Source organism: Ambystoma mexicanum, chromosome 5q, assembly GCF_040938575.1.
Source record: "Ambystoma mexicanum isolate Mex_15411 chromosome 5q, UKY_AmexF1_1, whole genome shotgun sequence".
NCBI lineage: Eukaryota > Metazoa > Chordata > Amphibia > Caudata > Ambystomatidae > Ambystoma > Ambystoma mexicanum.
Window position 1 is genome coordinate 1,352,218,296 of NC_090933.1, and position 288,358 is coordinate 1,352,506,653.

At 47.9% G+C, this 288,358-nt stretch overlaps 1 protein-coding gene across 1 annotated transcript; it reads left to right on the forward strand.

Annotated features, from left to right (window-relative positions):
* The first annotated feature begins 46,552 nt into the window (after positions 1-46,552).
* LOC138498717 (secreted Ly-6/uPAR domain-containing protein 2-like) lies at positions 46,553-209,037 on the forward strand. The gene is made up of 5 exons (XM_069622359.1): positions 46,553-46,698; positions 120,714-120,773; positions 127,614-127,730; positions 196,269-196,517; positions 208,768-209,037. The coding sequence occupies exons 1-4, from the start codon at positions 46,647-46,649 to the stop codon at positions 196,514-196,516; spliced, it is 477 nt and encodes a 158-aa protein (XP_069478460.1). The 5' UTR covers positions 46,553-46,646; the 3' UTR covers position 196,517; positions 208,768-209,037.
* Positions 209,038-288,358: the final 79,321 nt, after the last annotated feature.

Here is a 288,358-nt window from a genome sequence, read left to right on the forward strand (position 1 = left end):
GCAACCTCATCCCTTGTCCGCTGGGACCCCGACAGGTCCTACACTCAGTCCAGATTTCATTGCTCTAAAGAAAATGAGACTTGAACTGGAATTCAAATGGTGAAATGCTCAAACTGAACAAAAACATCAAGACCTGAAACTCAGAGAAATGGAGTTGAACCATGAACTTGAAATGAAAAGATTGTCTCTTGAAAATGCTTCTCTCCCAGAGTCTTCTAGGTCTTCCAGTCCTAAGAGACCCCGTATGCCTAAAGAAATTGTGGGTATGTATGAGGTTAAGCTTGATATTTTAGATTGGTTGGTAATGTTTGACTATAACCATGGGATTCAAGGTCTCACAGGGAATCAATTGCTTCCCTGGCTCTTCTCTAGGCTACCCACTGTTGCATCTGATGTTGTAATGGAGTTGGGGGAGGTTGATAGGATGGATTATGAGTGTGTGAAGCTAGCTTTAATTGCTAGATTTGGGAAGACCCCTTCCCAGTACCTTGAGAGGTTTAAGACCCTCAAAAAGCATCATGGTACTCTTTGGGCTACCTGGGTATGTGAGTGTTGGAAAAACGTAGATAGATGGATTAAGGGTTGCAGAGTAAACACTTATGAAGGAAGGAGCAATCTTGTAATGTTGGAGTCTATTTTTGATGTCTGCTCTCCTGAGCTCAGACAGCACTTGGCTGATTCTAAGGAGGTAGATCCAAAGAAGCTAGCTAAGGCTGCTGACTTGTGGGTTGCCAATAGGGCTACTCACAAGGATTCTGGGTCTACTCAGAAAAAGCATGAGGGGAAACAGCCAAAGAAAGATGCCAAAGAGAATTCTAATAACTCCAATCCAAAAAAGGGCCACAAACAGCAACATAAGGGTAAACCACAAGGGAAACCAAATTAGGCTTGTGCACCATCTGGACTCAAACCAGATGGAGGTCAGAACAACCCCCCATTCATCAAAACATTTGGGAAATGTTATGTTTGTGGGTCAACTGACCATTTGAAAGGGGATCCCAGATTTAACGGTAAAGCTTCAGAGGTCCTCACTGTCTCCTTAGCCTTCTCCCCTGAGGAGGAAGTACCTATGGCAAGTGGAAACTTTCACCTACTGGCTGAAGAACCCATGAGAGTCTCAGCTAATGTTTCTTTAGTGTCCCTGGGCTTGTGGGAAAAACAGAACTTAGATGTTTATAATTCCATCCCAGATAATACTAAAGAGTATTATAAAGATAGTGTTCTTGTGAATGGTCAGGAAATCCCTGCCATCAGAGACACTGGAGCCAGCATAACTGTGGTGGATGAATCATTTTTCAAGGTGGAGGATGTTGCTAAGGCACCCAACCACCTCACCAAGTTAGCTGGAGGCCCTGTGCAAAAGCTTCCCGGGTTACCAGCTCTCATCCAGTGTAATGATATGACTGACAAAATACCTGTTAGTGTGCAGAGTGAAGTACCTGGGAGAGTCCTGTTGGGTAATGACCTGAAAACTCTTGGAGTTGTGGCCAGTACCCTGAGGCCTCCCAGTAAAAGGAAACAGGAGCTCATAAAGTCTGCAAGGGATAGAATCTTGAGAGGGTCTCCAGAGGAGATGATGAAAGAAAATATCACTCCCACTTCACAGGAGTTGCTCACCGCTATTTCTCGAAAGAATGAGGCAAAGGGGAAATCCAAGACCTCCAGGAAAAAGTCAGAGAGCCGTCCTGTGCTACCAACAAGGACATCACCAAGATTATCCAAGGTCACTCCTGTGACTACTCCACCTGCTGAGGCAGAGTGTGAGGTGCAACCTTGTGTGGTTGAACCAATATCTGAAGAGTCAGATATAGAAGAAGACACTGTCTTAGTTAGAGATCTTGACCCTGATGAACATCCTGAGCGGCAGTGGCAGAAGGTGGATCAACAGGGCAGACTTTAGCAAAGGACAGAGAAAGTGTCCTACTCTTGAAGGTCTTCGACAACAGGCTGCTAACCAACTTGATGGGCAAGAAGTTGGGAAGCACAGGTTAAGCTGGGAAGATGGCCTCTTCTACAGTGAACCAACTGAGTCTACCCCTGGGGACTACAAAAGACGTGTAGTGCCCCTTGCCAACAGACTCCAGTTCCTACAGTTAGCCCACGAGATACCTTTGGCTGGTCACTTGAGTTTCAAGAAGACCAAGGAACGTCTCTCTCTCTCTACTTCTACTGGCCTAAGATGGGTTCAGAAGTGGACAAATTCTGTAGGAGCTGCAATACTTGCCAAACCTCTGGCAAGAGTGGACCTAAGAATGTGGCACCCCTCGTGCCTCTCCCAGTGGTGGGAGTTCCTTTTGAGAGGGTGGACATTGACATTTTCGGTCCCCTTGGCCCTCCCACATCTTCAGGGAACAGGTTTATCCTGGTTGTAGTAGACCATGCTACAAGATACCCAGAAGCCATACCTATGAGAACTGTTACGGCTCAGGCTGCAGCTAAGGCTCTACTTGGTATTTTTACCAGAGTAGGGTTTCCTAAGAAAGTGATATCCGACGGGGGATCCTACTATATGTCCCACCACATGCAAGCCATGTGGAAAAACTGTGGTGTCACTTACAAGTTCTCTACAGCCTACCATCCACAGACAAATGGACTGGTAGAGAGCTTTAATTGTACTATGAAGAGCATGATAGGTGCTTTAGAGGAACCCCTTAAGAAAAAGTGGGACCCTCTACTGCCATTCCTTCTCTTTTTATATAGAGAAGTTCCTCAGGAGGGAGTGGGTTACAGTCCCTTTGAACTTTTCTATGGCCATCCAGCCAGAGGTCCATTGGCCCTGATCAAGGAGGGGTTGGAGAGTGTTCCTTCCCCAAGCCAGTCAGTGTGACTGACTATGCGATAGGTCTCCGGAGGAGAATGTCACACAAGATGGCAGAAGCAAGTAGTAACTTGAAAGCAGGTCAGGCTCTGGTCAGACATTGGCATGACCAGAAGGCCAGCATGGTTGAGTTCGCTCAAGACCAGCTTGTATTAGTTATGGTACCCACAAGGCAGAGGGCCTTGCTGGACAAATTTATAGGACCTTTCAAGGTTGTGGGAAAACATGGAGAGGTGAACTATCTGGTGGATTTAGGCAGACCTAAGGAGGCTCCCAGAGTCTTTCGCATCAACCGTTTAAAGGCTTACGTCTCGAGACCAGAAGCAGGAGTTCTGCTTCTAGCTTCAGCTCATGAGGAAGAGGAGAGTGAACCTCTACCTGACCTCCTAAGAGGCCAACCTTTAGATGAACAAATAGAAGGAGTTAATCTCTCTTCTCAACTGACTTCTGAACAACAGGAGGAGTGCAATGTTCTGTTAAATCAGTTTGCCTTCCTGTTTTCACTAACACCAGGTTTGACCCCTAGGGGCCAACATGATATTCTCACTGGTGACTGATTACCTGTGAAAAGCAGAGGTTACAGAATGTCAGAACATGTGAGATCCCACAACAAAGGAGAGGTCAACAAGATGCGTGATCTCTGGGTTATAGAGTCCAGTTCTAATACCAAAGGCAGGATCCAAGGAGATGAGATTCTGTGTGGACTATAGAGCTCTAAATGCAGTCACCACGACTGATGCCCATCCTTTGCCAAGGACAGATGAACTGGTGGATAGACTTGGTTCAGCCAAGTACCTCATTACATTTGACCTAACTACAGGCTATTGGCAAATAGCACTGACAGACCATGCCAAGGAGAAAACTGCATTTTCTACCCGAGCATGCCTCTACCAGTTTAAGGTAATGCCTTTTGGACTAAAGAATGCACCTGCTACATTTCAAAGGATGGTTAATCAAGTTCCGAATGGGATGGAGGACTTCTGCATGGCATACTTGGATGACTTTGCAGTGTTCAGCCCTACATGGAAAGAACATATTGATCACCTAGGATATGTTTTTCAGGCTCTTGAGTAGGCCCATCTGACCCTAAAGGCATGCAAATGTCAAATTGGTCAGAGTAAAGTGGTCTTCCTTGGTCATGAGGTAGGAGGAGGTGAGATAAGTCCATTGCCCAGCAAAGTACAAGCTGTGCAAAACTGGGCCACCCCTATTACTCAAACCCAATTGAGAGCTTTCCTAGGCCTCATTGGGTACTACAGGAATTTCATTGAGAACTCTGTGACCACAGCTTCTCCCTTGAATGTCATCTCCTCTCCAAAATTCCCTAGAAAGTTTAGATGGAATGAGGAGTGCAGTCAAGCCTTTGAAAGCCTGAAGAAAGCCCTTTGTCAAGCTCCAGTCCTAAGAGCTCCTGATTATCACCAACCCTTCATTGTACAGACACATGTCTCCAATCTAGGTATAGGTGCAGTCCTTAGTGAAATGGATGAGAAAGGTAGAGAGCACCCCATTTGCTTCATCAGTAGGAAACTTAAGGAACCAGAAACAAGGTGGGCAACCATAGAGTGTGAATGCTTTGCCATTGTGTGGAGTTTGAAGAAGTTTAGACCATACCTGTATGGATCTACTTTTGTGATTCAAACTGACCACCAACCCTTGGGATGGTGAATGCAAATTAAAGGGGAGAACCCAAAACTTCTGAGATGGTCAATCTGCCTTCAAGGGTTTGATTTTACCATTGAGCACAGAGCACAATGCTACCACCAAAATGCTGATGGTCTCTCTAGGATGTTTTTAACCAACTAGAGGTAGAGATTCATCCAGCAGTGGATTAAATACTCCTGTCCCTTAGTCTGGGGGAGGGGGCGAGTGTTAGGTAGAATTCTCATAAATGGCTGATTTCCCTTACCTAAAGAGTCCCCCAGCAGCGTTTCCGGATTTGTAGGATTTATTTCTTTCACCTGGTAAGAGTGTGATGCTTTTTCCTACTCTTACATGTGTTTTGCTGTGTGTACTTTTACTGTTTGTGTGATCTTGGGCACTGGAGCCTCATCTACTACATGTGCACCACTTTTTGTGTGTGTTACACAGCACCTTCAGTGCAGTGACACAGGGTTGTCTTTGAGAATTTTTCTGGGGCTGACTCCTGTATCCCAGAAACAGGTAAAGTTGCCATTAACTTTATATAGTCACTTTAAACCACAGACCCAGTACACCCCATCTTACATGGAGTATTGGAAAGGGTTAATTCTTATCCCCTTTTGTCTGTGCTTCTTGGAGCCTTGTTTCGCTCCCTTAACATTAAGACTTGGCGATTATCTTATATAAACGTGGTATTGTTCCAGGCTATTATAGTAGCCTCAAACATAAACCCGCTTGACCAAATACATTTTATTTTGGTTCCGGCTGGGTATATTCGCTGTTTCTTTTTGTTAAAGTCTTTCTCGTGTTTTTCTCTGTGTGCCAAACCGGGCATGATTCCTTTGTTTGCTGTCTTTTCGCGGGCTTCTGCACAGAAGCCCTCATTAAGGCGCCTGATAGTCTAGAGGGGCAGGATGTGAGGGAGAGATCTTCGGACCCCTGCCATGGGCTGCCTTAGCAACCCAAGTCGCACTCTTGTCTGATTGGCTAAGGGTACTGGCCTTGCCAGGCCAGCCACCCTGCTGTGTGATTGACAGCCAGGCTGTATGAATGGGGGAAAACTGCGTAAAAAGCAGGTCTCTGGGACTGGAAGAGCAGAGTCACCATTGGCATGAAAGAACCAATGAGGAACTGGAAGAAGATGACCCCTACCACGACTGAACCGCCCGATGAAGCCCTGATGCAGGTCCGAATCTCCAAATCCAACCACAGAGAAGATCCTCCGAGTCCGGGTCGAATTCGCTGTACCGAGCTACAGTGGGCCAGATAGCCAGGAAGGTTGAACCCTGCTTGGGTTTTAAGGAGCGCACCTTTTATTCGTTGATTTGCTCTGCTGCTGGTTTATTCCCTCGGTGGCGCAGAACCCTCCAGTTTCCTACTTCATATCAATCTGACAGTCGCTTCAGGAACCCTGAGCCTGCAGGAACCTCCAGGAACGTCCGCTTCAGCTACAGCTCCCTCTCCGTTTCAAGGTACTGTGCAAATCCGGTTGTCCGTTTCAGTCAGCCACGGTGAAAGTGTTTGAAATCTTTCTCCAATCCGAGGGCTTGTGCTTCTCTTCTCTTTGAACTAACTTTTCTACCAACCAACCTCGCCTCGAATCTGTGCCACAAACTTTACCGCGAACTACCCTGGACTGTGTGATCTTGAGCAAAAGACTTTTGTCCTATTGACTTTGGCCCTAAGCCTTTTATATCTGATCTCCTCACTGTAGTCTCTCTTGTTCCATTGCCCTGATTACTTACCTGTTGGTTTTGCCTAATTTCTTATAACTTTGTCCTTCCCTCCCTTTTAAATTGCTGGAGTGCCATTTTGCTCCCACTTCATTTGAGAGCTTAACTTGTCTGGAATTTAAGGGAAGTGGTGTGGTGTATTTATGATTGTGATTTTCGACTTGCTTAGAAAGATGAACTGTTATGCAACTGATAAGTAAATTAATATATATTCTTTTACTTAGAAACCTTGAGTCAGTGTTTGCCAAATCCAGAGTAATTGCTGCCCCTTTGCGTAACTCTTGTACTGCTCACTTCTTGAGATAAGTCTGGCTGCTCCGCTACTGCTACCACATAACTGTGTAGTACAGGCTTGTACCAAAGGTGAAATTGTACTGTCACTTGTAGTCTTAATTGTGTGTAGTGTTCCCAAAGGGTACTGCATACAATTCTGCCTAACAAGGGGGAATTACTATTTACCGGCACCTCAATTTCCAGACTGCTGGGGTTGTAATACCCTGGTGTAACCGGCAGGTAAGGCGCCAGTAAATATTAACGGGTCCGACAGCAACCTGCTGGTATTACCGGCACGGTTACTGCCGGAACCGTAATGAGGCCCATTCCGTGGGCTACCTCCAGAAGTGATGTTTGGACTTCTCACCTTACAGTCGCAAGCACTGTTGTGTGGGTCCCTGCTCTGAAGAGCAGTGGAATTTAACACTCAGTCATTCAAGTGTTATTATTTGCCAGTCTATAGCAATCCTTTATGTTACTTTCATGCATTTGTTAAGATGGCCTGGAAAGTACGAACATTACACAGAGGTTCTGGAGCCAGAAAAACCCTGACTCAAAAATGGAAATAGGCAAAGTGAAAGACAAAACTCAGCTTTACTAACATCAAATAGAGCAGGGACAACATACAAGCATACAATGTCTTTGCTCTCAACCTGTTTATCGAAAACAACAGTTTTTATACTCCAAATGTGTAATCAACAAAGTCATAACATAATGTCAGTTTACAAAACCGATGGGTTACGGGCATTGGTTGAGAGGATTGACGACGTATACATTCCATAGGAATTAAACTACTGATTGTGTAACAACAATCTGATGGTTCCTCCTGAGATCACCTCTAAATTAAAAATAAGTTATGTCATGTTATGTTAATTATACTTGTAGAGCACACTATCGCCCAAGGGCATCATGGCTCTAATGGGAAGAGACAAAAAAAGTACAGCAAAAGCGAACTATAGAAGGCTCAGAACAAGAGGGTTTTAAGGCGGCGTCGGAAAAGCAAATGATTATTGATGTTGCGAAGGAAAATAGAAGCTAAATATATAAAATGACAGTTGACACCGAAAAGGCGCGGGCGCCAATCCAGGTCAGATGAAACCTAGGAACCCGAATCAAAATCAAATCGTGGGTGGTCCACAGAGCGCTTGTTGGAGTGTAGTGACAGAACCTTGCCTGCAAAAACTCAACACCAAGACCATAAAAGGGCCGGTGCACAATGCAGAGAGACTTGAATTGAACATGACGGCTAAAAGGGAGCCACTGAAGGCGACGCAGAGTGGGGGAGATGTGATCCCGAATAGAAATGCCAGCAAGCACTCTGGCAGTGGGGTTCTGTAGTATCTGAAGACTGTTAAGCATATAAGAGGGCTGGGACAGAAAAAGAGCATTGCAGTAGTCTAAAGAACCAAAGATAGGGGCAGCCAACACTGGGGCATGCATGTCAGGGGGCAAAAAAGGAAGAATCTTTCATAAGATTTTAAGCTGCAAAAGCCTCATTGGCAAACTGAACGAAACTGCGTGTCCATAGAAAGGGTGACAGAGATCTTAACTCCAAGGTCATTGACAACAGCAACTGGTTTAGGGAACGGGCCATGGGAGGGAAGCCAGTGCTCGGGCGTCCAGACCAAGGTCATCAAAGGAGAACCCACAATTAAGACCTCGGTCTTGCTGCCATTCAATTTAAGCCAGTTCCAGCTCATCCAGTCACCAACAGCAATCAGACAATTCCTAAGATTGGCTCAAGCCTCAAAACGGGCAAGGTTGACGGGCACCATAATCTGGGTATTAGCTCCGTAGATGTAACAGTGGGGCCAAAGGGCTGGATGAGTTTAGCCAATGGCATTAAAGAGAATCAGCAGACAATTGCTATTTGTTATGGTCAGGCACACAAGACTGGAGAGGGAGGGGGAGGGTTTGGGCGTCCTGTCTCTTATCTCTTTTCTTCTCTGTACCCTTTTCTCCTCCTCCACTCTACTATCTCCTTCTACTTATCTTTCTTACATTTGTTACTTCAAAATTGAACATTGTAATCACTGTGGTCGCATTATTGAACATGTCCATTGTTACTGGAGCCTCATGGCTGATGCACCTGTTGATCACAATAAAAATATATTAAAAAAATAAAGAGAATCAGTGATAGAGCCCTGGGGAACCACACAGGTGACAGTAGCAGAGGCAGGCCAGAAAGTGGTTAAAGTTGATACTAATGAATAGACAGTGTTCTTCAATTATGGGTCATGTGTGATGAGACCACATTTTGAATTATTTCACCCTGCATTTATTGGGATTTTAGCCAATAGTAATGTGAATGTTATGCTTCCTTTTACCACTGGGGACACTCTTGGGTTATTCTTCATGGAGCCTTTGGGCTTATATTTGTCCTGTACCTGTCTGACGAAGACTCTTTGTTCTCTTATATAACTTTAATTAACTGGGGAGTATCTTTCCTGCATCCTGGGAATTGCTATATCGTACTTTCACAGCAACGTTCTGACCCTCCCTTAATTCGTGAAAATGTTGGCTATGGTTGTCAGCTCCTGGCTGAGCTCTGAACGGATCTGTATTTGGTCATTTCAACCTTTTGAGTTCTTGAGAAGTCTTAAGGCCTTTCATTTACTTAGAAGCATGCCGTGGCTTCCATTTTGGAAAAGATGGCTGCCCATTACTCTTGCATTTCTAGGTTAGTGAGCTATACATGCATGGTGTCCACGTTTCATTCAGCTTGTTCAATGCTATGTTAGTATTCTTCATGTATTACGGATGCTATGTAAATATGTGTATATATTACGTAGTCTCTGTGTTGAGTGCACATTTGCTTTGTGTCCGTTGCATGCATATGTATTTTTTTATTGTTGGTTGGTTTATTCTTGCCATCTTTAGCTTAGATTGTGTTCATCTCCAGTTGTACCTGCCTGGGATACGGGCGGTATGGTTGCCTTAGTGAGTATTGTTTCTCACCTGTGCGATATTGGGCATGGGGAGGGGCAGTAGCTATTGATGGCGTAACCACCTGCCACCCAATGCATTGAAGAAAGCGATTATAATGAACATGAACGGACCACACATAGTCTCTGGTGATATCAAAGTAAAGTTAACATTTACCCACCATAACATTCAAACGTGTTCCTTCTCCTGGGTTCACCTTGTACATGTCGATAGGAATGTGGGGTTCTTTTGTATTTACGGCAGTCGTCACGTGCAGTCGCTAGTGCTTGGATTACACCTGTCACTGCTGTCACATGTCAATCACCTGGGTCCCCTGGTATTATGCTTCTCCTGCAGGGGTTAGAAGTGCTGTGTGCACTTACAGAGATATGTGCATCTTTTAAACACCACCATCAGCTCTGTCTCCTTGGTGCACACGTGTCTCCACAACAAGCCTCCCCACAAAACTGAGATGCTTCATAAAGGTGTCACAGCAGGATACCACACCAGCACCAGGCAAACGCCACTGACACAGACTTCGCTGGAGAACATACAGAGACATCAGCCATCACACACACGCACGTGCATCACCATCACACACACACACACTTTCTTCCCCTTCCTGCAAAGATGCAGCTCCTTCCCTGCGCTCTCCTGGCTTCTTCCCTCCTTCTTGGCAAAGGTAAGTCTTTCACTGGTTTATACACCGTGGGGATCACACCTGCAGGACACTAGAGAGTGAGAGTGAGACACTGTCGATTCTGTTTTATTTAGAGCATCTGTTTTGAGTTCATTCTAATTCCGTTTAATTTGATAGTAGCAAATACAGTTTGAGCAATACAATGGCATTGCTTCCAAAATATGTCACAGTCAAACATGATACTATTGCAAACACATACACTTCACTTTAACCTCCTCAACAATTGTATACTCAATTAAATTCTTCTACAGAGCTCTGGTCAGTGATGGAAGAGCCAGAATGTGTCAATGAGGGTACTGAGCAGGAGCATGGTGTTCCTGCTCAGCACCCTCATTGTCCTGGCAGCAGGACCCCTTTCCTGTTAGAGCTCCTGATGGTCGAGCGGCTCCCCCAGGGAACTAACATGTTTCTCTGCATCAGCAGAGCATTACAATGGGAGCAATTAGGCACTGATGGGCGGGAGGGGGGACAATTAGAAGGGACTTTTGTCCCTTATGAAATGTGAATGAGGGTGATCAGAAGTGAGAAGGTTACATAATGCTGCGCGCTTTATAACATAATTACTATGGATTTAAAACACAGGGGGGATTTTTAAGCCCACATTAATTTGCATAATGCTATTCTGACTTTTAATGCAGGATGGAGAGAATAAAAATAAAGCCATAATCTTATTGCTCAACATATTTCTATAACGATGTTTATAGTGTAAAGCGAGTTTACTATGAAAGGCTAGTTTTTTATGTGATGTGGGTTGCTTCCAAGACATTGCAATCAATGATTATTTAAGCACATGAAATGCAAAGCGAAACCTTAATAAATATCTAAATCAACTAAACCGGTGAAGATGTGTTTAGTCGCTTAAAATGTCCAAATCTTGGTTTCACCATTTAACCAGCGTGTGTGATCCTGGGCAAATCATTTAATCACACTGTGTCTTATCTGCAGCCCTGTAAGTGATGCACTTCATAGCTTTTGTTAATATATCATGCTGTCATGAAAAAAGCCTAATGACTGTAGTTTTGCTCCATATATAATGATAGTGCAATTTACACATGGAATAATCCCCTTGCGGTAAGCAGTAGGGTGCAGGCAGAACCAAAGACTCCAGATCAAAGCTGTATTGGACTGGAAGCCATATCGACTGGCACCTCTGTTCCCCTGGCTCATGCTTTATGATATGATATGATATTTTATTTGTATCGCGCTCGTACACAAGTGTTTCAGAGCGCGACTAGGCAACGGGAGGGGAACAGGGGAGAACACAGCGCAACATAAAAACGACCTTACTAGGCCCAGTGACATTGAGAACGCGCAAGTGTATGGGAAAGGGAAAAGGGGAAAAGTGCATGGAAGGGGGAGAGTGGAAAGTGCAGAGCTGAGGAGCCCAAATAAATAAAATAAATAAAAATAAATAGAAAATGGAGGGAAACTGTGGTAGTTCAGCCAGCAAATGGCAAGTGCTGTGTTTAAGGCAACAGACTGGGAAGTCTGAATAAGTGCAGAAAAAGAAGAAAAAAGGGGGGGTGCTGTATGGGTACAGATACAGTCCCCAGTGCAAGGGGTGGCCAGGAGGCAGTGCAGGAAAGTGGTAGGGTGGGCAGGTACCTGGGCCCAGGGGACAGAGGGTGGCCAGGTGCACAGTGCCAAGAGAGAGCAGATCAGCAGGGGAGAGGGGGAGCAAAGGCAGTAGAAAAGAGGAAAGTCCTGAGGTGCTTCTGGAACAGGAGATGGTTCTTCGCAAGTTTTAGAGTGTCAGGGAGGCTGTTCCAGAGGGAGGCCCCGGCCAAAGATAGAGATCTACCCCCAGCTTGTTTCTTTGAAAAACGATTGACCCAGAGGGAGTTAGAGGTAGAGGAGCGAAGAGCTCGAGAGGGGAGGTATTTGCGGAGGGATAGCTCAAGGTATTTTGGACCTAGGCTCCAGAAAGCCTTGTGGACAATGCAGAGGGTTTTGGATTTAATCCTTGCATCCACTGGGAGCCAATGGAGAGATTTCAGAGCTGGAGAGATACAATCCCAGGGCTTGAGGCCAAGGACAAGTCTCACAGTCCTGTTCTGGATAAGTTGTAGAGGACGGAGAGTAGAGGCAGGTAGAGTTAGAAAGAGGCTGTTACAATAGTCCAACCTAGAGAGAACCAGAGCTTGGGAGACAGTGAGCTTCTGAGGGAAGGAGAGGAAAGGAAGAATACCTCTGAGGAGGTGCAGTAGGAGGTTTGACTTTTTAGAGACCTCAGAGATAGGTTTGAGAGTAAAACCTATGCCACAGTCACCAGTAAAGGGACAAACAACTAAAGAGGAAGACAACACATGCTACATATGACCAATCCATGCACAAGCATTTCCCAGATAGGCATGGTATCTCAGTCCCAGGAAAGAAACCCAGAATTGTCATAACAAAGTTTGTGGATAACTCCTCTATGGCTAATATGTTGGAGAGCAAGCCTATGAAAATGTTTCTTTTGAACACATTGGGCTTCATTACGAGGAAGGCGGTATGGGGTTAACGGGGATGGTAGAGCTGCCGGCCTCATTAACCCCCTACCGCCTCATTACGAGGTCCGCTCGCGGGACCCGCTAAGGACGCCTGGTTTTACCAGACGTCCTTAGCAGGTCCCGCGAGTGGCCCAGCATGCTAACAATGGGCCTGTCATTAACGGGCCCGTTGTTAGCATGCTCCCCATTACCATTGAGCCCTATTGTGGCTCAAATGGGAACGGGGATGGACTGGGTCTGGGTTCCTTGTATGGGGAAATACCGGGCCCTCAAACGTCGGAATGGCCCGGTATTTCCCCATTCAGGGAACCCGGACCTGGTACCTGGAATGGGGGTAGCCATGTCGCAAAAAGCGGCATGGTTACCTCCTTCCCCCTATTGAGGCCCATTATCCCTGAAGAAGCACGCTATTAACAGGGAAAACATTAGGACAGCAATCTGGATGTGTTAGGCCTGACTGAAAGATGGCAGAGGGACGCAAATGGCCCCAAAATAGACCTAGCGGACCAGGAAAATATAATTTTTTTCACAAGAAACAGGAAAATGGCAAGGAAGGTGGTTTGCCATTATCACCAGAAATTACTTACATTGCTTTGAACCCCCACGAAGTTGTGAGGGATGCAAAATTATTCATCTCAAACTCACCCCCAAGAGTAATAGTTGCATCAATATTATACTGGTGTGCCGTCCGCAAGGGGGTACACCCCGATTCAATGAGGAACGTACACATCGCTTAGTCACACTTAATGGACCCAGCTATTCAACCATACTATTGAGGGGCCTCAATAGAAGGTGTGATGATGCAACTGACGAAGAAGCAATGTTACTGGAACAGAATCACCAAAGGGCAAACATCTCAGTACATAATACCAACGCAATACACATCAGGGGCCACATTTTGGGCTGGGTGCGATCCTGAACATCAAAATTGAGGGTATAATAATCATTTGTTTTTAATATAGCACATATTTACATACATTATTACCCAATCGAAATAAGTACTCATTTATCAACTCACTCTCTATTCTACACCAACACACAATTAGAGCGCAGCTACACCCCTCAATCAATTCGGCCTAGCTGCTCACATACGAACAATACTTCATGAACACCCAACACTATGGTAAATCGCAGCTATACCCCACGTAAATCAGCCTGCTTGCTCACGGAAGCGTACTACATAGGCCTAACGCTGCCAGAACCCAATCTTGGTGTCCATCCTCCAGACTGCACACATTCAACTGATATCAAATACCACCTCAGCTGGGGAGAACAGGGAGAGAAGGAGGAAGGATAGGTGGCTGAAGAAAGGCCAGAGGAAGAGCAGGGAGTAGAGGGAGAAGGTGAAGAAGAAGAGAGAGAAGACAGGATGTCCTGAGTTTTAAAGATGAAATGAGAAGCCAGAGCCGTGCAGAGGGCCTGGGAGGGGAAAGGAGAGGTAGAGACTGCAGCAGGATTGGCCAGTTCCTTGAAGATTTTAAAGAGTTTGGTCGAGTTCTTGGATGTCTCAAAGACGTGGGCTTGGATGTGCGCTCTCTTCTTGGTGCGGACAGAGAGCTTGTATTGCCTTTAAACAGGCGGCAGGCCAGTTTGTCAGAGGATGTACCGGAAGCACAGCATTTCCTCTCAGCCACCCTGCACTTGCATTTAAGGGTGGAGAGGTCTGAGTCGTACTAGGAGTTGCACTTGGCTTTGGGCTTCAAGCCGATCCTCATAACAGGGGCAAGAACATCAAGATTATCAGATATAGCAGAGTGGAGCATGGAGAGGCTGTGTTAGGGTGTGAGTCAGCCAAATGGGGAGGATGGGTGAGAAAGTGGCAGCGAAAGCCTCAACTGACACATGCTTCATTGGTCGGATGACCGAGATGAAGGTGGCAGTGCTGGAGTTGGCTTGGCGTTAGGGGTGGAGAGAGTGAGCTGGGAGGAAAAGAGAGGGTGATCATTCCAGGAGAAAGGAGTGGTGAGAGGGATGGAAAGAGGAAGGTCTGAGGAGATCAGGACATCCAGGGTGTGCCCTGCAGAGTGAGTCAGGCCAGAGGGGAGACTAGAGAGTGAGAGAGAGTCACAGAGGTCGCGACAGAGTCCAGAGGATGGACAGGAAGCATCTAGGTGGATGTTAAAGTCTCCGAGAAGGAGGAGTTGATTGGACAAGACCCAGAGGGAAGAGGAGCGGTCCACCTACTCAGAGAGGAAGGAGGAGATCTGACCAGGTGACTGATAGATGGTAGCAACAGTGAGGGAATGGCTATTATAAAGAGAGTTCCTGCAGAGGAGGCATTTGAAAGAGGAGTAGGCCTGCATAGCAATGACAGCGTCAGGAATCCACTCAGGAAGATCAGGACTACACCCCCTCCGGAAAGGTTGTACCTGGGCACAGAGAGGATATTGTAGCTATCAGGGAGGATAGTGTCAAAGCTCATGACAGAGCTGGCCGTGAAACATGTCTCGGTGAGACCGAAGACATTGAGGTCAAGTTCTTCAAGGAGGTGGCAGATGTCAGAGGAGTGTTTGACAGCTGAGTGAGATTTTAGAGTGGCAATATGGAGAAGGCTGTCCTCCTTGAAAGAATTCCAGGGAGGTGTACAAATCAGAGGTATGCCCTGCGGAGGTGTAGAAGAGGCACGAGGGGGGGCAGAAGAGGAGGGAGGAGAGGGCAAGGTAGACAAGGAGGAGACAGCAGGGGGAGGTAAGGAAGCCATGGAGGGAAGAGAAGGGAGAGCAGGAGAAGGAAGAAAATTGATGTGGCGCGGGAAGAGTCTATCAAAGAGGAGAAGATTGGCCTGAGGGCCTCGGACCAAGATGGTACCATTCAGGTAAACATTACTGATTACCTTAGAGGAGTGGAAAGAGGCCAAGAGGGCCTCCCACCGGTTGTCACCATTAAAGGGAGAAGAAGAGAAAGGAGATATGGCATGTGGCAACTCAGAAAGCAGTCCCAGAGAAATGTGTGCGTTTCTGAGGCAAACTACGAATGGCGCATCCAACACCAGAAACCACATTTGCATTAAACTATGAAATGAAGGAGATGGCGGTATTTACCTTCCAAAAGATTCCACTGTGCAAATGTCCCAGTCAGCACAAAATGGACACTGGTTCCTAATGAATAGTTCTCTTTCCAAAACCAGTACCCATTATCCACAGAAAGTTTGATCTGATCCAGTAACGTTCATGTAACGATGGTCACGCGTGAATAATAAATGTTCATTGCATGCAGCGTATTTATTGAGAAACAAAGTGATGGCCACTTAATAAATGGTTAGATGTAAAGAATACATTCACTCACGAAAATGTAATGCTGATGTGCAGTGAGGAAAGGCACAGGCTATTATGCAAGTCTGTGCAAAAAGAACGAGCACACTGGTCCTTGGCACTTCAGCGGTTAAAGCTACTCTTGAGCATTCACAAATGCACATATGCACGTTTTAAGGTGGAGAATCTGCTTTATATAACAGTCAAATGAAACCGCTTTACTGTTCAGCTCTCTTCCTGCCACGCGTTAGGAGTGAGCCGTGTGAAAGAGTCAGATAAAACTGTTGCACTCATCAGTGCTGGCTTTTTAACAGGACGGCACACTAGGTTAAGACACTTTTATTACAGCAGTAGCACATTATACAGCTACAGTTAAGCCATTAACTCTCAGCAGACAGACTAGAAATAATTGTGACAGGGCAAAGTTTGATGTTACTGCTTGTTAAGGAGAGTACAAAGAGATCCTGGGAGGATGTGTTGTCGGCGGGGAGGGGCAGGTACTGGGTGGAACTAGCCTGACTTAGTGTTGCCATAGGCAGTCACTGGTTGGGTAAACAATACCTATAAACTGTGTGTCACTCCGCACATGCCATCTCCCTCCTAGCTGTATGTACTCCAATGCAAGGTTTAGGCTTATAGGTGGCGCTGAGGTGCACATAATTCTACTACGATTTCCATCTTTGTCATTTGTTGGGAATCGCCCAGTACTTAATTTGTGCCAGTGGTTGCCGGTGGCCAACACCGGCAGTCTTTTTTGGGCACCAGAACATGATTGGGCCGGCTGGCCACATGTAATTGCTTCGGCTTCATTGCAATTGCTTTGTTGTTCAACTTTCTTTCCTGCAAGCTTTAGCTTCCATCATAAATCATTTATTGCTTTGCAGGGGCTCAGCCTGGCCGGGCCTGGGAGTTCACAACAAGGACAGCCAATGAAAACTAACATTCTGTTGTGTTTGATACATTCTGTATAGTAACACAGAATGTGTAGTTTTCATTGGCTGTTCTTCTTGCGAGCCACTGAAATGACGTGGGGGGGGGGTCACGTGGGTCTGTTGAGCGGCGCGCGCCACCCTTACTTCACTTGTTGGTGTTAAGGCGTGGTTCACTGGCTGCAGTGACTCGTGAGAGCAGAGCCTCCCTCAGCCTCCTTGCACGCACGTGTGGTCCCGTGACGTGCATTGCGGCCTAGAAGGTCTTTTGCCTAGTTGCTTCGTGTATGTTTAATTTCCAGCACAGTAAGTAATTTCTTTCTGGACTATGAAAAAAAATGATGCATTTTTTGTTTGCAAATATTTTGTATCATCATGTCGGCTGCCGCCGGGCCTACATTCCATTATCATTGTGGCGGCTCCGCGGCCGCTGCCGTGGCTATGGCGCCGGCGCCGCAATAATAATGTCAGGAAAAGCTGCAGCAGCGCAGCCGATCGTGATGATGATACGAGCCCCCCTTCTTCTTGCCTACATGATATGGTGGCCGCCCACCGTAATCAGATGCATCATGCTTAACCTGACAGCCATGAAGCCCAGCAGACACGGACATCCATCCATCACCCCCACTTTCTAAAATGAAGGCCGGCGCTGCCTTCCTCCCGGCGGCAGCTTCTGCCTGCGCCTTGCGCTCGCCTGCTCTCAGCGTTTTGGGCTTAGCGCCGACACCCTCAGTGGGGTGGCACGGTGGCAGACCTTGTTGCTCCCAATGCCCCCCCAGCTCTCATTCCACATTCCGACTCTCACTCCTGCCCAGCTACCCTCCTCCCAAATTAGCCCAACCCCCATCCACCCAAAGGATAGGCAGAGACCAGTAGGATGAGTGGGAGAAAAAATTGCCACAGCAAACTTTATTACACATAAAGTCAGGAGTTAGCTTACAGGTGTTCCGTTCACGCTCAGGATTCTGCGCTGAGAGCAAGCAACTTTCCCCCCCCCCCTGCCCCTTCGGGTCCTTGGGGGACCCGACGCGGGCGCCCAGTCCCTTCCTCAGCAGTCCCTCTCTACCCTTTGGCAATTTCTTTGTTTTGCAATTTTCTTTTCATTTTTCTTTCCCCAATGCTATTTAAGTGCAATTTTATTCCGTGCATTACTTTCTTTCCATTCTCCATTTCCGCTTAGGCTCCTTCTAAAGGATGCGTTCCGGTCTCCTTTTCCCCTTTTGCTCCCTTACCCCTGGATTCCCTCTTCCCGTTTCCCCGGGTTGTCTTATTAATCATTGTTAATTATCTCTACCCAAACAGGTCTTCCTCCAACCCATCCTGCCAGGGAGCCCCTCTCTCCCCTTCCGCCAAGACCCCGATCTGCCCTAGCTCTCCCCGCCGCCTTAGTTGTCCCACCCCCTCCGGCCCCCATCGCGCCCTCCTGTTCTAGAGAGCCCCATCCAACAAGCGCTACCTATCCCCCAGAGCCCAACATCATTCTTACCCCCATCCTCTTCCCCTGCTTTTCGCTAAAGAGGGGTCCTCCCCAACTATACCCCCTGCTCCTCCTGGCCCCTACCCCCCGCACTCCAAGGCCCCCCCACCCAAGTTTCTTTTTGATCTCCTTAAGCTGCCAATCACGAAGGTCCCCCCTCTCTTGAACCCCCCTTAACATCCTCCAACTGCCAGGGGCCCCCCTTCCCCTCATTTACCAACGTACTTGCCGGAGCCCCGTTTACAGTGCAAACTTTCAATTCACCCCCCCTTGCTGACTTCATTGTTGCTTTCCAATTTTCAGTTTCCAACGATGCACTTCCCATTTCCCCCACCCACTTTTGGAGTTGGAAAGGTCTTCCAAGCCCCCTAACCCTCCCCATTAACGTGGGCCTCCCCTGAGTCTAATACTCCTGGGCGCCGTTCTTAATAAGCTGATGGCTGTGCAGTTCCCCTTGTGGTATCCGCCAGTACTTTCTAACGGGAACACCAGGTAACATCCGCTGGGCTTGTCTGCAAGAGACCGGTCGCTGCGACCGGTATCACCGCCACGACTCACTGCGGGCCACCGGCCGCAGTGAGTTCCCCCTCATGCACCTGGTCGTCGAATCCCCAGTTATAATCCCAACCTGTTCTTTTTACCCCCATTCATTCCGTCCGCAACAGACACGCAGGCCCTCCGGCTAGAACCGGTGGCGTGATGAATGGTGCTGCAGCCTTCCCTGCTGGTGCTCCTCCTGTTTGCTGCTTGTTCCGTATTCCCTTGCAGGAGGTTCCCTGACCTGGCAGCAGCATTCCGAAATGAGGCCTTCCTTTGACCGTTCCGTTCCGTTCCTAGCGGAGGCCCCCAAAACCCCCTATGTGTTGGGGAGGGGGCGTTTCGGGCCAACTAACAGCCTTTCTTAATGGGTAAGTCTATAGCGTTCCACCCCCCCTTCCTTGTGGGCCCTCATTTGTAAGCCTTTTGATTACTTCTGTTGTTGCATCTGTCTAAGCAATGTCTTAATGACTATTGATTTGATAGACTGATTTACCCATGTCATATCCTTTCCGTATGCTAAGAATCCTGTCCCATTCTTCCACCCCCCTCCCCCGTGTCCGCTCTACCCTCACCCACCCCCTCTTCACTTGCAACCCCCCCCCTGTCACCGTGCGCGTACTCAGCCCCTCCTAACACCCCCTCCCTTTGCCCCCCTTCACACGCCTGCCAGAGCACCCCTCTCCTGCAAGAGAGAGGGGGATCCGGCTTGCGCACCCAACCTTCCCCCTAGCTTAAACCACGCTGTTGGCCATCCCACTTCTAAAGCCCGTGGCGAAGGTTTGCGCCTGTGCCGCTCCATCACTTGCCCCTCCCAGAGCGGGGTGGTTTGCCCTAGCACCCAGCCCAAAATGCTCAGTTTTAACCACAGCTAGTCATGCAAAACCTTGCGCCACTACGCTCTCATGGGCATCTGTAGGCATACCCAAGTTGCCCATTGTTCTAATCAAACGCTCTCTTCCTGTATCTGCTGTTGGTTACTCTTACTCCTTCAACCCTGTGAATATTGTAACAACTCCCAACCTTAAGGGACACCGGTAAGCAGCGAAAAAGTGAGATTGTGCAGTGAACGTCCTTGGTGAATCATTAGAGAGAGAAACGCTTTTATATTGTACAAACACCGAACATGCACTGGCCCCTTGCGGTCTTTGGCCGGGCGTTGCCCCCAGGTTTGAATGTACATTCTATTGTAGGCAACATCAGACTCTACATCTGCCCCACTCTCCTCCACTCTTTTATGTTTTTTTTTTTTTTTTTTTGCTTGAGGGCGATTCTGGCGCAGCACAAGAGCGTTCATACTGCAGCTGGATATCTTGACCGGCGTATCCCCGCCTACCCATGTAAAACCTTTGTGCGCCTTGCCCGACCTGCTGCTTACCCGCCCGTACGAGCCCGCACTCCCTCCGCCTAAATATGCCGCATTCCAGCCCACACTTCGACAATCCAACAGATGGAGCATTTAAAACTGTATCCAGCATACCACCTGCGTGGTAATCCAAACCTTCCAGACCTTCATTTGCGCCTTGAAACCCTTGTGTATATGCGTGTTATAAATTCCCCACTGCGTCAAAATGTGCGGTGTTCACTAGCAACCATTGCTTCCTCCTGCCGCAGCTAGCACCTGCGAACCCCATAGCTGCCTCGCCTGGATTTAATCCCCATGCCTGTTATCAACCCTCGCCTAAAACCTAATGTTACAAGCCGAGCCGAGACCCCGTCCATAACTCCATCGCGATTTATATTTAATTGCGTGCTGCCTGATCTCTGCGCTCAACAGTTTCAAACCCATTTGTGATGCGCCCGCAGTAAGTGCCCTCAGTCGGTCCCCATGCAGCCCGTTTTTGCGCCCTCCGCCACATCTATAAAGATGATCGTGACAAAATTGATGGCTGCGAGCTCTGCTGAAAGTGACGAAACCCAAAAGCAGACACTTTTTTTTTTTTTTGGCTACTAGCTGTTTGCATAACACCTTTCCTTTAAATTGCTCATTTTACTGACCAACGCTCCACCTCTCCTTGCTAAGTGCAACTGCCATGCTGCGTTCTTGACTAAGTGCCTGTTAAGTACATCGGATCTGCAATGCCGACGAAAGGTATTGCCGAATGAACACAAAGCCTACTTTGAGCACACCGCAGGACGCAAATACCCTCCTTTACCCACTAAACCATATGACATTGGTAATCTTAGCCTTGCAAATCCATATAAACAGCACGATCCCGATGTATGAAATGCCCCCCCCCTTATGCAACAAAACATTTGAAACACGACCATTCCACCGTAGATTGAAAGCGAATTATCCCTGATGGTCGGCGCTGTGGCCACTGCCACCATGCCCCTTGGGTATCCAAACCCCCCCCTCCACCCCAGCCGGAAGCGCACCAACGGACCCCAGCGCACAACCGTCCTGCCATTTGCCTTGTAGCCCCTTGGCGGGCCTCATCGCTGCTGTACTACTGTTGTACGTGATGCAAAACACCTTCCCCCACCCCATGATGGGTGACGCATTTCCCTTTGTGTACCCCATCTATGCACAAGTTTGAGCACTAGACATACAACGTCTTAAGGTTGCAACCCCCCATTCCCCAGCGTGGTCCCAACTTCCCGAAAGCCCAAAACAAATGACATTCCCCAATTTCAAAGCGAAACCCTCACGTACTTTAAACAATTTAATTTTAAAAGAATGCCAAAACGCCTTCCCCACACCCGAGGTAGAAAGCAGTGACGTAGCTAGGTCGAAGGGTTTATACTTAAAGAGAGCAAAATGACTGTGCGGCTAGTAGTTTGGACCAGTCTTGCTGAATGAATGTTATTTAACATGCACAATTTACTTCACATTTCACCAATGCCTGCCCCTTGGATACCCCCAAACAGTAGGCCCAAAAGGACTGACTTGGCATTTTCAACTGTGGGCCACTTTATAATTGGCGCCCGGGTCAACTTTATGCCCAGTCCGACCCCGCTCGGCACTAAGCTACCTTGAGCACATGTCCCCCCTGCACCCGTCTGCATGCAGCCCTGCGAGGTGCTGCACCGATCCCTCCTGCACACTGCTGCATCCCCAAAGGCCCTGTGAGCCGCTTCACTGATCCCTCGTGCTCCCTGCCTCATCCACTGGTACCTCCTGCACACCGCTGCATCACACGGACGCCCTGCGAGGCACCGCACCAGCTCATCCTGCATCCCATTTAACTTGAAACGAACCCCGGCCCCGGCGCCCATACTGTCTTGCCATTTGCCATGACGCCCCATGGTGCCCTTTACATGCCGCTGTTTACCCTGATAAATGAAAAGCAAAACGCCTTACCCAGCCCACGAAGTGGTGACGCATATAACCTCGTGTAGCCCACAATGCACATGATAGTAGACCAGCAAACCCCACCCCTTCACCTGGAGCACGTAAATATTAACCCCCGCCCGCACTTGGAATAAACTTTAATGAAGACACACCCTATGCCATGCCACTAGTCTCCATTTCCACCTCATAACAGTTTAATTTTTTTTTTTTTCTTTTCTTCCCCCAATTGCAACGCACCTTCCCCGAAACTCTAATCATTAAAGCAATTGACTTCGTGTAACCCACACGACTGCACATATTAGTTAACCCCCAATGTAGCAAAAACCAAACGATGCCAACAACAAAACATTTCCCCGCACTTAAACACCAGTAAATTGACGACCGCCTGAAGCACCTTCCCAGCCCACGAAGCAGGAAAACCACTACCTTCCAGAAAAACTCTAAACCGGCGCACCTCAAATATTGCCCACACCCCCGTTCCCCCTTGAGCGATCCCACTGTTAACCCCCCCCCCGCCCTGCGTGCTTAACTGCTTTCCTGAAACCCCACCTGTTCCAGCAGCTGCTCGATGTCCCCATACCTTGTTTGGCCCCTCTGCCGGGTTTCCTGAATTCCCGTGAGTGCTCCGCCATAGCCCACGAGGAAACGGAGCTCCCCGACATCCCTTTGTTGCCCATGCCCATTAAGGGGGGCCCGGGAAAGGTGAGGAGCAATGGGTGAGATCCAAGGGAACAAGGAAAACACACCTGAGAACGAATGCCATGGAGGAAAACATACCGACAGGCGAGTTACTTTAGTGGTCCAAAGCTAATGATTATGGGAAGATGCATGTGCGATTTTGTGTAGTATCGCACGATAAATGTTCATCTTTCAGATGTTAAGTGGATGAAACCGGGGTGCAGCGATTTAGGTTCGAGGTTCAATGCACCAGGCGGATTGCGAGGGTTTGGAGGCACATTTAAAATGAATGCGCCGCCTCATATTGCACATGGGTGACAGGTTGTGAGACAGGGTGCAAATTAAAAGTAAGGACCGTTTTTCGGGTATGGAGAAGTGTACGGGCGACGTTTGATAAGTAAAACCCACGGGCATGCAGGGGGTGGTTGGGTGGATACGTGATGGCTGGGTAGGTTTTTGCAGCCGCTCCACGGGGGTAGGAAAACCACGTGCAGGTTTTCGGAGGTCAGGGGGGCATTGGGTACCACGTGTGCGGACATAAAACACCGTTTGCCGACTTCCGCCCTGTGTCCAAAATAGGCCAAGCACGGTAACAAAGAGCCTAAACCACACGATGTCAATGCATTACCCAATTAACTTGTTAAAAGTTAAAAACCCCTAGCCCTGCACCATCGCGAGGTTGCAACTGTCTTGGTCCCGCGTGGTCCCGACTTCCCAAAATCCCAACTAAGGGGCACACCATATTCTGAGTCGTGGCCATCCCGCACCCGGCGGTTGAATTTAATTTGCCACTGACAAAAAACGCATTCCCAGCCCACGAAGCAGTAAAGCACTGCCTTCATGCACCAATGAACAAATCCCCCTTAATACGTTGCAAACCCACCCCTTCCCACCAGAGCGGTCCAAATGTTGCACCCCCCCCCACATGTTTAAATAACTTTCCTAAACACGACCTGTGGCATGCAACTGCTCTCCTTTGCCCCTTCCTTGTTTGGCCCCTCTGCTGGTTCAGACAACTCGTAACCCACTATTCCAAACTTCGTGCCATGTCACCTGGCTAATTACTTATTTTAACCAATCCACTCCCTATGTGAAACCTGCCGGCGTGCGCAGACCTCCTATTCCGCCCCTCCCCTCCCCCAACCAAGCAAACACCGTTCGCCAATGTTAGAGGCGACCAATGCACAGCTCGCACCGCAGCCCCAGGGTTCGAACACGGTAGGCCCTGCATGGTGAACAAATGACTAACCCCAAAGCTCCGAAAACAGCCCAAGGCAATGGTAGTGCAGCCCTGTAACAAAAGAGACGACCCTACGCATGCCACCATACAATAAAACTTTTTTCGTGCAGATCCTTATCCCCCATGAGATCCAACCTGTACCAACCGCCCGCCTTTTGCAATGGAACATTCTAGATGCGACCCTTCCACTCCAGCAGGCCATGAAAGCAGCAAGGCCCCAGTTGGCCCGAACCTCCAGCACATGTTGTCGCTCCTGCATGCCCCCGTTCCTCCAAAGCCCCACAACCCTGCCGCTCCTTGCCTTACCGTGACATCGGCCGCCCCCCTATCGGTTAACCCTGCGGGCTGCCTCCCATACCTCATACCAATGCCCACCCGCTGCAAATACAATCGTAGGCATGGTAAACCTTTCCCCTCGTGAGTGTGGGCCCACTAGCTAACTCCCGTACCCCGACAGCTCCCGCGCCCCCGATCCCGCGGTTGCATACCGAATCCCTGTCCTTGCCCATTCATTGCGTTGCCTCCCTGCCCCATTCCCAAACTGTGGCCCTCTTTCCTCTGCCAAGCCCCTTGCATGCTACCTGATGCCACTGCCGCCGTCTCCTTAAAGGTGACTGTTGGCGAGGGCGCTCCCATGGCATCCCCTTTCCCCCGCGCTCCCCTATTGCTGGCGTTTCACCTTTCTACAGTCGCATTGTCCTCCCTTTCCAAGCCGCCCCCATTGGCGTTCCCTTTGAGTGGCTGCCGCACTCCGCCCAAACGCTTCTCCCCCCCTCCTTCCCCTTCGACCGTCCTCCCTGTGGCGTTGCCCGCAGTGACGGGCGTACGCGGCGGCGTGATGTAGCACGCCGCAGCCTAGTGTATAAATAAAGGGGCGTTCCCAGCCGCGAGCAGAGCGACCGGGAATCCCGAACCGAAAGGCTGTGTCCGCGTCTCCTTTCGGGGCTGGGGCTTACGGGAACGCAACGGGGGGGGCTCAGGACCGCCCCCCAACAGTGGCGACGAGCGAGTGCGGATGCCCGGCGGTGCAGGCTTCTGAAATTTTTTTCTGCATACGCGGAGCGCCTGGATGCTCCGTGTTATGCCGTGGCTGCGGCTCGTACACGCGGCCGACGGCCATTTTGTGTGACAGGCCGCGGATGTTCTCCGAGCTCCGGTTGGTGAGGGGAAGTGAATCCGGGCCTAATTTTTGCCAATTCTGCTTACAGGCAGCTTGATCTGCACACCCATGGTTGGATTGTGGATTTTTGTGTAGTTTTGGTGTAACTACGTCGTGTGAAAGCCGGGAGAAGGGTTAATATGGCTGGGCTTGCTTAGCCTACTCCATACTCATGGCTTAATTTTTGGAACTACCAGGTCAGTGGTGGATCTTCTTCATCCCTTTCATCATCAAGTCGCTGTGGCTTCCTCTTCGTCCTCTTCATCATCAGGGAAGTACGGATTTGGGAGCTGGTGCCCATCCCACGTGGGTACTTGACATCTGATGTGACTGATTGAAGGCCCTCATACTGTGGGTGGTGTAGCGTGGCTGAGTTGCGGCCCCCAGGATAACTAGTGGGGGTGCCTGTGCGCTCGGTCCTATGAGTGACTCTGGAGATTCGGATGACGGGGAAGGGACTGCACCAAACCTTCAATTGTTTGGGCAGCCTCCAGTAAGTCCAATGCAACAGCCGCCACCGGCTCCACAGTTGCCCCTGCCAGGACCTCCCACAGTGCTGCCAGCTGTCCAACCTGGGATCCCCATCATGGCTCAGGCGAGAGCTCCTGCGGCCCACGCTGTTCTGCAGCCCATTCCCGAGTTTGATGCATCAGGGCCTCCGTCGAGCATGGGCCCCCGGTGGAGAAGGTGGATAAGTCGCCTGGACATGTATTTCAGAGCCTCTCAGGTGACGGACGATGACAGCACAGTGGCCACCATGCTGTATTCCGCAGGACCTGTGGTCCAGGAGATATTTGAATCCCTCACACCTGCTAATGCCTCCTATGACGCGGCTAAGGCGGCGCTCCTTGCGCATTTCCTTCCCCTTGCCAATGTGGACTTTGAGAGATTTGCAATGCTGTCGGCCAAACAGAAGGACGATGAGACACTGGACACCTTCTATGGCTGTTTGCGCCACCTCTCTCTTGGATGTGCATGGACGGACGCAGAAGATATGATGCGCACGATGCTTATCCAGGCATGCTCGTCCGGCAAACTCAGAAGGCAGGTCCTCAGAGAGCCAGGCATCACTCTGCCCCGCATATTGGAGCTTGGCCGGTGCCATGAGGTGGCAGAGGCTCGGGCCAACAAGATGGAGGCAGGGTCCCGGTCAGTGCGATCGGAGGAGGTGTGTGCGGTGTGGCGAGGCGGCAGAGGCATGGGACGTCCCGGTGGAGGGCCCCTTGACAAGGCAGGCAGAGCCGCGGAGTCGTGCCAGAAGTGCGGATACGACCTCCCTCACCCGACAGAGTGTCCGGCGGTTGGAAAAACCTGTGGGAGGTGTGGATTAGCCAACCACTTTTCGAGGGTATGCCGTGCAGCCCTGCCCGTGATGGTGCCGAGAGGCCAGCCAAGGACGTGGCCCCCACGCCAGAACCCGCCGACAAATGTGGCCCACGTGGATCAGGGAGAGGTGGATCCCCAGGTGGAGGGTGCCGAGGAGGAGGACGAAGAGAACATCTTCTTCGTCTCGAGTGTGGAGGTTCTGAAAAGGAAGAGCCGGAGGCAGCCCAGATGTGTGGTAGAGGTTAACCACTCCCCAGTCCCGGTGCTCGTGGATACGGGGGCCTCCGTGAATGTAATGGCCAGAGGACATTATGACAAGCTTGATCCCCTCCCGGGGCTGGACGCACCGAAAGCTTGCATCTTTGCGTTTGGAGGGCTGGAACCGATACCACTGGATGGTGCCTTTGTAGCCCGGGTGGAGCATGACGGCGCACAGATCAAGGCTCGCTTCTACGTCACCCCGGTGAGTGACAACACCCTGCTCAGCTGTGCGGCCGCCGAGGCCCTGGGGATCGTCAGCTTCGCCTATTCAGTATACGTGGAAGACATCAATGACCTCCTGGACAAGTACGCAGCACTCTTCAGTGGGATCGGGAAGATGACCGGCGAACCGGTCAGGCTTCACATTGATGAATCGGTCCAACCGATCGCCCTGAAACATCGCAGGGTACCGTTTCATCTGAGAGAGCAAGTGGACAAGGAGCTGGACAGTCTGGTAAAACTAGACATTATCGAAAAGGTGGAGGGCCCAACCCCCTGGGTGTCTCCGATCGTGGTGGCCAGAAAGCCGAAGCAGCCTGATGCGGTCCGCATCTGTGTCGACATGAGGCTCCCCAGCAAGGCAATAAAGAGGGAGCGGCATCTCACTCCCACGATCGACGACATAATTGCGGAAGTGCAGGGGGCGAGGTTCTTCTCGAAACTGGACCTCCGAGCTAGTTACCATCAGGTCGTCCTTCACCCGGAGTCCAGGTATATAACGACGTTTACCACCCACCGGGGGTTGTACCAGTACAAAAGGCTGAGTTTTGGAGTGTCATCTGCGGCGGAGGTGTTCCAAAACATCATCAGGGGCGCCCTGGCAGATCTCGAGGGTGTCCTCAACATCAGCGACGACATCCTGGTGTTTGCCAAAACGGAAGTTGCTCACATGAGGAGGCTGGGCAAAACACTGGAACGACTCCAATCTCTGGGCCTTACCCTGCATAAGGAAAAGTGCGAGTTCATGCGTACTTCCATCGAATTCTTCGGGTTCGTGTTTAAGGAAGGAGGGGTCTCGCCTGATCCGAGAAAGGTCCAGGACATTAAGGCGGCACAGCCCCCAGAGTCAGTGTCAGAGGTGAGGAGTTTTCTAGGAATGGTGACCTACTGTGGACGTTTCATCCAGATCCTCGCCTCCAGGTCGGAACCACTCCGGGCGCTGACAAAGAAAGAGTCAGCGTGGCACTGGGGCCCACTTGAGCAGGCCGCCTTCGAGGACATCAAAGCAGCCCTCACAACGGAAGACACCATGGCGTTCTTTGACCCAGCCCTGGAGTCGGAGATCGTTGTTGACGCCAGTCCTTTTGGCCTGTGGGCCGTGCTGACTCAGGTGGACAGCAACGGGGGAGTTCGACCAGTGGCATATGCCAGTAAGGCACTATCAGAGACTGAGCAGAGGTACTCCCAGATCGAGCGGGTGGCCCTGGCGGTGCTGTGGGGCTGCAGACATTTTCGACTCTATGTCCTGGGTTGTCCGGTGACGGTGGTCACCGATCACAAGCCGCTGCTCCCGATTCTGGTGGGGTCATCGTCGAAGCCGCCAGCAAGGATTGAGAGGTGGATGCTCGCCCTCCTTGAATATTCTGTCACCCTGGTGTACCGGCCTGGGGCCAACAATGCGACAGACTACCTGTCCCGCCACCCGGGGGTGCGCGGGGGAGAGAGGCACGATGCCTGTGAGGAGGAGGCTGACAAACCATGTGCAGATGGTGGTAGAGGCGGCCACACCAAATGCGATGCCGCTGGCGGAGCTGGAGGCCGCGGCGGCCCAGGATGAGTGCTTTCAAGTATTAAGGCACTCGATGCAACACGGGACCTGGAAGTCCGTCCTTGAGGCGGTGGCCGGGCGGACGCATGAGGCCAAGACAACGCTTGAACAGCTGTGGAAGGTCAAAGATGAGTTGTCGTTTTCGGAGTCGGGCCTTCTGCTCCGCGGTGACCGGATTGTCGTACCCCTGTCAAAAGTGAGGGAGGTAATCACCCTGGCACACCATGGACACCAAGGCGCGGCCAAGACCAAGGCGCGACTCCAGCTGAAAGTCTGGTTTCCAGAACTTGAAAGGAAGGTTGATGACTTTGTGGCGGCATGCGTGTGGTGCCAGGCAGCTTCTCCTCTGCAACGGGAGCCCGAAATAGAAGTGATGCCTCGAGGTACCCGGCCCTGGGAGGTCGTCCACGCGGATTTTGGATCGACGTCGGTGGGCACCCACTTCCTGGCCATTGTTGACGAGTACTCCAGGTATCCAGAGGTGGAGTTTGCCGAGTCTGTGGCGTTTGAGCATGTGGTGGTGGCGGTGGAGAAGATCTTTGCAGCCCACGGGTTTCCCCACACCCTGTGCTCAGACAACGGGGCTCCCTTCCGAAGTGAGCGGTTCTCCGAGCTAATGGAGAGCTGTGGGGTGCAGCACAGAAAGGTGTCCCCGCTGTGGCCCCGAGCTAATGGCGACGCAGAGAGGCTCATGCTGACTTTGAACAAGACATTCCGGATTGCCCAGGGACAGGGTCAACCCCTTCAACGGGCCCTGTACCAATTCCTGCGGGTGTATCGAACCACCCCGCATGCGTCAACTGGAGTGGCTCCTGCGGAAGCGCTGTTCAAAAGATGTCCCCCGGGTCTGCTCCCAGAGGTGGGGGAGAAGGAACCGGGAGTGATTGACGATCAGCGGGTTGCGACGGAGAGGAGAACAAGGGTTGACCAGGAAAACCTACGACGGGGTCTCCGGCCACAACAGTTGGAGCCGGGAGACGAAGTTCTGGTCCGCAACCGACACCCCCACGGGAAGCTCTCTCTTCCCTATGAACCCGAGCCTTTGGATGTGGTGGCCGTCAAGGGGTCCATCGTGACGGCCTCGGATGGGCGAACTGCCGTTACCCGGAATGTGAGTTTTTTCAAGAAACTGGGTGATCCCCGGACTGACACTCCGCCGGAACCTGACCCACCAGAGGACCCCGGCGACGGTGACTTCCGGGACGAGCTCCCAGACTCCCCAATCCGGGGAGCCGCAGCTGAGGGACACCGCGGGCCGTAGGTAGGCAGGAGGTACCCCCAGAGGGCTGGGCGAGGGAAACCTGCTTACCTCAACGAGTATGTTCTTGGACACTTAGTGTGTAAATTGTGACGCAGGGATCCGGGTGGTTGACAATAAAGGGGTGTTGGGTGTGCAGTGGGGTTTTGTAGCATAGTGGTGTGTGTTAAAATATAATGATCATTAAAAGGACTGTTTTGTGGTTCCTCCCGAAAAAGGAGGAGTGTGGCGTTGCCCGCAGTGACGGGCATACGCGGCGGCGTGACGTAGCACGCCGCCGCCTAGTGTATAAATAAAGGGGCGTTCCCGGCCGCGAGCAGAGCGACCGGGAAGCCCGAACCGAAAGGCTGTGTCCGCGTCTCCTTTCGGGGCTTACGGGAACGCAACGGGGGGCTCAGGACCGCCCCCCAACACTCCCCCCCCCGCCGAGAACCCACTACGCCCCACGGGTGTTCCTGTGCATCACTGCCTCCTTAACGGCAGCCCCACGGCCTGTTAGCTGGGGTATTTGCTGGGCCCCTTTTCTTCCCGAGTGGAGTAAAAGGGTGCCGCCTGCAATCCCTCCTCAGACCCCAACAATCCACTGCCCCCAAACCGGTACCCCCCATTCAATTATGTTCCCCAATCTCATCTCCACCTTGCGTCCCCTCGCCTGACCTTAACCCACCCTGGTTGGCATGCTCTCATTTGAACCATTCGAGAGGCCTGCCTCATGCTGCCGCCGCAAATTTCCATGTCCAGCAACTATGTTTGTAAACTAATGAGGGAGGCACGCTGCCAAAACGCATCGTGGCCCCCCTCCCTAACTGCCTCCCCGTACATTGCGACCGCCCCTTGCACCCCCTTTGTATCGAGCAACACGCCCCCTCCCTTTCCTGCCTAGGCCGCCCACATGCCCACCTCGCACGGCTACGAACCCTATTACGCCTTCGCTGCCCAAATCGAACCGTACCTGAATTCGAAATTCAACTATGCGACCTCGACTTTCCTCCACGAGATCGCACGGCCCTTCTCCTGGAACAAGAATTCACTGGCCACCCGAACGCTGGAACCTCCTTCAAGCACGAACAGCAACGTCGGCGAGGAGCCGGCAAAGAGAGACCCCGCGACCCTTGTCCAGGTGTATTTATAGCGCCAATGGGCGCGCGGGAGATGACGTCACCCACCCCCTCCACCCCCCCTTCCCCTCCCGACTCCTCTTGCTGCCGTGCCGCTGAGGCAGTCAGCACTAAGGGGGGGCCCCGCGGAGGGGCCCTCCTTCGTAGGGCGCGGGAGCCCGTCGTTCTACAATGTCGGCAGCCTGACAGGTTTTATTCAGGAGAATGTGGGAACCTCTGCCGACCTTTTCATTGAGGAGGGGGTGTGTTAATCGGCTAGAGGTATTATTAGAGGCAGTGTGAGTGGGTGGACGCTGCGTGCCATGAGAGATGCAGTGGCGTATAGATAGGCCTCTCCAAAGCAGGCAGAAACGACACTTCCCGCCTGCGCTTTCCGCTGTGTTATAAAACACGATTTATCACCTCTTCACGAGTAAACATCAGCCACGGGGTTTCTTTTTTCAAAGCCTGTTTCCAAGAGAGCCAGAACAGATAAAGGGGGCCTGCAGTGCTCCTTTCTGACAAGCGTTTAGTCATATAAGGAGGCAAGTTTCAGTGCTTTCTCTGAAGGCACTGCAGATGTAATAAACTATGTCAAGATCTCCCATAAATCTATACAAAGCGGGTTTATTGATAATGATTTGTTACTGGAATAGCGCTTTCGCAAAAGCGCTGTAAATAGAGAATGTACATACTCATTGGAAGCTGCAGAAGAATGCAGAGGAGTTCACAGTCCACTTTCTGTGATGTTGTCAGGGTGAAAACGGCGTGAAGTCCCTTCCCTATCAATATATTCAAAGGGCATGTGATGCCATTTCCTGCTTGTGATGGTGCCCAGCTAAGGGCACGTGAAGTCCCCTCCAATACAGCTGCTGTTTTGGCAAACTGGCAACGTTTCTCGCACCCAGTAGCATGAAAGCCAGTCCCTACCTCCTTGGGGGGAGTAGGGGGTTGCAGCGAGAACTGCTGACTTGCCATGGGGGCAGATTGCAGCCCAACGCATCTGCCGAAACTGAATTACTTCAGCAAACCTGGCGCACACTGTTCTCCCGCTATTGTTCTTAATTCTTTTACAGTGGCTACCTACCATCAATTAACAGAAATAAAGACAGTTGATAAACGAGGTGCACAGTAGGGGAGTGGAGCCTGCTTCAGCAGAAAGTGCTGGCATTTGGGACACTAGAAGAGGTTGGGGGGCATCCCATAATGACGCACTAATAGCACAGAAGACGTAGCTGAAATGTGGATGTGGCGGGTGTACTCCCCTCACACGGGATCAAACGCGGCCTTTTTTCTCTAAGCCCCATTTATACATGTTTGAGTACACTTCGTTGGCGTCCCTTGCAGGTAAGTGCCACAAAAGATGTATGATGTCATCTCCATCACCTCAATATAGATGATGGATTAGTTTCTCGCGCCGCAAGCAATTATTGCTGGGCTGTTTATTTATTTTGCATTTTTTAAAGCGCTCACAGCCCCCGGGCATGGAGGTGTTGTTACAGGTATTGTTTGTTTTTCAGTATCGTAATTGTCTTTTTTTTGTCTTGGTTGCGTATTTATAATGCGCTTAAAAACACAGAGGTTTCTAAGCTCGGACCCGGGATCGAACCTGTGCTGTTTCGTGTAGTTTTGCTTCCATGGCGAACACGTTGCCACTGAGCTACCCTCTACTTTTGTGGCCGATTGTGAAACACTGGTTTACTACTCACAAACTACATTTGCGTTTTTTGTCTTTAAACGCACCGTTTTCAAATGGGATTACCGTACACCCTGGTTCAAAAAGGCGGCATCAAACACGTTCTCACATTTGCCAGAAAAAGGCAAAAACGTGTGTTGTAATGCTTGGATGTGTAACTCTGGGGTTTATTTAAAGCGGGTGATGTAAATCTCAGTCAATAAACATGTGACCCAAGAGTGCCAGAATGAGTGAGCGATAATCCGTGTTGGGGCCGGATATGGTGGCCGTGGCCCGCGGCCGCCGCAGTAATAATGTAGACATGCATTGAATTTGAATCAATAATACCTACATTATTATTGCGGTGGTCATGATGCCTACATTATTATTGTGCCGGCCCCGACCGCCGTGGATATGGAGGCCCGCGGCCGCCACAATAATAATGTAGGCATGAATTGATTGAATCAATCATGCCGCAGAATACATTATTATTGCGCCGCCGTGTGGATAATATGGTGGCATTGGTGGCCCGCGCGCGGCCTCCGCAATAATAATGTTGAAGCAGACTAGTCAGCAGAGCAGAGGAATCAAGTCCAGTCATCAGCCGCCATTTCTAGTTTCTTGGGTATGCACTAGTCTTGCCGCTTGGTGATGGACAGTGTTATGAATGCCAGCCAGGATTAATGTCTATCCTAGAGTGGGGTGATTGAATGGTGATTTTGAAGGTTTGTACTGGAGCAAAGTGATTCCGCGTCGAGGGCCTCCATACTACAGTTGGGTGATTGATTGGGGTTTAAAGTCTATCCTAGACCTAGAGTGTGGCGAATGATGGTTTTCACGTGTTGCGCTGGAGCGGGGATGTGGGCTGGTGGTGGGCCGATCTAGGTAGGTCTAGCACTGAACTGGTGCGGGCCGCGCATCCGCACTGTTGGGCGGGGCCGCGCCCAGCATTAAGGGGTAATATTTTTTGGGCACTGGCACTTATTTTTTTTACAAATTAAACACTGGAATCGCCCAGTGGTTTGAAAATGTTTGGGTGTCAAACCTAACGTTTAATAGGGGGGGGGGTGTGGTTACATGGCCACGGACTAGGACTTGGGGACCGTGAGCTCCTGCTGATCCGGAATTGATCCATAGAAAATAGGCTCTCCAAAGCCTACTAAGAAGTGCGGAAGTAAAGCTATGGCACTATGAAGCTAATGGGCATGCAGTGGTGATAAGTCTGACCAAAATAGTGTAAGGAGAAGAGAGTGCGGTGGCGATGAAGTTGGAGGGTTCTCTCGGACAGCAGCAGAAAAATGGCGACCGTCGCAGAACAAAGCGAACGGCAGATGGATGCGGCGTGAGCAATGTAAAGTGAGGATATGCATGCAAGTCCAGCTGATCTGATTCTGCGAGGGAGGACTGACAGAGGGCGGTCGCGGAGGCAAAGTGAAACCGCCAGGAAATAACTAAGAATATGCCTGTTCTGGACCGAGTGGGTGAATAGCGTCGGAAAGATTGTCACAACTGCGATACTGCGTGTGGCAACGGACAAAGGAGCTGGTGACAGCAGCGGACGATACGAGGGCTTAGAAGCTACTTTGTGGCAGGATATTGTAGCATGTAAGCACATGCAAATACTATGGGGGCCTCAACAGTACTCCTAGCAACTTTTATCTGGAATGCAGCACACGCACTCCTGAGACCAAAGAATAAGTAATTTCTGCTTAGCAAGCAGTTCAGAGGTGAGCACCGCACATGCACCGGATTCAGATTAGGCAGATAAACAAGTTCTGCCCCAGCTGCACGGTCCAGTGCGGAGGAGAACCTTTTGGCTGGAGAAAATGGCAGCCACCTGCAGACAAAGAGACCAGATTCGGGACGTTTGAATCTGACTTCGGCGGACCCCTCCCCGGACTACACCGGCACCGCATTAAGCCTCATGGTGAGAGTGCCCTCATCAGAAACCGTGCTGTAAAGGAGGTACGCTCCGGCCCGTGTGTGTGACTGGCGAAGCCTGGTGTCGCACACCCAAAGCCTCCACCTGATGGAAGAGATCGCCTAAGGGAGTGAGCTAGCTGGGCCCTGCAGTTGAAACTGTATCAACAACACAGCTGATCTACTAGCGGAGCAGGGCCCGGCGGTGAGTCGCCGCTACAATTGTAGAAAAAAAGACGAGGAAAACGAGCCTATTACGTGGCGCCCCGGCCCTGAGGAACAAACGAAAATGAGAATTAAAGGGATACAATATATCACGGACCAGCTGATTCAAACGGAGCAGCATCGCAGCGGGAGACCCGGGCATTTGAAAGTGTTGGCCTGTGAGCCACTACGGAATGAGGCGCTGACACACAATTCGGCAAAAAATGGCTGGTAACCTATAGTGAAGGACGCTCGCATTGAAGTATGAAAGACTCTTGCTTAGATAACAAAGGCGCAGTATCACGAAAGCGCTAAATGTACTTAAGGCAGGAGAGACACCACCCAATCTGGATAAACAGCCTATGACAGCACCCATTATAGTGCCAAAGAACGGACTGGTCAGACACCGTGATAAGAGGAGGCACACTGCAGCCCAATCTATGGGAAGTAGTTACGACAATTGGAGGCAATGGAGGTAGCTGCCTCTATGTACATGAGTCACGCAGGTGGGGCAGTGTGTTGCCTCCAGCAACACGCAGTCAATAACAGATGCTGATCGACACTGGACTGCCCTACTCCACGGTGGAACTGAGAGTGGTGCAGTTTGCGGAGGGGTATAAACTGTGAGTGGATCCTAAACGATGAGAGGCGCCGGGGGCATTATAGGCACAGATTGACATTTGGGACAAATACCTCAAAAGGCCATAACTACCAAGTGCGCATGACGCGGAGAGCGTGAGCATAAGGAGAGAGACACAGGCGGGCTATATGCTGATAGCTGGAGGACCTGTCCGGACCCGCAGCGTGCCAGGATAAACGGTGCCTGGTCTGGATAGCTCACAGTGTGGGCGGGTGACGTATCAGAGCGCAGCCTTATATTCCTACATGGGAGGTCACAACCCATTCCTGCAGCTCACAAGTTGCTTTAAGACCCCTTTTGTGTGGCCAGTCTCAACCCCAAGCAGACCCGCACAGCGGACGCATGCCAGGGCGTCACATTGGGCAGAATTGGCATCGAAACGCCCACAACACGGAAGAGCACATACTACTTTGAACGGTCTCCAATAAAACTTGAACACCACAGGAGCCGGGGCAAGAAGGAATGAACCCACATGGTTACGTAGGAGGACACAGTCAATTCTGGAAATAAGATAAGTAGCCGGAGGACACCACTGACACGATCGGACTGGGCCCAGACATTTTGGGCACTGAGCGGCATAAAGTACATGGAGATACAGCTAACGCACCCGCTGCCCTTCGGCCACTAGCAGAGTTGGAGAGGGGGTCCACACGGTTACGTGGGAGGGCACAACCCATTCCTGCAGCTAAGAGATAGTTTTGAGATGCTTTTGGGGTGGCCCCACAGGGCTCAGGGGATAACGGAAGTCTGCCCCCACTGGGGCTGAAAAACCACAAGTGGTGGGGCTCACCCACGAATTCTAGTGGCAGCGCCATGTCCAACAATCTCCAAGACTGAAGGGCAAACAGCCTACGCTAGACGAATACGCCAGGACACCACCCGGCCCGGAAGGGGCCAGGAGCAAGGACAGGACCCCCGCTGGGATCGTGGCTGCCATGGGCACGAACCAGGAGGTCCTTGCCACGATCGCTGACCTGAAGGTGGCTTGGGAAACCAAGCTTGAACTGGCCGTGACCGAATTGAAAACAGCGCTGGAGCTCAAAGTTGGAGCGGTGCAAGAGGAAGTGAATCTTCTCCAGCAAGATGTCAGGTCACTGGTGGAGCGCACTGAGAACCTTGAGAAAGAGGTGGGTCCGAACACAGCGGACTATGCTTCACATAAATCGGAACTTCACGCCCTAGTGCAGCGCGTGGGCAACCTAGAGAACAGGCCGGAGGAGGCGGAAGGACGTCCCCGGAGGAATAATATCCGCATCGTTGGCTTGCCAGAGGGATCAGAGGGTTCCAACCCCACGGAGATTATTGAATCTATGCTGCTGCAGGAGATAACCGGAGGAGTCTTGTCCCAGGGGTTTGCAGTGGAGAGGGCGCATAGGGCTCCAACGAGGAAGCCGCCAATGGGCAGCCCACCTAGGCCGGTGATTGCTAAGATCCTCGACTATCAGGATTGAGAAAGAATCCTTGAACACTTCCGTAAAGTTGGAACAATACAAAGAGGGACAGCAAACATAACTGCCTATCCGGATTATACCCTGGTGGTGCAACGGAGCCGTATGAACTTTGGAACTGTCAAGAGAAGACTGCGAGAAGCGGGCTACAAGTACATGTTGCTCTACCCGGCGAAACTAAAAGTTTTCCATAAAAGCAGAACCTTGTTTTTCGACACTCAAGCTATGGGGTGGCTCGACATGCAAAGCTGCCCCCAGGAGTTTGGCATCCAGATGGGAGGAGGAGAAAGAAGAGATAAGTAATGCGCAGGGGGGGCACCTGCAGGTGTCGTGGCTTAAGACTATGGGACTCGCTTATAGTAACTGATGCAGCGTATGGGCTGGCATGAACAGGTTGGAAAGGAACATCATCCGTGAGCACTGTGACTATTGCTTAGTTAGGGAGCCTCACAGAGCTAGTCCTTATACCCCCATTTAGAGTTTAGTTAGGTCACCGATAGTGCGGTGACACCTTACTGGGGTCCTGACCTGGGTGTTCCAGGGTAGGATCAAAAGCGTGGGAGCCTGAGATCCAGGGATGGAGCTGGGCACCTGTTGGGGTTGGGGTAGGGCGGGGTGGGGGGAGGGATGGGGTTGTGTGCAGTGGGTTGTTGTAGTTGGGGAGAGGGTACGGGAGTTTGGTGTGTACATAGTTATGGGGAGTTTAAGTTTACATGAGAGCCTATATGGAAGAGCTAGAGGGTCGTATCTGTATTGCATGAGTGGGTGGGATTGGCTGGGAAGAAGGAAGATGGGTACCGAAGAGCTATGGGAGATCTTAAGATAGTAACGTGGAATGTCAGGTGACTTAACAGTTATCTAAAGAGGAACAAGGTCATGCTATATCTGAAAAGACAAAAGATAGATATTGCATTGCTGCAGGAGACGCATTTTAACGCGTGAAAAGTTGGAGCTGGTTGGGAAAAAATGGAAAGGTACTGTAGTGGGTTCCTCGTACTCTGCCTATGCTAGGGGAGTACTGGTCTGGGTGGCGCCGCACGTCCCGTACCAGCTGACACAGGAAGTGGTAGACACTGAGGGGCGGATGGTTATAATGAAAGGGGTGGTATAGAATAAAGAGGTGTGCACTGTAAACACGTATGCCCCTAATCAGAACACGGCGGCGTATTTCAGGACCCTTTGCACCAACCTATGTAGGTGTGTGGGTAGTGCGGTGATTTGGGGAGGGGATTTCAATTGTGTACTGGAGCCCAAGGTAGATAGATCTGATGACAAGATTAACAGGCCCACCCCAGCAGCTAAAGCATTGCAGACGCTACTAGACGACTTTGGGTTGGTGGATGTGTGGAGAACAAAGCATCCTGGGGAGAAGCAATATTCGCACTATTCAGCCCTGCAGCAGCTGCACACGAGACTTGATTATATTTTTGCCACACCAGATGTAGTGGTAGAGATTACGCAAGTAGAATATAAAGTGAGGGTCCTCTCAGATCACCCGCCCCTGGTCCTGGCGTGGCAATATTGCCGCCCTAGGGCGCGGATTCCGACATGGCGCCTCCGTGCAGAGGCGCTCAAAGATCCGGTTTTTAGAGAGGATATCAGAGATGAGATTATCAATTATTTCGATGTGAATACAGGCAGTGTTGACTCGGCGGGCACACTATGAGAGGCCTTCAAGGTGGTGATGCGGGGGATTGCCATCGCTAAATCAAAAGGACTGCAGGGTGGGGTCCTGGCTGACCTACAAAGAACAGAAGATGAACTAGAAAGAGAATTAAGAAAGGGGAATGTCCATACAGAGCTAGTGCTTAAACTACAGCAGCAGTGCGCGGAACACTGGGATAGGCTCTGCAACATGAAGTATGTTGAGAGACAGCATGCGGGTGGGGATAAAACGGGCCGCCTCTTAGCGTGGCTGTACAAGAGTGAAGCCCCTAGGCCCCCGATTAAGACAATAACCAGAGAAGATGGAGAGGTAGCAAACACCCAAGAGGGAGTCAATAGGGAATTTGTGGATTATTACAGGGTACTGTATGAGGACAGGGGGAGGGCAGCCAGGACGAGATACGTGAAACTTTGGAGGATATAGGATTGCCCAAGATCAGTGCAGAAGAAAGAGAAGAGCTTGATGCACCGATTACTTTGAAGCAGTTGGAGGAGGCTGTTAGGCAGCTGCCTACCAGTAACACCCCAGGAGCGGATGGGTTTCCATAGTGAATTTTATAAAGCATATAGAGAGAAAGTACTCCCCCCACTGCTAGAAATGCTTAATGAGGTGTTTGAAGTGGGACGGTTGCCTGAGTCGCTCAGAGAAGCGATCAAAATACCGCTCCCCAAACCTAATAAACCAGGGCATAGCTGTGGCTCATACAGGCCATTATCGATGCTGAACCAGGACGGCAAGATATTGACGACTGTCCTGGCAAACAGATAGCGGAAAGTAATTAGTAAATTAATACATCCAGACCAAACGGGCTATGTCCCAAACAGGAATATAACTCACAACCACCGGCGACTCCATCGGGTGGTAGAATGGGGGTGTTACAATGGAGGGGAAATGGCAGTTTTGTCTTTAGACACTGTAAAGCTTTCGACTCGGTTAGGTGGCCGTGGCTGTTGGCGGCCCTGAGGGAGTATGGGGTGGGGCCGAGCTATATCAGATGCTGTATAGTGAGCCGCTAGCCAGGGTTCGAACGGGAGCGGTGATATCTGAGAGATGGCAACTTAGTAGGGGCAATAGACAGTGGTGCGCCTGGTGCCTGATATTGTACATTTTGGCTCTGGAGCCCCTGGTGATATACCTCAGGCAACAATATGACACGATAGGTATTGAGGTAGGGGGGGAAAGACATCTGGTATCCCTATATCCGGACGATTTGTTATTATATTTGAGATACCCAGAGGAAAATCTTCAGTATATTCTGGAGGTGATGGAGAGGTATGCGGGGCTGTCCGGCATAGCGGTGAATCCCCAAAAATCTAGCATATTCCCGTTGGGTAGTTATAAGGGAGCCCCTGTAGAAAGATTACCAGTGTTGTCAATACCATGGACGGTTAGTTCCTTCCGCTATCTTGGAATAGATGTGTATCATACGGAGGAAGAGGAACATAGACATAATACTGAGATAGCTATTGAAAAAGTCCGTAAATCTATGAAGTTTTGAGAGAAGCTGCCCTTAGCAATGATGGGACGAGGGGCGATGCTTAAGATGGTGGTCCTGCCTAGGCTTCTGCATTATTTCCATAATATTTCATATATGATTCCCAAGAGGTTTTTTGTTAAACTGAACGGACTGTGTAGAAACTTCCTGTGGCATGGCACCCGGAACAGAGTGGTGCTATGGAAGTTGCAGAATTTCCATCAAAGGGGGGATCAAACTGCCTAATTTTGAGGTTTATTATGTAGCGGGTCAATTACAATATGTGGCCACATGGCTCTCCGATGAAACGACCCCTGAATTTAGGTTGTTTGGGCGAGACTGTACCCCGTTCTACTTGAAGGAAATGTTCTGGTTGCCTGAGTCAGAAATGACGGAGCTCCCGGGGATGATGATGCTAGGGTGGAAAATGTGGCGCCGAGCATGCCGGATGATGGGGGACCCGCTTCCGTGTTCCCCGCAAGTACCGCTGGTTGCTTTGGCAGGGGGTGACAAGCAACTAAGGGTGATTGTCAGATCCTACTGGGATTCGGTTGGGCTGGTAACGTTAGGGGATATCTGGCAAGAGGGGACCATCAAGGATTTTGAAGGACTAGGGGAAGAGGCGGGATAGCATGGGGGCCAATATGTTACGTATCACAGGTTGGTGCAGAAAATTCGGAAAATGTGGCCTGAGACAGTATTGGCGGAAGAACCAGACGCCATTATGGGAACGATATATGACATAGCGGAGGGAGGGCATGAGACTTCGAGATTGTATGAAATGGTAATGACTAAGGTTGGGAAAGAATTGACGCATTTGAGATTGGATTGGGAAGCGGAGGTGGGAGCCCAGATGGATGATGGGATGTGGGAGCGTGCCCTAGGATAGCATAAGAAAGTATCAAGGAATGCCCGATTGAAGCAAATTCAACTGTATGTAATGCATAGAGCATATATGACCCCTCTGAGGATATCTAAGTTTAGAAATGCTGGGAGACAGGCATGCCCTAAGTGCGACGTGGAGAACGCTGACATGACACATATGTTTTGGTCATGCACAGTAATCGAGTGTTTCTGGAGAGGTGTGGCACAAAAACTAGCTGGAAAAGGGGTCACGCTTGTCATAGACACGGCTTGGTCTGCCTGCTGGGAGGGTTTCCCAGGTCACGGAAGCTTAAACATGTTGGGAATTGAAAGACTTGGCATATGTTCTTGCAAATCGGAGGATTGCTCTGGGATGGAAAAAGTGTCACGGACCACGGGTGGAGGTGTGGTGGAGGGAATTGCAGAAATGGGCGGAGGCTGAAACTGTGGTATGGCAGGAGGCAAGTAGCATGTATGGGGAGGAAGAAGTGGGTACCCTGATGGCATGGAAATCATTAATAGCTGAAGTATGTGGAACAACATTGAATCCAGCGGAATCCGAGGAAAGCGATACCCTGCCTCATGCAGCGAATACGGAGTGTGGAGGACAAACAGGCTCATAATGGGGGGTGGGATTGCGGGAGCAGTGGTCAAAGACTGACTGATGTTCATGTATTGGTTGAGAATTGCACTGCGTGTTTGGTTGTATTTTTTTTTTGTTGGTTTGTATGAATTTAATAAAATTCTTTTAAAAAAAAAACGTTTAATAGGAGCCTCAGGAGCATTGTACCAACCCGGCGTGCCGTCACATGGTTGCGTGTGATCAATCTTTTGGTGACCACCCAATCACTGGGGGTTGGTGCATGCAATCTTTCATGGGCTTCCTGGAGAATTGCTCCAGGCCTGGATTCAGGTCTGATTCCGGGCACCATTCAAGCGTCCCGACCATCCCTCATTGAGGTGCTGCTACCCCCGATTCCTGAGGCAGGGAGACGACAGAACCAAGCACTGCAACTGCTGTTTCACACTCACACAACATTAGGCTGTTGGACTCTGTTTTGAGATGGTATTGGATGTACACAAGTATTCCTGGTAGGGGCTGCCCCGCGGGTACATATTCAAAACCTGCAAACAACATTTGGCGCCCACAAGACTCACTGTGTGCAGAGATGCGCGCAGGGCATCGTTCACTTTTAGGGTACCCTGAAATTGAGAGAATGACAGTCTCACAGGGGAAACACAGGATTTGCATCGCTGACGGTGCCTTTGATGAGGTCTCATCAAGGGAAAAGTTAAATTAACCAGTGAGGATAAATGCAAACATTGGACCTCATTGCAAGTGTGCCGGTTTGGAAACAACGGTGCTGGTAAGCTTACAGGCACCGTTGTTTCCAGACCGGCATACTACGGGTTTGCCTGACAGAGACGCTGTGTCCGACAGGGCTGACCCTGCCGGACACAGTGGCCACACTAGGCAAGCGGTCACGGAAGCACCTGCGCCGTTAATAACAGTGCCGGTGCTTCCGTGTTCCCCATTCCCCTAGAATCCTATGGGACTCCATGGGAAGGGGAATTACTATTTACCTGCGCCTGACTTTCCAGAATGCCGGGGTGTAATACCCTGGTGTTACCAGCAAGTAAGGCGCCAGTAAACATTTATGGGTCCGGTGGCAACCTGCCGGTATTACCGGCATGGTTACTGCAGGATCCGTAATGAGGCCCATTCCGTGGACGTCCTCCAGAAGTGACGTTTGGATTTCTGACCTTCTGAGCACTGTTGTGTGGGTCCCGGCTCTGAAGGACAGTGGAATTTAAAACTCAGTATTTCAAGTGTTATTATTTGCCAGTCTACAGCAATCCTGTATGTTACTTTCATGTATTTGTTAAGATGGCCTGGAAAGAACGAACATTACACAGAGTTTCTGGAGCCAGAAAAACCCAGACTCAAAAATGGAAATAGGCAAAGTGCAAGGCAAAACCCAGCTTCATTGACATTGAATAGAGCAGGAAGAGCAGACAAGCATACAATGTCGTTGCTCTCAGCGTGTTTATCGAAAACTCAGAATGTGCAATCAACAACGTAATAACATAATGTACATTTACAAAACCTATGGGTTACGGGGATTGGTTAAGAGGATTGACGATGTATACATTCCATAGGAATTAAACTACTAATTGGGTAACAACAATCTGATGGCTCCTCCTGAGACCACCTCTAAATTAAACATATGTTATGTTATGTTATGTTAATTATACTTGTAGAGCACACTATCCCCCAAGGGCATCATGGCTCTAATGGGAAGAGACAGAGAAAGTAGAGCAAAAGCGAACTATAGAAGGCTCAGAACAAGAGGGTTTTAAGGCGGCGCCGGAAAAGCAAATGATTATTGATAGCGCGAAGGGAGGTTGACACCGAAATGAATCCAGGTCAGATCAAAATTAGGAACCTGAATCAAAATCAAATCGTGGGTGGTCCACAGAGCGCTTATTGGAGTGTAGTGACAGAACCTTGCCTGAAAACACTCAACACCAAGACCATAAAAGGGCCGGTGCACAATGCAGAGGGATTGAATTGAACATGACGGCTAAAAGGGAGCCACTGAAGGTGACGCAGAGTGGGGGAGATGTGATCCCGAATAGAAATGCCAGCAACCACTCTGGCAGCGGGGTTCTGTAGTATCTGAAGACTGTTAAGCATATAAGAGGGCTGGGACAGAAAAAGAGCATTGCAGTAGTCTAAAGAACCAAAGATAGGGGCAGCCACCACTGGGGCATGCATGTCAGGGGGCAAAAAAGGAATAATCTCTCATAAGATTTTAAGCTGCAAAAGCCTCTTGGCAAACTGAACTAAACTGCGTGTCCATAGAAAGGGTGACAGAGATCTTAACTCCAAGGTCATTGACAACAGCAACTGGTTTAGGGTGCCATGGGAGGTAAGCCAGTGCTCGGGCGGCCAGCCTGAGGTCATCAAAGGAGAACCCATAATTAAGACCTCGGTCTTGTTGCCATTCAATTTAAGCCAGTTCCAGCTCATCCAGTCACCAACAGCAATCAGACAATTCCTAAGATTGGCTCAAGCCTCAAAACGGGCAAGTTTGAGGGGCTCCAAATTTTGGGTATTATCCGCGTACATGTAACAGTGGGGCCAAAGGGCTGGATGAGTTTAGCCAATGGCATTAAAGAGAATCAGCGACAGAGCCCTGGGGAACCACACAGGTGACAGGAGCAGAGGCAGGACATAAAGCGGCAGAGACTGAGAGACTGAGAGCAGTCAGCAAAAAATTAGTGGATTCAGTCCAACACCGGGCCAGAGATGCGATCAGCCTCTCAAGAAAGATGGTATGCTCAATAGTATCGAATGCCACCGACAAATCAAGTAAGATCAGGGCAAGGATACCCCCTTGATCAGTGAGAGTGGCCACGTTGTTCATGACCGAAACCAAAACAGTCTCTTCAAACCTGCCCAGGTCGAAACTCAGTCTGGAAGGGGTCAAAAAAAGAGGATTCTTCCAAAAAAAGAGGAAAGCAAAGGAGTGACCAGTGACTCAAGGGTGTTCATTAAAGATGGGAGAAGGGAGATAGGGTGGTAATTAAGGGTCCAAGAAAGGCTTATTCAGGAGGGGATGATCAGGGCATGCTTCAAGACAGGGGGGATAACGCCGCTGGCCAATGAGTGTTTCACTGCCTCAGTGGGATGTGAGGCAAAGTCCCACAATGTATCTTTTCTCAACAGAGAGCGTGACACGATGGAGGGGGGGCTGACTTAAGTTTGGTGATAGCCTGAATAATGTCATTAGCCAGGAGCAGAGGACAAGAACAGGCCACCAGAGGGATTATGGGCAGATTAGAACTCAGATCAGAAATGAATTCGATAATGTTTGACGAATGGTGGCAATTTTGGTAGCAAAAAAAGCAGATAGGGAGTTACATATCTCCAGTGAGGGCAGCACAAAGGTAGAGGAAGAAACCCTAGCGAAAGAGTCTGAACAGTTTAAAATAGCTCCCAAGCATGGTTGAGAGATAACTCAATTTGGCCCCTGAAATAATTACACTTGGCTTCAAAGATGGCACATGGTAAACATGTGAAGCTTGTTGGAAAACCATGTTGCCCAATGGGCAAGAGGTGGCACATCATCTTCTTTCTGCCCGCCGATGGCATAAACAAAATGCAGCAAGACAAGAAGAAATCCAGGGTTCAGAAAGGTGGGTTGAGGTTTAGGTGGTGGAAGTAATAATAAAAAGACACCATTTCTACAATAGACTATTGGTTGGCATAATAGGTACTGGGCAGCCTAACATTGAAGATTTTGATTAGTTGGCTTTCTACTGACCAACCATGGGCAACTGACAGGGCGTGAAGACATGAGCATGACAGGAGTAGGGGGAGGGAAGCCCATGGACTACTTTCCCTTCAATTAATAAAAATGCCATCCCTTGTTCCTAGGCCATGAGCCAGAGTCATCTCTTTGTATTCGACCTTGTATGGCATCTCGTGTCTACAAATGTGTGTAAGGCGTGACAAACATGTCCTATCCGTGTTTGTTACTAATAAATGGACAGTGTTCTTCAATTATGGGTCATGTGTGATGAGACCACATTTGGAATTATTTCACCCTGCATTTATTGGGATTTTAGCCAATAGTAATGTGAACGTTTTGCTTCCTTTTACCACTGGGGACACTCTTGGGCTATTCTTCATGGAGCCTTTGGGCTTATATTTGTCCTGTACCTGGTTCACGAAGACTGGTTGTTCTCTTATATAACTTTAATTAACCGGGTAGTATCTTTCTTGCGTCTTGGGAATTGCTATATCGTACTTTCACAGCAACGTTCTGACCCTCCCTTAATTCGCAAAATAACTTTGGCTATGGTTGTCAGCTCCTGGCTGAGCTCTGAACGGATCTGTATTTGGTCATTTCAACCTTTTGAGTTCTTGAGAAGTCTTAAGGCCTTTCATTTACTTAGAAGCATGCCGTGGCTTCCATTTTGGAAAAGATGGCTGCCCATTACTCTCGCATTTCTATGTTAGTGAGCTATATTTGCGTGTTGTCCATGTTTCATTCAGCTTGTTCAATGCTTATGTTAGTATTCTTCATGTATTACGGATGCTATGTAAATATGTGTATATATTACGTAGTCTTTGTGTTGAGTGCACATTTGCTTTGTGTCCGTTGCATGCATATGTATTTTTTTATTGTTGGTTGGTTTCTCTTGCCATCTTTAGCTTAGATCGTGTCATCTCCAGTTGTACCTGCCTGGGATACGGGCGGTACGGTTGCCTTAGTGAGTATTGTTTCTCACCTGTGCGATATTGGGCATGGGGAGGGGCAATAGCTATTGATGGCGTAACCACCTGTCACCCAATGCATTGAAGAAAGCGATTATAATGAACATGAACGGACCACACATAGTCTCTGGTGATATCAAAGTAAAGTTAACATTTACCCACCATAACATTCAAACGTGTTCCTTCTCCTGGGTTCACCTTGTACATGTCGATAGGAATGTGGGGTTCTTTTGTATTTACGGCAGTCGTCACGTGCAGTCGCTAGTGCTTGGATTACACCTGTCACTGCTGTCACATGTCAATCACCTGGGTCCCCCTGGTATTATGCTTCTCCTGCAGGGGTTAGAAGTGCTGTGTGCACTTACAGAGATATGTGCATCTTTTAAACACCACCATCAGCTCTGTCTCCTTGGTGCACACGTGTCTCCACAACAAGCCTCCCCACAACACTGAGATGCTTCATAAAGGTGTCACAGCAGGATACCACACCAGCACCAGGCAAACGCCACTGACACAGACTTCTCTGGAGACCATACAGAGACATCAGCCATCACACACACGCACGTGCATCACCATCACACACACACACTTTCTTCCCCTTCCTGCAAAGATGCAGCTCCTTCCCTGCGCTCTCCTGGCTTCTTCCCTCCTTCTTGGCAAAGGTAAGTCTTTCACTGGTTTATACACCGTGGGGATCACACCTGCAGGACACTAGAGAGTGAGAGTGAGACACTGTTGTAGAATGCTTTAAATGTCGATTCTGTTTTATTTAGAGCATCTGTTTTGAGTTTCATTCTAATTCCATTTAATTTGATAGTAGCAAATACAGTTTGAGCAATACAATGGCATTGCTTCCAAAATATGTCACAGTCAAACATGATACTATTGCAAACACATACACTTTACTTTAATCTCCTCAACAATTGTAAAGTCAATAAAATTCTTCTACAGTGCTCTGGTCAGTGGTGCAAGAGCCAGAAGTGGTCAATGCGGGTGCTGAGCAGGAGCATGGTGTTCCTGTTCAGCACCCTCATTGTCCTGGCAGCAGGACCCCTTTCCTGTTAGAACTCCTGATGGTCGAGCGGCTCCCCCAGGGAACTAACATGTTTCTCTGCATCAGCAGAGCATTACAATGGGAGCAATTAGGCACTGATGGGCGGGAGGGGGGACAATTAGAAGGGACTTTTGTCCCTTAACAAATGTGAATCGGGGTGATTAGAAGAGAGAAGGGTGCATAATGCTGCAGGCTTTATGACATAATGGCTATGGGTTTAAAACAGAAGGGGAATTTGTAAGCCCACATTAATCTGTAAAATGCTATTGTGACTTTGCATGCCGGATGGAGAGAATAAAACTAAAGCCATACTCGTATTGCTCAACATACTTCTATAACCATGTCTATAGAGTAAAATGAGTTTACTATGAAAGGCTAGTTAATTATGTAATGCGGTTTGCTTCCAAGACGATGCAATCAATGGAGTATTATTTAAGCACATGAAATGCAAAACAAAACCTTAATAAATAGCTATATCACCTAAACCTGTGAAAATGTGTTCAGTTGCTTAAAATGTACAAATCCCGGTTTCACTATTTAAACAAAGTGTGTGATCCTGGGCAAATCATTTAATCACACTGTGTCTTATCTGCAGCCCTGTAAGTGATGCACTTCATAGCTTTTGTTAATATATCATGCTGTCATGAAAAAAGCCTAATGACTGTAGTTTTGCTCCATATATAATGATAGTGCAATTTACACATGTACTAATCCCCCAGAGCTAAGCAGTAGGGTGCAGGCAGAACCAAAGACTCCAGATCAAAGCTGTATTGGACCGGAAGCCATATTGACTGGCACCTCTGTTCTCCTGGCGGATCCTTTGACAGTAAAACCTATGCCACAGTCACCAGTAAAGGGACAAACAACTAAACAGGAAAGAACAGGTGCTACATATGACCGATGAGTGCACTAGCATGTCAGACATAGGCATGGTAGCTCAGTCCCAGGAAAGAACCCCAGAAATGTCATAACAGAGTTTGTGAATAACAACTCGATGGGGGATATGTTGGAGAGTAAGCCTATCAAAATGTCTCTTTTGAACACATTATCCCTGAACAAACACGCTATTGACATTATGAGGAATATATCATTGGAAAGTGACATAAGAATTGTGATTCCAGGGGAGGCGGAAAACTAAGAACGAAGAGTTTGGGAATTAAGGTACCTGAGGGTGTGTGAAGTGACATTAGAAACCATAGCCTCTCGGACTCACCGACTAATGGTCGGAACTGAGTCAGTCAGACCGGGACTAGCGCCCCCACATGTGACCAAGAGGTTCTCCACTTTTCTCAGAACGTTCCCAGTAGACCAACACTGCCCTATGGACATCCAGACAACTCCAGCTGAGTTTCTACCCAGGGCAGGACTTTTTGTAACCGAGGCTGGTCGGGTCGGTGATACCTAATATCCCCCCAGGAGGGGCGGGACTTAAACAGATTAGAAAGAAAGAGAGGACAGATTCTAGAGAACGAGACAGAGTGATAGGTAACGTCTGTTGTTCATAAATGCTAAATATAGCAGCTGCAGGTAATTGGGCTTGTAACTGCAATATGTCGGCGCTTGGTGGAACTTGTACTAAGATGTACGTTCAATGTTCACCTGCTCGGGGGCAATTTGTCAGATGTGCACCTGTTGATGAGTCAGGAGGAAGTTCTACCAGCAGTTATATGTTAGACTTACACAAAGGGCCAGCCCTAGGATCTGCGGGCGCGAGGTGGCAAAAGATGTGTGGGGGGGCCCCTTTATTTGCATCACAGAAAATGATGTCACAGAATCAGTCACTAATATCCGCGGGGATCAAATAAACTGACTTTCATTACAAGAATTGTATCGGTTCATATTACAGTTTTAGCCATTTCAGGAGTGGGGTTTACATTGGAGCAGCCCACCCAGTGAGCTGAATCATTTATACAGATGGGTACCTAAATAGAAAGTACTGTGATGAGGATGAACAGGACAAAGAGTAATGAAGATTACCATTAAGTACTCCAAACCTTTCTAATGTGACTGCACATTCCAACCATGTAAGGACAGGGATCGGCCGTGGGCCAGAAAGGGAAAAGGGTTTTTGCTGCAGGAGAGTGCAATCGTAACAAAGCCTATGCAATGGAAAGTTACGAACACGGTCAAAGTAAGCAATTCCAGAGGTCTTCAAATGTGGGGATCATTAACACATTCACAGGGACTGAACGTATCCTAAAGTGAAATATGCACATTTTTTATTTTTTTATTTTTAATTTTATTTGAATTAAATAAAAATAAAAAATAAAAAAATAAAAAAATATGCACATTTAATTCAACTGATCTTTCCTAATGGAAGAAAATTCAAAACAGAAATGAGCATTGCCTTTCACAAAATGAATCATCAACACCCAGAAAAAAAAATAAAAACAGCTCGAGGTAATTTTCTGCCACGGGAGGTATTTGTCTCTAAGAGCAAGTCACTGGGGGTTGGGAGCAAGAGCACAGCTTCCTCGCGAAAACAAGCGGCACAAAGGAAATCTTTGTGGCTGGAAGGAGCCCAGTCTACTCAGAGCAGCAGATAGTGCAGGGCCCCCAGGAGCGCGGGGCCGGGGCGACAGCACAGACGGCCCATGCCTCGGGCTGGCCCTGTGACTCTGCACAAAGTTTTCATGTTTGTCTTAACAACTGTGAAATGCAACACCTCTAAGAGGTCACAGGTGAAATGGACGGCTCCTTTTCGTCTGAGCACCTCTGAACCCATTCCCCTGCTAAACAGAATGCCCGCATGCAGGTGGGCCCGAAACACACCATCATTCTATGTCCTGAGCAGTAACGATGAACAATTCAATTACTCTAGTCTAGACTCCTCACGTTTCCCACAGAGGAGCGCCCGACCCTCTGCACTATCAATGCTCTGGTGGGAGGAAGGTACACGCGTGTGTCTGTGTGTAATCTCAAACACGCCACGCAAGGTCACTGGGTGCATTTTGCGGGTGGGAATTAGTGCCTGCACCACAAAACAATCGAGTGTACAATACACAATAGGTAATAGGTGCAGCTAGCACCATGTGCATTGTCTGTGCACGGTGCATCCAGCACCACATCAAAGAGGGCGGAGTGGTGTGCCGGGGGAGGGCTTGTGTTCTTCTGGACATATCAGACTAACACATCAATGTGGGTCCGAGGCAAGGGTGTTGCAGCTCAGCAAAGGCTGCAGTGCACATGGCGCAATGCTACACATGCCGACGACAGGTACTGAATGCAACCCGTGCCAGCCAGAGGTGGGAGGCCCCCATTCAGCATCTATGCAGTCGGCGCTCAGTTCACCTGCATCCGGGGCTTCTCCACGGACTCGAGCCCAGGCCCTCATGGTGGGACCACAGGCACACATCAAGGAGTCGCAATTCCGCAGGTAGCCCCATTAACACTTTCCATCCTAGGCGCCTCCCTGCTGTAGGTGCCTGCCCTAGGGTACAGAAATCACAGCGCCACCTGGGTGCCTGCAAGGCGGCAGCTGGGTAAAATCATGCCGGCCACACATAGCTTGCCCGCTTCCTTACACTTCCTGAAAGCCCTCCCTTCCCGCCTTATTTGCCTAATACAAGACATGGCCTCTGTGCACTTCCTGAAAGGAAAGGAAGCTTGGACGTGGCAGATGTGACTGCTTACAGTCACTGAACACAGCCTCATTACGAGTTGGCGAGGGCGGTATTCCGGCTGTAAATCCACCCGAATACCACCCAGCGGAATTTACTGTTACGGTCACTTGGTCTGCTCGAATTATCGCTGGATTACAAGCAGCAGTGACGGAGGAAATCTCATTTTTTTTAAGAGTCCATTGGACTCTATGGGGCTTTTTGGATGGCATTACCGCCGGCGGAATTTCTGATGAGGTAGTTTCATTGACTTTGCGGATTTTTCAGCAAACAGTGCAAGGATATACCTCCAGCAGGAGGCTGGAGGTAAATTCCCAACTCCAGGTGCATACTCATAGTATGGCAGTGTAGGAAAAGCCGGGTTAATTCTGTTACCGCCAGATTGCTCACTCACCGGCATACTTGTAATGAAGCCCACTATATGAGGGGAGTAAGAAATAGCCAACGCTTTTGGCCCCCACACCTCACATCCCATCTCCCCATCATGTTCTGTGTGTGTATTTGTGTGTATGAGAGTGTTCACATGAGAGTGAGAGTGTTTGCGTGTGTGCTTGCGTGTGTGCTTGTGTGAGAGTGTGTGTATGAGTGTGAGTGTGTGTGTATGTGTGTGAAAGATTTTCTTTTTGTGTCTGTGTGTGACAGAGTGTGTATGAGAGTGTGTAGGAGTGTGTGTGTTTGTAAGCTTGTGTATGAGAGTGTGCAGGAGAGTGTATGTATGTGTGAGTGGGTGCATGTGTGTGTAAGATAATGTATGTGTGTGTATGTGTGAGATTGTGTGTCACAGTGTGAGCATGCCTTGTATGTCTGATTGTGACTGCATGTCATGCTGCAATGCATGAGTGTGTGTTGGAAACAGTGTTTTTGTGAGAATGGGCACGTGAAACAGTGCACACGTGTGTGCCTATCCACGCACCAATCTGCCCCCTTCTATTCAAGGGATGCTCTGTTTTCTCTCTGCATTCTTGAACAAGTTGCCTGGAATTCTTCAAATCCAGGGCTACATTTCCCAGTTTGAAAAGAAAACAAGTGTAGACAAAGTCAATACTTGTGGAAGTTGTACAGTTGAAAGAAGCACTGAGTTCCTGCACACAGGTGGGGCATATTGCATGGGAAAGCAGTCAGAGAATTGAGTGTGAGTGCATGAGGGGTGGGTGAATGATGTTTCCACAAGAATGCGAGTAGTCAGTGTGGTGTCAGATGGCTTTTAGGTTAAGCTAGAAGGATCCCTATGGAAGAAGTCCTATATTTGGCTATAACATCAGGGCCCAGCCGAGCCTTGTCACTATACCGACACATTTGAAAGAGAAGATTCACCAATTCAATGTGTCTATCAAATGAAAAGGCAGCTATGTAAATTCTGTAGATTCTCTATGTTGCCGCTGAGACATGTGACTCCCGCCCTTCTTGGTGGTGTGCAGACGTTCCCACATGACTGGGTGTGCCTTGAAGCAAGAATCTGGAGAAAGGTCTTCTGCCTTCCAATGACCTCCCTGTGCTTTGAGCAGGGCCTTACTCCCTCAACGCTTGGTTGGATTCGTGGATAGTCTCTGTATATAGGCTGACCTGCGCTTTGAACAGGGTCTTAACTGCCTCAATGCTTGGTTGGATTGGAGGATAGTCTCTGTATATAGGTCTCCCTGCACTTTGAGTGGGCCTTATCTCCCTAAACGCTTGGTTGGATTGGAGGATAGTCTCTGTATATAGGTCTCCCTGCACTTTGAGTGGGCCTTATCTTCCTAAACGCTTGGTTGGATTGGAGGATAGTCTCTGTATATAGGTCTCCCTGCACTTTGAGTGGGCCTTATCTCCATAAAAGCTTGGTTGGAATGGTGGATAGTCTTTGTATATAGGCTGACCTGTGCTTTGAGCTGGGCCTTAACTCCCTCAATGCTTGGTTGGATTGGAGGATAGTCTCTGTATATATGTCTCCCTGCACTTTGAGTGGGCTTTATCTCCCTAAACGCTTGGTTGGATTGGAGGATAGTCTCTGTATATAGGTCTCCCTGCACTTTGAGTAGGCCTTATCTCCCTAAACGCTTGGTTGGATTGGTGGATAGTCTTTGTATATAGGACTCCCTGCACTTTGAGTGGGCCTTATCTCCCTAAACGCTTGGTTGGATTGGTGGATAGTCTTTGTATATAGGCTGACCTGTGCTTTGAGCTGGGCCTTAACTCCCTCAATGCTTGGTTGGAATGGAGGATAGTCTCTGTATATAGGCTGACCTGTGATTTGAGCTGGGCCTTAACTCCCTCAATGCTTGGTTGGAGTGGAGGATAGTCTCTGTATAGAGGCTGACCTGTGCTATGAGCAGGGCCTTAACTCCCTCAGTGCTTGGTTGGATTGGAGGATAGTCTCTGTATATAGATCTTTTGTGTTCTCTAGCAATATGCCAGAATGTTGATGAACCTCTGATTTCAGATTTTCAAAGATTCTCACAAGAGAACTTTTAGTGATGGTGTCGCATTCTTTTGAGCCCAAGCAGTCTCTGGGGCATTAGTTTGTGGAGGAGGTCTTATTTCACTTTGTCTGGAATTGACCTTATGCTCCATAGGCACGTTAGAAACCTCTAGCAAGGCTATAATTGCATTCAGCTTAAATGAAGAATCCATGCGGTAAGAAGGGATCTAAGATCTCTACTTCCCCACTTGTCGTCTGATAGTTAACTCCATAGGTCCTGTTCTGAGGGTCAGTGATCCCAGGACTCTGATAGTCTTCTGTGGCTTGCCCTGGTAAAACTTCCTTCGCCGGTGAGGCCTCTCCGGTGGGGAAAAAATCCGATATTGTATTTTAACTTGAGTTTGTTGTAAGTGTGTATACTAAATTTGATACTAAAGTCTCTCTTACCACCTGATGTGATGGTGTTGATTCTGCTGTGACTCCGCGTTCGTCATTTCGTCGACCCCCAGTTCCTGAGCCAGTGGGCAATTGATCATTCTTAGGAAATATACTTTTCATTGAATAAAACCTTCCTCCACCTGTCTGGTATGGCTTGAATATTGTTCTCTCCACTGTGATCAGATTTTTGTCCCATCCGGCCAGTTCGTCTAATTCAGGCCCTCTCAGGTCTTCACCCAAGACAGTACTCCTTAGATTGTAGGAGCGTGACATGTTTAGATACTCCACAAAACAGTCCAGGTGTAATCTTTTATACTTGTAGCCAGATGTGTGCTCAGTTTTTTCTCTTTGATAACATCAGGCTTCAAACTTCCCTGTTGTCTGCTTTCAGAATTCCCACTCCAAGTACTTGCAGAGTTTAGACACTGACCCTATCATATTCCATATCCTGAGGGGCTCTTAAGGAGAAAGAAATCAACCCCAAAACTGGGTCAAAGGCCCTAGGCCGACAATCCTCGCCTGGCTTGAGAATATATGCATGGCACTCAAATACAAAATTGACACAAATAATGATAGTTTGAGCCCCAGAGTTGGTCAAAAGACTCACAGCCCACAGTCCCTGCTTGGGTCAGATGTGTCCAACTGATTGCTTGTATCAACGTTGTTTAACTTATGTTCTGTTTAGAACAGGGGGGTGGTCCTGACCTCAAACATTTAAGCTACAGTTATTTACTATAGACACAATTTTCATACATCTCCAAATCCAGTACTGCTCACTTAACAGATTATGCATTTTGGGAGGAAAAACATACAAATCCAAATTCTGAAAGGGCTGGAAAACCAGTTTCTTTACCTTTATTACTTAAGGTTACAACATAGCGTCCCCACTGTCTCATAAGTTCTCAAAGGAATAGTAGACAAAAACATTTACAACTTAATCATCAATATACTCTGTTTTTTATGCAACAAAGATTAGAGTATTTGAATAGGGGGAGAGAAATAAATGCAAATTTTTGTATTTTATAAGCGTACCAGATTTGAGCTGGACTTTAAGCATTCGTTATACATTTTTCAAAAAGAACACATTGTAGAAAAGAGGTGTAGTTTGTTGACTACACAATACTACTTTTTTCAGGAAAAGAAACTCAATTCTATTACCTATATATTTAAACAAAATATTGATTCATATTTGTCATCAGCGTTTTGTACCAAACCAACATTTGCTTAAGAGAACCTGAAAATAAGGTCTACACCTAAAAATAGGAACTGCTGGGAGGCTAAACAAAATATTGATTCATATTTGTCATCAGCGTTTTGTGCCAAACCAACATTTGCTTAAGAGAACCTGAAAATAAGGTCTACTAAGAGGCAACACTTTTGTGGCCAGTATTTTGTACAAAACGTTTTTTTGCTTCGTGACACCTAAAAATAGGAACTGCTGGGAGGCGACGTCCACACTGGAGGTGGTAGAGTTAATGTCTGTCGTAGGTCTTAATGTTGGACCGTGTGACGTAGGACGTTTCGGCTGTATAGAGATAGCAGCCTTCTTCTATGGCCCAGATTAGCAGGTCTTCCTATAGTTTAAAAAAAACAATATACAGGATATTGTTGAATATCCAGAATGTGGATTTTATGTACAAACATTAAAAAAGCCCGTGAGGGGTTACACGCTGTGGATGAGCCCTCCGAACCCATATACTGACCTTGCGTTAGAAGGGGTGGGGAGCTCTGGAGTGGGCTCCCGGGGGCGATGTTGGAGACCCAAAGGTTTGGTGTGAGGATGGGTTGTCTGCAAAGAAATTTTCAGCATGTGATGCGAGTTACACACGTGGCTGACATACCAAGTACTGGAGCAAGGGTATAGGTAAGGATAAAGTACCTTCTTAATAGTGCTCCAGGATTGTGGGGTGCTGGGGGGGTCCCTCGGTGGGGAACCGCTCGGTGGAGCGAAATATCCTATCCCGAGGTGGGAGAAGTTCAGGCACACGAATCTGTGTGGAGGGGATGGGGGGGCAGGGAGAAGAGAAAAGGAACAATTCCTAGTCAACAAGCGTTAAGAGAGTTGTAGGCGGAAACAGGTGGGTGGTAGGAGAGGCCCCAAGGTGGGCTTTAGCTTACCTATTCCATCGTGTATGGGCACACTGAATGTGCTGTGTCTCGTCTCTGTCTCTTGAATGTGGACTGGAGCTGTACGAGTGAGACGTGGAGCGCATGCGCGATGGACATATAAACACCCATCGCGCATGCGCCCGTGCCCCGCAGGTCGGTGGCCTGCGGTAACACGGGCGCACGCGCAAAGGTCGAACAGACACCCACCGCGCATGCGTATGAGTAAGGTGGTCAGTTCCCATGTGGGAGCGGCCGTGTATAAAAAACCGTGGCGCAGCCTTGAAGTGAACTGGTAGGATGTGGGTATACTCGGGAGGGGCAGCCCTAATAGGGGTGCGAATTTAGCAGCTCTGATTTACGTGAGCTTTGTAGGAGAACCCATCAGCCTGACGTTCTGATACATGACGCAGCACCAGCTGTACAATCGACAGCTGTGCATGTGCGTGAGTGCAGTGGCCAGTTGCCATGGAGACAAGGACGCGTGCGGACTCTTGCCCCGGTTTTACATCACAAAGGGTAGATGGTAGGTGTATTCATAAAGGGTAATAAATACTAGGATGTTGGTGCTGCAGAGCTGTTGGATATAAACTCTGTAGGGGACCTGTCAGCCTGAAGTGCTGAATCGGAGCATGGTGCTGGCAGATCAGTGCTGGTTCCAATGGCGGGGGGCCAGATGCTTATAAGTACTCAACAGGGGCAAGTTCATTCAGACCATGAGTTGTGGTCTGTAATTTAAAGATCCACCAGGATTCTTTAAAGTTAAGAGCATTGGCGGTATTTGAACTGTCACTCACTTTATCCACTATCCACCATTTAAAGGAGTCACAGTTGTGCTGATATTCGAGGAAATGTGAGACTAACGGTGCATTATGGATCTTACATCTTATTCTCGACTTGTGTTCTCCAATTCTTTTGTTGACTGGCCTCGATGTTTGTCCTATGTATCGTAGGTGACAAGGACATTCAATGAGGTAGATGACATTCGGTGTCTTACAATTCGAGAAATGGCGAATTTCCCATTCTTTGCCATCCACCGGGAAAGACCGTAATTTCATAGTTTGACTGCAAACAGAGCAGTTGCCGCATGGGTGGTGCCCCCGAATCTCCCTCATATTCCACAGAGTAGATCTGGAGTCTTTTCGCTTGTTCCTGGCATGTGTTAAGAGATCTTTTAGATTTTTAGATCTTTTCAAAGCCATTCTAGGCAAGGGTTCTCCTGGCAGGCTCAACTGGACAATGGGCCATAGTTTTTTAATAGTTCCTCTGAGTTTGGATGTATTGGCGTTGAAGGTCGTGACGCAAGTCATGGTGTCTTCAGAATCTGGATTCCGGATCTTGGGGGTCAACAAAGCTTCTCTTGGTGTGTATAAAGCCCTTTTCTTCGTGTCTTTCAGAAGTTTTTTGGGGTATCCTCTATTTTCAAGTTTAAGTTGTAATTCGGATGCGTGTATTTTAAAATCCTTCGTGTCAGTGCAGTTGCGTCTGATTCTAAGGAATTGTCCATATGGCAGATTGGTACGTAGACTCTTGGGATGGTTACTTCTGTAGTGTAGGGTTGTGTTGCGGTCCGTTTCTTTTTTGAAAATTGAGCATGAGATTTTCCCGCCTGTGGCCATTATATTGAGGTCCAAAAAATTCATTTTCTCATTATCATGGTTCATTGTGAATTGGATTTCCTGTGTTAAGTTGTTAATCCACTCTAAGAAATTGGCCAATTCTTGCTTGCTGCCATGCCATAAAAAGATGACATCATCGATGTATCTATACCATAAACGAATGTTATTGTGGAATGGATTGGCATTGTTAAGTATGTAGGTTTCCTCATATTCGGCCATGAAGATGATGGCTAGGCTCGGTGCATACGCTGCCCCCATAGCTGTGCCACATGTCTGTTGGTAAAAAGTCTCATTAAATGAAAAGTAATTATTAGTTATTGCAAAGTCCAGAAGTTCAGAAATAAAGTTAGCTGGAACTCTTTTCTGTATCATGTGTCGGACTAGATGTTGTCTTATGCATTCGACCGCCTGTTCCTGAGGGATACTCGTGTATAGGCTCTTGATGTCCATAGTGACAATTTCTTCCGTGCTGGGATCAAAAAGTTGATTTTCAAATATGCTGATAGTCATCATGGTATCCTTGAGGTATGTGGGTGTGTTTTGGCACAGAGGTTTGAGAAAGAAGTCTATGAATTTACACACAGGTTCAAGTATGGAGCCACAACCTGAGACAATCGGTCTGCCTGGAGGCAGGGTCATGTTTTTATGAATTTTGGGTAAGGCGTAGAACGCCGGTATCCTCCCCTCCGCAGTATTTAAGAACGCCTCTTCTTTGTCGGAGATCCAGTCTCTTTCGGCTGCGTACTTTGTCATTTCTTTTATTTTGTTTTTCAGCTGGTTTGTGGGGTCTTTTTTGAGTTTTTTATAGTTGTTGTCTTCATTTAGTAATGCCATGACCATTAACGTGTATTGCTCTCTACTTTGTATCACAATGCCACCGCCCTTGTCTGCCATTTTTATCACGATGTCGGGATTGTTTCCCAAAGATTTGAGTGCCTTTTGTTCCCCAGTGGTGAGGTTATTTCTGTGATGGTTTTGTATATCCTTGAGTTTTTTTATTTCCTGTCTAAGGCATTTTTCAAACGCAAGAAATGTAGAAGGGATGTCACTATCCCTTGGGTGGAATTCACTTTTTGGTCTTAGTCCTGTGTCCTCTGTTTCTTGAGGTGCATTTTTATCCTTGAAGAAGATTTTCCTTCGGATCGTACGTAAAAAGGTGGATATTTCACCATCCAGTTGGAACCAGTCAGTGGTTTTCGTTGGTACATAGGAGAGGCCTTTGGCCAAGAGTGAGGTCTCTTCTCTGGAGAGTGGTATATTAGACAGGTTAAATATGGGGATTAAGTCTGATGTCTTCGGTTGCCCCTGCGTCTCCTGCCTGGATAACCCCACTGTGGGAAATTGTAAGGCGGCATTTGAAAGGGTGGAGGGGGTCCCCAGAACCCGCCTCTGGGGCCCCCTTGCCCTAAAAAAGGCATCTGAGGAGGTGGTAGGAATTGGTCATAGTTCGGGTTGTTGCCTCCCGAATTGCTTTGATCTCCCGATGAGGATCCTGAGCTCGAGTTGTCTGAGCCCGAAAAGGAGACGCCTTTGCGGCGACTTCTATTAATTCCCCCTTGTTTGGCAATTCTTTCTTTTTCTTTGATGTCTTTATAATCTATTGCCAGGTAAGGGTAAACATTTTCTAGTTTAAAGTTTTTTATGTCCTTGGTAAGTTTTTTATGTTTTCTTTCTAAAGTGAGGGCTGAGAAAGTGGCAAGGGTTGCATCTATTTCTTTAAGTTTCTCCCTCGCGTTGGCAATCGATTCATCATTGAGAAATTTGTTTTCCTCATTTTTAAGGTCCGTCATCATTTTGATGTGTATTCTCTTAGCTGTTGTAATAGTAAGAGCCATTAGGTCTCTACTGCATTTGGTGGAAATTTTGCTGAAGTCCTCCATATATACCCTGTCATCTAGAAAAAGGGCTGGCTCATTACGTATTATTAGGCCTAGTGGTACCATGTTTGCTCGTAAATATTCACATAGGAAGTGACCATGTACCTCTGTTCTGAAGACCCGTTTTTTAAAATTAAGGAGATCCTCACCTGTAGCGGTGGAATCTAGATGTGCTTGGGCCCCTTCCATGTTGAAAAGTGTGGGGCCCCGAATTATGTCATTGATTTGATCCTCCGAGAAGCTGAGTGTATGCTCCATGTTCGGACGGTTTATGTAATGCAAGTGTCGGTTGGGGTAAAAGGAGGGGGAGTCCACTGTGATGTAACTGCAGTGGTTAAGTGATACTCACGGGTCTGGGAACAAATAAAAACCAAATTTCACTTTCGTGAATATATAAGACCAATTTATGATCCCTATTATAGCTAAGCTATATCAGCAACTTTGGTAACTTGAGGGATAGCCCCAAAATCGGACAGGACAATAGGGCATATACAAATATTTAGAACAGGGGGGTGGTCCTGACCTCAAACATTTAAGCTACAGTTATTTACTATAGACACAATTTTCATACATCTCCAAATCCAGTACTGCTCACTTAACAGATTATGCATTTTGGGAGAAAAAACATACAAATCCAAATTCTGAAAGGGCTGGAAAACCAGTTTCTTTACCTTTATTACTTAAGGTTACAACATAGCGTCCCCACTGTCTCATAAGTTCTCAAAGGAATAGTAGACAAAAACATTTACAACTTAATCATCAATATACTCTGTTTTTTATGCAACAAAGATTAGAGTATTTGAATAGGGGGAGAGAAATAAATGCAAATTTTTGTATTTTATAAGCGTACCAGATTTGAGCTGGACTTTAAGCATTCGTTATACATTTTTCAAAAAGAACACATTGTAGAAAAGAGGTGTAGTTTGTTGACTACACAATACTACTTTTTTCAGGAAAAGAAACTCAATTCTATTACCTATATATTTAAACAAAATATTGATTCATATTTGTCATCAGCGTTTTGTACCAAACCAACATTTGCTTAAGAGAACCTGAAAATAAGGTCTACACCTAAAAATAGGAACTGCTGGGAGGCTAAACAAAATATTGATTCATATTTGTCATCAGCGTTTTGTACCAAACCAACATTTGCTTAAGAGAACCTGAAAATAAGGTCTACTAAGAGGCAACACTTTTGTGGCCAGTATTTTGTACAAAACGTTTTTTTGCTTCGTGACACCTAAAAATAGGAACTGCTGGGAGGCGACGTCCACACTGGAGGTGGTAGAGTTAATGTCTGTCGTAGGTCTTAATGTTGGACCGTGTGACGTAGGACGTTTCGGCTGTATAGAGATAGCAGCCTTCTTCTATGGCCCAGATTAGCAGGTCTTCCTATAGTTTAAAAAAAACAATATACAGGATATTGTTGAATATCCAGAATGTGGATTTTATGTACAAACATTAAAAAAGCCCGTGAGGGGTTACACGCTGTGGATGAGCCCTCCGAACCCATATACTGACCTTGCGTTAGAAGGGGTGGGGAGCTCTGGAGTGGGCTCCCGGGGGCGATGTTGGAGACCCAAAGGTTTGGTGTGAGGATGGGTTGTCTGCAAAGAAATTTTCAGCATGTGATGCGAGTTACACACGTGGCTGACATACCAAGTACTGGAGCAAGGGTATAGGTAAGGATAAAGTACCTTCTTAATAGTGCTCCAGGATTGTGGGGTGCTGGGGGGGTCCCTCGGTGGGGAACCGCTCGGTGGAGCGAAATATCCTATCCCGAGGTGGGAGAAGTTCAGGCACACGAATCTGTGTGGAGGGGATGGGGGGGCAGGGAGAAGAGAAAAGGAACAATTCCTAGTCAACAAGCGTTAAGAGAGTTGTAGGCGGAAACAGGTGGGTGGTAGGAGAGGCCCCAAGGTGGGCTTTAGCTTACCTATTCCATCGTGTATGGGCACACTGAATGTGCTGTGTCTCGTCTCTGTCTCTTGAATGTGGACTGGAGCTGTACGAGTGAGACGTGGAGCGCATGCGCGATGGACATATAAACACCCATCGCGCATGCGCCCGTGCCCCGCAGGTCGGTGGCCTGCGGTAACACGGGCGCACGCGCAAAGGTCTGAGCGCTCTGAGAAGTCAATATATCTGATAAATGCCGACAAGGACCTATTGTCGTATTTCAGTTGGAAAAGTATGGAATTCACACAGATTTCTGCCGAGTGTCTCGACGGGTTGTAACTTATGGGTATTAGCGGTCTTCATGATTAGAGGCTCGCTCACTTGACTTTACCGGTGTCCTTTTCTTTCCAAACACGGACACGTCATAGAAAATTAAGTTCTGGGGCGTGATCACCGTGAAACACAGCGTTGTCAGGGGGGTGGGAGTGAGAGGGCTCCACTTCCTCACCGACTGCACCGACTGCAGACATACTCCATGGCCCGCGGCCCGCTACGTGGTGCAGGCAGGTTTTTGTTGAATCGTGCACAGCAGGCTCCTCCTCCCGATGCCACTGCAGAAACAGGAAGACTCGCTGGAACAATTAAAATTATGGTAGACGGTATTACATCTAGGCAGAGCCAGCTGATCGGTCTGATTGAATATGAGAGATCTCACATGGCTTTTCTCTTTTAGCAGGTCCTGTAAGTAGGAGGGCATCTTACTCAATGGGCATTTGTGGGTAATTAGCAAGAAGCGATAGCATAAACTTGATTCGACTGGTAGCCAGTGCAGGCCTTGCTTTGCTTCAGAAACGTGGTCCCTCCTCGCAGTTCCTATGACCACTCGCAATGCACTATTCTGTATTACCTGGAGACGGTTACACTCCCCTTTGTTGATGCCGTAAAGAAGACAGCAGCCCATCTTGCTCTAGGAGCATGAAGAATGGAACCGTAAAGATGTTGCATAAACAGGGCGAGATACAAGCACTCTGGGGTACACCAAATTCCAAAACTGTAGGAACCTTCTGCCTCACCACAATAAACTCTGCATTCCTGATTGCACAAGAATGAGGAAATCCACTGGGCTGCCCCATTAGAGAAGTTGGCCACGTCCCTTGTTAGGGAGAATTCTTCCGAAATGTACTTATTCCATTCACCTTAGAGACCCGCAGCAACTTTGCTTGATTTTGAGGACTTGTTTTTTTCCTCTGCAGAGAGTGTGAGCCTTTTATCTCCACTCTCACAGGTATTTCGATGTGTATTCTACTCTTGTTTTCTCTGTTTATGGAGTTTTAGATAACTCCATAGGCATCATCTTTTTATTGTTGTGTGACACAGCAACTTTAGTACAGTGGCACAGGGGTGTCCTTTGGTCTCCCCAAGGTTTAAATACCTTGTCTGGGATGAACTGCTGTTCTCCAGAGAATGTAAAGTTAAATTGACTTTACTAGTCTTTTCAAATTCGTAGACCCAGCACAAACTATCTTCCTATAGAGTGCTGGAGGGGTTACTTAGTATCCCCTATATCTAAACACCCTTGTAGCTGTCAAAAGCTACCCTTTCCTATTGAAATGGCTGGTGGCAGTGGTTTTAAACAAACTACCAGGATTTTTTCCCCAACCACAAACACCGGTAGCTAAAAATCGGGGCTGCCATGTTTTTCAATATGGCGCCCAAGACCCCTCTGTAAAAACAGACTATGGTCATCTTTTTTGCCGTTTCTTTGTGGAAAGGTTCTTCTGGTGTTTAACTTTGCGTGCCAAACCAGGTTTGGTGTCTTTGTTCGTGAGCCTTTGGCGAGCTTCACAACTGAAGTCCGCCCATGGCATCTGAGTGTCTGGGGTGGGCAGGAAGTGAGGGAGGTAACCGAAACTCCCAGTGCTTGGTCTCCTAGGAGACTCAAATGAACTCTGGTGTCATTGGCTGGATGACTGTCCGGCAAGGACAGCCACCCTGCTGGGTGAGTGATAGCTAGGCTGGAATGAATGGGAGAAAACTGTTTAAAAGACAAAGTCTCCAGGCCTGGAAGGCAGAGTCGACCACTGGAACAAAAGAACTGAAGACGAGCTGGAAGAGGACGTCTGCTGCAACCACTGGACCGTTGGTTTGCCCGATGAAACCCTGCTGCAACCCCAAATTGCCAGATCTCCAATTGACAGCGAAGCTCCTTCAAGGATGGCTTCTTCCTTTGAGTTGGTGGGACCAATCAACTCAGCAAATGCCTGGATACCATTCTCGGAGCTGGTTAAGGTTTACCAGGGAGAAGGACACCAGTTTGTGTTTGGAAGCCACAGCTACTTGAGCTGAAGTGACGCCATTTTGTTTGCTCCGACGATGATCCCGTGCCGTGCAGTAGTCCCCCGACGTCCTCCCTCTTGTCCCCACGACTGAGGCTCAGGAACAGCAAGACCTTCAGGACCTGCCAGGAACCAACGTCTTCAGCTGCAACTTTTTGCTCCACTTTAAGGCACTGTGTCATCCGGTTGAGAGATCCTAACTCTTGCGATGAAAATTTGTGAAACTTTCCCAACTCGCGGGCTTAATCATTTTGTGACCCATCATAGCTTTCTTTATCATCTGAACTACTTCTAAAAACATTTACAAAGACTACTCAATTTGTACCAGAACTGTGCTGTCCTATCCAAGAACACTAGACTATTGACTTTGGCCTGGCTTATTGAATTGAACTGACCCTCCTGGTACATTGAACCTTTGCATTATCTAAGAGAAGTGTTTTCTAACCCTTTGTACAAACCTATGCTTTTTATTCCTATTTAAAACTACTTTTTTCAGGGGAGTTCAAACTGTCTTTATAACTTAGCGTTTGATACTTTAGTATATTGGCGTTTAATATTGAGTTGATTTCTACTAGTGAAGGTTTTAGAAATGACAGTGTAAATAAATGTTTAAGTATTTTTTACCAAGAAACCTTGAGTGTAAGTGTCTACTTGAACCACTGTGATTGTGATACTTCTGTGTAACTTCTTGCACTGCTCACATTCCCTCATGAGATAAAACTGGCTGCTCAACTCGCTACCAAAAGTGTGTGGTAGAGACGTATACCAAAGGTTGGTTATTGCTTACACCTGTAGTCCTAATTGTGTGCGGTGTTCCCAGAGGCCACTGCCTGCAATTCAGTCCAAGATCCCACATGTGTAACTGACCCAGTCCTGGCTTCATGCACTGCCTACTGATTCTTGTAGTTTTGCTGTCAGTGCGATAGATGCAGGATTACAGGTGACCTCAACTCAGACACATATAAAATGTACACAACCACTTTCTTCACCCCACACACTCCAGAAGATCCTACACTGAGAAAGGCAAAGGTGGGGTATAGAGAGGAAAAGGAGCCCAAGAGAATGGAAGTGGTGGTGTTGGGGGGAGGGACGAAAGGAAACAGGTTGAGATTAAGACATAACGTGGAAAAAGGGAGAGGCTGGGAGAAAAGGGAATAGGAACAGATAAAGGGATTGGAATTAAACCAATACAGTGAAAGAACATAGAGAGAATAGAGAAATTAAGAAAATAGAACAAGCAGACAAAGTGAGTGAGAGGAAGGAAGAAAGAGGGGTTCACTAGAAGAAGCAGTGGTACTAGGAGAGAGATGAACACAAGAGAAAAAGAGAAGAACGTGAGCTAGAGAACGGAAGAAAGAGTGGTGCTCTAGAAGAAGCAGTGTTAGTAGGAGAGAGATGAACACAAGAGAAAAAGAGAAGAAAGTGAGCTAGAGAACGGAAGATAGAACAGTGCTCTAGAAGAAGAAGTGTTAGTAGGAGAGAGATGAACAAAAGAGAAACAGAGAAGAAAGTGAGCTAGAGAACGGAAGATAGAACAGTGTTCTAGAAGAAGCAGTGTTAGTAGGAGAGAGATGAAGACAAGAGAAAAAGAGAAGAAAGTGAGTTAGAGAACGGAAGATAGAACAGTGCTCTAGAAGAAGAAGTGTTAGTAGGAGAGAGATGAACAAAAGAGAAACAGAGAAGAAAGTGAGATAGAGAACGGAAGAAAGAGTAGTGTGCTAAAAGAGTTAGTTTAAGACAGAGAAAAGAAAAGGAGAAAAGAAATAAGAATGAGAAAAGATAAGTGCACTGGGAAAGAAAGCAATCTAAAGAAAGAAGTAGGAGAGAGATGACTCAAAAAGCCTGAAGCCCCTGTATGCCCTAATATAGTGCTGGATGCCACAGCTTCTATGAACATTAATAATGTGCGTTATTTTTACCTACTTTAAAAGTGCCTAACTTATTCAATTTGGATTCAAATCTATTTTTTTTTATTTTAAATACATTTTCAGTGCTGGTCCTGGGTGCCTTAAAAGGTGCAAAGGTTTGGAAGTGAAACAGAAGTGACAAAATGTTTTCAGGATAGGGTAGGAAGATAAGGATAGAAAAATGTTAGGGGGGACAGATAAGGATAGAAAAATGTTAGGAGGGACGGAGGGGCTGGAATACATGTGGGGAAACAGGTATGTTTTGAAGCTCTTTCAGAAAGTGGTGGTGGAGGAGGTGCTGTGCCGATGTGCAGAGGTGCGGTGCTCCATGTTCTGGGTGCCCACTGTGTAATGGCTGTTTTCGGGTGCATGCTAGCTTGCAGAGTAGAGTGTGTAGTAGATGTTGACTTGCTTGTCTGGTGTTTGTATGAGTGAACTGTTTGATTTTGCCAGTAAGGTGAGGCTTTGAAGTGGATGGCTTTCTATACCATGGGCAACATGTGAATGTGAGGGTAGGTGGAGGACACGTCTTTCTGCAGTGCGTTGTGTGGCTTGCTGCGTGGCAAGGGTGCCATTGGGGAGACTAGTGAGAGGAGCATTACTGTACTCCATCTCGGACAGAACCAGCGCTTGGACTGCGGTGCAGAGGTTATCATGGGAAGGATGGGTCTTATCTTGTGTAGGAGGCATAGTTGTAGACTGAATGCTTTGGTGACAGCAGCTATGTGGTGTGTGAAGGAAAAGTGGGGATGGATGGCGAAGCCCAGGGATTTTGACAGGCGTGGAGAGGGATACGTATGGATTGTCTGTGGTGAGTTCTTTAATGCAGGGGGTGAGGTTGGGTTTGTGCCTGGTGGAGCAGATGAGGAGGTGTTGCATTTTTGAGTATTGGGTTTGCGTAGTGTGTGGCTATCTAGGTCATGATGGTGAAGAGACAGCTTTTGAGGATGTGGAGTTGTAAGAGAGATATTTAGAAGTATATTTGTGTATGTCATCTGCGTATTAGTGGACATGGAGGAAGCTTTCAGGTCTTCGTACTTGATAGGGTGGGTCTGAACGATTAAGGCGCATGATGACAAAGTGTGTTCTGTCAGTGAGGAATTCAAGAATGTTGCCTGAGAGTCTAATCCTGTAAGATAGAATGTTGAGGAGAATCAACACAAGCTGTCGGAAACGGCTGCTGATGCTGTTGTTGTTGTTGTCCAACATTGGAGACACAGTGTGCCTTAGTGGCGAGAAACACAAGATACCTGAGGTCCTTTTCTCTAAACACTAACCACTAATGAGCACAAACACGCTGCTGCAGACAGGCAGGTCTGCAGAGACGCGGCAGAGACTCGGAATAAAGTGGAATAAAGTGCCACCCACATCCTCACCGTTCACTCCCACCCTCATTCCCCCCCGCTCACCCCACTCCCTCTGGTGAGAGTTTTCCAGAGAACCTTGTCCCAGATTTGGAGGTAAGTGGGGGTCAGCAGGGTATGTAGTGAACACAGCCACATCTGGTCCTCCCCTCACAGCAGAGGGCTGCTTGAGGGCTCCAGACCTCAGATTAGAGGATTGCCGTCCCCAGCTGTAATCTTCCACACTCCCACGCTTATCCTCCATCGATAGTGTCTGTGGGTAGGCACACCTGGAGGGTGGGAGAGACCGCATAGCTGAGTTTTGGGGGAAGGGAGCCTAGCGAAAGTGTGTGAAGTGATCAGTGGAGAAACAGTTAAAAGGGGATTGAGTGACACTGCATAGGAAATCGCCTACGCGACCCCCACCCTTGTTTCCATCAATCTTCTCACCAACACAATTTAGTAACCTTCTGTTGTTGAGAGTGTGTAGAGTGCAGGGAGACTGCGGGGTAAGACCCTTTGGCCCCCCAACACACACTCTTTCATGATGAGGGGAAAATCTAAACGATATCCACTGCGCACTGCAGCCGAGAAATCTACGGAGAATACTGTTGGCATTGTTGTTGTGGCAAGCATGCACAGCAAAGGGAGTCACCAGCAACCAAAAAACAAGGAACGATAACAGAGTTTTTCATCATCAACCACCTAAACTCTTTAGTCTAGTCACTAAAGAGGGATGTATGGTATCGGACAATACGTTAATAACTATTACTGACATACAAGAGAATCCCGAAGCCCCTCGCAATGTGGAGTTTGAAATCTCTGGGTAATACGGAACATCAGGCTAACACTACTATTTTTGATAGTTGTGTTAGTCTGGAAAATTAAATACAAGCAATTGAGAACATGCAGGAAAGCCTTCAGGAAGGATTAAGTGTGTCTCCAGGAGTATTCATCTCACAGGACACCTCTAATGAGGTGATTCCTGATACCCCTATATCTGGAGGAAGTTGGATAACGGAATCAGCGTCATCTTTAGACCACTCTACACTTCCTTCTCAAGGCAATGACTCAACCTGTAATGACTCGCTGGAAGGAAGCTCAACTTCGCTGGCTGCTTTAAATATGCTGCTACAATATTTTATTCGCTTGTATGACACTGTTGTTTATGAAGTTCGCCGTCCTTAGATGCCCTCAAGACCCTCCTGGATAAACTATGATCCACAGGCCAAACAACAAATCATAAATCCACGACTGATCTCGAGAACCCCATTGAGGGCGAGCAGAAAACCACACAGCATCCCGCAAAGGAACTTGCAGTTAATACATCTATGGGAAGGATGTCTCTTATAACCTGCGAGTCTACACTATCCTCCAGCAAATTGAAACTGCATGCAATCCCACGCCAGGAAGAGGCAGCAAAAACACTTCACAACTAAAAAACCTAAAAATATGAAAATACGATCTAGAATCTCCAATAAAGGCTACCAGCAATTCATAAAATCAGGCTTCTACGAATCAACGCAGGTCCCAGTGACTACCAGGACACACGCGCAGGACCCATCATCTACATTGGCGATGACAGAGAGTATGCTGTGAATAAGAGAGGTAAAAACCTGACACAGACAGTAACAGGAAGGTCAATCCCACCTTCAAACTTAATTTTGACTCTGTGCAACCAGCAAGAAATGCAAGAGAACATCTGCCAAAACTTGCAGGTAGTTTGGCCAAAAAGAATCAATCCCTCCAAGGAGGGACTTCAAATGCATTAACACTGCAGACGGTGAAACCAAAACTAAGAAACCCAGATGTCGAACCCCGCAGATAGAACTGATGAAAAAGAAGCATCGACCAACGAAAAGGCGCCCGGTTTGAATGTTATTCGGGGCGCTGCGGCAGGCACTTCAAATGTTGACTCACTGTGTGATAAGACTCAAGTAGATCAGCCATCAGCCTATTCAGAAGGGACACTAATTACTTTTTGATCTTTAAATCAATTAGGACAACCGATCATGATACCCCTCTGAATCGATCCATTCAGATTGAAGTTTGTTCACTTGTTTGATTATGATCGATTGGGGAAATGTGTAGTTTTTTTTCCATTCAAAGATGGTGGAAAAATGTGTCATAGAACAGCAGGAAGCTATTCTTTTACTGGGCTTCAAATATTACTCCGCCCGCCGGCCTCACTGCAGTGAGCCGGCAACTGTCGGACCAAGGATGACGATAACACATCATTTTGACTCAGACAGATGGCAAGAACTCCCTTCAAACTGTGACGCATGAAGCTGGGGTTGGCTTTCCTCAGCTCTCCCAACCTCAGCTCAAGATTGACCAGGCTTTAACTAGTATACGGCACATTTTAAGTTAGAATTCTCGGGGTCATAACTCATTCTTAAATGGGGAGGCGAGTGTGTTATGGGGGCTTCCTGACCTCATTCTTTTGCAGGAAACATTGCTGAGGCAAACACCTGTGTGGGATAGTTTCACCCTTAACACCAAGTTTGCAAAGAAAGGTGTAAGGGGCAGGCTAGCTGGAGGGTTGTTGACTGTATTTAGAGTGTCCCAGTAGCTAAGTCAAATTAAAATTCCAACCAGTTCCGATGCCATTTTGATAACTAAACTAATTGATACAAGAAACATTTCTGTTTTGCACCTTGCATTAGTAATAAATGTGTACTTCAATCTCAAGGACATTTTGCTGTGAATAGACACTCAACAAAATTGAAGATGTACTGGTAAGCTGGTCAAGTGACCATCTGCATGCAGGCATATTAATTGCGGGCGATTTTAATTGCCAGTGCTTGGTTAAGGACTTTGACGAGGGTGATCTTGACATCAAGATAGGTGTAGCTTCCACTTCATACATGACAGGGAACTCCAATAACAGGAAGATGTGGTCAAACCTTCTTGCAAGATAGGCCTTTATTCAGAACAATCTCTTAAATGATGGGGCCCTCAAAGATGTCCCCACCTGGTCAAACTTCTTTTCCGCCTCGATCATAGATTAACATTTTTGTTAAGAATTTTGATGACAATTCAATTGGTCTCTTAGATATTGTTAAAGCTGAAAAAAGTTATCACTCTATTTTAAAGATTACATTGACTATGGAAGGTTGAAAGAAAAATAGAGAATACATGTTAGAAAAATCATTGGTTGTTTCCAACTCAGTTATCAAAGTAGCTCAATACAGCATAAACTCTAGTACAATAAACTCAGGGCTGAACAAGTGATGGCTTGGATTAAGTGTCAATAAGAAAATCGCACAAACTGTACCAGGAAATGTCCCTAACATATTAGTGCCACTTCAGAAACCAAAGCAGAAAATGCTGCGCAAATCAACATATGCGCCTTTCCTTCTTAGCAGGGACAAATATGATACGCAAAACCAGAAGTGCAAATGTGCAATGCACAAAGAAATAAGACATTTGCAAAAATGTATTGACCTTGTACCTATGGCGAAAGAGAGACTGAAGAAAAATTAAATAACGATATAGACTGTGGCGCAAATTACACAGGATTCAAAAATATGTAGGAATCAACCAAGTGCTCTTAAACAACATAATTAAAAAAGACACTCAGGGAATAAGGGGGACATTGAACAATAAAGAAAGGGTGCAAGACATGGTTCAATCAACTTGTGTGAGCAAGGGAGATTGGGTCGATTACTTTTCAAATAAATATGGAGCAGGAATGTACACAAATAGACCGTTAGAAGTACACCAACTTGCTTCTAAAAATCATCCGCTCACCTTTGATCAGCTCGATATTGAGATCATCATCAGTAAACTAAAGAACTGACATGCAAGTGGACCTGATGAAATAACAAACAGGATTATTAAATACAATCCCGTACTTTGGGCAGACATCCTTTTCCACTTGTTTACACACATCATGAGTGACCACATCTCTCCCATGTCTTGGTTGGGTTCAATTTGACTACCAATCTTCAAAAATGGGAATTGTGCTGACCCCTCCTGTTACCGGCCTATCTCACTCTTTTATTCTTCTTCAAAAGTTTTTTGCTAATCTGGTGCCAAAGGAATTACAAAAGTGGGTAGAAAAATATCATCTACTAAACCCATTACAGACAGAACATAGGAAGGGGGTTGGAACTATCAGGGAAAACATTATATGTGGCGGCAATCAATCTTACCTCCACATTCAATAATTTTCACATAAACAGACTCTTGTCTAAAATGTTCAATAACAGTATTGATCCGGTATTATTGGCTCTGATTGGACTACTATATTCTAACAATTCTACTAGAAGCAGACTTAATGCTTTGGGAGATCCATCAAGAAAACTTGTGTTGACCAAAGGAGTCCGGCAGGGTTGTCTAGTCGCCCCCGCTCTTTTCAATTACTATGAAGCAGACCTTTGAGGCGCAAGTAAAGAGTGGGGAGTATTCGTGTTGACGTGGGTCGGATTTAAAATAAACTGTATTATGTATGCGTACAACATCCTATTAATGTATTACACTCCTGCCGGCCTCCAGCGTCAACTTGACATGGTCAATCAGTACTTGATAGAGAACTCTGTACAAATAAACACCACTAAATCATACGTAATGGTTAGCACAAACAAGAAAGATTTCGGGGAATAAGCGTGGAAATTGAACAATGCAACCATAAAGCGAGTCAATTCAATTCGATATCTAGGCTACGAGATTGGAGTGAAAAAAACAAGGGAGAAGGAACTTGCCAAAATAGATGAAACAATCTACTCCTGTCTTTCCTTGATGAAAAGAAGGAAAAGTAAATTGTGCGCATACTCTCTGTTTCTGATAATAGAATTTTATAGAGTCAAAGATTCACCTATTGGTCTTTACGGATGTTGGGGCTCCCCATCTCAGTGCCCATAAGTGTCATCAGACTTGAGCTAGGCCTAAAGTCCTGGTGGTCACAGTATGTTAGTAAGACTCTGATGTATTCCTTGGATAGATCAGGAGAGAACACATTGGGGTACCATCTGAACATTCTGTTTTTGAAAAATACAAATCCATTCATGAAAAAACCAAAAATGAGAGGCGATAAGTTCACAAACATGCTGGGTCTGGATGGATCTGAGTCCAAAATAAAATTCAAGAACAAAATTAAACAATCGGATAAACATCGTGCTCTATCAGATCTCAGCCACCTAAATCTTTACGAGGGATAAGAATTACTGTATTCACGACCTTATTTGGCAAAATGTCATAGCTCAAAGTATTGCGACTGGTATTTAAAATTTCAGTTAAACTGCCTTCTAACCCTGAAGGTTGTAGGTCCTAAGCTGGGAGTACCACGTGAGATGAGACGATGCAGAATGTGTGATTCGAATATGCCCAAGCTTCTGTTCCATTTGGTGATGCTATGCCCCAAAATGTACTAATCAGAGAATACATTATTTTGAGCGATTCATTCACTCAGCATCTACAGTTATGACTAATGATCTGTGGCATATGTTAATGAGGACTTCTCAATTGTCATTATTAATTGCATTGGTAAAAACGTTAATTGGCATCTTGAGATCGACAAAGTGACAGGGCAAGGAATCTCTGATTTAAATAATGTGTGTTAATGAAAAGGTGATCAATTGAATTATGGAGGATAAGCATTGTGACTGCGTTTTCTGTAAGGTTTCTACTTTAAATTTCCAATTTCTTTCTTCTTTTCTTTTTAAAGTTGTATAGTATATTGTTCTGCTTTAATTTTAGGAAAATGTGATGATGCACATAGATTGTTGTTATGAATTGTTATACAAGTTTGTGTAAATGTACACATTGTACAATTGACACAAATAAAATAATAAATAGAAAATGTAAAAAAAAGAATGTTGAGGAGAATGGTGTGGTCAATGGTATCGAAGGCTGAAGAGAGAGGTCAAGGTTTACGCGTAGTGCTGTGTGTCCTTTGTGATGATGTGGAGGTCATTGAGGATGTGAAGTGCAGCATTCTCCGTGCTAAATCCATGTTGAAACCATATTGGAAGGGGTTGAGGAGGTTGCCTGGGTGATGTGTTGTTGCAACTTGGTTCTGATGATGGGTTCCATGAGTCAGGCATGGTGCGGCAGGATAGTGATGGGGGTGGGGTGGTAGTTTTCAGGAAGGTGTGGGGTTGAAACATATTTTTTGAGGAGGTGGTATTTGTTCAGTTTTCAGTGCAGTGGAGATAGTACCATGTGAGGGAAAAGATTTGATGTTTGATGATAGTAGGCCAGTGTCTAGCGAGGGTGGGGATGCAATTGGAGGCTGCTTGAGGTGAGTGTGTCATCCAGAAAGTGTGCAGATTTTGTTTGGCTTCAAGGACATTGCTTGTGTCTCTTTTGATGCAGGGTCCCATGTGATGGAGTGTGTGGGAGTGGCGAATGGGAGTGAGGGAGTTGAGGAGGGGAGTTGTCTGATGTGTATTTTAGCATTAGTGCAGTTCATGAGGGAGTTGCATACTGATGTGGATGGAGGTGTGCAAGGTGTGGAAGGTGGTTTGGAGAGGGATCTGATGATGTTGAAACTTTTCTGTGTACAACTGCTGGCAGATTGGACCGCATAATACTGGGGGTGGGGGATTTAAATTGTTACTGTGTGTGTAACGAAAACGTACCTACAGCCAATCACTGTGATGGTTGGAATAAAATGAGGCAGAGCCGGGATTATTTCTTTGTTAACTCTGCACTATGTAAAGAGTTTGTAAGTTTGAGAGTTGATAGGAAAGTTCAGAGCGACCACGCGACCACGCGACTGTCACAATGATGTGTAAAGCAATTTATGTTAGGGGAAGACAATCTAAAATTGGTAGTTTAAGCTCAAACCATGCTGGTAATTGTGTCAATTGGTCCATGAAGAATTTAGAGAGAGCATTAAAGGATGAAGATTGATGACATCTAAAATTGGTTTTCTGACTTTTCCAATAAATGTGGCTACTATAAATCTGCATTAATAATAAATGGGAATAAGACAGGAGTTTGTGTCGATAAAGATATAAGGGACCAACAAAAAGGCACAAAGGAGAGGGATTCGACAGACTAAAGTGAGCTATCTACCTTTGGCAGGTAAGCAGAAGACTATTAGGGCAATAAAGAAGAAATACAGAAATTTGATAGCCTGGTGGAGATTTAAAGCTAGGAGCATGAGTATATAGACTTTACTGGGGGATGCCAGAGGCCTTAGAAGAAGGGGCGCTGTATGCCCGATCAGTGCAGTTCCATGAGCAAATACATTTCTCAATCTTTCGAAAATCCAGAGACTGAAATGAGTTTTAGAAGCTAAATGTAAAAAATCATTATAATCCTGCCCTAAAGATGGAACATGGTGACATCGTGAACATACTTTTTTTTGGAAAACATAATGCGCCTGGCTAGCAAATGATACATTAAAGCAAGCTCCTGAGTTATGTGCTAATATTCTGTGCATTTTATTTGAGAACATTTTGAGAAATGGTTTTATTCCAAGTACCTGGTGAATGTCGATATTGATTCCAGTTTATAAGAAGGGGACGTGTCAGATCCTGGAAACTATCGTTTGTTGTTTCTGTTACATACTACGGGTACGATCTTTCCTTCATTTGTTCTTAACCATCTACAGAATTGGTCAGAGTCATTCGGATTGTTGGATCGTTTCCAAATGGGCTTTCACCCGGGAGGTAGTATGATACTATGGTTATGATATGATATGATAAGTCATTTATAACGCACCTGTACACAAGTGTTTCTTAATATAAGAATGATGGATTGATTGATGGAGAAGCGTGATTAAGGTGTACCCCAGGTTTATATGTGATTTTCATTGATTTTCACGATGCTTTCAACTCAGTGAATCGAGAGAATCTGTGGATGAAGTTGGAGTATTAGAATCATCCAGGATATATCTTGCATTTTGTGAGGATGCTGTATATGAATAATACAGTCCAGATCAAACTGGATGGTGAAGGGGCCTTGACCAGCCCGATAAGCATTGAAAGTGGGCTCAAACAGAGCTGTGTCTTGGCCCCTTTACTGTTTAATATGTACTTGGCTGATTTGTTTTAAATGGCATTAGAAACCAGATGCTGCCTTCCTAAAATGCATGATCAACATCGCGTGTGTCTCGCCTTTGCCGATGACTTAGTTCTCCTCAATCACACCATTACTGGCTTAATTCGATCGCCAAAGTATTACTGAAATATGCACATGATAGTCACCTCAAAATAAAAATGAATGAAACCCAAGCGATACTAGGTTTTGAGACCTAGTATTCATTTTAATGAAATGAAAATAATGTATATGGATTTGTATAAATACCTTGGAGTGGAACTAGAGCTTAAGCAGGGATATTTGGATTGTATTGGTATAAGGACGAGCAAGGCAAGATAGATGACAGCATTGATTTCACAATGTCTTAATCATAAGGGTAGATTTGCATTGATGGAAGCTAGGGCTTTATATAATCAATGCCTAGTTCCTGCAGTATTGTATGGATTAGAGTAAATTTCCATTGACAAATGGGGCTGGTTACAAACACTGGAGGAAAACTATTGGAGGAGAATTTTGGGTTTTCCTGACATCGATCCTGCGGCAATTATCCAACTAGAGTTGGGGTTAATATCTCTGGAATCTATTGTACTGAAAATATTAGCTTTTTTATTTTTAAAAGCCAGATTTGCCCAATATGGGCAGTTCTGACACTCTCTGGGCAAGATGACAATAGTAGATAGAAAGGCCACATATTTGGGAAACATTTGAGATTTTTTTGGACAAGATTGATCGGTTCCCTAACGGGGAAGAGACTTCTTATGACAATAAAAGAGCTTTAGAGAAGAAGTTGGATTTATGAAAATGGGGACGAAATTTTTCTCATCTCGCTTCATTAAAATCATATGGGTCTGTGTATAAACAAGCCCAAAACTATTTAAAATGATGTCCTTCAAAAAATCTGTGAGGATTCATATTAGTGCTGCGTTTAAATGCCTGCTTCTTACAACCATGGAGCCGGCAATGAAGCTACCAAAAAAGGAAAAATTCCACAAATGTGTTTGAATCCTGTAATCCCTGAAACTGCCAGGCAATGGGTTCTGTATATGTGCGACTATTAGGAGACCATGTCTATGACCTGGACTTCATTAGAGACATGGGACCTCATTACGAGAATGGAGCTCCATAGCTGCCTCCGTTCCGGGCTCCATTACCGGATTCCTGCAATGGGGACTTACCGGGTTACTCTGACATAGGAGGACCCGGAAATTCCTCCTTGCAGGAACCCACCCCCATTCCCATTTCAGCCCCCATAGGGCTCAATGGGAATGGTGAGGAAGGTAATAACGGGCAGATTACATCTGGCCTGTTATTGCCTCCCTCTTCCCCTCGCGGGGCCGGAAAGCATGCATGGTTTGACCAGGCGTATGATCTGGGTCTTGCGATGGGAAGCTTGTAATCGGCGCTCCAGGAAAGAAGGGGGCCGGTGCTGTACCGGCCCCCTTCATTCCGGGTGCGCCAGCCTTATAGTGAGGCCCATAGTGTTTTGGTCACGCTGTCTGAATTCACCTTGTTTATCATTGAGGATGGCAATAAGTGATTTGTAGGTAGGAAGATAATTTTGTATGACACGGTTTTATGGAGAATTCTTATGAAGTACGTATTTAATGTAAATGATTATTTATGCCGTGTCATTTGAGTGCATGTGTAAAGTTGTTTTTTACTGAAACACATACATAAATAAAGGTTACTTAGTTTGATGAACACCTGAGTATCATCAGCATATGAGTGGAAATTGACCTTCTCATTCCTCAGGATGTCCATCAATGGATGAAAGTATAGGTTAAATAACAAGGGAGACAGGGAGGAACCTTGTGGTACTCCACACCTCTGAGGTAGAGGGTCTGAAATAAACCCCCAAGCGCTCATGTGTTGCTGCTGATCGGTTAGAAAGGATTAAAACCATTTATTAGCTTGTTCTGAAACATTCCAGTCATTTCGAGGCAGCTGAGTAAGATGCGGTGGTCCACCATATCAAAGGCCGCAGATAGGTCCAACATAACCAATAATGATAGTTCTCCTTGATCAGTGGCCTGAAGATGGTCGTACCAGACAGCCACTAAAGCTGCCCCAGCTCTGAATTGCTGCTGGAAAGCGAAGCATGGTTGTACTTGCAGGGCTTCTCCAATTTCAGGGGTGGAGGTGGGGCAAATTCGTCGAGTGCCTGTGTTATGATGATGGTGTAATCCTTGCAGAGAGTGGAGGGATGTGTATGTGGAATGTGGTGTGAGTGATGCTAAGGCTGTGCTTTGTTTGCCTGGATGGGGGGCAAGAGGCTGTGTGGTAGAGTGAGTCTAAAGGGGTTCACAACATGGTCAGACCTGATTATCCAGATTCGATTTTTCACAGACACATGATTCTTACTTGAAATCAAACGGCCAAGAGAGTGGCCAGCTGTGTATGTGGGGCAGTAAGGGGGAATAAGGCTTGGGATACTCTTTACTATGGGGCTGCTGTCTCGATAGGATCTAACAGGGTTGAACGTCAGTCCAGTCATTATGTCTTGAGGGGGGTAAACGAGGTGCATGCATGTGGGGTGCGGGTGTGATGGAGGTGAGCCAGTGAGAGAGAGTGCTGAAGTATAAGGGGCATTTGTGGGGTTGCTAAGTGTGACTGAATCTTTGTAAATGACGGCAATGCCACAATCTTGTTTATGTCACTGCAGATACATGATAAATGATGGACACACTTAAATCTCTGAGCAATCTCACCAACTAGACACAGGTGAGGCCAAGGTAATCCCCTTTCCCGCAGCCAGGTATCAGGTTAAAAAGTAGGAATTCACAGTAATGGTATTAAAAACTCTTTACTGGCACTATTCCCAGGTATTGCCAAATACATTTCAGAACTCACCCTGTCAGGTGTCGCTGTCAACATCCCTTCTACTCGTCCAATTACCATGTGATTGCTTTCAAGTTCTTGGCTATGCACTCCAATGCCAGGTATTGTCATGGAATTCCAGTAGGATAGAATATAGGGGGGTTCTGCACACTTCTTATCCCGCAGTAAGACTCTGCAGTGCCAGGGACAGAGAATAGGGAGCACTGCACTCCTCTTCTCCCGCAGCCAGACTCTGCAGTGCCAGGGATAGAGCATAGGGAGCATTGCACTCCTCTTCTCCCTCAGCCGGACTCTGCAGTGCCAGGGACTGAGCATAGGGAGCGCTGAACTCCTTTTCTCCCGTAGCCAGACTCTGCAGTGCCAGGGACAGTGCATCGAGAGCGCTGAACTCTTCTTCTCCCGCAGCCAGACTCTGCAGTGCCAGGGACAGAGCATAGGGAGCACTGCACTCCTCTTCTCCCTCAGCCAGACTCTGCAGTGCCAGGGACAGAGCATAGGAGGAGCTGCACCCCTCTTCTTCCACAGCCAGACTCTGCAGTGTCAGGTACAGAGCATAGAGAGTGCTGCACTCCTCTTCTCCCACAGCCAGACTCTGCAGTGCCAGGGAGAGAGCATAGGGAGCGCTGAAACCCTCTTCTCCCTCAGCCAGACTCTGCAGTGCCAGGGACAGAGCATAGGGAGCGTTGCACTACTCTTCTCCCTCAGCCAGACTTTACAGTGCCAGGGACAGAGCATAGGGGGCGCTGCACTCCTCTTCTCCCTCAGCCAGACTCTACAGTGCCAGGGACAGAGCATAGGGGGCGCTGCACTCCTCTTCTCCCTCAGCCAGACTCTGCAGTGTCAGGGACTGAGCATAGGGAGCGCTGAACTCCTTTTCTCCCGTAGCCAGACTCTGCAGTGCCAGGGACAGTGCATCGAGAGTGCTGCACTCCGCTTCTCCCCCAGCCGGACTCTGGAGTGCCAGGGAGAGAGCATAGGGAGCGCTGAAACCCTCTTCTCCCACAGCCAGACTCTGCAGTGCCAGGGACAGAGACGCAGCCAGACTCTGTAGTGCCAGGGCAGAGCATAGGGAGCGTTGCACTCCTCTTCTCCCGCAGCCAGACTCTGCAGGGCCAGGGACAGAGCATAGGTGATGTTGCACTCCTCTTCTCCCGCAGCCAGATTCTGCAGTGCCATGGACAGTGCATAGGGGGCGCTGCACTCCTCTTCTCCCGCTGCCAGACTCTGCAGTGCCAGGGACAGAGCATAGGGGGCGCTGAACCCCTCTTCTCCTGCAGTCAGACTCTGCAGTGCCAGGGACAGAGCAAAGGGAGCGCTGCACCCCTCATCTCCAGCAGCCAGACTCTGCAGTGCCAGGGACAGAGCATAGAGAGAGCTGCACTCTTCTCCCACAGCCAGACTCTGCAGTGCCAAGGACAGAGCATAGGGAACGGTGCACTCCTCATCTCCCTCAGCCAGACTCTGCAGTGCCAGGGACAGAGAATAGGGGGCGCTGCACCCCTCTTCTCCTGCAGCCAGACTCTGCAGTGCCATGGACAGAGCATAGGGAGCGCTGCACACCTCTTCTTCCGCAGCCAGACTCTGCAGTGCCAGGGACAGAGCATAGGGAGAGCTGCACTCCTATTCATCCACAGTCAGACTCTGCAGTGCCAGGAACAGAGCATAGGGAGCGCTGCACTCCTCTTATCCCACAGTCAGACTCTGCAGTGCAAGAGACAGAGCATAGGGAGCGCTGCACTCCTCTTCTCCGCAGCCAGACTCTGCAATGCCAGGGACAGAACATAGGGAGTGCTGAACTCCTCTTCTCCCGCAGCCAGACTCTGCAGTGCCAGGGTCAGAGCATAGGGAGTGAAGCACTCCTCTTCTCCCACAGCCAGACTCTGCAGTGCCAGGGACAGAGATGCAGCCAGACTCTGTAGTGCCAGGGAAGAGCATAGGTGGTGTTGCACTCCTCTTCTCCCGCAGCCAGATTCTGCAGTGCTATGGACAGTGCATAGGGGGCGCTGCACTCCTCTTCTCCCGCTGCCAGACTCTGCAGTGCCAGGGACAGAGCATAGGGGGCGCTGAACCCCTCTTCTCCTGCAGTCAGACACTGCAGTGCCAGGGACAGAGCAAAGGGAGCGCTGCACCCCTCATCTCCAGCAGCCAGACTCTGCAGTGCCAGGGACAGAGCATAGAGAGAGCTGCACTCTTCTCCCACAGCCAGACTCTGCAGTGCCAAGGACAGAGCATAGGGAACGGTGCACTCCTCATCTCCCTCAGCCAGACTCTGCAGTGCCAGGGACAGAGAATAGGGGGCGCTGCACCCCTCTTCTCCTGCAGCCAGACTCTGCAGTGCCATGGACAGAACATAGGGAGCGCTGAACTCCTCTTCTCCCGCAGCCAGACTCTGCAGTGCCAGGGACAGAGCATAGGGAGTGAAGCACTCCTCTTCTCCCACAGCCAGACTCTGCAGTGCCAGGGACAGGGACGCAGCCAGACTCTGTAGTGCCAGGGCAGAGCATAGGGAGCGTTGCACTCCTCTTCTCCCGCCGCCAGACTCTGCAGTGCCAGGGACAGAGCATAGGTGGTGTTACACTCCTCTTCTCCCGCAGCCAGATTCTGCAGTGCCATGGACAGTGCATAGGGGGCGCTGCGTTCCTCTTCTCCCGCTGCCAGACTCTGCAGTGCCAGGGACAGAGCATAGGGGGCGCTGAACACCTCTTCTCCTGCAGTCAGACTCTGCAGTGCCAGGGACAGAGCAAAGGGAGCGCTGCACCCCTCACCTCCAGCAGCCAGACTCTGCAGTGCCAGGGACAGAGCATATGGGGTGCTGCACTCCTCTTCTCCAGCAGCCAGACTCTGCAGTGCCAGGTACAGAGCATAGAGAGTGTTGCACTCCTCTTCTCCCGCAGCCAGACTCTGCAGTGCCAATGCCAGAGCATAGGGAGCGCTGCACTCCTCTTCTCCTGCAACGAGACTCTGCAGTGCCAGGGACACAGCATAGGGAGTGCTGCACTCCTCTTCTCCCTCAGCCAGACTCTGCAGTGCCAGGGACAGAGCATAGGGAGCGCTGCACCCCTCTTCTCCAGCAGCCAGACTCTGCAGTGCCAGGGACAGAGCATAGAGAAAGCTGCACTCTTCTCCCACAGCCAGACTCTGCAGTGCCAGGGACAGAACATAGGGAGCGCTGCACTCCTCTTCTCCCGCAGCCAGACTCTGCAGTGCCAGGTACAGAGCATAGAGAGTGTTGCACTCCTCTTCTCCCGCAGCCAGACTATGCAGTGCCAGGGCCAGAGCATAGGGAGCGCTGCACTCCTCTTCTCCCGCAGCCAGACTCTGCAGTGCCAGGGACAGAGCATAGGGAGTGCTGCACTCCTCTTCTCCCACAACCAGACTCTGCAGTGCCAGGAACAGAGCATAGGGAACGGTGCACTGCTCATCTCTTGCAGCCAGACTTTGCAGTGCCAGGGACAGAGCATAGGGAGCACTGCACTCCTCTTTTTCCGAAGCCAGACTCTGCAGTGCCAGGGACGGAGCATAGGGAGCACTGCACTCCTCTTCTCCCTCAGCCAGACTCTACAGTGCCTGGGAAAGAGCATAGGGAGTGGTGCACTCCTCTTTTCCTGCAGCCAGACACTGCAGTGCCAGGGACAGAGCATAGGGAGTGCTGCACTCCTCTTCTCCCGCAGCCAGAATCTGCAGTGCCAGGGACAGAACATAGGGAGCGCTGCACTCCTCTTCTTCCGCAGCCAGACTCTGCTGTGTCAGGGACAGAGCATAGGAAGCGCTGCACTCCTCTTCTTCTGCAGCCAGACGCTGCCTGTCAAGGACAGTGCATAGGGAGCGTTGCACTCCTCTTCTCTCACAGCCAGACTCTGCAGTGCCAGGGACAGAGCATAGGGAGTGTTGCACTGCTCGTCTCCCTCAGCCAGACTCTGCAGTGCCAGGGACAGAGCATAGGGGGCGCTGCACCCCTCTTCTCCCGCAGCCAGACTCTGCAGTGCCAGGGACAGAGCATAGGGAGTGCTACACCCCTCTTCTTCTGCAGCCAGATTCCGCAGTGCCAGGGACAGAGCATAGGGAGCACTGCACTCCTATTCACCCGCAGTCAGACTCTGCAGTGCCAGGGACAGAGCACAGGGAGCGCTGCACTCCTCTTCTCCCGCAGCGATACTCTGCAGTGCCAGGGACAGAGCATAGGGAGTGCTGCACTCCTCTTCTCCCTTAGTCAGTCTCTGCAGTGCCAGGGACTGAGCATAGGGAGCACGGAAATCCTCTTCTCCCACAGCCAGACTCTGCAGTGCCAAGGACAGAGCATAGGGAGCGTTGCACTCCTCTTCTCCTACAGTCAGACTCTGCAGTGCCATGGACAGAGCATAGGGAGCGCTGCACTCCTCTTATCCCGCAGTCAGACTCTGCAGTGCAAGATACAGAGCATAGGGAGCGCTGCACTCCTCTTCTCCGCAGCCAGACTCTGCAATGCCAGGGACAGAACATAGGGAGCGCTGAACTCCTCTTCTCCCGCAGCCAGACTCTGCAGTGACAGGGACAGAGCATAGGGAGCGAAGCACTCCTCTTCTCCCACAGCCAGACTCTGCAGTGCAAGGGACAGGGACGCAGCCAGACTCTGTAGTGCCAGGGCAGAGCATAGGGAGTGTTGCACTCCTCTTCTCCCGCAGCCAGACTCTGCAGTGCCAGGGACAGAGCATAGGGGGTGTTGCACTCCTCTTCTCCCGCAGCCAGATTCTGCAGTGCCATGGACAGTGCATAGGGGGCGCTGCACTCCTCTTCTCCTGCTGCCAGACTCTGCAGTGCCAGGGACAGAGCATAGGGGGTGCTGAACCCCTCTTCTCCTGCAGCCAGTCTCTGCAGTGCCAGGGACAGAACAAAGGGAGCACTGCACCCCTCTTCTCCCACAGCCAGACTATGCAGTGCCAGGAACAGAGCATAGGGAACGGTGCACTCCTCATCTCTTGCAGCCAGACTTTGCAGTGCCAGGGACAGAGCATAGGGAGCACTGCACTCCTCTTCTCCCTCAGCCAGACTCTACAGTGCCTTTGACAGAGCATAGGGAGTGGTGCACTCCTCTTTTCCCACAGCCAGACTCTGCAGTGCCAGGGACAGAGCATAGGGAGCGGTGCACTCCTCTTCTCCCGCAACCAAACTTTGCAGTGCCAGCGACAGAGCATAGAGAGTACTGCACTCCCCTTCTCCCGCAGCCAGAATCTGCAGTGCCAGGGACAGAGCATAGGGAGCGCTGCACTCCTCTTCTCCCGCAGCCATACTCTGCAGTTCCAGGTACAGAGCATAGGGGGCGCTGCACTCCTCTTCTTCCGCAGCCAGACTCTGCAGTGTTAGGTACAGAGCATAGAGAGTGCTGCACTCCTCTTCTCTGGCAGCCAGACTCTGCAGTGCCAGGGATAAAGCATAGGGGGTGCTGCACTCCTCTTCACCTGCAGCCAGACTCTGTAGTGCAGTGCCAGGGACAGAGCATATGGGGTGATGCACTCCACTTCTCCCGCAGCCACACTCTGTAGTGCCAGGGACAAAACATAGGAAGCGCTGCACTCCTCTTCTCCTGCAGCTAGGCTCTGCAGTGCCAGGGACAGAGCATAGGGGGCGCTGCACTCTTATTCTCCAGCAGCCGGACTCTGCAGTGCCAGGGTCAGAGCATAGGGGGTTGCTGCACTCCTCTTCTCCCGCAGCTAGACTCTGCAGTGACAGTGAGAGAGCATAGGGGGTGCTGCACTCCACTTCTCCTGCAGCCAGAATCTGCAGTGCCAGGGACAGAGCATAGGGAGGGATGCACTCCTCTTCTCCAGCAGCCAGACTCTGCTGTGCCAGGGACAGAGCATAGGGAGCGATGCACTCCTCTTCTCCCACAGCCAGACTCTGCAGTGCCAACGACAGAGCTCAGGGAGTGCTGCACTCCTCTCCTCCCGCAGCCAGACTCTGCAGTGCCAGGGACACAGCATAGGGAGTGCTGCACTCCTCTTCTCCCTCAGCCAGACTCTGCAGTGCCAGGGACAGAGCATAGGGAGCGCTGCACTCCTCTTCTCCCACAGCCAGACTCTGCAGTGCCAGGAACAGAGCATAGGGAACGGTGCCCTCCTCATCTCTTGCGGCCAGACTTTGCAGTGCCAGGGACAGAGCATAGGGAGCACTGCACTCCTCTTTATCCGCAGCCAGACTCTGCAGTGCCAGGGACAGAGCATAGGGAGCGCTGCACTCCTCTTCTCCCTCAGCCAGACTCTACGATGCCTGGGACAGAGCAAAGGGAGTGGTGCACTCCTCTTCTCCCGCAGCCAGACTCTGCAGTGCCAGGGACAGAGCATAGGGAGCGGTGCACTCCTCTTCTCCCGCAGCCAGACTTTGCAGTGCGAGGGACAGACCATAGAGAGTGCTGCACTCCTCTTCTTCTGCTGCCAGACTCTGCTGTGTCAGGGACAGAGCATATGGAGCGCTGCACTCCTCTTCACCCGCAGCCATACTCTGCAGTTCCAGGTACAGAGCATAGGGGGCGCTGCACTCCTCTTCTTCCGCAGCCAGACTCTGCAGTGTTAGGTACAGAGCATAGAGAGTGCTGCACTCCTCCTCTCTGGCAGCCAGACTCTGCAGTGCCAGGGATAGAGCATAGGGGGTGCTGCACTCCTCTTCACCTGCAGCCAGACTCTGTAGTGCAGTGCCAGGGACAGAGCATAGGGGGTGATGCACTCCACTACTCCCGCAGCCAGACTCTGTAGTGCCAGGGACAAAATGTAGGAAGCGCTGCACTCCTCTTCTCCCGCAGCCGACTCTGCAGTGCCAGGGACAGAGCCGCAGCCAGACTCTGCAGTGCCAGGGAAAGAGCATAGGGAGCGCTGCACTCCTCTTCTCCCGCAGCCAGACTCTGCAGTGCCAGGGACACAGCATAGGGAGTGCTGCACTCCTCTTCTCCCTCAGCCAGACTCTGCAGTGCCAGGGACAGAGCATAGGGAGCGCTGCACTCCTCTTCTCCCACAGCCAGACTCTGCAGTGCCAGGAACAGAGCATAGGGAACGGTGCACTGCTCATCTCTTGCAGCCAGACTTTGCAGTGCCATGGACAGAGCATAGGGAGCACTGCACTCCTCGTTTTCTGCTGCCAGACTCTGCAGTGACAGGGACAGAGCATAGGGAGCTCTGCACTCCTTTTCTCCCTCAGCCAGACTCTACAGTGCCTGGGACAGAGCATAGGGAGTGGTGCACTCCTCTTCTCCCGCAGCCAGACTCTGCAGTGCCAGGGACAGAGCATAGGGAGCGGTGCACTCCTCTTCTCCCGCAGCCAGACTTTGCAGTGCCAGGGACAGAGCATAGAGAGTGCTGCACTCCTCTTCTCCCGCAGCCAGAATCTGCAGTGCCAGGGACAGAGCATAGGGAGCGCTGCACTCCTCTTCTTCCGCAGCCAGACTCTGCTGTGTCAGGGACAGAGCATAGGAAGCGCTGCACTCCTCTTCTTCTGCAGCCAGACTCTGCCTGTCAAGGACAGTGCATAGGGAGCGCTGCACTCCTCTTCTCTCACAGCCAGACTCTGCTGTGCCGGGGACAGAGCATATGGAGCGCTGCACTCCTATTCTCCCGCAGCCAGACTCTGCAGTTCCAGGTACAGAGCATAGGGAGAGCTGTACTCCTCTTCTTCTGCTGCCAGACTCTGCTGTGTCAGGGACAGAGCATATGGAGCGCTGCACTCCTCTTCTCCCGCAGCCATACTCTGCAGTTCCAGGTACAGAGCATAGGGGGCGCTGCACTCCTCTTCTTCCGCAGCCAGACTCTGCAGTGTTAGGTACAGAGCATAGAGAGTGCTGCACTCCTCTTCTCTGGCAGCCAGACTCTGCAGTGCCAGGGATAGAGCATAGGGGGTGCTGCACTCCTCTTCACCCGCAGCCAGACTCTGCAGTGCCAGGGACAGAGCATAGGGAGCGGTGCACTCCTCTTCTCCCGCAGCCAGACTTTGCAGTGCGAGGGACAGACCATAGAGAGTGCTGCACTCCTCTTCTTCTGCTGCCAGACTCTGCTGTGTCAGGGACAGAGCATATGGAGCGCTGCACTCCTCTTCACCCGCAGCCATACTCTTCAGTTCCAGGTACAGAGCATAGGGGGCGCTGCACTCCTCTTCTTCCGCAGCCAGACTCTGCAGTGTTAGGTACAGAGCATAGAGAGTGCTGCACTCCTCCTCTCTGGCAGCCAGACTCTGCAGTGCCAGGGATAGAGCATAGGGGGTGCTGCACTCCTCTTCACCTGCAGCCAGACTCTGTAGTGCAGTGCCAGGGACAGAGCATAGGGGGTGATGCACTCCACTACTCCCGCAGCCAGACTCTGTAGTGCCAGGGACAAAATGTAGGAAGCTCTGCACTCCTCTTCTCCCGCAGCCGACTCTGCAGTGCCAGGGACAGAGCCGCAGCCAGACTCTGCAGTGCCAGGGAAAGAGCATAGGGAGCGCTGCACTCCTCTTCTCCCGCAGCCAGACTCTGCAGTGCCAGGGACACAGCATAGGGAGTGCTGCACTCCTCTTCTCCCTCAGCCAGACTCTGCAGTGCCAGGGACAGAGCATAGGGAGCGCTGCACTCCTCTTCTCCCACAGCCAGACTCTGCAGTGCCAGGAACAGAGCATAGGGAACGGTGCACTCCTCATCACTTGCAGCCAGACTTTGCAGTGCCATGGACAGAGCATAGGGAGCACTGCACTCCTCTTTTTCTGCTGCCAGACTCTGCAGTGACAGGGACAGAGCATAGGGAGCTCTGCACTCCTCTTCTCCCTCAGCCAGACTCTACAGTGCCTGGGACAGAGCATAGGGAGTGGTGCACTCCTCTTCTCCCGCAGCCAGACTCTGCAGTGCCAGGGACAGAGCATAGGGAGCGGTGCACTCCTCTTCTCCCGCAGCCAGACTTTGCAGTGCCAGGGACAGAGCATAGAGAGTGCTGCACTCCTCTTCTCCCGCAGCCAGAATCTGCAGTGCCAGGGACAGAGCATAGGGAGCGCTGCACTCCTCTTCTTCCGCAGCCAGACTCTGCTGTGTCAGGGACAGAGCATAGGAAGCGCTGCACTCCTCTTCTTCTGCAGCCAGACTCTGCCTGTCAAGGACAGTGCATAGGGAGCGCTGCACTCCTCTTCTCTCACAGCCAGACTCTGCTGTTCCGGGGACAGAGCATATGGAGCGCTGCACTCCTATTCTCCAGCAGCCAGACTCTGCAGTTCCAGGTACAGAGCATAGGGAGAGCTGTACTCCTCTTCTTCTGCTGCCAGACTCTGCTGTGTCAGGGACAGAGCATATGGAGCGCTGCACTCCTCTTCTCCCGCAGCCATACTCTGCAGTTCCAGGTACAGAGCATAGGGGGCGCTGCACTCCTCTTCTGCCGCAGCCAGACTCTGCAGTGTTAGGTACAGAGCATAGAGAGTGCTGCACTCCTCTTCTCTGGCAGCCAGACTCTGCAGTGCCAGGGATAGAGCATAGGGGGTGCTGCACTCCTCTTCACCTGCAGCCAGACTCTATAGTGCAGTGCCAGGGACAGAGCATAGGGGGTGATGCACTCCAATTCTCCCGCAGCCAGACTCTGTAGTGCCAGGGACAAAACATAGGAAGCGCTGCACTCCTCTTCTCCTGCAGCTAGGCTCTGCAGTGCCAGGGACAGAGCATAGGGGGCGCTGCACTCTTATTCTCCAGCAGCCGGACTCTGCAGTGCCAGGGTCAGAGCATAGGGGGTTGCTGCACTCCTCTTCTCCCGCAGCTAGACTCTGCAGTGACAGGGAGAGAGCATAGGGGGTGCTGCACTCCACTTCTCCTGCAGCCAGAATCTGCAGTGCCAGGGACAGAGCATAGGGAGGGATGCACTCCTCTTCTCCAGCAGCCAGACTCTGCTGTGCCAGGGACAGAGCATAGGGAGCGATGCATTCCTCTTCTCCCACAGCCAGACTCTGCAGTGCCAACGACAGAGCTCAGGGAGTGCTGCACTCCTCTCCTCCCGCAGCCAGACTCTGCAGTGCCAGGGACACAGCATAGGGAGTGCTGCACTCCTCTTCTCCCTCAGCCAGACTCTGCAGTGCCAGGGACAGAGCATAGGGAGCGCTGCACTCCTCTTCTCCCACAGCCAGACTCTGCAGTGCCAGGAACAGAGCATAGGGAATGGTGCACTCCTCATCTCTTGCAGCCAGACTTTGCAGTGCCAGAGACAGAGCATAGGGAGCACTGCACTCCTCTTTTTCCACAGCCAGACTCTGCAGTGCCAGGGACAGAGCATAGGGAGCGCTGCACTCCTCTTCTCCCTCAGCCAGACTCTACGGTGCCTGGGTCAGAGCATAGGGAGTGGTTCACTCCTCTTCTCCCGCAGCCAGACTCTGCAGTGCCAGGGACAGAGCATAGGGAGCGGTGCACTCCTCTTCTCCCGCAGCCAGACTTTGCAGTGCCAGGGACAGACCATAGAGAGTGCTGTACTCCTCTTCTTCTGCTGCCAGACTCTGCTGTGTCAGGGACAGAGCATAGGAAGCGCTGCACTCCTCTTCTTCTGCAGCCAGACTCTGCCTGTCAAGGACAGTGCATAGGGAGCGCTGCACTCCTCTTCTCTCACAGCCAGACTCTGCTGTGCCAGGGACAGAGCATATGGAGCGCTGCACTCCTATTCTCCCGCAGCCAGACTCTGCAGTTCCAGGTACAGAGCATAGGGAGAGCTGTACTCCTCTTCTTCTGCTGCCAGACTCTGCTGTGTCAGGGACAGAGCATATGGAGCGCTGCACTCCTCTTCTCCCGCAGCCATACTCTGCAGTTCCAGGTACAGAGCATAGGGGGCGCTGCACTCCTCTTCTTCCGCAGCCAGACTCTGCAGTGTTAGGTACAGAACATAGAGAGTGCTGCACTCCTCTTCTCTGGCAGCCAGACTCTGCAGTGCCAGGGATAGAGCATAGGGGGTGCTGCACTCCTCTTCACCTGCAGCCAGACTCTGTAGTGCAGTGCCAGGGACAGAGCATAGGGGGTGATGCACTCCACTTCTCCCGCAGCCAGACTCTGTAGTGCCAGGGACAAAACATAGGAAGCGCTGCACTCCTCTTCTCCTGCAGCTAGGCTCTGCAGTGCCAGGGACAGAGCATAGGGGGTGATGCACTCCACTTCTCCCGCAGCCAGACTCTGTAGTGCAGTGCCAGGGACAGAGCATAGGGGGTGATGCACTCCACTTCTCCCGCAGCCAGACTCTGTAGTGCCAGGGACAAAACATAGGAAGCGCTGCACTCCTCTTCTCCCGCAGCGGACTCTGCAGTGCCAGGGACAGAGCCGCAGCCAGACTCTGCAGTGCCAGGGAAAGAGCATAGGGAGCGCTGCACTCCTCTTCTCCCGCAGCCAGACTCTGCAGTGCCAGGGACAGAGCATAGGGAGCGCTGCACTCCTCTTCTCCCGCAGCCAGACTCTGCAGTGCCAGGGACAGAGCATAGGGAGTGCTGCACTCCTCTCCTCCCGCAGCACAGGTTTGGTTAGTTTTAGCAAAAGCAGTGTCTCACGATCTATCTCTCTAACTTTCTCGGCCTTGATGCATTATACGTTTGATATTGACACTGAGGATCTTATTTCAAGAATAATAAACACCATTGTGTTTTTATGAAATGCCAATTGAATTCTGTGAGGATATATGTTTTTTGATTTACCTTTATATGAGAAAATTGGGTTAAAATTGAAGTTTTTGTTTTTCCTCACTCTTGTGAGGCCCCACACTTCAGTCAGTGAATTTTAATTGGGACTCTTGTCCCCTTGGGAGTGCATTTGGGCCCACTGTGTAGCGATACATGGTTCTGGTTTTGCTTTGTTTCTTGTCCCAAGTGGCCTTGTGACTATAGCCCGTTTGCACCTGAAGCAGTCACTTTAAAATATAAAAATATTGTACAGAAGGTTGGATGTGTATGTATGACGAAAGACAAGCTCTCTTCTAGACATTATACAGGCTTGGGCACCTGTACAACCTACTCTTTTGATCCCAGGGACGTGCAATTCCCTTCTTACCTGTTGTGTGGGGGGGGGGAGTGCACTAGCCCCTTCCCCTGCTGCTGCACTCAGGGCGTTTGCCAACCCCCTACACACTCTTGTGTCACCTTGTGTCACCTGTGGCCGTACCGACCTCATAACACCACCCCCTAAGGTGACCCTGTGGCCCTCCTCAGGTGGCTCCCCCCACCCTGGAAGATCCCCCCTGGCATATCCCCCCTGGCTCCCTTACACCCCCTACCCATCCTAACTAGCCTACACCACCTCCCCATCCTAACTAGCCTACCAGCTCTTTTTACTTGCGTTATCCATCCCCCCTCCGACCACGCTGCCAGAGGTACTGCCTTTTACTCCTGATACTCTTCTCAGGCAGTGCCCCTCCCCCCCTCCCCCAGCCCTACCCACTAGCTGCTACCTCCCCACTCCCAACCCACTGTGGCTTCCCCTCCTGATACCTGCAAATACGAACCTTTTAATGCCGAACGCCTCCCCCGTCCTTTCAGAGCGCAGAGGAGACACAGTTCCACCCAGCTGCTCACGCAGGATCCGGCAAGCGCGTTCCAGTGAGCATGCGCGACTCTAGCAGATCCAAGATGGCGGACTTTAAGGGCCTAGTCAGCACTGGGAGGAAAGCTAGCAACAATTCATCAAACACACCTGAGTGTGAGAAGCCCTCATGGGCCAGCCAAATATGATACCCAGTTCTTATCAAAAGCAGAGATTAGGGGGAGGGAAGGAGCCGCTTTAAAAGCCCGCACAGCTTTTATTGCTAGAATTGTAGTGTGGGAGTATGGAAGAGAGGAGCGGCAAGATGAGAAGATGGGAGTGCAGCAGGAGACGAAGGAGCAGGAGGGTTATAAAGTGCAGCAGAGGTGCAGGAGAGGTGGGGGTGCAGCAGGAGACGAAGGAGCAGGAGGGGTATAAAGTGCAGGAGAGGAACAGGAGGGTTATAAAGTGCAGGGGAGGTGGGGGTGCAGCAGGAGACGAAGGAGTAGGAGGGTTATAAAGTGCAGGAGAGGTGGGAGTGCAGCAGTGGACGAAGGAGCAGGAGGGTTATAAAGTGGAGGAGAGGTGGGGGTGCAGCAGGAGACGAAGGAGCAGGAGGGTTATAAAGTGCAGGAGAGGTGGGGGTGCAACAGGAGACGAAGGAGCAGGAGGGTTATAAAGTGCAGGAGAAGTAGGGGTACAGCAGGAGACGAAGAAGCATGAGGAGTTAAAGTGCAGGAGAGTTTGAGGTACAGGAGTTTTTAAAAGTGCAGGGGAGTCGGGACTGCAGTGGGATTTAGAGAAACAAGGATTGGAGGTGCAGAAGGAGTTGGAGGTGCAGGGGAGTTTCAGGAAGTGACCATGCAGGGATAGGAAGGTAGAAAGATGGAAAGGTTAAAGGAGGGGAGAACGTGGGGAAATAGAGTAAAGGGGGAAAGCACCCGGAGAAAGGTACAAAGGGACTGGAAGGAAGAAGCAAAGGTAGTTGTATAAGACGAGAAGAAGCAGGAATTAATGGAGGTGGATAGTGAAAATTCTTTTGGGGTGGGGGAAAGTGACAACACAAGCCTACTTGTTGTCTAGGAGGAGGGGAGGAGGAACATGCATATGGTGAAACGTGAAGGAGGTTCCATGAGAGCCAGCTTGAAGTCTAGAGATGAGGACGAGTGATAGGCCAATGGCCTCACGCAGGCGGGGATGCAAGACTGGCCTGGTTGATGGGGGTGAACCCTAAGTCAGGAAGGTGTGCCAGAACCCAAGCAGGTACCTAGAAATCCGTCTTGCCAACCCCATCTCTGGGCAATGCAGTGTAACCTGCTGGAGAAGAGCCAAGAATGCCAACAACAGAGCCGGGCAACGTGGCAATGCCATCCACCCCGAGGCCTACCAGAAGGAGAAGCAATTCATTTTGCTTTCGCAAGTCTGTTTTTGGATAAATAAAAGGTGTTCCTTGCATTTTGCCTAGAATTGTGGACACACACATACACCTAAAGTCAAAGTGGGCATCATCATTCTGGGCGGGCACTGGCTGTCTGCACATCTAGGAGCTTTAGATGAAGAATGTAGGGGGTATCTCTCCAAGACTTGGCCAACTGGTTTCGACAAATGAGATGACCCAACCCCCGCCCCACCTCTCCCACTCCCCATTTCCCCATCCATGCAATGACATCCAGAGTTAGTCACAGGTGTGCCTTGTTCTCATGATCGATTGATTTATATTACAGTGAAGTCCAACTACATAATAATGAATGCACTTAATGTTTCCTGATTTTAAAAAAGGGCTGTACATTTTTAGAATTAACCATATAGTGATTTACTGCAAGGCTGAAAACAGGTAAGTGTCCCAAACTGAAACACTGGGTGCCATTGTTTTGTCTGGCCATCTTTAATCCAGCAGCGACAATCTCCCATTCCTGGGCTAATTTTCCAATGCTTATGTTTAGAGTTCATGGGGCGTCCAAGTGAGCTGCAAGTGAGTTGCAGTCTGCAGTTACTGCAGGGTTGTACTACTGGACCTTGGAGTTTCATGCCGCTCATCATTTTGAAATCGGGGGAATGTTGGTTTCGAATCAAGCGCTCTGTGATCAATTGTATCCAGCAGGCACTGGGGCGTGCCTCATTGTATCCTGACTCAACTACCTCTGCCTTTGTTCTGAGGCTTGGCAAGTCACATTGTCACTACGTGACTACTAGTAAGGCGGCCCCTGTGCACGTTGGTGCGCGCATCCAAGTGAGCGTCAAGTGAGTTGCAGTATGCGGTCCGCAGGAGGTAAGGGGGTGAGGAGGACATCCTCTATTGTGAAACGGTGTGTCATGGTTTCTTTGCCACTGCAGCATTTAGCGTGGACGAGGCTGTGTATGTGTGAGAAATTCGACCATCCGCCTGGTGGGTGTGCGCTCACTCAAGCTTTTTTGAGAAGTTTATATGAAATTGAACGATGGGAGATCAACGCCTGGAAAATGTGTAGTGCTAATCTAATCTGCACACATATGCTCATCGCACGACATACACATAGACCTGTGAACTCTGGGTGGACACAGCCTACAGGTGCAGTCCTCCCTGTCACATTTAATTGGACTGTGAAACCCAGGAGTACATCTCAAAAGGGGGAGGGCAAAACCTTCCTCCTGCCATGGCAGCTTAATTAAATAACAAAGGTTTCATGGATCCACCCTGTCCGTTTTCAGTTCTGCTGGTTGCAGCCGCGCATACTAAAAGAGTTAATTCAAGCCGGCCCATGGGAGGCCTGGTAGCCGGACTGACAAAAGAGACAGAATACACCCAACACCTTTGATATGCACTGTGTCAACCTGAAGCTAGCTCCCATTTCTTAGTGTCGAGGGCAGTGAAATGTGATGTCTGGTACAGCTGTTTACAGTAGGCAGCCTCTGCAGGGGGACCCCATTGAGATGTTAGGAGTATGCGATTTGATGGAGACAGAAAGTCTGATCTCGCCACAACTTCAAGGGAAACCTGCCACTTTAATCAGGAACCACAGAGACCTCAATTAACCAGAGAGACCCTTTGATGCACAACAGACAGGAAGATGGGTGGGACTTAGTAGTACATGTTTTCTCCCCTTTACCTTTCCTGTTGCAAAGACCGCATGCATACAGAAGATTGTTTATGGGGACCCAGGATTGGTTCATTATGGTAGGCTTAGCCAACACTAATCAATGGGGCCCATTTTGGCTTTAAAAGAGGGTCAAGCCCCTCTTTTGGGAGCTTTTCGGAAGACTTTGTAAGTAGTAACAAGAAGAAATCATTTGGACCCTGGCTGAAGATACAGTCTGCCTTGCTGCTTCTGCAAGTGAAGAAAGGCCAGGATTTCCAAAGAGGGAAGCAAGATCCCGGGAACATAGGGAGATACTGAATCCAGAGGACCATCAAGCAACTCCAGAACCGGTACCTAATCAGCACACAGCATGCCCTGCTGGGCTCTGCATGCAAGCTTCCTAGGCGGGAAGTGCCAGAAAGTCTCTGTACCAAACCAAGGACAAGGCCGTTGCCTGCAACACTCTCCTCAGCGTTGGGCCTTCCACCTTATAGGACGACACAAGCCCAGTGAAGAATCTAGGAGGAGTCCATTGACAAGCATCAACCAGCATCCGCCTTAAAGGAAATTTCCAAAACAGTTGAGCCCCTCGATCTACAACCAACTGCACCAATTACTGTTGTCACGCCACAGTTGCTAACGTCATCTGTGATGCCTCGACCAGTGCTTCAGACCCACCATCCAACACTGAGACAGCGATTCCTGACCCCGAGCTGCCGTGTTGGCCAGCCTGCAGCCATGCATCCTTTAACAGTTTATTGAGAAAACACCCTCAACATGGGGAGTTCCTTCCCTCCTCACTCACATCGTTATGTAACAAACTGTTTAACAAATTATTCTTTGTAGACCTATCTCAGACACATATCATGCCTCTTGGATCCCTCTCCCCTGAGCTATCAATGCGCCAAGAACCAGGCCGGTGTACAGGAAATATATTAATATTTATTTGAATTAAAAGTAATCGAAATTAGCACAGAAAATGTCAACACCATTTTATCTGTGGCATTACACAATCAACTTCTCTCAGCATAAATACATGACAAAAGTGAAATTAAAAAGAATACAATCACCATTCTTCACTTTCTGCAAATTTCAATTCACAAAATAATTACACTGATCAATAACAAAGGTACTTATGTAATGTTGTGCGTTTTTTTTAATATTCCTGCAGGCTTAAAAGGGATGCAGTAGGATTTCAAGATTGGTAAAAATACATATGGAAATTTTAATTTTGCCCACACTTTTGGATTAAAATAAGCACAGGGTGACGTATCGCTTTGTTTTTCAGACCCTCACCCCTTGCAAGAATTGCTTTGGTCTATGTTGGGAAGTCAGACAGAAAAGATGGAATGCTTTAGGGAATTCTGTATTTCAGACCCCCTTACTGAAAGGCCTGTGTTGGGAAAGCTGGATTAAAAGGTTGGATTGATTTAGGAACAAAAACACCAACTTCCTTAAGAAGTCGGGGTCAGCTGGACAACAAGGATTACCCAATTAATTTATATGCTATAGTTTTCAACACACACTGGGAAGTGATCTTTGTTAATTATGAATTTTAACAGAATTCACCCTGTAGTGTTCTGCCAAATGGGGAATTAATTAAATTAATATTTCTGTTTACATAAGCAAAGGATCTACACTGTTTTTCACCCTCAACCATTATAAAGGGAATGGATTTAAGGCAAGCAGACACCCCCATCTTTTGGTTTCCCAGGGCTCAGTTCTACGTACATGGCAAGCCTTCTCTGTTTATGGTTCAGGAAAGCCAGCCCCATTTCAGGACACTCTGGAAAGATAGGGCAGGGGTCTGGTCACTCCACTCTCAAAGATGGACTCCTGCTCTCCACCACAGGACGCAGTCAGCTTTGATGCCTTCCTAGAAATAGACAGCTCCACCCAGATCCACTCTCAGCAATCTCGTCTGGTGTCTCCTTACAGCTGTCAGATGGTAAGTTTCAACCTTCCTTATGGCCTGTCTCCTGTCTGTCTGTTCCTCTCCTTTTTCTGTCTCTCTGTCCTAGTGCAGTCACCCTTATAAAGCAGCAATGACACCACCAATTTTACAATCTTGGGGAAGTACCCGGCAATAATACCTGGCACTAGGATTGGACAGTTACCATTCTCTCTCTTCCCAAAACCAGTCCCAAGTCAGGATTGGTTTACGGGTTTGGAGCAATATATGGCAATTCCCATTAACCATTATCTGATGTTCTCCTTTCAACTTTTTGGCAAAAACTAGTTATGTATCACAACTTCATACTTTTGCAAGCAACTCCCAGACTAAACATATTTTCTGTTTCTGCTAATCATGGGGAATTAGATAAGCCAACCAACAAATCTCTATCATGCAGCACGGCCATGTGGCAGATTGAGGAAGAGGCTGTTGCAGTAGTACAACCTAGAGAGAACCAGACATTGAGTTTCTGGGGAAAGATGAGGAAAGGGAGAATACCTCTGAGGAGGTGGAGCAGAAAGTTGGGCTTATTGGCAAGGTCCGTGATGTGAGGGGAGAAAGAGAGAAAGAAGTCAAAGATGTCCCCAAGGTTTTTTGCCTCACAGGAGGATGAAGGGAGTGGGCCCAGGGATGGTGGCCAGACAGCGGGAGGGAAACAGGGATCAGGCGTCCCAATGAGAAGAAGCAAAAGTGAGGTTGGCATCTAGATAAAAACCTAAGTTTTTTACCTCTTTGGCAGCTTTAATGGTGTTGCCATCTATATTAAAGGTGGTGTATTTATGGCCAAGTTTATTGAGGTTAGAGGTGGTTGCCAGGATGATGAGCTCAGTTTTGTCATCATTCAGGCGTAGACCATGGATGGCCATCCAAGCCTGTATGATGACGTATCTTCTATTCACCAAGGCCAAATCCGTGTCATAATTCCCAATCAGTGGTATGAGAATCTGGGTATCATCTGCATAGTTGGTGTAGGTGATGCCAAGAAGGTCAAGATCATCGAAAAAGAGGCTTCGTGAATATATTACACTTTGTGGGTGAGACACATAGGCCCTGTGGAACTCCACAAGTAATGGGAATGGGGTCTGCAACTACTGAAGGTTAGAAGACTTGCATAGTCCTATTGCTCAAGAAGGATTAGATCTAGCCTATGGCCTCCTGGGAGAAGTGGGATGCTGATTCCAGGTGATTACATAGAACCATGTGGTCCACCAAATCTAATGCCGCTGAGAGATCAAGTAGAAGTAGTGAGGCAGATTTTCCATTGTCCTTAAGCTCATTGATTTGGGCCTTGAGATCGATCAACGCTGTTTCAGTCCCATGTTGGGCCCTGAAACCTGACTGACACACTCCTAGTAGTTGGTTGTGTTCCAAATACTCCTGTATTTAGAGATAAGCTACCCTGTCTACAATTTTGAGTAGAAATGGTACTGTAGTATTAGGCCTGTAAGTGGTGGGTATGGTTGGATCTAATGACAGTTTTTTGAGGAGAGGGAGTACCCAAGACTCATTTAAATTGCTAGGAATAGTGCCATTGGAAAAAGATGCATTGATGAGCTTTGATATGAAAGGTGATAGGTCTCTGGCAGCATCTTTGATGATTTGGGCTGGGCATTTATCAGCCTGGCAGTTTAAGGGTTTGAGGGAGAGAATAACTTTTTCAACCCCGAAAATTGAAACTTTAGAGAAACTAAAGCGGAGTGAGGGTTATGTGGTAATGTAGGGCTACTGACTGGTGGGGTTATATTAGTAGGTTGCCTTTTTTTATTGGCAATCTTATCCTGAAGGGAGGGTACTTTGTTAGATAGGGCTTTTTGTATATTAGTACAACAATTTTTGTCCTTCACAAAGTTGTTTGGCACAGGGATCAGGGTTTCGAGTTCTTTAGGATTATAAAGAGTTCCTTTATGCTTGAGTTGGCTTGCTGAATTCTGTTGTTGTGTGTTTCCTTTTTGGCAAGAAGTATTTCTTTCTTGTAGAGAGAAGATATATTAGTAAGGTTGGATCTGTTATCATCAGAGGGTAGCTGCCTCCATGTGACTTCACATTTTCTTTTTTCCATTCTCTTTGAGGTGTGTTGAACCAGGTGTTCAAATGAGCTTTGGGTTTACTTTTTCTCATTTTTAGAGGGGCAATAGAGTTTGGTCATAGTTTTATTGTATTCATTAACTAGGGCAGTAGGGCCGGTAGTCTCTGGTAGTGAGTTAAGTGATGGTAATATTAGGGGTAATAATTTATCTACCGTAATGTTCTTTTTATTCCTTGTTAGAGTAGGGGAGCCAATGGGTTATTTTTGGTTATGAGAGTTTTAGCTGCTAATGAGAATGCTAGGAGGTAGTGATCTGTCCCCATACCTGAGGGGTTATGGCAGTGATAGCAGTGCTGCTATTGTAATCTGCCACCCAGTCAAGTATTCTTCCTTTGTCATGAGTCGGTAGTATCACTCTGTGAGTGAGGCCGAATTCCGTGAGAGCAATTGTTACTGCTTGCTGGTCTTTGGGGTCGTAAAATCCCAATTTGAACTGCCCTAGCAAGAGTACTTGCGAGGTCTTTTTTAAGTTATCGGAGAGAATGGTGGATACGTCCTCCTCACATGACCCGATAGGGCCTGAAGGTCTGTATATTAGATGAATGGTTAGCGTTTGGGAGCCAGAAATAGTAAATTTTGCAGTAAGAGATTCAGAAGATTTAACGTCAGGTGAAGGGGCTAGTCTCATGGCTAGGTTAGACTTAGTAATCATCAGGAACTGTGAGCATGAGGGCAGGGCCTGCTGCTGCATGTAGCCAGGAGAATGAGTAATGGCTAATTCAGTAATAGCTAGAAAATCATAATTTCCTGCATGTATTAGATCAGCTATCTCCGTGGCATGAGCCACTAGGGATCGAGCATTTATAAAAGCCCCCTTAAGGTCAGAAGTACGGTTACCTCTCAATGGATTGGGTAAGATGTGGTTGTGTGGGGTTTGTTCAGCTGATATTTTCTGTGGGTGAGACTGTAATTCTTGGGTGTGGGTATAGTGAAAAGATTCATATTTTCAGTTAAGGTAGTTTGTTTATTGTGAGGGCATTTTCTCCTAATGCCTATGTTATTCAACGAGCTAGCAAGAGGTTCCAATAGTTTAGGTAGTCCAGAGCGAAGTCTGCTGTTTCTAGGGGATATGTTGCATGGTCTATTAGTTTTAAGTAGACCCTGAGTGCAAACAGTGTTGGTTTGCAGTTGTAGTTGACTCCGATTGCTAGAGACCAGTGGGATGGATGTAACATCCATGTGGGCAGACATGTTACCTACTGAGGTAGAGTCCGGTGCAGGTGGGGTATAGGGGCCTATAATGCTAGGAACTAAACCTAGTGCTTGTATGGCCCACAGTAAGACTAGATGAGGGACAGCCACATGCAAAGTACAATTTAACTAGCAGTAGGATGGTATGCAGACACTTACAAGTCTAATGTTGTTATTTAACAAGGTAGTGATTAAGCAAGACACGTTTAATTAGGCAAGGCAGCAAGCAGTCAAGCACTGACTCGTATAGTAGGCTGATTCAATTTGCTAACAGTAGTGTTAGCTACAAACAGATACAAGGCTAATGTGTTATTTAACAAGGCAGTGAACAGGTGAGACAAGTCTAATTGGGCAAGGCAGCAAGCAATCAAGCGCTGACTAATATAGTAGGCTGATTAAATTTAGCTAACGGTAGGTTGATATACAGACAGTTACAAGGCTAATTTTGTTGTTTAACAAGATCGTGATTAAACAGGCCACGTCTAAAGAGGCAAGGCAGCAAGCAGTCAAGCACTCACTAATATCGTAGGATGATTCAATTTTGCAATCAGTGGGGTGAGAAGCAAACAGGTACAAGGCTAAGTTTGTTATAAACAGGCAATGAGCAAACAAGACAAGTCAAGTTAGGCAAGGCAGTGAGGAATCAAGCGCCATCTAATCTGGTAGGCTGAATCAATTGTGCTAGCAGTAGTGAGAGATACACGCAGGTACAAGGTTAGTTTGTTATTTCACAAAGCAGTGAGCTCACAATACAAGTCTAGTTGTAGACAGGCGGTCATACTCCGTCTAATGCAGTAGGCTGTTTCCGAAAGCTAATAGGGAGACAGATGCAGGCTAATTTCGTTTACGAGCAGTGGCGCAATGTGCATGTTGGGGTAAAAGGCTAGTTTCGTATAATTGTGATGGAATTAAGTCGAACACAGACTACCGATGTAGCTGACATTTGAACAAGCAATAGGGCATGTAACGTTACACTGTCTGTTTAGGCATTTAGGCTTGATGGTTGTAAGGGTATAATGCTAGAATAGTGTGGATTGGGACAAAGGTGGTCATTTTCCAAAGTACAGGAAGTTCATAAGTTATGGGTGTATAGGCAAGCATTGCATGTATGGCGTAGAGCAGCAGGCTGCTGTGGGACCATTAATGTAGCTTGTGAGTATAGGTAGAACCACCTGGCTCCCTGTGGCGAACAGGGGCACACAGGGCCTTTTTCAGGTCTTCTTCGAGGATGCTGGCGCTTCCGCCTGCCGGCGGAGGTGATTGGCTAGTTAAGCTTCTCAGTTGCTAGGCAACATGAGAATAGCCTTATTTTCATCCCGCGTTGTACCCGCCATTTTGGGAGCAGGTGAGGCTGCAAAAAAGAAATCAGGTGCAGTTCGTCTTGTAGATGAAGGTGAACAAACGGTGAATCAAGGCCATGCCATGGTCGTCGACGCAGGCAAAAGGCAGGTGCTGCAAATAAAGATGATCTCCAGCGCATAGGCTGAGCTATGCAGTAAAGAGTGGGCATCGAGTGTGCACGCTGCACGGGTGGACCTGTGGGTATGCTGGTTGCTGTAGGCTGTAGGCTGCTGAGACTTCTGCTGGTGGGGTGGGGGTTCCATCCCTCTTCCCCAAGGGGGATCGTGAAGTGAGGAGATCGTGAACTGTTTGCTAACATATTTTGAATTTGAGTCAGAAGAGCCAGAGGGGCAAGGTAGATATTGAAAAGCCATAGCAATAGGATAGAGCCCTGAGGGACGCCACAGGCAGAGAGTGAGGTAGCAGAGAGGAAAGGGCGCAGTTGAACTTGGGAAGGATGGTTAGAAAGGAATTAGGTCACTAAGGCCAGTGCCCGCCCCATAAAGCCTAGGGTTCCACGGAGATTATTTATGAGCATGACATGATTGACCGTGTCAAAGGCAGAGGAAATATCGAGAAGGATCATAATGGAGGGAGAGTTGGAGTCAAGATTTGAGAGAAGGTCTTCACAGGTGTGCAGGATAGCAGTTTCCATACCTCTGGATGCTCTGCGTGGAGACAGCCAGCAGATTCACTGTGGTGAGTCAGTTGGGGGATCACCAACGTCTCCAGAAGTTTGCCCAGGAAAGGGGTGATGGAGATAGGACAATAGTTAGTCAGGCAGGAAGGGTCTGCAGATGGCTTTTTTAGGCGATGGTGCACAAGGCAGTGCTTGCGGCGTTGTAGGAAAGAGCTGTGGGAATGGAGTGGTTACAGAAGTCAGCCAATGCAGGGGCCAGAGAGGAGATGTTGTGCCTGATAGTTCTGGAAGAGCAGGGGAGCACCAGTTTGGAGGAGACTTTCATAGAGCGGACTACTCTAGAGACCTCATTTGGTGCAATGGGAGAGACAGACGAGAGTACGAGGGAGCTGAGAGGGGGGCCATTGGAGGCAAGGGTGGAGGGGTATGAGGAGGGAGTAGAGGAGAGTGAGGGCAGGATGTACAGAGTTTTGGTGGAGAAGTGGGAGGCCAGTGCAATGCAGAGGGCCTGGGAGGGAAGAGGATAAGAAAAGATTGCAGTAGCATTGGCAAGTTCCTTGCAGATTTTCAAGAGTCCAGTCATGTTATTGGTGGCCCCAGAAATGCAGGCTTGGACATGAGCCCTCTTTTTAGAGCGGATGGAGAGTAGATATTGCCTTCGGAGCAGGCGACAGGCCAGTTTGTCAGAGGACGTGCTTGCCTTTCAGAGCAGCCAAGTCAGAGTCATAGCAATAGCTGCACTTGGAGGCAGGCTTCATGCAGATCCTCATGACAGGGGCAAGGATGTTGGAGATGGAGGGATGGAGGTTTGCTAGTGTTGAGTCGGTATGAGAGTCTAGAGCAGGTGTGGGAGGAGGAATGAAGGTAGCGGCAAATGCAGCAACTGGCACACGCTTCATCTGTCCAATGACGGAGAAGGAGACTGGCAGTGCAGGCAGAGGCATCACAAGGGGCCAGGGAGATCCAGATGGCAGGAGAGGAGAGAGTGGTCAGACCAGGAGAGAGGGGTAGTTAGAGGGTTAGAACGTTTGATCATCTCCAGACTTTTCAGGATGAACATTTGTCCATAAATTGGAACACATTGTTGGACCTTTTTGGTTGCGTACCAGCGCTTCGAGTATTACAAAGTAGTTACTTGGATTTTGTAGAACAGATGATGGTTACAATTTAGTAGTAACAAAAGTACATTCCCGTCTCGCCATCATAGAGATGGCTTTTTACGTCTAGGAACAAACCTCCACAAAACCAGACAAATGTGCTTTCTACGACACATTGACAATGTAAAAGACCCCTCATGTAGGTTCTGTGGCAACCACTCAGAATCACTAAAACATCTTCTGACTGATTGTCACTCACTGAAGGACACAAGGTCTCTGCATTTACTTAAGTTCGCCCCTCAAACCGATTGTATGGATGAACTATGGTTGAAAATTTTAAGCGGGACCTCAGTTCACTTGACCTGTGCAGTTATAAACTTTCTGGAGCAAATTTTGAAGTCATGAACCAAGGAGCTAGCAAAATCCAGATGTTAACGTAAATGCAGGGTGAAGTGATCAAGGAAGAAAGTTGTAATAAAAGTTTGTAAGAAACTAGAAATTGCAATAAAAAAAAAAAAAAAAAAAAAAAAGTGCATTTCATGGACTCGGAAAGTTCTTCTCTGGTTAGAAGTAATGTATCATCTTTATTAAAATGGGTACGATATAGATCAGGTGGCAGTCTTGAGCGAGAATAAGCCATTATAGAGCAAAGTTACTAGGGCATTACCAGCGACAAGTACAAATCATATGTGTAAATCTGTAATCCCCCCACCTTAGACCGTGGCACTAATTCCCTCTGATGATGTAACGGCAAAATCTCACTGGGATTGGCTTCTATCTTTTTTACCAGTGCCCATCCAACGTACCTAAAAATCATCGAACAATCTCTTTGCAGGATGACGCGTGGCCACTCCCACTTATTTTTAGAAGGTCAGCACTTATATTTATCTCCATGATTCAGACTTAATATTATTCCTGGAAACTCGACTGACGGGGGAGGTAGTTTTTGATGGTCACACATGCTATACACACTCTGCCACGAAAGCTAGTAAAGGTCACCCATTCGGCTACTGTTGACCCCATGCTCTAATACTCTTGTGGCAAGAGAAATTGCTGCAACTGTTGATAACCCTACATTTCCTGCTGTTATATGTAGAGCTGTATGATGGTTACCATATATTGGTGTTAAATCTATGAAATCCACCCGGGGAGCCAGCACTTATGCTGTACAACCGGAAATTTAAGAAACTATCATGCCAGACACTAATACTTATCAGGCCATGGATCGTTTAATTGGAGGTGATCTCAAGTCCCCTTGCATCGATTGCTCTGTAAATGAAAAAGTGTTTTTAACAGTTTTGACAAGTGTTACTTAGAGCTACAAATCAGCTTGTTCAGCATGTTCATGGTCTGTATTTTGCTTCAGTCTTGGGCTGAAAATGATTAATGGCTCCACTACCAGTGACGTCCCTGCAGTCAAGACGTGGCGTAATGGTGCCAGTCAATCCACCATCGATTGTTTTCATGGAAGTGTTACCCTTTGTGATGATGTTGAAGATATGTCGGTAACATGTACTGACTTTACTTACCAGGCCATTCTTAACATCAAGTTGGGCATGCAGCAAGCTAGATTATGAGATCAGGATAAGGTGGGTGATATGATGTGATACAATATGGCATTTGTATATACACAAGTGTTTCAAAGCACGACGAGGCTAGCAAGGGGGAACGAGGGAGGACAGAGACAACGATCTTACTTGTGCAAGTGACATTCAGATTGCGCAAGTGCAGGGGAGGGGAGGGGAAAAGTGCCAGAGGAAAGGGGAGGGGGCAGTGCTGTACATGGGATCAAAACAATAACAAGAAGTGCGGCCAGGAGGTGGCAGATACAAGGGTAGGTGCAGGCAGTAGCTGTCCAAAAGTGCAGGTAGGGGGACTGTAGGGTTACAGATACAGACCCAAGTGCAAGGGTTGCCGGGAGGCAGTGTGGGTGTGCAAATGGGCAGGCAGGGACCTGTGCCCGAAAATCAGAGGGTAGCCAGATGGCCATTGCTGTACCAGGCAGGAAATCGGCATGGGAGAGGAAGATAGAAGGCAGACGCAAAGAGGAGGTCTTGAGGTGCTTCCGGAACTGGGGATGGTTCTCCTCAAGTTTCAGAGAGGCAGGGAGACTGTTCCAGAGAGAGGTCCCAACTGAAGAAAGAGATCTGCCACCAACTCATTGTTTGGGGGAGCAACTGCCCCTAAGGGAGTTGGTGGTGGAGGAGTGAAGAGCTCGAGTAGGAAGGTATTTACAAAGAGAGAGTTGGAGGTATTTAGGACCCATGCCCCAAAAGGCCTTGTGGACAATGCAGAGGGTCTTGAACTTAATCTGTGCAGCCAATGGCACCCAATGAAGAGATTTCAGTGCTGGAGAGATACGATCCCTGGCCTTGAGGCCAAGGACAAGTCTTTCAGTCTTGTTCTGGATGAGTTGTAGAGGGCAGAGAGTAGAAGCAGGCAGATTTAGACAGAGGCTGTTTCAGTAGTCCAGCCTAGAGAGAATCAGAGCTCTAGAGTCAGTGAGCTTCTGGGGGAAGTAGAGGAAAGGAAGAATACCTCTGAGGAGGTGCAGTTGGTGGTATGACTTCTTAGAGATGTCAGAGATGTGAGGAGAAAAAGAGAGTGTGGAGTCGAAGATGACGCAGAGGTTCTTAGCCTCACAGGTGGGAGCAGGAAGAGAGCGAAGGGAGGCCGGCCAGAGAGTGACAGGAAATGAGAAGAATCTCCGTCTTACTGGCATTAAGACATAGATCATTTGCGGCACACCACTCCAGGATTGCATACAGTCAGTCAGAGATGAGAGAAGGAGACGATGTGGCAGAGGGGAGCCTGAAAATGAGCTGAGTGTCATCCACATAGCACTGAAAGTTGGAGCAGGGAGCGGCAATACGGTGGGCAATGCAGTCGGTGGTGGGCGAGAGCTCCAGGTATTGGCTGAACAGCCATGGAGAGAGTTTAGACCTCTGGGGAACACCACAGGCAGAGAGTGAGATAGTGTAAAGGAAGGACCCAAGTTGGACCTGGGAGGGTCGATCAGAGAGGAAGGAGGTCAGCCAGGCCAGGGCCTGATCAGTGATACCCAGGTTATCAAGGAGACGAATGAGCAGGATGGCATGGTTGACCGTGTCAAAGGCAGAAGAGAGATCAAGTAAGATGAGGACTGTAAAGACTGGAGGGGGGGTTTCTGTACTCCTGCTGTCTATATGGCAGAGTGGAAGCCAAGCCAGGATTCTCTATTTGGTATACGTGGACGAACAATCAAGGCCTAGCTTCTCAGAAGGTGATGCAGGCTGGTTCTTAAGTACAGTGTAGTCCCCAAGCACCCACAAAGGAAGGTCCACACACTATGTTAGTGAAAACCCTGCTCTTTATATAACTAAGTTTTTGATTATGCACAAATACAATAACACACTTGGTGCTCAGGCAATTCTAAAATGATAAATATATACAGTCTCTATGTGGTACCACAATTACTTCTTAGATTCCATTAAAATCCATCAACTGCAGACAGATCAAATGGCACACAAATCAATTAATAAAGTGAACCAACAATAGACCTAAGAGGAAAACAAGTTGGTTAGACAATTGGCAGAATACTGGGCCCTTACCACTAGGCACAGTTCTGTATGAGGATCCCCCCCCCCCACCTGGACAACCTGTAAAATAAAGTATATTGACAAGCCCAGTCCATATATTGTCCATAAGAGTGTTATTTCCTCCCCAATTAATGTATTTTGTGGGTACGCCCGTGGGTTGAGACCTGTGTTAAGGAATGTGGCAGCAAATCTTCTCGGCTTGCTGGGCTGCAAGGTTAAGCCTCAAGTTTCGACTTCATCTTCTGAACAATTTCCATCAGTGAGAGGTCCCCAGATATACTTCTCAACACTAATTTTCAACTTCAAAAGGAAGTTGAAAATCATTGTTGAGAAGTTTTACCGTCTCTAGTGCCGTACAAGTGCCTGGAGGGCGCTTCATGAGGTTACTCGAAAGCCTGATACCAAACGAATAAGGCACATATTTAACATCAGTACCTCACAGCCGCAGACTGCAATGGCAAATCCTATTGCCACTAAAGTCTGGGAATCATACCTTGAGGAATACATTTTGTGCTAAAAGTCCCTTCACTTTAAAATGTGATTAACATTATAAAGAAGTTTAAAAGATCTAGATGGCCCAGCTCGGATGGCATCACTAATATGGTCATGCTTTTGGCGGATAAATTGTTAACACTCTTTAAACAAATTGTGGGTTAAGGTCAAATTCCCGATTCGTGGAACCAATCCCACTTCATCCCAATATTTAAGCGTGGCGAAAAGGATGACCCCTCTACTGTTTGAGTAACATTTTTGCCAAATGTCTATAACTGAATATCGAGAAATGGATTGGTGGCCCTCACACCTTAAGCTGTTTCCAGACGGGATTCAGGAAGGCCAGTCTGCGAATTATAACTTGTTTACTTTCAACTCTTTGATTGGCCAAGCTCAAACTAAATCTGCTTTACCTCTTTACATACTATTTGGGGATGTTCCTTCTGCCTTTAATATGATTGGCCACTTTTTACTGTGTGACAAATGAAAAAATATGTAAAGTCCAAGGGGTCTCCTCGCTGCCTGTCAGCTGTAACATGAGAACAACACAGCCCATGTAACGTTGATTAGTGCCAGGGAACTATCTGCTCCTATTTGTATTGTATTGGGAGTAAAACAGGGGTGCATATTGGCCCCTGTTTTATTTAAATTGTTTATGTCAGGCATTGGTTAGTTCTTAACAAATACTCAAAATCTTTTGACCAAGTTAGAGGATTTGAAAAAATCTTATGTCTGGCTTATACGGATGACCTGGCTATTTTTATACTATCTATGTTGAGATATGGCGGTCTCGGGAGGATAGCTCAGGGGCAACGCAGAGTAACCCAGGTTTGATCCCCCGATCCGCACTTAGAAAGCTCTGGGTATTAAGTGCATTATAAATAACCCCTTATTATGTAGACGTTCTAATAGAGGGACTGAATTTGCAAAGGCTTATAAAATGGTCCTTAATTTGGAAGAATCCAAGTGTATGCGTTTCGGTAAAGTTAAGAAGGATGAGAATTGAGAGCACAGGGATTACTATGCCTATAATTACTGTTACCCGGGCACGAGGTTGAATTGCACCCAAAAGAGTTATTTGCCCTAGAGAAAGTCACACCAAAATGATTGCAATTATGTTATCTATAAAATACATCATAAACAGTAGTGCAGGTTTTAGCCTGATTGGTATAGTTACACTTTAGCATCAATAACTAGTCACTAGTATTGCATTTGCTTTAGAGTGCTCCTGTTCAAACGACATGCAATGGGACAATACTCTTGAAGGATATATTTGACGTCATATCTTAGGCCTTTCTAATGAAACTCCAATCCAGGCCATTAGAATTGAGCTTGGCCTAACCTCCCGATGACGACTGTAATATGAATACAGGTGATCGATTCATAATAATAGCATGCGCTGAATATTTATAACGCGCTTAACACCAAGAGGTTTCTAAGCGTGGACCCGGGGATCAATACTTTGTTGCTATGTGTTGGCTTGCTTCCAAGGCGAGCATGTTGCCCCTGAGCTATCCTCCCGAGACAAATTGCAATCAGTGCTAAGTATGTTGAGGGAGGAAACTCTTACGGATACTTGTGGCTCTCGAACCAAGTTTAGAACTAGTAATGAGACAAGTCTTCCTAAAAATGGCCTGGCATCCAGATTGGTGTGAAGGCTTGGGGTCCCTATTAGGATCCTTTAAAAAGAAAAAAATCCTTGACTTCCTAGCGGTTACCGAATTGTAGCTACATGCCACTTCATGCCCAGCCCTTTCGCTAGCCATCCCCAATGGCTACACTATCCTAAGATCAGACAGAAATTAAGCTAGAGGAGGAGGTTGTCACGAGTGCCGGGATATATCGGAGAATCCTCCAAATCAGATAAGTCTATGTCCACCTCCCCTTTCTCCTCACCTGTCTCTTCCAGAAGATTTCCTCGTCTGTGAAGCTTGTCCTTAGGTCTTTTCTTCTTTGTGAAGAGATACGGTCGTCCGCGGGAAGAAGCCACCCTGATTCCCTGATAAACAGGGAAACAGCCGGCCCCTGTCCCGAAGATGCCAGGAAGAGAGGAAAAAAACAGCCGCTTAAAAAAACCTCTCGCCGGATGTTGTTGATAACGAATAGGAGTCGGAGGAGTTGACTGGTGAGTCCGGAATGCAAGCGAAAACAGGAAAGTCTTTCCGAAGTAGCCAAAGCTGTAGTATTCGAGGTTAGTAGCAGGAGAAGCCCGGGGGACCGGGATGGAGGAACACACCAATGCCAGATACCGGAACGAGATCCGGAAAACAGGAAGGGATAGAGGAGCCCTGAAAGGCACGGTAATAGATTTAACGGAACAACAGGGAAATCCAAGGAAGGGGAAAAAACAGTAGAAAGGAATGCTGCTTTAGGTACTGAGTAAACCAGGCAACAGGCAAAAGTACTAGAAACACAGTAGCACGGCAACAAAGCGAAAGAAACAAAGTTGCAACGCACAGAGCTCAGAGAGGGGCGTGGTTAAATACGGAAACAAGAGAAAAGGCTAGACCGTTAAACCAGGAAGTGAAAGAAAAAGCCACGGGACTTCTAATGGCGCCGCCAACGCCAAGCCTTCCATAATCGCCAGCGACCACCAAAAGACGGCGGCATGACAGTATGCCCCCTACCAAGCGGCACCCCCCCCGGTTTACCCGGGAACAGACGGTGAAACCGCTGAATCAATGCCGGAGCGTGAACATGAGACACCGGTTCCCAGGAGTCCTCTGAGTGCGGATATCCTTTCCAGTGGATGAGATACTCCAAGCGACCCTGATGATAGCGGGAGTCCCGAATGGAGGCCACCTCGTACTCATCAGAAGGAACCACCTTGGGAACCGGATCACGCGGCAAAGTGCGATGGTAGGGATCGCCCTTGCATTCCCTTAGGAGAGAGGAATGGAACACCGGATGGAGACGGTGCATGTGTTTTGGCAACTGGAGACGAAAAGCCACAGGATTGATCTGGCGAAGTACGGGGAAAGGACCCAGATAGCGGGGAGATAGTTTAGAGGGGTGTAGCCAACGAGGCAGAAACCTAGTAGACAACCAGACCTTGGTGCCCTTACGCCATGCCGGAACCGGCTGGCGCTTAAGGTTGCAGTAAGCTCGGTACCGGAGACTGCTAGCTCGCAAGCAACTTGTGGCAGACTTGTGAGCATCCGTGATACTGGTAAGTAGGGCATCAACTGATGGAGTTGTAGAAGGAGGAAAAGAGAGAGAAGGAATAAAGTTGGGATGGAAACCATAGGAACAAAAGAAAGGACTGAGACCAGTGGCACTGTGCTCTGCATTGTTATAGGCAAACTCTGCCGTAACCAACAGACTAACCCAATTGTCCTGTTGGGCATTAGTGAAACACCGAAGATATTGCTCCAGCGTGGCGTTTGTTCTTTCTGTCTGTCCATTGGTCTGTGGGTGGAAACCGGATGACAAAGCACGTTCCATACCCAGTCTTTCACAAAGTTCCTTCCAGAACTTCGAGGTGTACTGAGAACCCCTGTCAGAAATAATCTTGTCCGGGGTACCATGTAAGCGAAATATTTCTCTGGCAAACACAGCCGCCATCTCAGCTGCAGTAGGGAGACCCGCCAAGGGAGTGAAATGTGCCATCTTCGTGAAGCAGTCGACCGTTACCATGATGCATGAACAACCTTCTGAAGGGGGCAGATCCACAATGAAATCAGTAGAAATAACGCTCCAGGGTCTCTTTGGAAGGTTCTGTTGTTGCAGATACCCTATTGCCTTTTGAGTGCTGTACTTGGATCGACAACATACCGGACATGATTTGACGTAGGTTGTGACTTCTTTGGCCATCCCAGGCCACCAGAACCTGCGAAGAAGCAACTCCAAGGTGTTCTTTACGCCTCTGTGTCCTGCTGTTGGATCATCATGGCACCATTTTAAAGCCGACTGACGGGTGAAACTGTCAGGTAGAAATAAACGTTGTTGTCGAAAACATAAACCACCTTGCATGGATAGATCCTTCGGGAGAGGGTGAGTGGACCGCGTGACCTTACGGACCCTGTCCAAGAACGACTCCACAGAACAGATCACTTTAACTTCTGGTAGCATGAGACTGGGAAATTCCTTCAGAATCCTGCCTGGAACCGGTCTTCTGGAAAGGGCATCAGCAAGTATGTTCTTTGAACCAGGTAAGTAAGTCAGTACGAAATCATACTGGGAGAAAAAGTGTGCCCAGCGAGCTTGACGTGAGTTGACGCATTCCATCTTTTGCAGTATCTTAAGATTCTTATGATCTGTTCTGATTTCAAAAGGATGAGTAGCTCCTTGTAGGAGATGTCGCCATTCTTCGCATGCGGATTTCATTGCCAGTAGTTCTTTTTCTATTACCGAGTAATGTGTTTGGCTGTCATTCAGTGTTTTGGACATGTAGGCAACGGGATATTCTAACCCTTCATGTTCCTGTAGAAGAGCTGCCCCAATTGCTGCAGAAGAGGCGTCAGTCTCCACAATGAATCTTAGCTTCTGATCTGGTTGATGAAGTACCGGGGCAGAGCAGAATTCCTTCTTGAGAAGTTGGAAAGCCCGGTTTGCCTCAGAAGACCAGGTAAAGGGCATGGATGACTTCTTTAGCAACCTTGTAATGGGTAGAACTCGATCCGAAAATCCTTGGATGAATTTGCGATAAAAATTGGGTAGACCTAAAAATCTTTGGACGTCTCTGATGGTATGAGGTGTTGGCCATTGCAAGATGGCGTCGATCTTAGCGGGATCCATGCGAATGCCTTCTGAAGACAGGATAAAGCCAAGATAGTTGACCTCGGAGACTTGAAAAATGCACTTGTCAGCATTGGCCTTGAGTAGATTGTCTTGTAATCTTTGAAGGACTTGGTGGAGATGTTTAGCATTAAGTTGAGCATCTTTAGAAAAAACCAAAATGTCGTCGAGATAGACGACAGCACAATGAAAAAGTAGATCGGAGAAAATGCGATCCATGAATCTCTGAAATACAGATGGAGCATTAACAAGACCAAACGGCATAACACAATATTCATAGTGTCCGAAGGGAGTGCGAAAGGCCGTCTTCCATTCATCACCGGATCGTATCCTCAAAAGGTGGTAGGCTCTTCTTAAATCAATCTTTGAGAAGATCTTCGCCCCTTGAACAGCTTCTAGGATGTCTCCGATCAGTGGCATGGGATACCTATCTCTGAGAGTAACTTGGTTAAGACCCCTATAGTCAATGCAAGGGTGAAGTTCATCGGTACCTTTCTTTGGAACAAAAAAAAGCGAAGCCCCAGCAGGAGAAAACGAAGGTCGGATCAGGCCATGATGTGAATTAGCATCCAGGTATTCTTTAAGTGCCTTCTTTTCCTTAAGGGAAAGAGAAAACATTCTACCAAAAGGTACAACAGCGTTGGGCTGGAGAACGATCTGACAGTCCTCTGGTCTATGAGGTGGTAACTTCTGAGGACCATCGTCCGCAAACACCTCCTGGTAGCGGAGATATTCTCTGGGGATGCTGTTTACCTTTAATACCTCCGAACTAGAGTCTAACTCCGGAAAAACATGGACCGTAGCATGTTGGGTCTGTGAGGAACATGAACTACGACAAAAAGCTGATGTAAATGACAGTTGATTCTTCGTCCAATCAATGGTCGGATTATGCTTCCGAAGCCACGAGATTCCCAGGATTAATGGAAAATGTGCTGCTCGGATGAGGTCAAATTGAATGGTTTTGTTGTGATGTAGAATCTTCATCTGCATAGGAGGTGTAGTATGAGTGATAAGGCCCGAGCTGAGTGGTCTGCCATCTACACCCTCCACCTTTTGATCCTCGTCTTTTTGCAAACGGCGAATGCCAACCTTTTCCGCCCAAACCAGATCCATAAAGCAACCGGCAGCACCACAGTCCAGTAGGGCCAAAACATCATAGGACCGCTGAGAGAGGCATAACTCTACTCCAATTAAGATAAGACGGTTGTCTTCTGTGGACGGCGTGGGTGTGACTGATAAGGAGACGAAGGGACCAGGAAATCCCCCTCGGTAACTTGTCCCAACTAGTTCCGAGGACTGGCGTTTCCCGAACGTCTTGGAGGCACGTTAGGACAGTCTCTAAGAACATGTTGATTGGATCCACAATACATACACAGGTTGTTCTCTCTGCGTCTTCTTCTTTCTTCCGGGGTGAGTGGCCCTCGGGTAGTCCCAATCTGCATTGGTTCCTCTTTCGACATACAGGTGGGAGAGGGAGAGGGAATCCCAGGATCAGGTGTAGCCGGAAATCCACGTTGTTTTCGACGTTCAGACCGTCGTTCTGAGATGCGGAAGTCCAGCTGAATAACAGTAGACCACAAGTCGGTTAAAGTAGCTGGTCGGTTAACCCTTGCTAATTCATCTTTAAGGTCCTCCCTTAATCCTCTGCGAAAGATGGTGTACTGAGCGTTCTCTTGCCAGCCTGCGTCAGCAGCCACCCGTTTGAAACGGGAGATGTATGATAGAAGATCCAAGCTTCCTTGTCGAATATCCAGTAACTGTTCACTAGCGACTACCGCAGACTCTTGCCTTTCAAAAGCTGTTTTGAATTGGGCGGTGAACCCGGCGTAATCTTGGAGTAAAGGGCTGGCACTGGTCACCAGAGGGGTAGCCCAAGAAAGAGCGTTACCCGTAAGATTAGAAATTAGAAAACCTATACGGGCTGAGTCTGAGGCATATGTTTGTGGTCTGAAAGTGAAATAGATTATGCATGCCTCCATGAACTCTTTGAATCTAGCTGGAGAGCCATCGTATTTACCGCAGGCTAACGGCATAGGGGGCAGATCACTCCGGGACTGTTCGAAGTGGTCGACACGCTGCCTCAAAGCAGCGTTTTCGGCTTTCACAGCCTGTAATTCTAATGTCACATTCTGCATTGCAGTGAGCAAATCTTGGACCTGTTCCGAGATAGACATTGTGTTCTCTTCTGGGCGTTGCAAACTGTCACGAGTGCTGGGATATATCGGAGAATCCTCCAAATCAGATAAGTCTATGTCCACCTCCCCTTTCTCCTCACCTGTCTCTTCCAGAAGATTTCCTCGTCTGTGAAGCTTGTCCTTAGGTCTTTTCTTCTTTGTGAAGAGATACGGTCGTCCGCGGGAAGAAGCCACCCTGATTCCCTGATAAACAGGGAAACAGCCGGCCCCTGTCCCGAAGATGCCAGGAAGAGAGGAAAAAAGCAGCCGCTTAAAAAAACCTCTCGCCGGATGTTGTTGATAACGAATAGGAGTCGGAGGAGTTGACTGGTGAGTCCGGAATGCAAGCGAAAACAGGAAAGTCTTTCCGAAGTAGCCAAATCTGTAGTATTCGAAGTTAGTAGCAGGAGAAGCCCGGGGGACCGGGATGGAGGAACACACCAATGCCAGATACCGGAACGAGATCCGGAAAACAGGAAGGGATAGAGGAGCCCTGAAAGGCACGGGAATAGATTTAACGGAACAACAGGGAAATCCAAGGAAGGGGAAAAAACAGTAGAAAGGAATGCTGCTTTAGGTACTGAGTAAACCAGGCAACAGGCAAAAGTACTAGAAACACAGTAGCACGGCAACAAAGCGAAAGAAACAAAGTTGCAACGCACAGAGCTCAGAGAGGGGCGTGGTTAAATACGGAAACAAGAGAAAAGGCTAGACCGTTAAACCAGGAAGTGAAAGAAAAAGCCACGGGACTTCTAATGGCGCCGCCAACGCCAAGCCTTCCATAATCGCCAGCGACCACCAAAAGACGGCGGCATGACAGAGGTATAGCCCTTATTGCAAAATCGATTTTACCCATTAGACTTGCTCAACCCTTGACATCAAATCTCACGAAAACCTCACTGCCAATCTCACCATTAATAATACCCAGACGCTCACGATACACCTCATATACAGACCCACTGGTCACATTGGTACCTTTGAGGAAGATATCTCTAATATACTCTCTAATAATCTAAAAAACTCCTTCCAAATCCTCCAATTAGGTGACATGAACTTAGGCTTCAACGACCCGAAAGACACACACGCAACAAGAGTGTCCAACATACTAACCGAATTAGGACTCACCCAGAGAGTACTTTACCCGACTCATAACAAAGGGGAATACTTGACTGGGTGGCAGATTACAATTGCAATGCCTCCATCTTATCCATAGCTCACCAGATTTGGACAGACCACCACCTTCGAACCTTTTCTCTAGCAACTGAAAATCCCATCTCCAGGCCAATAGTGTTAGCACCTTCAGTACCTACAAGGAATAAAAAGAACATCACCTGCAATAACCTACTCCCCCTCATCCTCCGCACTCTCAATGCACTTCCCGAAAGTATCGGGCCTGATGCCTTAGTCAAAGAGTACAATAAAACCATGGCCTCATCTCTCGACCTAATAGCACCTCTTAAAATGAGAAAAAGCAAGCCGAAAGCCCAACTCAGCTCACGGTATACTCCCGACCTGAAAACATTGCGAATAAAAAAAAGACAATGTGAGGTCTCCTGGAGATGAATACCATCTGAGGAAAACAAGACCAATCTTAGGGCCATAACCGCCCTCTACAAAAACGAAATACTTCTAGCTAAACGTGAAACCTATAACTCCAGAATATCACAGGCTATATCAAGCACGAAAGAGCTCTTTGTTCTCCTGAAAGAGTTAGAAGCTCCTATCCCAGTGGCGGATAATTGTGTAAAAGACACATTATGGTGCTCAAACATACAGCAAGCACTTGCCAACAAAGTTACGACCCTTCAGTCCAAAATTACTAAGAATAAAAGCCTCCTTAACTGGCACCATGCTACCCACCGCCATCCCTGCTCTTACAAACAATACTGCCGACCCACTGCGTTTCAAGTTCTCCAAAGTTACCATACTCGAAACAGAAAAAACTATTCTCTCACTCAAACCCTCAAATTGTCAGGGTGATCAATGCCCTGCCCAACTTATAAAGGACTCAGGCAGAGACCTGGCCCCTTTCATTACAAAACTCATTAATGCCTCCTTCTCCGCAAGCATGATCCCACCTAACCTCAAAGAATCGTGGGTCCTGCTACTACTTAAAAAACAGACACTTGATCCATCCATACCTACCAACTACCGGCCGATCACCCCAGTGCCTTTTCTGCTGAAAATTATTGACAAGATGGCCTATTCACAAATTCAAAAACATCTTGAATCCAACTCACTACTAGGAGCACACCAATTAGGTTTCTGGTCCCAACATGGGACAGAAACAGCCTTAATAGATCTGAAAGCTCAGATAGATGAGCTCAGATCCTCTTAGACCTTTCGGCTGCATTCGACCTTGTGGATCGTAGGGTCTTATGCAGCCATCTGGACTCTCGGCAGAAGCCATAGCATGGATACAAGCTTTTCTAAATAATTGGACTATGAGAGTCTTCTCCCCCAGAGCAGTTGCAGATCCCATCCCCATCACCTGCAGAATGCCACAGGGTTCATGTGTCTACAACATCTTCACTAAACCCCTTTTCGATGACCTGGATCATCTTGGTATCACCTACACTAACTATGCACTTGATATTCAGATCCTCCTACCACTTACTGGGGACTACGACAAGGATTTGGCCTTAGTGAATAGGGTATATCTCATCATCCAGGCATGGATGGCTACCCATAGACTATGTCTGAATGATGACAAGACTGAGCTCATCATCCTGGGCACAACTTCAATCCTAATAAATCTGAGCCCTAACTAAGCGGCCTTCAATATCGACAGTAACATCATGACTGTCGCTAAGGAAGTGAAAACTCTAGGGGTCTACCTAGACTCTACCCTGTCCTTCAGCAAGCAAGTATGGCCATGGCTTACACTTGCAAACTGATCAGAGCAGGTAAACCCTTTTTGTCCAACAAAGCTAGAGCGCTTATTTTTATCTAAGCCTGACTATTGTAATGCACTGTACATAGGAGCCAACAAACAAATTATTGAAAAAATCCAATTCCTCCAGAACAATGCCGTGAGGGCAGTACTTGGAATTGCCAGGAGGGAACACATCTCTCAGATCAGAAGAGCTAATGGCTCTCCACCCAGGACAAAATCAATTTAAAAGTTGCCTCACTTTCATACAAGCGCCTGCACAACGCGACACCTTGCTATTTGACTGAAAGACTCATCAGGAAATCATCTACAACAACCACCAGGCGATCTAATACTAACTGCCTCCACGTCCCAAGATTCAAGTTATCCACAGTAGTAATAGCTTCACGGTGAAGGCAGCCCAAATTTGGAACTCCTCACCCCCACCATTAAGAGCAGACCAATCCTACCCGAACTTCCGCCAAAACCTAATAAAATGGTTTAAAGACTCTAATAAATCAAGCCTGTTCTCGACACAAATAATTGATCCCCTCTTCTGCTACCTTGTAAATAACTGCATAAATAGCCACTTACCTATTATACTGTACGTATTTTCGACCAGCCATTGTCTATGACCCCTTTTCTAATATGTCTTGTTGCTCCGCAGCAGAGTCTGAAGTATGCATAATGTTACCTTTCTGCTTTTATCTCTGCTGCTGCTCTGCTTTCGAGCTTGATGGATGTATAACTATACTTTTCTGTTTTGACGTACTTTCTGTACCTTACCTGTGCCCCCACGTGTGTTCTCACTACTCTGTTGTCATCATGTATTTGAATTGTGTATTTTAATTGTGTAACTAAGCTGTAAGTTGTCTTATGCTATGCGCCCTGATACCCACGGGTCTCACGCGCAATAAAAATAATAAAACAAACAAACAAACAAACAACGCCCTGGAATATAGGAAAGCCACCTGCGCTGCATATCTCCTCTGAACCTTTCTCCCCCTATGGAAAGGTCCAGGGATATACCCGTCAGTTTCCTAGCCCCTCTGCCAGGTGCACGCTCATGCAGGGAGACTACACAAATGCCCGGTTCTGGCTGTGTTAAGGGGCCTGGATGCGCCTCCCTATGGAGGATTGTGTATGTCGCCTCTGTAGGGGAATGGGCATTACTGAAGTTCCTACCTCGTGCAGATCCTTGATTACGCACTATGGCCTGTTGGATTTACAGGGAGAAGTATGCTGGCTGAACAGCCTCACGCCTTGCAGCCTGGCCAGATCTATTCTATTGTTGAATGAATGACAGGCTTTCCTGTCTGAACTTACTGGCACAGTGAACATTCTATCGTGGGTTATCTTCAATAAAACAAACGCACCGATTGGTGCATTTCCCATCCTTACCGCACGGTAAGCCTGCATACGTCATTCGCGCCGTTCTTCAGTGTTCTTTTTTTTTCTTTCAGGCCACCATGGAAATCCCATGGCATCTATATCCGAAGAAAAGTGGACAAACGTTTTCATTTCTAAATTTCAATTAGCATATACATTCATTTACACAAGTCCTCTTAGCTTTCTGACACTTTTGTGATTTCACCTTGGTCTACGGCAGTTGTTGAATGGACGATTATGACTTTAAACTATACTACAGCAGCGGGTCCTGACTCCATACCACCTTGTGTTTTGAAGCAGAATTTTCAGTTTTGGACAAACATCCTAAAAATCCAGTTTGATAATATCTACTCAACATCTAGGGTGCCATGATCATGGTTACAGTCAATAATAGTGCCAATATTCAAAAAAGGCAATCCGGCCAAGCCAAAAAACGTTTATCCGATCGCCTTGTTGGATGCCTCTGCGAAAGATTTTCCCATCTTGCTTAAACAACACATAAATCACAACAACATACTTTCACGCTACCAGATCGGATTTCGCTCACAGATGGGAACTTCATTGAATGCTACCACCCTGACCCATCTGCTAGAAAAGATGAAAGGTCCTAATTCTGGCCCACTATACATGGCATCAATCAATATTTCCGCTGCATTTGATTGTGTAATCAGAAACCTGTTGTGGGACAAAATGTTTAGGTTAGGTATTCCTTCTCAGCTAATCACACTCATAGCAAAACCTCATCAGAACAACGCATATTTAGTAAGGGTTAATCTGTTGGGTGCAACAATGCATCCAATATCGACATATGTAGGTGTTAAACAGGGTTGCAACCTAGCAGCCACCCTGATTAACCTATATTTGTGTGATATTGACAACATCTGGCTACAGCCTATCAGTTTTCCGGCAAACCTTGGGCACCTGCGGGTCCACTGGCATGCTTTTGCAGATGATATCCTCATTTTCGCCCGTACTCCCTTCGGAGCAACCTTGAATCTATTTGCATAATACTCTCAGGCACACAATTTACACTTTAATGTTATAAAGTCTAGAGTTATTACATTTTGGAACCTCACACTAAAAACACCTATATTTGTTAATTGGTTGATTAACGAAATTTGTGTAGCACGTGCAGTTTCCATGAAATATCTGGGGTGTGATTTAGTGGATGCAAACTCTCAAAGATGTGAAAAGAGGCGCTAAATAAAAAATAATTCCACTAATCACACAAATGAGAACTGTTTCCCTAAAATACTGCAAATATTCGATGATACCCCTGGTTGAGTTTTATATTCTCACGGTAGAGGCCACAATACCCTACGGCCTAGATATGTGCCTAACGCAAATTGATATAATTCTTGACCAAATTCAAGGTGTATTATGGAAGAAAACGTTGAGATTTGCAAACTCACTTCCGAATGTTACTCTCAGACAGGAGCTAGGGCTCACTGCTCTCTCTGCTCGACAACATTGGCCGTTACTTTTACATTTTGCTAAGATGATGTTTCCTCCACCTAACTCACTATATGCGAATTTAGGGAAAATGATTAGGGAGTGTAACCCCCCATCTATGGTTAAATACTCTAAGAGAATGGAAGCTCTATTATTGGAAATGGGGCTGCAGAGCGCGGATCTTGAATTTAGACAAGTCTATGTTAAGAAAAAACTCTATGAGTTGGATTGGTGTCACTCGATTGATCGCATATCCATATTAGGATCTTATAAGGAAATCTCACAATTCATCACGAAACGCATACCTTGTCAGTATATTTGGTGCAATTTGCTTGTAATACATTGCATGATCTGTATTTAAGGTTCAAAATGAAGCAGATTCCAACGTATGAGAGAATCAAATACTGGTACCCTCAAATCAGAAAAGATGAAAATGAGAATTGTAGATTTTGCAAGACGGCTTCCCAAAAAGAAACAATTAAACATCTGGTTATTTTCTGTCAATATTTCGATGAAATGCAAACTCAAAGTTTTGGAACTAAGAGAATTGGTAACACCGAACCATCTAGGGAATGGCTTTGGACTACATGTATGTGGGGTACCATCTTCAGTTTGATTCTCTCATTATCAAGATTTGTTTCACACATAAATGAGGAACTTACAAGTAAACTACAGTCTTTGCTTAATCAACAGCTGCCTAGAAGTGCTGTGTCAGAATTAGTTTGTTAGGCAACTCTTTGCCATTTATGTGAAGATGTTCTTCTTATTTGGTTCACTTTGGTAGGTATGTCATGGGAATTGTTAAGGCAAAATCCTGATAGGGAAATGAACACACCTAATACTGTTATAGCAACATCCCACTCTTTGATGTACTAACAAATCATTAAGTAATGGCCTATATTTTGTATGAGCTTGTCCATTGATTATTTTACAATTTTGTGATGGGTTTGATGTATGTCCTTGATATGTTTGTTGTGGTTGGGGCAACTTGGTCTAAAATTACATTATGTATAAGAGTTGCCCCACTTCCTTTGGTGTCAAAGAAATTCGAAATGTGTCAAAGAAATGATGTCTTTTACTAATAATGTGAAATTGTGTACTTACACATAAGTATGGAACAATTGGACATGTATGTTGTAAAAGTTTGCTGAGAAACTAAAAACAACTATTAAAAAAACAAAGAGAGAAGGGACCGCATGTAGTCCCTTCTCCCTGTTCCATGGTGGCCGTTTTTCTGTTTTACTTTTTTTCATTTACTTGAATGGCCACCATGGAAAGGGAGAAAGGACTAAGTGTATTCCCTTCTCTCCTTACATGGTAGCCATTTACTTTTGTGTGCTATGGCCACCACGGAAAGAGATAACAGACTACGTTTTTATGTCCACAGCTGCCATTTTCTAAACGTTTTCTTTACCAGCCAAATAGGCATTGCGTCTCGCAGCTGGAAAAAAAAAACAAGCCATTAGTACCGTTGTCTAACGGGCCGGGGTACTAATGGCAATAAGCCCCTCGACTGTGGGCCATTATTGCATGAGGTAATGCCCCTGGGGCCTTCGTTAAGGCCCTCTCTACGCTCAGGCCCATAACTATGGACATTACCTTATGCGATAATGGCCTGCAGGCGAGGGGCTTATTACCATATGCATCTGTGATTTGGGATTTACTCCGGCCTAAGGTTTTATTGCTATTAAGATGCTTATGTGCCATATTATTACAAAGCATATAATGGTTGTCTGGAATAGGTTAGTATATGACGGTGCTTGATTTACTTTAAGGGGGATGAGGATGATCTAATGTAATAAGTAACAGTCTTATTTTATTGTTTTTATGGTGAATGTTTTGTACTATGAGTATTCTATCTGATTTGATTTATATGATATATAGTTATTTCATTGTATTTTATTGTATATGCTTAGTTATTTTTTGCGGAAAATTCGTAATGAACTATAGCACAATAAAAAGGATTTATGGATTCAGGGAAAAAGTACTCTAGATAGTCTCCCTAACTTGGTCTCAAATCGATCCTTCATGGGATCCAGTGCGGATCTACTGGCAGCATGTGGGTTCGGCAAAGCCTCTGGGAAGTCTGCTGCGTGTAGACATGGCGCGCCCAGTGGAGACCCACTGCAGGGTCCATACTGACGGCAATCTTCAAGGCTCGTTGCTGCAGGTTCAACGCAGACTGGATGGGCTCAGGCTTCAGTAGTCCCCAAATGATCCATATCCAGTGTTGGCAAGGACTGACTCTTTGCTGACAACAGATGCATAGTAAACGCATGTTCTGTTCATGCCTCAAAGTAGAGGCCCTCTGACCCCTTGCATCTCACCCTAGACCCCTGCAGCCGGAGCTCTATAGGCCCTTCACCAAGGCTACTGCTGCCTTAGGCTTCAGGCCCGCACGGGCCCCCATATACATGCATCCCTGGATACCTAGCTGGGAAGCCACTGAGCGCTGTACATACAGGACACAGTCAGGTGCTTCCAAGTAGGATGTGGGGAAGCCGAGGAGCTTGCATGGCTATGGGGCACGGGAAAGAGGGGGGGCTCTGCAGGGGTAGGGGTAAGCTAGTGTGGCGTGCTCAGCAAATGGGTTAGGTGTCTTTGAAGAGTACAGTCTTGAGGTCCTTCTTGGTGTGTAGGATGCATGGGGGGAGTGTTATCTGTGTCGGTGACTTCTTTGTAATTTGTAGTGATGGTGAGAATAAGAGGCCAATACCTGCTTCCTGTTTTTTCCCTCTTGCAGTTCTTTGTTTTCAGTCTGGCGATGGCATGGCTTCTGGAGATTCTCAGGACTCCGCCAATGGTGAGTATTTCGCCCGTGTCTGAAGATCACACCTCCGGGTGATGGTATGACGGCTCTGCTTCCAGTGCAGCACAGTCCAGAACACAGTTCCTATGATGCAAGAAACACGACCCATAGAAGGAAGCTTTAGCTTGATGTTAAAGTCTAGTCTTGGTGTCCTAAAGAATTCCACAAATTGACTTAGTGCAACTAGCACTGCTTGCATTGTCACAAAACGTACGTGTTGGTATTTTCTAAGGATTCAGCTGTGAATAGAATCACTTTGTAGTCCAGCAGGAGCAGGAAATGGAAGGGGAAGGGGAGGGGAAGAGGAAGGGGAAAGGGGGGGAGGCAAACGGGAAGGGGAAGGGAAGAGGAAGGGCAAGGCGACGAAGGGAAAAGGATGGATCTCCTCATTCTTAGACTTGGAACATTTCTGATCAGTTTAGTTCAATGGGAAGGGGAAGGAGAAGGGTTAACATCTTCAAGTAATGTGACGGGCTAGGGAAAGGGAAGAACAGTAAGAGCACTAGGCCAAGGTTTGAGTACAAACAAAATACATATTTGCCAGTCAATCATGTCCCAGTTATCAAGGAGTCGTCACGGAAACAGTTCATCACCTCTGGGGTAAGACCCAAGCTTCCAGGACGGGTTGTGACGAGCGCTCAAGCTCTTTTCTTGCAGAAGCACTTTAAGTCTTTTCCTGAACAGCAAGTGATTGTCTACTGATCTGGCAATGATTCTGGCCACGAATGTTCCTGGAGAATGTCTTTTTTCTTGGTGGGAGCGATGATGACCGACATAGAGTTTGCAGATATTAAGAGTCTTGTAGGATAACACTTTGAGATAATTATGTTCAAGGTGTCAGTTAAGCCATTGGTATACAGATTGAACGGCACCTTGCCCCTTACTGTTATTCAGAAAGCACTTAAGAACAGTGCCCAGACCAGCCCACACCATTCTACCACCTTGGACAGCAACAGGTGAGGAGACAGAGGAAGTCCCCCAGCAGGTGGCTCATAAGAGGGAAAAGACTAGGGCCTCTGCAACTGACTTGTGCCTTCCTGAGTCTGGGGAACGGTAGAGAAAGATAGGGGTGCTAACGGCCCACATCCCCAGTCAAACTGCACCACCCCTTCCCACAGTGCTTTAGCAAATGACTTGGCTGCAGTGGGGGTGCTAGCACGATGCCTGCCACTTAACAACTGTCACTCACTTATACTGTGCAAGCATGAAATAATATGACAAAGGCAGGTCATTGAATACTGCAGGTGACTAGTCATCCTCTGACCCTCCCGTGCTGCGCCCACTCTATGGCTTGTTCATCATCAGCTGATGCCTCTGCACCCCCAAGCGAGAATAGCTTGTGGATCGTGAGCTTAACTGAGGCGACTCTCAAATTCAGCTTCCTGCCATCATCTGCACCTCTCCAGAAGCCTTCCTCTTCTCACCCACAGTCATGAGGAGGTTAGTATAAAGGCCATGAGACCTTACCCGTCCTCCTGGCTGATAGATCAGCCAGGAATATCGAGGCTTAGTACCACCAATAATTTAATCCGCCAGTCACGAAGTCAAAGTTATGAATAGAACTTTATTCTGTACAGATACAAATATCAAAGCAGATAGCTATCTGGCTCCCAAGCACCTTGCCAACACTTGAATTGAGGTTCACTCTGGCTCCAAGGTTCCTTAAAGATACTGGCAAATGTTGTATTCAGCTGTGTAGATCTTTCCTTGTTCCTTGAGCTTTAGAATAAGTCATTTCCCAAGAGATGCATAAAGGATTTCTTCCAAAACACACAGCTGTAGTTGCTTTGCTTTGTGTGTCTTTGTTTGAAAGAGGATGAGTCTCTAGGCACAGATAACACTTTGAATGGGAGTTCATTTTGACAACAAGGTCTCTTTGCACAGAACAAACATTTCTGCTTTTGGCAGTCATAGTGTTGACACAGGCTCAAAGTTAATTCTGCACAGTGGCAGCTGAAAACATGGTTAATCATTTCTGAACAGGCAGCAGGAGTTGGGATCAAAATGGCGGATGTTTTCAAGATGGCAGCGAAGTCAATTCTATCTAAATTGAGTTAACCATAGGTTTTAATACAAATGCGAATGTCTTATGCCAATGTTCATAATCAGGCAGTATGTATGCGAATATGGTTTAACAAACCCTCCTTTTGGCCAAGAGCATTACTCAAACATTTGCTTTACTCAAAACCCCACGCCTCAATGTCCGTACATCCTGAATCACATTCTTCAGAAATATCAATCGCCATAAATTCCTTGATAGTAATATCCATCATTACTAAAACATTCGTAGTTTCCTTGGGCGCATGTATCTTAGGTTCTAGTGTACCTATCGTTTGTGCATAACATCCTCCTAACATCGATGTTCCTGCCTAACAATGGCAGGAAGATATTGTACACAACAACAACAAAACCAGTAGAACACCAAGAACTAACATTAGGACTGAAAAGAGTTTCCAACCCCATGATCATAGTAAGTCCCAGAACCAAGCACTAAGATCCCAATTTCCCTCGGGGACATGTTCTTCAGTACTAAAGGTATGCAGATTTTGTATTGCCTTGAATATAGTAGGGGAGGAGTCAGGTACAAAAACACACCAATTTACATACCCTACCACGCTCAGCTAGGATGGCGTCTAGCACCATCCTATTTTGGAGGGCCACTAATCTAATTGCCTTTTGCTCCAGAGTCATGTTGTACAGAATATTGATGGTCCTATTGATGGTTTTTTCCAGTACCCTTACTAGTCTTCTGATATCCTCGGAATTCATTATCTGTCCCCAAAATGGCACAAAGGATTTTGCTACATCACCCATGACTTGCGAAGGAGTATCACCATTTAATCCTGCCTTGGATGAGCTCTAGAAACTTCAGAGGTGGTAGCCACATATACCCCTGGTAACAAGATACCCAAATAACAAGTACCCTGCCAATCTCTAGGTAACCAAGGATAGGCTTCATTGCCACAAACAAAGTAAACGGGAACTCCTACATACAAAGGTCTGTCCTCACTGGCTAGATTTGCAATGTTAGTGCAACCCTCAAATATACTCATTGGCTGAGAACCATCCCTTTGTATACAGAAGGAAACAGAGTGGGGGCTATAATTAATAGTATAGAAAGGAGGCATGGCATCCCGGTTGCCTACGGCAGTCATCTTGAAAGAAATTATTGACTCAAAACGTTGAGAGTCTATCAGAAGGCCTAATAGAAGCAACATTGAGTTTGCTTCTATTCGCAAAGAGAGAACATCCCAAAGGTTTTAGGACTCATTTTTCAAATTCATTCAAATTAGTCCCATCGAAGTTCCCAGAAATACTATTGTTCCAATGTCCAAAACATAGTGCCCTGAGCGAGACGTAGCATGCAGTAGTTAAAGGAAGAGGATGAATATACCAGCCCAGTCCCTTTTCCCTGTGTTGTGGGAAGTGTGAACTCACCCAGCAATTCGTTCTGTTTAGAATTGCATGGGTCGCGTTCATAATCATTAGGAGAGTATTATTATGATAACCCTGTCTAAGTTGGGAGTCTCGTGAAGGAAAAGTGTGCAGATGCACGAAAGGAGAAGACACAGTGGAGATTATTTCAGTGGGTAACAAAGTTTCAAAGGGATGCACCCCTTCCATGTACCAGAACCCAAGCACAAATATAATTACTAAACAAACTAGTACTGTTTTTACAAAACAGCGGGTCCTCAAGGACCATGATCTCTGATGAACAGGTTCTTTGTCAGCCACAAGACCAATAGCTTGCTCCCCACGAGTGGATTTAGGAAGGGCATTGTTTCTCAGAGTCTGTTTAGAAGCCTCTCCGTTAGGCTCTTTTAGTTCATCTGTCGGTGGCTCCTGACCATGTGGCCTATCTTGCTTGAAGGTGACTTTGCCAGTCCCTGCCTCTTGTTTATTTTCAGCAAAAGAGTGACAAGGGACTGGCTCAGCGATGATTCCTTGTGGGCACTGCAGATGCTGTGCTATAAGTCTGGTGTCTCGGACGCAGATCGTACCTCAAAACTCCAGGTAGGGTGTGATCTGCGAACAGAGTGTCATCCCTTCCTGAAGGAAGTGATGAAGCAGAAGCAAAATTGCTCAATGGTGAAGAAAGATCCAAAGAAGAACTCGGAGGCAAAGCAGCAGTCTCCCCAGGCCTCAATGGCTCAGGAAGGATTTCCGGGACACCCTTGGTGTCGGTTAGAACAGCCTTGTGATGAGGAACAGAGTGAACAATCTCCTTCTCTTCCCCTTTGTCCTGGGGCAGAGGAAATAGGTATCTTCTTGATGTGCGTTGCGTGAATCCAGTGTTGTTTCCCTTCCCTTTGTACAGCGGTCTCTGTGGCAAGGAGGACCTGATACAGTCCTTTCCATTGAGGTGCGAGACAGGAGGCTCTTTCAAATGATTTGACAAGCACCCAGTCGCCAGGTTGGAGTCAATGACCTGGACCCTCGTATTTTACTGGGAGGGTTTCTCGCACTTATTGATAAATCAAATACAAGTTTTGAGTTAACTGCTCTACATCTTTTAACTGCTTGGGTTTGGGTACATTCCAAATATTGGCTGGTCTCCCCATGATTATCTCATAGGCAGAGAGCCCTGTCCTAGACTGTGCAGACGTCCGCATGGACAATAGAGCTTTCGGTAAGGCAGCTGGACACTTCAAATTGCTACTCGCACAGATTTTCGCCATTTTATTCTTTAATATACCGTTATGCATTCTACAAGTCCGACACGCTGAGCGTGTCTGGCTGAATGGAACCGTTTATCGATCTGCAATCCCACGCATACTTGCAGGATAACAGCAGCGATAAAATGTGGGCCATAGTCCAACCAAATGACTCTCGGCAAACCAAACCTAGGAAAATATTCCTTCAGCATGGTTTTCACCGTCATGATTGCTGTGGAATCTTTTAAAGGAAAAGCTTCGACCCATTTACTGAAAGCGCAAATAACTACTAGAACATATTTGTAATTCTGACAACTCTCCATTTCAATGAAATCAAAGTGTATAGCTTCAAAAGGCATAGAGGGGGGACCAAAACTACCCCTCGGTGTCGATGTACCTTTCCCAGCATTATGTTGTAAGCATACCATGCAATTTTGGACATAAACGCTCAGCAGTTTTTGAGATATTTACATTCACCCAGACAGGTACAAAAGTTTACAAATCGTTTAAGCACATATGTGAGTTGGACCATGAGCCATCGTAACTATAGCAGTGACATAAGCATCGGGCAGCATCCATTTTTGTTTCGCATTATCTACCCAACAACCTTCATCGTCTAAACTTGCTGAACCCTCAGCCCACTGTTTAAGTTCGTCTGGCGTGGCATCAGCCTGAATGTCTTTTATACAAACAATTCCTACATCTATTAAAAAAGTGTTAGTGACCTCTTTTGTTATATACATTTTGGAATGCAAATCGGTGGCAGTCTGTTTAGCTATTCTGTCAGCAAAAGCATTTCCTTAACTTACATCATCTGTTACTTTCTGGTGTGCTGCATACTTCATTATTGCTAACTCGGTAGGAAGCGCAAGTGCTGAAAGTAGCCGAACTATCAAAGTGTGATGTTGTATTGTGTATCTTAGTTCCATGCGAGGTCAAGAACCCTCTCTCTGCCCATAATCGACCGAAGTCGTGAACCACCCCAAAGGCATACTGACTGTCTGTAAATATATACACACTAAGCCCCGTGGAAAGTTCACAAGCTCGAGTCAATGCAATAATCTCTGCGGCCTGCACAGAGTTATGCGGAATTAATTTGGTTTCCACAATAGTGCTTAATATAGTGATTGTGTAAGCAGCAGTGGATGTACCATCCGGAAGTTTGAAGGAGGAGCCATCGAAAAACAGCTCCCCTTGTGGATCTTTTAACAGTGCATCACTTAAATCAATTCTGCCCTTAGTCTCTTGTTCTGTAGCATAGAGGCAGTCATGTGACATCTCATCACTGCAAGCAATTTCTTGCAGAAGAGGCAATAGTTCGGCCGGATTTAATCAGCAGCATCTCTTAATTTGGATATGCGGTGCAAATAGAATCAGCTGGTATCTTGGTAATCGTGCTGATGTGAGATGTTGCATTTGCGCGTTCTGTTGATAGAACCCTTCACCTTCCATCTGGCCTCCCCAAGGATATCTTCTTTGGTTGACATGAGACCTTACTCTTCCACCTTGTCTCCCCGATGATATTTTCTTTGGTTGAAATTAGACCTTCCCCTTCCACCTGGCCTCCCCAAGCATATCTTTATTGGTTGCCCTTTTTGTAGTTTATTTGCAGATATCTGTCTGGTCTTATCAACCATCCAGCCGCAATGCTGTATCAATATCAGCCATGCATGTCTCACTGACTCCCAAGATGTGTATGTTATAGCTGCGACTCTTACTGCCCTCCACCCCCTTTCTCTATCGTGAGGTCAGAGAGGGTGGTTTTCATGTCGCCCACGCTCTTAGCCACCTTCAGGAGAATCTAGTGTGTGTGTCAGCCACTCTTGAGGTTGGAGGGTCTGCTGGCTTTGCTTTCCTTGGCATTTGACTTTCACCCACCAAACCTCTTTTTAAACTGAGTAGAAATCTGTGGTTCTCACCAAATACAAATATTGCTCAGGTGTCTCATTCAAATCGATTAGGAAATAAGAGCCATGAAGAGAGCAGGTTCTCCCATTCTAGGATCCCGGGCTAGCTACCGGGCTAGATGTTGGATTAGCTACCGGGCTAGCTGCTGGCCTAGATGCTGAGTAGCTACAGGGCTAGATGCTGGGCCTGCTGCCTTAGCAGGAGATTTACTTTCAGCTCACAGACCAAAGAGGATTTCTTACACTCTTTTTCTTTTTCTTTTCCTTCACAGCACATTCGTTGAAGTGCTACACATGCGCTGAAACAACTAACATTGCTGGCTGTAGTACCACAACCACCTGCCCTTCAGGAAGTGCCTACTGTAGGACAGTGGAAGCTACTGCATCAGGTAAGAGATCACTAACACTGGTGCACCCAATCTTCATGATTAACAAAGTCTGCATTTCTAAGCGCTATACTTGAGGATAGTATGTAGGCACCCACTCCTCACCATATTTGTGACGGGCTGAAGAGAGCACAATCTATTCTTTGAAATGGCAAGACTCAAAGGCTGAACATCCTTGGTCAGGAAGACTGTAGAACTAAATCTAAAAGCTGACCCAAATTGGGATCGATCGGAGGGTGGGGGCTGTGGACTATAATGCAGCTCAATGGGTATTGCTATTAACCAGGATACTGATATCAGGTTCAATGTCCATTTAAATGTTTCACGCTCATCTTGAGGTTATGATGTAATACAATGCCCTCCCCAAGAACAACCCCCATTAGCCCCTGTTCGACCTTCTGCACATCCTAAAGGAACCAGCACAAGTATAACACAACATCGGTTTCAGATTTACATAATAGAAGACATATCCCATCCAGCTTGATGTCATTTCTACATCCTAAATTCAAGAATGTAAGAGGAAAAAGAGTTTAGACTGCTCACAAAGTCATCTCCTGTATTCTTAATGGAACATATTTTTTATGTTCCTTCAATCATGCAAAGATTTAGGCAGTACAGAATCTCTGTCCTGTCCAAGAAGAGAATCCACATCCAAGCCTGCATCTCGGCGGCCTCTAACAACATGGCCAAACTCTTTAAAATCTGCAAGGAGAAGGCCAATCCTTCTGCAGTCTCTACCTCTCCTGTTCCCTCCCAGGCCCTCTGTATGGCTCTGCCTTCTTACTTCACCTCTAAAACCCAGGACATTCTGTCCTCGACCTCCTCTTCCTCTCTCTCTCTACCTCTCATGATCCTTCTCTGGCCACTTCCCCCTCTACTCTTTCTTTCTCCTCTTTCCCTCTGACAACTCCCGATGATGTTTCTAGACAAGTCTGATCTATGAAAGTGTCGTCCAAACAGGTGCTCACCTGCTACCCCAAAACCATCAAGGACCACATTGACACCCTCACTCCAGGCTTGGGGCAATTTCTGCAATCACTCTTTCACCACAGGATCCTTCCTTTCTCTCCTCAAGCACTCCCTTGGGCCTCCCCTCCTTAGAACGCCTTCTGCCGACCCTACTATCTTCTGATCTCTATCACTGCTTTCCTGGGCAAACTCCTGGAAAAGCTGGCCATATCCCTGCTTACTCTCCACACTGAATCTGTTGGTTGTCTCCATGACCATCATTCTGTCTTCAGAGCAGCCAGAGGCACGGAAACTGCTCTCCTGAACACCTGTGAAGATGTGCTCTCTAATCTTGATTCCAGCCTTCCTTCTGTCCTCATCCTCCTTGATTTTGACACAGTCAATTATGCCACCCTGATCAATGGACCACGTGAGAACATGGGCATCACGGATCAGGCCCTAGAGTGGTTGACCTCCTTCCTGCTGGACCAACCCTCCCAAGTCCAACTTGGGCCCTTTCTCTCCACCACCTCTCTCTCTACCTGTGCAGTTCCCCGGGGCTCTATCCTCTCACCCTGGCTCTTCAATGTCTACCTGGCCCCTTTGGCCCACCTGATATCTAACTCCTCCTCTAACTTTCAGTGTTACGTGGACGCAACTCAGCTCTCTTTCAGGCTCCCCTCGACTCCTCTCCTCTCTCGCTCATTCCTGTCTATCCGCGATTCAGATTGGTACGCCTCCAAAGATCTCCGCCTTGATGCCAGTAAGATGGAGATCCGTCTCACTGGGACCCCTGCTCCCGCTTTCCATCCTACACTCTAACCGCCCTCCATGGGCCCTCTTCCTTCGCCTTCCTGTGAGGCAACTGCTGCTACCAGGTGTGAACCATGCCCAGTGTACCCTACTGCTGCTACTATGTGTGTACATGCCCAGTGTACCCTACTGCTGCTATGTCTGAACCATGCTCAGTGTACCCTACTCCTGCTACTGTTTTTGAACCATGCCCAGAGTACCCTACTGCTGCTATTATGTGTAAACCATACCCAGTGTACCCTACTGCTATTATTATGTGTAAACCATGCCCAGTGTACCCTGCTGCTGTTACTATGTGTGAACCATGCCCAGTGTACCATACTGCTGCTACTATGTGCGCACCATGCCCAGAGTACCCTACTGCTGCTACTTTATGTGAACTATGCCAAGAGTAGCCTTCTATTGTTACTATGTGAGAACCATGCCCGGAGTACCCTACCGCTGCTACTATGTGTATACCATGCCCAGTGTATCCTACTGTTGTTACTATGTGAACCATGCCCAGAGTACCCTACTTCTGTTACAATGTGTGAACCATGCCAAGAGTACCCTTCTATTGTTACTATGTTTGAACCATGCCCAAAGTACCCTACTGCTGCTGCTATGTCTATATCATGCCCAGTGTACCCTCCTGCTGCTACTAAGTGTGAACCATCTTTATAGTACCCTACTGTTGGTACTATGAGTGAACCATGCCCAGAGTACCCTATTGCTGCTACTTTGTATAAACCATGCCCAGTCTACCTTATTTCTGCTTCTATGTATGAACCATGCCCAGTGTACCCTACTGCTGGTACTAGGTGTAAACCATGCCCAGAGTACCCTAGTGCTGTTTCTTTGTGCAAACCATTCCCAGAGTATCCTACTGCTGTTACTATGTGTGAGCCAAGCCTAGTGTACGCTACTGCTGTTACTATGTGTGACCCATGCCCAGTGTACCCTACTGCTGTTACTATGTGTGACTCATGCCCAGTGCATCCTACTGCTGTTTCTATGTGAGAACCATGCCCAGTGTTTCCTACTGCTGTTGCTATGTTTGACCCATGCCCAGTGTACCCTACTGCTGTTACTCTGTACAAACCATGCTCAGTGTATTCTACTGCTGTTACTATGTGTGAACCATGCCCAGTGTACGCTGCTGCTGCTACTATGTGCAAAGCATGCCCAGAGTACCCTACTGCTGCTACTATATGTGAACCATGCCGAGAGTACCCTACATATGCTATGTGTAAACCATGCCCAGTGTACCCTACGGCTGTTATCATGTATAAACCATGCCCAGAGTACCCTAGTGCTGTTACTTTGTGCAAACCATTCTCAGAGTACCCTACTGCTGTTACTATGTGTGAGCCAAGCCTAGTGTACTCTACTGCTGTTACTATGTGTGACTCATGCCCAGTGTACCCTACTGCTGTTACTATGTGTGACTCATGCCCAGTGCATCATACTGCTGTTTCTATGTGAGAACCATGCCCAGTGTTTCCTACTGCTGTTGATATGTTTGACCCATGCCCAGAGAACCCTACTGATGTTACTCTGTACAAACCATGCCCAGTGTATTCTACTGCTGTTACTATGTGTGAACCATGCCCAGTGTATGCTGCTGCTGCTACTATGTGCAAACCATGCCCATATTACCCTACCGCTGCTACTATGTATGAACCATGCCCAGAGTACCCTACTGCTGCTACTATGTGCGCACCATGCCCAGAGTACCCTACTGCTGCTACTTTATGTGAACTATGCCAAGAGTAGCCTTCTATTGTTACTATGTGAGAACCATGCCCAGAGTACCCTACCGCTGCTACTATGTGTATACCATGCCCAGTGTATCCTACTGTTGTTACTATGTGAACCATGCCCAGAGTACCCTACTTCTGTTACAATGTGTGAACCATGCCAAGAGTACCCTTCTATTGTTACTATGTTTGAACCATGCCCAAAGTACCCTACTGCTGCTGCTATGTCTATATCATGCCCAGTGTACCCTCCTGCTGCTACTAAGTGTGAACCATCTTTATAGTACCCTACTGTTGGTACTATGAGTGAACCATGCCCAGAGTACCCTATTGCTGCTACTTTGTATAAACCATGCCCAGTCTACCTTATTTCTGCTTCTATGTATGAACCATGCCCAGTGTACCCTACTGCTGGTACTAGGTGTAAACCATGCCCAGAGTACCCTAGTGCTGTTTCTTTGTGCAAACCATTCCCAGAGTATCCTACTGCTGTTACTATGTGTGAGCCAAGCCTAGTGTACGCTACTGCTGTTACTATGTGTGAACCATGCCCAGTGTACCCTACTGCTGTTACTATGTGTGACTCATGCCCAGTGCATCCTACTGCTGTTTCTATGTGAGAACCATGCCCAGTGTTTCCTACTGCTGTTGCTATGTTTGACCCATGCCCAGTGTACCCTACTGCTGTTACTCTGTACAAACCATGCTCAGTGTATTCTACTGCTGTTACTATGTGTGAACCATGCCCAGTGTACGCTGCTGCTGCTACTATGTGCAAAGCATGCCCAGAGTACCCTACTGCTGCTACTATATGTGAACCATGCCGAGAGTACCCTACATATGCTATGTCTAAACCATGCCCAGTGTACCCTACGGCTGTTATCATGTGTAAACCATGCCCAGAGTACCCTAGTGCTGTTACTTTGTGCAAACCATTCTCAGAGTACCCTACTGCTGTTACTATGTGTGAGCCAAGCCTAGTGTACTCTACTGCTGTTACTATGTGTGACCCATGCCCAGTGTACCCTACTGCTGTTACTATGTGTGACTCATGCCCAGTGCATCATACTGCTGTTTCTATGTGAGAACCATGCCCAGTGTTTCCTACTGCTGTTGCTATGTTTGACACATGCCCAGAGTACCCTACTGATGTTACTCTGTACAAACCATGCCCAGTGTATTCTACTGCTGTTACTATGTGTGAACCATGCCCAGTGTATGCTGCTGCTGCTACTATGTGCAAACCATGCCCATATTACCCTACCGCTGCTACTATGTATGAACCATGCCCAGAGTACCCTACTGCTGTTACTATGTGTGAACCATGCCCAGAGTACCCTACTGCTGTTACTATGTGTGAACCATGCCAGAGTACCCTACTGCTGCTACTCTGTCTGAACCATGCCCAGTGTACCCTATTGCTGCTACTATGTGTGAACATGTCCAGTGTGCCATACTGCTGTTACTGTGTGTAAACCATGCCCAATGTACCCTACTGCTGCTACAATGTGTGAAACATGCCCAGAGTACCCTACTGCTGTAACTATGTGTGATCCATGCTCAGTGTACCGTACTGCTGCTAGTATGTGTAGAGCATGTGCAGAGTAGCCTACTGCTGCTACTATGTGTGAACCATGCCCAGAGTACCCTACTTCTGTTATGATGTGTGAACCATGCCCAGAGTACCCTACTGCTGCTACAATGTGTGAACATGCCCAGTGTAACCTACTGCTGTTACTATGTGTAAACCATGCCCAGTGTGCCCTACTACTGCTACTATGTGTGAACAATGCCCAGAGTACCCCACTGCTGCTGCTATGTGTGAACCATGTCTGTGTACCCTACTTCCGTTACTATGTGTGAACCTTGCCCAGAGTACCCTACTACTGTTACTAAGTGTGAACCATGCCCATAGTACCTTACGGCTGCTACTATGTGTGGACCATGTGTAGAGTACCCAACTGCTGTAACTATGTGTAAACCATGACCAGTGTACCCTACTGCTGTTACTATGCGTGAACTATGCCCAGAGTACCCTACTTCTGTTACGATGTGTGAACCATGCCCAGTGTACCCTACTGCTGCTACTATGTGTGAACTATGGCCAGTGTACCCTACTGCTGCTACTATGTGTAAACCATGCCCTGTGTGCCCTACTGCTGTTACTATGTGTGAACCATCTTCATAGTACCCTACTGTTGTTACTATGAGTGAAACATGGCCAGAGTACCTTATTGCTGCTGCTATGTATGACCATGCCCAGTCTTCCTTATTGCTGCTTCTATGTATGAATCATGCCCAGTGTACCCTACTGCTGTTATTATGTGTAAACTATGCCCAGAGTACCCTAGTGGTGTTACTGTGTGTAAACCATGCCCAATGTACCCTACTGCTGCTACAATGTGTGAAACATGCCCAGAGTACCCTACTGCTGTAACTATGTGTGATCCATGCTCAGTGTACCCTACTGCTGCTAGTATGTGTAGAGCATGTGCAGAGTAGCCTACTGCTGCTACTATGTGTGAACCATGCCCAGAGTACCCTACTTCTGTTATGATGTGTGAACCATGTCCAGAGTACCCTACTGCTGCTACAATGTGTGAACATGCCCAGTGTACCCTACTGCTGTTACTATGTGTAAACCATGCCCAGTGTGCCCTACTACTGCTACTATGTGTGAACAATGCCCAGAGTACCCTACTGCTGCTGCTATGTGTGAACCATGACTGTGTACCCTACTTCTGTTACTATGTGTGAACCTTGCCCAGAGTACCCTACTACTGTTACCAAGTGTGAACCATGCCCAGAGTACCTTACGGCTGCTGCTATGTGTGAACCATGACTGTGTACCCTACTTCTGTTACTATGTGTAAACCATGACCAGTGTACCCTACTGCTGTTACTATGCGTGAACTATGCCCAGAGTACCCTACTTCTGTTACGATGTGTGAACCATGCCCAGTGTACCCTACTGCTGCTACTATGTGTGAACTATGGCCAGTGTACCCTACTGCTGCTACTATGTGTAAACCATGCCCTGTGTGCCCTACTGTTGTTACTATGTGTGAACCATCTTCATAGTACCCTACTGTTGTTACTATGAGTGAAACATGGCCAGAGTACCTTATTGCTGCTGCTATGTATGACCATGCCCAGTCTTCCTTATTGCTGCTTCTATGTATGAATCATGCCCAGTGTACCCTACTGCTGTTATTATGTGTAAACTATGCCCAGAGTACCCTACTTCTATTACGATGTGTGAACCATGCCCAGTGTACCCTACTGCTGCTACTATGTGTAAACCATGCCCTGTGTGCCCTACTGCTGTTACTATGTGTGAACCATCTTCATAGTACCCTACTGTTGTTACTATGAGTGAAACATGGCCAGAGTACCTTATTGCTGCTGCTATGTATGACCATGCCCAGTCTTCCTTATTGCTGCTTCTATGTGTAAACCATGACCAGTGTACCCTACTGCTGTTACTATGCGTGAACTATGCCCAGAGTACCCTACTTCTGTTACGATGTGTGAACCATGCCCAGTGTACCCTACTGCTGCTACTATGTGTGAACTATGGCCAGTGTACCCTACTGCTGCTACTATGTGTAAACCATGCCCTGTGTGCCCTACTGCTGTTACTATGTGTGACCCATGCCCAGTGTACCCTACTGCTGTTACTATGTGTGACTCATGCCCAGTGCATCCTACTGCTGTTTCTATGTGAGAACCATGCCCAGTGTTTCCTACTGCTGTTGCTATGTTTGACCCATGCCCAGAGTACCCTACTGCTGTTACTCTGTACAAACCATGCCCAGTGTATTCTACTGCTGTTACTATGTGTGAACCATGCCCAGTGTATGCTGCTGCTGCTACTATGTGCAAACCATGCCCATATTACCCTACCGCTGTTACTATGCGTGAACTATGCCCAGAGTACCCTACTTCTGTTACGATGTGTGAACCATGACTGTGTACCCTACTTCTGTTACTATGTGTAAACCATGACCAGTGTACCCTACTGCTGTTACTATGCGTGAACTATGCCCAGAGTACCCTACTTCTGTTACGATGTGTGAACCATGCCCAGTGTACCCTACTGCTGCTACTATGTGTGAACTATGGCCAGTGTACCCTACTGCTGCTACTATGTGTAAACCATGCCCTGTGTGCCCTACTGTTGTTACTATGTGTGAACCATCTTCATAGTACCCTACTGTTGTTACTATGAGTGAAACATGGCCAGAGTACCTTATTGCTGCTGCTATGTATGACCATGCCCAGTCTTCCTTATTGCTGCTTCTATGTATGAATCATGCCCAGTGTACCCTACTGCTGTTATTATGTGTAAACTATGCCCAGAGTACCCTACTTCTGTTACGATGTCTGAACCATGCCCAGTGTACCCTACTGCTGCTACTATGTGTAAACCATGCCCTGTGTGCCCTACTGCTGTTACTATGTGTGAACCATCTTCATAGTACCCTACTGTTGTTACTATGAGTGAAACATTGCCAGAGTACCTTATTGCTGCTGCTATGTATGACCATGCCCAGTCTTCCTTATTGCTGCTTCTATGCTGTTACTGTGTGTAAACCATGCCCAATGTACCCTACTGCTGCTACAATGTGAGAAACATGCCCAGAGTACCCTACTGCTGTAACTATGTGTGATCCATGCTCAGTGTACCCTACTGCTGCTAGTATGTGTAGAGCATGTGCAGAGTAGCCTACTGCTGCTACTATGTGTGAACCATGCCCAGAGTACCCTACTTCTGTTAAGATGTGTGAACCATGCCCAGAGTACCCTACTGCTGCTACAATGTGTGAACATGCCCAGTGTACCCTACTGCTGTTACTATGTGTAAACCATGCCCAGTGTGCCCTACTACTGCTACTATGTGTGAACAATGCCCAGAGTACCCTACTGCTGCTGCTATGTGTGAACCATAACTGTGTACCCTACTTCGGTTACTATGTGTGAACCTTGCCCAGAGTACCCTACTACTGTTACTAAGTGTGAACCATGCCCAGAGTACCTTACGGTTGCTACTATGTGTGGACCATGTGTAGAGTACCCAGCTGCTGTAACTATGTGTAAACCATGACCAGTGTACCCTACTGCTGTTACTATGCGTGAACTATGCCCAGAGTACCCTACTTCTGTTACGATGTGTGAACCATGCCCAGTGTACCCTACTGCTGCTACTATGTGTGAACTATGGCCAGTGTACCCTACTGCTGTTACTATGTGCAACCCATGCCCAGTGTATTCTACTGCTGTTACTATGTGTGAACCATGCCCAGTGTACGCTGCTGCTGCTACTATGTGCAAACCATGCCCAGAGTACCCTACTCTTGCTATTCTGTGTGAACTGTGCCGAGAGTACCCTACATGTGCTACTATGTGTAAACCATGCCCAGTGTACCCTATTGCTGTTACTATGTGTGACCATTGCCCAATGTACCCTACTACTGTTACTATCTGTACGCCCTGCCCAGATTTCCCTAGTGCTGTTACTTTGTGCAAACTATTCCCAGAGTACCCTACTGCTGCTACTATGTGTGAACTGTGCCGAGGGTACCCTACATATGCTACTATGTGTAAACCATGCCCAGTGTACCCTTTTGCTGTTACTATGTGTGACCATTGCCCAGTGTACCCTACTACTGTTACTATCTTTACGCCATGCCCAGTGTACCCTACTTATGTTACTATGTGTGAACCATTCCCAGAGTACCCTACTGCTGTTACTATGTGTGAACCATGCCCAGTGTTTCCTACTGCTGTTACTATGTTTGTCCCATGACCGGTGTAGCCTACTGCTGTTACTCTGTGCAACCCATGCCCAGTGTATTCTACTGCTGTTACTATGTGTGAACCATGCCCAGTGTACGCTGCTGCTGCTACTATGTACAAACCATGCCCAGAGTACCCTACTGCTGCTACTATGTGAGAACCGTGCCGAGAGTCCCCTACATATGCTACTATGTGTAAACCATGCCCATTGTACCCTATTGCTTTTACTATGTGTGACCATTGCCCAGTGTACCCTACTGCTGTTACTATGTGTACACCATGCCCAGTGTACCCTACTTCTGGTACTATGTGTGAACCATGCCCAGAGTACCGTACTGCTGTTACTATGTGTGAACCATGCCCAGAGTACCCTACTGCTGTTACTATGTGTGAACCATCCCCAGAGAACCATACTGATGCTACTCTGTGTGATCCATGCCCAGTGTACCCTACTGCTGCTACTATGTGCAAACCATGGCCAGAGTACCCTACTGCTGCTACTATGTGTGAACCGTGCCAAGAGTACCCTACATATGCTACTATGTTTAAACCATGCCCAGTGTTCCCTATTGCTGTAACTATGTGTGACCATTGCCCAGTGTACCCTACTGCTGTTACTATGTGTACACCATGCCCAGGGTACCCTACTTCTGTTACTATGTGTGAACCACGCCCAGAGTACCCTACTGTTGTTACTATGTGTGAACCATGCCCAGAGTACCCTACTGTTGTTACTATGTGTGATCCATGCCCAGAGTACCCTACTGCTGTGACTATGTGTAAACCATGCCCAGTGTACCCTACTGCTGTTACTATGTGTAAACCATCCCCAGAGAACCCTACTGATGCTACTCTGTGTGATCCATGCCCAGTGTACCCTACTGCCACTACTAAGTGTGAACCATGCCCAAAGTACCCTACTGCTGCTACTATGTGTGAACCATGCCCAAAGTACCCTACTGCTGCTACTATGTGTGAACCATGCCCAGTGTACCCTACTGCCACTACTAAGTGTGAACCATGCCCAAAGTACCCTACTGCTGCTACTATGTGTGAACCATGCCCAGTGTACCCTACTGTTGTTACTATGTGCAAACCATGCCCAGAGTACCCTACTGCTATTACTATGTGTGAACCACGCCCAGAGTACCCTACTGTTGTTACTATGTGTGAACCATGCCCAGAGTACCCTACTGTTGTTACTATGTGTGATCCATGCCCAGAGTACCCTACTGCTGTGACTATGTGTAAACCATGCCCAGTGTACCCTACTGCTGTTACTATATGTAAACCATCCCCAGAGAACCCTACTGATGCTACTCTGTGTGATCCATGCCCAGTGTACCCTACTGCCACTACTAAGTGTGAACCATGCCCAAAGTACCCTACTGCTGCTACTATGTGTGAACCATGCCCAAAGTACCCTACTGCTGCTACTATGTGTGAACCATGCCCAGTGTACCCTACTGCCACTACTAAGTGTGAACCATGCCCAAAGTACCCTACTGCTGCTACTATGTGTGAACCATGCCCAGTGTACCCTACTGTTGTTACTATGTGCAAACCATGCCCAGAGTACCCTACTGCTATTACTATGTGTGAACCATGTCCAGAGTACCCTAATGCTGCTACTATGTGTACACCATGCCCAGTGTATCCTACTGTTGTTACTATGTGCAGACCATGCTCAGTGTATCCTACTTCTGCTACTATGTGTGAACCATGCCCAGAGTACCCTACTGATGTTACTATGTGTGAACCATGCCCAGAGTGCCCTACTGCTGTTACTATGTGTGAACCATGCCCAGAGTGCCCTACTGCTGTTACCATGTGTGAACCATGCCCAGTGTATCCTACTGCTGTTACTATGTGTGAACCATGCCCAGAGTGCCTACTGCTGTTACTATGTGTGAACCATGCCCAGAGTGCCCTACTGCTGTTACTATGTGTGAACCATGCCCAGTGTACCCTACTGCTGTTGCTGAGTTTGAACCATGCCCAGTGTACCCGACTACTGTTACTATGTGCAGACCATGCCCAGTGTATCCTACTGCTGTTGCTAAGTGTGAACCATGCCCAGTGTACCCTACTGCTGTTGCTGAGTGTGAACCATGCCAAGTGTACCCTACTGCTGTTACTATGTGCAGACCATGCCCAGTGTATCCTACTGCTGTTGCTAAGTGTGAACCATGCCCACTGTACCCTACTGCTGTTACTTTGTGCAGACCATGCCCAGTGTATCCTACTGCTGTTACTATGTGCAGACCATACCCAGTGTATCCTACTGCTGCTACTCTGTGTGAACCATGCCCATTGTACCCAGCAGTGTACCCTACTGCTCTTACTATGTGCAGACCATGCCCAGTGTATCCTACTGCTGTTGCTAAGTGTGAACCATTCCCAGTGTACCCTACTGCTGTTACTATGTGCAGACCATGCCCAGTGTATCCTACTGCTGTTACTATGTGCAGACCATACCCAGTGTACCCTACTGCTGCTACTATGTGTGATCCATGCTCAGAGTACCGTAGTGCTGTGCCTATGTGTAAACCATGCACAGTGTACCCTACTGCTGTTACTATGCACATACCATGCCCAGTGTCCCCTGCTGCTGCTACTATATGTGAACCATGCCCAGAGTACCCTACTGCTGTTACTATGTGTGATCCATGCTCAGAGTACTATAGTGCTGTTACAATGTGTAAACCATGCCCAGTGTCCCCTGCTGCTGCTACTATATGTGAACCATGCCCAGAGTACCCTACTGCTGTTACTATGTGTGATCCAAGCTCAGAGTACTATAGTGCTGTTACAAATGTGAGAACCATGCCCAGAGTACCCTACTGCTGTTACTATGTGCGTACCATGCCAAGTGTACCCTACTGCTGCTACTATATGTGAACCATGGCCAGAGTACCCTACTGCTGTTACTATGTGTGACCCATGCCCTGTGTACCCTACTTCTGTTACTATGTGTGTCCCATACCCAGTGTATCCTACTGTTGGTACTTTGTGTGATCCATGCCCAGAGTAACATTATGATGTTACTATGTACCTAGCCCAGTGTACCCTACTGCTGTTACTATGTGTCAACCATGCCCAGTGTACCCTACTGCTGTTACTATGTGTGGTCCATGCCCAGTGTACCTTACTGCTGTTACTATGTGTGACCCATGCCCTGTGTACCCTACTGCTGTTACTCTGTGTGTCCCATACCCAGTGTACGCTGCTGCTGCTACTATGTGCAAACCATGCCCAGAGTACCGTACTGCTGCTACTATGTGTGAACCATGCCGAGAGTACCCTACATATGCTATGTGTAAACCATGCCCAGTGTACCCTATTGCTGTTACTATGTGTACACCATGCCCAGTGTACCCTATTACTGTTACTATGTGTGACCATTGCCCAGTGTTCTCTACTGCTGTTACTATGTGTACACCATGCCCAGTGTACCCTATTGGTGTTACTATGTGTGACCATTGCCCAGTGTTCTCTACTGCTGTTACTATATGTAAACCATGCCCAATGTACTCTACTGCTGCTACAATGTGTGAACCATGCGCAGAGTACCCTACTGCTGTAACTATGGGTACATCATGCCCAGTGTACTCTACTGCTGCTACTATGTGTAAACCATGCCCAGTGTACCCCACTGCTGTAAGTATGTGTGAAACATGCTCAGTGCTCCCTACTGCTGCTAGTATGTGTGGAGCATGTGTAGAGTAGCCTACTGCTGCTACTATGTGTGAACCATGCCCAGAGTACCCTACTTCTCTTACGATGTGTGAACCATGCCCAGAGTACCCTACTGCTGCTACAATGTGTGAACATGCCCAGTGTACCCTACTTCTGTTACTATGTGTAAACCATGCCCAGTGTACCCTACTACTGCTACTATGTGTGAACCATGCCCAGAGTACCCTACTTCTGTTACTATGTGTGAACCATCCCCAGAGGACCCTACTACTGTTACTATGTGTAAACCATGCCCAATGTACCCTACTACTGCTACTATGTGTGAACTATGACTGTGTACCCTACTTCTGTTACTATGTGTGAACCATGCCCAGAGTACCCTACTGCTGCTACTATGTGTGGACCATGTGTAGAGTGCTGTACTGCTGTAACTATGTGTAAACTATGCCCAGTGTACCCTACTGCTGTTACTATGTGTGAACCATCTTCATAGTACCCTACTGCTGCTACTATATGTCACCCATGCCCAGTGTACCCTACTGCTGTTATTATGTGTAAAACATGCCCAGAGTACCCTAGTGCTGTTACTTTGATCAAACCATTCCCAGAGTACCCTACTGCTGCTACTATGTGTGATCCGTGCCGAGGGTACCCTACATATGCTACTATGTGTAAACCATGCCCAGTGTAACCTATTGCTGTTACTATGTGTGACCATTGCCCAGTGTGCCCTACTACTGTTACTATCTGTACGCCATGCCCAGTTCCCTAGTGCTGTTACTTTGTGCAAACCATTCCCAGAGTACCCTACTGCTGCTACTATGTGTGAACCGTGCCGAGTGTATCCTACATATGCTACTATGTGTAAACCATGCCCAGTGTACCCTACTGCTGTTACTATGTGTGACCATTGCCCAGTGTACCCTACTACTGTTACTATCTGCACTCCATACCCAGTGTACTTCTGTTTATATGTGTGAACCATGCCCAGAGTACCCTATTGTTGTTACTATGTGTGAACCATGCCCAGTGTTTCCTACTGCTCTTACTATATTTGACCCATGCCCAGTGTACCCTACTGCTGTTACTATGTGCAACCCATGCCCAGTGTATTCTACTGCTGTTACTATGTGTGAACCATGCCCAGTGTACGCTGCTGCTGCTACTATGTGCAAACCATGCTCAGAGTAACCTACTCTTGCTACTCTGTGCGAACTGTGCCGAGAGTACCCTACATGTGCTACTATGTGTAAACCATGCCCAGTGTACCCTATTGCTGTTACTATGTGTGACCATTGCCTAATGTACCCTACTACTGTTACTATCTGTACGCCATGCCCAGAGTTCCCTAGTGCTGTTACTTTGTGCAATCCATTTCCAGAGTAACCTATTGCTGCTACTATGTGTGAACCGTGCCGAGGGTACCCTACTGCTGCTACTATGTGCAAACCATGGCCAGAGTACCCTCATGCTGCTACTATGTGTGAATCGTGCCGAGAGTACCCTACTACTGTTACTATCTTTACGCCATGGCCAGTGTACCCTACTTATGTTACTAATGTGAACCATTCCCAGAGTACCCTACTGCTGTTACTATGTGTGAACCATGCCCAGTGTTTCCTACTGCTGTTACTATGTTTGACCCATGCCCAGTTACCCTACTGCTGTTACTATGTGCAACCCATGCCCAGTGTATTCTACTGATGTTACTATGTGTGAACCATGCCCAGTGTACGCTGCTGCTGCTACTATGTACAAACCATGCCCAGAGTACCCTACTGCTGCTACTCTATGAGAACTGTGCCGAGAGTCCCCTACATATGCTACTATGTGTAAACCATGCCCAGTGCACCCTATTGCTTTTACTATGTGTGACCATTGCCCAGTGTACTCTACTGCTGTTACTATGTGTACACCATGCCCAGTGTACTCTACTTCTGGTACTATGTTTGAACCATGCCCAGAGTACCCTACTGCTGTTACTATGTGTGAACCATCCCCCAGAGAACCATACTGATGCTACTCTGTGTGATCCATGCCCAGTGTACTCTACTGCTGCTACTATGTGCAAACCATGGCCAGAGTACCCTACTGCTGCTACTATGTGTGAACCGTGCCGAGAGTACCCTACATATGCTACAATGTGTAAACCATGCCCAGTGTACCCTATTGTTGTTACTATGTGTGACCATTGCCCAGTGTACCCTACTGCTTTTACTATGTGTACACCATGTCCAGTGTATCCTACTTCTGTTCCTATGTGTGAACCATGCCCAGAGTACCCTACTGTTGTTACTATGTGTGAACCATTCCCAGAGTACCCTACTGCTGTTACTATGTATAAACCATCCCCAGAGAACCCTACTGATGGTACTCTGTTTGATCCATGTCCAGTGTACCCTACTACTGCTACTATGGGTGAACCATCCCCAGAGAACCCTACTGATGCTACTCTGTGTGATCCATGCCCAGAGTACCCTACTGCTGCTACTATGTGCAAACCATGGCCAGAGTACCCTCATGCTGCTACTATGTGTGAACCGTGCCGAGAGTACCCTACATATGCTACTATGTGTATACCAAGCCCAGTGTTCCCTATTGCTGTTACTATGTGTGACCATTGCCCAGTGTACCCTACTGCTCTTACTATGTGTTCACCATGCCCAGTGTACCCTACTTCTGTTACTATGCGTGAACCATGTCCAGAGTACCCTACTGTTGTTACTATGTGTGAACCATGCCCAGAGTACCCTACTGTTGTTACTATGTGTGAACCATGCCCAGAGTACCCTACTGTTGTTACTATGTGTGATCCATGCCCAGAGTACCCTACTGCTGTTACTATGTGTAAACCATGCCCAGTGTACCCTACTGCTGTTACTATGTGTAAACCATCCCCAGAGAACCCTACTGATGCTACTCTGTGTGATCCATGCCCAGTGTACCGTACTGCCGCTACTAAGTGTGAACCATGCCCAAAGTACCCTACTGCTGCTACTATGTGCAAACCATGCCCAGAGTACCCTACTGCTGTTACTATGTGCAAACCATGCCCAGAGTACCCTACTGCTATTACTATGTGTGAACCATGCCCAGAGTATCCTAATGCTGCTACTATGTGTACACCATGCCCAGTGTATCCTACTGCTGTTACTATGTGCAGACCATGCCCAGTGAATCCTACTGCTGTTACTATGTGTGAACCATGCCCAGAGTACCCTACTGATGTTACTATGTGTGAACCATACCCAGAGTGCCCTACTGCTGTTACTATGTGTGAACCATGCCCAGAGTGCCCTACTGCTGTTACTATGTGTGAACCATGCCCAGTGTACCCTACTGCTGTTGCTAAGTGTGAACCATGCCCAGTGTACCCTACTGCTGTTGCTGAGTGTGAACCATGCCAAGTGTACCCTACTACTGTTACTATGTGCAGACCATGCCCAGTGTATCCTACTGCTGTTGCTAAGTGTGAACCATGCCCAGTGTACCCTACTGCTGGTACTATGTGCAGACCATGCCCAGTGTATCCTATTGCTGTTACTATATGTGAACCATGCCCAGTGTACCCTACTACTGTTACTATGTGCAGACCATACCCAGTGTATCCTACTGCTGCTACTCTGTGTGAACCATGCCCATTGTATCCTACTGCTGTTGTTAAGTGTGAACCATGCCCAGTGTACCCTACTGCTGTTGTTAAGTGTGAACCATGCCCAGTGTACCCTACTGCTGCTACTATGTGTGTCCATGCTCAGAGTACCGTAGTGCTGTGCCTATGTGTAAACCATGTGCAGTGTACCCTACTGCTGTTACTATGCACATACCATGCCCAGTGTCCCCTGCTGCTGCTACTATATGTGAACCATGCCCAGAGTACCCTACTGCTGTCACTATGTGTGATCCATGCTCAGAGTACTATAGTGCTGTTACTATGTGTAAACCATGCCCAGTGTACCCTACTGCTGTTACTATGTGCGTACCATGCCCAGTGTACCATACTGCTGTTACTATGTGTGACCCATGCCCTGTGTACCCTTCTGTTGTTACTATGTGTGTCCAATACCCAGTGTATCCTACTGTTGGTACTTTGTGTGATCCATGCCCAGTGTACCATTCTGATGTTACTATGTTTGAACCTAGCCCAGTGTACCTTACTGCTGCTACTATGTCTGAACCATGCCCAGAGTACCCTACTGCTGTTACTATGTGTCAACCATGCCCAGTGTACCCTACTGCTATTACTATGTGTGATCCATGCCCAGTGTACCTTACTGCTGTTACTATGTGTGACCCATGCCCTGTGTACACTACTGCTGTTACTATGTGTCAAGCATGCCCAGAGTACCCTACTTCTGTTACTATGCATGTACCATGCCCAGTGTATCCTACTTCTGCTACTATGTATAAACCATGCCATAAGTAGGCTATGCCCAGCAAACCCCACCACTATTATCACGCACAATCTCAGCACGAATGGCTCAATGCCTGAGCACCATCTTGCACCTAATCAGGAAGACATAGCGCAACCCCACGCCCCAGGCCCTAAGAGTCATACAACTCGCACCATAGCCAACAAATTCCTCTCCCCAGCCAACATCCTTGGTGGCCTAATCAATGCAAGATCGCTCATCGCCCATGCCCTCGACATCTCAGATCTCATCACTTCGAACAAACTAGACCATTTAGCTATCACAGAAACGTGGCTGCATGCAGTTTCCGGCCCAGCTCTCTCACTAGCTATCCCCAAGGACTACACCATCTTCAGAAAAGACAGACCTCTAGCCAAAGGAGGAGGTGTAGCACTCATTGCCAAAAACACATGACCTTAAGAGAACTGCCCAACCAAACCTTCCACTCAGGAGGGTCGTTATCCATAAAAACTGTCTTTCCCTGATACCGCCTCACTAACCCTGCACATCATATAAAGACCACGTGGCCCTATACTATCTTTTGATGAGGACATCACACTCTTACTGGCCAACAATGCCAAACTTTCTTCTAGAATCATTATTCTGGGAGACCTTAATCTGAGCCTCAATGACCCTTCAGATGCTAACGCTACATTTATAACCGACACAATTTAATCGCTAGGTTTCACACAACGTATCATTGGCAGACATGAACGGCAACACCAGCACCACCTCCAACCTCGCTTGGCCCTGTTCTGACCATCACGCCATCACCTATACTATCCCAAAATGCTCCACACCCAAAGCCACACCGCAACTTTCCCCTGCCTCACAATCTAGAAATACATGTAACGTCACTCATGAGACCATACTTACTGTGTTATTTGCTATCACCAACTAACAACACTCAGACTGCGACCCCAGCCTAATGGTGGAGCTTTACAATCAAACCCTCCTAGCTATAGACAAAATTGCCCCACTAAGCACCCACAAACCAAAACCTAGAGCTCACTTAAACTCTTGATACACACCAGACCTGAAAGCTCTACGGGCCACTAGGCACACCGCAGAGGCCACCTGGAACACTATGCCTTCAAAAGCGAACAAAGACTAGTTCCTCATAGCAGCAAAAACGTTCAAACAAGCCATTATTCAGCCCACAAGCCTTTCCTACAGTGAGCGCATAGCCAAAACCAAAACAGGCACAAAAGAAGTATTATCCATCCTGAGCAAACTCAAGTCCCTGACACTCCTCCAGAAAACTGTCTTAAGGATTCCACTTGGTGTATCAACATCCAAAAGGCACTCCTGCCTACTACAAAACAAAATCGCTGCTAAAAAGACTAAACTATCTTTGCTAGACACACCAGCGAACATTGACCCTATGTCCAACCTCAACAAACTATTTGAATTCAGACCAGTTACTATACAAGAAGTCGTGAAACTGATCAAATGCCTCAAACCCTCCAGATGCCAAGGTGACTTTTGCCCAGCCCCTTTATTAAAGAATGTGTGGCAGAACTAGCACCGTTTATCTCCTCTCTCATCAACAACTCTTTCTCCTGTGGGAACGTTCCAAACAACCTGAAAGATGCCTGGGTTCTCCCACTCTTAAAAACCCTCACTAGACCCCAACATGCCCACCTATTACCACTACCACCCCATCACCACCGTCCCCTTCCTTCTCAAAATTCTAGACAGAGCAGCATAATTGCAAATACAGGAACACCTGGAGTCAAATAATACCCTCGGTCTACACCAATCTGGCTTCCGCCCAGGACGCACTGAGACAGCACTCCTAGATCTTGAAATTCAAATAGATGAGATCATACACAACAGAAACCTAACCATCCTGCTCCTACTTCATTTATCCGCAGCGTTCGACCTAGTAAATCACCAACTCCTTTGCCAACACCTTGCCTCTGCAGCCCAATTCTCTTCCAAAGCAAAAGCTCGGATCTAATCCTTTTTCTCTCAAACCACACAATGGAAGTTTTGTACAACCTAGAAGTTGCCACACCAGCCCCAGTCCTCTGTGGTGTGCACCAAGGCTCGTGTGTCTCACCAACACTCTATAACATTTTCACTAAGCCCATTCTGGACAAACAAGGAGTCTCCTACACCAACTATGCAGATGATACGCAGATCATTGTGCCTATCTCCAGTGACTACATCAAGGACACCAATGCCCTTAACAAAATTTATCAAATCATCCAAGCACAACAAGAACTTTGTATAAATGACGATAACACAGAACGCCAAGGTAATAGGGACCCAATCCTGTCTAAACAAACTGGATGGCAAGTACAAATCCTTTACAATAGTTGGGAACCCCATCCCCGTCTTAAAGAAGTGAAAACGCTAGATATTTATCTCAACTCTTCACTCTCCCGAACCAGACAAGTCAACACACTGGCCTAGGCAGCAGCCTATACAGCTAAACTCATTAATGCTTGCCGACCATTCTTAACAGCTGCCAGCTGCATCACGTTAGCTAAAGCCCTTATTCTGTCCAGACTAGGCTACTGCAATGCCCTATTCACAGGACCTTCTACAAGCAACATGACAACAACTCCAAATCATGCAGAATAATGCCCTAAGAGCAGGACTAAACATCCCTAAGAAAGAACACATCACCGCTGCCAGACATAACGGCCACTGGCTACCAGTCCAAGACCGTATCAGATACAAAACATTGTCAATCACACACAAGTGCATTTCTAACACAGCCCCGAAATACCTCACTGACAGATTCACCCAACCTCACTCCGACAGACCTACCTGAGCCATCACCTCCCACCTCCTCACCATGCCCAAATACAAACAAACCTAAGCAGGTGGCCACAGCTTCCCAGTAGTGGCTGCCAAACAATGGAATGGCCTACCACTATAACTCAGATCTGACCCCCCGCTCTGGTTCTTCTGTAAAACACTAAAAACTTGGCTCTTCACACAAGCTCTCTAGCTCATATTGTCAAGCTGTGCTACCTTCTTACTATTAAACCTTACTATGCAATGTAATCTTCTCATCTATCTACTGCAACCAGCACCCAGATACCCTTGGGTTAGGCATGCTTTACAAATGGAAATAAATAAATACATAAATAGATAAACAAACCGTGGTGTCATCTTCAATTCCACTCTCTTCTTATCTCCTCACATCACATACCTTGCCAAGAAGGCACACTACCAGCTACACCTCCTCAGAGGTATTTCTTTCTTTTCTTACCTTTCCACAGACGCTCACTGTCTCCAGAGCCCTGGTTCTCTCCAAGCTGGACTACTGCAACAACCTCTTTCTCAATCTGCCTTTCTCTACTCTCCGCTCTATGCAACCAATCCAGAACAGGACTGCAAGACTTATCCTTGGCTTCAAGTCCAGGGACTGTATCTCTCCAGCCCTGAAATCTCTTCAGCCCTGAAATCTCTTCACTGGCTCCGAGTGGCTGCAAGGATAAAGTTCAAGACCCTCTGCATCATCCACAAGTCGTTCTGGGGCCGGGGCCTGCACTATATCCAACTCTCTCTTCAAAAATACTTTCCTTCTTGTGCCCTTCTATCAGCTGCCTCCAACTCTCTGAGGGTCAGACGCTTCTCTAGGCAGCGAGTGCCGGGTAAATCTTGCTCCTCTGCAAGTGCCTCCCTCTGGAATCGCCTTCCTGCCCCTCTCAAACTTGAGCCGGACCACCTGAAGTTTCAAAAGCTACTCAAGACCTTCCTTTTTACCTCTGCTTTCTCTCTCCCTTGCTGACCTACCTGCCTGCTGCGCCGACTGGTTGCTTGTCTCCCCACAGAAACTCACTGGGTACCAGGCTCCTTCATGATCAGTTGTCCTTGCATTGCCTCTAGGCCTACTGTGCACTTTGGGGCTGTAACTGTAACCTCTACAGCCCCCTGCCTCGTTGCACTTACCAAGAGCCGCACTGCCCTGGCTCCAGTCATTCATAGCATTGCTGTCCTGATTGCAATTTCCCTTCCCTCTCACTGGCACTTCCTCCCTCTCTCTCCCCCCTGCACTTTTGTGTTGTCACACGTGCACAATCTGAATGACACAAGGCCTAGTAAGATTGTTTGTCTTTTCCTCCCTCTGTCTTACCCCCTTGCCTTGTCAAGCCTAGAAACACTACGATACAGGCGCTTTATAAATGACATATCATATCATTATCCTTGGGATTGTCTTAAAAGAATATATTTGGAAGTTCTTCTAACTAAGCAACAACTCTCAAGTCTGATAATGGCTCAGTACCCCAGCCTAGGCCAGAGTTTATGGGCGCCTCTATACCCTTACAGACCTGTAGTGGCCCGCCAAGAGAGTACAGTTATTTGCACTCTGGCATGATTTCTTGATTGCTAACAAAGTTAAGAAATAGTGTTGTATCTTTTTCTCAAGATAAAAGTAAAACTACAAAACAAATGAGTGTGGTGCAAAATTGAAGAGGCAGCTGTAGGAGGAGTGAGGGACTAAGCGGGAGACAAGCAGGTGAGGGTTTACTTCGGACAAGCCCAAATAGGTAAATACTGGGTAAAGAAGGTGGGAGATTTATGTCCAATCAGAAACAGGGGGGTCGTGAGTGGAGAGCGAGCGAATGGAGGTAGATGGAAGAGGCTAATGCAGTCACACTGGAGGCAAGATTGTGGCCTCTTGCTCTACTGGGGTCTCGAAACAGAATCAATATCATGAGGTAATGCCTACCTCCCCACCTCCCTGATGGACTTGGCAATCCTTCTATGTCACCTCCCTCGTGCTAATCACCAGTAAACTCAGCTTTGCACTAGCTCCGAATGGAGCTCCACTTATTGTAGCGCACGCTCTAATACATTGTCAAGTATATCGTATCATTTGTCAAAGGACTGACCATGTCACCATCTTCAAGTGTGAGCCATGCACATTCTCAGTCTGCGTTATATTTCTGTGCAACACAACAGATCTCAGCCATAATTACAATGATCCGAAGTGGGCCATTTTCTAAAGCCCCGGATTGCAAAATTAGAGCATAGAAGCAAGGTGACAGCTTTTCCCGCCTTGCCATTACCCTCTGAGGGTTTTATTTCTATTTGACCCATCTTGTATTCCACCTCACCAGCCCGAATTCCATAAATCTGCCCTGATCTGCCTATACATTCTGCCAATAGTTCCAAGGTCAGTGCAAAAAGAAGCATAGACAGAGGGCACCCCTGCATGGTCCCTCGCTGCAAAACAACGTGAGCCAAGCTTCTGCCATTGACTTCAACCCGAGTCCTGAGTTTGGAGTACAACGCCCTAATCCCCTTCCTGAATCTATCGTCAAAACCAAATGTGTCCAATACCTCATGAAGGAAGCCCCCCTCCACCTGAGCAAACACTTTCTCTGCATCGAACGAGATCAATACAGAGTCATCCGTCCCCCCTTCAGCTACTTTCATTAGATCCTTTGTCTTTTTCACAGAATAGAATCCCTGCTGCCTGGGATGAATCCTACCTGGTCTGAGTGCACCAATTTTGGCAAAAGGCTTTCAACGCTAGTAGCCAAAATCCTTGTAAAGATCTTCTCGTCCAGGGTCAGCAAAGATATGGGTTTATAAGAACCACAATGCTTGGTGTTCCTTACTTCTTTAATTATAACCAAAATCAGCCATTCATGGAATGTTGATGGAATCAGTCCCGGTGTGAGAATATGGTTAAATCATTTTGTCAAATAGGGCAGCAGACCGAACACCTCTATAGAAGCCTACCGTAAACCTGTCCTCCCCTGGAGCTTTGCCCGATGGCATGCACTGTATGGCTGCTGCCACCTCCTCAACCAAGATGGGAGACTCTTACCCCCTCCCTCCTTTCTTCCTGATTCACCCTAGGAAGAATAACACTCTCAAGCTATCTCTGAGTCACTCTCTCTAATGGTTCCGGCCCCTTTGTATAAAGCTCCTCATAAAAGGCAGCAAAGCTGTCCACTACTCCTATCTGAGTCTCTTGCAATGTCCCATCTCTCGGCCCTCTACACCCTCAATCTCACAGCCAGGAGCAAATCCACCTTATCAACCTGCTTAAGGTGCCTCAAATTCTTGACGGTCTAACTGGCATCCAAGGCTTGCAGCTCTGCCCTCTTCCCCTTCAACTCCTCCAGGGTCTCCTTGTTCCCCTGTGGGTCTTTCCATAGCCTCTCCTTGAGCTCCACAATTGTTCTTGTGCTCTCCAATTGCTACATGCATCCTATGTTCTACAATTAATCTTTCTCTCGTTTTGTGTGTCCCTTCTCTCATAAGTAAACCACTCCAGGTCGCTATCCCCACTCCCCATACTATACTAAAGTCAACCTCTCCCATGTTGTTCACCCTGAAATTATCCTTGATTTCCTTCCCCATCACTTCTGAAAAAACCTTACCCCTCCATAGAAAGCCATTACAGATCCATCGAGATTCCCTCTTCACCACCACTACCCCATGACAACCATATCGTCATCCGACCACCCACGCCTGTAACCATCCCTATGTCACGACCCTCGCCCAAAACCCCCTCTGGCAAACCCATTGGCCAGGTGGAGTCAGAACTCGGGCCTCTAGAGCCTGGCATCCTCTTCAAAAGCCCTCATGGGGCCAGTCATACACCATGAAAAACAATGAGCTTGGGAACTACTTTATTGTATTGTCAGCCAACATGGAGGCATCCACATAGCTTGGTTCCTTGGAACCAAGCTATGCGGTCTAATGTTTTGGGTGTGGTAGCCTAGGGACTACTTTACCTGGACTATTTTGTTGGGGCTATTTAAACCACACTCGAGCAAGACAACACGCTTCGCGTTACTTTGCAGCTTGCAACGCGACGCTGACTGTGTCCAGCTATTCCCTCAAACCACGGAGAAGCAGAACCTGCAAGGAGACAAAAGGAACATCATTAGCAGCAGCATCTTACCTGCAGTCTTCATCTTTAAACACTTGCAGCTACTGAGAACAGCTTCCTTGAATCTGCACTCCTCCCGGACAGAACGACCTGAAAGAGGAAGATAGAGGCAACATTAAAGAAAGCAGTAGAGACATTTACAAATTACGAACTGCTCAAAAGGCTTACCTGGCTGGTCGCCTCTCGGCTGGCACCACTCCGGACATTCCACTCGCACTGAAGAACACCGCGACCTACAAGGAAGGAAAACACAGGTTAGCAAAGGCAAGACTTTGCAGCGCTGCGCATAGCACTTACTTACCGCATCATAGCGCTCTTAATGCGCCATCATTTACCAGCGGGGCTCAACCAAGCCAGCTCGCTGGGCTGAAGCTCTGCATACCTAAGGGAGAAAGAAGAGGCATTTTAAACAAAGAAAAGCATGCAGGATAGCAACAAAACTAAAGAACAGCAATAAGACCTACCTGAACAATATCAAATGGGTCGGCGTCAGTGAAGTAACTGGACCGCACTCGCCCATGAAAGACAACGCGCCCCTGCAAAGAAGGCAGGAAGGAGAGCATGCCTAATTCTACCACAAGGTGAGGAGAGGGCGCCAGAGGGACTGAAAGCATACAAGGGTGGAGGGAGGATACTTACCCCAGTCGGTCAGTCTTGAAGACAGTCCTTCTGTATTTTCAGGCAGAACCTTCCCCGCAGACCACATCAGGGCAAAGCTGAGAAGCATACCAGTGAGTAACCCGGCTGGGTGGTGTCCCTGTGGATACCAGGTGAGCGTAACACCCTACCACCATTTTGTCCAGTAGCAGGTAGTCAATTCTAGCATAGGTGCCGTGAGGGATGGAATAGAAGGTCAATCCCTTCCCCAGGGGGTTCACATGCGTCCACACATCTCCCAGGACTCTAAAATTCTACGCAGCCACTCCCCCCTCCAGCCTGACCTCTTGGTTCATGCCTTTTCCTACTATCAGTATAGTCAAACTGGGGTACGCCCACATATTAAAATTCCCCTCCACGATCAAGAGACCGGCTTCAGTCTCCAGGACGAGATCCAGAACACTTCTACAAAAGGAAAGCTGTCCTTGATCTGGCTGTAGACCAAGACCAACACAATCTTCATTGCCCACCACAAGCTCTGCACCATGAGGTGCCTAACATTCATAGCCTGTGTGACCTCTTGCACTTAGAACCTCAGGTGTTTTTGCAGCAGAACTCCAACTCCCTCACTGTGCATCTCCCCTGAGGCTCACTTCGAACATACTACACCTCTCCCCTTTATATGTTTCTCTCCTCACCTGCCATTAGCCCAGTCTCCTGTCGGAGCCTGATGCAGACCCCCACCCGCTTAAATTCAGTGGCTAGCATTGCTCTCTGAGTAGGGCAATTCATTTCCTTTAAATTCAGTGTTCCAATCTTCCCGTTTTCAAAATGTACTCCTCCATCAGCGACCCAGCACCCATACCCATCAACATCAGACTACCGTGAAATAATCCCCCTTTATCGTTCTATTGCAGCCATATCCCAACACCCCCACCCTCGGTCAATGCTCCACCTAACACATTCCCCTACACCGGTTAGTTCCCCACCCCCCCCCCCCCAATCTCACATGGTACACAACATGTTATAGTGCCATAATCAATCAAAGACCATCATAGGTCTAGAGTCTTCTCATCATTTTGCCAGCACTCCATTCATTTACTGGAGAAGGGGAGCCCAACCTCATAAATCTATGAACCCCCAGAACATTTCTTGTTCTTGGATGGCCCCCCAGGGAGACCACATACATTTTCCCCTGTTCAGACTCCTATGAGAGATGTCCAGTACTCTTCTGGATAGAGAGGCAAGTGAGGTCCTGGGTCATCTCCGATCCTTTCCTGATCCGATTACTCAAACACCAACTGGAAGGGAAAGGTCTATCAATACCGAACCCACATCCTAATTAGGCATTCAGTCAACTGCAGAAAATACCTCCTTCCCACCAGCTTAACGCTCGATACATCCAGATCTATTCCAGTCTTTTCTCCCACAAAGAGGACTTCCTTACACTGCTTGGCTCTTGCCAACACGTTGGCCTTATCCCCATATTCATTGAATCACACCACCATGGGTCTTGGACCTTTGTTGAAGCCCTGGCACCGCCTGTGCCTTCTCAATCTTGACTATTCTGACTACTTATTTGGCAAACTAAATCTTCACAAGAGCCTGCACTTTCAGCTTGACATACTTTGGGGATTCCCCAATAACTTTCAGCCTGAGCTCCCCATCCCTTGGTTCCAGCTTCAAAAGGCAGGCATTGAACCTAATTTCCATAAGGTCTGCATTGAGCTGTAGTTCTCCAGACCCTCCAGATTTCCCTCTATCATCTTCACTTTTCCCAAATGTCTGTTATCAAGATTTGAATATCCCCCCTCAATGCCTTGATTTCCTGCAGAATGCTTGCAATGTCATCTGTCATTGCCAGGTGCACATTCTCCAGGCCAGTGCCACCTCCAGTAGGGGCCTGCCCCCATCAGACACCATTCATACCCCTCTCTGAAATGTCTGTAGGGCCTGAGGTGCCTGCCCTGGCCTCCCCTTGACCATTCCTCCAGCCCAGGGGTGTGTACTTACTCTCTAGCCAAGAGGGGAGCCTCACCTCCCTTTGTGTCCCTGCACTCCACAAAACAATCTCTCACCCATGCTCCGGGTCTGGGGTCTTCCCCTCACACCGACTCCACCATCCTCACCAACTCCAGATGAATATAGATCACATCTATACTCCAGATGAATATAGATCACATCCAGCAGGACTCCTCTCTCTAAGGCCCAACTCATTTGGCCTGATGGGGTGGTCCTATTCTGGGGCCCTACTCAGATCTCCCAAAGGTCTCCTGCCTCTGTGTGTCACTGTACCTCACCACTGGGCCAGAACCTACTCCAGTCCTCACCGTACCCCTCAATGTTGGGTAAGAGGGAGAGCCTCAGGCCTCTGGTGAGGGGGCCCTTCCATGACTAGCTCCCACAACCTGCTATCTCATCCAGTGGGTTGCTCCAGTCTGGAATGGCTCCCACACCAGGGGCAGGATACACTCCCCATTCTGCATCAGCTGATCCTGTGGCCCGTGCCTGCCTCATCACTGGCTCGTCACCATCCAGCTGGCTCCTGACCGCCTTCATTCTTCTCCACACTGAAAGCCGTGCCCTGGGGCTCCATGGGTCAGAGAGCAATCCGTCCCCCCCCTGGGCTTACTGCGCTCTCCTTTCCACTCCTGGCCCTGCTGAGAAAATGCAGCCTATATTGGCTGCTACTGGCAACACCACGGGTACCTAATCTGTTGAACCCGTTGGGTCCGTGCTGTCTCTGGAGCTCCTACACCACCCAACCCCTTTCTCAAGTGGTCAAAGCATAAATCCAGCCTTGCAGAGATTGGCAGAATGCCCGGGCCAGCATCAGTTAGGCTGATAGCCTGTGCCCACCTTCCCTCCCCATCAACCACGCCTTGAAAAACTTGTGAATAGGCATGTTATGAATGCCATATCATATCATATCATACCAGTATCCAAGGCTCCCTTCGATCTTTTCTCGACACACACAGGTGCCCTGGCTCCCCTCGGGTCTCTCCACCTCTGGCGCCTCAGAAAGTCCAAGGAAGACTTCTCCAAAGGGCATCGCTCAACGTGGAGGAGCAAAGATGTATTTGCTACATAGCCATTAGTGTCCATGCCCCCTACCGATCTCCTAACTTTGCTCTTTGTATATGATGTTGATAGATTGTCCTACGATTTGTAGCTTTCAACAATGGAAGATGTTGTTCTTTCTTCTAGTCTTTTTGTCAGCTTATCTCATCACCTGGTATTATGGTAAAAAAAGATTTTCAGCAGCACTGTACACCCTATTTTGGGAGGGTGGGTGTCTCTTGTGGAATAAATCCTCTATGGTATTTTTTTATTGTTTATTCTATATCCGTGATATGGTCAGTTTCAACCTTTATGTGCAGTGTTTGATCATTAATTTTCTCTTTTTTCATGTTCGTTCTGTACCGGAAACTCGTTCAAGCGTCCACTTATTTAACATGCGTAAGTGGGTTTACAGTAACTAAGACTTCCAGTCATGCAGCCAATGAAGTATTGTTAAACATGTGAAAGATGGTTCACAGTAACTAAGGGCCCCATTACGAGTCCGGCAGTAGCCATGCTGCTAAGACCGGCAGGCTGCCGCCGGACTCATGAATTTTTCTGGAGCCTTGCTACCTGAAAGAACCAGGGTATTACGACTTCGGCGTTCCGGGGAGTCAGGCATCAGAAAAGGGTAAATCCCCATTCCCATTTGGGTCCCATAGCACTCAATGGGAATGGGGATGACAGAAGCACCGGAATCGTTAATAACAGTTCTGTTGCTTCCGTGAAAGTCTGCGAGCGGGTGCTTACCAGCACTGTTGTTACCGGACTGGCACAGTTGTAATGAAGCCCAAAGTCTCACAGCCATGGAGCTTATGAAGTATTGTTCAACATGTGAAAGCTAGTTCACAGTAACTAAGACTTCCAGTCATGGAGCTAGTATTGTTCAACATGTGAAAGTGGATTTACAGTAACTAAAACTGCCAATCATGGAGCCTCTGAAGCATTGTTAAACATGTGAAAGATGGTTCACAGTAACTAAGAATGCCACTCATGGAGCTTCTGAAATATTGTTAAACATGTGAAAGTGGGTTTACAGTAACTAAGACTTCCAGTCATGGAGCCTCTGAAGTATAGTTAAACATGTGAAAGATGGTTCACAGTAACTAAGACTTCCAGTCATGGAGCCTCTGAAGTATTGTTAAACATGTGAAAGTGGGTTTACAGTAACTAAGACTTCAAGTCATGGAGATTCTGAAGTATTGTTAAACATGTGAACGATGGTTCACAGTAACTAAGACTGCCAGTGATGGAGCTTCTGGAGTACTGTTAAACATGTGAGAGTGGGTTTACAGTAACAAAGACTTCCAGTCCTGGAGCTTCTGAAGTATTGTTAAACATGTGAAACTGGGTTTACAGTAACTAAGACTGCCAGTCATGGAGCATCTGAAGTATTGTTAAACATGGGAAACTGGGTTTACATTAACTAAGACTGCCAGTCATGAAGTTTCTGAAGTATTATTAAACATGTGAAAGATGGTTTCAAGTAATTAAGACTGCCAGTTATGGAGCTTCTGAAGTATTGTTAAACATGTGAAAGTGGGTTTACAGTAACAAAGACTTCCAGTCATGGAGCTTCTGGAGTATTGGTAAAATTGTCAGAGTGGGTTTAGAGTATCTAAGACTTCCCGTCATGCAGCCTCTGAAGTATTGTTAAACATTTGAAAGATGGTTCACAGTAACTAAGACTTCCAGTCATGGAGCTAGTATTGTTGAACATGTGAAAGGGGGTTTACCGTAACTAAGACTTCAGTCATGGTGCTTCTGAACTATTGTTAAACATGTGAAAGTGAGTTTAGAGTAACTAAGACTTCCAGCCATTGAACTTCTGAAGTATTGTTAAACATGTGAAAGATGGTTCACAGTAACTAAGACTGCCAGTCATGAAGCATCTGAAGTATTGTTAAACACGTGAAAGATGGTTCACAGTAACTAAGCCTTACTGTCATGGAGCTTCTGAAGTACTTTTAAACATGTGAGAGTGGGTTTACAGTAACTAAGACTTCCAGTCATAGAACCTCTGAAGTACTGTTTAATATGTGAACGTGGGTTTACAGTAACTATGACTTCTAGTCATGGAGCTCCTGAAGTATTTTTAAACATCTGAAAGACGGTTCACAATAACTAAGACTTCCTGTCATGGAACTTCTGAAATATTGTTAAACATGTGAACATGTGTTTACAGTTACTAAGATTGCCAGTCATGGAGCCTCTGAAAAATTATTAAACATATGAAAGATGGTTCACAGTAACTAAGCCTTGCTCTCATGGAACTTCTGAAGTACTTTAAAACATGTGAGAGTGGGTTTACAGTAACTAATACTTCCAGTCATAGAACCTCTGAAGTATTGTTAAACATGTGAACGTGGGTTTACAGTAACTATGACTTCTAATCATGGAGCTCCTGAAATATTTTTAAACATCTGAAAGATGGTTCACAGTAACAAGGACTTATGTCATGGAGCTTCTGAAGTATTGTTAAACATGTGAATGTGGGTTTACAGTCACTAAGACTGCCAGTCATGGAGCCTCTGAAAAATTATTAAACATGTAAAAGATGGTTCACAGTAACTAAGACTTCCTGTCATGGAGCTTCTGAAGTATTGTTAAACATGTGAACATGGGTTTACAGTAACTATGACTTCCAGTCATGGAGCTTCTGAAGTGTTTTTAAACATGTGAAAGACAGTTCACAGCAACTAAGACTTCCTGTCATGGAACTTCTGAAGTATTGTTAAACATATGAACGTGGGTTTACAGTAACTAAGACTGCCAGTCATGGAGCTGCTGAAGTATTGTTAAACATGTGAAAGATGGTTCACAGTAACTAAGATTTCCTGTCATGGAGCTTCTAAAGTATTGTTAGACATGTGAAAGTGGGTTCAGAGTTAATATGACATGTGTTTACAGTTACTAAGATTGCCAGTCATGGAGCCTCTGAAAAAATATTAAACATATGAAAGATGGTTCACAGTAACTAAGACTTCCTGTCATGGAGCTTCTGAAGTATTGTTAAACATGTGAACGTGGGTTTACAGTAACTAAGACTGCCAGTCATGGAGCTGCTGAAGTATTGTTAAACATGTGAAAGATGGTTCACAGTAACTAAGATTTCCTGTCATGGAGCTTCTAAAGTATTGTTAGACATGTGAAAGTGGGTTCAGAGTTAATATGACTGCCAGTCATGGAGCTTCCTTGAAGTATTGTTAAGCATGTGAAAGGTGGTTCACAGTACCTATGACTGCCAGTCATGGAGCCTCTGAAGTATTGTTAAACATGTGAAACTGGGTTTACAGTAACTAAGAATGCCAGTCATGGAGCTTCTGAAAAATTATTAAAAATATGAAAGATGGTTCACAGTAACTAAGACATCCTGTCATGGAGCTTCTGAAGTATTGTTAAACATGTGAACGTGGGTTTACAGTAACTAAGACTGCCAGTCATGGAGCTTCTGAAGTATTGTGAAACATGTGAAAGATGGTTCACAGTAACTAAGATTTCCTGTCATGGAGCTTCTAAAGTATTGTTAGACATGTGAAAGTCGGCTCAGAGTTAATAAGACTGCCAGTCATGGAGCTTCTTTGAAGTATTGTTAAGCATGTGAAAGGTGGTTCACAGTAACTAAGACTGCCAGTCATGGAGCCTCTGAAGTATTGTTAAACATGTGAAACTGGGTTTACAGTAACTAAGAATGCCAGTCATGGTGCTTCTGAAGTATTATTAAACATGTGAGAGTGGGTTTACAGTAATTAAGACTTCCAGGCATGGAGCTTCTGAAGTATTGTTAAACATATGAAAGGTGGTGTACAGTAATTAAGCCTGCCAGTCATGGAGCTTCTGAAGTACTCTTAAACATGTGAGAGTGGGTTTGCAGTAACTAAGACTTCAAGTCATGGAGATTCTGAAGTATTGTTAAACATGTGAAAGATGGTTCACAGTAACTAAGACTTCCAGTCATGGAGCCTCTGAAGTATTGTTAAACATGTGAAAGTGGATTTACAGTAACTAGGACTTCTGGTTATGGAGCCTCTGAAGTATTGTTAAACATGTGAAAGTGGGTTTACAGTAACTAAGACTTCCAGTCATGCAGCCACTGAAGTATTGTTAAACATGTGAAAGATGGTTCACAGTAACTAAGGGCCCCATTATGAGTCCGGCGCTAGCCATGCTGGTAAGACCAGCAGGCTGCCGCCGGACTCATGAATTTTCCGGCGCCTTGCTACCCGAAAGAACCATGGTATTACGACTCCGGCGTTCCGGGGAGTCAGGCATCAGAAAAGGGTAAATCCCCATTCCCATTTGAGTCACATAGCACTCAATGTGAATGGGGATAACGGAAGCACTGGCATTGTTAATAACAGTTCTGTTGCTTCCGGGAAAGTCTGCAAGCGGGTGCTTACCGGTACTGTTGTTACCGGACTGGCAAACTTCTAATGAGGCCCAAAGTCTCACAGCCATGGAGCTTTTGAAGTGTTGTTCAACATGTGAAAGCTAGTTCACAGTAACTTAGACTTCCAGTCATGGAGCTTCTGAAGTATTGTTAAACATGTGAAAGATGGTTCACAGTACCTAAGTATTCCAGTCATGGAGCTAGTATTGTACAACATGTCAAAGTGGGTTTACAGTAACTAAGACTTCCAGTCATGGAGCTAGTATTGTTCAACATGTGAAGGTGGATTTACAGTAACTAAAACTGCCAATCATGGAGCCTCTGAAGCATTGTTAAACATGTGAAAGATGGTTCACAGTAACTAAGAATGCCACTCATGGAGCCTCTGAAAAATTATTAAACATATGGAAGATGGTTCACAGTAACTAAGACTTCCTGTCATGGAGCTTCTGAAGTATTGTTAAACATGTGAAAGTGGGTTTACAGTAACTAAGACTGCCAGTCATGGAGCCTCTGAAGTATTGTTTAACATGTGAAAGTGGGTTTACAGTAACTAAGACTGCCAGTCATGGAGCCTCTGAAGTATTGTTAAACATGTGAAAGCTGGTTCACAGTAACTAAGACTGCCAGTCATGGAGCCTCTGAAGTATTGTTTAACATGTGAAAGTGGGTTTACAGTAACTAAGACTGTCAGTCATGGAGCCTCTGAAGTATTGTTAAACATGTGAAAGATGGTTCACATTAACTAAGACTGCCAGTGATGGAGCTTCTGGAGTGTTGTTAAACATGCGAAACTGGGTTTACAGTAACTAAGATTGCCAGTCATGGAGCTTCTGAAGTATTGTTAAACATGTGAAAGATAGTTTACAGTAATTACGACTGCCAGTCATGGAGCTTCTGAAGTATTGTTAAACATTTGAAAGATGGTTCACAGTGACTAAGACTTCCAGTCATGGAGCTAGTATTGTGAAAGGGGGTTTACAGTAACTTAGACTTCAGTCATGGTGCTTCTGAAGTATTGTTAAACATGTGAAAGTGGGTTTAGAGCAACTAAGACGTCCAGTCATTGAACTTCTGAAGTATTGTTAAACATGTGAAAGATGGTTCACAGTAACTAAGACTGCCATTCATGAAGCATATGAAGTATTGTTAAACACGTGAAAGATGGTTCACAGTAACTAAGCCTTACTGTCATGGAGCTTCTGAAGTACTGTTAAACATGTGAAAGTGGGTTTACAGTGACTAAGACCTCCAGTCATAGAACCTCTGAAGTATAGTTAAACATGTGAACGTGGGTTTACAGTAACTATGACTTCTAGTCATGGAGCTCCTGAAGTATTTTTAAACATCTGAAAGATGGTTCACAGTAACTAAGACTTCCTGTCATGGAGCTTCTGAAATATTGTTAAAGATGTGAACATGGTTTTACAGTTACTAAGACTGCCAGACATGGAGCCTCTGAAAAATTATTAAACATGTAAAAGATGGTTCACTGTTACTAAGACTTCCTGTCATGGAACTTCTGAAGTATTGTTAAACATGTGAACGTGTGTTTACAGTTACTAAGATTGCCAGTCATGGAGCTTCTGAAAAATTATTAAAAATATGAAAGATGGTTCACAGTAACTAAGACTTCCTGTCATGGAGCTTCTGAAGTATTGTTAAACATGTGAACGTGGGTTAACAGTAACTAAGACTGCCAGTCATGGAGCTTCTGAAGTATTGTTAAACATGTGAAAGATGGTTCACAGTAACTAAGATCTCCTGTCATGGAGCTTCTGAAGTATTGTTAGACATGTGAAAGTGGGTTTGGAGTTACTAAGACTGCCAGTCATGGAGCTTCTTTGAAGTATTGTTAAGCATGTGAAAGGTGGTTGACAGTAACTAAGTCGGCCAGGTATGGAGCTTCTGAAGTATTGTTAAACATGCAAAAATGGGGGTGAAGTAACTAACATTGCCAGTCATGGAGCCTCTGAAGAATTGTTAAAAATGTGAAAGATGGTTCACAGTAACTAAGACTGCCAGTCATGGAGCTTCTGAAGTATTGTTAAACATGCTAAAGATTGTTTACAGTAAATAAGACTGCCAGTCATGGAGCTTCTGAAGTATTGTTGAACATGTGAAAGTGGGTTTACAGTAACTAAGATTTCCAGTCTTGGAGCCGGTGAAGTATTTTTAACCATGTGAAAGATGGTTCACAGTAACTAAGTCGGCCAGGTATGGAGATTCTGAAGTATTGTTAAACATGTGAAAGATGGTTCACAGTAACTAAGTCGGCCAGGTATGGAGCTTCTGCAGTATTTTGTAAGCATGTGATAGATGGTTCACAGTAACTAAGACTTCCAGTAATGGAGCTTCTGAAGTATTGTTAAACATGTGAGAGATGGTTCAGAGTTACTAAGACTGGCAGTCATGGAGCTTCTGAGAAGTATTGTTAAGCATGTGAAAGGTGGTTGACAGTAACTAAGACTGCCAGTCATGGAGCCTCTGAAGTATTGTTAAACATGTGAAACTGGGTTTACAGTAACTAAGAATGCCAGTCATGGAGCTTCTGAAGTATTATTAAACATGTGAGAGTGGGTTTACAGTAACAAAGACTTCCAGTCATGGAGCTTCTGAAGTATTGTTAAACATGTGAGAGTGGGTTTGGAGTAACTAAGACTTCCAGTCATGGAGCTTCTGAAGTATTGTTAAACATATGAAAGGTGGTGTACAGTAATTAAGCCTGCCAGTCATGGAGCTTCTGAAGTACTCTTAAACATGTGAGAGTGGGTGTGCAGTAACTAAGACTTCCAGTCATGGAGCCTCTGAAGTATTGTTTAACATGTGAATGATGGTTCACAGTAACTAAGAATGCCACTCATGGAGCTTCTGAAGTATTGTTAAACATGTGAAAGTGGGTTTACAGTAACTACGACTTCAAGTCATGGAGATTCTGAAGTATTGTTAAACATGTGAAAGATGGTTCACAGTAACTAAGACTTCCAGTCATGGAGCCTCTGAAGTATTGTTAAACATGTGAAAGTGGGTTTACAATAACTAAGACATCTGGTCATGGAGCCTCTGAAGTATTGTTAAACATGTGAAAGTGGGTTTACAGTAACTAGGAATGCCAGTCATGGAGCTTCTGAAGTATTATTAAACATGTGAGAGTGGGTTTACAGTAACAAAGACTTCCAGTCATGGAGCTTCCGAAGTATTGTTTAACATGTGAAAGATGGTTCACAGTAACTAAGAATGCCACTCATGCAGCTTCTGAAGTATTGTTAAACATGTGAAAGTGGGTTTACAGTAACTAAGACTTCAAGTCATGGAGATTCTGAAGTATTGTTAAACATGTGAAAGATGGTTCACAGTAACTAAGACTTCCAGTCATGGAGCCTCTGAAGTATTGTTAAACATGTGAAAGTGGGTTTACAGTAACTAAGACTTCAAGTCATGGAGATTCTGAAGTATTGTTAAACATGTGAACAATGGTTCACAGTAACTAAGACTGCCAGTGATGGAGCTTCTGGAGTATTGTTAAACAAGTGAGAGTTGGTTTACAGTAACAAAGACTTCCAGTCCTGGAGCTTCTGAAGTATTGTTAAACATGTGAAACTGGGTTTACAGTAACTAAGACTGCCAGTCATGGAGCTTCTGAAGTATTGTTAAACATGTGAGAGTGGGTTTAGAGTAACTAAGACTTCCAGTCATGGAGTTTCTGAAGTATTGTTAAACATGTGAAAGATGGTTCACAGTAACTAAGACTGCCAGTCATGGAGCTTCTGAAGTATTGTTAAACATGCAAAAGATTGTTTACAGTAACTAAGACTGCCAGTCCTGGAGCTTCTGAAGTATTGTTGAACATGTGAAAGTGGGTTTACAGTAACTAAGACTTCCAGTCTTGGAGCCGGTGAAGTATTTTTAACCATGTGAAAGATGGTTCACAGTAACTAAGTCGGCCAGGTATGGAGATTCTGAAGTATTGTTAAACATGTGAAAGATGGTTCACAGTAACTAAGTCGGCCAGGTATGGAGCTTCTGCAGTATTTTTAAGCATGTGATAGATGGTTCACAGTAACTAAGACTTCCAGCAATGGAGCTTCTGAAGTATTGTTAAACATGTGAGAGATGGTTCAGAGTTACTAAGACTGGCAGTCATGGAGCTTCTGAGAAGTATTGTTAAGCATGTGAAAGGTGGTTGACAGTAACTAAGACTGCCAGTCATGGAGCCTCTGAAGTATTGTTAAACATGTGAAACTGGGTTTACAGTAACTAAGAATGCCAGTCATGGAGCTTCTGAAGTATTATTAAACATGTGAGAGTGGGTTTACAGTAACAAAGACTTCCAGTCATGGAGCTTCTGAAGTATTGTTAAACATGTGAGAGTGGGTTTGGAGTAACTAAGACTTCCAGTCATGGAGCTTCTGAAGTATTGTTAAACATATGAAAGGTGGTGTACAGTAATTAAGCCTGCCAGTCATGGAGCTTCTGAAGTACGCTTAAACATGTGAGAGTGGGTTTCCAGTAACTAAGACTTCCAGTCATGGAGCCTCTGAAGTATTGTTTAACATGTGAACGATGATTCACAGTAACTAAGAATGCCACTCATGGAGCTTCTGAAGTATTGTTAAACATGTGAAAGTGGGTTTACAGTAACTACGACTTCAAGTCATGGAGATTCTGAAGTATTGTTAAACATGTGAAAGATGGTTCACAGTAACTAAGACTTCCAGTCATGGAGCCTCTGAAGTATTGTTAAACATGTGAAAGTAGGTTTACAATAACTAAGACATCTGGTCATGGAGCCTCTGAAGTATTGTTAAACATGTGAAAGTGGGTTTACAGTAACTAGGAATGCCAGTCATGGAGCTTCTGAAGTATTATTAAACATTTGAGAGTGGGTTTACAGTAACAAAGACTTCCATTCATGGAGCTTCTGAAGTATTGTTTAACATGTGAAAGATGGTTGACAGTAACTAAGAATGCCACTTATGCAGCTTCTGAAGTATTGTTAAACATGTGAAAGTGGGTTTACAGTAACTAAGACTTCAAGTCATGGAGATTCTGAAGTATTGTTAAACATGTGAAAGATGGTTCACAGTAACTAAGACTTCCAGTCATGGAGCCTCTGAAGTATTGTTAAACATGTGAAAGTGGGTTTACAGTAACTAAGACTTCAAGTCATGGAGATTCTGAAGTATTGTTAAACATGTGAACGATGGTTCACAGTAACTAAGACTGCCAGTGATGGAACTTCTGGAGTATTGTTAAACATGTGAGAGTTGGTTTACAGTAACAAAGACTTCCAGTCCTGGAGCTTCTGAAGTATTGTTAAACATGTGAAACTGGGTTTACGGTAACTAAGACTGCCAGTCATGGAGCTTCTGAAGTATTGTTAAACATGTGAGAGTGGGTTTAGAGTAACTAAGACTTCCAGTCATGGAGTTTCTGAAGTATTGTTAAACATGTGAAAGATGGTGTACAGTAATTAAGACTGCCAGTCATGGAGCTTCTGAAGTACTCTTAAACATGTGAGAGTGGGTTTGCAGTAACTATGACTTGAAGTCATGGAGATTTTGAAGTATTGTTAAACATGTGAAAGATGGTTCACAGTAACTAAGAATTCCAGTAATGGAGCCTCTGAAGTATTGTTAAACATGTGAAAATGGGTTTACAGTAACTAAGACTTCCAGTCATGGAGCCTCTGAAGTATTGTTAAACATGTGAAAGATTGTGTACAGTAATTAAGACTGCCAGTCATGGAGCTTCTGAAGTACTCTTAAACATGTGAGAGTGGGTTTGCAGTAACTAAGACTTCAAGTCATGAAGATTTTGAATTATTGTTAAACATGTGAAAGATGGTTCACAGTAACTAAGACTTCCAGCAATGGAGCCTCTGAAGTATTGGTAAACATGTGAAAATGGGTTTATAGTAACTAAGACTTCAAGTCATGGAGCCTCTGAAGTATAGTTAAACATGTGAAAGATGTTTCACAGTAACTAAGACTTCAAGTAATGGAGCATCTGAAGTATAGTTAAACATGTGAAAGATGTTTCACAGTAACTAAGACTGCCAGTCATGGAGCTTCTGAAGTATTGTTAAACATGTGAGAGTGGGTTTAGAGTAACTAAGACTTCCAGTCATGGAGCTTATGAAGTATTGTTAAATATGTGAAGGATGGTGTACAGTAATTAAGACTGACAGTCATGAAGCTTCTGAAGTACTCTTAAAAATGTGAGAGTTGATTTGCAGTGACTAAGACTTCCAGTCATGGAGCGTCTGAAGTATTGTTAAACATGTGAACATGGGTTTACAGTAACTATGATTTCCAGTCATGGAGCTTCTGAGAAGTATTGTTAAGCATGTGAAAGGTGGTTGACAGTAACTAAGACTGCCAGTCATGGAGCCTCTGAAGTATTGTTAAACATGTGAACGTGGGTTTACAGTAACTATGACTTCCAGTCATGGAGCTTCTGAAGTATTTTTAAACATGTGAAATATGGTTCACAGTAACTTAGACTGTCAGTCATGGAGCCTCTGAAGTATTGTTAAACATGTGAATGTTTGCTCACAGTAACTATGTCTGCCAGTCATGGCGCCTCTCAAGAATTGTTAAACATGTGAAAGATGGTTTACAGTAACTAGGTCTGCGAGTCACAGAGCTTCTGAAGTATTCTTAAACATGCAAAAATGGGTGTGAAGTAACTAACATTGCCAGTCATGGAGCCTCTGAAGAATTGTTAAAAATTTGAAAGATGGTTCACAGTAACTAAGACTGCCAGTCATGGAGCTTCTGAAGTATTGTTAAACATGCAAAAGATTGTTTACAGTAACTAAGTCTGCCAGTCATGGAGCTTCTGAAGTATTGTTGAACATGTGAAAGTGGGTTTACAGTAACTAAGACTTCCAGTCTTGGAGCCGCTGAAGTATTTTTAACCATGTGAAAGATGGTTCACAGTAACTAAGTCGGCCAGGTATGGAGATTATGAAGTATTGGTAAACATGTGAAAGATGGTTCACAGTAACTAAGTCGGCCAGGTATGGAGCTTCTGCAGTATTTTTAAACATGTGAAAGATGGTTCACAGTAACTATGTCGGCCAGGTATGGTGATTCTGAAGTATTGTAAAACATGTGAAAGATGGTTCACAGTAACTAAGACGGCCAGTCATGGAGCATCCAAAATATTGTTAAACATTTGAATATGGGTTTACAGTAACTAAGGCACCCACTCATGGAGCCTCTGAAGTATTGTTAAACATGAGGCAGTGGGTTTACAGTAACTAGGATTGCCAGTTATGGAGCTTCTGAAGTATTGTTAAACATGTGATAGATGGTTCACAGTAACTAAGATTGCCAGCCATGGAGCTTCTGCAGTATTTTTAAGCATGTGAAAGATGGTTCACAGTAACTAAGACTTCCAGTCAGGGAACTTCTGAAGTATTGTTAAACATGTGAAAGATGGTTCACAGTAACTAAGACTGCCAGTCATGGAGCTTCTGAAGTATTGTTAAACATGCGAAAGATCGTTTACAGTAACTAATACTGCCAGTCATGGAGCTTCTGAAGTATTGTTGAACATGTGAAAGTGGGTTTACAGTAACTAAGACTTCCAGTCATGGAGCCGCTGAAGTATTGTTAAACATTTGAAGGATGGTTCACAGTAATTAAAACAGCCAGTCATGGAGCATCCAAAATATTGTTAAACATTTCAATATGGGTTTACAGTAACTAAGACACCCACTCATGGAGCCTCTGAAGTATTGTTAAACATGTGATAGATGGTTCACAGTAACTAAGATTGCCAGTCATGGAGCTTCTGCAGTATTTTTAAACATGTGAAAGTGGGTTCACAGTAACTAAGACTTCCAATCATGGAGCCTCTGAAGTATTGTTAGACATGTGAAAGATGGTTCACAGCAACTATGACTGCCAGTCATGAAGCTTCTGAAGTATTGTTAAACATGCAAAAGGGGGTTTACGTTAATGAAGACTTCAAGTCATGGAGCATCTGAAGTAATTTTAAACATGTGAAAGATATTTCACAGTAACTAACACTGCCGGTTATGGAGCCTCTGAAGTATTGTTAGACATGTGAATAATAGTTTATTTTTTTATTTTCCTCGATCCTGTCCTTCACTGCCTCCTGACTCACCCTGTGGCCAGATTGGGAGATTGGAACTTTCACACATTCAATTGCTTCTTTATTCTCCAGTTTGTTCTCAGATTTGAGAGGTATAAGGCAGCAGAATTTTTCCCATGCTCTTTATCTCACATTTGAATTACTTTTTTTGTCATGGAAGTTCTTTCCTCTTACGATTTGAGCATGGGCGTATTCTGTCTGATTTCCAAATACTGAGGCTCAGAATCTTATCACTTCCCCTGTCCATATGTTAACTGAAGCACTGATGTTACTGATGAAATTTGATGAAACTGGCAAACCTAAAATGGCCTTTGCAATGTGGTTCTTAGCAAGTCATGGTTTTTCGCACCTCAAGTTGCATACATTTTAGCGAGGGATGGGATGGCCCCATGAAATATGGGTTTGGCAATGCTACTTTCCCCCACATTGAAAGAGAGAGAGTGAGACTGAGAGAGGCAGAATGAGAGAGCAGAGAGAGAGGGAAAGAGAGTGCTAGAGAGACATGGTATAAGCCTGGTGCAGGTAGTGTGTATTCAATCTCCTCACTCAATATTGGAAACTGATGCTGTTTCTACTGAACCCCTGGCTAGTAGACAGTTCCTTGATGTTTTTCTGTTCCCCATGGAATTCCAGGCCATTGGAGGTTTGCAGATAGGCAATATGGCAGACCAAAAAATTAGGTTTGCAAATATCGGTAGTTGGACCACAGGTAGACATTTTTTTGCATTAAACTTCAATCTGTTTTTGTACATCCAGTGCCATGCAAAGGCACAGGGATGCCTTGTGCGTATCGCATAAAATGATGCATGGTGATGATGGTGGTATCTGCATGGAAATAGTGATGGATATCCCTATCATCTGCCTGTGTGTAGAATTCCATTTATTCTATTTATTTGCAGAGGTTGTATAGTGATTTTATCCAAAGTGCTTCACAACAAAATTTACCAGTGCAAAAATAGGAGCAACAATGAATGTGAGGCCAAATATTAATCACAGATTAGGTTCCAGCAACATTACTCAGGAAAGGAGAGGTGTGATAAATATGTTTTGAGATGTTCTTTTAAATAATGACAGAGTAGGACAGGAACGAATATCAAAGGGAAAAGCATTCCACAGTTTTGGGGCAAAAAGTGGAAAAGAACAAAAGCAGAAGACAGCACAGGGAGGATGAGGGAAGGACAGATGAAACTGAGACACAGAACATAGATTATGAGTTTGGTGATAAAGAGCAATTAAAGAACACCAAGAGGATGGAACACGAGCATGTGTACATTTAAAGACTAAGCAAAGAAGCTGAAATCCATAAGGCCTTTGAGCCGGAAGCCACTTAAGATTTGGGGAAATATGAGAAGAAGAAGGAAAGAAGAAAAGAATCCTAGTCGCAGAATGTAGAATTGAACATAAAGGAAGAAAAGCATAGTTTAGTAAGAGAAAATAACGTGAAAAACACTACCATGGCCGGGCCAGGACCCAACGATTGAAGTAAAGTTTTAGTAGGAGATAAATCAGGCAAAGGACACATTTTCTTGATATTGAATAAATGGGCCACTGAAGCAATTTGGAATTTAATTATGGAATGAAGCAGAGGGGTCAAACAAAACTCCTAAATTGTGCGCCTGGTTGGGCAAGGGAAGAAGCAGCCGACAAAAGCTAGATAAAGAAGCAGAAATCTGAGCAGGCAGAGGAAGCGAGAAGACATCCAAGCAGAAATAGATGAAAGATGGGAAGAAAGACGAAGATGGAGGGAATCCTTAAAGGGAGGAAATGACAAGCAGATCTGGGTGTCATCAGCGTACAGACAATCCTGGAAACCAAAGCCCGCAATTAAGGAGGCAAGAGACGAAGTACGGACCATGAATAATAGAGGCCCAAGAACTGATCACTGAGGAACACTGTGGTGCAGAGGAGAAGAACAAGATGTGAGACCCTTCCTGGAAACAGTGAAAGAGCGATTAGACAGTTAAGAAAAAAAACACTTTAGAACAGTGCCCAAAAACCCAAGAAACAAAAGAGTCAAGAGTAGAGTAGAACCATCAGCCGTGTCAAATGCGGCACTAAAGTCACGCAGAATCAACAAAGAGGAGAGTTTGTGAGGAAGAGCAAGAAGACAGGAGAGCCGCTTCGGTGGAGTAACCAGATCTGGACCCAGATTGCAGAGAGGGGTTTAGATTATGTGAGTTTAAATAAGAAGAGAGATGGCCATGTGCAAGACGCTCTAACAGTTTAGAAAGATACAAAAGAAGAGATATAGGCTGGAAATATGAACAATCAGAGGGGGTAAGAGAAGGCTTTTTAAGAGTAAATCAACATCTGCCGCTTTAAATGAAGAAGCAAAGGATCTATAGGACAATGATAAGATGAAATAAATTAGTAAAAACTGGAACCAGAGCAGTAGGATGGTTTTGGTCGATCATAGTTTTAAAATCACCTTTTTAGATTGAAGAAAAGGACAATAATGAAGTGCCAATTGGTGTAAAGGGGGCAGGCCAGGAAGAAGCAGAAGTGTTGGTAGGAACTGAAACAGTCAAAAAGGAAGTATTGTTAAGGGAGAATAGAATATTATCAATTATCCCTGAAAAACAGATGTGGAGCAGCTATGCCAATGGCAGGAAGTATAGTGTAAAGAGTAAGGGGGAAGCTGCATGGGACTAGTGTGTAGGGGAAGTCAAAGGTGTCCCTTGCACCTGATTGGCTGCTGCCAGAGTAGAACATCTTAAGCCAATCCAAAGCAGCGCCACAGATAACAACACGGAACAGAAGACTCAAGAGGATGGAATTTATGATGGTGTGGAGAGCAGGTGATAAGTCTAGAAGTACAACACTCTACCATCACCACCACCATCTGACATCCTCCTGATGCCATAAATCCCTGAAGCCCCCACTGACTAATCTGGTTCTAGCCAGCTCGTTTATGGTCCAGAGGTCCAGTAAATTCCACATGTTTCAATAGTTGCCACCTTTCAAATAAAGAACTAGTTTGCTGGATCTGATGGGCCAGGAACTTTTGTCTTTAAAGATATAGCACCATAGCATGCCCTGATATTTGTTAATAGCCACCACCGGTATCATAGTTTTGACTTCTGTAGGGGATAAGATCTTGGGGGTATAGCTTTGCACTTAACAAATCGATATCGCTGCCGCAGAATGAACTAAAACTATAAAATGTAGTGGAACAGCAGGATTCATCCCAACCAACTGAGAGCGGAACCTAGTTATTGGAGATGAATTTCAGCTCGAATTTTCAGAACCTGGTCCTGAACATAGTCTACGATATCATAACAATGTTTAATTTATAGGTTGAATTTCAGAATCAAAGGAGTTTGTAGATTTAATTTCATCCAGATCTTTAAAAAGCGGTTCAGTTGCATGACCTAAAGAGAAGTTCTGATCTGCCATCTAAGGTCTTTCAGTCTATTAACTATTTATTTCATAGTATCGAGAATTGTGTTTAAGAAGCCATTTGCATTCAGGTCCAGAGAAATCTTTCTGTATTTGTCTGCTGGTAAGGTTTTTGATGGTGCTAGGTTTCGAAAGGGCATTGGGCACTTGACAGGCTTCTGTGTCCTCTCAAATCAATGAGTTTATAAATGTAATCATAGGAGATGATGAAACGCAATTTTGGGTTATCTCCTAATCTTCTTGGGGTTACCCATATGGCTCAAAGTGATTGAGCTAAAATGGCGTCCCCATATGATCAGGTCCACAGACGGAGCAAGCAGCCGTAAGAATAACATCCTGGCCATGAGCTATCCTCCCGAGACAGATGTGCAAGTTGAGTAAAGGTTAAAGTACAGAGGGGTCCTTTTGTTAATAGTGTTAACTGTCCTGGGGAACCCCATTGTTGGCACGTAAGTGCTGTTGGGCCACTTACATGCACGTTTTGTCTTTTACCAAATGGATTGGAAAATGAAAGAGTAAGAACATGTGAAATTGTCTTCCGTCATTCATTTTACTCTCAATTTTGTAAACAATATAAAAATGCAGCAGCCCTTACCATGGCCTCGCAGGGAATCCGCCTGCCTTTAGGAGATGTTAAAAGCAGGAGGATTCCATAGTTTTACAGCTGCTTGGAAACCTCATGGGGCAGTTGAAGGAGAAATAGGAGCTCATGGCTGACATACTAAATCAGATACATAGCTGCCACATAGTCAAAGAGAGGTCTGTAAAAGCAGCATTAAAGGTCTGTACAATAATGCCCAGAGAACATGTTGGTGATGGGGGGCATTTGGCATGAAGTTTGTCTACCTCACTGAGAATGATGTCTTGAGTATTGATTCACAATAAAGATCATTCTAATGGGATTTGAGAGTTCACTTTTCTCTAATTTGTGTGAGTGGCCAACGAATACTGTTTTGCAATTCTTGCAGTGAGTATGTGTTGGGGTACTTTTCTAATTGTCGTGATGTATTAGGCGGTCACTCTCAACTCAGGGAGTTTCTACCCCTTCTCCCCCCGACCCCCAAGAAAGGTGGCTCACACCCAAAGCGCTTATACAGATTCAACTTTAGTGAGGCTTTCAACCCGTCTTGCACCACCTCCAGAAAATACACTGTGTAGCACCAATGAGCTAGGAACCAGGCCGGTGTGTAGTAAGAATATACATTTATTTAAGGTTTGACAAAGATTAATAACAACCAAAACATCAGCCACCAACACGGTGGCACAACACAATATCAGAAATTAAAATTACTTGCACCAATTGACTGACTTCTATTTCTAATGAACTTACAGATAGTACAACACACACGTACAATTTAGAGACTGTACATCAAACACACAAAGAGGATTTTTTGCACATTATCAATTATGACACTTGAACAACCCCCAGTGATTGCTTGGGTTATCACAATGCTCGTCTCTCCCAGCAACCCACACCCTCAGGCATCTGTTATATATTTCCCCTTAAATTGAAAGCAAAGTACAGGGATTGGGAATACAGTAGCAACATTATTTTGGCTTTTTATTAAAAGGCGGGCTTTGACAAATAGCCACAATAAAAAAAATCGTTTTGGGTTTTTTAATTGCATGAAATGCAGGGCTTTGGGAAAATCATTTTGGAATACAAGTAAATAAACTGGACATTGCGCTTGGCGCACTTTACCATCACTCGAATGCCACGCATTAGGGGTACTTATTTTGGGATTATAGACACCCACTTTGGCACTGTCTATACTAGCTCTAACACACTGTGCACAAACTTTGTTAGTTTCGAACTCTAACAACAGTCCTTCCGTGATTCTCTACATGGGAATTAATGGATTTAACTTCAATTCAAAGCACTAAGGATCTACACAGCTTAGAACACCCCCCCCCCCACATTAATGGAAAAGATTAAGAAAGGCACTTCCCAACACAATTCAATTTAAATGGATAGGGTGATTTTCTATAGTGGAATTAATTTGAGTTGGATTTAATAAACTGTGGCAAGGGTCTCCCCAGTTCCACCCCACCACCCACTATGCGAGGTGAAGATTAAGGATGGCAGAATCCCCCCACACTTTTGTTGGCCTTTAGATTATTCTACTTACATAGGAGGCCTTGTTTATGGGGTATCCAGGGAAACAGCAGGGCTCGTCTGAGGACAGCACAGATCTGGTCACAGGCTTTGGTCAAGGGTAATCCCCAGCACCCAGACTTCCTCTGGCTCCTCAAATGGCAGGCCCAGCTAGCTTCGAGTTTTCCCAGTCTCTGTCTCCCACACAGTGTTGAACACCTTGGTACCTCTCCCGGCTTCTCTGCTAGTTGTCCCTTTCAAGAGCCCAGAAGTAGACTACCTCCAGCAATAGAGTGGGATGGTCAAGGGAAAAAATCAAATTTCCAAAGAAAGGTCCCAAGAGTCAAAAAGTCAAAGAAAGATCCTTCTCAGATTGAAATCTGATCTCTTATAGGGCTGGTGACACTCCATTATTATCATAATTCCCACACTGGCCAATCGGCCAGCTCTCTCTCTCCCCCCAATACGCCCACTGCATGCTGATAGGACAAGGAATTAGGGGGTGTGACTGATGGAGGCTGAGGGAGGAGAAAGATTCATCGTCCCAAAATGACAAGTGGGTTTAACTTGTTCAGTGTCCTTAAAATGTAACAACATGGCAGCTACCCTAATTGTTTAGATAACTGCAGGCACATATATATATTTGTTAGTTCTATATTTTATGGCGAGTCGGAAAATACTAATCGTCTAATCATATCTCGGCACGCCCTTCCTAGGAGGAGCCACCGTTTTGATCAATTTAGTCCTGAGCCAAAATAGTCACAAATCTGCCCCATCCTGATTCAAACCTTACTTCCATAACCTACCATCCCTCCAACTTTCTATTCCCTCTGAATTATGGGAAGGCCGGAATCATAATTTTCTTCATATCTTAGATTTTTTACATCACACAGGATTCATATTTACATACTACCGACTGGCTTTTCCTCCCCTTTAATACGAGTCCAGGGTGGGCTCACTGGGACATACGATTCTCTTTTAATTAAAGAAAAGATGGCTCAATGTTAATCATATAGGAAGGCATCACATAGGTCCCTCGGTTTCATATAGCCACCACCTTTTCCTAAGTTGTATTTCTGCATCGTCTTCTGACCCGAACCTCTGCTTATCAGAACTCTGTTTCATACACAATGTTGATCATCCATTAGTGACTCTGAAGCCACTGCTTGAGGTTGAGTTAGCCCTGAAAATGTCATCTCTGTTGGCCACTAAAACACAGTTGATGGGGAGACCTGACCTTAAAGGTCATTTCTGCTGGCTGTGTTATTTGCAAGTCCCACAATTATGATCTCATTATTTGTTCATTCTTTGTATTTATAACTGAAAATCAGGCCTGCTTTTCCCAGTGGGTCCAGCCCACAGATCTTGAGTTCAAATTTTCAAAGGCACAGACTTTTCAGTTCAGTGGGGAAAACACCAGCTGCATCCATACTCCAGAAAATACAGCTTTAAATCGGCAAGAAGTTCTTACATGTAACATTTTAGCATTATATATGGGCGTGTGGTTTAAAATACAATCTTTCTTGACATATGGTTTTGACAGAAGTAAGTTCACTTTAGGTATTGTTCAGACATAGGCCGCAGTTACATAGAAAAATCCTACAAGGGGGCCTTTCCATTTGAATGTCAGTTTATTTGTGAAAAGCAAGTGTCTTTCTCTGAAATATGTCACTTGGCTCCATTTTTTAAATGTAAGGCACAATTACTCTGTGGTATTTTTCACATGCCTATCCTTTCAAAGTATAGTTTCCCATGTATACTGCTGATGTTTTGAATCTGCCAAAAGGTGCCTTTTCCCAGTTCACACGAAGCCAGCATCTGCATTACCCCATGTTATTACCCATTCATTGGGCACATCCAGCAGTTTTAAGGTAGATTCCCTTTCAGTTTTGCACCTGTCCATTTTAGTGGAGTTGGCTAGGCACATTTCTGTCCATTTCACTAGGCCTTATTTCCGAAATCACTGTTTTGAACTTACTTTTATATGTCAATGGAACTCCACATTAGCCAGCTTCACTCTCACAATAGGCGTCTAGCATGGCCTCTCCATCTCTGTCACTCTGGGGCTGTTTTTCACCCAACATAATGTTATTCCTAAATAGCTATTGTTACGCTGCCAGAGCACCATCACATTAATTATTTTCATTAAAAGACACACTTCTTGCTAACTGGGGCTGTACCAATGGATCACATAAAATCTTTATCGCCGGGGATTTTAATTGCTTTTGCAGGGACGGCTCTGAACCCAATCCTCAAATGCTCATCCCTACAAAGAGGTACTAGCTGGTGTAATTAGATTGCAGCTGGGGACGCCTGCAGCGTGAAGCGAATGGGGGTTTAGCTGACGATTATTCTAGTCTCCCTGCTTGGCATTGGGGAGTAGCAGTAGTACAATTGATTTGATATACCTTTCTTCAGAACTGTTTATCAAAGCCTATTCTTTACGTAAGGCCTGATCATGTGTGTCTAGTGCTTACTATCAACCTCTGCCAGAAGGCAATAAACAATTTGAGGAACAGAATACATTGGCCTGCATCGCTTTACGCTAAGTATTATTGTAACTTGCCTTCTTCTTTGGAGAGCGGGAATGTTTCTCAGCTTACAATTACCATATGGTCATCAATCAGACATTACAAGGTCAATATAAACAAACCACAATTGTTGGGTCAAGCAATAATCAAATCATATCGGCCCCATGCCTTCGATCCTCTTGTACAAACAGAGAAGCAGATATTAGGACATGAAATAGGCCGTCTTGAGAACACATTAATTATATTACTGGAGAAAACGCTCCTTGAAAATTCAATACAAACATTGGGTAAAGCAACAGTTATGTATACTAGGGATAGTGAACTTAGATTGGCGAGTCTCTTAAAGGAAAATCCCAAGAATTTCTGGCATTTGATAACTAATTTGGGACAGCCCCAAACGATAACACAACCAAACACAATTTCAGAAAAAAATGGTTTTCTCTTCATTCTACCAGATTTGGTGGCATCAGTCCACCTACAGCTGTGTTCAATGCAAAGGTCTTTGGAGTATTGGTCAAGAACTATTTGTCAAGAAGAAAAAGAAACTATTAAAATTAGGTTTAACAAATCCAGAGCCATGAGGCCAGATGGTGATTTGTCCTCAAAGGCAGCTCCTCACTTATGGTTCTAGGTGACTTATTGTGTAAGGCCATCCTCTTGGTGTCAAACCTACATTGTACCGATTTTTAAAAAAGGCCAGAGGGATTATAAACTTGAACTAATCAATTCAACAAGTAAACTCATTGTTACCCAAGTCTTACAAGACTTGGAAAAGTGGGCATTGATAAGAATATATCACAATTTTAAACGGGCTTCAAGAGAGGGTGTGGGCTGCTTGCTAAATGGCTTTATTGTAAATATCCTCAACGTCCAGCTTTCACAAGGGAAACATGGCTTGTGTTGATCAACATCAGCTTTTGATCGTGTTAAGAGAACTCACTTATGGAACAACTGACATCCCGCAGGGCTTTTTGAAAATCTTGATATTATTACAGGTACATCGGTCCAGGTGCAAATCAATCTTTCTGGCACTACCACTAAGTCTGTTCAGACCTTTACAGGATCGAGGCAGGACTATGTGTTACCCTGTCAGGAAACGGCCCGGCCACCGATCCATTCTCATACGAACACACAGAACTAGGCCTTACTTACAGATTAAACTCCCCATCCATTGTTTCCGATCAGTTATGAATCCCTCTCGTACTACACAAAACTCTTTGGCTCCTATGTACAGCCGCCGTTTACTTCAGAAACGGCGTAGGTCGTTACCTTGGAGACGCGCTCCTTCAGCGTTCTTACAGTCACGTGTTTTTACACGTTAGCCTTGTTCACAGTATCACGTGACTGGCTCCCTACTTATGCTCCGCCCCTTTGCTTGTTCCCTGCTTCTGAATTTGCGTTCTACAGACTTGTTACCTTGCCTTGATTTGCTTTCTGTTTCCTGTACCTGGTTACGTTTTACGGATCTCTCTTGTTTTGCCCATTGGCCATGACCTGTTGCCTGGAACTCCTGTTGCCGACTCAGACTGCCCACGACCTCCTCTCTCCTGCTGGATTGTACTTCTGCTGCCCACAAGGTTTACTGACTCGGAACTGTCCACGGAAACTCTTCATTTTCTGCTGCCTGGTTAACCTGTTGCCGACTCGGATCACTCACGACTTGCTCCGTCTACTGAAACTGTACTTTTGCTGTCTGAACGGTAACCGTCTCGGAACTCCTGACCAATCTATCGCTGCATCCAGATACATGCTTCTGTCATACAGATCAACCTCTCGAACTTGCCTGCTGCCTTCTGCCCTACTGATCTCAGCATTCCAAAAACTGCTAAACGCCCGCGTTCCGGCGGGTGCCACGTGCTTGCTGGGACTTGGCGTCATTTCTGGAACAACCCTAGGCATCCTCTTTCCGGCGGGTGTTAGGTGGATCTACTTCATCACTGGACTGGGGACCTATCCGGAGGACATTTAGGTGTCCTCGTTCCAGCGGGTGTTAGGTGGATCATTGCTTCACGTGAACTCAGACTTTGCACTGGTAACCTTCCACCTCAGTTTCTCTTTCATTCTGCCTTCCCTTCCCTGGTCCTATGGTTCTATGGTAAGACATTTTTGGTAATTTTTTATTTGTGATTGAATACAGTATTCTTTTATTCAACCCCTCTACCATTATATTTTAGGATCATCCATAATCAAGTCAGGAACATTGACCTTGTATTGTGGTGTGATTCTCTTAAACAAGGTATTTAGTTGTGATCTTGGTGATTAACAACTACTTGTGTGTTCATCCTGACACTAATCTTGACCTTCCTTTGCAGGTCAGGGTATCCTGTGACGTCCATCCATCTTTGGGTCAATTAACTCCTCAAGCGATTGTTTTTACATCCCCGAGGAAAGGGGTGCATTGGCAGAAAGAACTCGTCGGCTAGACGACGAGTTCAACTGCTGGAACAGAGCTCCTACCAGGGATTCTGTAGAGTTCTGACATACCCCCTGCCTTTAATGTTTTATATCTGACTTGTTTGAAGATCCTTCTACAGACAGATCATTTCTTAAGAATTCCACCTGGTCTCTTGATGTAAAGCAGGTCCGCAGGCACCCCAGGTATGCTACCAGTGAGATGCTTTATTGTAGTTAAATTCAGTTACATCAAGATGACTCATTGGAAAGCACTGGATCCCATCACCCAGGTAAACTCTCTTCAACAGCCTGAGAGTGAAACCCTTACACAGCCCATTCTCTCTCACGCCATCAGTCTGCGCATCCATCCAGTGAACGTTGCTGATGGTGTAATGGACAAGCTGTGAAAGCCAGGTTGGAGCTAAGCTGAAAGGAATCTATTACTCATTGAGAGTCCTTCGTCAGCTCCTCCCTTACATCACACAAGAGCATCATGCTCTGGTGGTGGGAGCCCTCACTAATGCCCACCTGGACTATTGTAATCGTCTACTGATGGGCATTCCAAAAAAACAACTTTATAGACTCCAGAACTTCATTGGCTGGAGGTTGAGGATCACATTAAGTTTAAAGTGACATGACTTGTGTTCAAGTGTCTGAAGAACTGGCAACGGATTATCTGAAGGATAAGATCAGTCATTATCAGCCCTCTAAATGTCTACATTCACAGGATCAGTTCCTCCTAATGGTCCCTCCTTCTACTTTTATATCAAGGGGGGGACAGAAGATTTGCAGTTTTTGGTCCAAGGCTTTGGAGCAGCATTCCTAGAGGCATTAGGACTCTTGACTCACTTTATCCGTTTCGCAAGGCCCTAAAACTTTTTTGTTTAGATAAAAAGTGTATCTAAAATCTGTTATGAATTTCTGCTCAGCTCTGAGGATAGGGTTTAATTTAGTCATGCAACTTCTATCGGTTCTTTTGATGTAATCTGCGCCATTAAACGGTTCGGTCCGTTCTGATTGCTGTATAAATTCCTCAAATGAAATTAAATCCAAAATCACTAAACAACATATCTCCCTTCCTTTCCAGTTCTCCCCATATCACAACACCTCTCTATTGCACTCAATCTAACAGAACGGGGCCTCCAATCATTATATTCCATCGATTTATATACCACGAATGTATGTCCTTTGAAAGTTATTGAATACCCCAAAAGATTCTCTGTATGCTGATTTATGAGCAATCTTTGTTAATAAATCGACATCTCTTGGATTTTTTGAATCACTTAAACTAAATTAATTTTGAGGAATTAATTACCGGTCCGACTAAGGTAATGCTGAAAATATCTCATTATGATTGAGCTGAGAAGCAGGGCGCCTTATTTCCTGCATATGTAGTTATTTTCCCTCATAAGAAGGCCTGTCTGCCATTCATGCGCTTCCCCTTGAATCTTTGATGTACGCTTGAAGCTTTGAGTTCGTGTAGAGGTACCCATCCTCTCGATAGATCTTGTCATCGATGCAAGCCTCCAAGACCAAGGAAACTTGCAAACCCCTCCTTTGGGAATGTAGGCCACTCACCTGCTCAGGTGTTGTTATTTGGAGCAGTTTGTGTGTGACGCTTGACAACATAATATTCTAGGAATACCTTGTATGGCGGTTACCAAAGATCAGTGATATTAGCTGTTGTAAGAATAATCAAACTGATTAAGACAATATGGAGAGAACCTAATTATGTTATATTATGATTTTGTGAATCATTTTCTTTTCACTTTTATCTTTTCCTTTTTTGCTTTTTATTAATGTTCTGTAGATGTTTTAAAATGGATGTATATTGTGATGGTTTTTGTATAATTATGTAAGGTTTCACAAACCAATTCACAAATAAATAGATAAATGATTACATTTAAAAGACCTTTGTAAATTCATGCCACCGTCCCCACACTCCTAGACCGGTGATTGTGGACCAGTAAATTGTGGTGCAAAGGCTGCAGATGACCTGTAACACAAACATGGTCATTGTTTGATGTCTAATATTTTAGTGGGCCTCCAGTGCTAGGACTGGGGTGTATCTGATTCACTGCAGCAGGGTGCCCATTTGTGCTGTTGGTGACCTGGCATCAGGGGCTACAGGTTTGTCTTGGAAGTAACACATAGCAACACAGGTTCAAATCCCGGTCTCGTGCTTAGAAACAGGTCTCCAGTATTAAGCGCGTTATAAAAGAACAATTATAATTATTATAATTATAAGTTTAGTGCTGTAATGTTTCATGTGTTCTGTAGAGAACTGCCTGTAAACTCTACACATTTGTATCCACTTCTCCCCAAAACTGCACTGGAAAATGCACCCAGATTTTACTGGCTCTCCCGCTGTGTTTGCTTGCACCAATTTCAGAAAATAACACCCCCTTCCTCCCCACTCCCCCACTTTCAAAATCCACCAATCGCCGCTGTTGATTTATGTTAAACTACAACATAGTTGTTTTTTTGCACTTCCAGAGAATACGTGGGGTACAAAGGAACTCATGCAAGTAGATTTTTTTAAGGTTCATAAAGTGCTAACATGCCACATCCCAGGTACTAGGAGCTATCATTCTCAACATGTTCCACACTGTGTAATTATGGCAGCATTTTGAAACCATGTATTCCTGCATCTTCATATGATTCAAAAATGCAGTATATTTTTAACAGTCGAACATAAGGATAAACGTGGGCATTTAAAACATTGTATCCACTAGTTTGAAAAACAATCAAATTAATCAGAGTCATGATATGATATGATATGATGTGGCATTTATAACGCGACTGTACGCAAGTGTTTCTAGGCGCGACACGACAAGGAGGGGGAAACAAAGGGAGGACAACCTAACGATCTTACTAAGCCGTGTGCAATTCAGATCACGCAAGTGCAGGGAAGTGGAAAGGGGAGAAGTGTCAGGGGGGAGGGGGAAGTGCAGTTAACTCACAAGTGCAGCCAGCAGGTGGCTCATAAGTGCTGAGAGAAGGGACTGCATGGTTGCAGATATAGACTCTTAAGAGCTGGGGACCCCGGAGGCAGTGCATGGGCAACTGGACATGAAGGAGCCTGGGCCCGAATTCAGAGGGTGACCAAGTGACCAGTGCGCAGAGCAGTCAGGTGCATCAGCAGGGGAGAGGATGAGAGAAAGTGGAAATGAAAAGGAAGGTCTTGAGCTGCGTCCGGAACCAGAGGTGGTTCTGCTCAATTATGAGAGAGGCAGGGAGGCTGTTCAAGAGGGAGGCCCCAGCCACCGAGATAGATCTGCCCCCAACTCTCTGCTTGGAGAAGTGTCTGACCGTCAGAGATTTGGAGGTGGGTGAGCAGACAGCTCGAGAAGGAAGATGTTTTGGAAGAGAAAGTTGGTGGTAGAGCGGTGCCAGGCCCCAGAAAGCCTTGTGGATGTTGCAGTGGGTCTTGAAGTTGATCCTTGCAGCCACAATGAGCAAGTGGAGAGATTTCAGTCCTGGAGAGATATGATCCCTGGGCTTGAGGCCAAGGACAAGTCTTGCAGTCCTGTTCTGGATAAGGTGTAAAGGTCAAAGAATAGAGGCAGGCAGATTTAGAAAGAGGCTATTGCAATAGTCCAGCCTAGAGAGGACCAGAGCTCTGGAGACAGTGAGCTTCTGGGGGAAAGTGAGAAAAGGAAGAATACCTCTGAGTGGGTGCAGCTGATAGTTTGACTTCTTAGAGACGTCAGAGATGTGAGGAGAGAAGGAAAGGGTGGAGTTGAAGATGACATCAAGGTTCTTCACCTCACAGGAAGGAGCTGGAAGAAGCCCAGAGTGGGCGGCCAGAGAGAGAGATGGAAGGAGGGAGTGGGTGTCCCAATGAGGAGCATCTCAGTCTTACTGGCATTAAGGCAGAGATCATTGGTGGCACACCATTCCTGAATTGTGGCTAATAGTCTGGTATGAGAGAAGAAGCAGAGGTGTTGAGGGGAGCCTCACATGGAGCAAGAAGTAGCGATGTGGTGGGCAAGAGGTGCCAGGTAGTGGTTGAAGAGCCACAGTGAGGTTAGACACCTGGGCTCCACCTTTAACTCCCTCAGGGTCAGTCGCTTCTCCAAGCAACAAGTTGGTGGTAGATCTCTTTCTTCAGCTGGAGCCTCCCTCTGGAAAGCCCCCCTGCCTCTCTGAAACTTGAGAACCATCTCCACTTCCGGAAGCAACTGAAGACCTCCCTCTTTGCTTCTGCCTTCTCTCTTCTTCTCCCATAATGATTTCCTGTCTGGTACTGCACTGGTCACCTGGCTACCCTCTGATTTCGGGCCCAGATCCCTGCCTGCCCTGTTGCACACCCGCACTGCCTCCCGGCAACCCTTGCACTTGGGTCTGTATCTGTAACCCTACAATCCCCCTACCTGCACTTTTGGACACCTGCTGTCTGCACTTACCCTTGCACCTGCCACCTGCTGGCCGCACCTCTTGTTATTATTTTGATTCCATGTACAGCACTGCACCATCCTCTTTCCCCTGGCACTTTTCCCCTCCCCTGTCCCCTGCACTTGCGCGATCTCACTGTCACTTGGCGTAGTAAGATCGTTGTCTCTGTTCTCCCTCTGTTCCTTCTTCCTTGCCTCGTCGCGCCTTGAAACACTTGTGTATAGTCGCGTTACAAATTCCATATCATATCATATCAACACAAGTAGAGAGAGGGATAGAAGAGAGGAAAGGCTGCAGTTGGACCTGAGAGGGTCGGTTGGTGAGAAAGAAGGTCAACCAGGCCTGGGCCTGATCAGTAATACAAGGTTGTTGCAGAGATGATTGAGCAGGATGGCATGGCGGACTGTGTCAAAAGCAGAGGATAAATCAAGGAGAATGAGGACAGAAGGGAGATTAGAGTCAAGATTGGAGAGCAAGTCTTCACAGGTGTTCAGGAGAGCAGTGTCCATGCTTCTGGCAGCTCTCAAGCCAGACTGGTGGTCATGGAGGCAACCAACAGATTCAGCATGTGTTTAAGCTGCGAGATGGGCAGCTTTTCCAAGAGTTTGCCCAGGAAAGGAGTCCTAGAGATTGGGTCAAAAAAAAATATCAGCAAGCGCATGGATGGCAGCATTTATACTCTATGACCTTCCACAGATCTGTCTGAATGGGTTTCCTCTGAGATCTCATCCTTACACAATGAGGGAAAATGGGGGGATTCTCAATTTATGCAAGAAAATAAACAGAAGCAGGGAAGTGGTGGGGGCAGTAAAGGGCAACCCCTGAAATCCATTCTGTGATAGAGATGTGGCCTCGTCTGACATTAAAGTCTAGGTTTCTTAGCTTCTTTGTGACATAGAGGGCTGAGATCCAGAGGCGGATTTACACTTGAATGACGGACAAAGCGCAAGCGGGCCTTGCCTTGTCCCGGTGACACCGTCCCAATATCTTCACCCCAGCCACAACACGCAGCCCTCATCCCACCATGCGGGCAGACAGGCACACTGGAATAACAAAGGGTAGTTTTAGCACTCACCCACAGGCCCTCATCCCTCCGTGCTGGCAGCCATGCACACTGGAATAACAAAGGGTAGTTTTAGCACTCACCCACAGGCCCTCATCCCTCCGTGCTGGCAGCCATGCACAGTGGAATAGCAAAGGGCAGATTTAGCATTCGCCCACAGGCCCCCATCCCTCCGTGCTGGCAGCCAGGCACAGTGGAACAGCAAAGGGCAGTTTTAGTGCCCGCCCACAGGCCCCATCCCTCCATGCTGGCAGTCAGGCACAGTGGAATATAAAAGGGCAGTTTTAGCGCTCGCCCCCACACCCTCATGCCTCCATGCTGGCAGTCAGGCACAGTGGAACAACAAAGGGCAGTTTTAGTGCTCACCCACAGGCCCCATCCCTCCATGCTGGCAGTCAGGCACAGTGGAATATAAAAGGGCAGTTTTAGTGCTCGCCCACAGGCCCCATCCCTCCATGCTGGCAGTCAGGCACAGTGGAATATAAAAGGGCAGTTTTAGCGCTCAATGCCAGATCATTGGTGGCCCATGCAGCTGACATTGCCGACCTAATCTTAGAAATAAATTGTACTTCTTAGCAATCACATCAACCTGGTTACAGGCAGCAGAAGGCCCACCTCCCCTCATTGCTATGCCTAATAACTACACAGTCCTTAAAGTTTTTGGAGAAACTGCAAGAGGAGGCGGCATTGCCTTCATAGCCAAAGCCTCATTGGGTCTCAGATTGGCATCACATACCCCCACTGAATCTTGTGAATTCCTGACTGTCAAGCTTCCTCTTTCCAGCTCGCGTACCATAACAATGCGTGTGATCTATAGGGACCCTGGATCTATAGGATCCTTCGAAGAAGAAATCATCTGCCTCCTTTCCACCAACATTAAGCCACTGTCTCTTACTAGGCAATTTTAATCTAGGCTTTAATGACCCCAATGACCAACCTGCAATGGCTTTGGCCAACTCCCTGGCTGACCTAGGTCTCACCCAGAGAGCCCTCCTCCCCACTCATGGAAAAGAAGAATCCTTGACTGGGTTGTTGACCGTAACTGTGTAACTAACCATTGAACCACTACACTGGACTGATCACTTTCTACTCTCATTTAATCTTCAAGACTGTGCACTTCGCAAATGAGAGATCTCTATTTCCCCACCCATCCCTATTGCCCCACCCAATCCCTATTGCCCCACCCAATCCCTATTGCCCCACCCATCCCTATTGCCCCACCCATCCCGACTAGAAACAAAAAGAATATCACTGTGCATAATCTCAGACCTTTGCTCCAACCACTACTCTATCCTTTACCTGCCACTCCGATCCAGCTGAGATAGTGGATATTTATAACACAATTATTACCACTGCACTAGATAGTATCGTACCATTAAAAAATGTGCATAAGTAAACCTATGGCACACCTAAATACATGGTTCAAGGCCAAGCTTAAAGCCCTAAGAAATGAAAAAAAGGAAATGTGAAACAACCTGGAAAATCAACCCACCCACCACTAAAAAAGCTCTCCTCCAAAAAATGTCAGCTAACTACAAAGAAGACATTTTGTTGGCAAAAATTGGGATACCTACAATGAAAGGATTGAAAAAGCAAGCTCAAACACAAGAGAACACTTTACCATTCTAAGAGAATGTGAATCCCCCACCCCACCAACCGATAACTGTACTAAGGACAAATTATGGTGCACGAAAAATTCAAGAGGCATTATCTAATAAATCACCTGGCTCCAAAAGAAAATAGCAATCAAAAAACGTAATTTCCCACCTCAAGCTAATCTACCGAAACACAGCCGTATTGTACCTAAACCACTTCACAGGTTCAAATTCACAGCAGTCTCTACCCGTGAAGTGCATAATATTTTAGCCTCACTCAAACCCTCCAATTGCCAAGGTGATACATGTCCAGCATCTGTCATAAAGGAAGCGGCAAGTGAACTTGCCCCCTGTATTACAAAGCTAATCAATGCCTCCTTCCTTTTTTTTTTTTTTAAATATATTTTTATTTTGTTTTAAGTGAAAACAGTATAAGCAAACTTGTGACATTATATACAATAAGACAATAAACACTTAACAAAACACAACACTACACTCCCCCCCCTTCCCCCCAAGAGCTCATCCACAGGGTAGTTCCGTATCGACCTGGTGTGGCCGGGTGACTTCCTCCTCCGAGGCAGTAGGTTCTCCTCGTACCCCAAACAGACCAGTGACTAATGACCTCCAGGCTACTAGGTTGCCCACATCCTCCTCCCCGCATTTACTGCATGCCTCTTGCCAGACCATGGTTTCGGCTTCCGCCCATTTTTGGAGATCCCTCCACCACATCTCTATCCTAGGTTTGTAGCATTGCTTCCAGTTCATAGCTATCCTCCTCTTAGCGAGTATATACGCTAGGTCTCTCAGTTTCCCCAGATGTCTGGTATTCTTCGGTCTGGGGAACCCCCCTAGAAGGCAAGCCCAGGTCGTGTCAATGCTTATCGGGACCCCTTTGTCAGCCAACTTCTGTGACACTTCTCTCCAGAAGACTTCGATTACTGGGCAGGACCAGAACATATGCGTCATGTCCGCGTCCTCCTCGTTACATTTCGGGCATGCCTGCCTGCCCGAGTTCGCAAACTTAGCTATTCTCTTGGGGGTCATATACGCTCTGTGTGTGATATATAGTTGGATTTGCTGTAATCTAGCATTTCTGGACACTTTTTTATGATATCCCAGAGCCCGTTCCCACATCCCATCAGTCATCTGAACTCCCACCTCCATTTCCCATTCTAGTCTCAAGTCTGTCAAGTCCTTTCCCACTCGGGACATCACCACCTCATACAATCTGGAGATCTCGTGTCCGCCCTCTGATATGTCATATATTGTATCAATCAGGGCGTCCGGATCCTCCGCTAACCCCGTCTCAGGCCAAGATTTTCGGATAATCCGTACCAACCTGAGGTATGTAACCTATTGGCCCCCATGTAACCCAGCTTCTTCTTCTAGGTCTGCAAAATCCTTGATGGCCCCATCTTGCCATATATCTCCTAACGTGGCCAACCCAACCGGTTCCCAGTACATTCTGATCGTTTTTCTAAGTTGACCATCCCCCGCAGTCAAGGCAACCAGTGGCACCTGCGGCGAACACGGATCCGGGCTTTCCAGTAGCCGGCATGCTCTACGCCACATTTTCCACCCAAGTAACAGCATACCAGGGCGAAGATTTAAGTCTTGTCTAGGGACCCAGATGATCTCCTTCAAATAAAACGGGGTGCAATCTGTCCCAACCAACCTGGACTCGGGAGATTCCTCATCAGAGAGCCACTGTGTAACATATTGCAATTGGCTCGCTACATAATAGGCCTCAAAATGTGGTAATTTAATCCCTCCTTTATCGTAGAAGTTTCGTAGCTTCCACAGCGCCACTCGGTTGCGAGTGCCGTGCCATAGGAAGTCCCTGCACATACTGTCGAGTTTGGTAAAGAACTTCCTAGCTATTAAGTATGGTATGTTGTTGAAGAAATGCAGCAGTCTAGGCAAGACAACCATTTTAAGCAACGCCCCTCGCCCTATCATCGCTAGCGGCAGCTTTTCCCAAAATCGCATAGACGCACGGATTTTATCCACAGCAACCTCGGTGTTATGCAGATGTTCGTTTCCCACAGTGTGATATATGTCTATTCCGAGGTATCGGAAGGACTCGGCTGCCCAAGGCACGGGCAATACCGGTAAGCGTTCCGTGGGGACCCTCGAATAGTACCCTAGGGGGAACATGCTCGACTTGCCGGGATTAACCGCTATGCCGGACAATTCGGCATACTTCTGCATGACCTCTAAAACATACTGGAGGTTCTCTTCCGGATACTTTAAGTACAGCAGCAAGTCATCGGCATATAAGGATATCAAATGGCTCTTTCCTCCCACCTCGATGCCCACCAGGTCATATTGCTGTCTAAGATATACCGCTAAAGGTTCCAAGGCCAATATGTATAGCATCGGGGACCAAGGACATCCCTGCCTAGTACCCCTACTTAGGTGCCACTTATCGGATATCCCTGATCCAGTACGCACCCTAGCCGTTGGCTGGCTATACAGTAGTCTCGCCCATCTGATATAGCCTGGCCCAAACCCATATTCCCTCAGGACCGCAAACAGCCACAGCCACCTCACCGAATCAAACGCCTTAACTGCGTCTAGGGAGATCACTGACATTTCCTCATCTCTTCTGTTCCCTTCTTCTATCACTCGGTGGAGCCGCCTGTGATTATGAGTTATATTCCTGCCAGGGACATAACCTGTCTGATCCGAGTGTATCAGTCTGCCGATGACCTTGCGCAGCCTGTCCGCCAAGACCGCTGTCAGGATCTTACTGTCTTGGTTCAACATCGACAGCGGTCTGTACGATCCACAGTGTTGTCTCGGCTTGTTAGGCTTGGGTAGTGGTACGATCAGCGCTTCTCTGAGCGTGTCTGGCAATCGGCCTCCCTCGAATGATTCGTTATACATCTCCAGCATAGGGGGGAGTATCTCTGCGCTATACGTTTTGTAGAACTCACTCGGGAGTCCATCAGTGCCCGGGGTGTTGCAAGTAGGCAGCCGTTTCACCACCTCTTCCAGTTCATCTAGCGTAATGGGGCCATCTAACTCCTCCCTTTCCTCTGCACTAATCCTGGGCAGTTCTATATCTTCCAGTGTGTCCCTGATTTTATCCAGATTGTCTTCCCCTTTGTCCTCATACAGCGCTTTATAATAATCTAAGAAAGCAGCGTTAACCTCTTCCTGAGTGTGAGCCTCCTCTCCGTCTTCCCTTTCTATCATCATGACCGGGGCCCTGGGGGTTTCCCTCTTATAAAGCCATGCCAGTAGGCGACCAGTTTTGTCACCTCCTGCATGTTGCCTCTCCACGTATTTCCTGTAATTGAGGTCGCAAAGCCGCTCCCAAAGCTCTGAGCATCGTTGTTGTAATTCGAGTACTAGGTCTGTGTCCCCTCCCCCTCTGGTACATTCACGCTCCAATTCTTTCTCCACTTTTTCCAGCTCAGCTAAACCCCCCCCCTGAAGGCCCTTTGATTTAGAAATAGCGTCGCCCCTCACTACCACCTTGAAGGCCTCCCAAAGTGTACCAGCCGAATCCACACTGCCCGTGTTCTCCTCAAAATACCTTGTAATCGTCTCTCTAATATCTTTTCTAAAGACCGGGTCTCTGAGCGCCTCCGCCCGAAGGCGCCATGTTGGAATCCGCCCTCTGGGGCGGCCATATTGCCAGGCCATCACCAAGGGCGAATGGTCCGACAGGACCCTCGCTCTGTATTCAACCTGTGTAGTTGTTATCGCCACTTCTGGCGTAGCAAAGAAGTAATCTAGTCTCGTGTGCAACTGTTGAGGGGCCGAATAATGAGAGTACTGCAAGGCCGTGGAGTGTTTCAATCTCCAGACATCTTCTAGTCCATAGTCGTCTAATAGTACCCGTAGAGCCCTGGCCGCTGGGGTGGGCCTGTCTACTTTAGTGTCGGACCTATCTATCCTGGGGTCAAGAACACAGTTAAAGTCCCCCCCCCCAGATGATCGGTTCCCCTGCGCACGGGCCCAGACGTGTACATAGAGTCCTGAAGTATACAGCAGTATTCTGATTGGGGGCATATGTATTAATAATACTCAGTCCTCTGTTCTCAATCAGGACCCTCAGTATTACCAGCCTACCCTCCGTGTCTACCTCCTCTCGTACAATTCTGAGTGGGACATGCGGGGCCACCCAGATCAGCACACCTCTGGCATAGGCCGAGTACGGGGAGCCCACCACTGTACCACCCCATTTTTTCTTTACAAGGTCTAGTTTATGTTGGGCCAGGTGCGTTTCTTGTAGTAGGGCAATGTCGATCTTCTGTCGTTTAAGATACAACATGACTTTATTTCTTTTCAGGTAATTATTGAGGCCTCGGACGTTCCAGGTGGCAATCTTGAGGTCACCCATGGCAGCTATGTGTCTTCCCACCCCATCTACGGGAACCTCCAGCGGTTCTCATGACACAGAAGGCGTCCCAATGCAGCCACTCCGCGAATAAGCTCATTCCCAAACTAACCACACACACAACCAAACTCCAACTCCCTTTCCCCTCTCTCTCCCACCCTCCCCCCAACACCACACACCCCAACTGTTGCCCAGCTTCAACAAAAGAGCTCAGGCACCCCCACATCTGGTTCCGCAAACACCGGTCCGTGCACGGAGCCCAGTAGGGTGAGGTCGCCCTAATGGCCACCTAAGCTATTGTGGGGAGAGAGTATCGCTCCATGGGGCTCCCGTTCAATGATAATCTCAATGTTTGTGACAAACAGTACAACCAACTGACCTTCCATACCGAAGGTTCCGAACCGACTATAATCAAGTCTCAGGGTCCATGAGTCGCGCCATCTTGCGACGCCATTTTACGTCTTCCGCAGCTCCTCCGAGTCCTTCTGGGGCCGGTCTGCCGATTCTTGAGGGCACCCCTGTGCGTCGAGCCACTCCATGGCGTCCTCTGGGGTCTCAAAAAATAAAGTTTTATGCGCCTGTATGACCTTCAGCTTTGCAGGGTAAAGCAACATATATTTGTAACCTGCCTCCCACAGCCTCCGTTTCACAGTCCCAAAGTTAATGCGGCTCCGCTGCACAGCTAGGGTGTAATCCGGATACGCCGTGATGTTTGCTGCTCCTCTCTTGATCGTGCCTCCTTTTCGAAAATGTTCTAATATTCTTTCCCGATCACGATAGTTAAGAATTTTGGCAATGATGGGTCTGGGCGGGTTTCCAGGAGGCGGCCTCCTCGTTAGGGCTCTATGTGCTCTCTCCACTGCGAAGCCTTGGGACAAGGCCCCTCCGGATATCTCTTGCAGCAACATGGTCTCAACAAAGTCAGTAGGGTCACGGCCCTCCGTCCCCTCCGGTAGGCCCACAATGCGGATATTGTTGCGACGGGCCCGTCCTTCCGCCTCCTCCACTCTACTTTCCAAGTTGCCCACCCTTTGGATTAGGGCGTGCAGTTTTGCCTTGTGGGTGGCGCAGTCCGCCGTATTCGGGCCAACTTCTTTTTCCAGGGACTCTGTGCGCTCCGCCAGAACCCTAACGTCTTGTCTCAGTAGATTGACGTCCTCCTGGACCTCCCCAACTTTGAGGTCCAATGCCGTTTTTAATTCAGAGACAGCTAGTTCTAATTTCGACTCCCAGGCCGCTCGCAGGTCCGCAATCGCTGCCAGGATTTCTTGGTTAGAGCTCGAAGTCGTCACGCCACCCACGGCCGGTGCATCCTTATTCTTGGTGGCGTCTGGGCCCGGGGACGTTTTGGTGAAGTCGTCCAGCGTGGGCTGTTTCGCCTTACGTCGCACTGCCTTACTGGGCATGGTTCTGAGGATGTGCAGGTCTACCGAATGATGAGTGGGCGCACTGCACGCTGACCTGGTTAGGTCTTCCCGCAACTCTTTTCAATCCCGTCTCGGGCCTATGTCGGCCATTTTGAGTCGCCCTTTGTTCTCAGCATCTCTCGACTTTTCTTCTCCGATCTTAGCCGTCGTAGCTGCTATAACCTCCAAAAGTTCACAGTACTCCGGTAGCACCTTCACACGCTGGCATGCATATCGTCGGTATTCAATAAGCAGTCGTACTGCACTGATTTGCCCGGATCTGTTCAGGATCTCGGGAGCTCCGCTGGAACGCGTCCTCCTACATGGCTCTCGTAGCCATGCCCCCATCAATGCCTCCTTCCTTACCTGCACTGTCCCCACTAATCTAAAAAATTCCTGGGTCCTCCCACTCCTAGAAAACCTTCCTTGGACCCTAACAACCCCACCAACTTTAGGACAGTCCCCTTTTTACTAAAGATCATTGACAAATCTGCTTACAATCCAATTCAATCATATAAACTTCCTCAGACCCCAACATGGCACAGAAACAGCCTTGATTGATCTGAAGATTCCGATACATGATCTGAAATACAAAGGAAAATCAGCGCTCTTACTCCTGTTGGATTTGTCAGCCGCCTTCGATCTGGTTGATCCCAATGTGCTTTGTGATCACTTATCCTCAGCGCCCCTTTTCTCAGCAGAAGCACCGGCCGGGATGAAATCCTTCCTCAGTAATAGATCCATGAGAGTCTTCTCAGCGTTAGTGCCTGCAGATCCTATCCCCATATCTATAGTCCCGCAAGGATCCTGTGTATCACCTACCATGTATAATGTGTTCACCAAACCATTGTTTGATGATCTGGACGATCTAGGTGTCACCTATACCAATTATACAGATGACACCCAGATCCTCATACCTCTGACAGGCGATTACGACAAAGACATAGCTCTCATTAACAAAATCTGCCTCATCATTCAGGCCTGGATGGCCACAAATGGCCTATTCCTGAATGATGATAAGACTGAGTTACTACTCCTAGCCACACCTACCAATCAGAAAATCAATACCTATCCTTTAATATCGATGGTGGATAAAGAGGTAAAACTCCAGGTTTTTACCTAGACTCCTCTCAGAACCTGCGCAAACAGGTCAGTGCTACAGCCTTATCTACAGCTTACACCTGTAAGCTTATCCATGTGTGCAAACCCTTTCTTTCTACTAAAGCTGCATCACGCTGGCCAGAGCATTAGCATTGTCTAAAATTGACTACTGCAATGCATTATACCTAGGTGCTAGCAAATATATTACTAACAAACTACAGATCCTGCAGAATAATGCACTCAGAACTACCCTGGGTATCTACAGAAGGCAACACATCTCTGGGATCAGACGAGACAACAACTGTCTCTCAATCGATGAGAGAATACAACTAAAAACAGCTTGCCTAACCCACAAATGCCTCAATAACTCAGCCCCTCTCTCCCTTGTCGAAAATGTTTCCAAAAACAATATCACCCGACAAACCAGATCTACTAACTGCCAAAAAAAGTGCCTAGATACAAACTAAAAAAAGCAGGGGGCAGCAGCTTCACTGTAATGGCTGCTCAACTTTGGAACTCGCTACCTAATTCCTTAAGAGCTGACCAGTCTTTCTATAAATTCAGGAAAGAAACCAAACTCTGGCTCATCTCCAAAGACTCACCAGAGTAGGCACTCTCCTCAGGTTCCCTCACTGCATTCCTACACCCGCTCCTACTGAACATCTCCCAAACTACCACCTGACTATGTAGATTCTGAGTAATTCCGAACTGTATATTATTGTGTAATATTGCAGATTAATATTTCTTTGTAAATTCTCACTTTCCTAGACTCTTAGTGAGTCTGAACTGTTTTTATTGTATATTATTGTATATTCCTCTGTGTAAATCCGATATTTTTGTAACTCTCACTATTGTACTACTATTTGTGTAACCAAGAAACTGAATATCCTTGTAAACTGCGCCCAGTAACCCCCAGTTTGGGAGCGCATTATAAATAAATAAACAAACAAACAAACAAAATCACAACATGTGGGACTGTTAGGCATACAATGCACACATATGTTCTCATTTGTCTTCCGGACCTGTCCAGCAAAAGATATGCAGATCCCTCATTTGTACAATATGGATTGACATGATCAGAAGTGACATTTTGTATTTGTATTTTATTTTATTTATTTATGTATTTATAAGTGACATCACAGTGTATATCACTACACATATTGTCTTCAGTACTCTAGGGCACCATTTGTAAACACATTAAAAGAAGTTTTCACTTGTAAACTAAGAGAATAATGTGCTGTGCATTGTGAACATATGCACTTTTATCAATATACAACAACTCAATAGTTTAGTAAACAATGAACGTTTTTCTTCATAGGAAAAATACAATATCAATCACTTCTAGTGACACCAAATGCCAGTTTATCAGGCACAGTGAGATTAAATGATTTGCCCAGGATCACACATTTCGTTAAAGTGGTGAAATCAGTATTTTGACCCAGACTGTGATTTAAGCACTTGACTACATATATTCCTAGTAATCGGTCACAAAGGGTGGGTTTCAAAAAACAAAAGAATTTGTTTTTCTTTCAATGCCTTCACATAAGAAACCAACCTGACATCATATACATTGCTATAGAAATAGGTCAAGCAAAAATACATATTTAATTTTAATTGCTCTCTTTTTGCGGGATCGGGATTCTAACCCATATTGCACTGCGTTTGTCTTGCTTCTAAGACAAAGGCATTGCCCCTGACCTATTCGTTCTTCCCCTCTCTATAGCTTTATTTTCACCACCCTAAATGTACGACTGCAGCAGCAGCCTGCCACGAATGTGGACCTAAACACAATATCATTCGGTTTAAAAAAAGGTATTTGCAATGAAAGAGGATTCAATATAAGTTAATCTGCTTGAGCCATTATTTTTACACAGCATTAATAATCACTCACCAATTGCACCTTGTAAGGGAGCATTAATAATCACTCACCAATTGCACCTTGTAAGGGACAACACTCAGTACCGAGGCACCCCTGAGTCTGGGTCAGCAACCTCAAATTGGTTTATTAAAATCAGGTTGACTGACACCAAGCCTAGGGCACGTGTGCAAAATGTGCTGTGTTTCCCTTCGCTTTTAACTGTCACACGAAAGATGTTAGCTGAGAAGCCTTTGGACAGCCGATCCTCCCTCAGAGGAGAAAAGTCAGGCCGTCTTCCTGTCCCGAGCTGGCTGTGTGGGGAACAAGGCCAATGAAACTGGGACATTCCCGCAAAATGCAGGATGGTGGGCCACCCTACAGACACACCCAGCCATGTGCCCCAACCTTGGGTTTCCTCTGGGCCTGTTTAGCTGCCAACCTGGCAAAAGGTGAGCGCAGAGAACTCGCACAAAGGGGATTTTCGTCAACCACGTGGATCATTTTGGCCCATTTCAATGCAACCTCATCTAAGTGGCTCCATTGTGTTTCTCTGTTCATGTGTCTATTGCAGCTGTGACTGGGGGCAGCCAGGGAAAGCACCTGCCGACCCTGCATCACAAATATGCTCCCCTTTTACTCCTTCCCTCCTGCTTCCTTTTTCTCCCATACAGCATTCTTTTTAGCAATGTCCACTCTACTGTCCCACTCTTTCCTGCTCTTTTTGAAGACTATGTCACCCTGTGTTCTTGCCTGAATCCTCCTGCCTTTTTCTTTCTATATTTCTGCCATAGGTTCTTTGTTATAAAGATCCCACTTCCTTCCTTCTCTCTCGTTTACCCACATTACACACCATTTGCCTTTACATTGCTCCGTCTCCACTGCCCATTCCTCACTCACTTCCCTCCCTTCACTCCCTTTATCCTGTCCTCCCTCACTCTTTAGACCTCCATTATTCCCCATTCTCCTTACACTCCTGCTCTCTATTTCCCCTCCTTTAATCTTCTTTATCCTGCATTGCCCCTCACTCTTGTGCCTGGTTACCTATTGCCCCATTCCCCTGCCCTCATGCATTCTTTGCACTCATTCACCCTTTTACCCTCACCTGGCTGCCTTCAGACACCTTGCCTCCTCCTGCCTTCCCTCACTCGCAATCTCTCCCTCACTCTTCTGCCCTCCTTCCTTCTCTACTCTCGTGTCCCATCAGTGTTCATGTCACCTCCCCATTCTCTACTTTTCCTCCTCACTGTCCTGCCCTTATTCCCTCTCCATTTCCATTCAGTGCCCTGCAGCAGGGCCCGTGGGGCTGGAGGAGAAATGGAGGTAGTGGGTTGGAGTTAAGGGGTCTTTCAAGTGCCACAAGCAGCACCCACAAAAAAGGTAACCTCTGGTATGTTTGAGTTTAAAAGGTAACCTCCTTTAAGTCTGTGATGTTCAATGACATTCCAAGTGTGTGGGGTAGGAACGCCGGGGACATGCACACAATGGTTCTGCATGCAGTAGGAATTAGCCTGTGATATCACCTCCTGTAATATCCCTTGCCATTGCCCGTGTTATTACCCATTGCCTTTAACCCTATCATTTCCAACATTAGCCTCAGTCCTGATCATTCAATATTACAAATTGCAGCAAAACCATGCCAAGAGGCCCAGCTGTCTCCAACTAGAGTCAGACCCCCAAACACAGGAAACTAAACAACACAACGTAAAAATGGAAGCATTTGTCCCTGCAGTTCACCATTGTGCAACTCTGCCACTCTAGGCTCCGCCTCCATTGCCCGCCCACCTGGGACCCTCTGTCATTTTTGCCCACGAGGCCCTTTGCCTTAAATCTGTCAATAAGATCCATGAGTCTTCAAGCACTCTCCATTTAACTCTTCATGTCTTCATTTACAGGACTAAGAACCATCAGCAAGAGCTGCGCAGCGGCCTGTGCGGAAATCACGACCTCGGTGGGAGGTGTCACGTCTTCTACCCGCTGCTGCAGCACAGACCTGTGCAATGGAGGGAGCACTGGTACTGCTGCTCAAACTCCTGCCCATGCTCCTGCCGACTACAATGGAGCGACCAATGTGAGGCTCAGCTACGCCATGCTCACCCTGGCAGCTGGTGCCAGCGTCCTCCTGCTCAGGGCCAGCTTATAAGGTAAGGATGGGCTGGTAGGACCTGCTCCACTCTCACTGATGGCCATAGGGTACACGCCAGACAATCAGATCTACAGCTATGAGTCTCACAGTAAACAAAACCCATCCTGCTCAGGACCGGCCTGTAAGGTAAGGATGGGCTGGTAGGACCTGCTCCACTCTCACTGATGGCCATAGGGTACACGCCAGACAATCAGATATACAGCTGTGAGTCTCACAGTAAACAGAACCCATCCTGCTCAGGACCGGCCTGTAAGGTAAGGATGGGCTGGTAGGACCTGCTCCACTCTCACTGATGGCCATAGGGTACACGCCAGACAATCAGATATACAGCTGTGAGTCTCACAGTAAACAGAACCCATCCTGCTCAGGGCCGGCCTATAAGGTAAGGATGGGCTGGCAGGACCTGCTCCACTCTCACTGACGGACAATCAGATCTACAGCTATGAGTCTCATAGTAAACAGAACCCATCCTGCTCAGGACCGGCCTGTAAGGTAAGGATGGGCTGGTAGGACCTGCTCCACTCTCACTGATGGCCATAGGGTACACGCCAGACAATCAGATATACAGCTGTGAGTCTCACAGTAAACAGAACCCATCCTGCTCAGGGCCGGCCTATAAGGTAAGGATGGGCTGGCAGGACCTGCTCCACTCTCACTGACGGACAATCAGATCTACAGCTATGAGTCTCATAGTAAACAGAACCCATCCTGCTCAGGACCGGCCTGTAAGGTATGGATGGGCTGGTAGGACCTGCTCCACTCTCACTGATGGCCATAGGGTACACGCCAGACAATCAGATCTGCAGCTGTGAGTCTCACAGTGACCAGCACCTGTACTCTAAGGAATAGGCAAACCCTTCCCCCTCCCGTGCCGGATGGGGGGAAGCAGGAAGACAGAGGAATGGCGCTTATGGGGGGGCCACTCAGTGACGGAGCCATGGGGGGCAGGGTGGAGAGCCACACTCTTGCTCCCCCCCTGGTGCCCAATGCATCCCGCAGCATCCCACTGGCTCCCTTTTATCTGCCCCTCCCTTGCCCCAAAAGCTGCCTCCACTACTGGTGCCACTGTCGGCACCTGTGCGTCTCACTGCAGGTAGGGGTCCCCCTGGCATCAGAAGTAAGCAATCTCTTGCTCAAAGTAGTGTTATAAGCTATGTAGGGCGTGGGAGACCTACTTCCCTACTCCCCTTTTACTGCTAGCCATGGGATGTTACAGCGGCAACCATGGCAATGCTCAGAGAGAAAGTGTCCAGAGCATGTGGGTTATTTAAGCTGTGATAACCATCAAATTCACTCAAGTCTATTTCATTTTGGGTATTCTCATAGTAACCGATTCAATGAAGTGTGCTTGGAGATTGGGCAATAGAAGACTCAGAACCAGAAGGGGGAGTAGGAGCGTAGAGGAGTGTGCTGTGGCAGTGGGAGCTGCCGGGTGAAAGAAAACAGGTGGGCATGGAGGTCAGGGTCCAAAGGGCAAAGGAAAGTTTTAAAACGTGTGCTTTTGAGTGGTTTCTGAATGCAAGTCAAGAGGTAGAGAGCCTCAGTTTGAGGGGGAGCTCATTCAGCAGTCTAGTCTTGGGCTATGGATCATCTATTTTATTCCTCGCTGGGTTTTTGGGATTTGTAAACAGGTGGAGTTGGAACTTGGGGTGGAGCCTTGGCAACCCGAGGATGAGAGTTTCTCTGAGGAATACTACAGCTTTCCGGTTTTATGGCTGTGACCAAATCCTATTGTGGTCAGAGACAGTACAAATGGGGGGAACAGATTGGGCGGGGATCAAAGCACCCTACCCTTATGCACCGAACCTGATATTGGCGTGGATCAAATATGCTCACGTGACTTATCGATAAGGCGCACATGATCAGGTCCTTCGCTCTGCCTTCATGTACTTCACTGTGCATGTACTATCATGCTGCATGACTAGCATGTATGGGGCTTTACCCATCGATACATGTATGAATAATGTGCCTCACAGTGTTGATTAACTTCTGTTAAACAAACTAATAATAAACAATTAAACATACATGGCGCGACTGCTGTAAAGTTAGAGATGCTTTGTCAATGTGCAATCAAGTCACCACGCAGTCTGGAAGTAGCGCTGGAGTTACGCACATGCGACACTAACTTCACTCCCCCGACCCGACTGCGGTGAAATAGGTACTTACCCTCAACCTCTCTCCCTCCTCCAGTTCATTCCACACTTCTATATATCCCTTTGAGGATCATTAATGCACACTGTTTCTCCCCATTCCCTCATGAATTGTAACGCCCCCTCCCACCCCGGCCGCTCCTCATGCTGGCTTCGGCAAGGAATCGCTCCTCATGCTGGCTTCGGCAAGGAGTCGCTCCTCATTCTGGCTTCGGCAAGGAATCGCTCCTCATTCTGGCTTCGGCAAGGAATCACTCCTCATTCTGGCTTCGGCAAGGAATCGCTCCTCATGCTGGCTTCGGCAAGGAGTCGCTCCTCATGCTGGCTTCGGCAAGGAATCGCTCCTCATGCTGGCTTCGGCAAGGAATCGCTCCTCATTCTGGCTTCGGCAAGGAATCGCTCCTCATGCTGGCTTCGGCAAGGAATCGCTCCTCATGCTGGCTTCGGCAAGGAATCGCTCCTCATTCTGGCTTCGGCAAGGAATCGCTCCTCATGCTGGCTTCGGCAAGGAATCGCTCCTCATGCTGGCTTCGGCAAGGAATCGCTCCTCATGCTGGCTTCGGCAAGGAGTCGCTCCTCATTCTGGCTTCGGCAAGGATTCGGCAAGGAATCGCTCCTCATGCTGGCTTCGGCAAGGAATCGCTCCTCATGCTGGCTTCGGCAAGGAATCACTCCTCATTCTGGCTTCGGCAAGGAATCGCTCCTCATTCTGGCTTCGGCAAGGAATCGCTCCTCATTCTTTCTTCTGCTATGAATTTGGCCATGTCCATCTAGTACAGAAACCTCAGTGCAGCCATTTGGCTGCTCTGTGGATTTCTCTGTGACAGAATCCTGGAGCACTTATAAAAGTATGTGTTACACTTGGTGACTATCAGGAGGTATTTTGTGATGTTTTAACTTATTGATGTTCAACAGCTGGCCTATTCCAATGGTTTTCTGCCTGTGCAGTATGGCTATAGAATCTGCAAAGCCCGCACTATATGGCTGTAAAATGTTTATTGTAGAACAGATGCTTTTCATTTTCCCAAGTTATATCACATTTATCTGCACCTGGGGAAATCAGGTGGCTGGAAAAGCAGGCAAGAACAGAGTATGTACCGCCCGCTTCTTCCAGCCACCTGTGATGGCTGCCCCTTTAAGGGTGTACACACATGGCAGAGTGACATTCACTCTGCCGTGTGTGGTATAAATAGAGGGGCCGCTCCCAGCCGCCACAGAGCCACCGGGGAGCCTGAACCATACACACGTGTGTTGTGTGAGTCTGTGTGTGGCAGGGGGCTCACAGGGACACCGGAGCAAACCGGAGCCTCGTAACAGTGGCGACGAGGCGGGACACCAACCCGGGCACAAGCAGTGAGGGGAGGTGAATAATTGGTTTTGTTCTTCATCTCGGAATGCCGCAGAGACAGCGGTGTCAACGCGGCTTGGCCGCCATTTTTACCCACGTGTTCAGAAGGGTCACAGCTCTGATACAGAGTGCATGTGCGCCCATCTGCACACCATTTTTGGACCCCTGTTGAGGGGACAGCGGATGCTGCATATTTATGACTTTTGAAGTGTTTTCACACTTTGATCACGTCGAGTGTGAGGCGAGGGGCTGGGGGGGGGGGGCTAGCATCTTTGTTCTGATCCCCAGGGCCCACCCAACTCAATTTCTGGAGCCACTAGTGTGGCACGAAACTTCCGTCTCTGTAATGCCTCGCTGTGTTGGACATTGGTGAAGGAGGGTTACTGTGGTGAAGGCCAACTGACCCTGTGATTCCATTTTTGGACAGTTTGAAGAAGTTGCCTTGGAGGGCATTTTGTCTGACTGTGTGGTGGTGGAGTGTGGTGGTGGAGGAAGTCATCTGAAGTATTGGGAAGAGGGACCTGGCAAACATCATCACACTCAACATCGGTGTGCAACTGTGCCTGGAAAAGCAGATCAGTGAGTTGCGGCTCCAATTGTTTTGTGTGGGGTGCCTGTGCGCTCGCTGCCATGAATGCTGAAGGCCAGGGCCCTGCAGAGACTGCTGCTCCCCAAGCACCACAGTTGCCGAGGCAACAAGGGGCACTGACACCAATGACCGAATTCGACATCTCAGCCGCACCATCCAGCCTGGAACAGAGATGGAGGATGTGCGTGTTGCCAGGTGGCGTCTCCGGCCCAGAGGGAGCCCCTGATTGAGGACATGCCAAGAGGGACCAAGCCCTGGGAGATTGTCCACGCTGACTTGGGGTCCGCAGGCCTGGGCACACACTTCCTGGTGGTCGTGGTTGAATGGTCCAGGTATCCGGAGGTGGGATTCATTGAGTCTGTGTCCTTCGACAAAGTGGCCATGGCGATGGAGAAGATCTTTGCTACCCACGGCCTCCCTCAGACTTTGTGTTCGGACAATGGTCCACCATTTCAAGGGGACAATTTCGCCCAACTGATAGAGGAGTATGGTTTCCAGCACCAAAAGATTACTCCTCTTTGGCCTTGGGTGAACAGCTAGGCGGAATTGATTATGAGGCCGCTGAATAAGGTCGTACACATCGCTCAGGGACATGGCTTGCAGAGGGCGCTATACCAGTTCATAAGGGAATACTGGGCTACACCACATGCATCTACAGGAGTGGCACCGGCTGAGGCCATGTTCAGGCGATGTACCAGGGGCCTTATCCTGGAAATGAGAGAGAGATTGCCGCCGTCATTGACAATGCACAGCTGGAGAGGGGAAACTCCAGCCCCAGCAGCTGGCCCCGTGGAATGAGGTGCTGATGAAAAACAGGCACCATCAAGGCAAACTGTTGTTGACAAATGAGCATGGTCCGATGGACGTTGTGGCGGTGCATGGCTGCATGGTGACTGCTTCAGATGGGACTGCCTCTGTCACCCGAAATGCCAGCTTCTTTAAGAAAGTCGGAGGAACAAGGCCAGAGGTGTTGCAGAGAAGGGATTTCAATGAGGTACCAGACGAGGGCGGTGGCCTGGCCCACCCACCGAGGTCCCCAGGTCGGGGGAACACTGGTGAGGTGTGCCCGATCCAGGAGGCGGGCATGAGGTATCCCCAAAGTGTCGGGAGGGGGAAGCCTGCCAACCTGACTGACTATGTTTTGGACCCCTGAACTGGTGGGCCCAGCCCATGGACTGGAAAGTGACTCAAGGGGCAGAGGGGGGTTGTGATTAAAGGGGTCATTGATTTTGTGTGCAGAGTGTTGTTATGCCTTGTGTGTACTTAACCTCTTTATTGTTTTTGTTATGAAAAAGGAGGAGTGTGGTGGCTGCCCCTTTAAGGGCGTACACACGCGGCAGAGTGGCGTTCACTCCGCGGCCTATGGTATGAATAAAGGGGGTGTTCCCGGCCACCGCAGAGCGACCAGGGAGTCCTTACCATACACACATGTGTCATGAGAGTCTGTGTGTGGCAGGGGCACACAAGGGTGCCGAGACAAAACAGAGCCTCGTAACACCACCTGAGGCTCTTCCCTCTGTAGCATCATCTTGATTATGGGGGGGTAACAGGGAGCCTCTCCCTGTTGCCTCCCCATGTCCCCACCCCCAAAGAAATTGCGCACCCTTTCTCACCCTCCTGATTTCCCCCCACTTACGTGCTGGAACAGGGATTTGTGCTCTAGGCTCAGCGCTCATCCTGCCTGCGTCCACCATGGAAATAGAAAAGGGACTAAGTCCCTTTTCCTATGGCAAAGAGCATCTTATTTTGTTATGGCGGATTGGGCTGACACAATATGCATGGATCTTAACTCCCATAAAAAATAAAAAATAAACCATTAGCACCCCAGACGAACGGTGGGGTGTGAATAGCAATCAGCCCCGTTCAGGGTGGGGGTGTACAGGGCCGGTAATGGCCGAGCCCTCACCAAGATGCAAGTGCTGGCAGACCGTTACCTGCACGGTAAACCCCTTAGCAAGGGTCATTGCTACAATATGCGAAGCATTTCAGAGGGTGTGTAGAAGCCAGGATCATGGAATTTGTTTTGTCGTGTACTAGTTTGTGAACCAACAGAATATAAACCCTGAACCTGAAAACGATCCTCCTCTCTTCTCTCTGCTCTCATCCTCACAATCTCTCCATGACCCTCCAGTCAATACTTGCACTCCCTTGACCCTGCTCGTTCTCCTACGCGCTCTCAGCTGCTTCTCCGGAACCTTTGAGAAACGGGAGGTTTGACTGCCCCCCTGTCTACTCTCGATCTCTTCTGCCCTTAATCTCTCCTCAGGATTGAATTTACCACCTGGGCTGAGCTTGGACCTATCATCCGGGTTATGTTATGAAGCCATGTAGGATCAGCACCATATAGAAATGTGTACAGGTTAAATATAGGTGTTAGGGGTAATTACAACATGGTTGATATCGATTCTAGCTCTGTTATATTATAGTCTATTCCTTACGGTTTTTGGTCCAAACCTATTCAAAATGTGGGTGCGAGGGCGATATAAACACCCCTGACCAATAGGGCGTAAAGTTATAAAGGAATCAATTGTCGTATTTTTAAGGCGATAACCCGGTGCCCCTGCACACAATAATTACTGGATAAACCAAAGAGTAATTCACAACAAATTATAGATCTTTTTATTAAGACTTGTGCAATAAAATGTCAATACCAAAAAGGGTTAACGCAGTCAGGATGAGCTCTCGGGGGCTCAACAAGAAAGTCTCTGCGTTTCAATGTTTTGAATCTGATGTCCCTTTCCAGGACTTACCATTGGTTCTCAGTCACTCACAGTCTGGGGATTTAAGTGCCCCCACACTTCTTTCTTGCTCTAGGTTCCATAGTCCCCAGTCTTCTACTTCTTAATGCACTAGACCCCTTTCTCTGGGTTTGGGGGTCACATGTGTGCTTACACACTAGTCCAGGAAGATGGTAAAAACTAGGGCTAGTTGTTGTTGAATTAAGCTCCAAAGTTTCTACCAGGAGGCCGGCCGTCTGATGATCTCTATAGGCTGGTTTTGGCTGCCTCTCTCCCGAAGGGGGTCCACAATGGTCTGTTTTTGCCCCCCTCATTTTATTTTACTCTTCACACACCTTATATCTTGGTAAACTCGCCTATTCATTTGGCTTCTCATATCAGCTGTTTCCGAATGCTACTCCAATCTTCTCCCACCCACCACTGACCCGTCCTCTTGCAGCACTAACTGTGCATTTGCCTCCATCATGGGATTCTGCTGCGTTGTTGGATGTTCATCTCCTCTAACACGTTCTCAGAACCAACTCCCTACTTTCCACCATGAACAAAAAGTCATCCCGATAAACAAGTAGTCTGGCACCTCTCGACCCCGACCATATCACTGTGAGCCGCATGATCTTCGTGAAACCCCACACAGCCCCTGTGCGCCCATGCGGGAGGCACGTGAAGTGCTGCATCTATCCTACCCGCTTGAACCTTTAGAAGTCTCTGTCTCGCACACACATTGGTGCTGTCACGTGTTCATCCTTTAGATCCAATCTCACGGTAGGTGCACCCCTTCCATTTTGGAATAGTGGCACGTACCCACTTGCAAAGTTCCTTCGCGTTCATCACCGGCCTCATTCCCTTCCCTTCTCTATGAGGAAGATTTTGCTGTTGAACCCCACAGCGTCTTCCCCTTCCTGCTCTATCACCCTATTGTTCCTAAGCTCTTCTGACCTTTTTCCTGGAATACTCTATCTTCCTTCGTCGCAGCCGCTCTCACGAATTCTACCTAGCAGCCTCTTACTGTCTCAAAACGCCATGGGTGCTGAGCTACTTTTACTTTGCACTGCCTGCCACCCCCTAAGGATTGCTCTTTTCTTCCATGCCTCTTAGCTGGGCTGCAGTGCCACCCTTCTCTAGAGCATCTCAGACTGACATCATCCCGCATGAAGAAGACAGCTCACTGCTCCCTCTATATCCTACCCACCTTTCTAAAATGGCTGCCATGTTGACGTACTCAGATCACCTGCCTAGATTTTCCCCCAACTGTGTTCTGGAGCCTCTGGAGCACTGCTATCTAAATACCTGCTTGTACCGCATTCACAGCTCCTATCCAAAGACCCAAGTGCGTTGTGTTCTGCCCGCTCCCAAGCGGTGTGATTGTACAGCACATAGCCTTTCATCCCTTTTTGCCGGATACACACACCCTTTTACCTTAGTGACTCCAGGGAACACCTTCAGGTTATTCCACAGAACCACATCACATAGCGGTCTCTCGTCTTTCTCCCTGCGGCCCTCATCCATTGCTATGGCAATGTTTTCCTGCTTAACCAATCACCACAGTGCTTGTTGGATGCAAAGAGTCATTCTGAGCCCAGCCACGCAAGCTCTAAGCCTTGCTTTCATATCTACCTCAGGAAGGAAACAAAAAATACTTATCTGGGGGGTGGAAGAAGGCAGAGGGTACTATTGTTCGGGTAGAAATAGTGAGAGCATGTTTTTGAGAGGTCTAGAGTTCTGGTGAAATTTCCTAAATTGTTGCTGTGGACAATATAGAAATAATAGGTGCATAATTATAGCATCTGTGGCTTGCCTTACAAGTATACATATCTATAAGATAAATAAAATGAAATGTTGTATTTGGTATATGTCACCTCAAGCCACCCCATTGAACGTTGGGGTTCGTGTTTCTTCCTTTTACGTTATCTGTCTTACATGTGCAACTAGCACAGGCCAGATCCGATGACAGATACAATTTATCAATATTTACATTTTGGGTCTATATTTTGTGCAGATTTGTCTGTGTTTTACATGTTCTATGTGCATTTTTCCTAAGATGATCTTTCATTGCAATGGGTTAATGGGGTGGATGCCCCTCAGTGTTGGGATCGCATTCGGCAAAGCTGTCGACTGCTGAGTCTCGCCGACCAGGAACTCGGGTCACTCATCCGTTATGGTAGCGGGGGCTAAAACGTCAACTGCCACTGTCCTCCGAGCTCCCATTGGCAGTTTGCAGTGGGGCAAGCCTACTGCCTTTGCTGGAGAATTATCACACGTGACACTATCTGAGGATTTCCCTCAGTACACCACTTAGGAGTGAGATCCATACCATTACCTGTAATGGTTGCTTTGGTGCAACCATGCCCCTGTGACCTTCATGAGTTAGATTTGCAATTGGTTGTCTCAGTTTATTGGCAATTATTATTCAGCTGCTTCTCGGGATTATTATTTTGAATGTGAGTGATATTTTGCCTTGAATCTCACTACTCGTGCTGCATCCACACCTGTGTAGTAGGGTTAGGATGCCATTGCTTGTCTCCACCCTTCAATTTCCATCAGAAGATTAACTTGTCTCACGTTTTAATCTCCCAATGGACATGGGCCTGTGCTAGTTGCCATGGGAGCATTGTCCTTATTAAGGTGATTTGGTTATCAAACCATTTTACACCATGATACAAATGACATTAACATGATTAATTTTGCGGTCATATCACATCATGACATATTAAAAGGAATAGCAAAACAGCACTATAACCAACAATGTGAAAATACAATTATCATCTATTCAGTTTCTTATATAGATATGAAATTTCTCCCAAAATTAAAATGGGTCAAAATTGGTCGATTGCTTTTTCCATATCACATGAAATGATTTCATAACATATCATGCAATGTTAAAAGAATATCAAAACATATCAGTATCGCCAACAATTAATAAATACAATTATCTTCAGCTCAATTTCTTGCATAAATATTTGTTTTTTGCCTCTAACCAAATGTAATAAACAGCTGCATTGTAACGAGAGGTTTCCCCAGAGAACTTGGTGGCCCAAAATTGGTCCCACTCTATATTCATGTTTTTCATAAATCTATCAGAACCTTTTTCGTATTCCACAACGAGTCTTGGGCAAGAAATGCCGTACCGTTCCAATTCATGAGCCACAAAGCCCGCAAACTCTTGAATTATACGGCTTATTTGTCGAAGCACGCATGAGCATGCTTGTGGAAAGTTGATAAAAGCGTAGTCGCATTAGGAACCACCGGATCTTTTTCTAGTATTCACAATATAATTAAGGAAGGTCCTTAGGGAAAAGGTGCAGCACATATTCCTTAAAAGATGATTTAGAAGAAAGATAGGCTGTACTATTGCTAACGTCCCACTGGCCTTCTGTTTGATAGCCTTATAGGTCAAGCTTTTATAAATAGGGAAACAGAATAACTCCTATTACTTCATGGAACTTTGCCACCTCATTCAGCCAATTATAAAGAACTCCACCTTTGGGATTTCCCCTAAAAGTATCAGCAAAATTAACATGTAGAGATGTTTGGCTATCCTCCTCTTTACATATAAACAGCTACATGCGACTTTCCATCTTACATATAGCGAGGGTAGCCCAAGTTCTCTATAGATAGCCTCAATTATGGACAGATTGTCATAGTTTTCCCTCTCATACATTTAGCCAAAGAACCTTCTTGCTCTGTAACATGTCTTACCCGTACAGTACGCTAGGGATAACGTTTGCCTTTTAGATTTATAGTAAACCCTCCACACAATGTCCACCTCCTTTTGAGACAAAAGCCTTGATTGTCCTACATTTCCTCTGAGTCTTAACACCAATTGAGTTATCCAGCAATGATACATCAAGCAAATCAATAATCAGAACAGCTTCCCCTTTCAAGGGTGAAGCCTCGTATTTCCATCCAAAGCCAGGATTATTGATCATAACTTTAGTTTTCCTCAGATTATTCTCTGCTGAACATTGTAACACAGAGTTTAAACGGCACTGCAGACTGATCAGCGTAACAATGAGAATAATGGTGTGACCCCATAGGACAGCCAACGAATGGCTTGATGTCCAATGAGGGGGGAGAGGGGAATTATGACGTTGCTGCAATACAGCATCTAAGTTGGACACATATAGAATGTACAAGACGGGTGTGAGCACGCATCCTTGCTGCAAACCATAGTTTGTCGGAATTGATGCTGTCAAACGTCCTTCACAATTGAATCTAAGGTAAGAGGAGGTATTAGTAAATAACTCCTGAATCAGGGTTTAAGCCCTAATTTACTATTTTTTCCCATAGTTTGTCACAATGTACCGTGTCAAAACCCCCCTCGTAATCCACAAAGCCAATATAAAGAGAATCATTCTTAGATTTCAAGGTAGTTCAGACCAAATTGGATCATTTGATGCTGTACATGACATATGATACACAGACATGAAGTTATTCAGCCATTGACGCACATTTTTGGTCTCATAATCCTCTTGTTTGATCACTGAATCCTGGCATGTGGTGGACAGTCCTACTTTATGTCTGAGAGTAGAAAAGCCGAGGATCTTGGCTGTGGAAAACATTTTGGGCCTTTAAATCACCTTTCAATCTGAGCTGCTTGCGTAATTCTGGGTGGTGGTGTCATGTATATAGGTAGTGTACCTGTTGGGGAAGGTGAGGGTAGAGAGGAGGGGTAGACACAGTATCTAGAGATAAGGGAGAAAGGGGGAGTGAGAGATAATAGGGAGGGAGATTTGGGAAATAGACAAGACTGAGACAGGGTTAAATTGAGAGAGTAGGGTAAGGAGGAGAGGGGGAGCAGGAGGGTAGAGAAAGGAAGAGGCTGTAAGAGGAGGCTGAGAGATGGAATACGGATTTGCAGACTGGGAAGTTATGGAGACGATATTTGGATGCCAAAGTGAAGGAAAGTCAAGGGGTTGATGACAAATAGAGAGTATCTGAATGGGGGCATGAGCAAAGGGTGCATGTGAAGGATAAAGGTTGGGATGATAGAGGGTTGGTGAGTGGAATCCGACGGAGGGGAGGATGGATAGATGGGAGGAGCCAAAGTAGGGGGAGATGAATGACAGATGTCTGGTTGGACCAATGGGGCGGGTTGAAGATATGGGAGAACTGGGGGTGAGTTGGGGTATGTTAGTGTTGTGGGAATGCCATGTCGTAGGTCAGTGAGTGTATTGGTGGGGGTGCACAACAGAATGTATGGTTGGTGGGAATGACAGATTATATGTATGTGTGGGGGGAACAGAGGGTGGATGGGGGATACATACAGTGGCTTAGCTATGACAGAGGGTGGGTTGTGGGTGTCTGTTTTTGGGCAGAAGACGCTGAATGTGGCATTAGTTGCAGCCACGTGACTCTGCCTATGTTTGGTCTTTTCATCCTCTGCAGTGGGATAACGTGTCTTTGTTGTGTTCTCTTTCTTGCAGTAGAGGAAGTGCGTCAGTCACCCCTGCTCCTTCCTCGACCTCCGCATGTCCTGAGGAATGTCACCCACTAGATGGAACCTCCGGGAAGGAAACACCGGATGCATGACTGGACTCCTATTTCCTGAGCCTAGAAAGATCGCTCCTGACTCAGTGATAGAATGAATAATGGCGCATGAAGTTTGGCTGTATATTATTTATTAAATGAATCAATGTAGAGAAAGTAAAGACGGCCTGTTATTGAGATATTAAATAATCACTGTCTTCCTCTTATTCTACTGGCATCGTATATACAGATTGATAAATAATTGCTGTTATTCAATGACTGTTAAATGAAAACACATTGTAGGTATCTCCTGGTATGGCGCTTGCTCTATTGCAAGGGTGCCTGCAACACATTAGTGTTGGCGTCCTGCACCTCAATGTCTGGGTCTTGTGAGGTCTCATATCACATCACCAGGATTACAACTATGATCCAAAGTTTGCGGCCATCCCATATCCAGCAGCTGCTTCTAAAGGTATTTTCGATTAGGTTTTACTCCTGTAAGAAGTGGAGGCTCCAACTCCAAATATCACTTTCTCTGCAGGGCCTCTTAGATGCACCCAGGGAAGAAGTGGAGTCCTGCAGCCTTGGGATGTCTTAATCTTCTAACCCTGTCAGTTACTCACATGCAGAACATATAGTCTCCAGACACTAAACTGTCTATATGTTTCTGTAAAGTTGATAAAGAGACATTCTATGTAGACCTTTCTACACATGTGAGTGAGTTTCTATAGGTTCCAGTAGAGGCACGTGGCATGATACACTAGTGCTGCCTGCCTCCCCTGCCTCTCACCCTCTCCCAATTCCACCCGTCTGTGTGAAACGAAAAACTCACATTTAGTAATGAAGCACATGCATCTTATCGTAAAAGGCTGCAGTCTGTATTTCATATAATGAGGAAATAGTGACACCAGAGGTAGAAAGATCCTAGTCATTTGATTCATACATGATTTATGGTCAGAATGACCTTCTAAATATTGGAATCCTTGCGTGATGTTGTATACATTGCATGTATTCTGTGCTGGAATGCACGTTGAGACATTTTAAAATAAAAACAACTTTTTATTGATTGAATTCCATGTTGCTTAGTAAGAAATGAATGCTCATTCTCCTGACTGACAGAACATACATGTTTTACTCAACAGCACAGAATGTAACTGTTGTTGAGTGACAGAGACATGGTCCTATACTGACATTCCTCATTGGTCACATGGCCCGCCCCCTTCTGGCCTTCCAGAGCCTTCACTCTGCTTCCTGCGGATTATCTGGATATCAGATGCACTGGGAGTAGATTAATATTCCAGAAATTCCTGGATTTTGGATGCAGTGGGAGTATCCTGATATTCTGTAAATTACTGGATATCGGGTGTAGAAAAGACCAGCCTCATTATAACCTTGGCGGTACGGTAACAACGCTGGTAAGCTACCAGCACCGCTTCTACTGCACCACCAAACTACGAGCTGTGCTCGTGTGCGCCTGTCAATTAGCCTTTTGATTGTAGCCCCTGAGTTTCTATCTGGGTCTACAACCAAATAACCCGGGGCTATAGCCCCCTCAGCCCCCCCTAGCAATGCCTCTGGTTCAGACTAGTCACTGGTTATTACTGATTTCCTAGAAATCGACTGAGACGAGAAACAGATGCCTACCAAACCCCACCACAAAGCCAATCCACTTGAATAATTCAGAGCTTCAGTGTAAAACACATCCCAAAACACAGCATAGCATGTCAACCAGAACAAAGAGCAGATCCCCTTTCTTTCACAGCACAGGGGCTGGGCTGATGGGAGTACAGTTGAAGTCCATGTGAACATGCCACACAATGTAACCGTAATATGACATAGGAACCACTTACTGCATAAAGGGGAGTGATTGCGTATCAGGTTGGTTATTTACCAGGTACAGCATTTTATAAGTGCTTGGTGACTCAGCACCAGCATTCCATGGCACACCCTAATACTTGGTATGGTTTTGTCGGGTGTCTTGACCCATGTTTGAATTATTAGGCTACAACATTTGGTGCAGTGGGCTTAGAAAATCCAAGGTGGCCGAAAAGCCCACATTGCGCCAGAATCCAGGAAAACCGTGCAGTTTTGCGCACACCAAAATGGTCGCCTAACCTGCCACCCACCAGTGCGAGTGTGATGGGCTAAAAGCGCCATGAGTGAAACGTGGTGCCAAAGGAAAAACAGCAGTGCCTGTTAGCTCAAAAAGCGCTTTGAAATCACCTTTGTTTCTCTGAAATGCAAGCTAAAAATGCCTCTTTTAAACATTGCAAGCTATTCAAAAATCTCACTGAACACCAGCAGACATTTGGCATAATGTAGTCTTGTGTGCCTACAAAATCTGGAAAGATGAAGAGCCCAAAACAATGTTTATAACAAAACTGGCTGAGCTGTGGATGTCAGCAGCTTAACTGAAATTGGATTTAAAACCACTAAAATTGAAATGTTTAAAATAAATGAGTGACCTACTTTTGAGTGTCACATAGGTTGTAACTGTTTAAAGGTCATAGTTTTGAACTTAGAATTAGCGTTCTAGCTGCATGTGTAAACATTGTAAGTTTGATTTGAATGAAGAAAACTGGAACAAAAGTGACATTTAGCTGAAGCCTGGCTTGAAGAGATTGAATTCTGCACGGCAACTATCCCTGACAGGAGTTGAAACATGCCCAGCAACTGCATTTGCAGGTCTGGCTGCCTTCTACTGTTCCCACCAAAACGAGATTACACCTCTCTGATTGAATCAGGGGAGGAGCACCTGGGAGCAGGGAAACAGAACAATGAGCTTTCCTTGGCTCAGGCAAATGTTAAATTAGGGGGGGGTCGTAAATGGCTTCCTCTTGGAAGAAACTGGAAGGAGCAGTGCCTCTGTGAGCAACCTGAGTTGGAGGAAGTGGACAAACCAGAAATTCCACCATGTGCTTTGGGAAACCACACCCCTCTGGGCCAGAGCATAATTTTAAAAAGATGTATAATTCATAGTACGGACTTGTCAAAATTATATAATTAATATCATTATTCTTGTGATTTTTCTGTGCACATTTTAAGAGGTGTTAGGACTCTGTGGTATGTTCTGGGGGGTAGTAGCGGAAAATAAGGTATTACGCCGAATGTCTGTATGTTAAAAATCTGACACTTTATCATCTGATGGCCATATTCCTTGTGCATGTTTGTGTAAATTCTGGAAAAGTTTAGAGGTTGTGTTCTTGATGAAAAGGGCAGAATTCTGTCATAAGTGGACACGACATCTTACAAAGACAGGGATCGGATGGTTTGGTGCTACAGAAAATATGTTAACTGGACATATAATATTAGAAAAATGGTACACAGATAAATATGTATTTGGATCAAAAATAGATTTGTGTGCAAATTGACAAGGGGAGTGTTCTTTCTGTATGCCGTAAAATTGATGCCTGATGACACTCCATTCCTTCCCCCAATCAAGGGAGAGAGGAGAACTTGGCCAATGATAAGTTGTGAGGGGCAGGCTTGGTTATGCCCACGCACACACCCATTTTCAAAACACATAAAAAGAGACTGCTTTGGACAGGCAAGACACTCACTTTCCATTTTCTTGTGAAGCATTTTGCCGGACCAGACAATATCCAGAAGGACCATCTCCAGAACTTAACTCCAGATAGATCCAGAACCAAGCCAGAACTTAAAGCAAGGAGGCCTAGTCCACAAGCTGAATCCTTTTCCGCAGGCCTCAAAATCTTTTGCAAATTATTCAAACAGCCGAGCTGAGCTGTTTGATTCTGGCTAGAACCCTGTGCCAGTACCCAGAAAGTAGTGCTGTATACAGAATCCACTTGATCCAGACCAGCAGAACCAGAGACCCAGACCAGACCGCAGTGCCGCTAACAGACCCAGACCAGACCGCTGTGAGCAGAACCAGTACCAGAAGCCGCCAGAAGTCCAGTCTAACCTGTTGACCAGATCCGTGATGAGGCCCATTCCTTCCAAAATTAGGAGTATCCTGAGGCCTGTGCAGAACCCATCTCTTAGTTTAAAATAATCTGATTCAAAACATTTGAACCTGTCCAGAACTGCATCAGAGGAATCGTGTGTTCATTCTGTCATTTCAAAGCTGTAAAAGTGTCATTTTTTTCATTCTGAAGTTTACTTTAATTTCGGGAAACCTTCACAAAATCGTCCGTATCTTTGGAACCGCGTGTGTTAGGAATGTGATTTTACTTTCATTTTTAAAGCTAAGAATCTAACCTTTCCAACAAGTCCTAAACCGACTTTCTACTCCTTATAGTTTTTCCGCAATCGCGCTCGACGCATTCGGAAAAATTGCCGCGAATTGAAAAATTAGCTCCTGTCAAAGATAGCTGTCTTTTGCTCGCAACTGCGGAAATCCGTTTTCCCTCTGATAATCATTCCTGAATCATTGCCAGTGTGACTTGAACTAATCTTAAATAGCTATCACCTACCCCGAACCCCCTACAGGGAATTAAAATAATATTTAGCATATTTTTCCCTTCTTTGCATACCACATTTAAAAGTACTTTTGCCTGTGTTTAAAACCATCCCTGTTTCTCTAAGCTTGCTAGGGGGGAACTGAAATTCGTATTGTATTGTGATTGTATCCCTGAAAACTGTGTGCTTTACTTCCATCTCCTTATACTGCATAGGGGGGGAGTGAATTGCCACAAGGGGAAAAGTGAACATATTATCTCTTGTTGAAACCCTATCAGTTTATTTCTGTACTGCATTTTTATTCATCATTGCATTTCCTTGAAATCATAAAAGTATTCTCCACTACCTTATCCCCCCTATACTAACTCCTAAGTAATTAAATCAGTGTGCTAGTGTAACATCATCCATTGTTGATCACTGTCATATGCCTAAGTGTGATATCAAATATTAATTTATTCATAAAAGTGTGATATATATATATATATTGTTTACTTTCTCAATAAACCTTTTAAATTGAAAAACAAACCTACTTCTTGGCTCAGTGAGGTCAGGGGGATTAAAAGAGAGGGGCGTTATATAAGGGTTTATCATCCAGAGTATAACTTGTCATAAAAATATATAAATAAGGGCTTCCCTTGGTCGTCCCAGACGAGGCACTGACTTAGTGGGATTGCTGAATTGAAGTCATTAACAACACACACTATGCTGATGACACCCAGGTGTTCCTTCCCCTCACCGGGAGCTATCTTCAAGACGCATCAACCCTTCAACAAATTTACTCCACAATCCAAGCCTGGATGGCCACTAATGGCTTATGCCTCAAAGGGGATAAAACTGAAATCCTCATCCTTGGTCAAAAATCCACGCTAGCCAAACTAGATCCGACCTATCAAAACTTCTGCATTGACAACTGTGTCATCCCAGTCCGATCCTCAGTTAAAACGCTCGGCGTCCACATTGATGCTACACTATCCATGGATAAACAAGTTAGCGCCATTGTATCGGCCTCCGCTCTGAGTACCAAATTGATCAATGACAAAAAGCCATTTCTAACAAAAGACAACTGCCTCTCCATTGCTAGAGCCACCATAGGAGCCAAATTGGACTATTGCAATTCCCTCCTAGCTGGTACATAAAAAAAAACCTAGCCAGACACCAAACAACTCAAAACAACTCTCTCAGAGCAGCTCTCAGCATTCCTAAAAGAGAACACATCTCTCAAGCAAGAAAATATGTACACTGGCTACCAGTTAAAGACCGAATCACTTTCAAGATTCGCTCCACCACACACAAATGCATCAACCTGACCGCAGCCTCTTACCTATCGGACACTCTAGCTAGAACACAATCTACAAGACCCATAAGACTAGGGTACACCAACCAACTTACAGTGCCACGAATTACTAGGGCCAGGGCAGGAGGAATAGGATTCCCCTATCTGGCACCTAAGCTATGGAACGTGCTACCCACAGCCCTCTGAGCTGAAACCTCTCTCCAGGCCTTCCTCAAAAATCTAAAAACTGCACTCTTCAATTAGCTGCTAGCTCATTGTCTGTAAATGGCTTACAGCTATGCTTCCTGCACCTATTGTAACAAACGCCACTATGCCACAATGCCACTTCCTTCTGTATGTGATACGTGACTACTGTAACTAAGCTATGAGCATCTACTGTAACCAGCGCCACAATGCTCACGGGCTGCTGTGTGCTTAACAAATGTAAATAAATAAATAAATGACAGACATTCTGACCAGGTTGTGTAGGGGAGTAAATGTAACAGTCACGGGAGATAATGCATAAGTGGACATATGTATTTATCTATTTCATTTTTTGATAGCACCCAGACCCGGAAGTATCATGGCGCTAGAATAGATTACATTACAATCAATGCCTTTTTAATAGCAGTGTTACATAGTGAACCCTCTGTCCTCAAGCACTTCCTTATGCTCTCTCTCCTTTAAAATCCTCTGCCGATCCAACCTGTGCGGCAAATTCTCGCCCAAACTCTATCACTCCTTTCCTGGGCAAACTCCTTGAAAAGCTGGCCATCTCCCAACTCCCTCTCCACACTGAATCTGTTGGTTGTCTCCATGAGCATCAGTCTGGCTTCAGAGCTGCCAGAAGCACGGAAACTGATCTCCTGAACACCCTTGAAGATTTGCTATTTAACCTTGACTACAGCTTTCCTTCTGGACTCATCCTCCTTGATCTTTCCTCTGCTTTTGACACTGTCAATGACGCTATCCTGATCAATCGACTCCCTGAGAACCTGGCCATCATGGATCAGGCCCTGGAGTTGTTGACCTCCTTCCTCCTGGACCGAGCTTCCCATGTCCAAGTTGGGTCTTTTCTCTCCACCACCTCTCTCTCCACATGTGGTGTTCCCTAGGGTTCTTCAATGTCTACTTGGCCCCTTTGGCCCAACTGATCTCTAGCTTCTCCTCTAACGTTCAGTGTTATACGGATGGCACGCAGCTCTCTTTCAGGTTCACCCGAGCCTCTTCTCCTCTCTCACTCATTCCTGACTGCCTATCAGTGATTCGGCTTAGTGCGCCATCAACGATATCTGCCTTAATGCCAGTAAGACGGAGATCCTTTTCATTGGGACCTCTGCTCCCGCTTTCCCTCCCTCACTCTGGTCGCCCTCCTTGGGCCTCTTCCATCACCTGCCTGTGAGGCAAAAAACGTTGGCGTTATCTTTGACTCCTCTCCTTCTCACATCACGGACCTTGCCAAGAAGGTATTCTTCCTTTCCTCACTTTGACAGCCTCTGTTTAAAACTGCCTGCCTCTACTCTCCGCCCTCTGCAACCAATCCAGAACAGGGCAGCAAGACTTGTCCTTGGCCTCAAGCCCAAGGACTGTATCTCTTCAGCTCTGAAATCTCTTCAGTGGCTCCTGGTGTCTGCAAGGATTGAGTTCAAGACCCTCTCCATCATCCACAAGGCTTTCTGGGCCCGGGGCCCGTACTCCATCCAACTCTCTCCTCCAAAATACCTTTCTTCTCAAGCCCTTCGCTCAGCCACCTCCAACTCTCTGAGAGTCAGATGCTTCTCCAGACAGAGGGTGGGAGTAGATCTCTCTCGTCTGCAGGTGCCTCCCTCTGGAATGGCCTGCATGCACCTCACAAACTTGAGCCGGACCACCTGAAATTCCAGAAGCAGTTCAAGACTTTCCCTTTCTCCTCTGCTTTCTCTCCCTCCCCCCCTGCTGACCTACCTGTCTGCTACACTAACTGGTTGCTTGGCTACCCTCAGTGTTACACTGGGTAGCAGGCTCCTCCATGTTCAGACCCCCAGTGCTGCCTCTGGGCCTACCGTTCACTTAGGTGATGTAAATGTAACCCTTACATTCCCTTGCCTCCTTGCACTTACCCAGAGCCATGCTGCCTTGCCTGCCCTTACTCAGAGCATTTCTGTCCTGTTTGCACTTCCTCTTTCCTCTCCCTGGCATTTCCCCCTCTCCTATCCCCCTGCACGATTGCATTGGCACACTTCCATGATCTGAATGACACAAGGCCTAGTAAGATCGTTTGTCTTGTCTTCCCTCTGTCTTCACTCCCTTGTCTTGTCTCATCTGGAAACACAGGCATGTTATGAATGACATATCATAGCATATCATTATGAAAGGTTTCATTACAGGAAATACATTTTGGGTGGAGGGCAACAGAATTTAGGCATTATTGTTAAACAGTGCAGTTTCAACTTTTTTTAATGAAAGATCAGATTAGTGGGCTCTTCTTGGATGCATACATACATTAAGGACAACCAACATTGGATTATTTTTAAGTGCAGGTAGGAGGTATGACCAGCTGAGCTGGGGGTGTGATCATGATGGGTGAAGTGCTAGAATTGAGGCAGAGGAAGTGAAAGACAGAGGCAGGATAGATGCGAGGGAAAAAATGATAGCTAGCTTGCAGCAGATGAGAGGTAGGTTAAGAGGGTAAATCAGAGGTGAAGAGGGAGGATTTTAGTTTGGTTTTGAACAAATCCATGTGGACAGTTTGTCGATGTCCGAGTGAACTGAATTCCATGCAAGTGGAGCAAGAAGCGAGAAAGGGCGAAAGTGAGAGGAAGCACAGGGAAGGCATGGACCAACAAAGGTAGTCGAGGAGGCATAGCAGAGATTACGAGAAGGCTTATAGTGTTGGATAGTGGAGGAGAGGCACATGGATGGAAGACAATTGGCTGCAATTGAATCCAAAGAAAACTGAGGTGCTTTTGTTTGGCCCTAAGAACCTCCTTGATGGAGAAAAATGCCCTCCCCCACCCCAGTTTCTGGAAGCCAGCCTCAAATACACCACCAAGGTAAATAACCTGGCTGTATTTGGCAGAGTGGTCTCAGCCAAGGTTCAGTCTGTATTTTACAATATTCGTCTTCTGCGCCAAGCTTTACCCTATGTTCCCGGAGCAGATCGGGCGGTGGTAGTGGGGGCGTTGGTCAATTCAAACCTTGACTAATACAACGGACTCCTGGCAGGAGAACCGAGCAATCATATCCATCGCCTTCAAAACGCGCAAAATGCGGGAGTGAGACTGATCTTTGATGTAGCCAAGAACACTCATACTTCAGGTCTCCGCCGATCGTTACTCTGGCTGACGGTGGAAGATCGGATTAAATTCAAGATTGTTGCCTGGTTTATAGATGTTTTCATGGGATGGCACCAGTATATTTGATAAACAAATTGAAACAGTGCCAACCCACCCGAACCCATAGGTCGGAGGCTCAACTCCTGCTTGTAATTCCTAGGATGAAGTGCAGATCAAGAGGAGACCGGTGTTTTTCAGTGACCGGACTCAAATAGTGTAATTGTCTCCCACTAAATCTGAGACAGGCTAAGTAAATTTAATGATTCCGGATCCCTGCTCAGTTTACGTTTGTTCTAATACGACTCAGATGGGCTTGCCCTGCTCCCCTTCAGTGAATCCATTCCATCTGTGCCAGGATACGATTTAGTTCGCTGTGTGCGCGTTTATGAATGTTTCAAAATCAATCAAAATCATTCAATACAGTGGTGCCTTACTGTGGATAAATTTGTGAACCACGATAAGAAATTTAAATCTGGTCCTGTTTTGCATCATCGGCCATCCAGCCTGGTGACGGTACGAGGAAGTAAGTGTGATGTGAGGGAGTTTCAAGAGAGTCCTGGTAGCAAAGTTAATGATTTTGTTGAGAAGACAGAATGCATAGTTGGGGAGACCAAAGAGGATACTGGCACACTAGTCCACTTTAGAGAAGACAAGAGATGCTTGGTGGTGTTGATAGGAAGGAGGTGCCTGATTTTCCTAATATTTAGGAGTTTGAGGTGAGCTGCTGTTCCAGTTTTGGAGAACGTGCGAGAAGGGTCATAGATGATGCAGAGGATTCTAGCTAAAAATTAGTAGGGGAGAGTGTCAGGTGGGAATCGAATAGGCAGAGGAAGAGACGAGAGAGCGCTTTTGGAAGGGAAGAAGAGTATCTCTGTTTTGGTAGCGTTTCACATCAGAGAGTGCAAAGCCATTCAATATTTAATGGCAGAGAGACAGTTAGATATGTTGATAGAGAGATCAGAGGAGAGTTCAGGAAAAGAGAAGAAGATTTGGGTGTTGTATGTAAAGAGTTGGTCTGAGAACCCAAAGGAGGAGATTAGCGCCCCAAGAACAGAAGTGTAGAGTGCAAAGAGGAGTGGGCCCAAGACAGAGCCCCGTGTAACACCAACAGTTAGAGGAATGAGTTGAGAGGTGTTGTTGCTCCAGGAGACAGAGAATTGGTGAGGTGCAAGGTAGGATTCAATCCAGGCAAGGGGTTGATTGTGAATCCCAAGAAGAAAGAGAGTACTAAGGAGATGCGAGTGATCAACAGTGTCAAAGGCAGAATACAGGCCAAGAGGAATTAGGATAGAGAATAGGTTTGAGTGCTTAGCACAGGCAATGAAGTTGGACACATTCATGAGAGCAGTTTCTGTGAAGTGTCAGGAGCGGAAACTGCTTGTAGGGGGTCTCAAAGGTTGTGGATGTCTAAGAAATTGGTAAGATGGTTGAAAACAATTTTGAGCACTTTAGAGACACAGGGAAAAAGTTAGCTGGTAGGTTTGGGTCAGCTGCTTGCTTTTTTAGGAGAGGGATGACAGTGGCTTTTTTGAAAACAAAGAGAAAGCAAGCAGAGTCAGACAGATTGAAGAGTTCAGTGAGGTGAGAGGCTGCTATAGGGGCAATAGGCTTGACTAGCAGAGGACCAAGATGGTCTGATGAGGCACAAGAGGGGTTAGCCTTCATCAATAGCGATAGCACATCATCAGTATTAGTGTCACTAAAATAGAGATGGAGGCAGAGGATGATGGTAGAGTAGGCAGAGTGTAAACTGTATGAGGAGGAAGACTTAGGAAGGTCAGGAGAGAGTCTCTATGTTTGGCAATTTTTTGCACCGAAGTACACAGCTAGGTCATTAGCAGTGAGAGTGGAGTTGATATTCATAGACTTAGGAGGAGTGAGGTGTAGGTTTAGAGTGCCCTGTAGCCGGCGAGGATGGTTGGAGTGAGAGTCAATGAGGTTTATCCGCAATTGGTATTATCTAACAATGTTTTCACTAGGGAAAAACTGTGGCAGTCTGTTTCATATACTATGTTGACTGCGTAATATAAAAAGAGATTTAGTACTATACGTTTTGTTTTATGTTATGCAGCAAACATAGTACAACAACCTTCTGGCTCCTTATTGCCCTGTGCAAGCTTTTTTAAATAATATGGATTGTGACAAAACCTGTTTGCTCCAATTTGTATTATCAGAACATTTGCTCCGTTTTTAGCGCTGGTACCAATGATAGATAATCCTGCCCCCGGAGGGAATTGGCAGGTCTGCATGGAGCTGAGTGGAACGTTGAGCTTGTTGTTTGGGTGAGTGCTGTATAAGGGTCAGTCAGTGCCTGGGAACTGCATGAGATCATCAGTCCAGGCTTTCTTCCATGTCTACTTATCTTGGTTTTTACACCTACAAGCCTGCATGGGTCAAGTACCTGGGACTGCAGAATTATGTGAACTAACATTTCACTCCACTAGCCATAGAGGTGGCTGAGGATTCCATCACTGCATGTTTTCAACCACGATGGCCATCTCCTGTCCCTCATAAACTTCTCTTTTAGTAATGTTCGTATCTACATCTTCACAAACAGGATCTCCTAGAATGATTGGTCCTGATGAAAGCAAACAAGAAGATTCCTCTTGCCGAAACCTCTACCAGCATCAACCCTGTTGTGAATGCTTACCTCCACACCACAGCTCTGCGTTGTGGCTGCTACCTACTAATTTTCAGACCAATCCTTATCAAAATAACTAGTATCTGGTCATAAATGGTTTATCCTGCAGTGCTGTAAGCCTGTCAGAATAATTGATTTTTATGACTAGGACAGGAAATCCACTGTTTGAGTAATTTTGATTTATTTGTGGCTTTAGTATCACAGATGTCAATGTACCACATGTCTCTTCATGCTTGCCAATATGTTGAGTCTATGTGTACCGTTTGTATTTGTTTTGTACACACACACACACACACACACACACACACACACAGTAAGCCTTGGTTCACATATTCATCCAGACCAATAAAAGTGTGGACATCAATAAACTTGAAAATTGCTTCAACAGTTGCTTTGATGACATGTATGAAAGTTGATGGCCATTTATCTTGTATTTAAGCACTATCCATTACATTTATATATGTATTGATTGAATATTTATAAGATGCACTATGTTCCAGCATCTCCTATGCACAGCTTGTTTTTTATTAATTATTTCCCTTCAAATTCAAAGAGAAAGTCTGTCCATTGCACGTACATGTTCTTACCTACATGCAAAAATATGAATTCCCCACAGCCTTCTTCCTCTGCTAGCCCTCCCCTCCGATCCGTTATTTCCAGTACTATCTAGCTCCAGTACTCAAAGTACAGCAGATACGCAGCATGCATTTCATAGTTGACAAAGAAGTACCTCAAATGGCAAATAGGTGGTAAAATACCACCAGCAAAAACATGTGTACACTTATGTGTTTCTGTTGGGCAGTTGTAGAAAAATATAAGCAGATCATAGCTGTTTTTTTCTTTCCTTTTGGGTGGTAATTAGCACCGTTGTGAAGCATCATTTAGTTCTATGATGCTGAATGCCTGGAGCAGTGCATTCAGCATGGACTGTCCTGTCCTCACCACCTGTAAGCTGGTGGTGGACCAGCAGCGCAAGTGTGTCTGTCGCGCGGTGTTCATCACTGCTGGGAGGATAGGCCTCCTTTTGACTGTGAGGCCCAGAGCAATCTCTGAACAATTTAGGAAATTGCTTTCATCCTCAGTGATCCTTTTTGGTGATCTCTTCCCTATGACAGAGGTTCATAAACATAGTGTGAAAGCTTTACTCAGTGTCTATCAGACATATCAGAGGAAAGAGACCCTTTGCCTAGAAACACCTGGGCCAGTGTGATAACCCTTCCCCAGCTGAGACTGCCACGGCCCAGGCACGGACTGCTCAACACGCAGGTAATGCAAGATGGCCACTGACTTACTATCATTCGCCTTTCTCAATATTAATTGTTGCCCACTTTGGTATTACTTTTTGTTGTTCCAGTTAGTTGTTGCCCCAATGTCATATTGTTCTATTGTGTCCATTTGTATTGTTTTCTCCACTGTGATTGTTGTCACACTATGGCATTGCTCTCTAGTAACCCTTTTACAGTGTTGTCCCACTGTGATATTTTCCCTTGGTTTCCATTATTCATTGCTGTCCCACTATTGTATTGCTTCTTGTTGTCCTTATTAATCATTGCCCCGCTGTGATATTGCTCACTGGTATTCATGTGTATTGGCTTCTCCACTGGGATTGCTGCCTGACTGTGATATCTCTCTCTAGTGCCCCTTATTCAATGTAATCCCAGTGTGATATTTCTCCTTGGCGTCCATTATTAATTGTTGCCCCACTATTTTATATTCCCCGCTGTCCATATGAATTATTGCCACACTTTGATACTTCTCCCTGGTGTCCATTACTCATTGTTGTCCCACGGTTTTAAATGACCACCATTGATGGAGACAGTCAGGGTTACCAGCAGCATCTGGCCACATTTCTGCAGTTCTGGTCTCCAAAAGTAGGGAAGTACGAAACCAGAGGCGTGCAATGCAGCCTGCAACACAGGCTCAAGAAGTCACATGAGGACATGTGCCTCTGAACCCTCAGCCATGAGCAAAACAAAGCCTGCTGGGACAGAAGCAATGAGCAAAGAGACCTCCTGCATCTGAGGGTCCACCTGTCTGCCACTAGGCACGTCTGACTGCGCAGCCTGTTTCATATGCAACAGGAGAGTGTTGTGATAAATGAAATTAGCACTAAGCCACATGTGTAATACATGCTCAGTGTATGTCAGTTTAAATCATGTTTCCGCAGACGTATTTGTCAAATATTAAAAATATGTGGTCATTCGTATGTTCCCAAGGTGTTCTTTAAATGTATGCAAAGCAGCCAGGAGCTACTTGTCTCCTTGCTCTTTTCCATAAGAGATTTATTAGTTTGGGTCTAGTTGGTCGAAAATATTTGACCTTTTCACTTTTGACCGCATTTATTTTGCTCTTTCTTTGGTGATAAATGTGGGGGGAGACCCCCGCAATCCCCATCCCTATTCTCTTACCCCACCCAATTTCGACTAAACAAAGATTTAAAATGTCAAATGTTTTTCGAGCAAGTATGCTAATAACGATTTATTTACTCAATGTGAGTCATTTACTCACTGCTACTCATTTTAAAATCTGCATTGCAGTAAAAGAAGTGTTAAAATGAGACGGTAAATATGTACACCAGTATTTACACTTTTTTGTAGTAAAACCACTAGTCCCACTCCCAAGCCCATTTTTAGATTTATTTCAAAATGATTTATGTTTGTTTTCGCTGTTTTTTCATTCATTATCATTTCATTAGTACCGCTAAAAGTAGGAATGCATTCTAAATCCTGTCTTTTACTGACAGCTTTTACTCTGGAGACTGAAATGAAAGAGCGAAGATGGTTTTGCCTGTTTTACCCTTTGAACTCCTTTTGTGGACGATTGCCTGCCGGGGACCCACCAGCTTATACATCCTGGCATTGGTGGTCCCCGCCATGCAATTATCACTTTTAACAAGATGCGCCTGTCTGGTTACATTCTTTATGCAGTGAGAGGGCGTTTCATTTAAAGACCCTGATTTATTTACAAACGGAGCTAGAAAGATGTACTTAGAATAAGTAGACTATATAGCAAGAAGAACATCAGGGTGAGTGACCAAAACACCTGTCTGCAGGTGCGCATGACTGATTGATTGGGGCATGCAGCCGCCTCCCTTCTAACCCCCTTCGATATGACCCCTCCTTCAATTGCGTATCTACGGCATTTATACAAGCAATCGGACATTGTATGGCCTTTTTCCTAATTATTCTAAGACAAGAAAGCTGTAAAAGGCACCCTTTGAACATATTGTTGTATAAATGTTCCCTGGGGAGAACCCATCTGAATCTCTCTACAAGGCCTAGGGTTACCTTGCGGCGCTAGGTCATTGATTTGGGGGAGATGATAATGCCTCCCACTGCTCCCAGTGTCCTTTAATCAGTCCATCCACCCTCCAGCACCAAACGCTGCCTCTACCACTGGCATAACACAGTAGTGGCTGGCACCATTGGGCACCGATGGCCAGGAGTCTGCCTCCTGGTTTAGATGCATCCGAACGATGGAAGGTATATAACTCATCTTCTTACATCGTTCGCCTAGTGCAGCACCGGCCGTGCCCTGTGGCGCCATTACCATCCTGTCCATTGCACATATCCAGGGTTAAAGGCCAGGGTACACGCGGGTGGACGGAGTCCACCCACTTTTTTCAGAGGGTGGACTCAGTCCCCCCCCCCCCCCCAGCTAAAATAAGAAACACTGAAAGTCTTTTTTTGAATTTATGAATTAAAGGTAACCTTGGGGATCGAACCGCTGTCCTGATGAAAAATAACAAACAACTAAAGATGAAAGGTCCCATTTCGGTCTGGCATGTTCCAGGGAAAACGTTTGTTTTGGTTCTTGGAGTTTATAACATGCACACCTTTTAACGTTTTCAAAAACACTTTTAGAAGAAAATATCCTCTCTTGGTTTTGTGTGTGTGTTGATTTGTTGAAAGGCAAATGCTGTTGGTCCTGTGAAATTTGGGTGGTTAAGCAAATCCAATTTAATAAAATGTGCATATTTCACTTTGATATGCTAATTTCTGGTGACATAACATCCCATTGTATTTGTTGAGGAGTCCCCCACTTTTATTTTTAGGACTTTACCCCTGCGTGACATATCTGATGGCCCAGGCTGGCCTGGCAGTCTGTGGTGTGTGCTTCTTTGAGGAGCTCCAGTAGGCCCTTAGCAAGGAGTGCAGGGGGGAGAGGAGGCCCTCATTGTGTGCCACTGATAGACTTTCAGCTTAATTGAAATCCTGTGCTGGTCTGGGATAACAGAGTCATGATGATGAGACTGTCCAGAGCTGCTCATCTTGCTTTGAATGTGTTGCTGCCCATATCTGATGTCTGATGACTGTTTTATGTCTTGGTCCTTATCTGCTCCAGCAGACCATTACTTTAGAAACTCAACATACAACACGCTGCGAAAGGGCCTAAGTAACATTGCCATGAACCTTTCTGAGTTGGGCAATTCTGATGGATCATGGAAGGGGTCATAGAAAAAGGTCTGGAGAAAACGTCGGGAAGGGCTAAGGGAATGGAGGGGGGAGACCCACTGATGATGATACAAGAGGATATACGAGGACATAGATTGTGCGCCTGGTCTCTGGAGGAGACCTTTCCAGAGAGAGGCCAAGGACTGAATGTGCATGAATGCAGAAAACCTCATTTGTGAGTGTTTTCAGTAATTGGCCAGTTAGTGCATTGGCCTAACATCCAAACTCACTTTGAGATATCAGGCCCTAGAGAGAGGCCAACGAATGAAGAATCGGGTACATTCAGCAGCCTCGATACGAGGCCTTGGAGCACATGACTAGTCACTCCCTGTATACGTGCACTGCAGGAGAAAGGCTGTCCCTGGGATAGCCACGTCAGCCCATCCTGCCGTGGAGGGTAAGGCTTAGTAACCCTGTGACAGGGCCCCAGACCATCCAGCCTGAAATGTGAAGCTCTGTACCCATCTGCTTCTTTTCCAGAAGTCTGTAATGTTTGACAGGCTCTCTGCCACTGGATTTAAAATAATGTGTTTATGTAGTGCTTCCTGCTGGTTTCCTCTTCCTTCTAATCCCTGTAATAATAGGTCTTGTTATTAGCCACTGTAATTGTACTCAATGTACAGACCTCAGACTGGACAAAGGCTGAGTTGGCTATGCCAGGCTTTGAGGATATGGCCTCTAGAATAAATATACAACTCGCCAAGTTATTTAATAGGCTTAATCGCCAGTAAAGATCCTTTCTGCAGGTGACAATTTATATTTTCCCAGAGTAAAGCCATGGATCCCCGTCCTTCCTAAAAGCGAAGTTCCCGATTTCCGGAGAAAATTCCCAAAACCAATCTTTCTGCAGATGGAAGATTCCCCTTCCCTGCATGAACCCATCCTTTCTAGAGTCAGCAGTCCCCCCCCATCCATATGAACCCATAGAACTCACCTTCGCTGCAGTTTTATAACCATGGGTGACTCCCCAGAAACCTTCTTTACTACAGGTCACAGGTTCTCTGTCTTTTGTCGAAGGCACGGAACAGACTGTACCTCTGAAATGTATTTCCCTGGGTGAGTGCATCCCAGATTGTATCCTTCCCACAGGTGACAGCATGTATCCTTCCCACGGGTGACAGAATGTATCCTTCCCACGGGTGACAGCATGTATCCTTCCCACAGGTGACAGAATGTATCCTTCCCGCGGGTGACAGCATGTATCCTTCCCACGGGTGACAGCATGTATCCTTTACGCAGGTAACAGAATGTATCCTTCCCACAGGTGACAGCATGTATCCTTCCCACAGGTGACAGCATGTATCCTTCCCAGAATGTATCCTTCCCACGGGTGACAGAATGTATCCTTCCCGCAGGTGACAGAATGTATCCTTCCCACAGGTGACAGCATGTATCCTTCCCGCAGGTGACAGAATGTATCCTTCCCGCAGGTTACAGAATGTATCCTTCCCACGGGTGACAGCATGTATCCTTCCCGCGGGTGACAGAATGTATCCTTCCCGCATGTGACAGCATGTATCCTTCCCACGGGTGACAGAATGTATCCTTCCCACAGGTGACAGCATGTATACTTCCCACGGGTGACAGAATGTATCCTTCCCACAGGTGACAGAATGTATCCTTCCCACAGGTGACAGCATGTATCCTTCCCACAGGTGACAGCATGTATCCTTCCCACAGGTTACAGAATGTATCCTTCCCGCAGGTGACAGAATGTATCCTTCCCGCGGGTGACAGCATGTATCCTTCCCACGGGTGACAGAATGTATCCTTACCACGGGTGACAGAATTAACCTTCCCACGGGTGACAGAATTTATCCTTCCCACAGGTTACAGTATGTATCCTTCCCACAGGTGACAGAATGCATCCTTCCCACAGGTGGCAGCATGTATCCTTCCCACGGGTAACAGCATGTATCCTTCCCAAAGGTGACAGAATGTATCCTTCCCACAGGTGACAGCATGTATCCTTCCCACAGGTGACAGCATGTATCCTTCCCACGGGTAACAGCATGTATCCTTCCCACGGGTGACAGCATGTATCCTTCCCACGGGTGACAGCATGTATCCTTCCCACGGGTAACAGCATGTATCCTTCCCACGGGTGACAGCATGTATCCTTCCCACGGGTGACAGAATGTATCCTTCCCACAGGTGACAGCATGTATCCTTCCCACGGGTAACAGCATGTATCCTTCCCACAGGTGACAGCATGTATCCTTCCAACGGGTAACAGCATGTATCCTTCCCACAGGTGACAGCATGTATCCTTCCCACAGGTGACAGAATGTATCCTTCCCACAGGTGAAAGCATGTATCCTTCCCACAGGTGACAGCATGTATCCTTCCCACAGGTTACAGAATGTATCCTTCCCACAGGTGACAGCATGTATCCTTCCCACAGGTGACAGAATGTATCCTTCCCACAGGTGACAGCATGTATCCTTCCCACAGGTGACAGAATGTATCCTTCCCACAGGTGACAGCATGTATCCTTCCCACAGGTGACAGAATGTATCCTTCCCACAGGTGACAGAATGTATCCTTCCCACGGGTGACAGCATGTATCGTTCCCACAGGTGACAGCATGTATCCTTCCCTCAGGTGACAGAATGTATCCTTCCCACAGGTGAAAGCATGTATCCTTCCCACAGGTGACAGCATGTATCCTTCCCACAGGTGACAGAATGTATCCTTCCCACAGGTGACAGCATGTATCCTTCCCACAGGTGACAGAATGTATCCTTCCCACAGGTGACGGCATGTATCCTTCCCACAGGTGACAGAATGTATCCTTCCCACAGGTGACAGCATGTATCCTTCCCACAGGTGACAGAATGTATCCTTCCCACAGGTGACAGAATGTATCCTTCCCACGGGTAACAGCATGTTTCCTTCCCACAGGTGACAGCATGTATCCTTCCCACGGGTAACAGCATGTATCCTTCCCACAGGTGACAGCATGTATCCTTCCCACAGGTGACAGAATGTATCCTTCCCACAGGTGACAGCATGTATCCTTCCCACAGGTGACAGAATGTATCCTTCCCACAGGTGACAGCATGTATCCTTCCCACGGGTGACAGAATATATCCTTCCCACGGGTGACAGAATGTATCCTTCCCACGGGTGACAGAATGTATCCTTCCCGCGGGTGACAGAATGTATCCTTCCCACGGGTGACAGAATGTATCCTTCCCACAGGTTACATAATGTATCCTTCCCACAGGTGACAGCATGTATCCTTCCCACAGGTTACAGAATGTATCCTTCCCACAGGTGACAGCATGTATCCTTCCCACAGGTGACAGCATGTATCCTTCCCACAGGTAACAGAATGTATCCTTCCCACAGGTGACAGAATGTATCCTTCCCACGGGTAACAGCATGTATCCTTCCCACAGGTAACAGAATGTATCCTTCCCACAGGTGACAGAATGTATCCTTCCCACGGGTAACAGCATGTATCCTTCCCACAGGTGACAGCATGTATCCTTCCCACGGGTAACAGCATGTATCCTTCAAACAGGTGACAGCATGTATCCTTCCCACAGGTGAAAGCATGTATCCTTCCCACGGGTGACAGCATGTATCCTTTCCACGGGTGACAGCATGTATCCTTCCCACAGGTGAAAGCATGTATCCTTCCCACACGTGACAGCATGTATCCTTCCCACAGGTGACAGAATGTATCCTTCCCACAGGTGACAGCATGTATCCTTCCCACGGGTAACAGCATGTATCCTTCCCACAGTTGACAGCATGTATCCTTCCCACAGGTGACAGCATGTATCCTTCCCACGGGTAACAGCATGTATCCTTCCCATGGGTAACAGCATGTATCCTTCCTACAGGTGACAGCATGTATCCTTCCCGCAGGTGGCAGAATGTATCCTTCCCACAGGTGACAGCATGTATCCTTCCCACAGGTGACAGAATGTATCTTTCCCACAAGTGACAGATTGTATCCTTCCCACAGGTGACAGCATGTATCTTTCCCGCAAGTGACAGCATGTATCCTTCCCACAGGTGACAGCATGTATCCTTCCCACAGGTGACAGCATGTATCTTTCCCGCAAGTGACAGATTGTAACCTTCCCACAGGTGACAGAATGTATCATTCCCACAGGTGACAGCATGTATCCTTCCCACAGGTGACAGAATGTATCCTTGCCACAGGTGGCAGAATGTATCCTTCCCACGGGTGACAGAATGTTTCCTTCCCAGAGGTAACAGAATGTATCCTTCCCACGGGTGGCAGAATGTATCCTTCCCAGAGGAGACAGAATGTATCCTTCCCACGGGTGTCAGAATGTTTCCTTCCCAGAGGTGACAGAATGTATCCTTCCCACGGGTGGCAGAATGTATCCTTCCCACAGGTGACAGCATGTATCCTTCCCGCAGGTGACAGAATGTATCCTTGCCACAGGTGGCAGAATGTATCCTTCCCACGGGTGACAGAATGTTTCCTTCCCAGAGGTAACAGAATGTATCCTTCCCACGGGTGGCAGAATGTATCCTTCCCACAGGAGACAGAATGTATCCTTCCCACGGGTGTCAGAATGTTTCCTTCCAAGAGGTGACAGAATGTATCCTTCCACGGGTGACAGAATGTTTCCTTCCCAGAGGTGGCAGAATGTATCCTTCCCACGGGTGACATAATGTATCCTGCCCGCAGGTGACAGAATGTATTCCTTCTGTTTGATCTCATTAGTCCATTGTCGATACATTTGTTGTTTAGCTTCTTCATTTCATTGTAATTCTGCATCATTCACGCACAGGCAGATCTGGAAGAGATGAGTCTTGAGGTTGGCATGTGCTACCCGAGAGTGAGCTAGTGGTACGTTGCCGAGGAACCTGGCCTGTCTCTGGCTAGGGTCAGTTCCATAGGACGGTGGTAGTTCGGCTTTTGCCATTCCAGCCCCATGCTTGTTCCTCACTGGTTCTTGATTACTGTCTACATTTCCAGAACGTATACTTCCTTTGGGTGACCAATGTCTCTATCTCTGGTGAATCCCCAAAAGCCATCCCTCCCTCAAGTAACCAGATCATTATCCTTGGTCCACTCTCCAGCCCCAATGCTCCCTGTGGGTGTCTGTCTCCCCTCCTCTTGCTGGTCATCAGAATGCATGTGTGGAGCTGATTGGCTCAATGTCGCATGTTAATGAGAGGTTGCCTGTTCTTCTGGTGATCCCATTCTTTCTACAGGCAGCCAGTTCTCTGTTCATGGGCGCTTCCCACAAACCTATCCTTTCTATAGTTGACAGGGCCTGTCCATGGCCGGATCTTCAGAACCTTTACTTATACCTCTACTCCCTCTAAGGGACAGAGTCTCTAGCCTCTATGAAGCCACAGAACCGCCATTCCTGCAGTGTATGTATACTACGTGCCTTTTTCTTGGGGTTTGCCAATACCTCTGAACCCAGGTTTGCAACGGGTGAATGCATGGTACCTGTTCTTCCTATGAGCCAGACAATGCCCAGACTCTAACAGGTGAAATGGAGTCTTATGACCCCGGAATGATGGGCAGACCCTATACATCTTAGAGGTGAAATTAAGTGATTTGCCCTGGCGACAAGGCCCAGACTCCCTTTGCCAATATGGGAGAAAGGTAGCTTTGTCATCAGCACATCTCCAGACTCCAGCCCCGACAAGTGAGAATTGTCCATAGTCAAACTCCTAAATCCCATCAATGTGTTGGGTTTTAGTCCATGCGGATTGATTCAACTTAGGTCATGCTTTCCACCGGTAAAAGCTTATCTCAAAACTCATACCATAACAGGTGTATTTGTAGCGCACACGCTCACCCCAGAGGGCTATCTTGGCGCTATTGACAGATAACAGATGTTTATCGTCCATTCATTCCTCCTAAGTGACAGGCAGTCCTCACTGAATCGATCCTTGCTACAGGTGGCAAGTCCTTCGTTCATGCCATCATGCCCAGCAGTCATCATGCCTAGCAGTCATCATGCCTAGCAGTCATGTGCCTAGCGGTCAGGTGAAGCTGGATCTTAGGCAGTGAATGTTTCAGGTGTGGTTGTGATCTATAAAACGCGTTGTCTGCGTGTTCTTCCTCTGCTGGTTTGTGCAGCGTGCTCCTTTGCTGGCAATGCGTGGGTTGGGCTGGCATTGATAATTCTACGGAGCGTTTCGAATCTTACCTGCTTGGAGTTGACTCCTGGGCTGATTTCATGCGGCAGTGACTGCAGGTCGTGGACCCTCCTTGAGCCGCCAGTTGGCACCGCCTCCTTCCTGTTGGGCATTGACTATAACATCCTCCCTGGACGCAGCCGTCGGCTGACGAGCTGGAGGGCAACGCCATGATGTCCCCAGCCCGGAACTGCTCGTCCACCAGCGTTAATAATAACAAGGACAATTTAGAGAAGGCCCCGCCTGTGCAAACCGCCAGATACACGAATTCTGCAGCATTAAATAAAGTACTAAATCCGGCCCCGCTAGCTGCCTTAGACAAAAGCTCCCGGCCGGCCCAGTTCCCTGTCATTTCCTTGACACTCCTTATTTCCATGGGTTTTTTTAACAAAAGTTTTCTAACAAAAAACTCATTGAAATGTATTTCTTTTTATTTTTAGAGCGTTCCCCGAAGTACCCCACCCCCTATTATTTTCTTTTACTTTTCCTGACCCCCCCACCCCTTGTATACACATTCCCAACCCCCCACCCCCGCTATATATTTCATGACAGGTTGCTTATGCCGCTGCATTCTTGCTGTGTGCTCGTCCCGCTGTGTGATGGGGGCGTTCTGCAGGCCGCCTTGCTGCCCGGGACGATGATGCCACTGTCAGGGGTAAATTCTCCCGGGGTCGGCTGGGCCGTCCGCGGACCTCCGGGCAGGGAGGCCCCAACTCCTCCCGTGTATCCCAAAAATGAGTATGAGGCACACGCAAGAAGCAAGGTGATTCTGCTGTTTATTAAACAAAACGGCAGGAATGGGTCAAGGATCGTACGCGTCCGTCCTGACACTCTCTCTCCCTTCGTGGGGCTCGCAGGCCCTTTTTACCTTAGTCTGACGCGCTACTTGCGTCACCTGGGAAAAGTTAGCAAAAAACCTATCGCCACTCTGGATTGGTTCCTCGAGTGGTAGGGTTAGTATAGCATACGTATAGAGAGCATTGTTAGTGGTTGAGGGTCAGTCAGGTGGTATACTTGGGTCGTCCCTTCAATTTGATACATGGAAATTGTTACATGAAGACCCCTGAGGATTGGCTAATGTTAATGGCGTCAGTGATAAGAGCCCCATGTTCTGATTGGTCTACTTGCGAGCCCCCCAGTCTGGGACCATCGCTGTTCCCAGCTCGCGGTGCACCTGTCATTTGCAACAATCTATCACTATGGGTATGTGCAGACAATGTGAGGATTTATTCATATGCTGGAAGGCAGACTACTCCCACCGCCGCAGATGTCCATTGAGTCGCTTAATTGTATCTGCCTGTGTCTTGAAACGTGGGATCCAGGCGCCTCCCTCCTCCTGGGCCTGGCACCCTGTCAGGTTCGGCTTGGTCACGTGAGGAGAGACCGTGGTTGAGGCAGAATGCTGCACATTTAATATTGCATTTTTCACTGTGTGCCTGGCTTAATTTGCAGGTGTGACCTTGGCGTCGGCTTGCGGCATGCGAGTTTGCAACATTGTGCCCTTGACTGTCTGCTCTCGCCGGGCTCATTCTGCAGGGTCAGCAACTGTACTCTTGCTCGTTCAATGTTCATGGAAGCTCTTGCTTGCGGCCTACTTGGGCCTGGTGCATAGGTGGAGACGTTTGATGCACTGCGCTTTAGGTTATGGTATCATATTGCTTTATCCCAGTATCATGTCTTCGTTATATTTCTCATTGCAATGCATGGGTTTAGGAGAAGCGTGAGCAAGCATTTAAGATGAGTTCATTGTGCGTCTTGCGTTTCTGCATTTCAAAAAACCTATGTGAAAAATAATAAAGATGCGCGTCAGTGGGTGTGTCCGTCACCTACGTCATAGCACTGAATATGTTCTTCGTGTGGATTGGTGTGGGAGTGTCCAATATGCATGTTTGCACGGGTGTGCTGACCGTTGGCTAGGTCGTCATGGCATCTCTAACGATGTGTTCATTTACTGTTGAATGGTTCAGTCGAGTCCATCCATGCCGCAGGTGTCGGCATGGGCAGGGCAGGCTGGTGGGCAGGCTGGTGGGCAGATCCGTATGTTCCTGTACCAGGGTATCTGGTCATCTGGTAGATGGGCAAACTCCTCTCGTGGCGGGTGTCTGGGCCGTGATCCTCTAGGCCAGGGGTGTGAGGGGATTGGTGGGAGCCTTTTGTTCCATTCTCCCACTTCGGTCCCCCCTCTGGTCGACTTGTCGACCACAAACATATCCTTTTCCTTATCTCCTCTCACACTCCATATTTTAGTTACTCCTCCCAAATGTCTATAGTGGTTGACATGGTCTTCAAATGACCAATACATATATACACAGGTTCCTCCAGGTGTGCAGTATACCCATTTCCCTATGTAGCTCCTTGGGTTCCTTGGGTTTTCGAGCTTCACAGATGGTCCAGGTGGTTGGTGATGATCTGTTTGCGCAGTTTTTCTCTCTCTTTTATTATTGTGCCTGTGTGCTGGCCATCATCTGCCGGCATCAAGGGGTGCATACCAACCATTTCGATCATTTCATCTGTGGTGCGTGCCTTCCGGGCCTTCCAAAATCTAATTATGATCAGTGCAGCTCCAGCCAGTATTATGCATCCAACTATAATCTTCAGTCCGTCCGACAGCCAAGATGGCATCCATGACCATAATAGTGAAAACCAGCTGTCATCCTTCTTCACTCCTTTACTTTCATCCATCATTTTGGAGTGCATCTGGGCCAGTTGCGATACTGCTTCTGTCAGTGTACCATTGTCAGCATCGTTAGCAGGAATGAATGTGCAGTATGATTGTCCTATCTTTGTGCAAACTCCTCCTTCCATTGCTGTGAGGATGTCCAGTACATATCTGTTCTGTAGTGCTACCATCCTCACTGCTCGCAGTTCCTCTTTTATTGCGTTGAATCCATTTACTGTAGAATTAATTGTCATCATTAGCTCCCATCGAGTTATCTGGAGCCATTTTGCGTTTGCGTAAGCTTGTAGTCCCGGATGTATTATTGACGAGAAGAACATTGCTGCTCTGCTGAATAGTCTGTGTTCTGGTGGGATTGAAGTGAGTGCTGTTTCCGACCTTCCCCATAGGTAATTTCCTGTCAGAGGTTCTCCTTGTCTTTTCTTTCTATTCAGGACATTGTTGTTGTTGTTCTCTTCGTTCTCTGGCCCCTTCTGAGGTTTTACAGATCTCTTCTTCCTCTTGTTACCTTCACCCATTTTAGGGAAGTTCGCCATGTTCACATGTTTCTGGGGCACCACTAGTGATGGTACATTAACGTGTACCATTGTGCATATACCATTCCACAGAGGGGGCAGTGTGTGGTATGCCTTGTCTCCGCAGGCCCAGTAATGGTCCATTAGTACTGCTGTTCCTGCTCCCCCCTCAGGTAACTCCATCACGCTTGCACAGTTGGTGTTATATCCCACGTCCACTTCTCCTCTATGTTGGTAGCATACCTTAGGTGCAGACAGCGGCAGTATGGTTATTGGGTCTTCATCCTTCTCTATCCACGTTAGCATGGGTCCGTACTTGACCCAAATCGTCCAACATCTGTTATTGTGTTCATTAATAGTTGTAATATTTTCTCTTGTTACCATGTTGCTGCCAATCACTCCTATGTCCCATTTGTTGTCCATGTATACCTTCCCGGTTATTGTTACCAGTGGTCTTTCCCAACATCCTTGTTTACCAGGAACTTCAGTGGCGTACCAGTCACATGGTATGTATTGTAGTGTTACTTTCTTTGTTTCTCCCTTTTCAGGGCCACTTGTCATGTACCTGAATGCTTCAGCATGCAAACTGGTCTTTTGGTAACTCAAATAAGTCTTGAGGAAGTTGTTTTTGTATGGATATGTGTTTCGCGTTTTCCATACCAGGTTCACCACTGTCCCTTGAAATCTCCCTTTCGTTTGGAACAGTGCCAAGTATATTATACATCGTGCTGTCTTTTCATCTATTTCCGTGGCAACGAATGTTCGAGAAGCGCTCATGGCGTATGGGATCAATGAGCAGACGCAGCAGCTGTCTTCTGTTGTCTGCTTACCAATTTGGGTCATGTGTTGGTACCACATGTTGTTCGAGACGTGTGCTGAATCTGTTATGTAGTTATCAATACCTTTATTATCTGAGTATGTGCTGCGTTTAACTCTATTTCCCCTATGTGGAATCTTGCTAGTACCACCTGACGTGACCCCTGTTGCAGCCGTGGGTGGGGGTATATTAGGTTTGGGTACAGCCAAAATATTGATAGCATAACTTTTCTGCCATACAGAGGCAGCCAAAAATCCGGTGATCATTAAAATCCCTATCATCTTTATTACAAAGGCTAGTCTCACCGGCATTTTGCTCTTACCTTGCTGCAGTCCGGCAGCTTATTCTTGCGACATTAAAGTTGCCCGCCTGAAAATTCTCAATATGCTTGTTATTAGTGTTAGTTGTTGTTTTCAAGCTCTCCCTATCAAGTAGTCGTTCAGTGCCCAGGCGAAGAGATGTTCCCACGCCAATCTAAGTGATCTATCTCTTAGGGCAGGCAAGTGTTGGTGAAGATGGGGCATTGATTGTTCTATGGCCAAGATAAATGCTGTATAGTAGACACGTACCCTCCTTATTTTCAGGTACTTTGGCCTTTTTATGTGATAGACAAATTGGTGTGATAGCTCTTCAGGGTAGTTATCGTCTGAGGGTAGCATCTACTCCTGGGCAATGAACTTTGTTAGTTATCTGTTTTCTTAGCAATACAATAATACGCGGTACCTGCATGTGCGAGAAAGAAAAAAGAGAACATTCAAGTGTTTACATGTGTATATGTGCAAGACAATGTCCTTCAATTGGGTGGTTACTGTAGTGGGTAGGGGGTCGAGAGGGCAGAGGGTTTGGGGCTCAACTGGCGGAAGTCTCTTTTACTCTTTGATCGTGTGACCATGGGGTGGGCGGTATGGGAATTACCAGTTTCTATTTCCGTAGTTGTCTCTGGGGAATCTGGGGGGTGGCAGGGTATGGAGACACTTAGGTCGTCAGCTGTGGTATAAGTCTCTTCCTCCGTGGGTGATGCTGCTGCTGTTCTTGCAATGGCCATGTCGGTGACGCTAGGGCGGGTCTGGAGTTTGCAGATCTTTACGTCGTGTAGGTGATTCCAAGCACGTTTGTCCTGCAACTTTACCGCTCTCGTAGATACCTCCTCTACCAGGTGGGGGCCAGTGAAGCGTGGGCTGTTCCACTTTCTATTGAAATTGCGGAGTAGCACGTGGTCACCTTTAGCAATTTTGCACAGTTTTTCCTTTTCCAAGTCTTTATCTGCGTCTTCTTGTTGATCACTCTTAGACCCGCCCCGCGTGCGCTCGAGCTGTTGAGACACAAACACTACACTAGTAATCAAAGAAGTCACATATTGGTACATTATATCACCAAGAACAGTTGCAGTGTTTTCATAATCTGTGAATGCTCTTGATGTTGGCGTTAGAGGAAGGCGCATTTGACGTCCGGTCACCACCTCGTGAGGAGTGAGGTGGTGGTCGGAGCCTGGTCTATTCCTCAGCTCAAATAGAGCTAGCGGAAGGCAATACAACCAACTCTTCTTTGTTGTTTGCTGTATCTTTGCAATTGCCTCCTTCAGTAGGCCATTCAGGCGTTCGCATATGCCGTTGGCCTGTGGGTGATATGCACATGCAAATTTATGCTTGATGTTCAGTAAGGATGTGATGTGCTGGAACATTTCATTAGCGAAATGCGGGCCATTATCCGACCGCAGTTCCTCACACACTCCCCACCTGGGGAAAACCTCCCTCACTAGAAATTTAGCTGCTCTAAATGCATCTGGATGTGAGCAGGGTCCTGCCTCAATCCACCAGGAGAATGGGCATACTACTACAATCATATACCTATTTCCTTGACATACGTTGATCATATCAACATAGTCAATATGGATGTGCAGGAAGGGTCCCTCTGGCCGGGGTATAGTACCTTTTATCACTTTTAGCGTGTGACCGGCCGTAAACTGTTGGCATGTGAGACAATTGCTGATGAAATTTGTCACATGGGAATTTAACTCGGGACAGAACCAATCTTCCCTAATTCGTGCTGCAATAACTTCCTTGCCAGTGTGGGCTGGGTGGTGGAGTTGGCTCAGGGCAGTGTTCAATAATGCCAATGGCATTACCATCTTTCCAGTGTTACCCTGGCGCCATAGTGCGTCAGTTGGTGACATTGTACATCCTCTTTTTACCCATATTTCTTTTTCTGCCATTGGTGCAGCCGCTTGTAACTCCATTATCTGTGTGGCTGGGAGATGGGTGTACCCTTCTCTTACCAACATCTCTTTAGCAATCCCCCTCCCTCTCCCTCTCTCTGACTCTGGGGGGTTCCATATCTCACCAAAATATGCAGCATACTTCGCATGTGCGTCTGCTGCTGCATTTCCTTTTGAGATATGATCTTCTCCATTAGTGTGTGCGGTAAATTTGACCAAAGCTAACTCTTGGGGGTCATTTATTACTTCAATGAATTCAGCTAATAAGAGAGCATGTTGCACTGGGGTGCCGTCAGCTCTCCTAAACCCTCTTCTCCTCCATTTGGACAATCCTGAGTGGACAGTAGACGTGACATATGCGCTGTCAGAATATATAGTCACTCTTTTGTCAAAGCTTTCCTTTAACGCCAAGATCAGTGCAACCAATTCTGCTGCTTGAGCAGAGTAATGTTGTGGTAATTGTACGCATTTCACCGCCACACACACCGGTTCCTCTGTCATTTTTACCACTGCTGCCCCAGTTCTCCTTATCCCATCACTTTGGTCTATTGTTGATGGCCCATCAATGAACAAGAGCTCTCCTCCATCTAGTGCGTTCTCTTCAACTTTTCTAGTACATGAGTACATTTCGGTAGTCTGTGTACAATCATGTGCGTAGTCTCCTTCCTCAATTACTTCCGCTATAAACCTTGCAGGATTAACTGTGCTGCATCTAACAATTGATAATTCTGGTCTAGATAAGATGATCTCATAACCTGACGCCCTCTGCGTGGTTAGTGTGGACTTAGGCTTGTTCAATATTGCAAATAGTGCATGTTCCACAAATAGTGTGGTTGGGTACCCCATTGTTATTGATGATGCTTTCTCTACCGCAAAGGCAGCTGCGGCGAGACCTTGTTCGCAAGGGAAGTGTCCTAACATCACAGGATCCAAGTGACCACTGTAAAATGCTATTGGTTTGTAACCCATGCTAGTTTTTTGAGCCAACACTGCTTTCATTACTGCTGAGTCGCAATGTGAAAATATAAAGAATTGTCGTTCATAATCTGGGGTGGCCAGTACCGGAGCAGTTGATATTGCATCTTTCAGTTCATCAAAGGCCTCTTTCATCTCCATTGTCCACCCCAATTTTTTCTCCCCTTTGTTACCTTCTTTTAATGCCTCAAGTAGGGGTCCTATGTATGAGCTGTAATCAAATACCCATGCTCTACAGTAGTTGCACAGTCCCAGGAACTGCTGCAGTTCACTCACTGTTTGGGGCAACAGCGTTTTTGATATAGCCTGTGCTCTTTGTGGTGCAATCTTTCTTCCGCATTGGGATATGAGCTGACCAATGTATAGTACCTGTTCCTGACAGTACTGTAACTTTTCTTTGTCTACCTTGTAGCCCTTTTCAGCCAATATTGTCAGCATTTTCAATGAGTCCTCTCTGCATCTTTTTTCGCTTGTGCTGCAAATTATTATGTCATCAACATACTGCAACACTGTGCTTTCCACTTCAATGTTTCCCAAGTCCATCTGTATTACTCTGTTGAAAATTGAGGGTGACTCGCAGTACCCTTGTGGCAATCTGGTGTGTTTCCATTTTGTGTTTCTGTACGTGAAGCTTGTTAGATCTTGTGAGTCTGGATGCAGGGGTATTGACAAAAAGGCATTTTTGAGGTCAATCACTGTAAATCGTGATGCCTCTGCTGGAATGCCACACAATATTGTGGCCGGGTTTGCTGCTATGGGGTATTCTGCTTCCACTATGTTGTTCAAGGGCCTGTGGTCCTGGATGAAACGCCAAGACCCCCCTTTAGCTTTGCGCACTGGGTATACAGCTGTGTTACATGGTGATTCTGATGGTACCAATATGCCATTATTTATAAGGGCCGTTATTGTTTCATATATGCCCTCATCTGCCTCTTTTGATAGTGGGTACTGCTTCACTCTGGGGAGTATTGCACCTTTTTTCAATTTTATTCTTACTCCCCCTATACTTTTTATGCACCCCACGTCATAGGGACTAGTAGTCCATAACGACGTTGGTACCTTTGCCATATCCTCCTCAAAGAAGGGAACTGGGGTGGATGTGGGTGCTTCAAGTGCCATTGCAATTTTTTGTGCCACTTGTTTGTATGTCACTCTTAGCCATATTTCTACACTCATCATAAATACCATTTCACCTTCTTCCTTTTCTTCTGAGAAGAGCTCCTCGTCTGACACCTGGGTGAGCCTACATCCCTCTGCTAGGGCTATCACTGCCATCCATGCTCTTCCTTCTCTGTCATGGGCATGTACTGCGATGTAATCAGCAGTTGCTATAATGCTCTCTATGTTCACTGAAATCACCTTTCCTTCTGGTTCATTGGCTGGTGTTTCTGGTCTAAACAAATAGGCTGCTGGCCTCTTCCAGATCTTTCCTTCTATTCCTGGCATCCATGCAAATGCCATGTCTGTCCCGTACTGGAACAGTTCCCCATCTACTGGCTCAGCCCTAATCACTGTCTGTCCACAGTATGCCTGCATAATTTGTCGTGCAGTGAGCATGTTTATTCCTGGAGTGGAGCAAATTATGCCGTCCTCCGTAAAGGAGATCGTCATATTCAACCTGCTCATTATGTCTCTCCCCAGTGTGTTTACTGGTGAGGCCCTGGAATATAAAAGCGGGACTGACATGTCATAATCCCCTATTGATAAGGGAATGTTATTAGTAAAGGGAACCAACCCCCTAGCCCCAGAGAATCCTTGGGTGTTCATGGCTTCACCTGACATCTTAAATTTACCTTCCCTTATGCAAGACCGGGTCGCCCCGGTGTCAACAAGGAATGACAATTTTTTGTCACCTATCGTTACCTCTATGCGTGGTTCCTCCGCACTATTAGGTGTTACCGACAGGATGGGACACACCAAGGCCGTCTGTGGGCTGTCCTATTGTGGGTATAATGATTGACCATTTCCTGTGTAAGGGTTGTGTCCCAGGACCGTCACCCTTCCCAGTTGTGTTTGCTGTAGTTGTGTATTGGTAGAGGTTATGTTATGGTCTTGAATTTGGGCAGGTTGCTGTACTGCCTGCACTTGGGGTTGTTGTGTTATCGCTACCTGTTGTTGTGGCAGTGAATATGTCTGTGGCTGTTGTTGTGTTACTAGTTGTTGCTGCCCATTTCCCGGTTGCAATGCCTGCTGTTGCTGGATGCCCTGCTGTTCCTGTGTAGGCCCTTGTTGTCCCTCTTCTCCCCATGATGGTGTGCCTGGTCTCATTCTGCATGTGCGTGACATGTGCCCTAGTAACCCACAAATCCAACATACCGGTGGTTCCCTGTTCTGCCATGGAAAGCTCCCTGAATTGTCCTGATATACTGGTTGCCCGGTGGGGTAGAAATATCTGAATCCTCCCCCTTGCTGTTGTGTGTTATAGCCGTATCCTCTCCCCCTCATCATTCCTCCCCTTCCCCTGTTGTAATTATAATATCCAGCTCCTGGCGTTGAATATCCTCCTTCCATGTTATTAATGTATGGTTGGGGTGGTGGCAGCTGTTGTGCTACAATCTGTGATGATTGTATTTGGGAGGGGTCTTGTGCAGCCACTACCTGTGTGGGGTTTTGAGTCATTGTTGCAGGTGTAGTTATTAGTGCACCTTCCATCGTGTATTTAGTAAGTTTTTTCTGTACCAATTTAGCCTCTTCCGTTTTTCTATCCTCTTCCTTTAGTTTCATCTTCTCTTGCCATGTCCTACAATGATGTACTATAGTCAGTTGTATTTCTGGCCATGCTTTTGTTTCCATCCCCACTACTTTCTTCAGTTGTTTCTGAACTGCTTCTGGGAGCCCTTGTACTAGTATATGATAGAATATTGCTGGTGTTTTGTCCCATTGTTCTCTAGTTTCCATACGCCACTTCTCTTGAATTTCTTGGATATAATCAACACGATCTTCGTTCTCACGCATCTTGCGTGAGGTAATTGCTCCTATGTCTGATGTGTCTGGGTACTGTACCCTCAGTGCTTGCCATAATGCATGTCTCAGTTTGCGAATGGTTCCCCATCGTGTGATGTGTTTGTTATTGTGACCCCGGGGAAGCCTGCTCTCTTCCAGATGTCATCTGCTGCATCCCCCAATATTGATATTACAAGGCTCTTTACAGCCCCCACTGCCAGTTTCTGTCCTGCGGTGTGTTTTTCCATTTCATATATCCATTTTCCCGCACCTCCACTTAATGATGGGAGCCTGCACTTTATATTTTCCTTGTCTGCATGCTTCCAGGGGACGTATTGTGGTCTAACCCCTCCCCTCTCCAAAAGTGGCATTAAGTTGTGTCCTGGTTGGCCCCCTGGGTTCCACAGAATCGAATCCGTACACCCCTCCTCTTCTTCCCTGTCTTCTACATCATCAATGGGGTCCATATTTGCCCTGCTCGTAACTGTTTCTCCACCATCTCTTCCCCTTCTTTTATCATTTCCTTTATTTAATGTGGGCGTGTGTATTCGTTCTCCCTGCCTGCGTCCAGGGAGGTCTCTAAGCCTGTCTGCATAGGGTGTCGGTTCGTGGGGGAAGGGTGCGAATTTAGGTGGGCATGTTACACGTAATGAGCGTGAGGTAGTGGAGCATGTTGGACGGGATGGTGAAGGTGTAGCTGCACGTGTCTGCCTTTCCGCCATTCCTTGCTCTTCCTCCTCACCTCCCTCCAGTTCTTACTTTCTCCTGCAGATCCATGGTGATTCTCTATTTGTCCGGGTGATGTATAATTTATCTAAGCTTTCCCTTTCACTGTTTCCTCCTTCCTTCTCCATTCCTGCCCCTTCCTCACTGCAAAAGTCCTCCATTAATGGCAACCCCCAATCTGTCTTTTTCCCCCTAATCGTTACTGTTTTTAAGTCTATTAGATCCGTTCATCCCCTTTCTTCTTTACCAATTGCTCCCCTTTGTGCTGATGTCGTTGCTACTTCTGTGTCTCTGTATACATACCTCCTTACTTCACTCTCCCCTCTCCTATCTTCTCTTTCCCCTTCATTTTTCTCTGCTATTTCTCTACCAATTTCCTCTCTTTTCTTTTTCAATTCCTCCATTACTTCACTACTTATCTTTTCCATTATCCTTTCTTCTTCTTTCTTCCTTTCCCATCTCGCTCTTTCCCACTCTAATATACCCTCTATCATCCTCCCTTCTTCGTATTTCCTTGTCGTTTCTGATAGTAATCTCCTCTTCCATATTTCCATTTCCTTTTCTTTCTCTTCTTCCTCTCTTTTCTTGTCACGCAGTGCTGCTCTTGATACCCTTTCTGCTACTGCCTTCACCCTTTCTGCTTCTCTCTTTTGCTCCTCAGTTCCTTCCCTCATTTTTTCCAACTCATTCTTGCTTTCTTTCCTTTCCCGTGCTCTCTCTCTTTCCTCTCTCTTGAGCTGCTTGATCAGTGCATTCTGCTCATCCCTTAATTCTGCTAATCGTTCCTCCAAAATCTCTTCCTTTTGTCGTAACAGCTCTTCCCTCTTTCTTTTCCCCTCTTCCCCTTTCCTTTCACTCTTCCTGGTGTTATCCTCATCCATTTTCCTTACTACCTCCTCCTCTTCTTCTGTTAATGAACCTCGTAATTGTAATAATACCTGCGCAGCTACCCACTCATCCTGTCCTATTCCTGCGATCTGCTCTTTGCCGATCCCCCCTTCCCCTGCGGGCATTTTCGTACGAGCTGATCCCGTCGTACTAGTCTGCTCCCTTCCCGTGTGGCTACTTGTGGCTGTATATAGTGGCGGGCTGTATGCCGGGTTCGAGTACCCCTCAGCCGCCCTTAATTGAACCATGTCTCGTAGTTCTGTTAAAGGATTTAACCCCCTTCCTCCTTTTTCACTACCTTCGCTAGGGGTATATCGTCGCTCTGTTCCTTTTTTATTTCCTTTTCGTTTATGTTGTTACTCTTCTCTCCTCCCTCTTGTCCGTTCCCCGTGTTCTGTGTGCCGTCACTCTCTTTTTCCCCATTCTCTCCTTCTTCCTTAATCTTCTCCACTTCCGTTTCCCCCATAATGAACATTCCGTTTGGTACTGGTCGGGACCCTTGGAACATCCTCCATAAGTTAAACACCTCCACGTGGTGTATCAACTTCTTCCCCTTGTATGTGTTATGCAGATGGGTTAATAGTGAATGTTGGGTATATGGATCGAAACTGCCATTAGGCGGCCATGGTGTCGTCATTTTGTGTTCCGTCCCCTGTGTCCATTCTATGCTATACTTGATCAGTTTCTCCCTATGGGGTGACAGTGTTTTACATATGTGCTGTAGCGGGATAGTGAGGGTGTTCCCCCACCCTCCCGATCCTGTCCCGTATGACATAGTAGCGCTTCACTTGTTATCCTTCCCCTATTTGGTAGCGGTTATCTTGCTAACAGTGTACACTATACGGTCTTAGTTCTTTACCTGGCCCCGTAATTTTGGGGACTTGCGATTGTCCGCTAAGGAAAAATAGTAAAATATAGCATTTGCATTTGTATATTCTTTTCTTCCTTTACCTAACACCTTTACGGCCCCCTGCGGCCGATGCGCACGTAGCCCCCTGCGGCTGCGTGCCCCGCGAGACGTTCTTATACAGCCGTCCCACTTTCTCTTACCCCTCCTCCTCTTTCTTCACTTGCCGTGGCCGGCGTTCTCCGTGCGCAGCCACGTCCCCCTTTTCACCTTCCCCCGATCAACTCGTTACCGTTTATCTCCGTCTCCACTCCCTTACCATAATACTCTTCCCCACCACTCTCCGAAAGAAAAATGCCTTGTGTTCGAGATATCCTATGAAAGCCCTACTGGTGACGTCACTGATCTCTTCAAAACTACTGGTAATGTTTTTTAAAAGTTCAAAATACGCTTGCAATCTACCCCCGTTAACCCCACAGCTGTCTTCCTGTCACGCCTGGAACAAGGTAATCAACAATATAATCGGACTGCGCACAGTGCGTCGCCTCGCGTGTGATACGCCCCTCGACAGGAGGGCTTAACCAGCCAATTATCTTCCGTCTTAGGCAACCAGCTAGCTACCGCCTACAGGGAAACGTCATCTATCTATCGAGTTTCCTGCTCGATCAATAGGGATCCTCATCTACTCATTGATCGATAATCACCAAATCGTAGGAAACCGCACACATACACACCCTTACACGCGGTCGCTACCTAGGCCAATCAGTGTCTAAGAGCGGCCGCACGTGATGTTTTCGTGCTCCGCCCCCTCCTCTTCCGTAACGTAGCGGACTGCTCTCGCACTTGTCCAGCTACCATTCATTTCACCTTCAACACTAATTTATCAAACTTTCGCCGCGCACCTGTGTAACACCTCCCGCCTCCCGTATTCTATTCCTCCCCCCTCACTTACAATTTCACATTGCTTGTTGGGCGTGGCATACTCACCAAGTTCTCTTGATGCGGGGCCGCTCGACTGCGCGCACCCCTCCAAGCGGCTCGCCACCTCCCCTCGTCTGGACCACGTCTGGACCCTCGCCAACCGCGGGCGGGATACTTCTCAACCGGCTCCCGAAGGCCAATATCCGGATTGCGCTGTCCGGTCTTCTCGCAGTTCCGCGATGGTCCTGTAGTCCTCAAAAGGGGGCAGCGGCAGAGGGGGCCGCGCCGCCGGGTCTCCTCGCAACGGGAGTACTCGGAAAAATAAAATAAAAGCAGATCTTAAACAGATCTCAGCAGTGCCTCCAACTTGTCGGGGGTAAATTCTCCCGGGATCGGCTGGGCCGTCCGCGGACCTCCGGGCAGGGAGGCCCCAACTCCTCCCGTGTATCCCAAAAATGAGTATGAGGCACACGCAAGAAGCAAGGTGATTCTGCTGTTTATTAAACAAAACGGCAGGGATGGGTCAAGGATCGTACGCGTCCGTCCTGACACTCTCTCTCCCTTCGTGGGGCTCGCAGGCCCTTTTTACCTTAGTCTGACGCGCTACTTGCGTCACCTGGGAAAAGTTAGCAAAAAACCTATCGCCACTCTGGATTGGTTCCTCGAGTGGTAGGGTTAGTATAGCATACGTATAGAGAGCGTTGTTAGTGGTTGAGGGTCAGTCAAGTGGTATACTTGGGTCGTCCCTTCAATTTGATACATGAAAATTGTTACATGAAGACCCCTGAGGATTGGCTAATGTTAATGGCGTCAGTGATAAGAGCCCCATGTTCTGATTGGTCCACTCGCCAGTCTGAGACCATCGCTATTCCCAGCTCGCGGTGCACCTGTCATTTGCAACAATGTATCACTATGGGTATGTGCAGACAATGTGAGGATTTATTCATATGCTGGAAGGCAGACTACTCCCACCGCCGCAGATGTCCATTGAGTCGCTTAATTGTATCTGCCTGTGTCTTGAAATGTGGGATCCATGCGCCTCCCTCCTCCTGGGCCTGGCACCCTGTCAGGTTCGGCTTGGTCACGTGAGGAGAGACTGTGGTTGAGGCAGAATTCTGCACATTTAATATTGCATTTTCCACTGTGTGCCTGGCTTAATTTGCAGGTGTGACCTTGGCGTCGGCTTGCGGCATGCGAGTTTGCAACATTGTGCCCTTGACTGTCTGCTCTCGCCGGGCTCATTCTGCAGGGTCAGCAACTGTACTCTTGCTCGTTCAATGTTCATGGAAGCTCTTGCTTGCGGCCTACTTGGGCCTGGTGCATAGGTGGAGACGTTTGATGCACGACGCTTTAGGTTATGGTATCATATTGCTTTATCCCCAGTATCATGTCTTCGTTATATTTCTCATTGCAATGCATAGGTTTAGGAGAAGCATGAGCAAGCATTTTAGATGAGTTCATTGTGCGTCTTGCGTTTCTGCATTTCGAAAAACCTATGTGAAAAATAATAAAGATGCACGTCAGTGGGTGTGTCCGTCACCTACGTCATAGCACTGAATATGTTCTTCGTGTGGATTGGTGTGGGAGTGTCCAATATGCATGTTTGCACGGGTGTGCTGACCGTTGGCTAGGTCGTCATGGCATCTCTAACGATGTGTTCATTTACTGTTGAATGGTTCAGTCGAGTCCATCCATGCCGCAGGTGTCGGCATGGGCAGGGCAGGCTGGTGGGCAGGCTGGTGGGCACATCCGTATGTTCCTGTACCAGGGTATCTGGTCATCTGGTAGATGGGCAAACTCCTCTCGTGGCTTGTGTCTGGGCCGCGATCCTCTAGGCCAGGGGTGTGAGGGGATTGGTGGGAGCCTTTTGTTCCATTCTCCCACTTCACCACACAGACCTGCAAGGTCCGGCTCTGCCGGCTTTTCTCTTTGTCTCAGCTCTCCTTTGATCTCTTCAATCCGTCCTGGTGCCACAGTTCTCTTCCTCCGGCTCAAGCTCTCTTTGCTTCTAAGCAAAGCTGATCATTGGCTCCTCACACCCAGGCTTATTCTAGGATTAGGGTTAGTGCAATTGATATTGATATTGATATTTAATTTCTATCGCGCTCATGCACAAGTGTTTTAGAGCGCGAGATGCTCCTGCTGCTTTGCCTATGAAGACTGGCATATGCCACCCAATGGCCGGAACATCCCATGTCACTATGCAGCGCCCTACTACCCTCAATGACATGCAGAGCGCTGTGCTGCTTGCCAGCTAGCTTGCTGCCTTAGAAACCTGAATGCAAACGTGTGCAGATGCCCTGCAGAGGTTTGCTGGAAGGTGCCATGCAGAGCAGAATAAACACTCATATACTTGTATTTTACAATGCACTATGTGAGATATAAGCCCCCATCTCCTCTGCCTCTTCCTGTGTATGCGAGATACAAGCCCCCGCCTCCTCCTGCCTCTTCCTGTGTATGCAAGACAGAAGCCCCCACCTCCGCATACCTCTTCCTGTGTATGTGAGATATAAACCCCCACCTCCTCTGCCTCTTCCTGTGTATGCGAGATAGAAGCCCACACCTCCTCATGCTTCTTCATGTGTATGCGAGATATAAGCCCCACATCCTCTTGCTTCTTCCTGTGTATGCGAGTACAAGCTCCTGCCTTCTTCTGCCTCTTCCTGTGCATGCGAGATACAAGCCCCCACCTCCTCTGCCTCTTGCTGTGTATGTGAGATACAAGCCCCCACCTCTATGAGAGATACAAGCCCCCACCTCCTGTGCCTCTTCCTGTGCATGCAAGATACAAGCCCCCGCCTCCTCCTGCCTGCTCCTGTGTATGCCAGATACAAGCCCCGCCTCCTCCTGCCTCTTCCTGTGTATGCAAGATATAAGCCCCACCTCCTCCTGCTTCTTCCTGTGTATGCGAGTACAAGCTCCTGCCTTCTTCTGCCTCTTCCTGTGTATGCGAGATGCAAGCCCCCACCTCCTCTGCCTCTTGCTGTGTATCTGAGATACAAGCCCCCACCTCCTCCTGCCTCTTTCTGTTTATGCAACATATAAGCCCCACCTCCTCCTGCCTCTTCCTCTGTATGCGAGAACAAGCTCCTGCCGTCTTCTGCCTCTTCCTGTGTTTGCAAGATACAAGCCCCCACCTCTTCCTGCCACTTCCTGTGTATGCGGCATATAAGCCCCACCTCCTCTTGCTTCTTATTGTGTATGCAAGTACAAGCTCCTTCCTGCCTTCTTCTGCCTCTTCCTGTGTATGCGAGATACAAGACCCCACCTCCTCTGCCTCTTGCTGTGTATGCGAGATGCAAGCCCCCACCTCCTCTGCCTCTTCCTGTGTATGTGAGGTACAAGCCCCCCCCTCCTCCTGCCTCTTCCTGTGTATGCAACATATAAGCCACATCTCCTCCTGCCTCTTCCTGTGTATGAGAGCACAAGCTCCCACCTTCTTCTACCTCTTCCTGTGTATACGAGATACAATCCCCCAACTCCTCTTGCCTCTTCCTGTGTATGCGAGTACAAGCCCTTGCCTTCTTCTGCCTCTTCCTGTGTATGCGAGATACAAGCCCCTGCCTCCTCCTGCCTCTTCCTGTGTATGCGACATATAAGCCCTACCTCCTCCTGCTTCTTCCTGTGTATGCAAGTACAACCTCCTGCCTTCTTCTGCCTCTTCCTGTGTATGTTAGATACAAGCCCCCACCTCCTCCTGCCTCTTCCAGTATATGCGAGATACAAGTCCCAACCTCCTCAGCCTCTTCTTGTGTATGCGAGATACAAGCCCCCACCTCCTCCTGCCTCTTCCTGTGCATGTGACATATAAGCAACACCTCCTCCGGCCTCTTCCTGTGTATGCGAGTACAAGCCCCTGCCTTCTTCTGCCTCTTCTAGTGCATGCAAGATACAAGCCCCCACCTCCTCTTGCCTGCTCCTGTGTATGCCAGATACAAGCCCCCGCCTCCTCCTGCCTCTTCCTGTGTGTGCGAGATATAAGCCCCACCTCCTCTTGCTTCTTCCTGTGTATGCGAGTACAAGTTCCTGCCTTCTTCTGCCTCTTCTTGTGTATGCGACATACAAGCCCCCACCTCCTCTGCCTCTTGCTGTGTATGCGAGATGCAAGCCCCCACCTCCTCTGCCTCTTCCTGTGTATGAGAGTACAAGCTCCCGCCTTCTTCTACCTCTTCCTGTGTATACGAGATACAATCCCCCACCTCCTCTTGCCTCTTCCTGTGTATGCAACATATAAGCCCTACCTCCTCCTGCCTCTTCCTGTGTATGCAAGTACAACCTCCTGCCTTCTTCTGCCTCTTCCTGTGTATGTTAAATACAAGCCCCCACCTCCTCCTGCCTCTTCCTTTATATGCGAGATACAAGCCCCGACCTCCTCAGCCTCTTCCTGTGTATGCGAGATACAAGCCCCTGCCTTCTTCTGCCTCTTCCTATATATGCGAGATACAAGCCCCTGCCTTCTTCTGCCTCTTCCTGTATATGCGAGATATAAGCCCCACATCCTCTTGCCTCTTCCTGTGTATGCGAGATACAAGCCCCCACCTCCTCGGCCTCTTCCTATGTATGCGAGATACAAGCACCCACCTCTATGAGAGTTACAAGCCCCCACCTCCTCTGCCTCTTCCTTTGCATGCAAGATACAGCCCGCCGCCTCCTCCTGCCTGCTCCTATGTATGCCAGATACAAGCCCCCGCCTCCTCCTGCCTCTTCCTGTGTATGCGAGATATAAGCCCCACCTCCGCCTGCTTCTTCCTGTGTATGCGAGTACAAGCCCCTGCCTTCTTCTGCCTCTTCCAATGTATGCGAGGTACAAGCCCCGCCTCCTCCTGCCTCTTCCTGTGAATGCAAGATACAAGCCCCGCCTCCTCCTGCCTCTTCCTGTGTATGCAACATATAAGCCCTACCTCCTCCTGCCTCTTCCTGTGGATGCGAGATACAAGCCCACACCTCCTTTGCCTCATCCTGTGTATGCGAGATACAAGCCCCCACCTCCTCCTGCCTCTTCCTGTATATGCGAGATACAAGCCCCAACCTCCTCAGCCTCTTCCTGTGTATGCGAGATACAAGCTCCCGCCTCCTCCTGCCTCTTCATGTGTATGTGACATATAAGCCACACCTCCTCCGGCCTCTTCCTGTGTATGCGAGTACAAGCCCCTGCATTCTTCTGTCTCTTCCTGTGTATGCGAGATACAAGCCCCTGCCTTCTTCTGCCTCCTCCTGTATATGGAAGATATAAGCCCCACCTCCTCCTGCCTCTTCCTGTGTATGCGAGATACAAGCCCCCACCTCCTCGGCCTTTTCCTATGTATGCGAGATACAAGCCCCCACCTCTATGAGAGATACAAGCCCCCACCTCCTCTGCCTCTTCCTGTGCATGCAAGATACAAGCCCCCGCCTCCTCCTGCCTGCTCCTTTGTATGCCAGATACAAGCCCCGCCTCCTCCTGTCTCTTCCTGTGTATGCAAGATATAAGCCCCACCTCCGAATGCTTCTTCCTGTGTATGCGAGTACAAGCCCCTGCCTCCTCCTGCCTCTTCCTGTGTATGCGAGATACAAGCCCTACCTCCTCCTGCTTCTTCCTGTGTATTCGAGTACAAGCCCCTGCCTTCTTCTGCCTCTACCTGTGTATGCGAGATACAAGCCCCCACCTCCTCTGCCTCTTCCAGTGTATGCGAGATACAAGCATGCCTCCTCCTGCCTCTTCCTGTGTATGCGGGATACAAGCCCCCGCCTCCTCTTGCCTCTTCCTGTGTATCCGACATATAATCCCTACCTCCTCCTGCCTCTTCCTGTGCATGCGAGTACAAGCCCCTGCCTTCTTCTGCCTCTTCCTGTGTATGCGAGATACAAGCCCCTGCCTTCTTCTGCCTCTTCCTGTGTATGCGAGATATAAGCCCCACCTCCTCCTGCCTCTTCCTGTGTATGCGAGATACAAGCCCCAACCTCCTCGGCCTCTTCCTATGTATGCGAGATACAAGCCCCCACCTCTCTGAGAGATTCAAGCCCCCACCTACTCTGCCTATTCCTGTGCATGCAAGATACAAGCCCCAGCCTCCTCCTGCCTGCTCCTGTTAATGCCAGATACAAGCCCCTGCTTCCCCCCGCCTCTTCCTGTGTATGCAAGATATAAGCCCCACCTCCTCCTGCTTCTTCCTGTGTATGCAAGTACAAGCCCCTGCCATCTTCTGCCTCTTCCTGTGTATGCGAGATACAAGCCCCCACCTCCTCTGCCTCTTCCCGTGTATGCGAGATACAGTCCCCGCCTCTTCCTGCCTCTTCCTATGTATGTGAGATACAAGCCCCGCCTCCTCCTGCCTCTTCCTGTGTATGCAACATACAAGCCCTACTTCCTCCTGCTTCTTCCTGTGTATCCGAGAACAAGCTCCTGCCGTCTTCTGCCTCTTCCTGTGTATGCGAGATAGAAGCCCCTGCCTCCTCCTGCCTCTTCCTGTGTATGCGCCATATAAGCCCCACCTCCTCCTGCCTCTTCTTGTGTATGCCAGATACAAGCCCTGCCTCCTCCTGCCTCTTCCTTTGTATGCGACATATAAGCCCAACCTCCTCCTGCTTCTTCCTGTGTATGCGAGTACAAGCTCCTGCCTTCTTCTGTCTCTTACTGTGTATGAGATACAAACCCCACCTCCCCTGCCTCTTGCTGTGTATGCAAGATGCAAGCCCCCACCTCCTCTGCCTCTTCCTGTGTATGTGAGATACAAGCCCCCGCCTCCTCCTGCCTCTTCTTGTCTATTCCAGATACAAGCCCCGCCTCCTCCTGCATCTTCCTGTGTATGTGAGATCAAACTCCTGTCTTCTTCTGCCTCTTCCTGTGTATGCGAGATACAAGCCCCCGCCTCGTCCTGCCTCTTCTTGTGTATGCGACATATAAGCCCCACCTCCTCCTGCCTCTTCCTGTGTATGCGAGTACAAGCTCCTGCCTTCTTCTGCCTCTTCCTGTGTATGTTAGATAGAAGCCCCCACCTCCTCCTGCCTTTTCCTGTATATGCGAGATACAAGCCCCCACCTCCTTTGCCTCATCCTGTGTATGCGAGATACAAGCCCCCGCCTCCTCCTGCCTCTTCCTGTGTATGGAACATATAAGCCACACCTCCTCCTGCCTCTTCCTATGTATGCGAGTAGATGCCCCTGCCTTCTTCTGCCTCTTCCTGTGTATGCGAGATCCAAACCCCTGCCTTCTTCTGCCTTTTCCTGTATATGCGAGATATAAGCCCCACTTCCTCCTGCCTCTTCCTATGTATGCGAGATACAAGCCCCCACCTCCTCTGCCTTTTACTGTGTATGCGAGTTACAAGCCCCCGCCTCCTGATGCCTCTTCCTATGTATGCAAGATGCAAGCCCCCACCTCCTCTGCCTCTTCCTGTGTATGTGAGATACAACCCCCGCCTCCTCCTGCCTCTTCTTGTCTATGCCAGATACAAGCCCACGTCTCGTCCTGCCTCTTCTTGTGTATGTGACATATAAGCCCCACCTCCTCCTGCCTCTTCCTGTGTATGCGAGTACAAGCTCCTGCCTTCTTCTGCCTCTTCCTGTGTATGTAAGATACAAGCCCCCACCTCCTCCTGCCTCTTCCTGTGTATGTTAGATACAAGACCCCACCTTCTCCTGCCTCTTCCTGTATATGAGAGATACAAGCCCCCACCTCCTTTGCCTCTTCCTGTGTATGCGAGATACAAGCCCCGCCTCCTCCTGCCTCTTCTTGTGTATGCGAGTAGAAACCCCCGCCTTCTTCTGACTCTTCCTGTGAATGCGAGATACAAGCCCCAACCTCCTCAGCCTCTTCCTGTGTATGCAAAATACAAGCCCCCGCCTCCTCCTGCCTCTTCCTGTGTATGCGATATATAAGCCACACCTCCTCCGGCCTCTTCCTGTGTATGCGAGTACAAGACCCTGCCTTCTTCTGCCTCTTCCTGTATATGCGAGATACAAGCCCCTGCCTTCTTCTGCATCTTCCTGTATATGCGAGATATAAGCTCCACCTCCTCCTGCCTCCTCCTGTGTATGCGAGATACAAGCCCCCAACTCCTCGGCCTCTTCCTATGTATGCGAGATACAAGCCCCCACCTCTATGAGAGATACAATCCCCCACCTCCTCTGCCTCTTCCTGTGCATGCAAGATACAAGCTCCCGCCACCTCCTGCTTGCTCCTGTGTATGTCAGATACAAGCCCCCACCTCCTCCTGCCTCTTCCTGTGAATGCAAGATATAAGCCCCACCTCCTCCTGCTTCTTCCTGTGTATGCGAGTACAAGCCCCTGCCTTCTTCTGCCTCTTCCTGTGTATGCGAGATACAAGCCCCCACCTCCTCTGCCTCTTACCGTGTATGCGAGATACAAGCCCCGCCTCCTCCTGCCTCTTCCTGTGTATGCGAGATACAAGCCCACGTCTCCTCCTGCCTCTTCCAGTGTATGCAACATATAAGCCCCACCTCCTCCTGCTTCTTCCTGTGTATGCGAGTACAAGCTCCTGCATCTTCTGCCTCTTCCTGTGTATGCGAGATACAAGCCCTACCTCCTTCTGCCTCTTCCTGTGTATGCGAGTACAACATCCTGCCTTCTTCTGCCTCTTCCTGTGTATGTAAGATACAAGCCCCCACCTCCTCCTGCCTCTTCCTGTATATGCGAGATACAAGCCCCAACCTCCTCAGCCTCTTACTGTGTATGCGAGATACAAGCCCCCGCCTCCTCCTGCCTCTTCATGTGTATGTGACATATAAGCCACACCTCCTCCGGCCTCTTCCTGTGTATGCGAGTACAAGCCCCTGCATTCTTCTGTCTCTTCCTGTGTATGCGAGATACAAGCCCCTGCCTTCTTCTGCCTCTGCCTGTATATGCGAGATATAAGCCCCACATCCTCCTGCCTCTTCCTGTGTATGCGAGATACAAGCCCCCACCTCCTCGGCCTTTTCCTCTGTATGCGAGATACACGCCCCCACCTCTATGAGAGATACAAGCCCCCACCTCCTCTGCCTCTTCCTGTGCATGCAAGATACAAGCCCCCGCCTCCTCCTGCCTGCTCCTTTGTATGCCAGATACAAGCCGCCGCCTCCTCCTGTCTCTTCCTGTGTATGCAAGATATAAGCCCCACCTCCTCCTGCTTCTTCATGTGTATGCGAGTACAAGCCCCTGCCTCCTCCTGCCTCTTCCTGTGTATGCGAGATACAAGCCCTACCTCCTCCTGCTTCTTCCGGTGTATGCGAGTACAAGCCCCTGCCTTCTTCTGCCTCTACCTGTGTATGCGAGATACAAGCCCCCACCTCCTCTGCCTCTTCCAGTGTATGCGAGATATAAGCCCCACCTACTCCTGCTTCTTCCTGTGTATGCGAGTACAAGCCCCTGCCTTCTTCTGCCTCTACCTGTGTATGCGTGATACAAGCCCCCACCTCCTCTGCCTCTTCCAGTGTATGCGAGATACAAGCCCGCCTCCTCCTGCCTCTTCCTGTGTATGTGGGATACAAGCCCCGCCTCCTCCTGCCTCTTCCTGTGTATGCGGGTACAAGCTCCTGCCTCCTCTTGCCTCTTCCTGTGTATCCGACATATAAGCCCTACCTCCTCCTGCCTCTTCCTGTATATGCGAGATACAAGCCCCAACCTCCTCAGCCTCTTCCTGTGTATGCGAGATACAAGCCCCCGCCTCCTCTTGCCTCTTCCTGTGTATCCGACATATAATCCCTACCTCCTCCTGCCGCTTCCTGTGCATGCGAGTACAAGCCCCTGCCTTCTTCTGCCTCTTCCTGTGTATGCGAGATACAAGCCCCTGCCTTCTTCTGCCTCTTCCTGTGTATGCGAGATATAAGCCCCACCTCCTCCTGCCTCTTCCTGTGTATGCGAGATACAAGCCCCAACCTCCTCAACCTCTTCCTATGTATGCGAGATACAAGCCCCCAACTCTATGAGAGATTCAAGCCCCCACCTACTCTGCCTATTCCTGTGCATGCAAGATACAAGCCCCAGCCTCCTCCTGCGTGCTCCTGTGAATGCCAGATACAAGCCCCTGCTTCCCCCCGCCTCTTCCTGTGTATGCAAGATATAAGCCCCACCTCCTCCTGCTTCTTCCTGTGTATGTGACATATAAGCCCCACCTCCTCCTGCCTCTTCCTGTGTATGCGAGTACAAGCTCCTGCCTTCGTCTGCCTCTTCCTGTGTATGTTAGATACAAGACCCCACCTTCTCCTGCCTCTTCCTGTATATGAGAGATACAAGCCCCCACCTCCTTTGCCTCTTCCTGTGTATGCGAGATACAAGCCCCGCCTCCTCCTGCCTCTTCCTGTGTATGCGAGTAGAAACACCTGCCTTCTTCTGACTCTTCCTGTGAATGCGAGATACAAGCCCCAACCTCCTCAGCCTCTTCCTGTGTATGCAAAATACAAGCCCCCGCCTCCTCCTGCCTCTTCCTGTGTATGCGATATATAAGCCACACCTCCTCCGGCCTCTTCCTGTGTATGCGAGTACAAGACCCTGCCTTCTTCTGCCTCTTCCTGTATATGCGAGATACAAGCCCCTGCCTTCTTCTGCATCTTCCTGTATATGCGAGATATAAGCTCCACCTCCTCCTGCCTCCTCCTGTGTATGCGAGATACAAGCCCCCAACTCCTCGGCCTCTTCCTATGTATGCGAGATACAAGCCCCCACCTCTATGAGAGATACAATCCCCCACCTCCTCTGCCTCTTCCTGTGCATGCAAGATACAAGCTCCCGCCACCTCCTGCTTGCTCCTGTGTATGTCAGATACTAGCCCCCACCTCCTCCTGCCTCTTCCTGTGAATGCAAGATATAAGCCCCACCTCCTCCTGCTTCTTCCTGTGTATGCGAGTACAAGCCCCTGCCTTCTTCTGCCTCTTCCTGTGTATGCGAGATACAAGCCCCCACCTCCTCTGCCTCTTACCGTGTATGCGAGATACAAGCCCCGCCTCCTCCTGCCTCTTCCTGTGTATGCGAGATACAAGCCCCGTCTCCTCCTGCCTCTTCCAGTGTATGCAACATATAAGCCCCACCTCCTCCTGCTTCTTCCTGTGTATGCGAGTACAAGTTCCTGCCTTCTTCTGCCTCTTCCTGTGTATGCGAGATACAAGCCCTACCTCCTTCTGCCTCTTCCTGTGTATGCGAGTACAACATCCTGCCTTCTTCTGCCTCTTCCTGTGTATGTAAGATACAAGCCCCCACCTCCTCCTGCCTCTTCCTGTATATGCGAGATACAAGCCCCAACCTCCTCAGCCTCTTACTGTGTATGCGAGATACAAGCCCCCGCCTCCTCCTGCCTCTTCATGTGTATGTGACATATAAGCCACACCTCCTCCGGCCTCTTCCTGTGTATGAGAGTACAAGACCCTGCCTTCTTCTGCCTCTGCCTGTATATGCGAGATACAAGCCCCTGCCTTCTTCTGTCTCTTCCTGTGTATGCGAGATACAAGCCCCTGCCTTCTTCTGCCTCTGCCTGTATATGCGAGATATAAGCCCCACATCCTCCTGCCTCTTCCTGTGTATGCGAGATACAAGCCCCCACCTCCTCGGCCTTTTCCTCTGTATGCGATATACACGCCCCCACCTCTATGAGAGATACAAGCCCCCACCTCCTCTGCCTCTTCCTGTGCATGCAAGATACAAGCCCCCGCCTCCTCCTGCCTGCTCCTTTGTATGCCAGATACAAGCCGCCGCCTCCTCCTGTCTCTTCCTGTGTATGCAAGATATAAGCCCCACCTCCTCCTGCTTCTTCATGTGTATGCGAGTACAAGCCCCTGCCTCCTCCTGCCTCTTCCTGTGTATGCGAGATACAAGCCCTACCTCCTCCTGCTTCTTCCGGTGTATGCGAGTACAAGCCCCTGCCTTCTTCTGCCTCTACCTGTGTATGCGAGATACAAGCCCCCACCTCCTCTGCCTCTTCCAGTGTATGCGAGATATAAGCCCCACCTCCTCCTGCTTCTTCCTGTGTATGCGAGTACAAGCCCCTGCCTTCTTCTGCCTCTACCTGTGTATGCGAGATACAAGCCCCCACCTCCTCTGCCTCTTCCAGTGTATGCGAGATACAAGCCCGCCTCCTCCTGCCTCTTCCTGTGTATGTGGGATACAAGCCCCGCCTCCTCCTGCCTCTTCCTGTGTATGCGGGTACAAGCTCCTGCCTCCTCTTGCTCTTCCTGTGTATCCGACATATAAGCCCTACCTCCTCCTGCCTCTTCCTGTATATGCGAGATACAAGCCCCAACCTCCTCAGCCTCTTCCTGTGTATGCGAGATACAAGCCCCCGCCTCCTCTTGCCTCTTCCTATGTATCCGACATATAATCCCTAATTCCTCCTGCCGCTTCCTGTGCATGCGAGTACAAGCCCCTGCCTTCTTCTGCCTCTTCCTGTGTATGCGAGATACAAGCCCCTGCCTTCTTCTGCCTCTTCCTGTGTATGCGAGATATAAGCCCCACCTCCTCCTGCCTCTTCCTGTGTATGTGAGATACAAGCCCCAACCTCCTCAACCTCTTCCTATGTATGCGAGATACAAGCCCCCAACTCTATGAGAGATTCAAGCCCCCACCTACTCTGCCTATTCCTGTGCATGCAAGATACAAGCCCCAGCCTCCTCCTGCGTGCTCCTGTGAATGCCAGATACAAGCCCCTGCTTCCCCCGCCTCTTCCTGTGTATGCAAGATATAAGCCCCACCTCCTCCTGCTTCTTCCTGTGTATGCGAGTACAAGCCCCTGCCATCTTCTGCCTCTTCCTGTGTATGCGAGATACAAGCCCCCACCTCCTCTGCCTCTTCCCGTGTATGCGAGATACAGTCCCCGCCTCTTCCTGCCTCTTCCTATGTATGTGAGATACAAGCCCCGCCTCCTCCTGCCTCTTCCTGTGTATGCAACATACAAGCCCCACTTCCTCCTGCTTCTTCCTGTGTATCCGAGAACAAGCTCCTGCCGTCTTCTGCCTCTTCCTGTGTATGCGAGATAGAAGCCCCTGCCTCCTCCTGCCTCTTCCTGTGTATGCGCCATATAAGCCCCACCTCCTCCTGCCTCTTCATGTGTATGCCAGATACAAGCCCTGCCTCCTCCTGCCTCTTCCTTTGTATGCGACATATAAGCCCCACCTCCTCCTGCTTCTTCCTGTGTATGCGAGTACAAGCTCCTGCCTTCTTCTGTCTCTTACTGTGTATGAGATACAAACCCCACCTCCCCTGCCTCTTGCTGTGTATGCAAGATGCAAGCCCCCACCTCCTCTGCCTCTTCCTGTGTATGTGAGATACAAGCCCCCGCCTCCTCCTGCCTCTTCCTATATATGCGAGATACAAGCCACGACCTCCTCAGCCTCTTCCTGTGTATGCGAGATAGAAGCCCCCGCCTCCACCTGCCTCTTCCTGTGTATGCGACATATAAGCCACACATCCTCCGGCCTCTTCCTGTGTTTGCGAGTACAAGCCCCTGCCTCCTCCTGCCTCTTCCTGTGTATGCAAGATACAAGCCCTGCCTCCTCCTGCCTCTTCCTGTGTATGCAAGATACAAGCCCTGCCTCCTCCTGCCTCTTCCTGTGTATGCGACATGTAAGCCCTACCTCCTCCTGCTTCTTCCTGTGTATGCAAGTACAACCTCCTGCCTTCTTCTGCCTCTTCCTGTGTATGTTAGATACAAGCCCCCACCTCCTCCTGCCTCTTCCAGTATATGCGGGATACAAGTCCCAACCTCCTCAGCCTCTTCTTGTGTATGCGAGATACAAGCCCCCACCTCCTCCTGCCTCTTCCTGTGCATGTGACATATAAGCAACACCTCCTCCGGCCTCTTCCTGTGTATGCGAGTACAAGCCCCTGCCTTCTTCTGCCTCTTCTAGTGCATGCAAGATACAAGCCCCCGCCTCCTCCTGCCTGCTCCTGTGTATGCCAGATACAAGCCCCCGCCTCCTCCTGCCTCTTCCTGTGTGTGCGAGATATAAGCCCCACCTCCTCTTGCTTCTTCCTGTGTATGCGAGTACAAGTTCCTGCCTTCTTCTGCCTCTTCCTGTGTATGCGACATACAAGCCCCCACCTCCTCTGCCTCTTGCTGTGTATGCGAGATGCAAGCCCCCACCTCCTCTGCCTCTTCCTGTGTATGAGAGTACAAGCTCCCGCCTTCTTATACCTCTCCCTGTGTATACGAGATACAATCCCCCACCTCCTCTTGCCTCTTCCTGTGTATGCGACATATAAGCCCCCACCTCCTCCTGCCTCTTCCTGTGTATTCAAGTACAACCTCCTGCCTTCTTCTGCCTCTTCCTGTGTATGTTAAATACAAGCCCCCACCTCCTCCTGCCTCTTCCTTTATATGCGAGATACAAGCCCCGACCTCCTCAGCCTCTTCCTGTGTATGCGAGATACAAGCCCATGCCTTCTTCTGCCTCTTCCTATGTATGCGAGATACAAGCCCCTGCCTTCTTCTGCCTCTTCCTATATATGCGAGATATAAGCCCCACATCCTCTTGCCTCTTCCTGTGTATGCGAGATACAAGCCCCCACCTCCTCGGCCTCTTCCTATGTATGCGAGATACAAGCACCCACCTCTATGAGAGTTACAAGCCCCCACCTCCTCTGCCTCTTCCTTTGCATGCAAGATACAGCCCGCCGCCTCCTCCTGCCTGCTCCTATGTATGCCAGATACAAGCCCCCGCCTCCTCCTGCCTCTTCCTGTGTATGCGAGATATAAGCCCCACCTCCTCCTGCTTCTTCCTGTGTATGCGAGTACAAGCCCCTGCCTTCTTCTGCCTCTTCCTGTGTCTGCGAGATACAAGCCCCCACCTCCTCTGCCTCTTCCAATGTATGTGAGGTACAAGCCCCGCCTCCTCCTGCCTCTTCCTGTGAATGCAAGATACAAGCCCCGCCTCCTCCTGCCTCTTCCTGTGTATGCAACATATAAGCCCTACCCCCTCCTGCCTCTTCCTGTGGATGCGAGATACAAGCCCACACCTCCTTTGCCTCATCCTGTGTATGCGAGATACAAGCCCCCACCTCCTCCTGCCTCTTCCTGTATATGCGAGATACAAGCCCCAACCTCCTCAGCCTCTTCCTGTGTATGCGAGATACAAGCTCCCGCCTCCTCCTGCCTCTTCATGTGTATGTGACATATAAGCCACACATCCTCCGGCCTCTTCCTGTGTATGCGAGTACAAGCCCCTGCATTCTTCTGTCTCTTCCTGTGTATGCGAGATACAAGCCCCTGCCTTCTTCTGCCTCCTCCTGTATATGCGAGATATAAGCCCCACCTCCTCCTGCCTCTTCCTGTGTATGCGAGATACAAGCCCCCACCTCCTCTGCCTTTTCCTATGTATGCGAGTTACAAGCCCCCACCTCTATGAGAGATACAAGCCCCCACCTCCTCTGCCTCTTCCTGTGCATGCAAGATACAAGCCCCCGCCTCCTCCTGCCTGCTCCTTTGTATGCCAGATACAAGCCCCGCCTCCTCCTGTCTCTTCCTGTGTATGCAAGATATAAGCCCCACCTCCTCCAGCTTCTTCCTGTGTATGCGAGTACAAGCCCCTGCCTCCTCCTGCCTCTTCCTGTGTATGCGAGATACAAGCCCTACCTCCTCCTGCTTCTTCCTGTGTATTCGGGTACAAGCCCCTGCCTTCTTCTGCCTCTACCTGTGTATGCGAGATACAAGCCCCCACCTCCTCTGCCTCTTCCAGTGTATGCGAGATACAAGCCCGCCTCCTCCTGCCTCTTCCTGTGTATGCGGGATACAAGCCCCCGCCCCCTCTTGCCTCTTCCTGTGTATCCGACATATAATCCCTACCTCCTCCTGCTTCTTCCTGTGCATGCGAGTACAAGCCCCTGCCTTCTTCTGCCTCTTCCTGTGTATGCGAGATACAAGCCCCTGCCTTCTTCTGCCTCTTCCTGTGTATGCGAGATATAAGCCCCACCTCCTCCTCCCTCTTCCTGTGTATGCGAGATACAAGCCCCAACCTCCTCGGCCTCTTCCTATGTATGCGAGATACAAGCCCCCACCTCTATGAGAGATTCAAGCCCCCACCTACTCTGCCTATTCCTGTGCATGCAAGATACAAGCCCCAGCCTCCTCCTGCCTGCTCCTGTGAATGCCAGATACAAGCCCCTGCTTCCCCCTGCCTCTTCCTGTGTATGCAAGATATAAGCCCCACCTCCTCCTGCTTCTTCCTGTGTATGCGAGTACAAGCCCCTGCCATCTTCTGCCTCTTCCTGTGTATGCGAGATACAAGCCCCCACCTCCTCTGCCTCTTCCCGTGTATGCGAGATACAGTCCCCGCCTCTTCCTGCCTCTTCCTATGTATGTGAGATACAAGCCCCGCCTCCTCCTGCCTCTTCCTGTGTATGCAACATACAAGCCCCACTTCCTCCTGCTTCTTCCTGTGTATCCGAGAACAAGCTCCTGCCGTCTTCTTCCTCTTCCTGTGTAGGCGAGATAGAAGCCCCTGCCTCCTCCTGCCTCTTCCTGTGTATGCGCCATATAAGCCCCACCTCCTCCTGCCTCTTCTTGTGTATGCCAGATACAAGCCCTGCCTCCTCCTGCCTCTTCCTTTGTATGCGACATATAAGCCCCACCTCCTCCTGCTTCTTCCTGTGTATGCGAGTACAAGCTCCTGCCTTCTTCTGTCTCTTACTGTGTATGAGATACAAACCCCACCTCCCCTGCCTCTTGCTGTGTATGCAAGATGCAAGCCCCCACCTCCTCTGCCTCTTCCTGTGTATGTGAGATACAAGCCCCCGCCTCCTCCTGCCTCTTCTTGTCTATGCCAGATACAAGCCCCGCCTCCTCCTGCCTCTTCCTGTGTATGTGAGAACAAACTCCTGCCTTCTTCTGCCTCTTACTGTGTATGCGAGATACAAGTCCTCGCCTCGTCCTGCCTCTTCTTGTGTATGCGACATATAAGCCCCACCTCCTCCTGCCTCTTCCTGTGTATGCGAGTACAAGCTCCTGCCTTATTCTGCCTCTTCCTGTGTATGTTAGATAGAAGCCCCCACCTCCTCCTGCCTTTTCCTGTATATGCGAGATACAAGCCCCCACCTCCTTTGCCTCATCCTGTGTATGCGAGATACAAGCCCCCGCCTCCTCCTGCCTCTTCCTGTGTATGGAACATATAAGCCACACCTCCTCCTGCCTCTTCCTATGTATGCGAGTAGATGCCCCTGCCTTCTTCTGCCTCTTCCTGTGTATGCGAGATCCAAACCCCTGCCTTCTTCTGCCTTTTCCTGTATATGCGAGATATAAGCCCCACTTCCTCCTGCCTCTTCCTATGTATGCGAGATACAAGCCCCCACCTCCTCTGCCTCTTACTGTGTATGCGAGTTACAAGCCCCCGCCTCCTGATGCCTCTTCCTATGTATGCAAGATGCAAGCCCCCACCTCCTCTGCCTCTTCCTGTGTATGTGAGATACAACCCCCGCCTCCTCCTGCCTCTTCTTGTCTATGCCAGATACAAGCCCACGTCTCGTCCTGCCTCTTCTTGTGTATGTGACATATAAGCCCCACCTCCTCCTGCCTCTTCCTGTGTATGCGAGTACAAGCTCCTGCCTTCTTCTGCCTCTTCCTGTGTATGTAAGATACAAGCCCCCACCTCCTCCTGCCTCTTCCTGTGTATGTTAGATACAAGACCCCACCTTCTCCTGCCTCTTCCTGTATATGAGAGATACAAGCCCCCACCTCCTTTGCCTCTTCCTGTGTATGCGAGATACAAGCCCACGTCTCGTCCTGCCTCTTCTTGTGTATGTGACATATAAGCCCCACCTCCTCCTGCCTCTTCCTGTGTATGCGAGTACAAGCTCCTGCCTTCTTCTGCCTCTTCCTGTGTATGTTAGATACAAGACCCCACCTTCTCCTGCCTCTTCCTGTATATGAGAGATACAAGCCCCCACCTCCTTTGCCTCTTCCTGTGTATGTGAGATACAAGCCCCCGCCTCCTCCTGCCTCTTCCCGTGTATGCGAGTAGAAACCCCTGCCTTCTTCTGCCTCTTCCTGTGAATGCGAGATACAAGCTCCCGCCTCCTCCTGCCTCTTCATGTGTATGTGACATATAAGCCACACCTCCTCCGGCCTCTTCCTGTGTATGCGAGTACAAGCCCCTGCATTCTTCTGTCTCTTCCTGTGTATGCGAGATACAAGCCCCTGCCTTCTTCTGCCTCCTCCTGTATATGCGAGATATAAGCCCCACCTCCTCCTGCCTCTTCCTGTGTATGCGAGATACAAGCCCCCACCTCCTCGGCCTTTTCCTATGTATGCGAGATACAAGCCCCCACCTCTATGAGAGATACAAGCCCCCACCTCCTCTGCCTCTTCCTGTGCATGCAAGATACAAGCCCCCGCCTCCTCCTGCCTGCTCCTTTGTATGCCAGATACAAGCCCCGCCTCCTCCTGTCTCTTCCTGTGTATGCAAGATATAAGCCCCACCTCCTCCTGCTTCTTCCTGTGTATGCGAGTACAAGCCCCTGCCTCCTCCTGCCTCTTCCTGTGTATGCGAGATACAAGCCCTACCTCCTCCTGCTTCTTCCTGTGTATTCGGGTACAAGCCCCTGCCTTCTTCTGCCTCTACCTGTGTATGCGAGATACAAGCCCCCACCTCCTCTGCCTCTTCCAGTGTATGCGAGATACAAGCCCGCCTCCTCCTGCCTCTTCCTGTGTATGCGGGATACAAGCCCCCGCCCCCTCTTGCCTCTTCCTGTGTATCCGACATATAATCCCTACCTCCTCCTGCCTCTTCCTGTGCATGCGAGTACAAGCCCCTGCCTTCTTCTGCCTCTTCCTGTGTATGCGAGATACAAGCCCCTGCCTTCTTCTGCCTCTTCCTGTGTATGTGAGATATAAGCCCCACCTCCTCCTCCCTCTTCCTGTGTATGCGAGATACAAGCCCCAACCTCCTCGGCCTCTTCCTATGTATGCGAGATACAAGCCCCCACCTCTATGAGAAATTCAAGCCCCCACCTACTCTGCCTATTCCTGTGCATGCAAGATACAAGCCCCAGCCTCCTCCTGCCTGCTCCTGTGAATGCCAGATACAAGCCCCTGCTTCCCCCCGCCTCTTCCTGTGTATGCAAGATATAAGCCCCACCTCCTCCTGCTTCTTCCTGTGTATGCGAGTACAAGCCCCTGCCATCTTCTGCCTCTTCCTGTGTATGCGAGATACAAGCCCCCACCTCCTCTGCCTCTTCCCGTGTATGCGAGATACAGTCCCCGCCTCTTCCTGCCTCTTCCTATGTATGTGAGATACAAGCCCCGCCTCCTCCTGCCTCTTCCTGTGTATGCAACATACAAGCCCCACTTCCTCCTGCTTCTTCCTGTGTATCCGAGAACAAGCTCCTGCCGTCTTCTGCCTCTTCCTGTGTATGCGAGATAGAAGCCCCTGCCTCCTCCTGCCTCTTCCTGTGTATGCGCCATATAAGCCCCACCTCCTCCTGCCTCTTCTTGTGTATGCCAGATACAAGCCCTGCCTCCTCCTGCCTCTTCCTTTGTATGCGACATATAAGCCCCACCTCCTCCTGCTTCTTCCTGTGTATGCGAGTACAAGCTCCTGCCTTCTTCTGTCTCTTACTGTGTATGAGATACAAACCCCACCTCCCCTGCCTCTTGCTGTGTATGCAAGATGCAAGCCCCCACCTCCTCTGCCTCTTCCTGTGTATGTGAGATACAAGCCCCCGCCTCCTCCTGCCTCTTCTTGTCTATGCCAGATACAAGCCCCGCCTCCTCCTGCCTCTTCCTGTGTATGTGAGAACAAGCTCCTGCCTTCTTCTGCCTCTTCCTGTGTATGCGAGATACAATCCCTCGCCTCGTCCTGCCTCTTCTTGTGTATGCGACATATAAGCCCCACCTCCTCCTGCCTCTTCCTGTGTATGCGAGTACAAGCTCCTGCCTTATTCTGCCTCTTCCTGTGTATATTAGATAGAAGCCCCCACCTCCTCCTGCCTTTTCCTGTATATGCGAGATACAAGCCCCCACCTCCTTTGCCTCATCCTGTGTATGCGAGATACAAGCCCCCGCCTCCTCCTGCCTCTTCCTGTGTATGGAACATATAAGCCACACCTCCTCCTGCCTCTTCCTATGTATGCGAGTAGATGCCCCTGCCTTCTTCTGCCTCTTCCTGTGTATGCGAGATCCAAACCCCTGCCTTCTTCTGCCTTTTCCTGTATATGCGAGATATAAGCCCCACTTCCTCCTGCCTCTTCCTATGTATGCGAGATACAAGCCCCCACCTCCTCTGCCTCTTACTGTGTATGCGAGTTACAAGCCCCCGCCTCCTGATGCCTCTTCCTATGTATGCAAGATGCAAGCCCCCACCTCCTCTGCCTCTTCCTGTGTATGTGAGAGACAACCACCGCCTCCTCCTGCCTCTTCTTGTCTATGCCAGATACAAGCCCACGTCTCGTCCTGCCTCTTCTTGTGTATGTGACATATAAGCCCCACCTCCTCCTGCCTCTTCCTGTGTATGCGAGTACAAGCTCCTGCCTTCTTCTGCCTCTTCCTGTGTATGTTAGATACAAGACCCCACCTTCTCCTGCCTCTTCCTGTATATGAGAGATACAAGCCCCCACCTCCTTTGCCTCTTCCTGTGTATGTGAGATACAAGCCCCCGCCTCCTCCTGCCTCTTCCTGTGTATGCGAGTAGAAACCCCTGCCTTCTTCTGCCTCTTCCTGTGAATGCGAGATACAAGCCCCAACCTCCTCAGCCTCTTCCTGTGTATGCAAAATACAAGCCCCCGGCTCCTCCTGCCTCTTCCTGTGTATGCGATATATAAGCCACACCTCCTCCGGCCTCTTCCTGTGTATGCGAGTACAAGACCCTGCCTTCTTCTGCCTCTTCCTGTATATGCGAGATACAAGCCCCCGCCTCCTCCTGCCTCTTCCTGTGTATGCGAGATATAAGCCCCACCTCCTCCTGCTTCTTCAAGTGTATGCGAGTACAAGCCCCTGCCTTCTTCTGCCTCTTCCTGTGTCTGCGAGATACAAGCCCCCACCTCCTCTGCCTCTTCCAATGTATGTGAGGTACAAGCCCCGCCTCCTCCTGCCTCTTCCTGTGAATGCAAGATACAAGCCCCGCCTCCTCCTGCCTCTTCCTGTGTATGCAACATGTAAGCCCTACCTCCTCCTGCCTCTTCCTGTGGATGCGAGATACAAGCCCACTCCTCCTTTGCCTCATCCTGTGTATGCGAGATACAAGCCCCCACCTCCTCCTGCCTCTTCCTGTATATGCGAGATACAAGCCCCAACCTCCTCAGCCTCTTCCTGTGTATGCGAGATACAAGCTCCCGCCTCCTCCTGCCTCTTCATGTGTATGTGACATATAAGCCACACCTCCTCCGGCCTCTTCCTGTGTATGCGAGTACAAGCCCCTGCATTCTTCTGTCTCTTCCTGTGTATGCGAGATACAAGCCCCTGCCTTCTTCTGCCTCCTCCTGTATATGCGAGATATAAGCCCCACCTCCTTTGCCTCTTCCTGTGTATGTGAGATACAAGCCCCCGCCTCCTCCTGCCTCTTCCTGTGTATGCGAGTAGAAACCCCTGCCTTCTTCTGCCTCTTCCTGTGAATGCGAGATACAAGCCCCAACCTCCTCAGCCTCTTCCTGTGTATGCGAGATACAAGCTCCCGCCTCCTCCTGCCTCTTCATGTGTATGTGACATATAAGCCACACCTCCTCCGGCCTCTTCCTGTGTATGCGAGTACAAGCCCCTGCATTCTTCTGTCTCTTCCTGTGTATGCGAGATACAAGCCCCTGCCTTCTTCTGCCTCCTCCTGTATATGCGAGATATAAGCCCCACCTCCTCCTGCCTCTTCCTGTGCATGCAAGATACAAGCCCCCGCCTCCTCCTGCCTGCTCCTTTGTATGCCAGATACAAGCCCCGCCTCCTCCTGTCTCTTCCTGTGTATGCAAGATATAAGCCCCACCTCCGAATGCTTCTTCCTGTGTATGCGAGTACAAGCCCCTGCCTCCTCCTGCCTCTTCCTGTGTATGCGAGATACAAGCCCTACCTCCTCCTGCTTCTTCCTGTGTATTCGAGTACAAGCCCCTGCCTTCTTCTGCCTCTACCTGTGTATGCGAGATACAAGCCCCCACCTCCTCTGCCTCTTCCAGTGTATGCGAGATACAAGCATGCCTCCTCCTGCCTCTTCCTGTGTATGCGGGATACAAGCCCCCGCCTCCTCTTGCCTCTTCCTGTGTATCCGACATATAATCCCTACCTCCTCCTGCCTCTTCCTGTGCATGCGAGTACAAGCCCCTGCCTTCTTCTGCCTCTTCCTGTGTATGCGAGATACAAGCCCCTGCCTTCTTCTGCCTCTTCCTGTGTATGCGAGATATAAGCCCCACCTCCTCCTGCCTCTTCCTGTGTATGCGAGATACAAGCCCCAACCTCCTCGGCCTCTTCCTATGTATGCGAGATACAAGCCCCCACCTCTCTGAGAGATTCAAGCCCCCACCTACTCTGCCTATTCCTGTGCATGCAAGATACAAGCCCCAGCCTCCTCCTGCCTGCTCCTGTTAATGCCAGATACAAGCCCCTGCTTCCCCCCGCCTCTTCCTGTGTATGCAAGATATAAGCCCCACCTCCTCCTGCTTCTTCCTGTGTATGCAAGTACAAGCCCCTGCCATCGTCTGCCTCTTCCTGTGTATGCGAGATACAAGCCCCCACCTCCTCTGCCTCTTCCCGTGTATGCGAGATACAGTCCCCGCCTCTTCCTGCCTCTTCCTATGTATGTGAGATACAAGCCCCGCCTCCTCCTGCCTCTTCCTGTGTATGCAACATACAAGCCCTACTTCCTCCTGCTTCTTCCTGTGTATCCGAGAACAAGCTCCTGCCGTCTTCTGCCTCTTCCTGTGTATGCGAGATAGAAGCCCCTGCCTCCTCCTGCCTCTTCCTGTGTATGCGCCATATAAGCCCCACCTCCTCCTGCCTCTTCTTGTGTATGCCAGATACAAGCCCTGCCTCCTCCTGCCTCTTCCTTTGTATGCGACATATAAGCCCAACCTCCTCCTGCTTCTTCCTGTGTATGCGAGTACAAGCTCCTGCCTTCTTCTGTCTCTTACTGTGTATGAGATACAAACCCCACCTCCCCTGCCTCTTGCTGTGTATGCAAGATGCAAGCCCCCACCTCCTCTGCCTCTTCCTGTGTATGTGAGATACAAGCCCCCGCCTCCTCCTGCCTCTTCTTGTCTATTCCAGATACAAGCCCCGCCTCCTCCTGCATCTTCCTGTGTATGTGAGATCAAACTCCTGTCTTCTTCTGCCTCTTCCTGTGTATGCGAGATACAAGCCCCCGCCTCGTCCTGCCTCTTCTTGTGTATGCGACATATAAGCCCCACCTCCTCCTGCCTCTTCCTGTGTATGCGAGTACAAGCTCCTGCCTTCTTCTGCCTCTTCCTGTGTATGTTAGATAGAAGCCCCCACCTCCTCCTGCCTTTTCCTGTATATGCGAGATACAAGCCCCCACCTCCTTTGCCTCATCCTGTGTATGCGAGATACAAGCCCCCGCCTCCTCCTGCCTCTTCCTGTGTATGGAACATATAAGCCACACCTCCTCCTGCCTCTTCCTATGTATGCGAGTAGATGCCCCTGCCTTCTTCTGCCTCTTCCTGTGTATGCGAGATCCAAACCCCTGCCTTCTTCTGCCTTTTCCTGTATATGCGAGATATAAGCCCCACTTCCTCCTGCCTCTTCCTATGTATGCGAGATACAAGCCCCCACCTCCTCTGCCTTTTACTGTGTATGCGAGTTACAAGCCCCCGCCTCCTGATGCCTCTTCCTATGTATGCAAGATGCAAGCCCCCACCTCCTCTGCCTCTTCCTGTGTATGTGAGATACAACCCCCGCCTCCTCCTGCCTCTTCTTGTCTATGCCAGATACAAGCCCACGTCTCGTCCTGCCTCTTCTTGTGTATGTGACATATAAGCCCCACCTCCTCCTGCCTCTTCCTGTGTATGCGAGTACAAGCTCCTGCCTTCTTCTGCCTCTTCCTGTGTATGTAAGATACAAGCCCCCACCTCCTCCTGCCTCTTCCTGTGTATGTTAGATACAAGACCCCACCTTCTCCTGCCTCTTCCTGTATATGAGAGATACAAGCCCCCACCTCCTTTGCCTCTTCCTGTGTATGCGAGATACAAGCCCCGCCTCCTCCTGCCTCTTCTTGTGTATGCGAGTAGAAACCCCCGCCTTCTTCTGACTCTTCCTGTGAATGCGAGATACAAGCCCCAACCTCCTCAGCCTCTTCCTGTGTATGCAAAATACAAGCCCCCGCCTCCTCCTGCCTCTTCCTGTGTATGCGATATATAAGCCACACCTCCTCCGGCCTCTTCCTGTGTATGCGAGTACAAGACCCTGCCTTCTTCTGCCTCTTCCTGTATATGCGAGATACAAGCCCCTGCCTTCTTCTGCATCTTCCTGTATATGCGAGATATAAGCTCCACCTCCTCCTGCCTCCTCCTGTGTATGCGAGATACAAGCCCCCAACTCCTCGGCCTCTTCCTATGTATGCGAGATACAAGCCCCCACCTCTATGAGAGATACAATCCCCCACCTCCTCTGCCTCTTCCTGTGCATGCAAGATACAAGCTCCCGCCACCTCCTGCTTGCTCCTGTGTATGTCAGATACAAGCCCCCACCTCCTCCTGCCTCTTCCTGTGAATGCAAGATATAAGCCCCACCTCCTCCTGCTTCTTCCTGTGTATGCGAGTACAAGCCCCTGCCTTCTTCTGCCTCTTCCTGTGTATGCGAGATACAAGCCCCCACCTCCTCTGCCTCTTACCGTGTATGCGAGATACAAGCCCCGCCTCCTCCTGCCTCTTCCTGTGTATGCGAGATACAAGCCCACGTCTCCTCCTGCCTCTTCCAGTGTATGCAACATATAAGCCCCACCTCCTCCTGCTTCTTCCTGTGTATGCGAGTACAAGCTCCTGCATCTTCTGCCTCTTCCTGTGTATGCGAGATACAAGCCCTACCTCCTTCTGCCTCTTCCTGTGTATGCGAGTACAACATCCTGCCTTCTTCTGCCTCTTCCTGTGTATGTAAGATACAAGCCCCCACCTCCTCCTGCCTCTTCCTGTATATGCGAGATACAAGCCCCAACCTCCTCAGCCTCTTACTGTGTATGCGAGATACAAGCCCCCGCCTCCTCCTGCCTCTTCATGTGTATGTGACATATAAGCCACACCTCCTCCGGCCTCTTCCTGTGTATGCGAGTACAAGCCCCTGCATTCTTCTGTCTCTTCCTGTGTATGCGGGATACAAGCCCCTGCCTTCTTCTGCCTCTGCCTGTATATGCGAGATATAAGCCCCACATCCTCCTGCCTCTTCCTGTGTATGCGAGATACAAGCCCCCACCTCCTCGGCCTTTTCCTCTGTATGCGAGATACACGCCCCCACCTCTATGAGAGATACAAGCCCCCACCTCCTCTGCCTCTTCCTGTGCATGCAAGATACAAGCCCCCGCCTCCTCCTGCCTGCTCCTTTGTATGCCAGATACAAGCCGCCGCCTCCTCCTGTCTCTTCCTGTGTATGCAAGATATAAGCCCCACCTCCTCCTGCTTCTTCATGTGTATGCGAGTACAAGCCCCTGCCTCCTCCTGCCTCTTCCTGTGTATGCGAGATACAAGCCCTACCTCCTCCTGCTTCTTCCGGTGTATGCGAGTACAAGCCCCTGCCTTCTTCTGCCTCTACCTGTGTATGCGAGATACAAGCCCCCACCTCCTCTGCCTCTTCCAGTGTATGCGAGATATAAGCCCCACCTACTCCTGCTTCTTCCTGTGTATGCGAGTACAAGCCCCTGCCTTCTTCTGCCTCTACCTGTGTATGCGTGATACAAGCCCCCACCTCCTCTGCCTCTTCCAGTGTATGCGAGATACAAGCCCGCCTCCTCCTGCCTCTTCCTGTGTATGTGGGATACAAGCCCCGCCTCCTCCTGCCTCTTCCTGTGTATGCGGGTACAAGCTCCTGCCTCCTCTTGCCTCTTCCTGTGTATCCGACATATAAGCCCTACCTCCTCCTGCCTCTTCCTGTATATGCGAGATACAAGCCCCAACCTCCTCAGCCTCTTCCTGTGTATGCGAGATACAAGCCCCCGCCTCCTCTTGCCTCTTCCTGTGTATCCGACATATAATCCCTACCTCCTCCTGCCGCTTCCTGTGCATGCGAGTACAAGCCCCTGCCTTCTTCTGCCTCTTCCTGTGTATGCGAGATACAAGCCCCTGCCTTCTTCTGCCTCTTCCTGTGTATGCGAGATATAAGCCCCACCTCCTCCTGCCTCTTCCTGTGTATGCGAGATACAAGCCCCAACCTCCTCAACCTCTTCCTATGTATGCGAGATACAAGCCCCCAACTCTATGAGAGATTCAAGCCCCCACCTACTCTGCCTATTCCTGTGCATGCAAGATACAAGCCCCAGCCTCCTCCTGCGTGCTCCTGTGAATGCCAGATACAAGCCCCTGCTTCCCCCCGCCTCTTCCTGTGTATGCAAGATATAAGCCCCACCTCCTCCTGCTTCTTCCTGTGTATGTGACATATAAGCCCCACCTCCTCCTGCCTCTTCCTGTGTATGCGAGTACAAGCTCCTGCCTTCGTCTGCCTCTTCCTGTGTATGTTAGATACAAGACCCCACCTTCTCCTGCCTCTTCCTGTATATGAGAGATACAAGCCCCCACCTCCTTTGCCTCTTCCTGTGTATGCGAGATACAAGCCCCGCCTCCTCCTGCCTCTTCCTGTGTATGCGAGTAGAAACACCTGCCTTCTTCTGACTCTTCCTGTGAATGCGAGATACAAGCCCCAACCTCCTCAGCCTCTTCCTGTGTATGCAAAATACAAGCCCCCGCCTCCTCCTGCCTCTTCCTGTGTATGCGATATATAAGCCACACCTCCTCCGGCCTCTTCCTGTGTATGCGAGTACAAGACCCTGCCTTCTTCTGCCTCTTCCTGTATATGCGAGATACAAGCCCCTGCCTTCTTCTGCATCTTCCTGTATATGCGAGATATAAGCTCCACCTCCTCCTGCCTCCTCCTGTGTATGCGAGATACAAGCCCCCAACTCCTCGGCCTCTTCCTATGTATGCGAGATACAAGCCCCCACCTCTATGAGAGATACAATCCCCCACCTCCTCTGCCTCTTCCTGTGCATGCAAGATACAAGCTCCCGCCACCTCCTGCTTGCTCCTGTGTATGTCAGATACTAGCCCCCACCTCCTCCTGCCTCTTCCTGTGAATGCAAGATATAAGCCCCACCTCCTCCTGCTTCTTCCTGTGTATGCGAGTACAAGCCCCTGCCTTCTTCTGCCTCTTCCTGTGTATGCGAGATACAAGCCCCCACCTCCTCTGCCTCTTACCGTGTATGCGAGATACAAGCCCCGCCTCCTCCTGCCTCTTCCTGTGTATGCGAGATACAAGCCCCGTCTCCTCCTGCCTCTTCCAGTGTATGCAACATATAAGCCCCACCTCCTCCTGCTTCTTCCTGTGTATGCGAGTACAAGTTCCTGCCTTCTTCTGCCTCTTCCTGTGTATGCGAGATACAAGCCCTACCTCCTTCTGCCTCTTCCTGTGTATGCGAGTACAACATCCTGCCTTCTTCTGCCTCTTCCTGTGTATGTAAGATACAAGCCCCCACCTCCTCCTGCCTCTTCCTGTATATGCGAGATACAAGCCCCAACCTCCTCAGCCTCTTACTGTGTATGCGAGATACAAGCCCCCGCCTCCTCCTGCCTCTTCATGTGTATGTGACATATAAGCCACACCTCCTCCGGCCTCTTCCTGTGTATGAGAGTACAAGACCCTGCCTTCTTCTGCCTCTGCCTGTATATGCGAGATACAAGCCCCTGCCTTCTTCTGTCTCTTCCTGTGTATGCGAGATACAAGCCCCTGCCTTCTTCTGCCTCTGCCTGTATATGCGAGATATAAGCCCCACATCCTCCTGCCTCTTCCTGTGTATGCGAGATACAAGCCCCCACCTCCTCGGCCTTTTCCTCTGTATGCGATATACACGCCCCCACCTCTATGAGAGATACAAGCCCCCACCTCCTCTGCCTCTTCCTGTGCATGCAAGATACAAGCCCCCGCCTCCTCCTGCCTGCTCCTTTGTATGCCAGATACAAGCCGCCGCCTCCTCCTGTCTCTTCCTGTGTATGCAAGATATAAGCCCCACCTCCTCCTGCTTCTTCATGTGTATGCGAGTACAAGCCCCTGCCTCCTCCTGCCTCTTCCTGTGTATGCGAGATACAAGCCCTACCTCCTCCTGCTTCTTCCGGTGTATGCGAGTACAAGCCCCTGCCTTCTTCTGCCTCTACCTGTGTATGCGAGATACAAGCCCCCACCTCCTCTGCCTCTTCCAGTGTATGCGAGATATAAGCCCCACCTCCTCCTGCTTCTTCCTGTGTATGCGAGTACAAGCCCCTGCCTTCTTCTGCCTCTACCTGTGTATGCGAGATACAAGCCCCCACCTCCTCTGCCTCTTCCAGTGTATGCGAGATACAAGCCCGCCTCCTCCTGCCTCTTCCTGTGTATGTGGGATACAAGCCCCGCCTCCTCCTGCCTCTTCCTGTGTATGCGGGTACAAGCTCCTGCCTCCTCTTGCTCTTCCTGTGTATCCGACATATAAGCCCTACCTCCTCCTGCCTCTTCCTGTATATGCGAGATACAAGCCCCAACCTCCTCAGCCTCTTCCTGTGTATGCGAGATACAAGCCCCCGCCTCCTCTTGCCTCTTCCTGTGTATCCGACATATAATCCCTACCTCCTCCTGCCGCTTCCTGTGCATGCGAGTACAAGCCCCTGCCTTCTTCTGCCTCTTCCTGTGTATGCGAGATACAAGCCCCTGCCTTCTTCTGCCTCTTCCTGTGTATGCGAGATATAAGCCCCACCTCCTCCTGCCTCTTCCTGTGTATGCGAGATACAAGCCCCAACCTCCTCAACCTCTTCCTATGTATGCGAGATACAAGCCCCCAACTCTATGAGAGATTCAAGCCCCCACCTACTCTGCCTATTCCTGTGCATGCAAGATACAAGCCCCAGCCTCCTCCTGCGTGCTCCTGTGAATGCCAGATACAAGCCCCTGCTTCCCCCGCCTCTTCCTGTGTATGCAAGATATAAGCCCCACCTCCTCCTGCTTCTTCCTGTGTATGCGAGTACAAGCCCCTGCCATCTTCTGCCTCTTCCTGTGTATGCGAGATACAAGCCCCCACCTCCTCTGCCTCTTCCCGTGTATGCGAGATACAGTCCCCGCCTCTTCCTGCCTCTTCCTATGTATGTGAGATACAAGCCCCGCCTCCTCCTGCCTCTTCCTGTGTATGCAACATACAAGCCCCACTTCCTCCTGCTTCTTCCTGTGTATCCGAGAACAAGCTCCTGCCGTCTTCTGCCTCTTCCTGTGTATGCGAGATAGAAGCCCCTGCCTCCTCCTGCCTCTTCCTGTGTATGCGCCATATAAGCCCCACCTCCTCCTGCCTCTTCATGTGTATGCCAGATACAAGCCCTGCCTCCTCCTGCCTCTTCCTTTGTATGCGACATATAAGCCCCACCTCCTCCTGCTTCTTCCTGTGTATGCGAGTACAAGCTCCTGCCTTCTTCTGTCTCTTACTGTGTATGAGATACAAACCCCACCTCCCCTGCCTCTTGCTGTGTATGCAAGATGCAAGCCCCCACCTCCTCTGCCTCTTCCTGTGTATGTGAGATACAAGCCCCCGCCTCCTCCTGCCTCTTCCTATATATGCGAGATACAAGCCACGACCTCCTCAGCCTCTTCCTGTGTATGCGAGATAGAAGCCCCCGCCTCCACCTGCCTCTTCCTGTGTATGCGACATATAAGCCACACATCCTCCGGCCTCTTCCTGTGTTTGCGAGTACAAGCCCCTGCCTCCTCCTGCCTCTTCCTGTGTATGCAAGATACAAGCCCTGCCTCCTCCTGCCTCTTCCTGTGTATGCAAGATACAAGCCCTGCCTCCTCCTGCCTCTTCCTGTGTATGCGACATATAAGCCCTACCTCCTCCTGCTTCTTCCTGTGTATGCAAGTACAACCTCCTGCCTTCTTCTGCCTCTTCCTGTGTATGTTAGATACAAGCCCCCACCTCCTCCTGCCTCTTCCAGTATATGCGGGATACAAGTCCCAACCTCCTCAGCCTCTTCTTGTGTATGCGAGATACAAGCCCCCACCTCCTCCTGCCTCTTCCTGTGCATGTGACATATAAGCAACACCTCCTCCGGCCTCTTCCTGTGTATGCGAGTACAAGCCCCTGCCTTCTTCTGCCTCTTCTAGTGCATGCAAGATACAAGCCCCCGCCTCCTCCTGCCTGCTCCTGTGTATGCCAGATACAAGCCCCCGCCTCCTCCTGCCTCTTCCTGTGTGTGCGAGATATAAGCCCCACCTCCTCTTGCTTCTTCCTGTGTATGCGAGTACAAGTTCCTGCCTTCTTCTGCCTCTTCCTGTGTATGCGACATACAAGCCCCCACCTCCTCTGCCTCTTGCTGTGTATGCGAGATGCAAGCCCCCACCTCCTCTGCCTCTTCCTGTGTATGAGAGTACAAGCTCCCGCCTTCTTATACCTCTCCCTGTGTATACGAGATACAATCCCCCACCTCCTCTTGCCTCTTCCTGTGTATGCGACATATAAGCCCCCACCTCCTCCTGCCTCTTCCTGTGTATTCAAGTACAACCTCCTGCCTTCTTCTGCCTCTTCCTGTGTATGTTAAATACAAGCCCCCACCTCCTCCTGCCTCTTCCTTTATATGCGAGATACAAGCCCCGACCTCCTCAGCCTCTTCCTGTGTATGCGAGATACAAGCCCATGCCTTCTTCTGCCTCTTCCTATGTATGCGAGATACAAGCCCCTGCCTTCTTCTGCCTCTTCCTATATATGCGAGATATAAGCCCCACATCCTCTTGCCTCTTCCTGTGTATGCGAGATACAAGCCCCCACCTCCTCGGCCTCTTCCTATGTATGCGAGATACAAGCACCCACCTCTATGAGAGTTACAAGCCCCCACCTCCTCTGCCTCTTCCTTTGCATGCAAGATACAGCCCGCCGCCTCCTCCTGCCTGCTCCTATGTATGCCAGATACAAGCCCCCGCCTCCTCCTGCCTCTTCCTGTGTATGCGAGATATAAGCCCCACCTCCTCCTGCTTCTTCCTGTGTATGCGAGTACAAGCCCCTGCCTTCTTCTGCCTCTTCCTGTGTCTGCGAGATACAAGCCCCCACCTCCTCTGCCTCTTCCAATGTATGTGAGGTACAAGCCCCGCCTCCTCCTGCCTCTTCCTGTGAATGCAAGATACAAGCCCCGCCTCCTCCTGCCTCTTCCTGTGTATGCAACATATAAGCCCTACCCCCTCCTGCCTCTTCCTGTGGATGCGAGATACAAGCCCACACCTCCTTTGCCTCATCCTGTGTATGCGAGATACAAGCCCCCACCTCCTCCTGCCTCTTCCTGTATATGCGAGATACAAGCCCCAACCTCCTCAGCCTCTTCCTGTGTATGCGAGATACAAGCTCCCGCCTCCTCCTGCCTCTTCATGTGTATGTGACATATAAGCCACACATCCTCCGGCCTCTTCCTGTGTATGCGAGTACAAGCCCCTGCATTCTTCTGTCTCTTCCTGTGTATGCGAGATACAAGCCCCTGCCTTCTTCTGCCTCCTCCTGTATATGCGAGATATAAGCCCCACCTCCTCCTGCCTCTTCCTGTGTATGCGAGATACAAGCCCCCACCTCCTCTGCCTTTTCCTATGTATGCGAGTTACAAGCCCCCACCTCTATGAGAGATACAAGCCCCCACCTCCTCTGCCTCTTCCTGTGCATGCAAGATACAAGCCCCCGCCTCCTCCTGCCTGCTCCTTTGTATGCCAGATACAAGCCCCGCCTCCTCCTGTCTCTTCCTGTGTATGCAAGATATAAGCCCCACCTCCTCCAGCTTCTTCCTGTGTATGCGAGTACAAGCCCCTGCCTCCTCCTGCCTCTTCCTGTGTATGCGAGATACAAGCCCTACCTCCTCCTGCTTCTTCCTGTGTATTCGGGTACAAGCCCCTGCCTTCTTCTGCCTCTACCTGTGTATGCGAGATACAAGCCCCCACCTCCTCTGCCTCTTCCAGTGTATGCGAGATACAAGCCCGCCTCCTCCTGCCTCTTCCTGTGTATGCGGGATACAAGCCCCCGCCCCCTCTTGCCTCTTCCTGTGTATCCGACATATAATCCCTACCTCCTCCTGCTTCTTCCTGTGCATGCGAGTACAAGCCCCTGCCTTCTTCTGCCTCTTCCTGTGTATGCGAGATACAAGCCCCTGCCTTCTTCTGCCTCTTCCTGTGTATGCGAGATATAAGCCCCACCTCCTCCTCCCTCTTCCTGTGTATGCGAGATACAAGCCCCAACCTCCTCGGCCTCTTCCTATGTATGCGAGATACAAGCCCCCACCTCTATGAGAGATTCAAGCCCCCACCTACTCTGCCTATTCCTGTGCATGCAAGATACAAGCCCCAGCCTCCTCCTGCCTGCTCCTGTGAATGCCAGATACAAGCCCCTGCTTCCCCCTGCCTCTTCCTGTGTATGCAAGATATAAGCCCCACCTCCTCCTGCTTCTTCCTGTGTATGCGAGTACAAGCCCCTGCCATCTTCTGCCTCTTCCTGTGTATGCGAGATACAAGCCCCCACCTCCTCTGCCTCTTCCCGTGTATGCGAGATACAGTCCCCGCCTCTTCCTGCCTCTTCCTATGTATGTGAGATACAAGCCCCGCCTCCTCCTGCCTCTTCCTGTGTATGCAACATACAAGCCCCACTTCCTCCTGCTTCTTCCTGTGTATCCGAGAACAAGCTCCTGCCGTCTTCTTCCTCTTCCTGTGTAGGCGAGATAGAAGCCCCTGCCTCCTCCTGCCTCTTCCTGTGTATGCGCCATATAAGCCCCACCTCCTCCTGCCTCTTCTTGTGTATGCCAGATACAAGCCCTGCCTCCTCCTGCCTCTTCCTTTGTATGCGACATATAAGCCCCACCTCCTCCTGCTTCTTCCTGTGTATGCGAGTACAAGCTCCTGCCTTCTTCTGTCTCTTACTGTGTATGAGATACAAACCCCACCTCCCCTGCCTCTTGCTGTGTATGCAAGATGCAAGCCCCCACCTCCTCTGCCTCTTCCTGTGTATGTGAGATACAAGCCCCCGCCTCCTCCTGCCTCTTCTTGTCTATGCCAGATACAAGCCCCGCCTCCTCCTGCCTCTTCCTGTGTATGTGAGAACAAACTCCTGCCTTCTTCTGCCTCTTACTGTGTATGCGAGATACAAGTCCTCGCCTCGTCCTGCCTCTTCTTGTGTATGCGACATATAAGCCCCACCTCCTCCTGCCTCTTCCTGTGTATGCGAGTACAAGCTCCTGCCTTATTCTGCCTCTTCCTGTGTATGTTAGATAGAAGCCCCCACCTCCTCCTGCCTTTTCCTGTATATGCGAGATACAAGCCCCCACCTCCTTTGCCTCATCCTGTGTATGCGAGATACAAGCCCCCGCCTCCTCCTGCCTCTTCCTGTGTATGGAACATATAAGCCACACCTCCTCCTGCCTCTTCCTATGTATGCGAGTAGATGCCCCTGCCTTCTTCTGCCTCTTCCTGTGTATGCGAGATCCAAACCCCTGCCTTCTTCTGCCTTTTCCTGTATATGCGAGATATAAGCCCCACTTCCTCCTGCCTCTTCCTATGTATGCGAGATACAAGCCCCCACCTCCTCTGCCTCTTACTGTGTATGCGAGTTACAAGCCCCCGCCTCCTGATGCCTCTTCCTATGTATGCAAGATGCAAGCCCCCACCTCCTCTGCCTCTTCCTGTGTATGTGAGATACAACCCCCGCCTCCTCCTGCCTCTTCTTGTCTATGCCAGATACAAGCCCACGTCTCGTCCTGCCTCTTCTTGTGTATGTGACATATAAGCCCCACCTCCTCCTGCCTCTTCCTGTGTATGCGAGTACAAGCTCCTGCCTTCTTCTGCCTCTTCCTGTGTATGTAAGATACAAGCCCCCACCTCCTCCTGCCTCTTCCTGTGTATGTTAGATACAAGACCCCACCTTCTCCTGCCTCTTCCTGTATATGAGAGATACAAGCCCCCACCTCCTTTGCCTCTTCCTGTGTATGCGAGATACAAGCCCACGTCTCGTCCTGCCTCTTCTTGTGTATGTGACATATAAGCCCCACCTCCTCCTGCCTCTTCCTGTGTATGCGAGTACAAGCTCCTGCCTTCTTCTGCCTCTTCCTGTGTATGTTAGATACAAGACCCCACCTTCTCCTGCCTCTTCCTGTATATGAGAGATACAAGCCCCCACCTCCTTTGCCTCTTCCTGTGTATGTGAGATACAAGCCCCCGCCTCCTCCTGCCTCTTCCCGTGTATGCGAGTAGAAACCCCTGCCTTCTTCTGCCTCTTCCTGTGAATGCGAGATACAAGCTCCCGCCTCCTCCTGCCTCTTCATGTGTATGTGACATATAAGCCACACCTCCTCCGGCCTCTTCCTGTGTATGCGAGTACAAGCCCCTGCATTCTTCTGTCTCTTCCTGTGTATGCGAGATACAAGCCCCTGCCTTCTTCTGCCTCCTCCTGTATATGCGAGATATAAGCCCCACCTCCTCCTGCCTCTTCCTGTGTATGCGAGATACAAGCCCCCACCTCCTCGGCCTTTTCCTATGTATGCGAGATACAAGCCCCCACCTCTATGAGAGATACAAGCCCCCACCTCCTCTGCCTCTTCCTGTGCATGCAAGATACAAGCCCCCGCCTCCTCCTGCCTGCTCCTTTGTATGCCAGATACAAGCCCCGCCTCCTCCTGTCTCTTCCTGTGTATGCAAGATATAAGCCCCACCTCCTCCTGCTTCTTCCTGTGTATGCGAGTACAAGCCCCTGCCTCCTCCTGCCTCTTCCTGTGTATGCGAGATACAAGCCCTACCTCCTCCTGCTTCTTCCTGTGTATTCGGGTACAAGCCCCTGCCTTCTTCTGCCTCTACCTGTGTATGCGAGATACAAGCCCCCACCTCCTCTGCCTCTTCCAGTGTATGCGAGATACAAGCCCGCCTCCTCCTGCCTCTTCCTGTGTATGCGGGATACAAGCCCCCGCCCCCTCTTGCCTCTTCCTGTGTATCCGACATATAATCCCTACCTCCTCCTGCCTCTTCCTGTGCATGCGAGTACAAGCCCCTGCCTTCTTCTGCCTCTTCCTGTGTATGCGAGATACAAGCCCCTGCCTTCTTCTGCCTCTTCCTGTGTATGTGAGATATAAGCCCCACCTCCTCCTCCCTCTTCCTGTGTATGCGAGATACAAGCCCCAACCTCCTCGGCCTCTTCCTATGTATGCGAGATACAAGCCCCCACCTCTATGAGAGATTCAAGCCCCCACCTACTCTGCCTATTCCTGTGCATGCAAGATACAAGCCCCAGCCTCCTCCTGCCTGCTCCTGTGAATGCCAGATACAAGCCCCTGCTTCCCCCCGCCTCTTCCTGTGTATGCAAGATATAAGCCCCACCTCCTCCTGCTTCTTCCTGTGTATGCGAGTACAAGCCCCTGCCATCTTCTGCCTCTTCCTGTGTATGCGAGATACAAGCCCCCACCTCCTCTGCCTCTTCCCGTGTATGCGAGATACAGTCCCCGCCTCTTCCTGCCTCTTCCTATGTATGTGAGATACAAGCCCCGCCTCCTCCTGCCTCTTCCTGTGTATGCAACATACAAGCCCCACTTCCTCCTGCTTCTTCCTGTGTATCCGAGAACAAGCTCCTGCCGTCTTCTGCCTCTTCCTGTGTATGCGAGATAGAAGCCCCTGCCTCCTCCTGCCTCTTCCTGTGTATGCGCCATATAAGCCCCACCTCCTCCTGCCTCTTCTTGTGTATGCCAGATACAAGCCCTGCCTCCTCCTGCCTCTTCCTTTGTATGCGACATATAAGCCCCACCTCCTCCTGCTTCTTCCTGTGTATGCGAGTACAAGCTCCTGCCTTCTTCTGTCTCTTACTGTGTATGAGATACAAACCCCACCTCCCCTGCCTCTTGCTGTGTATGCAAGATGCAAGCCCCCACCTCCTCTGCCTCTTCCTGTGTATGTGAGATACAAGCCCCCGCCTCCTCCTGCCTCTTCTTGTCTATGCCAGATACAAGCCCCGCCTCCTCCTGCCTCTTCCTGTGTATGTGAGAACAAGCTCCTGCCTTCTTCTGCCTCTTCCTGTGTATGCGAGATACAATCCCTCGCCTCGTCCTGCCTCTTCTTGTGTATGCGACATATAAGCCCCACCTCCTCCTGCCTCTTCCTGTGTATGCGAGTACAAGCTCCTGCCTTATTCTGCCTCTTCCTGTGTATATTAGATAGAAGCCCCCACCTCCTCCTGCCTTTTCCTGTATATGCGAGATACAAGCCCCCACCTCCTTTGCCTCATCCTGTGTATGCGAGATACAAGCCCCCGCCTCCTCCTGCCTCTTCCTGTGTATGGAACATATAAGCCACACCTCCTCCTGCCTCTTCCTATGTATGCGAGTAGATGCCCCTGCCTTCTTCTGCCTCTTCCTGTGTATGCGAGATCCAAACCCCTGCCTTCTTCTGCCTTTTCCTGTATATGCGAGATATAAGCCCCACTTCCTCCTGCCTCTTCCTATGTATGCGAGATACAAGCCCCCACCTCCTCTGCCTCTTACTGTGTATGCGAGTTACAAGCCCCCGCCTCCTGATGCCTCTTCCTATGTATGCAAGATGCAAGCCCCCACCTCCTCTGCCTCTTCCTGTGTATGTGAGAGACAACCACCGCCTCCTCCTGCCTCTTCTTGTCTATGCCAGATACAAGCCCACGTCTCGTCCTGCCTCTTCTTGTGTATGTGACATATAAGCCCCACCTCCTCCTGCCTCTTCCTGTGTATGCGAGTACAAGCTCCTGCCTTCTTCTGCCTCTTCCTGTGTATGTTAGATACAAGACCCCACCTTCTCCTGCCTCTTCCTGTATATGAGAGATACAAGCCCCCACCTCCTTTGCCTCTTCCTGTGTATGTGAGATACAAGCCCCCGCCTCCTCCTGCCTCTTCCTGTGTATGCGAGTAGAAACCCCTGCCTTCTTCTGCCTCTTCCTGTGAATGCGAGATACAAGCCCCAACCTCCTCAGCCTCTTCCTGTGTATGCAAAATACAAGCCCCCGGCTCCTCCTGCCTCTTCCTGTGTATGCGATATATAAGCCACACCTCCTCCGGCCTCTTCCTGTGTATGCGAGTACAAGACCCTGCCTTCTTCTGCCTCTTCCTGTATATGCGAGATACAAGCCCCCGCCTCCTCCTGCCTCTTCCTGTGTATGCGAGATATAAGCCCCACCTCCTCCTGCTTCTTCAAGTGTATGCGAGTACAAGCCCCTGCCTTCTTCTGCCTCTTCCTGTGTCTGCGAGATACAAGCCCCCACCTCCTCTGCCTCTTCCAATGTATGTGAGGTACAAGCCCCGCCTCCTCCTGCCTCTTCCTGTGAATGCAAGATACAAGCCCCGCCTCCTCCTGCCTCTTCCTGTGTATGCAACATGTAAGCCCTACCTCCTCCTGCCTCTTCCTGTGGATGCGAGATACAAGCCCACTCCTCCTTTGCCTCATCCTGTGTATGCGAGATACAAGCCCCCACCTCCTCCTGCCTCTTCCTGTATATGCGAGATACAAGCCCCAACCTCCTCAGCCTCTTCCTGTGTATGCGAGATACAAGCTCCCGCCTCCTCCTGCCTCTTCATGTGTATGTGACATATAAGCCACACCTCCTCCGGCCTCTTCCTGTGTATGCGAGTACAAGCCCCTGCATTCTTCTGTCTCTTCCTGTGTATGCGAGATACAAGCCCCTGCCTTCTTCTGCCTCCTCCTGTATATGCGAGATATAAGCCCCACCTCCTCCTGCCTCTTCCTGTGTATGCGAGATACAAGCCCCCACCTCCTCGGCCTTTTCCTATGTATGCGAGATACAAGCCCCCACCTCTATGAGAGATACAAGCCCCCACCTCCTCTGCCTCTTCCTGTGCATGCAAGATACAAGCCCCCGCCTCCTCCTGCCTGCTCCTTTGTATGCCAGATACAAGCCCCGCCTCCTCCTGTCTCTTCCTGTGTATGCAAGATATAAGCCCCACCTCCTCCTGCTTCTTCCTGTGTATGCGAGTACAAGCCCCTGCCTCCTCCTGCCTCTTCCTGTGTATGCGAGATACAAGCCCTACCTCCTCCTGCTTCTTCCTGTGTATTCGGGTACAAGCCCCTGCCTTCTTCTGCCTCTACCTGTGTATGCGAGATACAAGCCCCCACCTCCTCTGCCTCTTCCAGTGTATGCGAGATACAAGCCCGCCTCCTCCTGCCTCTTCCTGTGTATGCGGGATACAAGCCCCCGCCCCCTCTTGCCTCTTCCTGTGTATCCGACATATAATCCCTACCTCCTCCTGTCTCTTCCTGTGCATGCGAGTACAAGCCCCTGCCTTCTTCTGCCTCTTCCTGTGTATGCGAGATACAAGCCCCTGCCTTCTTCTGCCTCTTCCTGTGTATGCGAGATATAAGCCCCACCTCGTCCTCCCTCTTCCTGTGTATGCGAGATACAAGCCCCAACCTCCTCGGCCTCTTCCTATGTATGCGAGATACAAGCCCCCACCTCTATGAGAGATTCAAGCCCCCACCTACTCTGCCTATTCCTGTGCATGCAAGATACAAGCCCCAGCCTCCTCCTGCCTGCTCCTGTGAATGCCAGATACAAGCCCCTGCTTCCCCCCGCCTCTTCCTGTGTATGCAAGATATAAGCCCCACCTCCTCCTGCTTCTTCCTGTGTATGCGAGTACAAGCCCCTGCCATCTTCTGCCTCTTCCTGTGTATGCGAGATACAAGCCCCCACCTCCTCTGCCTCTTCCCGTGTATGCGAGATACAGTCCCCGCCTCTTCCTGCCTCTTCCTATGTATGTGAGATACAAGCCCCGCCTCCTCCTGCCTCTTCCTGTGTATGCAACATACAAGCCCCACTTCCTCCTGCTTCTTCCTGTGTATCCGAGAACAAGCTCCTGCCGTCTTCTTCCTCTTCCTGTGTATGCGAGATAGAAGCCCCTGCCTCCTCCTGCCTCTTCCTGTGTATGCGCCATATAAGCCCCACCTCCTCCTGCCTCTTCTTGTGTATGCCAGATACAAGCCCTGCCTCCTCCTGCCTCTTCCTTTGTATGCGACATATAAGCCCCACCTCCTCCTGCTTCTTCCTGTGTATGCGAGTACAAGCTCCTGCCTTCTTCTGTCTCTTACTGTGTATGAGATACAAACCCCACCTCCCCTGCCTCTTGCTGTGTATGCAAGATGCAAGCCCTCACCTCCTCTGCCTCTTCCTGTGTATGTGAGATACAAGCCCCCGCCTCCTCCTGCCTCTTCTTGTCTATGCCAGATACAAGCCCCGCCTCCTCCTGCCTCTTCCTGTGTATGTGAGAACAAACTCCTGCCTTCTTCTGCCTCTTCCTGTGTATGCGAGATACAAGCCCTCGCCTCGTCCTGCCTCTTCTTGTGTATGCGACATATAAGCCCCACCTCCTCCTGCCTCTTCCTGTGTATGCGAGTACAAGCTCCTGCCTTATTCTGCCTCTTCCTGTGTATGTTAGATAGAAGCCCCCACCTCCTCCTGCCTTTTCCTGTATATGCGAGATACAAGCCCCCACCTCCTTTGCCTCATCCTGTGTATGCGAGATACAAGCCCCCGCCTCCTCCTGCCTCTTCCTGTGTATGGAAAATATAAGCCACACCTCCTCCTGCCTCTTCCTATGTATGCGAGTAGATGCCCCTGCCTTCTTCTGCCTCTTCCTGTGTATGCGAAATCCAAACCCCTGCCTTCTTCTGCCTTTTCCTGTATATGCAAGATATAAGCCCCACTTCCTCCTGCCTCTTCCTATGTATGCGAGATACAAGCCCCCACCTCCTCTGCCTCTTACTGTGTATGCGAGTTACAAGCCCCCGCCTCCTGATGCCTCTTCCTATGTATGCAAGATGCAAGCCCCCACCTCCTCTGCCTCTTCCTGTGTATGTGAGATACAACCCCCGCCTCCTCCGGCCTCTTCTTGTCTATGCCAGATACAAGCCCACGTCTCGTCCTGCCTCTTCTTGTGTATGTGACATATAAGCCCCACCTCCTCCTGCCTCTTCCTGTGTATGCGAGTACAAGCTCCTGCCTTCTTCTGCCTCTTCCTGTGTATGTTAGATACAAGACCCCACCTTCTCCTGCCTCTTCCTGTATATGAGAGATACAAGCCCCCACCTCCTTTGCCTCTTCCTGTGTATGTGAGATACAAGCCCCCGCCTCCTCCTGCCTCTTCCTGTGTATGCGAGTAGAAACCCCTGCCTTCTTCTGCCTCTTCCTGTGAATGCGAGATACAAGCTCCCGCCTCCTCCTGCCTCTTCATGTGTATGTGACATATAAGCCACACCTCCTCCGGCCTCTTCCTGTGTATGCGAGTACAAGCCCCTGCATTCTTCTGTCTCTTCCTGTGTATGCGAGATACAAGCCCCTGCCTTCTTCTGCCTCCTCCTGTATATGCGAGATATAAGCCCCACCTCCTCCTGCCTCTTCCTGTGTATGCGAGATACAAGCCCCCACCTCCTCGGCCTTTTCCTATGTATGCGAGATACAAGCCCCCACCTCTATGAGAGATACAAGCCCCCACCTCCTCTGCCTCTTCCTGTGCATGCAAGATACAAGGCCCCGCCTCCTCCTGCCTGCTCCTTTGTATGCCAGATACAAGCCCCGCCTCCTCCTGTCTCTTCCTGTGTATGCAAGATATAAGCCCCACCTCCTCCTGCTTCTTCCTGTGTATGCGAGTACAAGCCCCTGCCTCCTCCTGCCTCTTCCTGTGTATGCGAGATACAAGCCCTACCTCCTCCTGCTTCTTCCTGTGTATTCGGGTACAAGCCCCTGCCTTCTTCTGCCTCTACCTGTGTATGCGAGATACAAGCCCCCACCTCCTCTGCCTCTTCCAGTGTATGCGAGATACAAGCCCGCCTCCTCCTGCCTCTTCCTGTGTAAGCGGGATACAAGCCCCCGCCCCCTCTTGCCTCTTCCTGTGTATCCGACATATAATCCCTACCTCCTCCTGCCTCTTCCTGTGTATGCGAGATACAAGCCCCTGCCTTCTTCTGCCTCTTCCTGTGTATGCGAGATATAAGCCCCACCTCCTCCTCCCTCTTCCTGTGTATGCGAGATACAAGCCCCAAACTCCTCGGCCTCTTCCTATGTATGCGAGATACAAGCCCCCACCTCTATGAGAGATTCAAGCCCCCACCTACTCTGCCTATTCCTGTGCATGCAAGATACAAGCCCCAGCCTCCTCCTGCCTGCTCCTGTGAATGCCAGATACAAGCCCCTGCTTCCCCCCGCCTCTTCCTGTGTATGCAAGATATAAGCCCCACCTCCTCCTGCTTCTTCCTGTGTATGCGAGTACAAGCCCCTGCCATCTTCTGCCTCTTCCTGTGTATGCGAGATACAAGCCCCCACCTCCTCTGCCTCTTCCCGTGTATGCGAGATACAGTCCCCGCCTCTTCCTGCCTCTTCCTATGTATGTGAGATACAAGCCCCGCCTCCTCCTGCCTCTTCCTGTGTATGCAACATACAAGCCCCACTTCCTCCTGCTTCTTCCTGTGTATCCGAGAACAAGCTCCTGCCGTCTTCTGCCTCTTCCTGTGTATGCGAGATAGAAGCCCCTGCCTCCTCCTGCCTCTTCCTGTGTATGCGCCATATAAGCCCCACCTCCTCCTGCCTCTTCTTGTGTATGCCAGATACAAGCCCTGCCTCCTCCTGCCTCTTCCTTTGTATGCGACATATAAGCCCCACCTCTTCCTGCTTCTTCCTGTGTATGCGAGTACAAGCTCCTGCCTTCTTCTGTCTCTTACTGTGTATGAGATACAAACCCCACCTCCCCTGCCTCTTGCTGTGTATGCAAGATGCAAGCCCCCACCTCCTCTGCCTCTTCCTGTGTATGTGAGATACAAGCCCCCGCCTCCTCCTGCCTCTTCTTGTCTATGCCAGATACAAGCCCCGCCTCCTCCTGCCTCTTCCTGTGTATGTGAGAACAAACTCCTGCCTTCTTCTGCCTCTTCCTGTGTATGCGAGATACAAGCCCTCGCCTCGTCCTGCCTCTTCTTGTGTATGCGACATATAAGCCCCACCTCCTCCTGCCTCTTCCTGTGTATGCGAGTACAAGCTCCTGCCTTATTCTGCCTCTTCCTGTGTATGTTAGATAGAAGCCCCCACCTCCTCCTGCCTTTTCCTGTATATGCGAGATACAAGCCCCCACCTCCTTTGCCTCATCCTGTGTATGCGAGATACAAGCCCCCGCCTCCTCCTGCCTCTTCCTGTGTATGGAACATATAAGCCACACCTCCTCCTGCCTCTTCCTATGTATGCGAGTAGATGCCCCTGCCTTCTTCTGCCTCTTCCTGTGTATGCGAGATCCAAACCCCTGCCTTCTTCTGCCTTTTCCTGTATATGCGAGATATAAGCCCCACTTCCTCCTGCCTCTTCCTATGTATGCGAGATACAAGCCCCCACCTCCTCTGCCTCTTACTGTGTATGCGAGTTACAAGCCCCCGCCTCCTGATGCCTCTTCCTATGTATGCAAGATGCAAGCCCCCACCTCCTCTGCCTCTTCCTGTGTATGTGAGATACAACCCCCGCCTCCTCCTGCCTCTTCTTGTCTATGCCAGATACAAGCCCACGTCTCGTCCTGCCTCTTCTTGTGTATGTGACATATAAGCCCCACCTCCTCCTGCCTCTTCCTGTGTATGCGAGTACAAGCTCCTGCCTCTTCTGCCTCTTCCTGTGTATGTTAGATACAAGACCCCACCTTCTCCTGCCTCTTCCTGTATATGAGAGATACAAGCCCCCACCTCCTTTGCCTCTTCCTGTGTATGTGAGATACAAGCCCCCGCCTCCTCCTGCCTCTTCCTGTGTATGCGAGTAGAAACCCCTGCCTTCTTCTGCCTCTTCCTGTGAATGCGAGATACAAGCCCCAACCTCCTCAGCCTCTTCCTGTGTATGCAAAATACAAGCCCCCGCCTCCTCCTGCCTCTTCCTGTGTATGCGATATATAAGCCACACCTCCTCCGGCCTCTTCCTGTGAATGCGAGTACAAGACCCTGCCTTCTTCTGCCTCTTCCTGTATATGCGAGAAACAAGCCCCTGCCTTCTTCTGCCTCTTCCTGTATATGCGAGATATAAGCTCCACCTCCTCCTGCCTCCTCCTGTGTATGCGAGATACAAGCCCCCACCTCTATGAGAGATACAATCCCCCACCTCCTCTGCCTCTTCCTGTGCATGCAAGATACAAGCTCCCGCCACCTCCTGCTTGCTCCTGTGTATGTCAGATACAAGCCCCCACCTCCTCCTGCCTCTTCCTGTGAATGCAAGATATAAGCCCCACCTCCTCCTGCTTCTTCCTGTGTATGCGAGTACAAGCCCCTGCCTTCTTCTGCCTCTTCCTGTGTATGCGAGATACAAGCCCCCACCTCCTCTGCCTCTTACCGTGTATGCGAGATACAAGCCCCGCCTCCTCCTGCCTCTTCCTGTGTATGCGAGATACAAGCCCCGTCTCCTCCTGCCTCTTCCAGTGTATGCAACATATAAGCCCCACCTCCTCCTGCTTCTTCCTGTGTATGCGAGTACAAGCTCCTGCCTTCTTCTGGCTCTTCCTGTGTATGCGAGATACAAGCCCTACCTCCTTCTGCCTCTTCCTGTGTATGCGAGTACAACATCCTGCCTTCTTCTGCCTCTTCCTGTGTATGTAAGATACAAGCCCCCACCTCCTCCTGCCTCTTCCCGTATATGCGAGATACAAGCCCCAACCTCCTCAGCCTCTTACTGTGTATGCGAGATACAAGCCCC

Bases quoted from the DNA above. Each gene is read 5' to 3' on its own strand.
- LOC138498717 (XM_069622359.1), top strand. From the start codon at position 46,647: ATGCAGCTCCTTCCCTGCGCTCTCCTGGCTTCTTCCCTCCTTCTTGGC. The intron at 46,699-120,713 runs GTAAGTCTTTCA...TCCCTCTTGCAG, and splicing joins TTCCCTCCTTCTTGGCAAAG to TTCTTTGTTTTCAGTCTGGC. The intron at 120,774-127,613 runs GTGAGTATTTCG...TTTCCTTCACAG, and splicing joins TTCTCAGGACTCCGCCAATG to CACATTCGTTGAAGTGCTAC.